A 222,484-nucleotide genomic window follows, 5' to 3' on the forward strand; every position below is an offset into this window, starting at 1 on the left:
TATTACCTTGCTGTGAACAAATACGAATTAGTCTTTCAGGGCAAAAGCACATTTGTCATCAGGTTGCCTTGCATTGATTTGCTTGCTCAGCATCAAGGGGGTACCAGGAAAAAGAACCATAACTTGGAGGTAATCAATCAGCTAATGTAAAATTGAAACTCCATATGTTACAGTTTTACTAGGAGAATTATGAATGTATTTGAATGTGATTCCTTAAAAAAAGTCAATACCCTATATTGATACAGATGCATTTGGACAAAGATGGCAAAACTATACATTTTGTACTAAGATTACATTTGTGCAGTGCACATCATAATCATATAGGAAAGCTAATGCAGCAGTAAATTTTGCCAATAATATACATCAGTTTTGCAGAGAAAGATGACATTCCTTGATACCTTTGCCAGGGTATCCTGTTTCCTTCATTGCATAGTTCTATTTACAATTTAGTTGGAAGCAATAATTATTAAGTAGCTAATTTGCTGCTTAGGGAGCATGACAATTATCAGTGCATGTACTCGGCTTTGCTGGGAGTCTCCAAATTAACAAAGACAGGGACAATTAGTCCTTTATAGACATGAAGAAAGCCAAAGGCACTTTGCTTGAGGAGGTCAGAGGAAGGTGTGCATCAACTTGTGTTGACTAAATCCATTTTCCCTTCTTCTGATTTGCAGAGCAATATGATCATGTCAGTCCTCTCATTCCCTGAGCAGTTCTTCAGTTTCTTATGGAAAGTGTGAAACGAATTATGCTGAAATATTTCTTCTGTCCTTTTTGATAGATAATTTGAACAGGAAACAATGATGCCCAGTGTGAACAAGAACACAATAAATTGGACAATATACTCACACTCTAAATGCCATTTTGGGATTTGTGGTAAAGCACAGTACAGAAAAGAGCCACCACGCTGGCAGTTCATGCATAGTGCTCATGTCAAATTCTTCCCACATTCCAAAATACACTGTTTGAACACATTGGAAGTGCGAAGAAGTGCTTTGACTTTGTCCATGTGGCATTGGAAGGGATTGATGATTAGCTGTCTCCCATTTAAGATTGAGATGAGGAGAAATCTTTTCTTTCAGAGGATCATTACTTTGTGGAATTTTCTTCAGCGAGCAATGGAAGCTGGGTCATTGAATATATTCAAGGCTGAGTTAGATGTTTGATTGACAAGGGAGCCAAGATTATAGTGGGGGTGGGGGTCAGGGGGTGTTGCATGGAAGACGGGAATTTTGAGATGTAGCCACAATGAAATCAACCATTATCTTATCAACGATTTACTCATGCTACTAATTCTTATGTTCTTGTGAGTAATCTCAGAGCTTACATTTGATTAAGCCACCAATCAACAACCCATGCAGAGGTCAATAAAAAAAACTGCTTACAAGTACTTGTCAGGGAAACATTTTGAAACTTAAACTCTTGTCATTTAGAAAACCTTCAGAGGAAATGCCTCTCAACTAGCACAGGCAAAGGAACAGCTGAATGACTGGTGTCAGGCAGTACCTATAAAAAGAGGGTCCACAGAAGGTGTGTGACCGCTAAAGAACAAAAAAAAATTCTATACTGTATGGAAAGGATGAAGGCATATTGGCACTGTACTTACAAAGGAAGCTAATGGTAAGCCTGCAGAAGTGCCAGAGGATATCACTGCAGAATAAGTAAGTGATAGAAATATTAGAAAGATTGACTGTTGAATTTTTCTGGTGATGGGCTAGCAAGCAGGAGGGCTGGCAAAATGGTGGAGGAAGACATCAGGATAGGAGTAGCACATCCTCCCTCTGCCTTGCAATGTTGCCATTAGTGGAAGGTCATTCTACCCCACTGGATGGTCAACTGAGCCACTTAAGCAGTCAATTAAGGTCACTCCCTGCTTCCTCAGGCATCTTGTTTACTTCAGGAGGTTCAGCTGCTATGCAGGGAGACCGCTTGGTAAATCCTGATGGTTTCCCAGCAGGTTTCAGAGGGTTCCTCCTTTTGTTCCCTGGAAGAATCCCCCTTATGGCAAAGACCACCTTTGTGGCAATGGGAGGCTGGCATGAAGGACTACTGCACCCACCACCCACTTGATTGCCAGGGCTTGCCTGCCCACACGATTCTTTGGGGCTGCCTTGCCATTGAGGTGGGACTTCACTACACCACAAAATGCAGACCACAGCATTTAAAGGATTACTGTTAGATTAGATACCCTATATTCCAGAATATAGGACAGGTTTGGATGGTCGACATTGCAGGAAGATTAGTGATAAAATTAATAACTATGGTTGGGTAGGAGGGAGGGTGCGTGGCTAATGTTACACACATTTAAAAAGAGGGTGAGTAATTGTATATAAATTTAGCCTCACTCTGGTTGTAGGAAAAATGCTAGAACTGTAATAAAAGATAACATTAGTGCATACATAGAGTCATAGAATCCCAACAGTGCAGAAGGAGGCTATTTGGCCCATTGAGTCTGCACTGACAACAATCCTACCCAGGCCCTATCCCACATATTTATACTGCTAATCCCTCTTGCCTATGCATCCCAGGACAATAAGGGGCAATTTAGCATGGCCAATGCATCTAACATGCACATCTTTGGAGCGTGGGAGGAAACTGAAGCACCCAGAGGAAACCCACACAGACACAGGGAGAATGTGTAAACTCCACACAGACAGTGAACCGTGCCGGGAATTGAACCCGCGTCCCTGGGTAATGCTTGACTAATTTGACAAATTGGGAGACCCTGAAACATATAAAGGCAAACAGAAGTGCAAAATTATCAAATCTGAATGGATAATGCTAGACTGTACGAGTTGCCACAGGATGATAAAATGGCCAATTCAGTGCTACCTTTCCCTCTGGAAATGTTGCTGTAAACAGGCACAACCAGGTTTGGGTTGCTCGGAAATGCTAGTGGTAAACCAAGGAAATGGAGATGCTGGCAGGATTATGAGAATAACAAAAAGGTCAGAAAGCCTTCAAAGCTACTCAGAAAATTGCCTTAATAATAGATATCGACTCATGGCGAAGTGTACCAAGTCATAGCTAATAAATAGAAAACCAACAAAGAAATAGATAATTAGGTCCAATAAATTGCAGTAGGGAGCGATTTGCTGAGGAAAATTACAAACCACATGTATCCCAAGAGCAATAACGATTGGAATTTAAATTGGCCATTCATCCGGTGTCAGTCATGTTTGGCTTGTCCTCTCTCTGGTACCTGATACCTGTATGTCTGTTATTCTTATTGTGAGATGCCCCCTTCCCAGACTCTGGACCAGATTGCTCTGGGGCTCTGACTCCAGTCAACTACAGCTTCAACTTAGCAGCTGCTCCCTTCAAATCCCTGAGGCTTTCAGTAGCTCTGAACCAGCACTGGCATCAACAAGCAGGTTAACATAGCACTTCACCAGCAGACAGAACAACATTTTTCTGGCACACAGCCCAAAGGGAACATTTCCCTGACTCTTGTTTCCGTGACTCCAGCCTACAGCTCAGCTACTGAAAGCTCTGAATCCGTGTATGTGTGTGCTTGTCTTGGTAATTCTCCACTCTTCCTCTCCGTATCTGTCTTTTCAGTGCTGACTAGCCTGCACTGCTCCCCAGCTGTTTTCTAGGCAATAGGGATTGGCAGGAGACATTGGCCAGTTTTTTTGACCTCCGTCAGTGGCCACATATTGGAAAGTCAGTTGTCTACCTGCACCTTGAGCTTGAGAAAATATTAGAGGGATACTAAAGATGGCTGATAGAAAGAAAGAGAGAAAGATTTAATGGTGGCAAACAATGACAGAGAGAGAAATGATATAATGGTGTTGTGACAAAATCTATGTTTTTGTTCTTTTGGTGATTCAGCAGGTCAAGGCAGCAGCTGTGGAGAGAGAGAGAGACAAAGTTAACGCTTCAGGTTGATGGCCTGCTGATGAAAGATATTTGGTTCTGAGGGCAGGTTTCAGTTTCTATCTGATCAAACACAAAAACAGAATGCAATGAAGGTGAAATTCGGTCAGAGAGAAGGGCCAACATTCTTCAAATCAGGCATTCTTAAAAGAGTAGTGACAATGAATTAAAAACAAATGCAACATCAAAGTGCTGCAGGTATTGGAACATTGAAATAAAACCAGAAAAATGATAGAAATACGCAAGTACTCCAACAAAATCTATTCCATGGTCAGCTTGGTATGGCTTCTGCTCTGACAAAGACCGCAAAAAACGACAAAGGGCTGTGAATGTAGCCCAGTCCATCACGCAAACCAGCCTCCCATCCACTGACTCTTGTCCATACGTCCCGCTGCCTCGGAAAAGTAGCCAGCATAATCAAGGACCTCACGCACCCCGGACATTCTCTCTTCCACCTTCTTCTGTCGGGAAAGAGGCACAAAAGTCTGAAAACACGTATCAGCCACCTCAAGAACAACTTCTTCCCTACGGTCATCAGACTTTTGAATGGTCCTACCTTATATTAAGCTGATCTTACTCTTCACTCTAGCTGTGACTATAACACTACATTCTGCATCATCTCCTCCCTTCATCCTCTATGTACTCTATGAACGGTATGCTTCGTCTGTACAGCACCCAAGTAACAATACTTTTCACTGGGTCCCAATTCATGTGACAATAATAAATCAAATCAAATGATTCATCTTAGAGCTTATCTGCCCTGAAACATTGAGTCTGTTTATTTTCCTTTCCGCAGATACTGTCGAGTACCTCCACCATATTTTTATTCCAGATTTCCAATATCTGCAGCATTGACCGACCGTAGCGCTCAATTGAGAGCGGCCATGCCTCCGGGAATTCGGAGGACCAGCCGTCCTCCCAGAGGTATCCCGGCATCCCAGCCGACAACTGCCCGGGCAACCGGGGGACGCTGTGACGTCCCAGCCTGACGTACCGGGCTTGGCGGCGGCGCATGCTCTGTTCATTAAGATGAGCTGTGCCAGTAATGGCGGCTGCTCGATTGCCGGGATCCGTGTAGCCGGCGAGTGAGGCGACTAAGAAGCTGCGCTTCATCATGCCGGGTACGGAGAAGAATTCGATTTGAAGCCGTCGGTTGTATTTCAAGAGCTGGATTAAAAGGGGAACGATATTTTCTCCTAACCCCCTCTCCCTTCATCCCCTTCACCCGGGCCTTGTCCTCATTCCCCCCCCCCCGCCCCGGCTCGGCTGCCTTCTTGATAAGCCGGGGTTTGTTTCTCCCTTTCCCCTTCCCTTCCTCGACCCCCCCACCCCCTGTCTTCCCCGTTTCAGATCAGCAGTATGTCTGACGACGGCGTGGACAGAGTAATTAAGGTGAGAGTGAAGCGTGTATTATTACACGATGGTACCGGTGACCCGAGTCGGTGTGTGAATTGGGTGGGGGCACATCAGCAGCAACAATTCATCCTTACAATGGTCCAGTCTCATACAGGAAACGTAGCTTTAAATGCTACATGTGGGATGTGTGCGTCATTAGGACTGTTGCTCACATCCAGGCTGTTCCTCGATTTTTGCGTTGACAGCGTTTCTGCTACCCGAAGGGGAAAGAAAATCCAGCGCTTCCAAACTGCACAATAGACCTTTGAACTCGCAGTTACTTGGAGACTTAAAGTGCGACCTATTTGAACCAGTTGCACTTAAGTAAAAACAAGTCTCGTTGGTACTGTTTCAGTGTTTTAACATTTAGCTCTCAAAATTTCGAAGAAATGTCAGCAGTTAAGATTTATGAGCACTAAAACTGATGCAGTTTGGAAACGCATTTCAATTGAGCTTTTAAAGGAATAAGATATGTTAAATCTTACTTTAAAAAATGCCCTTCCCATCACCACCTCTGCTAAAGACAACGACTCCCTGACAGCATCTCTTTTGAGTTTAAACAATTAAACTAAATTAGGTAAACAGGGCGAATGCAAGAAGGGCAGCCCCTTGAAGGGGAGCTACCCGAAACAAAAGCAAACCACAAATTAAATTTAAGCATGAGGCTCCATACCTCGGCCAAATGGGTCACTTAAATCGGCCTCACTCTAGATGAGTCAAATATTATAACCCTATTAATGACATTTATTGTTGTTCTTAAATTAACGTTTTGTTAAAGCAAGTGGATGTGGGGTCAAAAGTACTTGGGATTAACCTGAGGTTTTCTATGGGCTTAAAGTTGAGCACTCGTGGGTTCTGCAAGCTCATGATGTAATTATATATTTTGATAATTCAGTTTTTAAAATTGTTTTAATGAAACTCCAGATCCCAAGGGAACTTGGCAGATTCCCCTTGTGGGAGAGACAAGAGGTAAAGAACAAAGTTTTAAAAAAAGGCAATTTCAATTTTAACAAAGATGAGCAGAATATTTTTCTCTGAAGGTTGGAGTCTTTGGAACTCTCTTCCCCGGAGAGTGGCAAAGGCAGGGTCTTTGGATATTTTTAAGGCAGAGCTAGATAACTTTTGATTTCCTTGTTTGTCAGTAATCTTTCGGGGTGATCAGAATGTGGAGTCGAGGCTCAGAATCGGATCAATCGTGCTGTTGATTCTAATATGTATACCTGCTACCAATACTGTAGTCATGGCATTGTTTTAAATGTTTTCCTATGGCTGATGATAATGAACCATCAACTCTTTGGAGTGGTATGGAGACAACTTGCCTTGTTCGTTCTTAATGCTAGGATATTTGGCAGAGAATGGCTTGTCAATCCTAGATGTGCAGGTAGAGGTAGAAGCAATTTTTTTAATGAAATATAGCTAGTGCAACTATAATGTGGATAGCATTTTCAAGTATCAGCATGCAAATCAAAGGTGTAATTGTCTCACCACAGTGTATTAACACACTAATGCTGCTAAGCTGTCACGTAAAACTAATATTTAAAGTGTTAGGAACCTTCAGATTTTTGCTGTAAGTGAGAGAAAAGGTTTTGAGTCCAATACTTGGCTGCTTTATTTGGCCGTTAGCTTTTAAAAATGAAATTTCTTTCATACTGAAGTCACACTTGTGTTGAATTCAGTTGTACCATACTGTAATTTAAATTATTAGGCAAATAAAAAGAATCAAAGGTATTCATGTCAATAACCTGTCAAAATAAAGATTGGTGCTATCTTGATAGTCTGTGGGTGAGCTGTGAAAAGTTTTATTGTACTGTAAAACGCAGAATATTGCATTGCGGTCATCCAATGTGGAAGTCTTGTACAAGGGGCAAGTAATGGTGTCTCCCTGCTTGGTGGAAAAATACATTGCTGCCAATTCTTTGCAATTCAGCAGTGTGTAGTTCAGTCTACGAGGATTTTGAACAGAAATGTCCTTGCAAGTTTCTTCTGAGCAACAATTTGTTTTGCCTCTTGTCACACAACATCACAATAGCAGCTGGATGATCCATGCTCTTGTTGGTACACTGAGTGGAGCAAATTGTCTGCTGATGTTATTCTCACAGATGTCTCCTTTCCCTGTGAGCAAGTGTGTAACCTCCATTCTGCGTTTCCATACAGCTGTGTCTATGGTTAGCACACCTTGCATTGGTTCAGCATTCTACTGATCTGTGCTAATTGACAGCTTTACTGCCTCTGCACTGTCAGACTTTGAATCATAGATCAACTGTTTTTTCCCCAATTAAAACATTTGGAAGGCCAAAATTATTGCCTTTGTGCTGCCACAAACATTCGTTGCCTCGCTACTGATTCCCCATCCCAACCTGGCATCTGTCTCGGGCTGAATGACACCATTCTCATAACTGACCTTGGGTTCAGCTTTCAACCTTTTATCCTGTCCATCACAAGGGCCACCCATCTACTGATGTTTTTATTGGCTATCTCTGATCCTATCTCAGCTTATCTGTTGCTGAAATCTTCTCCATGCTTTTTTAACCTTCAAACTTTTTTATTGATTTATGGGATGTGGGTGTTGCTGGCTAAACCAGCTTTTATTGGCCGACCCTAGTTGCTCTTGAGAAGGTGGTGGTGAGTTGCATTCTTGAACCTCTACAGTCCCTGAAGTGTAGATACACCTACAGTGCTGTTAGGGAGTTCCAGAATTTTGACCCAGTGATAAGTGAGGGAATGGCGCTATATTTCCAAGTCCGGGTGGTGAGTGACTTGGAGAGCAACTTCTAGGTATTGTTCTCAGGTATCTGCTGCTCTTGTCGTTCTAGATGTTAGTGATTATGGGTTTGAAAGATGTTGCCTAAGCAACCTTGGTAAGTTCCTGCAATGTATCTTTCAGATGGTGTACACTGTTAGTTGGTGGTGGAAGGATTGAAAGTTTGTGGAAGGGGTAGCAATCAAACGGGCTGCTTTTTGATGAGCTGCACTCATCCAAGCAAGTGAAGAATATTCCATTACACTCCAGACTTGGGCATTGTAGATGGTGGACAGGCTTTGGGGGGTCAGGAGGTGAGTTACTCGCTGAAGGATTCCAAGCATTTAATCTGCACTGGTAGTCACAGTATTTATATGACTGGTCTAGTTCATTTTCTTATCAATGGTAACTCCCAGGGTGTTAATAGTGGGGGATTCAGTGATGATAATGTCATTGAATGTCAAGGGGCGATAGTTAGACCCTGTCTTGTTAGAGATGGCTATTGCCTGGTACTTGTGTAATATGAATGTTATTTTCCACTTGTCAGCCCAAGCCTGGATATTGTCCAGGTCTTGCTGCATTTGGACATGGACTGCTTTAATATGAGGAGTTGAGAATAATATTGAACATTGCACAGTCACCAATGAACATTCCTATGTGACGTTATGTTGGAATGATGGTCATTGATGAAGCAGTTTAAGGTAGTTGGGCCTAGGACACTACCCTGAGCAACTCCTGTGTGATATCCTGGAGCTGAGATGATTGACCTCCAATCACCACAACCATCTTCCTTTCTGCCAGGTATGACTCCAACCAGTGGAGAGTTTTCCCCCTGATGTCCATTGTCCCCAGTTTTGCTAAGGGCTTCCTGATGCCATATTCTATCAAATGCTGCCTTGATGTTAAGAGTAGTCACTCCACCTTTGGCATTCAGCTCTTTTGTTCAGGTTTGAATCAAGGATGTAATGAGGTCAGGATCTGAGTGATTCTGGGTAGAACCCCAACTGAACGCAGGTCACTGCTGAGTAAGTATCGCTTGATAGCAGTGTTGATGGTCCTTTCATTAGTTTACTGCTGAAATGGATTATCCACTCGGCACTGCTGGTTGAAGTTCGTTGCGAATGCTTCAGTCTCATCTTTTGCTGGAATCCTTCATCATTTGAGATTGGGGATATTTGTGGAGCCACCGCCTCGAGTGAGTTGTTTAATTGTCCAACGCCATTCATGGCTTGATGTGGCAGTTCTACATAGCTTAGATCTGATCTGTTGGTTGTGGGTTCCGTCTGTCACTCAGTGTTTGGCATGCAAGAGTTGCTGATTTGTAGCTTGCCAGGTTACCACCTCATTTTAGGTATTGTCTGGTGTTGCTTCTGGCCTGCCTACTGCATTCTACTTTGAACATAATAAGAACAAAAGAAATAGGAGCAGGAGTAGGCCATCTAGCCCCTCGAGCCTGCCCCGCCATTCAATAAGATCATGGCTGATCTGTCGTGGCTCAGTTCCACCTTTCCGCCCTCTCCCCATAACCCTTAATCCCCTCGCCTATTAAAAACCTACCAATCCGCATCTTAAATATATTTAGCGAGGCAGCCTCCGCCACTTCAACGGGTAGAGAATTCCAGAGATTCACCACCCTTTGAGTGAAGAAGTTCCTCCTCAACTCCGTTCTGAACCGCCCCCCCTTTATCTTGAGGCTGTGCCCTCTAGTCCTACTGTCCTTTCTGAGCGGGAAAAGTCTCTCCACCTCTATCCTATCCATCCCATTCATCATCTTATATGTCTCAATGAGATCTCCCCTCATTCTTCTAAACTCTAACGAGTACAAGCCTAGTTTATTCAGCCTCTCCTCATAGTTCAACCCCCTCAACTCTGGTATCAGCCTAGTAAACCTCCTCTGCACTCCCTCCAAGGCCAAAATATCCTTGCGTAAGTGCGGCGACCAAAACTGCACACAGTACTCCAGCTGCGGCCTCACCAGTGCCCTGTACAGTTGCAGCAAGACCTCCCTACTTTTATATTCAATCCCCTTCGCTATGAAGGCCAGCATCCCATTTGCCTTCCTGACCACCTGCTGCACCTGCAAGCTGGGTTTTTGCGACTCATGCACAAGGACCCCGAGGTCCCTCTGCACCGTTGCATGCTGCAGTTTTTCGCCATGTAAGTAATAGTCCTTCCTACCATTATTCCTACCAAAGTGGACAACTTCACACTTGCCAACATTAAATTCCATTTGCCAGTTCCTGGCCCATTCGCCCAGCCTATCTAGATCCTTCTGCAGACTTTCCACACCCTCTGCACAATTTGCCGTTCCACCAATCTTGGTGTCATTGGCAAATTTCGACACCGTACACTCGGTTCCCTCCTCCAGATCTTTGTACCAGGTTGATCCCCTGGCTTGGTGGTAATTGTAGCATGGGCAATATGCTGGACCATTAAGTTACAGTTTGTGGTTGCAAAGCTGCTGATGGCCTGCAGCAATTCATGGAGCCCAATTTTGAGCTGCTAAATCTTCCTAAAGGTGATGATTCATGATGGGATCTGGTTTTGATAAGCCTCACCCAAGTGGCCGTTTCTATGTATAGATGGTATTTTTGTGGGTCACTCAACTGCATGGGTTATCCTAGATGACCCCCAAACTGCTCCTCAACTGATATCAAGACATACCATTCAAGAAGTGGTCTCTGTGTAATCATGAGGAATAGAAGTCTTGACTTTTACTTTGCTTTCATCTGTTATGTCCCCAAACCACCCAAACTCAGTCCTTGATATCAGAGCTGGTTTGTAGCATTCCACCATTTATTCTGGTTGAGATCAATTAAGTCAGTATAAGCTAAACTGTGAACACCAGTTCCTTTTGGTCTTCATGCTCAATTTCACACCAAAAATTAATCTGACGGACAGCTGTTGGGAGAGCTCTTGTACAAAATTTTCATGCCTTCATTCTTGAGTTTGCCCTTGAATGAAATGTTTGCCTTTTGTCAGTGTAACCATCATTGCAAGTTAAGACTATTTGACGGTGGGAGTACATCACACTTTAGTCTGCTCATATTTTCATCCAAATCTGTGCGCTGTCACTTTCTAACAGTTACAGAATAACGATGGGGAGTGTGAATCGACAACAGATTTCTATGGTGTTATCCTCAAATCAATTTTTGCGCTTTCTACAGCATTTCTAAAATTTTTTTTATAAAATGGAGACCAGAACTACGGCCTAACCAAGGTTTGATGCAAGTTGAATATTACTTATCTACTTTACAATTCTATCCTTCTAGAATGGAACCTTAATAGTTTTTGATGACCTTATTATGTGTGCTGCTACTTCTGGTGATTGGTGTACCTGTACTTGTGGATGCCTTTTATCCTGTACCCCATTTAGACTCTTATTTTCTGAAGTGTATGTGGTCTTCCTACCTGAATCCACTGCCTTAGACTTACCTATATTGAAATTAATTTGCCAATTGCATTCCCATTCTGCAAGCTTGCTAATGTTGCCTTGTATTTTGTTGCAGTTTGGCATTATCTAAAATTTCAGTTCAGAAAAGAGATTGTGTATAAAATACTTGAATTTTAAATGCTTTGCCAGAAGTTGCTATTTAATTATATTAAGTATTGTTCCAGAGATGTTCAGTTTCTTGGTCTTCAGTTTAAAAAGCCACTTTGTAAGTGGATAGATAGTAAAGAGTATACATCCAGAGATTAATTTATGTAATCATAGGATTTACTTTCCAGCACCAGTCAGAAACATTTATTTTCTGGAAGGTGATCTCTGACAGCTATTTTGCAAATTCCTTCACTGAAAGATGCACATCTCCTCCTCTGTTTCCTGACCCCAGCATACTTTTTCCTTTTGCAACAGTGTCATCTCAACATGCCATGAACAATATGGTGGTAATGATATAGATGTGCATGTGTTTTGCCCAGTTCTACCCTTAAGTACTTCCCATTCTTCTTGCCACTGTACCAGTTGTGACTTCCTCTTCAAGAAGCCTACAGTTTCCCTGTGCCTCTCTTGGCATTCTCCAGATGGGTCATTGACTAGCAACTGTCTCATCCAGTTCTTTTGCTGATATTGCCAATCTCCTCCTGTCCATCTCGCCCTTCCTGGTACTGATGGTTTAGACTTTGCCAGCAATCTAGCTACCTATGCCCTCTGGATCTCTCCTCAGAATCTCTTCACTCGTGAAGAAAGCATTTCTAATCTACGAACATAATGTGGATGTTGCATCACATCATAGCTTGATAGAAATCTGGCTGAGGGGTGGTGACATATTATTCTTAATTGAAGCTTTCCTGCCTGGTTACACTTTACACCACTTGCGTCACCCAGACGATGGTGATGTGGCTTTTATAATCAAATCTCACTCTAGTCTGTCACCTTGCTCTCCTGGCATTTTCCCTTCCTTTGAACATCTTGCTTTGTTTTACCCAAGTACCATGCCAATTTTCTCAATAACCTTATCTTCAATATTTTCCTACTCTGCACAGAATGCCTTCTCATCCTCAGTGGTTTTTACCTCCAACTCAATTCATCATATTCTCTGTCCTGACTTATAAACATATGAAATAGAAGCACAAGTAGGCCATTCAGTCCCTTGAGACTGCTCCACCATTCAGTAAGATCATGGCTGATCTGTTTGTGTCCCTAATTCCACATTCACATCCACCCCAATAACTTTTGATTCCCTTGCCTAGCAAAAAAAAATCTACTTCCACCTCAAAGATATTTAATGGCTCTGTCTCTCTGCTTTCCGAGGGAGAGTTCCAAAGCCGCATAATCGTCTGAGAGAAAATAATTTCACCTACTCCCTGGCCTAAAAGGGCATCCCCTAATTTTACTGTCCTCTCCTGTTTCACCCTCCATTCAAGCTTCCCAACCTGTATTAACGATCACCTAGTTGACTTTACCATCTGATGAAGCCTTGCCACCCTCTCTTACCTCTTCTTCCTCCTTTTAGGCATTTCTTAAACCCACCTCCTTGACCTAGCTTTTGAATATCTGCCCATACATCTCCTTATGTGGCTTTGTTTTATAATGCCTTTGAGTGTTTATCATGTTAAAGCCTCTATATAAATATAAGCTATTGTATATTTAGGTGACAATGATTAGCACTGCTGCCTTAGAGCATCAGGGACCTGGGTTCAATTCCAGCCTTGGTTGACTGTCTTTGTGGAATTTGCACATTCTCCCTATGTCTGCATGGGCTTCCTTCGGCTGCTCCAGTTTTCTCTTACTCCAAAGATGTGCAGGTTAGGTGGATTGGCCATGTTAAATTGCCCCTTTAGTGTGTCCAAAGATGTATAGGTTAATCCTGGTAAATGTGTGGGATTATGGGACGGGTGGGGGAGTGGGCCTGGGTGAGATGCTCTGTCAGAATGTGTGCATTGTCGATGGGCCAAATGGTGGCCTCCTGAACTGTAGTGATTCTATTCTATGATTTTTTTTTTTGCGTGTCAATTCGGGTGTTATACTTAATGTATGAAGTTCTGGCCCAGTTGCACCTGATTAGCTCAGGCTGCCTTATCTCAAAACTGCAACAGATCACAGCTAACAAGTATGAATATAAAAATCAAACATGAGGAAAGTAGGTATCTAAACTTGCAATGATGAACTGCGTTGGAAATATAAAACATAACATCTGCTTACATTTCCCTCAACTGAAAACTTACTGGCAAAAGTTTTACATGACTTGCACAATCCATTAAGGAAATTAAACCAGAACAAAATATTCATCCCCACTCATAGGGTTGCCTGCACTGTCTAAAGTTAATTGACAATGTTTTATGAAAGGGTTTACTCTAATTCTGGGAGCCTATGATTAAATTGGAAGTATTTGGGCTGAGCTCAAATGTTTGAGCTAGATTTGTTGACTAAAATGTTTTAGTTTCTAATGTAAGAAATAGGTGCAGGTGTAGGCTATATGGCCCATTGAGCCTGTTCCACCGTTCAATAAGATCATGGCTGAATTCCTACAGTAATCCACTTTCCCATCTTAGCTCCATATTCTTTGATGCCCTTAGTGCCTAAAATCTATCAATTTCAGCTTTGAATTTACTCAACCTTCTGAGTGGAGAAATTTCTCCTCATCTTTATCATAAATGACTGGGCCCTCATCCCGAGACTATCTATGATTTGCTGCTGTTCATGTCAAGGTTCTTTATTTTTGCAATACAGAAGGGAATTGTTCATACTGGCAAGTAATATCTTCCTCTGTGTTTCATGTTCCCTGTCATCATTAAGATGGCCAGGATTTCTTTTCAAGCCCTGCTCCCCCTCAATCTCCACATTCGGAAGTCAAGCATTCTGAAATTTTTCTTTTGTATAAATGTCAGAAAATGGTATACTGTGAAATTTTACATAGTTACAGTAACTATATTCAAGGATATGTTTGATCACGTAATTTGGTTACTAAAGTTGCCTCAGAAACAATTTTGCCTTTGGCTCTGTGCATTCTTTCTCTGGAATATTCTTTTGGCTCATTTTTACACAGTCCAAGATTAAACACTAGAACTCCTGGGTTTTCTGTATTACTACTAAGATTGATCAACACTGGGGCACACCAGTTTACCCCATTCCCTATAATATTAACAGGATAAATGAATTATGCTATCTTTATATACCTAGGGAGAAAACTGACCACAGGTTTGGGGGTGAAATTGAATGTCAAGAACTATTTCGTTCAGAGGACCAGGCTGCAGCAGTGTCCTGCCTGGAAATAACTCGCCTGATCACTTGCCATATAGCCACTCAGTCAGACTGAGTGTTTGCAGCCATGTCTGTAAATATATGATTTATAACTCTCTCATCTGCTTTGTGTTTCCCAGAGGGCTGCCCTGAATAACCCCCAAGTGCATCTGAGTATACTGTTAGTTCAGATGGTCCTGCCTCTCACTGCTTCCTCCCTCCTTGCCCATCCAGTTCACATTTTTCCCAGTATCCTAAGAAGCAGAATAAGATACTGAGACATGAAAGGCAATGCAAAATGATGGAGGGAAATATCAGTGAAAAGAATGGTGAGAAAAAGCAAGACCATGAAGGAAATGAGAGAGAAAACAGGAAAGAGGTGGAAATCACATGGGAAAACAGAGGGGGAGAAAAATAGTAAGGAGGATGAAAAGGGGAAAGAAATATACTTTTATTGTTCATGAGCTTATACTTGGAATTCAGATGTGTGCCTGTATTGATTCTCTCTTCATACTTCTCTCTGGTGATCCCAGACCCATTTTATTCCCTACTGCTGGTTGCTTCATTTGAAGCTCCTCTCTCTGTCCTAGTGTTCTTGTTCCAATGCACATGCCCCAAGTACTTCTGTTGACCCAACCACGTCTCCCATTGCTTAATGATTTGGACGACTACTTATTCTCTAAATGCAGCTGCAAATGAACTTACAAAATCAAATATAGCCTTTTTCTGAAGTAATCCACTCTTCTCAACTGTGGACAAACCTCAATATCGCAACCCCCCCATCCCCCGCATTCTTCCAAAACCTCAACTTTGAAGGTGCCCAATATCCAGACTCATGGGATAGGTTGAGGGTTCTGATGTTCTTCAGCCTCTACTGTGCTGAAGGACATCAGAACCCTCAACCTATCCCATGATCTGCACCATGATAGCCTGATACTCTTTGCTCTAACCTGCTACATCTCATTCTAGAGTGCTATTGTCCTACTGTTCTCAAAGTCTTGACATTCTCATCTCTTGATTACTTCTGGGTCCACACAGTACCCTCCCTCCCGACAGTATAAATGTAAAATCAATTTATTGTATTTGTGCTCTACCATCCTCTCCACGTTGCAGCACTTTTTGACAGCTTCTTCCTATAGATAACTTGGTTAACGTTATATACCAATTTATTGGAAACACTGAGGGTTTTTATTCATTCGTGGGACATGAGTCAACCTTTATTGCCCATCCCTAGTTGTCCAAAGGAGTTGAAAGTTAGCCACATTACTGTGGTTCTGGAATTGTATGTAGGCCAGACCAGGTAAGGATGGCAGGTTTCCTTCCATAAAGGACAGTAGTGAACCAGATGGGTTTTTCCGACAATCGGAAGTTTCATGATCATCAGTAGATAATTTTTAAAAATTGAATTCAAGTTCCGCCATTTGCCACGGCTGGATTTGAGCCCAGGTCCCCAGAACATTAGCTGAGTTTCTGGATTAACAGTCAAGCAATAATATCACTAAGCCATCGCCTCCCTGATAAAAGTGGGGAATGAAAATTGAATACACTGGTAAAGAAATATTGAAGAAACTAGGTAAAAATACTGAGGGAGGAGAGTTTAAAGATTAAATTTAAAAATTAGGGTAAAAGCTATGCAGGATGTAGGACATTGCATGGAGAAAAGCATGTGCTGACCATTGAGAGGGAGTGGGGGGTGGGGTCAAGGAAAGAGACATGAAAGAAAAGTGGGCAACCCAGTAACACACAATTAGAAAATGGGAGAGGTTGATATCGGTCAGATCCTTTTTTCACGATAAGCAATGCCATTGGTGATTGTTTATTTTATAATACCTATAGGTGTTATAGATAGGATGCAAGACTGGGCGGAGAAGTGGCAGATGGACTTCAACCCGGATAAATGTGTAGTGGTCCACTTTGGCAGGTCCAGTGGGATGAAGGAGTATAATATCAGGGGTACGACTCTTAGCAGTGTAGAGGATGAGAAAGACCTTGGGGTCCGGGTCCATAGGACTCTTAAGTCGGCCTCGCAGGTGGAGGATGTGGTCAAGAAGGCTTATGGTGTACTAGCCTTCATTAATCGAGGGATTGAGTTTAGGAGTCAGGAGATAATGCTGCAACTTTATAAGACCCTTGTCAGACCCCACTTGGAGTATTGTGCACAGTTCTGGTTGCCTCATTACAAGAAGGATGTGGAAGCTATTGAAAGAGTTATGAGGATGTTGCCTGGATTGGCTGGCATGCCTTATGAGGATAGGTTGAGGGAAGTCAGTCTTTTCTCCACCAAGGCACCCACTATCACCTCCGCCATTTCTTTCAGAACCCTCGGATGCATTCCATCCGGTCCTGGGGACTTGTCCACAATCAGTCCCTCCAGTCTGTCGAGCACCGCCTCTCTAGTAACAATAATGTCATTGAGACCCTCCAGTCCTACCACCTTTCCATCGCTAACACCCAGCAAATTATTCACGTCCTCCTCCATGAAGACCGAAACAAAAAAGTTATTCAAGACCTCAGCCATCTCCCCATCCCCGACCACTAAGTCCCCCCTCTCATCCTCTAAGGGTCCAATGTTCACCCTAGCCAGCCTCTTCCTTTTTATATATTTATAAAAACTCTTGCTATCCTTTTTTATATTAAGCGCTAGCCCAGCTTCATAGTTTCTCCTACCCTTCTTTATCAACTTCTTTGTCAATCTTTGTTGACATTTAAACGTCTCCCAATCCTCTTCTCGCCCACTACTCTTAGCTACTCTAAACGCCTCCGCTTTTAATTTAACACTTTCCTTCACCTCCTTCGTTATCCACGGCTTATTACCTCTCCTCCTACAGTCCTTTTTAACCATCGGAATAAATTTCTGCTGAGCACCAAGAAAGATCTCCTTAAAGATCCTCCACTACTCCTCAGCAGACCTACCTTCCAACGTGCTCCCCCAGTCAATATTCGCCAATTCTTCTCTCATCCTACCATACTCCCCTCTGTTCAAACAAAGGACGCGTGTCTGGGAATCCACTTCCTCCTCCTCCATCTGCACCAGAAACTCCACCATACAATCATCACTCTCCCCAAGAGGATCCTTCACCACAAGGTCCCTAATTCTACCCGCCTCATTACATAAAACCAGATCCAAGATAGCGCCGGGGAAGTGCCGGAAGATTGGAAAACGGCTAATGTTACGCCGTTGTTTAAGAAGGGTGGCAGGCAAAAGGCAGGGAATTATAGGCCGGTTAGTTTAACGTCTGTTGTAGGTAAAATGTTAGAATCCGTCATCAAGGAGGAAATAGCGAGGCATCTTGAGGGGAGTTGCTTGACAGAGCAGACGCAGCACGGTTTTGTTAAGGGGAAGTTGTGTCTGACAAATTTATTGGAGTTCTATGAGGATGTGTCTAGGGCGGTGGATAGAGGAGAGCCGGTGGATGTGGTCTTTCTTGATTTTCAGAAGGCGTTTGACAAGGTACCTCACAAGAGGTTATTGCAGAAGGTAAGGGGGCATGGAGTTGGGGGTAGGGTGTTAGCGTGGATAGAGGATTGGTTGTCAAATAGGAGGCAGAGAGTGGGGGTTAATGGGTGCTATTCGGATTGGCGGTTGGTGACTAGTGGAGTGCCCCAAGGGTCGGTGCTGGGGCCTCAGCTATTTACCATTTATATAGATGATCTGGAGGAGGGAACCGAGTGTATAGTGTCGAAATTTGCTGATGACACCAAGATTGGTGGAACGGCAAATTGCGCGGAGGATGTGGAGAGTCTGCAGAAGGATCTAGATAGGCTGGGCGAATGGACCAGGAACTGGCAAATGGAATTTAATGTTGGCAAGTGTGGGGTGGTCCACTTTGGTAGGAAGAATGGTAGGAAGGACTATTACTTAAGTGGCGAAAAACTGCAGCAGGCAACGGTGCAGAGGGACCTTGGGGTCCTTGTGCATGAGTCGCAAAAACCCAGCCTGCAGGTGCAGCAGGTGGTCAGGAAGGCTAATGGGATGCTGGCCTTCATAGCAAGGGGGATTGAATATAAAAGTAGGGAGGTCTTGCTGCAGCTGTATAGGGCATTGGTGAGGCCGCAGCTGGAGTACTGTGTGCAGTTTTGGTCGCCGCACTTACGCAAGGATATTTTGGCCTTGGAGGGAGTGCAGAGGAGGTTTACTAGGCTGATGCCAGAGTTGAGGGGGTTGAGCTATGAGGAGAGGCTGAATAAACTAGGCTTGTACTCGTTAGAGTTTAGAAGAATGAGGGGAGATCTCATTGAGACGTATAAGATGATGAATGGGATGGATAGGATAGAGGTGGAGAGACCCTTCCCGCTCAGAAAGGACAGTAGGACTAGGGGGCACAGCCTCAAGATAAAGGGGGGGCGGTTTAAAACGGAGTTGAGGAGGAACTTCTTCACTCAAAGGGTGGTGAATCTCTGGAATTCTCTGCCCGTTGAAGTGGTGGAGGCTGCCTCGCTAAATATTTTAAAGACGCAGGTTGATGGGTTTTTGATAAGCGAGGGGATTAAGGGTTATGGGGAGAGGGCGGGAAAGTGGAACTGAGCCACAACAGATCAGCCATGATCTTATTGAATGGCGGGGCAGGCTCGAAGGGCTAGATGGCCTACTCCTGCTCCTATTTCTTATGTTCTTTTGTTCTCCCTGGAGAGACAAAGGATGAGAGGTGACCTGATAGAGGTTTATAAGATGTTGAGAGGTATAGATCGGGTGGATTCTCAGAAGCTATTTCCGAGGGCTGAAATGGTCGCTACGAGAGGATACAGGTTTAAGGTGCTGGCGAGTAGGTACAGAGGAGATGTCAGGGGTAAGTTTTTCACTGAGGGTGGTGAGTGAGTGGAATTGGCTGCCATTGGTGGTGGTGGAGGCAAACTCGTTGGGGTCTTTTAAGAGACTTCCGGATGAGTACATGGGATTTAATTGGATTGAGGGTTATAGATAGGCCTAGTAGGTAGGGATATGATCAGCGCAACTTGTGGGCTGAAGGCCCTGTTTGTTCTGTAGTGTTCTATGTTCTATTTTGTGCTATAAAATTTGGCACACCTGTCATTTAAGATACAACAATCCTACCGAGGCCTTATCCCCCCATGTACTTACCCTGCTGATCTCTGCAGCTTGATGGGCTGAATGGCCTCCTTTTGCGCTATAGGGATTCTGTAACTTGTGCAATGTAACTGCAGTGTGTGCATATTATAGAATAAAGCTGATATGAGAAAATCTTTCCATCCTCTGAGTCAGGATAAATTTTCTGATGCTATTATTCTTCCTTAACAGGAATCCTCCATATTAGATGAGTACGCAATTAATTGGACTCAGAAGCTGGGAGCTGGGATCAGTGGGCCTGTACGGTAAGAGAAACGGATGTAGATACAGTTATTCACTGTTCATGCCTTTTGGAGACTACATTCTCAATCAAAATTAACTTGACATAATAGCAGTTTCATTAAAGCATAACATCTGAGGTTTCTACCCAACCCAGTGTAGGCATTTTGTAATAGGATTTGATTAAGGATGATGAGCAGTCTGTGACATTTTCATAGTTCCCCTTGACAATGGAAGGCACACTGAGGTGTGTGTTGATCTTGTCTTGCTAATGGTACTTGTCTGTCACTGGTAGTGGTTGTCTTTGAGATATAACTATTTACATTTAATTAACACCTATCATGTAACAACTGGCCAATTTATTGAACAAGAAGTTTGTAAAACTTCCCAAAAAATGTATTCACTTTTTCCCCTGTATGGTATAAGTCCTATGGTATAGGTCTAGTGAGAATACCAAAATATGGTGGTTGTCAGATGACTGAAATTCTTCAAGCTTAAATTAAGTATATGTCTTGGAATAAAATGCAGTCTTATAGCACTAATTAATTAGTCTGGATTCTTTCCCTTTTACTTAAGTTATCTCTAATAAATAATAGATGTGAGGATCTTGATTTGTTTTTGTGCCAACCCCAGCTGTCCATGCAGTTCATGCCCCAAGCATGCACACAGATTAAGAACAGTTGTGGCATTACTGCAGCTTTATGAAAAAATATTCAGTGTGTTTCCATGAAATTTACATCCTATATATATTTTGAGAGATTTCCATCATCCTCTTAAAAAGATTAACTGATCCAGCCAAACCAACAGAGAATACTACACTGCACTTCAACTTTAAATTGCACAGGAGAAAGACAACTTTCCCCTGTCCTCCAAGCCCTGTTTCTGTTTTGAGTTTTTCACAGATATGCAAATGCCAAATGAGAGCCTGGAATTGACTTCATTCAGGACTTCGTTCATCTTCTCTGTACAAATATTTTGAAGTCTCAATTATTAAATAGTGCAATAATTTGTCTGTATGCCATAATGTTTTCTCAGTTGTATAGGGGATGTTTGTTTCACGCTCTTCTAGTTGCAGAGTGAAACCTAGCCCTCCTTTAATCTCTAATCAACAGCCAGCCAAACATGGTGATTACTGAGGCCATTTTTAGTGCTCCATCTGCTTTTTATTTAAGATGCGATTAGCTAACTCAACACAGGCTGAGAATTAAATCTGTGATCTTCTGGTCTGTGAGATTCTGTATTACACTGGGCATTTCTTTCACTCATCAATCTGTTCAGGAGCTGAAGTCATGAAATAGACATGTGCAGTGATGTAAACAACGAACAGACCTAATTCAGAAGAAATTGCTGCTGTTTTTGGTTTTCCAAGTGTTTTACAGTGATATGTTTCAGGTTTCTCGCCTGGCCTCCTATTTCTCAGTAAAAAAAAATTTCACTTTTGCAGATAACCTAGGGAAATTTGTAGCATGCCTTTGGATTGAGTAGAAAATTGTTTGAATATGCCGACCACTGACTATATTCTAATCTTTGAAGGATGGCAGAAGAGCACTACATTAGACTGACTTGGGTTTTAACTGCTAAGCAAGCTTATTAAGTAGCTAAAACTGAAGAATAGTAACATAACATTGTTACAGCTCGTCTGCTAAAACCCTCGATCATGCCATTGATATCTATGGACTTTAAGCTACTCCATTAGACACACCTCTTTGTCTAAGCTAGTGGCATTCTAACCTAGTATCTCCATATGTGGCTTGGCACCTCACTTAACATTATAATTCGTCAAGCACCTTGAGACATTTTATTTCATTAAAGGTACCTTATAAATATAAGTTCTTGTCACCTGGGATATATGGCACAGAAACAAGCCATTTGGCCCAACCAGACCATGTCAGAAAATACAAGCTCATGGTAAAGGCAGTAGAAGGTTAGCTGGCTAAGAGGAAACAGTAGGCATAAAAGGATCTTCTTTTGGATCCCAGCACTGATCCCAGCGCAGGGATCAGTGCTGGGACCTCAACCGTTTACAATTTATATAAGTGACTTGGATGAAATAGGCTAAAGTCCAATAATGGTTGGACTCTTGCAATTATGTCTTTGTCTATATATGCCGTGTTTGTGAAACCTACTTCTCCACTCACCTGATGAAGGAGCAGCGCTCCAAAAGCTCGTGATTCCAAATAAACCTGTTGGACTTTAGCCTGGTGTTGTGATACCTATCACTGTGCTCACCCCAGTCCAACACCGGCATCTCTATATCATTACTTGGACGAAGGTATGGATGGGATGTTTGTCAAATTTGTTGATGACACAAAGATAGGCAGGAAAGTAAGTTGTGAAGAGGACATAAAGAGGCTACTAAAAGGTTATGTTGTCTAGAAAAGTTAGACATTTCACCCAGCTTTTATATCTCAAACACTTTACCCAGGTGACTTTATTTACTAGATAAACAAAAGGACCAGATTTGATTGGCAGTTCTACCAAATTTTATTAACAAGTTCAATAAACATTAATGCAGTTACATTTCCCAAATTATCTTAACTCTATTTACCTAAGATTCTAAAACTATCCATGCTGATGAATTTGACCGAGCCACAGTCTAACTCCCTGAACTTCTGCCATCTTAGCGTCCTTGTTTGCAAAGGTGATTCTCATGCGCCCTTTTGTCCATTTCTGTGTTGCCGCCGAGTCTTTTCTGGAGTCTTCTTCACTGCGGGTTGTCAGTCTTTGCTGGGGGTGGCCTCCAGGTGTCTCCTCTTATCTCCCTCTTTGCACCCGTCAGGAAGGTTTCCTGGCTTCCAGCCAATGAAGTTACCAAGTGGGGGTCACAGCACCCAATGAGGTTGCAAATTCTTTATTTGGAAGACCCTAAATGCACCCAGGTGTCCATCATCAGGCATGCATATTTCACTTGGCCTCCCTCCAAATAAGGTTATATGGGAGCTCTGTCTAGGTGCTAAAAGCCTGGCCAAAACCAGGGAATAAATTATCTGCCAAATGTGGTCAGGGTCAAGTCCTTCTGATCTCTGCTGGTGTGGCATGCCCTTGCTTGCTCTGACTTGTATTTTTTTGGTCTTGGCCTGCCCAAGTTCTCAGCGATCCTTACTGTCTGCTTCAGCAGTTCAATTTATAGTGTCCAATTGTCCATTGGGTCTATGATTCAGGCCGTTGGTCATCTAGTCACAATTAGACAGATTAGGTGAGTGGGTAAAGATCTGGGAAATGAAATATAATGTGGGAAAAAGTGAAATTGTCCATTTAGGCAGGAAGAATGAAAAAGCTTATCTAAATGTTGAGAGATTGCAGTTTCTGAGATGCCTACGGACCTTGGTGTCTTAGTGCATGACTCACGAGTCTAGAATGCAAGCACAGCAAGTAATTATGAAAGCTAATAGAATATTATTATTTGTTATGAGAGGAATTGAATACAGAAGTAGTGAGCTTATGAATCAGTTATACAGAGTACTGGTGAGACCACACCTGGGGTACTGTGTACAGTATTGGTCATGTTATTTGAGAAATGATGTAAATGCCTTGAAGGCAGTTCGGAGAAAGTTTACCAGATTAATATCTGGAATTGGTGGGCTCTCTTATAAGGAAGGTTTGTATCTACTGGAGTTTAGAAAAGTGAGAGGTGATGATTGAAACATACAAAATTCTGAGGGGTCTTGACAAGGTAGGTGTGAATCATGGAATCCCTACAATGCAGAAGGAAGCTATTTGGCCCATCGAGTCTGCACTGACCATTTTCCCACCCAGGCCCTATTCCCATAATCCCACATATTGACCCTGCTAATTCCCTGACACTAGCGTCAATTTATTACGGCTAATCAGCCTAACCTGCACACCTTTGGACTGGAAGGAAACTGGAGCACCCAGAGGAAACCCACACGTATACACCGGGAGAATGTGCAAACTCCACACAGACAGTGACCCGAGACTGGAATTGAATCCAGGTTTCTGGTGCTGTGAGGCAGCAGTGCTAACTGCTGTGCTGTCCCTGTGGACAGAATGTTTACTATGAAAAAATCCAGACACTGTTTACAAATAAGGGTTTGTCCATTTGAAATAGAGATTAAGCAAAATCTTTCTCTTGATTGTCATGAGTCTTAAGAATTTTCTACCTGAAAAGGTGGTGGGCGCAAGTCATTGAATATTTTTAAGGCAGAGTTGGATAGATCCTTGGTAGGCAAGGGGGTGATAGGATATCAGGGTCAGGCGGAATGGGGATTTGGGGCTATCTCATCAGTCATAATCTTATTAAACAGTGGAGTAGTTTTGAGGGGTCAAATGGCCTACTGCTCCTTGATTATATATGTATGTTCATACGTCAGCATTTAGCTTCACTTGATGGGGGTTGTCAACGTTGGCCATGTTTCAAGAGGCGTCGGCGGAAGTGATATCGTGGAAATCTGGTGACATGGCACAAGCAGGTACAATGGGAGCTCGAGAAAGAGAAAAGCAAACCAACTTTAATTGGACAAATAGGATAAATTTGCAGCAAAGGTGAATAATGTTCAAGTTTGGGGCAGGGGGGAAGCTTTAATCACTCACTGGGCTTGATAAGGATCCAGTGCCCTGGGATAGTAAAAGCTGCTAAACTCAGGAGAATATATTTTTTCTCTTTCCATCTCTTTGTTTTTAATAAAATGAAGAGATCTGAGCCCCCTCTATCACACCTTGAAATACTTGCTGCTGGTTCCAGTCCCTCAATAAAATTCAAACCCCACCAAACTTGTCCCAGTTAGTTGGAGATTTCATAAGAACATAAGAACATAAGAAATAGGAGCAGGAGTAGGCCATCTAGCCCTTCGAGCCTGCCCCGCCATTCAATAAGATCATGGCTGATCTGTCGTGGCTCAGTTCCACTTTCCCGCCCTCTCCCCATAACCCTTAATCCCCTCTCTTATCAAGAACCCATCAACCCGCTTCTTAAAAATATTTAGCGAGGCAGCCTCCACCACTTCAACGGGCAGAGAATTCCAGAGATTCACCACCCTTTGAGTGAAGAAGTTCCTCCTCAACTCCGTTCTAAACCGCCTCCCCCTTATCTTGAGGCTGTGCCCCCTAGTCCTACTGTCTTTTTTGAGCGGGAAGAGTCTCTCCACCTCTATCCTATCCATCCCATTCATCATCTTATACGTCTCAATGAGATCTCCCCTCATTCTTCTAAACTCTAACGAGTACAAGCCTAGTTTATTCAGCCTCTCCTCATAGCTCAATCCCCTCAACTCCGGTATCAGCCTAGTAAACCTCCTCTGCACTCCCTCCAGGGCCAAAATATCCTTGCGCAGGTGCGGCGCCCAAAACTGCACACAGTACTCCAGCTGCGGCCTCACCAATGCCCTATACAGCTGCAGCAAGACCTCCCTACTTTTATATTCAATCCCCCTCGCTATGAAGGCCAGCATCCCATTCCTGGCCCTTCTTCAATGTAAAGTTTAAATTTGATAGAGCATGCTGCATAAGATTCAATATCATTGCACGGTCATGTCTCAATGGCGGTTGAAGTTTCTTCCCCTTGGATACTGATGATGAATTATGGGACTGATTTGTTTAAAATATTGTTTCAAAATCGCTGATCTCTTTCTTTGGCCGCCAGGAGGTTGCTGATTCTGGTAGTCTCCCAGCCATTCCAGAAAGGTTGGGAACTCCACACACTACTCTGTTCCCATCTTTCCTCATCTAAATCTATCCTAACCCTCTATTCTCTTTTCCTTCATTTGCTTACCCAGTTTCCCCTTAAATGCAGGTATGCTATTTGCTTTAACCATTCCCTATGTTAGCAAGGTCCACATTCTCACCTTGGGTAAGGCATTTTCTCTGAATTACTTACTAGTTTCTATTGTGAATATTAAGCTTTGCTAACTACTTCTGGGTTACTAAATAGTCTGAGACAGCTATGTTTTCTGGAATAACAGTGCCTTTTTTTCCACTATCAATGGAAGCCTATCCCTCCAAAGGCTTTACATTCATGTTTAAGAAAAGTCTCATTTATGTAGTGCCTTTCACAAATCTAGGACATAAGTGGTTTAGAATCAATGAGGCACCTTTTGAAGTGTAGTAACTCTTTTAGGAGGTACTGTAGTCAATTTGTACACAGCAATGTGATAATGACTAGGGTTTTTTTTGACGTTGATTGAAGGGTAGATATTTACCAGGACACCAGGTTAATTTCTCCGCTCCTCTTTGAAATAGTGCCATGGAATCTTTTATGTCTACCTAAGAGAGCAGATGGAGCCTTGGTTCAAAAATCTGAGAAATGGCAAACCAATAATGCAGCATTCCCTCAGTTCTTCACTGGAATGTTAGCCTGAAGTTTATGTCATAGTTCTTTGACTCGAGCGAGGATTCCACCAGTTGAAAATGGCTGGCATAATTCAGGTTGTCCACGGTAGATCTTCATCTCCTACCCTTCCAGTCCCAATTTTATTCTCTCTGCTCTTGGACTGGGGCCAAAAAAGCAACCCTGCTCAAGTAAGTATTTGCCTTTCATGTATTAGCCTATATATCACTTATTAGGTTGTTGGATGGTTTTTTAAATCGTGAATGTGACATGATACAATACAACTAAGTCCGATCCATTCTTATCCAACTCCTGGCTGTGCATACACCCCAGAAGGAGTTCTCAACTTGTAATGAGGAGCAGATACAGAGACTTGACACCCTACACCTACCTTAGCTAAGCTGTTTCATTGTAGCCAACTTGACAGAAATCAGTTAACTGGGAGTTCAGCCTGGAGCCTTCCTCAACTTTGGCTTTAAAACACTGGGTAATCTTACTGAGTTAACCAATGTGGCTGCATGTGAGAGTCTTTCAGATTCATGTTTACTGAAACCTGGGAGCGGATTTTTGACCTGGATCAGGTAATACAGTCAGACCGACAAGCTGATAGTGATTGCTAATTTTGTTGAATCTTGACCTTATTGAACAGTGGAACAGGCTCAAACAGTCAAATGACAACGTTTAAGGGACATCTTGACAGATACATGAATAGGCAGAGAATGGAAGGATATGGATTGTGTAGAGGCAAAAGGTCTTTAGTTTAGAAAGGCATCCTGTGTCAGTGCAGGCTTGGTGGGCCAAAGGGCCTGTTTCTGGCAGTGCAGTTCCTCTTTGTTGTTTTGACCCTATTCCTGCTCCTATTTATTTTATTATGAAATAAAAAGGACATTTGGGCTATTCTTCATTTACCCTGTTCCTTTGTGAAATCGGCAAAACACATATTTATTTTGCTGTAAATGTCCCGCTGGTGCATATATGACTTGTGTTTCTTTTAGTAAACTGCAGTTTAAAGCTGACTGAACAACCATGTTTGAATTGTGGCTTACTATAAGACGCAGTTTTAAAGTTTTTATTTTGATCATGAGGATTAAGTAATTGGATTTCATGAGTAAACATTCAGCCTTGAAGCTTCATTGACGAGATAATTACTCAGAAGTTAGCTGTGGTACATTTCAGTAACCTTCTGGTGAGGGCAACTTTCACCCTCTGCCAATAGTTGTCTGCAATCAGCATTGGTTATTGGGACCTCCGATCCTCGGCTATGTTACTTCCTTTGTGCCTGAGTTCATCCATCTTTCCTAGGCTATTGATTTCTTTTCAGGAAAGTAAAAGGATACTTGTGTAATGTCTGTATTTGAGCGTTTACCCAGGCACTAGAGAAGTCACCTTCAAAGTAAAGTTTGTTCATTAATCACAAGTAAGGCTTGCATTAACGCTGCAATGAAGTTACTGTGAAATTCATGTGGCGGCACGATAGCACACTGGTTAGCACTGCTGCCTCATAGTGAAGGAGGCAGCGCTCTGAAAGCTAGTGGCTTTTGCTACCAAATAAACCTGTTGGACTTTAACCTGGTGTTGTGAGACTTCTTACTGTGCGTCACGTTGCCAGGGACCTGGGTCCCAATCCAAGTCTTCACGTTTTCCCTGTATCTATGTGGGTTTCCTCCCACACTCCAAAGATGTGCGGGTTAGATTGATTGGCCGTGCCAAGTTGCCCCTGAGTATGAGGAGGTTATTAGGGTAAATAAGTAGGGTTTTAAGGACGGGGCCTGGGTGAGATTGTGGTTGGTGCAGACCCGATGAGCCAAATGGCCGCCTCCTGTGCTGTAGATTTCATGAAAATTCTACTGTTCTGGCATTAACACATCATGTAGCATTTGCATCAATGCAAACTGGTATATTAATGGTCTTCACATTATGGAAAAACTACAGTGCTGATTTGATGCAGTTGGAGGAATTTGAGGCTGAAGTAATGATTCAAGTTGTGTTGTGTAGAAAAGCAGATATTCCCACATTTGATTTTTGATGTGTGCCGAATCAGCTAATCTTGAACATCTTGGTTTTAGAATTGGTCTTAACGCCCTTGGTTTCATGAAAAGAAAATTTAAACCAGGTTTCTCCACACTGGCTCAACTGTAAATGTGTGTGTCTGTCTGACAAGAAAGTGATTGGGCTGGGCTACAATACTGCAAAGTTGACTTCATGGGTTTCTACAGATCAGTGGCTAGTTAGGCAAGATACTGGAGGGCTACCAGCACCCACGTACTTCAGCAGCAGAAAGGGAGAAAATTGGAAAAAGCAGAAACCAGGCATTTGTTCCTCTTGTGTGAACTGTATGTAACTGCGTATGTTCTGTAAATGATTTCCAATAGTGCTTACTGTGGTTAAAAAGTTATGTCCAAACATCATTTAATACTTAATGTGTGGTTGGGTGCAGCCAGTTGCTGAACCTGTCTGAGATTACCCTTTAGCATGTTTCTAGTGGAAAGATGCAAGAGTGGCATAATCTTGGAAATAATATTACTGTAAGAATTGCAATGGTTCAAGCTGTCCCATCACCACTTTCTCACAACAACCATGAATGCGCCATAAACGTAGTTTTTTTCAGAGTTGCTCATATCCTGATATGCTGAATTTTTAAAAAATATAGCTTATTTTAAATAGGTAAAATTAATAGTGTTTTTATCTGGAGCAAGCTGTTGATACGAGGTGAAGGACAGGGCACAGAAGTGTGTTATGCTTAAATTTATAAGCTTTAAAGTCTACACTCACAGCGGAGTACGGCTTAGCACTTGTAGCATTGTGTCTCAGCAGAGTCAAAACTGAGGGAAGGGAAGAAGAGAAAAATATGCTGTGATAATGTAGCCAGTGCTGTAACTTAATTTTGGTTTTAATTGTTGAGATAGTAAACTGAAGAATGCCGTGTGAATCCATTAAGCTGAAATTAAGAAAAGTAATTTCTAGTCTATTGTAATGATTGCAAAGAATCATTACAATAGTTTATGCCACTGTGCAAACTTGCCTCTTTGTGATAGCTGTTTTTTTTTGAAGGTATTTTGGGAGCTGATCCTATTCAAAATTCCTGGTTAGGTGCCAGTTTTTTTAAATCTAACTAAGTGTGGAATTCCAATAGGATTGAAAACAGTAAGCAATTAATGGTTGGATGAATTCAAGCTTGCATTTTAAAAGACTGAATTTTAGAAGGGAAAACAGTAAGCTATGAGAAAAGAATAGAACAATAAACAATAGGATGAGTCTAGTTTCCAGGGGTTGGTGCTGATTTCGTTCCCAAGTCTTATTTCATTTGTAAGCCAACTTTGAAAACTGGTTTTGTGGCAACTGTACCTTGAACGTAGCTTTAACTCACTGAATGCTACATTTCATTTGCACTTTGCAGAGCCATGTCCTATTTCAATTACTTACAGCAAGGAATGTGAATAACATTAACTATTAATTGATGTTCACCACCACCTTAAGGGCAATTAGGGATAGGCAATAAATGCTAACCAAACCAATGACACCCATATCCCCATGAATGAATTAAAAAATGCCATGTGAATGAATCACGGAACAAATTATTTGCTGATTACCTTAGTAATGAGTAGCACAGTTTATTAGAATGATCACTCCAGTAATTAGTTTTAAGATGTTTACAATTTTGCTTTATAAGTTAAAATTTCAGCCTTTTCCCTTGTGTCTCATCACCTAGAAAAGGATTATTTTGGGTTAGTTTGTAGAATTCCAATTTTTGCGAGGTTGATTGACCTCCCAAGTCCTAATTCATAACATTGCTTGCCTTAGTAAACGGAGATTTATAATCTTCTACCAAATATTCTGAGCCATGCAATAGCCAGCTTGAATCTTTTGAGCTGAAATTAAGTCAGTGTGATGGGCACATCACAGGGCATGAACTGTGCTAGTCAATTAGTGACGCATCAGTATTAGTTGCGTTGTAGTGGAGAGGCACTAAAAAGGGAAGAATTGCCAATGCTATAATAACCTCGCTCCTAGCAGCCAGTCATAAGGAGGAGTTGACAGAAGCTTGGGAATAATGCAGTTGTTTACCTTTGTTTAAAATTGGCTACAGGGTTGAAGGCAATAAATACTTGGAAGGACCCAAAAGCAATTTCTGGGATTTTCTATCGTAAAACTGTAGGCTATTGCAAAATGGCAGATTGCCTAGGAGCAGTTTTTCCTTCAATATAAAGAAGTGCGTACAGAACCAAAGAATCCCCACAATGCAGAAGGAGGCCATTTGGTCCATTGGATCTGCACCAACTCTCCAAAAAAGCATCTTATCACCATCTTCTCTTGTGGAGCCATTGGTTTATGTTGACAAAAGCTCATGTTTTACTATTTGGCAGTGGAGCACTACAATATTCTAGACACAGTTTCAGCCATTGAAGATTCAAGCTAGCAGCAACCTCACTCCAAAACAGTAACCCAGATATTTCTCTTTCAGTTTGAGGGTGGAGAAGGGGAAATCTATTAGATAGAGAGAGTCAAAGGGTGAGGTTTTTATATATAGATAAAATAATAAACTTATACGTTTAGTGATACTAAATTGAGATATTTTAAGTATTCGAGCAATTACTGCTCTCTGCTTTTAACTTTTCGGATGAGTCCTAAATCTAGTCACCCAATTTGGAGGAGGCAATTTGACGTTCTATTCTAACGTTTATGACATAGCTTCGTATGGAGTAAAGCTGCTCAATGTCTATCAGTTTTTTAAAGTAGGAACAGTGTTCAATTTATTATTGTCACATGAATTAGTGTACAATGAAAAGTATTATTTCTTATGCACAATGCAGACAAAGCATACCATTCATAGAGAAGGAAAGGAGGATATTTTGGCCTTGGAGGGAGTGCAGAGGAGGTTACATAAGAACATAAGAAATAGGAGCAGGAGTAGGCCATCTAGCCCTTTGAGCCTGCCCCGCCATTCAATAAGATCATGGCTGATCTGAAGTGGCTCAGTTCCGCTTTTCCCCCCATAACCCTTAATTCCCTTGCCTACCAAAAACCTATCTTACCCGTGTCTTAAATATATCTAGCGAGGTAGCCTCCACCACTTCAATGGGCAGAGAATTCCAGAGATTCACCACCATTTGAGTGAAGAAGTTCCTCCTCAACTCCGTTCTAAACTGCCTACCCCTTATCTCGAGGCTGTGCCCTCTAGTCCTGCCGTCCTTTCTGAGCGGGAAGAATCTCTCTACCTCTACCCTATCCATCCCCTTCATTATCTTATACGTCTCTATAAGATCCCCCCTCATCCTTCTAAACTCCAACGAGTACAGACCCAGTCTATTCGGCCTCTCTTCATAGTCCAACCCGCTCATCTCCGGTATCAACCTAGTGAACCTTCTCTGCACCCCCTCCAAGGCCAAAATATCCTTGTGCAAGTGTGGCGACCAAAACTGCGCACAGTACTCCAGCTGCGGCCTCACCAGTGCCCTGTACAGTTGCAGCAAGACCTCCCTGCTTTTATATTCTATCCCCCTCGCTATAAAGGCCAGCATCCCATTTGCCGCCTTGGTCACCTGCTGCACCTGCACACTGGGTTTTTGCAACTCATGCACAAGGACCCCCAGGTCCCTCTGCACTGTAGCATGCTGCAGCTTTCGCCCTTTAAATAGTAATCCCTCCTACTATTATTCCTGCCAAAGTGGATAACCTCACACTTGCTAACATTGTACTCCATCTGCCAGGTCCTCGCCCATTCGCTCAGCCTATCCAGATCCCTCTGCAGACTTTCCACACCCTCTGCACAATTTGCTTTTCCACTTATCTTCGTGTCATCAGCAAATTTCAACCCCCTACACTCAGCCCCCTCCTCCAGATCATCTATATAAATGGTAAATAGTTGAGGCCCCAGCACCGATCCCTGTGGCACTCCACTAGTCACCAACCGCCAATCAGAATAGCTAGGCTGATACTGGAGATGAGGGGGTTGGACTATGAAGAGAGACTAAATAGACTGGGTCTGTACTCATTGGAGTTTAGAAGGATGAGGGGGGATCTTATTGAGACGTATAAGATAATGAAAGGGATGGATAGGGTAGAGGTAGAGAGATTCTTCCCGCTTAGAAAGGATAGCAGGACTAGAGGGCACAGCCTCAAGATAAGGGGGGTGCAGTTTAGATTGGAATTGAGGAGGAACTTCTTCACTCAAAGGGTGGTGAATCTCTGGAATTCTCTGCCATTTGAAGTGGTGGAGGCTACCTCGCTAAATATATTTAAGTCACGGTTAGATAGGTTTTTGACAGACAAGGGAATTAAGGGTTATGGGGAAAGAGCGGGAAAGTGGAACTGATCCACTTCAGATCAGCCATGATCTTATTGAATGGCAGGGCAGGCTCGAAGGGCTAGTTGGCCTACTCCTGCTCCTATTTCTTATATTCTTATGTTCTTAGTGTTACAGTCATAGCTAGGATGTAGAGAAAAATCAACTTAATGTGAGGTAGGTCCATTCAAAAGTCCAATGGCAGCAGGGAAGAAGCTGTTCTTGAGTCGGTTGGTACATGATCTCAGACTTCTGTATCTTTTTCCCAATGGAAGAAGATAGAAGAGAATATGTCTGGAGTGTTTGGGGTCCTTGATTATGCTGGCTGCTTTTCTGAGGCGGCAGGACGTATAGACTGAATCGATGGATGGGAGGCTGGTTTGAGTGATGAATGGGTTTTCGTTCATGACCCTTTGTAGTTTCTTGCAGTCTTGGACAGAGCAGGAGTCATGTCAAGCTGTGTTGCAACCAGAAAATATGCTTTCTATGGTGCATCTGTAAAAGTTGGTGAGAGTCATAGCTGACGTGCCGAATTTCCTTAGTCTTTGGAGAAAATAGAGGTGTTGTTGGGCTTTCTTAATTATAGTGTCGGCATGGGGGGACCAGGACAAGTTGTTGGTCACCTGGACACCTAAAAACTTGAAGCTCCCGACCATTTCTACTTCGTCGCTTTTCATATAGACAGGGGCAGGCACTCCACTGTGCTTCCTGAAGCCGATGGCTATCTCCTTCATTTTGTTGACATTGAGGGAGAAATTATTGTTGGCCCACCAGTTCACCAGATTCTCTATCTCATTCCTGTACTCTGTCCCGTCATTGTTTGAGATCTGATCCACTACGGTGGTGTCATCTGCAAATTTGAAAATGGAGTTGGAGGGGAATTTGGCCACACAGTCATATGTGGATTCGGAGTATAGTAAGTGGTTTAGGACGCAGCCTTGTGGGGCACCGGGATTGAGGGTGGTCGTGGAGGAGGTGTTGTTGCCTATCCTTACTGATTGTGGTCTGCGGGTTAGGAAATTCGGGACCCAGTTGCAGAGGGAGGAGCTGAGCCCCAGGCCATGGAGTTTGGAGATGAGTTTCATAGGAATAGTGATTTTGAAGGCTGAGGAGTCTGACTTGGGTGTTTTTGTTATCTAAGTGTTCCAGGTTGAGTGCAGGGCCAGGGAAATGGCATCTGCTGTGGACCTGTTGCAGCAGTAGTCGAACTATAGTGGATCCAGGCATTCTGGGAGGCTGGAATTGATTTGCGCCTTGACACCCCTTTCGAAGCACTTCATAATGTTGGATGTCACAGTCACCGGATGACAGTCATTAAGGCTCGCTGCTTGGATTTTCTTTGGTACTGGAATGGTGATGGTCATCTTCTTGAAGTAGATAGGGACCTCAGATTGTTAAAAAGAGAAGTTGAAGATGTCTCTGAATACTCCCATCAGCTGTTCCATGCAGAATCTGAGTGCTCATCCAGTTAACCCATCCGAGCCAGTCACTTTCCATGGGTTGACCTTCATGAAGGCTGCTCTGACGCCTGCAGTGATGACCTCGGTTACAAGTTCACCTGAGGCTTCTGGGTGGAAGACGTGCTCTCGCTGATCTGTTGCTGAAAACGGGCATAGAATGCATTGAGCATGTCAGGGAGGAGTGCGTTGGTGCTGGCGACTTTATATGTCTTCATCTTGTGGCCTGTTATGTCTTGCAGACCTTGCCATTGTTGAAAGGGGTCCTTGTGACTAGCCTGGGTCTCTAGCTTGGTCTAGTACTGTCATTTGGCATCTTTGGATCTCCTTGGTTCACATCTGGCTGTCTTGTATAGGTCAGGGTCGCCTGACTTGAACGCCTCAGACTTAGACTCCTGTAAGCAGTGGATACCCCTGTTCATCCATGAGTGAATCCATTTCTGGCTAGGAAACAAGCAGATTTGCTTCCTTGGTACACAGTCTTCTACACACTAAGTCAGTTACTGTAGTGATATACTCGTTCAGGCTGGTCAGAGTTTTTAACTCTGACCGGTCTACTGACTCTAAGCGGTCCCATAGAAGATCATCTGATTCCTCAGATCAACATTGCACAATCCTGCAGTGGCACATCTAAGTAGGGTCTTCAATTTGTTCTGTATTTTGGGCTTCTTTGTGCTGCAGACATGTTCTGTTTTATCATATTTGTATTCAGACTGTTCCATTTCACTTAGGATCCATTGCAGTTGGAGGGGTACAGGAGAGACTAAATTTCAGTGTTCCAGTTAAACCACCTAAGGGGATCTATATAATTTCCCTCCCTTCAATGCATCATGGCTGAAAGGTCTTGGACCTTCTCCATTGCGCCCCTGCGGCAGTTGCCCCAAGCTTTAGTGAATCCCTCGGCACGTAGTTCTAAGCTTTGGAATATGCCAGTCTGCAACGCTGAGTTGGGGCAAACTCTTTTCAATGGAAGACAAACTAGTTTTGAGTAGACCAAAGAGGATTTTTCATTGAGTTGATGACCCTCCAGCAATAGCTGATGTTTGCCTCAGTGTGAATTCCTGTGAACAGCCAGGTGGAATGTTGAAGCTTTACTGCCCTTACTATCAATTATCGCTCTTGTGTTAAAATAGTGCTTTAGGATGAACAGCAATAGTCACTTTATAGTGCCTTTAAAACAACAAACAACGGTGCTACGTAAAAGTATGATGTGCCAAAAAACCTGTCACTGAACCAAAAGAGTTACTAGGAGTATTGTCCAAAATGTTTGGTCAAAGCAATAGAAGACCTATAATGTGAGAAAATTTGCAGCTTTTTATTAAAATTTTGTCACTAAATTTTTGTTTTGAAAAACATATCGAGAATTAACTGACCACAAAATCAGGGTTGCCGTCTGAGCACTGTTAACAAAGCTAAGAGTTTTTCTATTCTTTCATGGGATGTGGATGTCACTGACAAAGCCCAGCATTCGGGATCCTTCTGTAATTGCTCTTGAACTGGCTTGCTTAACCATTCCAAAGGGCAATTAAGAGTCAACCACATTACCGTGTGTATGGAGCCCAAACCAGGTAAATTGGCATGTTTCCTTCACAAGGACATTAATGAACCAGATGGGTTTTTACAAAGTTGTTAGTTTCAGAGTCACTATTAATGAGACTAGCATTCAGTTTCAGATATTGTTAATTTGAATTCAGATTCAACCAGCTGCTGTGGTTGGATTTGAACCTATTTCTCTTGAGAATTAACCTTGGCCGTTGCCACTATGCTGTCATCTCCCCTAAAGAAAATATAACCTCAGGCCTCAAGTAACTTTTCTATGTTGTTCTTGTTGAAACCAAATGTGAGAAAAAGAATGTATTGTTTGCCTAGCCAGCACTTACAATGTTACCTGTGTTGAAACCTCAGATGAGGGGAACATGTCACCATGTCATTGGAAGTAAATACATGCAGAGCAGTTGAATATTTCCCTCCAGTTATTCCGATACAAGGACAGAATGTAGTACTTGATTGGGATTATTATTCTAGTCAAAAGGAAAATGTGTCAAAACTAATTCTTTGCCTTTTTATTGATGCTGTTCATATTGTTGCCCTGAGCTGCATCTTTCCTGTCTTACTTGCTCTTTATCTCCATCCCCAACCTCCCACTACATCACAAAAGTTTTCAGATTGAAAGCCATTGCAATCTCTTCTTTACCAGGAACTCAAAAATTATGGAATTCCTAACCTCATCTTTCTTCTGCAATCTACAGGCTTTCAAAAATCTAATTATTACGTACTGTTTGGCCTTTTTTTTAGTGGTTTTCTGTATTGTATTGGTTGATGTGCTAGCTTTCAAATGAGACATCAAGCTGATGCTCTGCTCATTTGTTCTGCCAATCCCATACGTTGTTGACACCAACTGGTTTATGCACAGAAGATTTGCCATAGACTTGTTCTCTGGATTAAGTGATAGTTTACGAGATGAGGCAATTCGAGTGTTGTTATTATTAATTAAAGACTGAGTTTATTTTTCAGCCCTTTTTTGGAAAATACTTTGGGGAACTGCTTTGAAATTGAATTGGCAGGTGATTACATATCTTGAAATAACATTCTTATTTATAGAACCTGCAAGGAAGTGTATGAACCTAACAAGGAAAAGTGTAATGGAGTGGTCTGTCTTTACTTTGTCACTTATATTCACTACTTGATTTGTTTTAGGGTATGCATGAAAAAATCATCAGGAGAACGATTTGCACTGAAGATTCTCCTCGATCGCCCAAAAGCAAGAAATGAGGTAAGAATGTGATGTTTTAAAAATGTATTTAATAATATAAATTGTAATTTGCAGTGCATGAGTGTAAAAGTGGAGCGGAGACTTGATACTTTCCACAGTGGATATGGCAAACCGTTGGCCACCGCTATCAATGGGCTTTTGTGTGGCTCACCTGCCCAGCTGTCAGGGATCCCATTATGAGGGGTTTGGCAGGACTGGAAGGTCCCATTAGTGGGAGAGGCTGTAAATCTAACCTTAAATTTTAAGCCAAAAAGCAGAGGGGGGGTCAACTTTTACACATTTTCAAGGGGTTGGAATCTACCCTCTCTCATTGTCTCACTTTTGCAGAGTTGTCAGGCTAGTGACAGTTCCCATCAATCCTGCTGCCAAAGTTAACGTAAAAGGAGTCAAAATATATTTTTATAATTTAATTTTTTATTTATAATAGCCTCCATGGGGCAGACATTAATTTGTGTAAGTTAAGTTAACCAAAAACAAAAGCCATGTATACAATTTTAATTCAGTTTTTTCATGGCCATTTGCTTTCACTAACACTTTTCCCTCTGACTTTGCTCACCGTTTGACTGGCTAAAGTGTCAAAACTTCAAGAGTCTAATCCATGTTTCCAGTAGGCCAATCTGGGATGCATTCTTTGTCAGTGTTTGATCATAAGCCTGTTATTAAGTTCTGCTGGGAGACGGTGTGAAATCTTGGTCTTCTGTTGAAATGTAAAATAGTTTTCCTCCTTAAACTGGTACACCATCTACGGCTGGCTTTGAAATCTGCAATGCCTAGTTTTCTCACTTGTTTCAGGACAAGGACTTGCATAAATCCGTGAGAAACTGAGGTTGATCCGGCAATTTCCAGTAATGTGTTTTGTAACTCAATTTTCCAACTGTGGCCACATGCTAGGCTTTCCTCGACACATAGTTTTGACAAATGCCAAAGAATATCTATTGAGTGCTTCCTCCAATCATTCTTCCCTGATATCTTTGATTCTGCACAATTGTTTGCTTGTTCTGCAATCTCAATGACTTTTAAGTTGCAACTGGGCTGAGTATCTGCCATTTCTTCTTGATATCATATTGCCATGTTAGAAGGCAGGATTGGGAAACATAGCACAAATTCATAAGGTAGCAGCATATGTTGATGTGCAAATTAGCTGCCTTTGATTGTGTGTTATTCTATGATTTTCCCAATGAGTAGGTTTGCACCAGGCGCTTTGGAGAGTGGTGATAAAAAGAGAGCTTGGATTGTTTTGGCCAAAAGTTGGAGACTGACTTGCACGTGAGATGTTAATTGAAGTATAAAATTATTCGGAAGAGTAACAGACTGGACATATTGTGGAACCAGTCAACACAATATGCAAAACACATTGTGAAATTTTACAGTTTGCTACCCACCAGATCAGTGGAAGATCCCTTTCTTAATGCACAGCAAAATGATTCTCTCCCACCTTTCTCTAGTGATTCATTTTAACAAGATTCCTAGTTTTTTGGCTCCACACTTTTAATTTGTGGGCACCAGGATGCGATGAGCCATAGAAGCTGATGTGCAAATCACAGCCTGACTTTGTAGTTGTTCTTCTTGTGGTTTTAAAATCTGCGATTCTCAGCATGTTTAAATTTAGATGGCTTAATGGAATGTTTGACTTTGTTAGTGGAAATAAGTATCAGACCAAGTACTGAAGTACATCTTTATTCCCTGCCTCCACAAGGGAGATCAAGTTATCTCTAAAATGGTTCTGTTTTCTCCTCACTTGGATTTATGTCTGCCTCATTAAGGCTGCAGGGCTGATACAAATGTTCACATATTCACTGTGTTGCCTTAATGAGGCAACATAGTGAGGATGATCATTAGCAGATTAGAAGCCAGTCTGTCCTCAATTAATGCTGAGTACATCTTTTTTCTTGCACTCGATTGCTCTCACGAAGTATATAATCACGGACAATACTTCTAAAAATGGTATTGCTTTGTCTATCAGCATTAAAGGCCAATGTACACCTATTTATCCCCCTTTCCCAGGCAACGAAAAGCAAAGTAGAAGGAAGTTCCCAGTGGAGTGCAAATCCTTCCTGTCTTTGAAAATTCCAGTATAATTTCCTGTTTGAATAATAGAAAACTAATTTAACCAGTGTCATTGAGTAGAATAAGAAGGATGCAATTTCCTTTAAGAACTGCCCCATCCAAGGACAACAAACTATGCAGGGACCATTTTAGACCTTTCAGCAGCAGCTTACTTCCCAAGGCTCATGATAAAAGTCTCCAAATAGCTGAAAACCAGAAACACTTCAAAGTGAAAGTGGACAAAGTAAACAATTAATTTATTTGTTTTCACATTTAAGTTGTTTTGATCAGTTAGGAATATCGGTCAATATGTAAGAAATGAAGTTGAAATAAGACAGAAAATATTGTAATTACACAGCAAATCATCCATATGTGAGAGAAGGAAATTCAGTCAGGAATTCTTAGTCAGCACTGCGATGCTGCTAGATCTGTTGAGTGTCACCAGCATTTTCTCTCTTCATTTCAGATTCCCAACACTTAAAGTTTTAAAAATAAATCTTTAATGAAGTATTTAGTTTGGGCAGTAATGGTACAAATTGCTTTGCATTGTGACTTTAGGTAAGATACTGCAGCATAAAGGGGAGAAAAACTGCACAGATGTCTTTACATATGTAATGAATGATGTGATACTTTTATATTTCTGCTGCAAGTTATTTCTGTGTCATTATTTCCAGGTTCGACACCACCTGATGTGCGTGGGCCACAATAACATTGTTCAGATTATTGAAGTTTATGCTAACAGCGTTCAGTTCCCCCATGAATCTAGTCCAAGGTATGTCTCAGTCGCAATAACAAATCGGAGGGTGAAATAAACAGTCACATGGTTCATTTTGTGCAGGAGTTGTGGCTATTTTAAGAACTGAAGTATGTGGCATTGTGAATTAGGAAACACGTTAAGCGAAATTGTTGATATGGACATTAGTTCAAAACCATTTCTGGCTGATTGGATATATACTTCCTCTCTCCCAACCACAAAAATCCTCCTTGAGATGTAATTTGGGCAGCCCCAACATGGTTCTAAGTGGTATCCATAATTCCTAGCAAATTAGATATAAATACATAGTCTTACTGAATGATATGGTATCTCCACATTGTTTAGTTACAGATTTTCTCATTTTTCATGCTGCACAAAATGGAAGATTGTTCAGCTTTTGCAGTTTCTTATGCATTTTTTTCTCTTTCTGGTGTTTCCTCAATTACATATACATTTCCTGTTTCTTCCTGTTTTTCTTGATTTCTCATTTTCTTTCCTCACTTCCCTCATTTTCTTTCCTCACTTTCTTCCTTTCCCATATCCTTTTTTTTTGTTTTATTATTTAAATCCTAAATTCTCTATTTCATAATCCATAGACCTCGGCTGCTAATTGTGATGGAGATGATGGAAGGTGGAGAGCTATTTCACAGAATCAGCCAACATAAGCACTTTACAGAGAAAATGGCAAGCCAAGTTACTAAACAGGTGATGATGCTTTATTCTTATGGATAGAGGTGCCATAAAGCAGCCTAGTGGTAGAAAATCGAGTTTCCTAAAATGACCACAGGCCCAGGAGATGACTGCTTTGCCTAATTAGAGAGCATGGGGGATTGAGAGAGAGAGAGAAACTTACTTGTTTTTTTTTCCAAAGCATTGGGTTCTGGTTCTTATCTTTGACAAATAGCAGAGCTGAGATGTGGATATTAACAGGGGTAGGTTATGTAGGCAGGTGAGGTCTAGGTTTCTCCAAGCATGCATCATTTGCTAATTTGCAAACTCAAGGAATATGACTGAAGTGAGCATTGTCCTTTGCCTGATTACTGCACTTGCATATGTTTGCAGCATAGAAATTTTATGCTCCATACAGGCCGCCTTACTTCATCTCACCCTATCAACATAGTTTTTAGGGAGACTGTCAAGTGAAATTGTCCAAATTTCTGTTTGTATTTCTTTTGAACATATTAGGAGGTGCACAAGCAAATTTGTGCTCTAGTTTTTCTCTTAAATTCTGCCTACAGTGTCATGATACTCCTAATGATTGTGAGGCTCTTAAGTGTGGTGGAGTTGATGTAGTGCAGGTTCAGTATGTATAATGTGCTGTTGCATCATTCAGACTCTGTCGGGTCTAAACACTTCACATGCAGTGACTAATATGTAAATAGCAGTCATTTGTACAAGGCCTCACAAACACCAGTGAGATGAATGACCATTTAACACAACTTTGGCAAGGGTTGAGTGGTGAACCTGTTGCTAAGGCACAGGCCAAGAACTCTCCTCTTTCAGTAGTGCAGTGGGTTATTTTACATTCACCTCACCAGTGATACAAGTAGATGAGAACTTAGTTTAACATTTCATCCAAAGGACAAAAATACAGTGATGCACTGAAATGTTAGAAATGCTATCTTCTCAGCCAATTTTTAACTTGGCTTATGAAAGTAGAATTAATTATGTTAAAATGCTACATCTAAAATATTGCTTAATGCTCAATTTTAAATGATTTTTTTTTCTGTTTCCATGTTGAATAAAAGTTTCAAGCTTAACATAAATTCTGAAATATTTATAGGTCCCTAGAATATAGAATCAGTCCTACAGTGCACTTGGGCCTTGGTCTTGAATGTTATGTGCCAAGTGCTCATCCAGCTAAATTACCTTTTTAAAGGTAATTTAAAGTATTTAAAGCTTTTAAAGTATGCGAGGCAATTAGCTGGATAAAAAGAAGTTTTCTTCTCATTCCCCTAAACCTTCTGCCAGGGGAACTAAGGGGAACAGCTGCTCATTATTCACTCTATCCATACCCCTCATAATCTTGTACCCATCAGTCAGGTTGCCCCTCAGTCTTTTCCCTCCAATGAAAACATCCAAAGCCTATCCAATCTCTCCTTGAAACTTAAATGTTCCATCCCAAGTAGCATCCTGGTGAATCTCCTTGGCACACCCTCCAGTGCAATCACATCCTTCCTACAATGTGGCGACTGGATTGCACACAGTACTTCTGCTATGGCCTCAAAGTACTATACAACTCCAATGTGACTTCCATGCTTTTGTAATCTATGCCTCAGTTGACAAGGGCAAGTGTCTCATATGCCTTCATCACCACCCTGCTAACGTGCCTTTCTGCCTTCAGAGGTGTATGGGCAACTCAAAACCTACTAGTGTCGTGCCATTTATTCTCTCTCTCTCTCTCTCTCTCTCACACACACACTCTCTCACACACACACACCACCAACCTCCCACCCCATCCCTGTGGTACACCATTGGACACTGGCTTCCAGTCACTAAAGCAGCCCTCTTGTCATCACCCTCTGTCTCCTACAACTAATGGTGTGGGTATGCCGGCGTTGGACTGGCGTAAACACAGTAAAAAGTCTGACAACACCACGTTTTAGTCCAACCTATTTATTTGATAATAGACTCAAGCTTTCAGGGTTAGCCCCTTCATCAGGTGAATGGAGAGTTCTGGCCTCAGACTGAGCATATAAAGCACAGACAGTTTAGAGGTTACTGATTAGAATGCGAATCCTTACACCTAACCTGCTGTTCAAGACCTGAAGTGGCTGACAATGTGAGTGGAAGGAGCACTGATCACAGGTTAAAGAGATGTGTATTGTCTCCAGACAGTACAGTAAGTGAGGTTTTGCAAACCCAGGCAAGTCACGGGGGTTACAGATAGTGCGACATGAACCCAAGATCTCTGTTGAGACCGTCCTCATGTGTGTGGAACTTGGCTATCAGTCTCTGTTCAGTGACTCTGCGCTGTCGTGTGTCGTGAAGGCCGCCTTGGAGAATGCTTACCCGAAGGTCAGAGGCGGAATGCCCGTGACCACTGAAGTGTTCGGCAGCAGGAAGGGAACAGTCTTGCCTGGTGATTGTTGAGCGATGTTCATTCATCCGTTGTCGACTTGCCTGGGTTTGCAAAGCCTCACTTACTGTACTGTCTGGAGACAATACACATCTCTTTAACCTGTGATCAGTGCTCCTTCCACTCACATTGTCAGCCACTTCAGGTCTTGAACAGCAGGTTAGGTGTAAGGATTCGCATTCTAATCAGTAATCTCTAAACTGTCTGTGCTTTATATGCTCTGTCTGAGACCAGAACTCTCCATTCACCTGACGAAGGGGGTAACCCCGAAAGCTTGTGAGTCTATTATCAAATAAATAGGTTGGACTAAAACCTGGTGTTGTCAGACTTTTTACTGTGTCCTACAACTAAGCCAATTTTGGATTTGCCTTATCAAATTACCTTGTATTCCCATGTGCCCCTAAATTACATTGAGGAATCTAGTTTGAAAACAAAAACATAGGCAGTTAAGGTAGGAAATGTTTTACAGAATAAAGATTTAGTGTCACACAAACTATTAAATATAACAAGCAAAGTATATTTTGCATAAAGTTATAAAGTGTTTGTATCTGAACTCTGTTACTTTCAGTTAAGGGATCTAAATCAGAAGATTGTGGGTTCAATCCCCACACCTGGGTCTGGGCTTGTACTGTAGGCTGGTATTGCAGACACCTTTCCACTAAAGGTCATTTTCCATTCGTGGAAAAATTACTCTTGTATCCTGCCCAATTTTTTGCTGTCCAAACCAGATTTACTTGTTCGCTCCTTTTGCCAACGTTGAATAACTACTGTGTGTTTGCTGACACACATCACTGCACTTCAAAATTAATTTATTCTGTGATACACTTGGGAGACAGTTTGATATGATGAGGCATCATATAAATGCCAGTATTATTACAGTAGAAGATTTGATTCCTGTCTCAAATGGAACAGACACTCTTCACGAGCTGCATTAATCTTCTAATTTATGACTAGAATCACAATTTATTTTAAAAGAAGTTGAGCAATGTGCATTCCAACATTGATATGCAGAAGATAGTGGAGCACTTTGCTTTAATTTAGACTTGAAGGTCGCCCTTCTTTTCAATATGAAGCAAATTTAGAGTGAGGAAACTTTATTGTGATCTCACAAATATAAATCCCCAGTGCATTTGCTCCACATTGTTGAAGGCTGTGTTTTCAGTTGTTTTAACAACTAATCATATTAATCTGCTTTTTCCCATCTTGGTCATTAAATATGTACCATTATTTACGTAATACTGTGTTGCCTTTATTGGTGCAGATTGCTCTGGCTATACAGCACTGTCACTCCCTGAACATTGCCCACAGAGACCTCAAACCTGAAAACCTCCTCTTCAAGGACAACTCTTTGGTGAGTATGGGAATCAAAGGTTGACAAGCTAAATAGCAACTCCAGTTAACTAGTGACATGTTAATCTTCATGTTTTAATACTACTGAAACTATAATTATATACACAATGATTTTTTTAAGGAATGAGTGGTGTCCCTTGTAGGCCAGTAAATTGCAGGAAATAAATTGTGGATTGACTTGCAGTTCAGATTACAAATGGGACCCTTGGGTTCACTTGATTGACAGGTCAATTAACAAAGCAGAAAGAGAACGGGACCAGTATGCTCTTGGAGAGTGGGAATTGAAACGGTGATGACCAACTGTTTCCTGCCCCAACACGTGCTGTTGACGTTGGAGGGTAGCATATAGCTGGCTTTGGGCTTCTTGAAAAGAAGATTGGAAAAGTTGAATATCTGTGCAAAAAGTGCACTGTTAAAATATATGAAATACATTGTAATTTTCAGATTATTTTTGCATATGATTCAGAAATATATATTTCGATTCAAAGAATCATTTTGGAAAAGTTCTATATTTGCCCACGTTTGACCCCAGCTAGCACTTCTAAAGTATTTCATATTTCAGTCCTCATGTTGAATTTTAACCAAACTATTCATACCTTGGCATTCTAGTCAATGCTGTACTTCCAATCACCTGTCCTGTTATCAAGAGCCACATATTCCACACTCTTAATACAGGTCTCATTCGTCCATCACCCTTTTGCTTGCTGTCTCATATTGACTCCAAGACCAGCACCATGTCTTAATTCAAATTCACATTTATTCAAATACCTCTATGGCTTTGCTTCTCCCTCTTTCTATAATCTCTTCCTGTCCTAAAGCCCTGTAAGATCTTTGTTCTTCCAATTCTTTCCTGTTACACAACCCTGATGATTCCAACATTGTAAAAAGTCTGACAACACCAGGTTTAAGTCCAACCGATTTGATAGTAAACTCACTAGCTTTCGAGGGGTTTCCCTCTTCTTCAAGTGAATGGAGAGTTCTGGCCTCAGAGCATATAAAGCACAGACAGTTTACAGATTACTGATTAGAATGCGCATCTTTACACCTAACTTGCTGATCAAGTCCTAAAGTGGCCGACAATGTGAGTGGAAGGAGCACATCACAGGTTAAAGAGATGTGTATTGTCTCCAGATAGTACAGTAAGTGAGGTTTTGCAAACCCAGGCAAGTCACGGGGGTTACAGATAGTGCGACATGAACCCAAGATCCCTGTTGAGACCGTCCTCGTGTGCGGAACTTGGCTATCAGTCTCTGCTCAGCGACTCTGCGCTGTTGTGTGTCGTGAAGGCCGCCTTGGAGAACGCTTACCTGAAGGTCAGAGGCTGAATGCCCGTGACCACTGAAGTGTTCGGCAACAGGAAGGGAACAGTCTTGCCTGGTGATTGTCGAGCAATGTTCATTCATCCGTTGTCGTAGTGTCTGCATGGTCTCCCCAGTGTACCATGCTTTGGGACATCCTTGCAAGAAGATTGCGCATATCGACACAGACATCAAGTTATTACAGAGATGCAAGAAAGCAGATGAGATACAAAAAGGACTACAGATCACGAACCCGCTCAGGGCAACCTATAACACAGACTACGCTGAGAGACTTTGCCGTCGCACCTCTCTCACACTCCTCAACCACCTCATACACCAGCTTTACAGCAAACGCCGCACCCTGGAAACTAAAATGGAATACATATTCTCAACTTGTGCTCAGGATGCAGACCAACTGCGAAACTCTGCCAAGCAGATGAGACAAAGAAACTACACCACCTACATGTACACCAAGAATAGGAAACTTGAGAAACTCGGCATCGCCGCCAGCAACAACCAAGCCTCCCCCGGCACCACAGTAGAAAACAGCACTACCGCAGGGAGGTCTATTGTCAACTTGTCGGATTACACACTTCAACCAGATGAAATCAAAGTTCTCAGCCGAGGGCTCAATTTCTGCCCCACCACCAAAATGGACCCCATCAGTCTTGCAGCGGACACAGAGGAATTCATCAAGCAAATGAGGCTGCGGGAGTTTTTCCACAAACCCCAAGAGGCCTACAGCGAACACCGTGAGACAGCCGATGAACCAGAACAGCCGACAGAGAGATCCGCAGTGCAACAACCTAAGAGGAAGGAGTCCAATTGGACTCCTCTGGAAGGCCGCTGCCCTCGACTGGACTTGTATGCCCAAACCATCAGGAGGTGCGTTAACACCAGATTCATCAGCCGCACTCACAAGACAGCCCCAAACATCACCCGAACACAACGCAACGCCATCCACCCTCTCAAGACAAACCACAACATTGTCATGAAACCAGCAGACAAAGGAGGGGCCATCGTCATACTGAACAGAACGGATTACTGTAAAGAAGTGTACCGACAACTAAACAATGAGGAACACTACAGACAGTTATCCACAGATCCGACCAAAGAACACACTCGTCAACTCAACAATCTGATCAAAACCTTTGATCCGGACCTTCAGAGCACCCTTCGTGCTCTCATTCCACATACTCCCTGCATTGGAGATCTCTACTGCCTCCCAAAGATACACAAGGCAAACACACCTGGCCATCCCATCGTATCGGGCAATGGGACTCTGTGTGAAAACTTCTCCGGCTACGTCGAGGGCATCCTGAAACCCGTTGTACAAAGAACCCCCAGCTTTTGTCGCGACACTACAGGCTTCCTACAGAAACTCAGCACACATGGAGGAGTTGAACCAGGGACACTCCTCGTCACAATGGATGCCTCGGCGCTCTACACCAACATCCCCCACAACGATGGCATTGCTGCGACTGCCTCAGTACTCAATGCTGACAACTGCCAGTTTCCAGATGCAATTTTACAACTCATCCGCTTTATCCTGGACCACAATGTCTTCACCTTCAACAACCAGTTTTTCATCCAAACACACGGAACAGCCATGGGGACCAAATTTGCACCTCAATATGCCAACATCTTCATGCATAGGTTCGAACAAGACTTCTTCACTGCACAGAATCTTCAACCGATGCTATACACTAGATGCATCGATGACATTTTCTTCCTCATGGTGAACAATCACTGAAACAACTATATGATGATATCAACAAATTCCACCCCACCATCAGACTCACCATGGACTATTCCCCAGAATCAGTTGCATCCTTGGACACACGCATCTCCATCAAGGACGGTCACCTCAGCACCTCACTGTACCGCAAGCCCACAGACAATCTCACAATGCTCCACTTCTCCAGCTTCCACCCTAAACATGTTAAAGAAGCCATCCCCTATGGACAAGCCCTCCATATACACAGGATTTGCTCAGATGAGGAGGATCGTGACAGACACCTCCAGACGCTGAAAGATGCCCTCATAAGAACAGGATATGGCGCTCGACTCATAGATTGACAGTTCCGATGCGCCACAGCGAAAAAACGCACCGATCTCTTCTCCAGAGTCTTCAACATATCATTGATGAAGACGAACATCTCGCCAGGGCCATCCCCACACCCCCACTTCTTGCCTTCAGACAACCACGCAACCTCAAACAGACCATTGTTCACAGCAAACTACCCAGCCTTCAGGAGAACAGTGACCACAACACCACACAACCTTGCCACAGCAACCTCTGCAAGACATGCCGGATCATCGACATGGATACCATCATCACACGTGAGAATACCGTCCGCCAGGTACACGGTAAATACTCTTTCAACTCGGCCAACATTGTTTATCTGATACATTGCAAGAAAGGATGTCCCGAAGCATGGTACGTTGGGGAGACCATGCAGACGCTACGACAACAGATGAATGAACATCGCTCGACAATCATCAGGCAAGACTGTTCCCTTCCTGTTGCCGAACACTTCAGTGGTCACGGGCATTCAGCCTCTGACCTTCGGTTAAGCATTCTCCAAGGCGGCCTTCACAACACACAACAGCGCAGAGTTGCTGAGCAGAGACTGATAGCCAAGTTCCGCACACATGAGGACGGTCTCAACAGGGATCTTGGGTTCATGTCGCACTATCTGTAACCCCCGTGACTTGCCTGGGTTTGCAAAACCTCACTTACTGTACTGTCTGGAGACAATACACATCTCTTTAACCTGTGATCAGTGCTCCTTCCACACACATTGTCAGCCACTTTAGGACTTGAACAGCAGGTTAGGTGTAAAGATTTGCATTCTAATCAGTAATCTCTAAACTGTCTGTGCTTTATATGCTCTGTCTGAGGCCAGAACTCTCCATTCACCTGAAGAAGAGGGAAACCCCTCGAAAGCTAGTGAGTTTACTATCAAATAAATCGGTTGGACTTAAACCTGGTGTTGTCAGACTTTTTACTGTGTTTACCCCAGTCCAACGCCGGCATATCCACATCACAATTCCAACATTAGCAGCTGTCCCTTCAGTTGTCTAGGTCCTAACCTCAGGAATTTCTTTCCTAAACTTTTCCACTTATCCAACTTTCTTTCAAAACACTCCTGAAAACCAAGGTTTGGGCCACTTATTATAAGATGCATTTTTCCTTTAATTACTTTTTGGAATGTAAGTTGACATTTATTGCCCATCCCTAATTGTCTTTGAGGATGTGGTGGTGAACTTTCTGTCTCTGTGGTCTTAATGCTGGTGATTCATTTTATTTAAAGAAAACTCTCCTCCCATTCTCTTTTTTTGTTCTTTTAATTGGGAAGTGTAATGTGCTGTGGCAAGATCAGAGGCTAGTGAAATGGTATATTTTGGTTTGTAGTTGGTGAGTGGGTAAAGGGATCAGGCTTGAAAGATACATTTTCAGATGTGGGACACTGTCCCACTTAGCTCTGAGACTCATTTTTGGGAAGGCCAAAAGACATGTGCCATTAAAGTTTGGGAAATTTAAACCTAATAACCAGACACAGCAGCCAAGTATAATAAAATTTAAAATATTGTTCTTTATGACCACATATGTCTTTTCTATAGAATTGAACTCTTTCTTTCCACATTCACAGAATGTCATAACTTTACATGAAGTGTGGGAAGTGCATATTATCTGTAAAATATTGAATATGTTCAGGATAGATACTAAAATGTATTCCTGACATTGAGTTTATATTTTTTGCATTTAGTAGCAGCATTAGTCAGGGCATGATACTTAGGGATTGGTTGGGGAAATATGGGGCAAGATTCTCTGGCCTTCCTGCCATGTTGGCGTCTGATAGCAGTGGGATTCTCTGGCCCTGCCGCTGTCAATGGGAATTTCCATTGACATCACCCCACACCAGTGAGAAACCTGTGGGTGGGGGTGCACTGCTGGCAGGGCCGGAGAATCCTGCCTGCATGGAAGACCAGAGAATTCCGATCTTGGTCTCCAGTTTGTTTCTGGCGTGCAATGTAATTTAGGACTTTGAATTATTAGGTAGCAGAATTTTTTTTGTATTTAAATACTCAGAATATTTTTACTGACATTAAATTTCTTCAACCCCTTGCCCCTTAAAAATAGACTGCTAATGTTGGAGTAATTTTTCTTCTATGACGAGATCCTCAGTTAATTATTTTGGATAATTCTCATGTCTCCACTCGAAGCACTTTGTGCTAATTGTTATATTCAGGCCAAGAATTTTAGGCAAGTGTCATCACTGGATTTTTAGTTCTTTGTAAGGATTGTCTCAATAATATCTTGTTTGCCAAAGACTTGGATGCTTTCCCTTCCCTTTTAATTATCCCTGTCTAGATAGATTGACGTTCATGTACCACATTCTCTGTTTCATTTGTTGTCTAACGTCAAACTTGGGCCTTCTCACCTGCTTTACAAAATATAGGAGTCAGATTTGTACGAATGTGATAAACCAGAGCGGTCCTGTTCTTGACAGTGGGCCTCAATTCCATGACAAATATGTACTCCTGCAGCTCTGTGTTTAGGATTGAGTTATTAATACTTGGGAGTGTGGTGAATTAGTGGCACAAGGAATCTGTTGTTGGGTGCACTCGTCTGTGCATTTTTATCCCCTGCACAGTAAATTTGTCCTTTCTCAATCTTCCTTATTACAGTTCAGCCACTGTTCTTTTTCTATAGTGAGAAGAAGCATTCATATTTCCCATCTTAATGATGCACCCTTTCTCTACTCTCCAACACTCTAACAACGTGCATTAGAGACATTTTCCCACATTAATGAAGTAAAACCATTCCACAACAAATGAATCAAAGATCTGCAGCTTGGGAAAGTCACCAGCCCTCTTAAAAAGGCTAAGTTGTGGCTAGAGGCAAACAGGCCCCTTCAGTGCCCTGCAGAGGGCAGTGCCACAACTAAATCTCAAGATTATTGCCCTTTGTAACAGATTGACAACAATGTGCAGTTGCACAAACAACTGCAATGTGCTAGTCTTTTTCTGTACAAATACTGCACTGAAACCTTGTATAGTGACTTTTAAGAAAAAGAACGTGGTCCAGTCATTGCCTTCCATGGCATGATATTTAGAGAAAAGTAGTTTTTAAGTTTGTGCAGGCTGAAAAATGTGTTAATCATATTTGGCGTTGCTTGGATTGAAGAAGTTTTTATTTATTTTTGGTAAAACGTTTATGGGTTCATAAAATGTATATTAACATAAAACAAGTGGTTTGGTATAAGTGATGTTTGTTGGTAACATAAAGTAGAGGGTTTGTTAAAACAGTGAGAAGAATGTTTGTTTGTTGACAGATATTAGGAGGCTATAAGTTAGCCAAATGGGCTAATGTAGCAGATGTAATTTATTGCCTATAACCATACTAGTCTGCAAACACCTGATATCAGAAGCTATCGGTAGAGGTAGAGAGATTCTTCCTGCTTAGAAAGGATAGCAGGACTAGAGGGCATAGCCTCAAAATAAGGTGGGGGGGTGCAGTTTAGATCGGAGTTGAGGAGAAACTTCTTCACTCAAAGGGTGGTGAATCTCCAGAATTCTCTGCTCATTGAAGTGATGGAGACTACCTCGCTGAATATATTTAAGTCACGGGTAGATAGGTTTCAGATAGGCAAGGGAATTAAGGGTTATGGGGAGAAAGCGGGAAAGTGGAACTGATCCACTTCAGATGAGCCATGATCTTATTGAATGGCGGGGCAGGCTGGAAGGGCTAGATGGCCTATTCCTGCTCCTATTTCTTATGTTCTAAGCAGACTCGGCTTGGTTAGTATTTAGGTGGGAGACTACCTGGGAATACCAGGTGCCGTAGACTTGGGTAGCACAGTGGTTAGTACAGCTGCTTCACAGCGCTAGGGACCCAGGTTTGATTCGCAGCTTGGGTCACTGTGGCATTTGCACATTCTCCCCGTATCTGCGTGGGTTTCCTCCCACAGTCCAAAGACAGGCGGGTTCAGTGGATTGCCATGCTAAATTGCCCCTTAGTGTCAGAGGAACTAGCTAGGAAAAATGCATGGAAATATGGGGATTAGGCCTGGGTGGGATTGTGGTCGGTGCAGACTCGATGGGCCAAATGGCCTCCTTCTGCATTATAGCATCCTGGGATTGGGATGCAAGGTGTAAATTGATGATGCCGTGGGAGAACATGGGACAGTCATTCGTGTTGAACTGCTGTTGCAAAGAGTTAGCACAGACGTAGTGGGCAAATAGTCATCGGTGTTGCAAACCTCAATGGTCTTATAATAAGACTGATGGACAATCTTTTCCTTTCCTACTTTTGATATCCTGACTTTTACATCTTTTAGGATGCACCAGTTAAACTGTGCGACTTTGGATTTGCCAAAATCGATCACGGGGATCTGATGACTCCACAGTTCACTCCATATTATGTAGCACCTCAGGTAAGTGTGTTTCTATTTTTGTCACCCACATGGTGATATACCTGATAATTCACCAAAGTTCTCCTCATAATGGCATAATTTGAAAGGTGGTTACTGTTAAAATTTAAATACTTGAATTGCACAGTTTTTAATGTGATTACATCTGAATATTATTCAGAATATGGAAACTATCAGATCTCATTGTTTATTAAGTTATGTTGTGAAGATGAAGATTGCATATATAAAAAAGGAAAATATTCACTATATCCTATTTTGTTATGATCCTGGAGCAGAACCTCGTTTTGTTGGTAGGATCTGGTTGGAGACCCATAACGTTTTGTTTAAAGTAAACAAAGTTTGAAATTCAAGGAACTTGTTCAGTGAAGAAAGCCACAAGATTCCATATTTTTTGAAACTTTACTATGGAAGGTCAAAAAGATAAAACAACTTATAGTATCTATTTTGTACTCTAACATTCAGAATATGTGCGAAGTACATGTGGATGAAGAAGCTGCAGTAGGCAAACATAATAAATAGCAGATGCGACCAAGGCATAGTTCATGGATTTTTCAACAATCCACCCAGATGCCAGTAACACCGAATCAACAAATCTTACTGATTCTCTGTCTCTTGCAAGGGATTCTAGTCTTTATCTTCGAAGATTTAACCTTGAAATTTCCCAAGTCGCTCCAGCTCAATCTGCATCAACAAGGATCCACCTCACAGAGATCCAATCTCATTTCCTGAGATTCTGTTCCCCAGATTTCCGAGTCTGCTCTCAAGCACCAACTCACAAGCACAACTTCAGCTCTTCAGCTGCATCTAGCAGAATAGAACTGCTCCAAAAGGATACACTTTCCCCAGTGGTCTGCAGCACAGAGTCACCAAGCCACAACTGCCACCTTCTCTTAAAATCTGCTCTCCACAGCCCTTTGTCCATCAGGAGTCTCTGCTCCTGCCATTTTTTAAAAATTGAACTTGAACCTTGTCCTGTCCCCTCTCTGGGACTATTCTTTTGCGACGACTTCTTGTCTCCTCTTCCTTTTCTCCCAGTCTGCTGATTGGAACACCAATCAGCACTCTGCTCCCAGCCTCCTGACCCAGGCTTTTGTGTTGTTTTCCTTCTGCACAGGCACACTGGGGCTATAGAATGTAAAAATGCTGTTCTACACGAGCAGCCTGCTTCCTGTTTGCAAAAGCCCCACACCCACTGATGTTCCCGACCTCTTGCTCACAACATTAAGATAAATTTGACTTTCATAACACCTATTCCCTTAGAAGAATGAAAGCTTCACTACAGTGAAAATTTCTTGACAAAGGCTTTACAATGTCTTTATCAGAAGTATTCAACATTACAGACTTCTGACAAATGGCTTATTGCATACTATGTCGATGATCCTTTCATTTTGTTGCACAATTCCGCAACTGCTATTATAAAGGTACCAAGGCTTAACCAAAATAAAAGTCAGCACATATAATAAGTTGGATTACTGGAACTTAAACATCACAGGACTTTAACTCAATCTTCCTTTTTTCCTACACCCTTTAAACTCTGAATAGGACAGCAACACGTGGCTATAATTCTTTCATGATAAACGAAATGTAATGAAGATGCAATAAAGTTTATTTAGCAACAACTTGACCAGCTTTATCTCTATTTTGTACTCAGGTGTTTAACCTTGTTGGTGTGACTGCAAATCAATACTCTGGTGGTGTTCCCCCTCTTTACACATGGGTGCATGATAGTCGTGCAAATGCTACAAATGACTCATTAGGTTTCTGGACTTGAATACAGAAGAACATGTTTTTTTCTTATTATCCACTGTTAATAGAAACAGTTTGCTATGGAATCAATCAACTTCAGAATATTCCTCACTCACTTCCTCCATAACAGATTTTGTTGCTTCATACTTTTGATCAAATCCAGATGGGTAGACTTGTACTAAGGTGGTTTCACTTTCTTTACTCAAGTCAACTTCTAATTTACCCAAGGGAGAGGCTACAGTCTTCCACATACAATCATATTCTTCCTGTTGACGCTTGAAAAATGGAATTTTCTTTTCCATTTCTTTCACAGCTTTATCATCTACTATTTTACTTTCTTATTTTCCAATTCTTTTTCAAGTTTATTAATATTTTCATTCAGCTGAGTAACTATCCTGGTGAGTTCTATTGCCTTTGGTTTAGACTTATCAGCAGAACTCGGGCCTAACTCAGGTATTGGATTCCTTTTGGAATCTTTTTCCATGTTTATAGACTGATCTTTAGACTCTTTCAATTCACTTGCTAGATTTTCTATCTGCCTTTAAAGCCTGTATCTAATCTTCCAAGCTACCCATCTAATTATTTTTGTCCTCCATATCATATTGAAGTTCAAGAATCTCTTTTTTTTTTCATGATGTTCCAATAGTTCATCAATTTTGGTTTTTCATTTTGCATTCAACCAACTGTTCTCATCCATCAGCAGTTCCTTTTCATGTGACCGACACTCGAGTGTGCTCATCCATTTTTTTATTTCTCATCAAAAACTCATCTTTTGTGCATAAAACTCAGTCCATTACATAAATCAGATTTTTCTTCAATAGCTTGTGATTGACAATAAACTTCTTGTGTGTCCATAGTAAATTTTAGGAACTTGGCATGATCAAACACCTACTCATCGCCATGTCACTACCTATACTAGCCAAATCATTACCCATTATGAAATCTACACCCTCAGGAGGTAAACCAGGAACAATTGCCACAATAACAATTCTGTTTATTAAGTCACTTTGTAAGTTGACTTTCCACAAGGTGACAGGTTCACAATTCCCAGTAAAAGGAGGTCATCATATAATGTAAACGCGGGAGCAGCTGCGTTTTCACCATCTCTGGCACCACTCATCTTTTAATCCTTTTTGTTAATCCTGATGCACAGCCCATCCTGATATGTATAATCTGTGCTCTGTTCCTGGAAGATCCTGGCTAAATTTTGGTGATGGGTAATTGAATTAAAAAATCCTCCTTTGATTGAGGTGGTCAGAGACAGCTGGGTGGAGCCCAGTTCATAGAGACAGTTTTGTTGGTGAGCCTATGCTTTCGTGATGCCATAGGCATCAAGATAATGGTTGCCATAATGAGTGAGGTTATAGACAGCGGTCTCGGCTTCCTGGCACAAATTGTTGGCACTTATTGATGAACTGTGAAATATCCTAAAGAAAGTGGATGAAGCAGAGATGAGAATCTTGTTAATCGAGGGGGCATTTTCCTCGCTGGGAGCTCACATTCAGTCATTGAAAAGCCAGCCATTGGTCTTGCGTTGGCTTGTCCTTGGTGTTTGTAGAGAAGAGCTGAAGGCAGCTGGACATGGCAGGTCTTTGCAACCCACTGGGGCAGAGGTTTCTCTTTACTGGGGCTTCAGGATGACATGGCAGAAGTGCAAAAGCTTCAGTGAGACTCTGGATGAATCACGATGATCCTGCCAGTGATATGGCTTTCTCAAGATCTATAGATGGTTGTTTATCTTGATGTTCATCATTAATCCTGAACTTTCTTTCCCTTGTGATTCTACTATTGACTTTATGATATTGCCTTTTAATCTGACAAATGATATATGAGCACAGTCGTTTGTCACTGTTATCCTGCGAAAATCAGGATTGTACTTTTTTTTTCCCTTCTGGTATTCGTCCATTGGTGTGCTCCGCCAGTGGAACGAGGGAGGCCTTAGTTTAGTATGCATTATGTTTGCGTTCAATCTTGGTTTTGATGCGTGGAACCAGGGGAGCAGCATGGATAAGGGGATCTGCCCACCCTGCTTCTGACCGAGTCAAATTCTACTTCTTGGGTTTCAGTGCTGCAGTATGGAGATGTTGCCTTGTTTGGAGGTTGTTTGTAGTTCTCCTTTTTCTACTGGGGAGCATGCTGAGTTGGTTCTATGACATGAGGGTTGTGCAATATTAATTTTTTTATGTGCTGTAATCTTTGCATTTACACTGACAGAGTATATTTTTTAACTTTGCTCTTATAGATAAGATGAGTAGCACACAACAGGGTGGCAGGTAGGTGATTTGAAATAGAGCTGGTTGGTATGGCCTTGTAAGCCCTCATTGGGGGTGAGATAAACTCCCATTAGAACTATTTATGTCGCATTTTTCTTTTACACTTTTGTTATTTAGGGATTAAGAAATCCTATGAAGGTACAGACAGATCATGTACCCTGGAAAAGACTGGGTTCTTTTTTCTGTTGTTGGCACCTGTGGAGTAGGGAAATATGTACTGGTGCCTACACAGGCGTGGTTGGCTAATCCCTGGATATCTAGCCTTTCTTGGGTTGGTCTTCTATTTATTTGATGTGCAAACAGTGGTTACTTGATTACTTAGCTCGTGGAATGGTACAGTGGACATATCATCCTGTTGCCAAAGTTTATTAGTGTCACAAGTAGGCTTACATTAACACTGCAATGTAGTTACTGAGAAAATCGCTGAATCACCACACTTCAGCGCCTGTCCAGGTGCACTGAGGGATAATTTAGCATGGTCAGTGCACCTAACCAGCATGTCTTTCGGACTGTGGGAGGCAACTGGAGCACTGAGAGGAAATCCATGAACGCAGGGAGAATGTACAGACTCCACACAAACAGTGACCCAAGCTGGGAATCAAACCCAAGTCCCTGGCACAGCGAGGCAGCAGTGCTTACCATTGTGCCACCATGCCACCCTTTGTTAGGGAAGTAGGTGGAATCTCACTGATGGGGGTGCCTCGAGATGGGGGTAGTTTTTTTGTTCAATGTATGACTGATTTGAGTATACTTGGCCTGTCAGTCCTTTTTTAGTGTGTTGTTAATCCTAGTTTAGCTCAATTTGAGTAACATAGAAGATAGGAGGAGGCCATTTGGCCCTTTGAACCTGCCCCACCGTTCATTACGATCATAGCTGATCATCCAACTCAATAGCCTAACTCTGCTTTTTCCCCATAACATTTGATCCCATTCACCCCAAGTGCTATATCCAGCTGCCTCTTGAATACATTCAATATTTTGGCATCAACTACTACCTGTGGTAATGATTTCCACAGGCTCACCACTCTTTCAGTCAAGAAATGTCTCCTCACCTCCGTCCTAAATGGTCTATCCTGAGTCCTCAGACTGTGACCTCTGGTTCTGGATTCCTCCACCACTGGAAATATCTTCCCTGTATTTACCATGTCTAGTCCTGTTAGAATTTTAAGTCTCTGAGACCTCCCCTCATTCGCCTGAATTTCATTGAAAATAATCCTAATGTACTCAATTTCTCCTCATACATACAGTCCTGCCATACCCCGGAATCAGCCTGGTAAATCTCACTGCACTCCCTCAAAAGCAAAAACATCCTTCCTCAGAAAAGGAGACTAGAACGGCACACAATTATCTAGGTTTGGCCTCACCAAGGCCCTGTATAATTACAACAATACATCTCTGCTCCTGTACTCGAAACCTCTCACAATGAAGGCCAACATGTCATTTGCTGCCTTTATCGCCTGCTGCAGCTGCATGCTTACCTTCAATGACTGGTGTACTAGGACACCCAGGTCCCACTGCACCCTCCCCTCTCCCAATTTACAGTCATTCAGGTAGTAGTCTGCCTTCTTGCTTTTGCTTCCAAAATGAATAACCTGTCATTTATCCAAATTATACTGCATCTGCCATTGATTAGCCCACTCACCCAATCTGTCCAGGTCATTCTGAAGGATCTCTGCATCCTCATCACAGTTCACCCTCCAACCCAACTTGGTATCATCTGCAAACTTTGAGATGTGACATTTTGTTTCCATATTAAAATACATATTAAAAGCATTAATACGTATTGTAAACAGCTGGTGTCCCAGCACCAATCCCTGTGGCACCCCACTAGTTGCTGCCTGCCAATTTGAAAAGCACCCATTAATTCCTACTCTTTGCTTCCTCTCTGCCAACCAGCTTTCCATCCATCTCATACACTTCCCCCAATCCCATGCACTTTAATCTTGCATGATAATTTCTTGTGCTGGACTTTGTCAAACACTTCCTGAAAGTCCAAATATACTACATCGACTAGTTCTCCCTCGTCAACTCTACTAGTTACATCTTCAAAGAATTCCAACAGATTTGTCAAGCATGATTTCCTCTTCATAAATCCATGCTGACTCTGTCTGATCCTGCCACTGCTTTCTAAATGCTCTGCTATAAAGTCCTTGATAATACATTTGAGAATTTTCTTCACCGTCGATATTAAGCTTACTGGTCTATAATTCCGTTTTCTCCCTACCTTCCTTTTTGAATATTATTGTGACATTCGCTACTCTCTAATCTGCAGGGACTGTTCCACATTTGAATTGTTATTTCACTTGTATCTCATACTCAAGATAGATATCATAAGTTATTTTAACTTTGACTTTGTATAAAAAAGTTTATTTTTGTTTGTTCAAAACCCATACAATCTTGTGGCTTTCTTCACTGAACAAGTGTCTTAAATCTTGAACTTAGTCTACTTTAAACAAATTTGTTATTCCCAAACCAGATCTTCCCAATATGAGCCATGTGCATCAACAATTGGAATTGGATGAGGATTCAAGAACATTTGTGATGATTAGCATCCACGAGGGTTTGTTTCAATACACTCAGTTACCCTTTGGTGTGTTTCCAGCATGCAGTATTTTTCAGCGCACCATGAAAAGTTTATTGCAAGATATACCCAAGGTAGTGAGATGATGTTTTAGTCAGTTTCACAAGAAGGGTGTTTGGCAAACTTTGAAGAGATGCTTAAGAAATTCAAAGAGTTGGCGGTGTGACTTTAAAAAGAGAAGTGTACCTTTCAGGCTCACAAGGTTGATTTAATCTTGGATTTAAAGTCGATGCCACCCTTTAGAAAAGAAAAGTCCCAGCACCTCAGAACATTTCAGAACTGAAATCTTTTTTGGACATGATTCTTCATCACAGTCCAGTTTATACCAAGTGTCTGAACATTACTGGCATTGTGATCATCACCGATTACCAACCTCTATTAGGGTTATTTTGTGAAGACAAGCCTATTCCTGCAATTGCATCAGCCAAAATCTAACTGTGGGCTTTACCTCTAGCAATGTACAATTACATGTACCAACATGGACCAAGTGCCAAAATCTCAAGAGCTGATGCCCTGAGTCACCTTGCACTGCCTTGAACCATGTCACCACCCACAGTACCACAAGAAATAGTGTTAGCCCTCAACCTCTTGGATGCACTGATATCGTCAAAACGTAAGATGCTCCATGGATGGCACTTCGACAAGATAGATCAATTCAAACTGTTCCAGCACCACAAAGAACTGTAGAATCCCTACAGTGCAGGAGGAGGCCATGTTGGCCTATTGAGTCTGCATCAACAACAATTCCACCCAGGCCCTATCCCTGTAACCCCAGACACTTACCCCGATAATCCCTCTGCCACTAAGGGTTTTTTTTTAATATTGCCAATCCACCTAACCTGCACATCTTTGGACTGTGGGAGGAAACCGGAACACCCGGAGGAAATCCACATAGACACAGGGAGAACGTGCAAACTCCACAGAGGGACTAGGGGGTGCAAGTCCATAGATCCCTAAAGGTGGCAGCACAGGTGGAGAGGGTGATGAAGAAGGCATATAACATGCTTGCCTTTATTGGATGGGGCATAGAGTATAAAAGTTGGCATATGATGTTGCAGCTATATAGAACGTTGGTTAGGTCACATTTGGAATACCGTGTCCCGTTCTGGTCGCCACACTATCAGAAGGACATGGAGGCTTTGGAGAGAGTACAGAAAAGTTTTACCAAGATGTTGCCTGGTATGGAGGGTCTTAGCTATGAGGGGAGATTGGGCAAACTGGGGTTGTTCTCCCTGGAAAGATGGAGGATGAGAGGTGACCTAATAGAGGTGTATAAAATTATGAAGGGCATAGATAGGGTGAACAGTGGGAAGCTTTTTCCCAGGTCGGAGGTGACGAACACAAGGGGTCAAAAGCTCAAGGTGAGTGGGGGGGCAAGGTTCAACACAGATGTCTATTTTACACAGAGGGTGGTGGGAGCCTGGAATGCACTGCCAAGCAAGGTGGTTGTCGCGGACACGCTGGAATCATTTAAGACTTATCTAGATAGCCACATGAACAAACTGGGAATAGATACAAACGAATGGTCTAGTTGGGCGCATGAGTGGCGCAGGCTTGGAGGGCCGAAGGGCCTGTTCCTGAGCTGTACCATTCTTTGTTCTTTGACATTGACTCGAGGCCAGAATTGAACCTGAGTCTCTGGTGCTGAGGCAGCAATGCTACCACTGTGAACATAAGAACATAAGAAATAGGAGCAGGAGTAGGCCATCTGGCCCTTCGAGCCTGCCCCGCCATTCAATAAGATCATGGCTGATCTGTCGTGGCTCAGTTCCACTTTCCCGCCCTCTCCCCATAACCCTTAATCCCCTCTCTTATCAAAAACCCATCAACCCGCTTCTTAAAAATATTTAGCGAGGCAGCCTCCACCACTTCAACGGGCAGAGAATTCCAGATATTCACCACCCTTTGAGTGAAGAAGTTCCTCCTCAACTCCGTTCTAAACCGCCCCCCCCCTTTATCTTGAGGCTGTGCCCCCTAGTCCTACTGTCTTTTTTGAGCGGGAAGAGTCTCTCCACCTCTATCCTATCCATCCCATTCATCATCTTATACGTCTCAATGAGATCTCCCCTCATTCTTCTAAACTCTAACGAGTACAAGCCTAGTTTATTCAGCCTCTCCTCATAGCTCAACCCCCTCAACTCCGGTATCAGCCTAGTAAACCTCCTCTGCACTCCCTCCAAGGCCAAAATATCCTTGCGTGCAGCCCCAGGGCTTCCTCCGTGTTTTAAGTTTTGGATTGCTTCGTTCTTACCAGGATGCTTATGAAGTAATTAGTACGGTGCACATATTTATGGAGACTTGGTTTCTCCATGTAATCTTTTTGTTTCTGTCGCAGGTACTGGAAGCCCAGAGGAGACACCAGAAAGAGAAATCTGGAATCATACCTACCTCACCCACTCCCTACACATATAACAAGGTAACCAACGTTTTGTTATCATCATATTGAGTATTGTCTAGCACTACCTTCAGATTTTATTTATTTTTCATTCATGGGATGTCAGTGTTTCTAGTGGGTCCAGCAATTATTGCCCATCCTAATTGTGGGTCTGGAGTCACGTGTAGGCCAGACTAGGTAAGAATAGCAGCTTTCCTTCCCTAGAGAACATTATAGTGAAACAGGAGGGTTTTTACAACAATAGTTTTGTGGTCTTTTAATTCCAGATTTTAAAAAAAATCAAATTTCACATTTGCTGCAGCGGGATTTGAATCTGGATTATAAAGAAAAGATCTGGCTGGATAAGTGAAACGTTACTGGCAGGACCAGTTCTAAGCTAAGAGAATGGGTTGGCTAATAAAAAAGTCTTCATCTCAATTTATTGCTACTTCTCTGCTAAAGTATACAATGTGCATTTAAGTCATGTAGTGTTGCACAATGACATACAAATACTGTCCTTTGTTGCTTGCTTATCCTTTACCCCGCACTAACCGCCACCATCCAAAATAGAGTGTTAGTTTGTGACCATTATTCCATGGTGATTTTGTGATCGTGCCAGGGTTAGTAGCACAGAGGACTGGCCAACAAAGAGCTTCTTCCTTTCCCTCCTCTCAATAATAAGAAAAGTGATTACAGGGACAGGGAAAAATGCATGAGTCATAATGACATATTGCTGCTTACAACTGGCACGTCTAGGCTGTGGGCCCGATTCTACCATCAAGCTGTGCCCGTTTTCGGGCGTGAAATATTGGTAGTCAGGTGTGAGGCGAGTAGCATGATCCACCCTGCCTCTGCGCCGGTTCCCCCTTTTACCAAAGCCCGAAAATGGCCACGATCGGGACTGCGCTGGAAACAGGTGCGACAGCCATTTAAATGCTTTTGCATATATTTAAATTGACTTAATGGGCTGCAAGCCCAACCTTACCGGCACTTCCCCCTTTACCAACACATTCGCCCATCTAGATTTAGCATGAAACAGATATTCTACAAAAGTCCGATTTGGGCATTCCACCTAGCGAAGAGGTAAGTGTCAAGCGTCTCAGCTTTCTGCTGATCAGTGAGGAGGAAGGGGGAGTCCATTACCACTCTGCCCGTGATCAGTGAGGTGAAAGGGGCTCCACTGCCACTCTGCCTGAGATCAGTGAGTGGGAAGCAGGGGTCTGCTGCCACTCTGCCTGAGATTGGTGGGGGGAAGGGGGAGTGGCCTGTGGTCAGTCTGGGTGGTGAGTGAGTGGGGAGATAAGGGGTTAGGAATAATGTGGGTGTTGGACAATGTCTGTGGGGGCCAGGAGGAGGCATTATCTGACCCAGGAGCAATGTGGCTGGGGAGCCCCATTCTATCAGTTTTCTGCATGTTTGCAGTTGGAGGCACCTGTTTGGAGCTGCAGGGTTTCGGGCACATTAAGCCCTGTCACGGACTTTGACAGTGCTATTCGGAATTGCTGATATTTTTTCAGGCAGACTGCGTGTGGAGACGCCTGAGAACGAGTCTAAAAGTCAGATCTAAAACACTCCTAGTTTCAAGTCTGCCCAACACTTAGAATCAAAATGGTAAAACAGGGTCCCATATCGACAGAAAGATTCTGAAAGTAGGTGGCCTGGCCTCTTGCTAATGAATAATGTGTGGCCCTAAAGAGTTGAGGGCTGTTTTTTGATTTAAAAAGAAGAGGGAATAATTTAACGTGGGTGAGGGGCGGCCCATAGACTTCAGTCCCAGCGCCCACTAATTACATTTAAATTGTAGGGAAATAATGCCCTGTGTGGGAAATGAAGCTCTGCACCTATTTCTGGTGCGGAGCTGACGCTGGAAATTCGGCACTGGAAAGTGCCGTTGGGGCGCGACGCCCCACGTGGATCCCATGCATGGGGCACCACTTGAATCTCCAAGCCCACTGTGCTAAAAAAGTAGAAAGAAATCTCACAACACCAGCTTAAAGTCCAACAAGTTTATTTGTAGCAAATGCCCCAAGCTTTTGGAACACGTTGTTCCTTCATCAGGTGGCTGGGAGTTCTGAATGTTTGCTACAAATAAACTTGTTGGACTTTAAGGTGGTGTTGTGAGATTTCTTTCTGTTATACCCCAGTCCCACGCTGACATCTCCACATCATGACTACCATCTAAAAAATTAGCGCAGTGGGATGGCAGAATTGCCCCCATTGTTTTCCTGCCCTTTTTTCCTTCAATTATATTTGGGAATATTTTAATTTTTTTAAACTATAATATGCAGCTCTGGCTGGATAGCGGTAATCTCTCTGGTGAACAATGTCCTATGTTGTGAGGGTAACAACTTTGCTAAAATGGGAGGTATCGTGGTAGAATTCAATTGGGTTAAACTAGTATTGATGTCTTCCTCGAGCCTCCTTTCATTTTATTTTCCTTAAATGCCATTGCCAGTAACATTGAGGAAAGTTGACTTGAGAAAGTTCAGAGATGTAAGGGGCCCAGTTGATACGCACACTTAAAAGGGTACAATTGTTGAAAGTATCTGGGTTAAAGTGATAATGTTTTATTTTGCATGCCAGTGTACGAGAGGTGGTGACCACCCTGCTGGCTATTACTTGCATTTTTTTTATATTCATTCGTGGCACATGGGCATCGTTGGCAGGCCAGCATTTATTGCCCATGCCTAATTGCCCTTGGCTAGACCATTTCAGAGGGCAGATGAGAGTCAACCACATTGCTGTGGGTCTGGAGTCACATGTAGGCCAAACCAGGTAAGTAATTTCTTAATTCCAAATTTAATTCAAATTCAACCATCTGCTGTGGTGGGATTCATACTCGGGTCCCCAGAACATTAGCTGAGATTAATAGTCTTAATGATAATACAAGGCCATCACCCCTCTAAACTGAATAAAGAACTTCGTCAGGTGGTTTTGCGATTTTAATTTTTGTGGAAATTAATAACATTAAATTTGGGGAACTGTAATTCCCTCACTTGATTTGTTGTCAACTATAGCTCTGTTGATGATGGACTTTCCTCTGAGTCAGAAAGCTGTGGGTTCAAGTCCCACTCCAGGACATCAGTACAAAATCTAGAGTGATGCTTCAATGCAACATGGAAGGAGTCCTTCAATGTTGGAGGTGTCGCTGTCCTCTCTACCACCTCTACAAAGATCCCATGACATTCTAAGAGTAGCTGGGGAAATCCTTGCCCCATGTACTTCACACCATCCTCCCCTTTCTGTCTGATATCTGAACCAATGCTTGTTCCTTGACCAAAATCATTTCTTTAAAAAAAAATGATCTGATCATTTTTACATTGCTGTTGTGGGACCCAAATATTTTGGGGTGGCTGATATAGTTTCTGATCTCTCAAGAATTATTGTGGTGCTTTTACTGATTGTGAACCACACTCAAGCTTTGAATCCTTGCTTATTCTAATTGGATTTGGAAGTTAGATACTATGTGCTTGAGTTTATTGAGTTTCCTTCAGTCCTCATTTTCCCTCCCCAAGTTCTGAGGCACTCAGTGCTTTGAAGCAGCAAACATTCAAATTTTGAATAAAAGCAAATTACTGCAGATGCTAGAATCTGAAATAAAAACAAAAAATGCTGGAAGGTCTCACCAGGTCTGACGGCACCTGTAGAGAGAGAACAGAGAAAAGATGGCTCTATTCTCTCTGTAGATGCAGTCAGACCTGGTGAAAATTCTCAGCATTTTCTGTTTTTGACTCAAGTTTTGAAGTCCCATTGTTCTAACGCATTCCCAATAAAAAAAAAATTCTGTCACCCTCATTTGTGTTGCATCGTGATTGAATCAGTTATGTACCTGACATTTATTGGTGACATTCTGAGGTAGCCTGACATAACACGAATACCAACAAAACTAAGTTGCTTCCATAATTTCCCCACATATTAATTAGTTCAGATCTCACTCAAGAAGCTGGAGGTGATGCTGAATGAAGATGAATGGGGAAGCAGTGAAAACTTCTCGAAGACATTCTTCGTACCCCATCAAGAGCCATCCATTCTGTAAGATAAAGACAAAATACAGCGGATGCTGCAACCTGAAACAAAAGCAGAAAATGCTGAAAAAACTCAGCAGGTCAGACAGCATCTGTGGAAGGAGAATAGAGACAATGTTTTCAACCAGGATGACCCTTTGTCAGAGCTGTCTATTCTCTTCTCCACTGGTGATGTTAGGGGGTTAGGATAGGAGTGGAAATTGCCAGGCAGATTTATAAAGTAAATTCCAAAATAACTTCCCCTTTGTATTTTATGAAAAACCATTTTTTGTATATAAAAGTCTCTTTTTTGTTGTTTATTATCTCAGAGCTGTGACCTGTGGTCGCTGGGTGTAATAATTTACGTGATGCTATGTGGATATCCACCGTTTTATTCCAAACACCACAGCCGGACTATCCCGAAGGACATGCGGAAAAAGATCATGACGGGAAGTTTTGAATTCCCGGAGGAAGAGTGGAGTCAGATTTCCGAGATGGCAAAGGACATTGTGAGAAAGTGAGTTGAATAGCTGGGCGCTGTTGGGTAGTAGGACGTAGTGCTGAGGCCTTTGTGGAAAAATTCAGATATGTAAAACTGGATAACAAGACCAGAGATTGATCAACATTGCATTTACTTTACAGTGAATAGCAGTGTTGTGCAAGTGGATGCCACTTGTTGCTAAGTTCTTTACTAGTTGGAATTAGCATCTTGATTGTATAAGTACTTTTCTCTAACAGATATAAATAATACATGGACCTCTTTCTTTTCCAAACTCCAGTTTGAATATATTGTTCTTTCCTGCAGATTGCTGAAGGTAAAACCAGAGGAGCGACTCAATATTGAAGGGGTGCTGGATCATCCCTGGCTGAACTCCACAGAGGCTTTAGATAACATCCTCCCATCTTCCCAAATGATGATGGATAAGGTGAATCCTCTGTAACTATTCAAGAATTGGTCACAGCAAGTTATTATCACTTTACTACAAAATTGCAGTGGCTTCATCTGTCTATAGCATTATTTTCCTTGTGAAAACCTATGGATGAGTTGATAGTATTTCTACATTTCCTTTTTCGAGCATTGATTAAACCTGAGGCAATACGTTTGAGATTGAGAATTTCATTTTCTTTTCTTGTATTTGTGAAGTCCAATATCAGATTGAATCTCAGTCTCTGCAGGTGGTCCTCGCTTAGTGTTGCTTACATTCCTGGATATTGCTGCTTAAGTGAAGCATGGTTTCTCTTGTAATAAATGTTAATCAGAGCCTGAGGACAATTTTGTCTGGAGAAATCAATATAAAAATTGAAACACTGTCTTGAAATATTGTACAGTGCCGTAACTTTAAAATTGCTGCATTGCCTGGAGGCTTTATCCTTACTGAGACCTCTTTTAAAACACCAAGTTTGTCACAGGTTCCTCAAACACAGGCTGTGTACAATAAAGACCAGTACCCCTGTACAGCAAAGAATTATATTAGAAACAGAAGTCCATTGCAGTTCCTCAGGTATGTATTGTACAAACAGCAGAGAAATTTGACAAGTACAGTAAATACTGTACTATAAACTTTATATTACTGCATCATATGGCAGATAATTCTTTCAAAAACGAAGTCCACTTTGATTTTTATAGCAAGCATAGGTCCTTAACTAGGACAGGATCCAGTTTTTTAAAAAGGTTAAAAATGAAGTTTGGAATGGGGAGATTAAAAAAAAGCAAAAAAAACCAATGTTTCTTGATGGTACAGCAAGGACAAATTGGCATCAATACAATCACAAGCCAGACTCTCTTCACAGAATCACTGGGTCTGGTTGCTTGATTATACTGTGATGACATCCCTTAAAACAGGGAAGATGGTACTTTAAATGGAACCCAGGTATAAAACATAAATCCCTATAAAACGTAACCATTGTAAAAAGACTTAAAATTTACTGGTACTTCAACAAACTTTGACAAAGACCCAAATTTGCAGATATTGTTCTTCAGCCCTAAGTTAAAAGAAGCTCTCTGTAATTGCCATTATGCTGCTGCATGTGTTTGCAGGGTGGAATAGTCCGTCTGCTGGTGATTCATTTTTTTGTAATGCGGCTTGTACTGATGGTGAAACTATATATCACAGGCAATGGTTGCTGGGATCCAGCAGGCCCATGCAGAGCAGCTGGCCAGTATGAGAATTCAGGATCTGAAAGTGAGCCTTAAACCTCTAAACTCTGTTAATAATCCAATTCTTCGCAAGAGGAAACTACTTGGGTAAGTGTGTTTTACTGAACGTAATATATTAATCTCAGACGTATACGTTGAAAAATGTTTCTTAATTCAGGAAAAATTTGTGTTTGGTGAGGTGACGAGCACTGTGGCTACTGTATTTCTTCTGTTTGCAGAGTTCGATCATGAAGGATACTGCCTGTCCTTTACCCACGGTGTTAGAGTTGTACAATAAAATCAAGCACTGAGGAGCAAATAAGCTGGGATAAAATTTTAAGTAACCCCAGTTTGAATTCTCCCAATTGTTTCAGGTGGAATAGGACTGGGGATATACAATACAATACTGGGGATATACACCATACAAAGGCAAGGAGCCCAAGGAGGCTCCAGGTATTATCCTAGTCCTCTGTCCTAATTGATTTCAGCCAGGACAATAGTTGGGTTATCAAATCTTGCCTCAGTAACTTGAGGTGAGGCCAGGAGGTTGTGGTCCCTGCGCTTCCTGCTTTGGATGTTATCCAATGGTCCCATTAGAAAATCTGCATGTATCACAATCCAGCCTGGACAAGTTGTGTGGAGCTTGGTTGAGACAGGACCAGTGATGTCTTTCGGATTCAACACCCCGCACTCTTGCACTGGAAGAATGGTGCGGTATCAAACAACAATGGTACTCACTAAATTGTAACATAGTAAAATTCAGTTTCTTTAGGAGAGGAGAATTTGGGAGTATGCCCTTACTTACTTGTTCCTCTGTGCTGCAATTGATTTAAATAACTTGATCACAATGTGCCAATGCAGTTACTGTATTTCTTCTTCTTGCCAACCAAGCTGTTCATTCCTTTTCCCACCAAGTATAGCTTTTTTTTCCAGTTTACGGTCTAACCCTCATAACAATTAGTTTGCAAAGAAATATTCTATTTGAGATTCTGCAGAACACACTCAAAAATAATTATTTTGTAAATATTCAAAGTGACCATTAGTTGGTCCTAATTTGAATCCATTTAGCAAAATCTTTCTCTGCTAAAAGTGATCAGACTTGAAAAAAATGAAATTTACCAGCTCATTAACCGTGCAGACCATTGCAAATTGAAAACATTTCATATTTGTTTCAGGAATTGTAAAGAATGGGGAGTGAATAAAAGGTGGTTTGGTTTGCTCCCATTCTTTGTTGGAATCAGGATTGTATGTGAGTTTACATCTGGAGTCCGTTAAAATATTTCACAATGTACAACCGAGCTCCTCCGATGCATTGCAAAATATAACACTAAGCTATACAGACCAGGAATTCATAGTTGTGCTTGTGTCTGTGCTAAGTCATTTGATCTAAGAGGACTGGGGATATTATCACTAGCCCAGCACCCATTGGGTAAGAAGGTATAAATAAATATAACACTAAGCTATACAGACCAGGAATTCATAAATGCGCTTGTTCTGCTAAATCATTTGATTTAACAGAGCAGGGAATATGATCATTAGCCCAGCACCTATTGGATAGGAGGGTATAAACCAACCAATGTTCCTGCTCCTCGTCACTATTGTGTTGTACCTGCTGGATGGTAAACACTTCTGGATGGCAGATAGGGGCATGATTGGGCTCGGCTGTGATGCCCTTTGCAGTCAAATAGTTTGACACTCACCTTTTAGACTTCATGAATATCAACTTGAGGAATGGGCCCTTGGAACCATATCCCAGCATATATTAGGAAAAAAGGGACAAAATTGAAAACAGAGTTGGTAAACTTGCAGTACTAATTTGTTCATTGTTGCAAAATTTGCTTATTGATGTTGGGTTGTTGATGTTTTACGACATTTGTGAATTGAGTTTTTAAAATGGCTCTGATCTTATTCACTGTTAGACTGCCAAACTTCTGATTATTGTATTGAATTAAGCGCCTAGAGAATAACATTATAAGCCCGTAAATGTCTAGATTTTTTTAAGTTTAAAGATATTGTACAAATCCAAGATGTTACTGAAAATCAGGAGTTTGCATGACTATCTGCAGTCCGTGATTGCCACTTAAAAAATACATCATACAAACTTGAAGCAGTTGCAAGATTTTTTGATTCCATTCAATATATTCAAAATTTTATAGCAGTTTACAAACAAAGGATACTGTTTGGGAGAAGGCTGGGAAATCCAATTAAGGAATTTAGTAGGGAGGTGGAATACAGAAGAAGCAGGAGTCAATATTGTCCAAGTTTTGCATTTAAAGTAAATAAAGACATTTAAATTTAAAAAGATGAAACCACCATCTATTTACCTTGGATATCTATCCATGGATAACTTTTCTCCTTTCATGGAAGGAAAGAGAACTTGTGCTACTGTTTATTACAAAAGTTGAAACTGCAGACTGTTTAACAACCCGTGATGTTTTAAAGAAAAACTTTATTTGCTATGCTGCTACAATGACACACTCTTCTGATGAACTATTAATTTCTACATTCAAATGTTGGGTGTTCCACTACATTGAAAGCTGGTAATCACAACTTTAAACTTAAAAGCTCTATGGGACATTTGGACATTTTTTTTGTTTAATCCTACTTGACCTGAAGGCTCGGATTTATGTTGGGATATGGCTCCATGGGCAGTGGCGCTCCGGTACCTATTCCAAGTGTTCATTCTTTGTGTGTGTCTGGACAGCAATGTTGGCAGTCATTTTGACCATGGGGGCAGGAAGAAGGATCACAGCTGTGCCCATTCTTTTCTCCTTCAGACATGCACACGAAGCATAAGTGGACACCTTGGCTGATATTTTATTTTCCCACCACCTCCCTACCCCTGCCTCTCTAGCCTGGGACTGAAGCCATTAGCTCCTGCCCCTGGCCAGGAGCTAACTCAACGCAGACCAGGGATGAACTTGGGAGGTTCCTGGTCTGTATGGCTCAGTACCCCACTGTATATAGCATTTATCCAGCAAATCATCGGCGAGCTCTCAAAGCTTTGGTTATAGCAGGGATTGATTTGAAATGGACTTCATTCCAAGAGGACTTTTTCTAAAACTTGTTACAATCCATGTTCAGATTTTTCACCAATACTGCAACAGTTGAATCCTCCTTAAAGGGAAACTGTGTTCATTTGAATTGACATGCAGTCCTAAGTGTTATAAAGAATGGTGCACATGGTTTCTTGCTCCTCCTCTCTTTACTCCATTTCATGGTTTTAAATTTTGCTTATCGTATCTTATTGGCATTTTCAGCAGTGATCTGAATGAAGAGTAAAATTCACTCCAGGCTTGTTGAATTCCTAGATAGTGTCGCCATTTCAGTTATTGACTTGGAACTTCATGATGTCACAGCACAGGAGAGGCCGCACAAAACCGACAATCCTGGTTCTCCATCTGACTAGCGGTTTTAAAGCATAAAATAAGATCCAGGCAAGACTGAGATGCTAGTAAGTGTACAGAAAAAAAATACTATCAATAGAAGTGTAGAGCCAGAAATAATTTGAGAGCTGAAGTTCTGGCTTTCTTTGACAAGTTTTACATAACAAGTGAGTACTGGAATTGTCGAACTCGTCAAGGAAGTCCTTGTTGGAATTCTGGTGGGCTAAGCTTCAAGAGCTTGTATGTTTTGCTACAGATGTGTTGAATCAATGCATGGGGTGTAATGAAGATTCAGCTGTTATCACACCTGTGAAGACGAATATTTGAACTGCAGATTTGAAATGAAATCTTGTCAAGAGGAGGGATATCCTTTTATCACATTTAGGATTACACAATGATTCAAGTGAAGACTGTTCCCCTTTAAGAAGAGTTAAAAAAATAACATTTCCCTAAATGTTCCCCATTGTTGTTTTTCTCATATGGCTGTTTGCCTCCAGATAGCCTCCTTCAGCCAGCAGGTGAGGCAGGCAATCCAGACGTCGGACTTCTCCAATGACCATCACCAGTGCCACAGCGCGATCGCCTGATAGATGGCACACTTGTAGTGGGGGCGAGATGGGTAATGTCAGTTTTCCCGTCGCTCTTCTCGTGTTTTTTTTATTGCTTTTCATTTTTATTAATTCTTTCTACCTTTTCTTCCTTTTTTTGTTTTTTGTTTTAAGAAAATAAACCTGTTAATGTTTTAGCCCACTAAATGTGTCTCAGATTTGGCTGGCTAATTGCGCCTGTTCATGCAGGAACTTCCCCCCCCCGCCATAATAGATTGTCATTTTCTTCCAGCACGAGGCCCAGGGATGGTATCTATATTCATGATCCAGAGAATGAGGCAGAGGATGCCAATGTCGCTCTAGAGAAACTGCGGGATGTCATCGCGCAGTGTATTCTACCGCAAGCTGGTAAGGGTGATAACATGAAAATAGGACAATTAATGGAGACTCTTATTCCAATATAAGGAAATAAAAATAATAAGCTATTGAAGAATGTACATGCATCTGCCAAGTCATTTTGGTTCTCTGTTCATGGCATGATGGCTGGATGCTTTATAGAACCATTATTCCATACTTTTTGGTAATGGAATATGGCTGTTGGAGCACTTTTCTCTCCAAATGCTGCACTAATAATTGCTGCTACATTGAGTAGAGGGCAAGCATTCTCTCTCTCCTCTCCTGACCCACCTTCCCAAAGCAATTTGACTAAATGATATAGTGTGAATTCCATTACTTCCCAGAACACCATGGTACTCATCTGTCCACATCAGTACATTGAGGTGGTTGAAGTTGCTTTTATATCATGTAGGATCTTAGCTAGTTTTGTCAAATCTCAATACTGGGACTTTGTGCAGCCAACAGTACCCCAAAATAATCTTATCAAATTTGCTGAGGCCATCCATCAATAATGATCTTTTTTTTCTCTGTTTAATCAATTCTGGTTTGCCATTCACTGCATGACACCCATAAGTCTGGAGTGGCAACTTTAAGGGTTGTTCTGTTAGAGGTTTCTTAAGTACCTGCAGTTCCTACTTCCCAGCTGCAAGGAAAAAGCTTAGGGGAAAGATAAAGGACCGAAGAAAAATTACAATATTGTGTGTTGAAATTCCTTGTTTTGGTAGGAGAGAATGAAGATGAGAAGTTGAATGAGGTGATGCAGGAAGCTTGGAAGTATAATAAAGACTGCAAATGTCTTCGTGACATGCTACAGAGTCTCAGCTGGAATGGTGAGTGAACAGCTGCTGTTTGCCTTGCAAATAGATTTTTTTAAACCAAGCTTGCACAAAATCTGGCCTGGATTTCATCTAAGAGTGTTTGTACCCATTATGTGCATGCATGTGTATATGAGGTGCAAGGATGTTGTTGTACCTTTTTGATGAAATGCTGACTTGCTTGAGACTTCTTTCAGTTTCCAATAAATCCTGGTTGAGTATATCCTACATTATTTATGAAAAATAAACACTTTAACTTGAAAGCAATAGTATAATAATTAGAATATGCAACAGGAGGGAAGGAGCCAGTTTTATTGAAGTCCGTTTCTATATTTGTTTTCTTTCTTCTTTATCCCATTTACCCCCATCTCGCGCATAACAGAAAAGGGTTACCTTAATATATTAGGTGGCAGCTTGGGAAAGCTTAACAATCTTCATCTCCAGAGACCATCCATGATAAAGGAGAGGAGGTTGCCAGTATAAGTCACCTAAAAGAGGAGTGCAGTAGATCAACCTGTTGGATGAATCTCCTTCTGATTCCTCCTGCTCCCTTTCTACAGGGAAGTGATTGATCCCACTGTGCTGCCACAGAGAGGGGAAGCATGGATCAGCAATCTGTGGAAAATCATGGACACAAACCCATTTCCAACTAATGCCTTGCACGTGACAAAGCTTGCCAAATGCATTGCAAAGGTGAAGGGAGTGAAAAAGTCTGATAGATATTGGGAATAAAAGAGTGGAATCCAAGTCCAGGTGCAAGGGCTTGGAGAGGTATTGGAAAAGATGGATGTTGAGAAGGTTTTTAAAAGTAATGAGTGAGGCATTTAGAGATGGAATTCTGGAGAGCAGGGCTGAGAAGATTAAGTGTTCTGAGGTAAATGACAGAATAAAGGAAAGGGGCAATGCACTGAGGACTTGAACTGAAGAGCCAGACAGGTACAGACTGTAAAACTGAAGGAGATTACAGAGCTGGGAAGTGTTGAGGCCCAGATGGAATTTGAGGGTGAGGATTTTAAAATTGATGCTTGAATGAAGAGAAGGAGCAAGTGGAGGCTAGTGAGAACAAGGGCTAATTATGAACAGGGCATAATATAGGACAGAATATATAAAAAAAAATGCTTGAAGTGCTCAGCAGATTACAGCATCTGTGAAGAGAGAAACCCTGAGATTATGTTTCAGGCCAGTGACACAAATATGAAATGTTAACCCTGTTTCTCTCTCCAAAGATATGCCTGACTGCTTATTTCTAGCATTTTCAGTTTATATTCACGTTTTCAGCGTTCAATGTATTTTGCTTTTGTACAGGTATGGGTAACTGACTTGAAAAAATTGAATTTTCTGGAGGTTGGGATGCCAGCACTGATGACATTGTAGAAATCGCATCTAGCGTTGACAGAAGCAGGGATAAGGGTTTCAGTGGAGAAGAGGGCGAGCATTGATGGACATGAGCAATGTTGCAGAGATGGAATAAGTGATCTTGGTGACAGGTAAGTTTTGGGATTTGAGGCTAAGCCCTAGTCAAGGACACCAAAGCTTTTGCTGAGTGAACCTGAACACATGGCCAAAAGAGGCTTTCTGGGATTTAAGTTTACATTTGAAAAGGAAACTGACATTTGATTTAGATTGCTTGTTCATGCCAGCCTGAATAAGCTGTGCAAACCTGGACAACTGGAGGCTTTAGTTAACAAGTTGTGGATGAGCTTCCCCACTGACTTGCTTAGTAAGTGTGCTGTTCTGGGGTTCTGAGCCATACAGACAGCGAAGCTCTTTGATCCATCCTTAGCCTGTGATAACCGATTTCAACTGGGATAGCAGTTTGGGCTACCAATCATTCAGAACATAGAACAGTACAGCACAGTACAGGCCCTTCAGCCCTCAATTTTGTGCTGAGCTTTGTCCGAAACCAAGATCAAGCTGTCCCACACCCTAAGATTCTGGTGTGCTCCATGTGCCTCTATAATAACCGCTTGAAAATTCGACTCCACTGTCATAGCAGGCAGTCCATTCAACACCCCAATCACTCTGCGCAAAGAACATACCTCGGACATCCCTCCTATATCTCCCATCATGAACCTTATAGTTATGCCCCCTAGTAACAGCTACATCCACCCAAGGAAATAGCCTCTGAACGTCCACTCTACCTATCCCCCTCAACATCTTATAAACCTCTATTAAGTCGCCCCTCATCCTCCTCCGCTCTAAAGAGAAAAGCCCTAGCTCCCTCAACCTTTCCTCATAAGACCTACCCTCCAAACCAGGCAGCATTCTGGGAAATCTCCTCTGCACTCTCTCCAATTCTTCCACATCCTTCTTATAGTGAAATGACCAGAACTGCACACACTACTCCAAATGTGGTCTCACCAAGGTCATGTACAGTTGCAGCATAACCCCACAGCTCTTAAACTCAAACTCCCTGTTAGTAACTTATTTCATTATCATTAAGTATTATGAGATATGGGATACAATCAGAAAGGAAAAAACATCAGTCGACCTTTGTCCAGCGCTGTTCATCTGTGCCAGCTGCGGAAGGGATTGCCACACGAATCAACCTCTACAACCACAACAGTGTTCATTACAGATGACATCCAGGGTGCCATCACTCATTGTGGACTGGGGAGAGATCAGCCCGAGTTCCTGCTCCTGATTATTTAACCAGTGACCTGCATGTGAGCATTAGTTGAGGATAGCATTGAGCATGATTGTGATATTTTCCAAAGTCAAATAATCTTCTTGCATTGTTGTCCAGACTCTTGTATGAAGAATGGCTTCTTGGGTAGAATACCAGAGGAACACTAATGCGGCTGGAATCATGTAGTATTTCCAGGTTTTCCGATGACACAAAACTCGGTGGGATTGTGAGTTTTGAGGAGCTGGTTACGAGGCCTCAAGGTGATTTAGGCAAGTTGATTGAGGGGTCAAGTACAAGGCACATGCTGTCTAAAATGGATAAGTATCAAACTATCCACTTTGGCAGGAAAAGCAGAATGGCAGAGTATTATTTAAATGATCGTAGATTGGGAAATGATGATGTACAAAGGAACCTGGGTTCCTGGTACACCAATCATTGAAAGCAAGCATGCAGGTGCAGCAAGCAGTTAAGAAGGCAAATTGTATGTTGTTGCAAGAGGATTTGAATACAGGAGCAAAGGTGTCTTATTGCAGCTGTGCAGGACCTTGGTAAGATCACACCTTGGGTATTGTATGCAGTTTTGTTGCTCGTGCCCAAGAAAGGCTATATTTACCATGAAGAGAGTGCCGTGAATGTTCGCCAGACTGATTCCTGGGATGACAGGATTGTCATACAAATAGAATTGGGTTGTCTAGGCCTGCATTCACTGGAGAATAAAAGATTGGGAGCGGTTCTCATTGAAACACAAAATTCTGATGGGGCTGGACTGACTGGGGAATCTAGAGCAGGGGGTCACAGGCTTAGAATATGGGATAGGCCATTTAGGACTGAGATGAGGAGAAGCTTCTTCATTGAGATGGTGATCCTGTGGAATTCTGTACGACAGAAGGCTGTGGAGGCCAAGTCACTGAGCAAATTTAAGGAGGAAATCTATTTCTAGATTCTAAAGGTGTCGAGGGTATGGCATTAAGGTAGAGGATCAACCATGATTATACTGAATGGCAAATAAGCTCAAAGGGCCAAATGACATACTTCTATTTTCTTTTTCCATATACTCTAGTGTGAGCGAGAACCTTCTGGAGAGAAAAGGAGAAAATTAGAATGCGGATTCTTTCTTAATTCGGAATTGTCAGGTTGAGCAATGGGGGTGGGGAGCTCAGGAATATTAGCAGAAAATTCAGACCATGTTGACTTGTACTTGTGGCCCACTCCCATACCTTTGAGCTTTCAGAATTTGACACTCCAGTATGCCACTGTATCTGCATCCTTAAACTTCTGTCAATATTGTGGGAACCTTCTATTCTGGTTCCAGTGCTGGTCTTTTGCTGCTCTTGGATTCTCATCCAGCACACCAAATCAGTTAATTTAGTATGAGACATCTATATTATTTCGTGCTGCTGGATTTTCCTAATTGAATTTGGTGGTTCTAGAAATTAAGTGTCTATCCTCAACACTGCTCTAACATAATGAGGGTTGTACTGATACAGGTATATCAAAACTCCAATGTAGCAGCTAGGAATACATCTACCCTAACTTCCATCTTCTTTTCACTTTCTGCACTGCTTTTAGAATAATTTCTACAAGGCAGAGAGTGGGGGTCAACGGGTGCTATTCGGATTGGCAGATGGTGACTAGTGGAGTGCCCCAGGGGTCGGTGCTGGGGCCTCAGCTTTTTACCATTTATATAGATGATCTGGAGGAGGGAACCGAGTGTAGGGTGTCAAAATTTGCTGATGACACCAAGATTGGGGGAACGGCAAATTGTGCGGAAGGTGTGGAGAGTCTGCAGAAGGATCTAGATAGGCTGGGCGAATGGGCCAGGAAATGGCAAATGGAATTTAATGTTGGCAAGTGTGAGGTGGTCCACTTTGGTAGGAAGAATGGTAGGAAGGACTATTACTTACGTGGCGAAAAACTGCAGCAGGCAACGGTGCAGAAGGACCTCGGGGTCCTTGTGCATGAGTCGCAAAAATCCAGCTTGCAGGTGCAGCAGGTGGTCAGGAAGGCGAATGGGATGCTGGCCTTCATAGCGAGGGGGATTGAATATAAAAGTAGGGAGGTCTTGCTGCAGCTGTATAGGGCATTGGTGAGGCCGCAGCTGGAGTACTGTGTGCAGTTTTGGGCGCCGCACCTGCGCAAAGATATTTTGGCCTTGGAGGGAGTGCAGAGGAGGTTTACTAGGCTGATACCGGAGTTGAGGGGGTTGAACTATGAGGAGAGGCTGAATAAACTAGGCTTGTACTCGTTAGAGTTTAGAAGAATGAGGGGAGATCTCATTGAGACATATAAGATGATGAATGGGATGGATAGGATAGAGGTGGAGAGACTCTTCCCGCTCAAAAAAGACAGTAGGACTAGGGGGCACAGCCTCAAGATAAAGGGGGGGCGGTCTAGAACAGAGTTGAGGAGGAACTTCTTCACTCAAAGGGTGGTGAATCTCTGGAATTCTCTGCCCGTTGAAGTGGTGGAGGCTGCCTCGCTAAATATTTTTAAGAAGCAGGTTGATGGGTTTTTGATAAGAGAGGGGATTAAGGGTTATGGGGGGAGGGCGGGAAAGTGGAACTGAGCCACAACAGATCAGCCATGATCTTATTGAATGGCGGGGCAGGCTCGAAGGGCCAGATGGCCTACTCCTGCTCCTATTTCTTATGTTCTTATGTCTTTCCTGATGGATCAAGGAATAGGGAGTATGGGGTAATGGCACAGAAAAGGAGTTGAGGCCATGATCATTTATTTATTAGTGTCATAAATAGGCACACATTAACACTGTAATGAAAATCCCACAGTTGCCTGTTCGGGTGCACTGAGGGAGAATTTAGCATAGCTAATGCACCTAACCAGCAAGCCCTTCGGACTGTAGGAAGAAACTGGAGCACCCGGAAGAAACCCACACAGATACAGGGAGAACGTGCAGATGCTGCACATACAGTGACCCAAGCTGGGAATTGAACCCAGGTCCCATGTGCTATGAGGCAGCAGTGCTAACCATTGTGCCACCATGGATCATATTGAATGGCAGGGAAGGCTTGAAGAATCTGGTGGCCTACTCCTATTGCTTGTGTATTCTTCTTCCGTATTCCCCAGCCAGAGGGAAAAAAATCTCGGTATTTACCCTCCTTGAGTGTTTCAATGAAATCAATTCTCATTCCTCTAAACTCCAAAGAATATAGACCAATTCACTTAACCTCTCAGGGCATGACCATCATATCTCATGGGCCAAGATAATGAATCAGTGCAAATATATCCTTCCTTAAATATGGAGACTATAATTGCACACAGTATTCTAGATATAGTTTAACCAAAGCCCCATTCAATTAAGAACCATAAGAACTAAAAGTAGGAGTAGGAATGGCGCTGCCATTCAATAAGATCATGGTAGAACTTTTTGTGGACTCCGTTCCTGCCTGTTCACCATAAACCTTAATTCTTTTACTGTTCAAAAATGTATCTATCTTTGCCTTAAAAACATTCAACGAGGTCATCTCAACTGCTTCTTTGGGCAGGGAATTCCACAGATTCACAATCCTTTGGTGAAGAAGTTCCTCCTCAACTCAGTCCTAAATCTGCTCCCCTTATTTTGAGGCTATGCCCCCTAGTTCTAGATTCACCTGTCAATGAAAACAGCTTCCATGCTTCTATCTTATAAAATAATGAAGGGAATAGATATGTTTCCGTAAGATCCCCCTTTCAATCTTCTAAGTTCCAATGAATATAGTCCCAGTCTCCTCTGTCTCTCCTCGTAAGCCAACCCCCTCAACTCCAGAATCAACCTAGTGAATCTCCTCTGCACTACCTTCAGTGGCAGTACTTTCTCAAGTAAGGGGAACCAAAACTGTATATAGTACTCCAGGTCTGTCTCACCAGCACTTATACAGCTGCAACATACTCTCCCTGTTTTTAAACTCCATCCCTCTAGCAATTAAGGACAAAATTCCATTTGCCTTCTTAGATATCTGCTGCATCTGCAAACCAACTTTTTATGATTCATGCACAAGGACACCTGGGTTCTTCTGCACAGCAGCATGCTGCAGTTTTTTACTATTTAAATAATAGTCCATTTTGCTATTATTTCAATCAAATGGATAACCTTGCATTTACCAACATTGTACTCCCATCTGCCTGACCCTAACCCATTCACTTAGACTATCTATATTCCTCTGCAGACTTCCAGTGTCCTCCACACACTTGGCTCTAGCACCTATCTTACTGTCATCTGCGAACTTTGACATACTACACTTGGTCCCCAACTCCAATCCATCTATATAAATTGTATATAATGGTGGTCCCAACACTGATCCCTGAGGCACGCCACTAGCCATTATCGCCAACCAGAAAAACGCCCTTTTATCCCCACTTTTTGCTTTCTGTTAGTTGACCAATCCCCTGTCCATGCTAACGTATTATCTGTAACACTATGCAGCAACCTTTTGTGTGGCATCTTGTCAAATAAGAACATAAGAAATAGGAGCAGGAGTAGGCCATCTAACCCTTCGAGCCTGCCCCGCCATTCAATAAGATCATGGCTGATCTGTCGTGGCTCAGTTCCACATTCCCGCCCTCTCCCCATAACCCTTAATCCCCTCTCTTATCAAAAACCTTCTGGAAATGCCTTCTGGAAATCCAGATGCACCACATCCACGGGTTCCCCACTGCCAACGCACTCGTAATGTCCTCAAAAAACTCCAGTAAATTAGTTAAACATGACCTGCCTTTCATGAACTCATGCTGAGTCTGCCCAATGAGACAATTTCTAACCAGATGTCCTGATATTCCTTCCTTGATAGATTCAGGCATTTTTCCCACTTCAGAAATTAAGCTAACTGGCCTATAGTTACCCACCTTTTGTCTACCTCCTTTTTTAAACAGTTGCAGAAAACATTTGCTGTTTTCCAATCTGCTGGAACTGCCCAGAGTCCAGCAAATTTTGGTAAATAACCAGGAGCACATTAGCTAAGGCCCTTGCCATCTCTTTTAGTGTCTGGGGATGCATTCAATCAGGGCCAGGAGATTTGTCTATCTTTAGCCCCATTAGCTTGCCCAACCCTACCTCTTTAGTGATAATGATCGTTTCTAGTCCTCACCTGCCATAGCCTCGTCATCAATTTGGGCCACCTCCTTTTCCATTATTAAATCCCCCCTCTCATCCTCAAAAGGACCAATGTTTACCATAGCCACTCTTATTTCTTTTATATATTTGTAGAAACTTTTGCTGTTTTTATATTCTGAACTAGTTCACTCTCTAATAGTAATCTAACTCTTCTTTATAGCTTTTTTGCGGCTTTCTATTGACCTTTAAAGATTTCCCACTAATCTTTGCCACTTTGTATGTATTATCTTTCAATTTGATACCCTCCTTTATTACCTTAGCTATCCATGCCTGATTATCCTTTTTCCTACTGACCTTCCTTTTCACTGGTATATACTTCCACTGAACACTATGAAAAATTGCTTTGAAAGTCCACCACTGTTCCTCAACTGTCCCACTACGATGTCTCTGCTCCCAGTCTACCTTAGCCAACTCCTCCCTCATCCCATTGTAGTCTCCTTTGTTTAAGCACAAGACGCTGGTATTGGATTTTACATTCTTATCCTCCATCTGTATTTAAGAAGCAAGACGACTTTATTATTGTACTCCAATCCCTCATCCCATTGTAGTCTCCTTTGTTTAAGCACAAGACGCTGGTATTGGATTTTACATTCTCACCCTCCATCTGTATTTAAGAAGCAAGACGACTTTATTATTGTACTCCAATCCCTATGCAGTGAAGGCCATTTGCTTTCTTAATTGCTTGCTCCACCTGCATGCTAACTTTGTATTCCTTGACCAAGTACACCCAAATCTATTCAAACATTAACATTTACAAGTTTCATGCCGTTAAAGAATATTCCACAGCTATACCCTCACAACCTATTAATTCTTCCCACATTGCTGGCATAGATTAATTTCACTCCCCCATAATCTTGTGCCTCTGTTGTGAGTGCATCTAAGATGACATAAATGCATATGGCTGAACATGCATGAACTAAGGGGAGAAAAGAATTCAGGAACTATATAGTGAAGTTGGTTAAGGGTAAGATTGGGCACATCAGTGGCGTAGTGGGAATGTTACTGGACTAGCAATCAAGGGGCCCCAACTAATAATCAAGTTCAAAACCCACCATGGCAGATGGTGAAATTTAAATTCAATTAATTAATAAAATTAAAACTTCAGCCCAATAATGGATTGTGATTTAAAAGCCCACCTTGTTCACTAATATCCTCTAGAGAAGAAAATTTGCCATCCAATCAAGGTGGCACTTTACTCCTTCATGGGCAGTGGGCATCACTGGCAAGGCCAGCTTTGCCCATTGCTAATTGCACTTGAACTGAGTGACTTATTGGGCTATTTCAGAGGGCAAATAAGAGTTAACCACGTTATTGAGAGTCTGGAGTTGCATGTAGGCCAGGGAAGGCAGGAAGATTTCCTTTTGAAATGTCAGGGGGAATGGGAAAATACAGCATACAAAAGAGAAAATGCTAGACAATCTCAGCAGGTCTGGCAGCATCTAAGGAGAGAAAAGAGCTGATGTTTCGAGTCAAGGTGACCCTTTATCAAAATACAGCGATGGAAATTAAATATAGAAAAGTGTGACATGATTCATTTTGGTAGAACAAATCAAAAGAGACAATACATGGATAAATTATACAAAGTGCGCCCACAGAGACTTTGGGGATGTTGCGCACAAATCTTTGCATGTAATAGGACTGCTTAAAAAGCAGCTAATTAATTATATTAGATCTTAAGCTTTGTTAATAGAGCTATAGAATAGAAAATCTAAGAAATTCTGTTAAACCTATATAAAACACTAGATTGGTCCTAACTGGAATAGTGTGTTCAATTCTGGACATCACTCTTTAGGAAAGATGATACAGAAAAGATTGATTAGAATGATTTCACAGACGAGAGGTTTATAGTTATTTAGAAAGACTAGAAACCTGGGCTTGTTCTCCTTAGAACAGAGCAAGCTGTGAGAAAAATTGGAAGATGTGTTTAAAGTCAGGAATGGTTTATTTAGAACGTTAAAAGGAAATGATTTCAGTGCTGAAGGTCACATGAGGCAAAGCTTTACTATGCATCAAGGATTTGGAATACACTGCCTGAAAGTGTGGTGGAAGCAGGTTCAATAGTAGCTTTCAAAAAGGGAATTGGATAATACTTGAAGAACAAATTGCAGGGATATAGAAAAGGCTGGATAGTTAGACTAACTACTCTTCAAAAGATACTTCATAAATTTGATGGGTTGAATGATCTGCTGCTGACTCTAGCTTTGTAAACTGGAGTGTAGCCTGCAAGAGCAAAGAGGTGATACTGAATCTATTCAACTCACTGGTTAGGCTGCAGTTGGAATATTATGTTCAGTTTTGAACCATTCTGCACTAACTTTCTGCACTATTTCTGAAAGTGGAAATAGTGCAGAATGATTTATTAAGATGATTACAATAGATGGTAAATGGAGCTGTTTGATTAGGGCAGAAAAAGCTAAGAGGTAATTTGGTAGAAGTGTTCAAAATTATTCATAATTTTAGTGGGGAGATAATTACTCCCAGTGGGTAGTGAGTTGTAATTTCAGGGCATGGATTTAAGATCAGCAAAAGGTCAAAGTGAAAGTTTAAATTTTAATTTAGAGGAATGGAATGCTCCAGAATGAAATGGTGGAAACAGAATCCATTATGATTTTTAGAAAAGTAATAAGTATTTGAGGAAAAATGAAAAGAATGTTAAGAAAGGACATGGAAATGGGCCTTCTTATCACAGCCTGTACACATGAAATAGGCTAAACAGCTTCCTTCTGTTCTTCAAAATTCTAAGTTTAAAGCTGACGTGATTAATGGCACATGACTAAATGATAGCCACAGTTAACACAATAGGGGTAAATAAATTTTGCTCAGATTAACATGTAGTTTGTGGCATACCCAGGGATTATGTTGTGACAGGTTAATTGAGAGTGACAGACTGAGTATAATGGGGGGGGAAATGAGAGAATAGTCAGTTTGATAGGAGGAAGAGTAAATTAGAATATTTAAGTGGTCGAAAAAAACTTGCACATTGGTGTTCAGAGAGATTTGGGTGTTCTCATACAAGAAATACAAATTTAGCATGCAGGTATTGTAACAAAAGCAGATGGCATGAAAGCATTGGAATACAACAGTACTTAAGTTCTTAATTTTAGCTACAGTTGGTGAGACTACAAGTGTGCATGGTTTTGGTAACTTTACCCAAGGAAAGATATACTTGCCTTTTGAGGTGGTGAAATTAAGTTTCAATATTGATTTCTGGGGTATGAGAGTTATGCTATGATGGGATGTTAGGTAAAATTTAGAAAAATGAGAGGTGATTTCATTGAAATACACAAGATTCAAATGGGACTTGAAAGTTAAATACTGAGCCCATTTCCCCCGGATGTAAAGTTGTAATTAGGGGTGATAGCCTCAGGATAAGGGATTGATCATTTTAAGACTGACATGAGGAGGCTGTTCTTTACTCGGAGGGCTGTGAACTTTTTGGGATTCTTTGTCCTCACTTGTAGACTCTTGGTAAATTGAGCAATATTGGGATTAGGTAAAGTGAGATTGAATATCAGCTATGTTCTTATTGTATAACGGAGCAGACTCAAGGGACAATTTGCTCCTGATTCTATTTGTCTTGTTTGCCATGTGTAGGAACTAATATCAAAATTCACTGAAGCTATCAAATTAGAAACCTAGTAAACTGAAGCTTTTTCCATTGTTTTTGTTTCAAATTAGCAAACAGTGGTTAATCTTTTAGGATTAGCATGAAGAGGCAGTTAAAAGATTACAGTTTTCATTGAAGTTGTCACTTAAAATATAGTGCACATGTTGGCAAGTGGTTGTTAAAGCCAAGACTGCCCTATTTGATTAGATATATAAAATCTTTTTATGGTGAGCAATGCTGGCAAGGCAGCTTTTATAGTCCCACCACTTATGCTGTCCACACTTGTCATGGGCAGCAGCCTAAATTAGGCAAATAGTACTAATCATTCGTCAGTACCATTGAAGTCAAATTACAAAGGTGCCACTTATTAAGCGTCCTTGCTATTTTGGGCAGTGCTGTATAAGCTTCAACAAATTTGCACATCATTAGTCCTCTGTATTTACTAACTTATGCATATAAAACACTAATTGAATTTGTATCCTTTAACTACTTCAGCTTTGATAATTGAATTTGAATAATTCAAATAGTTTCTCCACATCAACACATTTCTCTATATGTTGGTTTTGATTCTGTGCTTTTCAATTAAAACCAGCACTGCTTTCTTACACCCCAGCTGCCAGGAAGTGTGGAGCAGCAGCCCTGGTAAAGATTCTTCAGTGGATATTTCCTCCTCTCCCCTCACAAGTTGTGCTTTTAGGTACAGCCTTTTTAAGGCCTGCAGCCATTACATATATGCTCAAATTGTATTTAAATAACCTGACAGAAAATGAAATCGTTACAAAGGATGATGGTGATTTCAAAGACATTTTACACTTTTTTTTTACATTGAATAATGCGGTATATACTCTGCTGAAGAGAGAAAACATCCACAAATCTGCAGTGTGATCCTTTAACTTGTTCTCAGTAAAATGGAAACAGGTCGTTTTGTAATGAAGCAGCTGAAAAGCAGGACTTCCCCCACTCTGCCCCTGGAAACACCCTCTGCAGATTTTGTTTAACCAAACATTTCTTTGTCTTTTCAGGGCGACGGTTTAATGATAAAGTTGATCGTCTGAAACTTGCAGAAATGGTCAAACAGGTCATCGAAGAACAAACAAACTCACAGGATTCCTAACATTAGTGCCTGCTGTTTTTACACTGTACCGGGAGTATTCTTTGATAAATGTAAAAAAGGTTTTTATTTAAATAAAAGATTTAAAAAAATAAAATGCAACAGACTTCAGAAAGGTTTCTTGAGCTTCAAATATCCTAGGTGCTGCTACCTCTGCCTATCGTGCTGAATGGAACATGGGTTCAATGTTTGTTTTGGTTGCCTGAATGGCACAGAAGGGAATTCCCAGATTCCTTTCCTTCAAATTAGCCTGTGTTTTATCCATTTTATTTCCTGTCTAGATCAAATGGTTTTGGTGGAATGAAAATGTTTGTAGATTGTGATACATGAGCAGAATTGCTTGGGACAGGGTAGATGAGTAGATCTTTACCTGCTGGTCATTGGTCAAATGTAACTCATATTCTTGTCTCTTCTGACTGTAAATGCAAGATATTGTTATCTTTGTTCTTTAAACTTAACTATGGAGAAAGTGAGCTAATCAGTGTGGAGTTCCTGTACATCACATACCTCTGTCTGCATCCTGAAATGTTATTTACATTTTCTCATTTTTGGCCCTGGCTTTCTCTTTTATTTTACAGAAAGTATTTTAAAATAACTGGTTTAAGATAAAAATCAATCTTCTGAGTTTATGTTGCTTGTTCCTGTCTGAATATGTAAAGTTGACTAATGACCCTGCTTGTCCTGTGTCTTGTGTTTACAAAATCATGATGGCAAGTCTCAATATGGGTCTTAAGTGAGATTATCCTTTGTCAGGGTTGATAGAAACTGCTGTAGATGTGACATTTTATTAATCATTCTACTATTTACAGTATAAGGTTTAGCACAAGGTTTCAAATAGAACTATCCCTTAGTATATTCTGTTGTCATGTAATCTTGCATCTCTGATGTAGACTGTCTATTTACATACTTTAGAGATGCCGGTGTTGGACTGGGGGACACAGTAAGAAGTCTCACAACACCAGCTTAAATTCCATCAGGTTTATTAGTATCACAAGCTTTTGGAGTGCTGCTCCTTTATCAGGTGCATAGAAAGTTGGATTCACAAACAGGATGTATAGATGCCCTATTTGTGAACCCAAGTCTCACGGAGCAGTGCTCTGAAAGCTCATGATACTAAATAAACCTGTTGGACTTTAACCTGGTGTTGTAACTTTAACTCTGTTTCCCCACCCATCCTCACTGTCTCTAAATACTGTGTCTCTATCCTACAAAGTTAGTTAAAGTTACAACACCAGGTTAAAGCCCAACAGGATTATTTAGTATCATGAGCTTTCAGAGCACTGCTCCCTTGAGACTTAGGACATATAGATGCCCTATTTGTGAACCCGTTTGTGAATCCAACTTTCTACACACCTGATAAAGGAGCAGCATTCCAAAAGCTTGTGATACTAATAAACCTGATGGCTAACCTGGTGTTGTGAAACTTCTTACTCTCTTTAACTTTAACTCTTTACACCACCTCTCCTCTGTCTGTGATCCTTTAAATACATTGTTTCTCACCCATCCTCACTGTAGGATAATGTAAATAGAGGTGGGCTTATTTATTCCTCATCTAAATCCTGACACTACCCAGAGTCAAATCCAAAGAGCTGTGTTTTTAATGTTTCACTATGGTTATTTTATTAAATTTCTGAAATATAAAACACCAACCAAAAAAAGCATCTTAAGCTTATTTTAAATTTGTATAATTTCATAGTCTCTCATAGTGGTATGTAATCACTTGTGCAGTGAGTATATTTTTACTATTAGGTTACTTTACAAAGGGGTTGTGTAAGAGTTAAAGGAACAAAGGATAGTTATGGCTTATGCCACAAGTTGGCCTTAAGCCACTCGAACATCCTGGCCCTTAACTGGATTGAATTGAAAATCCACATCTCAGGTCAAAAGATAGCCAGCCTGCAGAGAAGGTAGGGGTTAGGGGTGAACATATATATCCCCTTTTCCTGGCCTGATTTTACTCACAGGTCTGACAATTAGAATTTTGACAGATGTTCCCCTGTGCTATCAACCTTGAAGAGCAGTCACAGAGTTGAAGTAGGAGTGGTCCCTGGTCAGTACTTGGATGGGAGAATTTGTAGAAGTACCAGATCCATGCTGTTCAGTTAGTTTATCATTATAAAGAACAGCAATGACATCCTTTGCCACCTGCTGTCAACTGCATTATAGTTGGTACAGACTTTATGAATGAAAGCTGTATGTTAATAAATACATGTGTATTTGGCTATAATCTCTCAACAAGCCCCTTAAAGGGTAGGAGTTATGGCTAGCTGATTCATTGCACTGGAACTTTGCATGCTAGAGTATGATTGCTTCTGAGAACGCAGGAGTGGAGTCTGTGTATCAACATCACGATGAGTCTTTTGTCTCATAAATCGGAGTGTTCTCTGTGTCCAACCATACACTATGCAGTTCAGCAGTCCCTGAGATGCAGCTGTGAATGCCTGCAGCAAAAAAAAATAAATTCATTTTTACAAAGCTGGCTGCTTTAAGATGGTTTTGTTTTCTTGTGTAGAACAGTTATCGTCAACTCCCCCCTCCTAGGGTTGTAGTAGTTTCCTTGTCCCACATTTCCATTGCCAAAAGCTGACCTGTCACTACCACTCTAGTCTGAGGTGTGCAGCAGTCATCCTGCAGTGATAACCATCTGATTTTCCCTACTGCCACATGAAGGCTCTGTTCAAGCAGAAGATTCTAGGTAAATATGACAGTCAGAATAGGAACTGAACAGAATGGGTAGAACTGAACCTGCAGCTGTGTGGTATTACCCAGTTGTGAAGCCTCACTGTAGCACCCATTTCTGAGGTACTTGGAATATAAAAAATCTCCTAATCAACAAAAAAGTAAGCAACAAAACTTTTATTTTCTGCTATAACAATTAATTTCAAGGTTAAGATTGTGAAATTTTTCATTTTAAGCATCTAATCCTATCAGGATAGATATGACATCACTATATATAAAGCAAAACTAACCATATGATTCCAGAAAGCACTTGCAGATCAGATCCTAGGAAGCTATTTGAAAAACAGCAGGTGAGTTCTTCCTAATGCCCTGACTACCAATTCTCTCAAACAGCATCATCTTTTAAAAATTGTCCCATCATTATCACATTGCTGTCTTTGGAATCTTTGTGCAAATTGGCCGTAGCACTACAGTGAGTAGTTTACTAGCAAGCAGTCTTTAGATTTCACATGAAGGGTGACCATTTTCATAAGGTACTACGTCGCCCCTAGCATCTACTGAATAATACTAAGTTATGTATGTGACTGCTCTTGGGAAGGGTGAAGGGGGTGGAATGCGACTGGCCAGATCATATTACAGTCATTCTACAGCACCCAGCTATTCTGACAGTTTGTTTAAAGAGAAAACTTGAAAAGGTTTGCCCCTCTCCCAAATGAGTAGTGAGTTGTTTGAAAATTCACCTGTAAGATATAGAGTACAGCATAAAGAGCCGGCATGTTGATTGGGTTCAGCAGTTTAACCATAGCCAGAATGGTCGCTAAAGGAGGGGAAAAAATCATAAACTGAGGTCAGAAGAGCATGTTTTCCATTTACATTGACATATCCATGCACCACATGCATAATCACACACCTATTGCATGTCTCACCTATGGGTGGAGAGACTCTTTCAGACTGAGTACATGAAAAAATTGTATTGTTTGATAAATAATTGTCACCTCTAGAATCCATGTCAGAACCTTTTCCTCTGCACTTGATGATACAACTCTATCCTGTGAATCCTTGTCTCATAGTCCTACAACTGTATTGTCCTACATTCTTCCTTCCCTCTCTATCCTCAGTGTTTTTAAGCTAAGAACTAAATGCATTAGCTTTTCCTTCGGCTTCCCTTACTCTGAAAATTTCAGGATTTTAAAACCTAAGTTTATGGTTACCATAATCATTATTTCTCGAGTTACCCTGTATTGTCATTTGCACTGTCCAACCTTAAGGCATCCGGCCTTAACAGGCCTTGGCCCTTTATACTTCCCTTCAGAATTGGAAACACAGGTATTGTGTATATAACATGGCAAGAAATACCGTACAAACAATGTTTGTCATGTCATATAGGATAAATAGGGGACTACCCATCACTGACTTGTCCTCCTGGTGAACCCCCACTATGTAGCTAATGTTGTTTTCAAGACAATGCATGGGCACTAAGGCACCCAATTAATGTGATGACCTCTTGACACGTTAAACTGCAGAGTCAGTAAGATATTGCTTCAATTTTCCACCCCTGTTTGGTCCATCATTGCACCCATTGAGTCACAGGGACCACTTGTGCAAGCTCCTACTAACCTGGTCCCCAACAGAACAAAAAGGCTGTGGGATAGAGAAAGACTCTCCGTTCAATTGTGCTAATCTTTGCCCACTGCTGGTCTCCAAGAAATCCCGTCAGAGTCACCAGTTTCTTATAGAGGATCCGAGTTTTAATTAGGAGAATCTGCACAGAGGAATGGAAAAATTTAAACTTCACAGTAATTAATCTTTAGCCAATCCATTAGTGATTCAGACAAAGGTTTCTGTGTGCTATGATATTTTAATCAAACAACTTCTTATCAGGTTAAAGCCTGTTTTTTAATTCAATTATTACAGCTTGTAACAACAGGTTTGAGTTTTAAGAATCCATTGACCTCGTATGTGAGCTAGATTGTCAAGTCTTGACTCAGTGCACACATCATTTCCAGATAAGATAACAAACATCTTTATGCTTGGTGCATAAATTGGAGTTGGGGGCACTTACGGAAGACATACATATAAACCAAACAGAAGGGAAGGCTCGTAGGGCAATTTTCAATGCCAATACCATTGATAGGAGAAAGATCAGTTACTTTTGTGCCCAGGCACAGATGGGTACTGTTTGTATTATGTTTGTACCTATTTATATCTAATGTATTTTGAGCATTGCTTGTGATTGGTAGTAACTTTATTTTTAAGTCAATAAAACTATATAGAGTCCAGCGCTGAATCCCTTTAATCAAGAACAAACATGGAAATAAAAGGCTATTCAAGTGACAAAGAAATAATAGGGCCGGTGATCAAAAGCTTGGAAAGTTAGATTTTAAGGAACATCTTAAAAGAAAACAGGAGTTAGAGATGAAGCAGCCATCAACGGTGGAAAAATACAATCAGAATGGCCTGCCTGAATAGTCAGGCTGTGTTGCTTTAGCTTATTTTGATCATGGTAGCACTTATGCTGCAATTGGCCTCAACAGACTTTATTTCAGTGACTTTCTGAAACTGTGCATGGAAGGACAGGATCAAGCTCAGCTGTGATGCCCTCACAGTTACATCCCCATTTCACTCAGCACCTAGCCTTGGCATTTCTGCCTCATAGTACCAGGGACCCGGGTTCAATTCTGGTCTTGGGTGTCTGTATGGAGTATGAACGTTCTTCCCGTGTCTGCGTGGGTTTCTTCCAGGTGCTCTGGTTTACTCAGTCCAAAGATGTGCAAGTTAAGTGGATTGGCCGTGATAAGTTGTCCCATTCTGTCAGGGTAAATACATGGGATTACAGGGATAGGGCCTGGGTATGATTATTAGCGGTGCAGGCTCGATGGGTCAAATGGCCGCCTCCTGCACTGTAGGGATTCTATGTTTCTATGTGATCAACCTGGTTAAAATCCAAAGGCGCTAATGGAATTGTATCTCTAGGAGTGGAAATGTCTTCAAAGGATGAAGGGGATAGGTGGTAATTAGCCAAACTAAACTAAGAAAACACAAGTTCAACTGAGATTATTGGTCACTAGCCAGTCCAACTCATTGTGTCTCAATGTCATAAATTTAACCCCATCATTTTCTGTATTTAGAAAAAGGAACTATGCATTTTAAAAAAAGAATCTGCTCCCAAACAAATTTGCATTCACACTCACGCAAATCTCTGCCTCCCACCTACTGTAACCACAAGTTGCAGAATGTTTAAATTTAGTCAATAGAAAAATTCCCTTTAAGAAACTTAAACTGAAGGAAAGCTGGTCGATTTTGCAGCATTGGCACTTGAGGGCAGCCCTGCAACATGATGTTCGCTGAGGCTTAGTGTTAAGTAAGAATATCTTGGGTTCAAAAGGCACTCCAGAAATTTGAGTACAAAATCTAGGCTGTCACTCCAGTGGAGTAAGATACTCCCTGTGCTTTATATTTCAGGGCCCTTTTCACTGTGGGTGTACGCTTGGGAGGACTGGAGTGAACGGTCAATGTACTACCCACCCTTAAAATGAGAGGCAGAGGTAATCTGTGTAGTGATGGGCCAGTTAGTTTAATATCTGTGGTAAGAAAAAAAAATTAGAGTGTTTCATTAATAATGCCATTATCATGTTGCTGGATAAATTAGTTACAAGCAGATAACATGGATTTTAGAAAGGATGAACCTGCTTGACAAACCTCATGGAATTCTCTGAGGAGGTAACATTTCTGATAGATGGGAATAATGCAGTTAATGATGTTGTTAAAACATTTGACGAGGTGATTGGTAATTATGAACCATAACTGGAGAAGATAAGGGCTGTGGAATTAAGGTGAGCATAGAAAACTGGATTTAAATTTGTTTAGAAGGGAGAATGTTGGAAGAGAGTGCTGTGTCTCTCAGTGTTCAGTTCCAAGGCCACTGTACAGTCAATGGTTTGGTTGCAAGGGATCCTGTTGAAATTTGCAGATGATACCAACATAGGATGTATAATGAACTAATTAGAATGCTGAAAGAAGCCAGCGATACTGATAAAATGGAGGAACAGGTTAAGAAGTGACAGAATCAATCATGGTAAATGTGTTGTGATGAATGCAGATGGAAAAATAACAGCAGCAATTATATTCTGAATGGCTCAATACTAAGGAAAAGCAGAGGAGTCTGGGGTACAGGTTCCCAGGACAGCACTGCAGGTTAATAAACAACTTAATGGAAATCTAAGAAATATGGAATAAAATTACAGAGATAAGAGTTGGAGGACTATGTACAATATTGAAATTGATAATAGATGGATTGTGAGGATGTTTTGTTCAAGACAGGATTGGATAGGTGGATGAAGGAAAAGGAGATGAGGTGATATGGGAACAAGGCGAGTCAATAATATTTGGACTACTTGCTCATATGGCAAACTCTGTCAATTATTGATGGGTGGAATGGATCATGCTCACTTTATAACTTGTGTGTAGAATAAGGGCAGAATCATGACATAAACCCAGGAAGTCAGTCTGAGTTATCTCATGAGAAAGTGGCAGCTCATCATCAACCTCCAATCTCATCAGCCAATCAGATGGAAAGAATACATTTAAAATGGAGGACAGAGCGCACTAACGTAAAATAATTAAATATATAACCCTTACCACAAGTCCAAGTAAAACAAAACAGAAGGTAACGAGGAAGATGGTGGTTCTGTACAGGGACACACTGTGACACATGGATTTCTGGACCTTATAACTGCTGTTCAGTTCAAGCATTCCAGTGTGAAGGAGGAGGCACCTGGGGTGAAACAGACAAGAGAACATCAACCTTCTGCTCCTCTAACCCATAACCATTCCATCAGATAGAATGATGTGGAAGTGCCGGTGTTGGACTGGGGTAGGCACAGTAAGAAGTCTCACAACACCAGGTTAAAGTCCAACATGTTTATTTGGTATCATGAGCTTTCAGAGTGTTGCTCCTTGGTCAGATGAGTGGGCCACTCACCTAATGGATTTTAATCTGGTGTTGTGAGACATTTTACTATAGGATAGAATGAGAGATGAGCAATGAGAGCAAAAACAATTCCAGATCAAAGATATTCAACCAATGAGTGAACAATCTAATGGTTCAGCACCATGCCAATCACCTGGTGCAGTCATGAGCCACCTTGGTTGAAACCAGTTAATTCAGACGAAAGATTGAACATAACATTCAGGCTCAGTAATCCACTGGCTCTTCCATTTGCTCAGGGTCATTTTTGTAAGAGACTCTTTAAAACTTGTGCAGCGTGCTAGATGAGTTTTAGGCATTGCTCCTCTCATGATGGTTGGTTCACCTCCAAGGTCAAACCATAGCTGTTAGTTCTTCCCGGAGACAGAGCAGCACCTCCCAGTAATCAAACATCTGCCTGGTGGCCAAACATCAGCCTTGATGTCAGATTCCTACCTGGGAGTTAGCCACTTGCCCAGAAATCAGTTACCTACCCAGAAGTCTGTACAGACAGCCTGAAAATCCTGACAACAACAATTTATATTCAGGTAGTGCCTTTAACATCGTTAAATGTCACTCAGCGTTTCATTGGTACAATTACCAAACAAAAATTGACATCAAGTTACATAAAGCAATATTATCTCAGGTGATGAAAGTTTGGTCAAAGAGGTAGATTTTAAAGAACATCTTAATGGTGGAAGGGGAGAGCTGGAGAGTTATCAGGAAGGAATTTCAGAGCTAATGGCCCAGGCAGCTAACGGCATGACCGCCAATCATGGAACAATTAGAATCAGGCATGCTCCAGGAGCCACAAGGATGCAAGATGGTACACCAGCCAGAATAAGATGGTTGGGTCTTGAGGCATGGATGAGGGCTTTAGCAGTAGGTCAGCTGAGATGGAGTTGGGGGGAGGGGGGGAAGACTGATAATGTTATAAGATTAGAATTTTGCAATCATGGTAAGACAGAGAATATGGAGAGGACAACAGAGTCTTCCTCATTATTAACAATGCCACAGGCCACATTGGCGAGATACACATTACTTACGAATTGTTGAGGTTAGTGTAACAAGTATATTCATTTCCAACGCAAAATACTGGCACCATGAGTAGGAGTGGAATCAAACTGCAAGAGAAAATCTTCATGTTAATAGGATGAAAACCTTTTCCCTTATCTGGCAGTGTCCTAACAAAAATATGCTTCAGGTTCAATCCAATTCCTATTGGGAACTAACAATCTCCATGAATTCTTAGCACAAATTGTCCCCAGTTGGATCTGCTACTTGTAAATCTGGTAGGTAATGGGAAAACAGCCTGGCAGGCAAAGTGGGGTTAATAACTTAATATCAATCTCAAGAACTTTCGTAATGATCACATAAGAGAAATAGATAATTGTAGAAAAAATGAATTTCTATGTTCGGAACAAAAATCTGATTGTCATAACTTTATAGCTTTGAAATTTCCACTCTACTCAAAAACCAGGCCATTTTATCTACCCTTGACCTCCCACATTGCTCACAGCCGCAGGCTCATCCTGAAGCAGATGTTGCATTTGCTGCTGCATGAACAGCTGGTTGTGATTTTCCATAGAGTTTTTCCCCCCACCAGTATCTCTTGTTATGTGAAAATAAAAATTCCAGTTTCTTCTTGGGGATCAAATGTTCAACATCACAACAACAACTTGCATTTACATAGCATTTAATGTACTAAAATACCCCAAGGTACTTCACAGGAGCATTGTTTGCCCAAATGTTTGACACCAACCCACACAAGACATGTTAAAACAGGTGACAGCGAAAGTTTGGTCAAAGAGGTTGGTTTTAACAAGTGACTTAAAAGAGGAGAGAGAGAAAAACAAAGAGAGGCAAAGAATTTTGTGGAGGTAACTGCTGAAGCGGGACCTAAGCATCGAAGACATGACCACCAATAGTGCAACGTTAAAAGTCATGGATCTCCAACAGGCCAGAGTTTGAAGATATCTTGGAGGGTTGTGTGAGACTGGAGAAGGTTACTGAGATAGGGGTAAAGCCATGGAGGGATTCAAAAACAAGAATTGAACCCTGGTCTCTGGCTCTGTGAGGCAGCAATGCTAACCACTGTGCTGCCCAGGATGAGATGTAATGCTACAATCAAGGTAAAGTGCTTTATATAGAGGTTGATCATAACTGCCTGTCATTCAAGGCCCAGTTTATAAGGCCCAAGGATCCCAGATACTTTATTAATCACTTCTTCAACCTAAGAGAAGAAAAGTGAGGGAGCAACTGCTGGTGAAAAGTGTGTACACGTCAGCAACTAGTGAGAACATAGTCGAGAGGTTGACTGTAATGTCCTTCACGCCTGTGGCTTCACACATGAAGTAGTGCCGTAGCGAGGGAATGGAAACCCTGGATCCACAGCCCAGCTGAGAGTCAGTATTGTCAAAAGGCAAGAACGACTAGTGAAAAAAATGAATAAGTTTACCTGGACAAAATGATTACAATCCTGCTCAGTCTGTTACTGCTTTCGGTTATCTTCTCAAAACACAATAAAAATAGCAAATTCAGAACCACGGAACATCAAGTAAAGTAAAATCAGTCACACGTCAATTTTGTAAACAAAATATTACTTTTGAAATCTTACATGCATAAAAGGAAAAATTTCAATATAAAAGCATAAGATATAAGGGAGGTGATGGCCAAGTGGTATTATCGCCAGACTATTAATCCAGAAACTCAGCTAATGTTCTGGGGACCTGGGTTTGAATCCTGCTGCAGCGGATGGCGGAATTTGAATTCCGTAAAAAAGTCTGAAATTAAGAATCTGCTGATGACCACGAAACCAATGTTAATTGTCGGAAAAACCCATCTGGTTCATTGATGTTACCTGGTCTGGCTTACACGTGACTCCAGAGCCACAGCAACGTGGTTGACTCTCAACTGCCTAGGGATGAGCAATAAATGCAAGCCAGCCAGCAATGCCCACGTCCCACAAATGAATTTTTAAAATTTAAGAACAGCAATTATAAATCCTGTTGTCCACAGCAGATTAGTTTCCCTTCATTGGGCACTGCATGTTGTGAGAAGGTCAACCATAATTTTATTGAATGGTTAAGAAATCAAAATTTGATTTGTTTCAAGGGGATTAGACCAAAGCCATATTGAAGAAATTTCCAGATTCGATCCTTGTTTTATGATGTTAACTGATCTCAGCCTGGCTCACAGTAGGGGAGCTACAATTGACTCCAGAAAGCTAGATTGTGCTTGGATCAATGGTGGGCAGTGTCTATCCATGGATTGGACTGGGCTGATGCCCCCGCAGTTGAAAAGCCTGTACACATGCACATACTAGCTAGCTCACAGACAAATAGTGATCACAAATAGCAGTGAGGTACCAATGGGCAGGCTCGAGGGGCTGAATGGCCTAATCCTGTTCCTCTTTCTTATGTTCTTACGTACAATGCCACACAGACTAAAAGTGCAAATTTGATTTTTGGCCTGTGCTGATTTAGCTTATTTCAGCCAGGCCGGCATTCAGGGAACTACAATAATCTTCAAAGAGCTCCTGGATTAAAGAATGAGAAATGTAAATCAGGGTTGCTGTTCCTGATCACGAGTATCCAGTGAACTATGCTGGAAAAGTGCGTGAGTGTGGATGTCTGAATAAAGCAGGATCAGAACTGAAGCTCCTTTCATAGTTCATAGCCAACATGATATACTCACTGGACATTGATCAGAGACAGTGCAGGTGCCCAACAAAAATAAATCCACAGCTTCAGGAGAGGCCAGCAGGAAAATAACAGAAGCACATCCACTGTTAAACTGTACAAACTGTTCCAGTCACACCTGCTATTGTAACATTAAATGTAACAAAGACACAAAAGCATGGTGGAATCATGCAATCCATCCTGTAGAGGTGAAAATTCTTCATTCAGTGGAATTCTGTACTCTAATACCATCCTGATATTAGGCAAAGTCTGACAGATCGAACTAATGTTGGTAAATTAAAAAAATAAGGTATCAACAGAGAGTGACATGACTTAAAGTGGATTTAAGGGTGGATTGATTTGATCGAATGATCGAATCCCTACAGCACAGAAAGAGGCCATTCGGCCCATCGAGTCTGCACCGACCGCAATCCCACCCAGGCCCTACCCCCTTATCCCTACACATTTACCCACTAATCCCTCTAACCTACACATCTCAGGACACTAAGGGGCGATTTTTAACATGGCCAATGAACCTAACCCACACATCTTTGGACTGTGGGAAGAAACCGGAGCAGGGCCCAGACTGAAATAATGGGGAAAAATCTGGTGCTGTGTTTATTCATACAAGTGCTTGATTGTAGTCACTGAGATGGTGCAGCACAGTGTTTACACAAACAAGGACTAGATTGTAATAACAGATCTTTCTATGAAATATCCAGTTCCTGCAGGGCAGGAGGAGGCCATTCAGTCTTCCTCTGTTTTATAATTCCACACACCAGAGTGCAATAATTAAAACAACACTTGGAACAGACAAGAATTCTGTTTCTCCCCCTTCAGATGCTGCCTGATCTGAGTGTTCTAGAAGGAGATACACTACCTCAGGTCAACAGGAGGTTCCCAAACCTCTCACCACAGATATAAACAAAACTAAAATTCTCCCTTCCCAAAGGATCAGAGAGTGAATGTTTCAAGGGGATTGGACCAAAGCCATATAGATGAAGAGGTTTCCAGGTTTGATCCTTGTTTTATGATGTTAACTGATCTCAGCCTGGTTCACAGTAGGGGAGCTACAATTGACTCCAGAAAGCGAGACTGTGCTTGGATCAATGCTGGGCAATGTTTACCTATGGACTGGGCTGGACTGATGCCCTCACAGTTGAAAAGCCCAAAGACGTGCACAGACTAGCTAGCTCACAAATAGTGATCACAAATAGGGGGGAGGTACCAATAGACAGCTGTGATCATATGTAAGCCAGATGCTGGTGTGGAGGGGGGTGGGCGCCAAAAGTTTAAAGCCCATCTATAGAAGTTCACCTGAATAAAAAGTGAACATTATTAAATACAATGATACATTTCATAACGGGGGGGGGGAGGGGAATGAGAGAGGAATGATTCCCTGTTCTAACCCACTGTCATTTAAAGAAATACTCACCAAGCAAGACGTATCATTCACCATTGTGTGAATCCTCGATCTCAGATCTCTATACAGGCACCAGGTATAATTCAGGGTATAGCAAAAGGATGAGATATATAGGACCTGCAGTGCAGAATATGCAGCATTACAACAACATCATCTATTTATATATGGCCTTATTGCCTGGTAGCTCATTTGATAATGAAACTTCTGGTGTCGATATTTCCATGTGTGGGAGAAACCAAAACGACTTGTATAGATATAAGATAGTCATTAACAAAACCAGTAGGGAATGAAAGAGAAACCCTTTTACCCAGAGGGCAGCTAGAAACTAGATAAACAAATGAGGGAGAAAGGATCCAGAGTGTTTAGTGAGTAGGGTTACATTAGGTGGAGTCGGAGGAGTTCCACACAAAGTATAAACACAAGCAATAGACATTCAGGGACAGATCTCCTGCTTTGTGCTGTAGATTCTCTGTAATTCTATGTAGCAGCGCCAATTTCAACGAGTAGAGATTCCTTGCGTCTCTCCCTTGGATTGGGATCTTGGACACTGGATGCCCGGGAGTTTACCCACTGAATCTGACAGCATTTCAACCCTCAATCCTCCCTGACTCTTTCAACTGGGGTCGGAAAGCTGCTCAGGTTGACAGCTAAAGATGGCCATTTGGTTGGTGTGTTAGGAGTGCTGCTTGTGCCTGTGAACTGTACCTCAGTAAGAGTGCGTGCTGCAGAAAATGGGAAAACTGGGGGAAGAAGCGGCACAGAGTTATCTCAGACCCAATCTCATCTTGACAGGTGCCTAAAGGAAAAATATTTGCAGCAGGTTCCCAATTTAATCTCTTTCCTCCTGTCTCAGTTCCTGACCAATACTGCCCCTTACTGGCCACAGTGCCTGTGGGTGTGCAGATCATCTTCTACTCCTGTTGCTATTTTGTTCACAATTATTTCCCTGGGAAATATGTGCTCTCGTATGTGTTTGCAAGTCTATCCATGAAAATAATTTCAGTTTTCCAATTTGTATCTATTTTTTTCCCTCCCAATATGATCTACCGAACTTCTCCCAGATCAGTCCCAAGCTTCCATGACTTGTGTTCTGAGGAGTGTAGATCTGGCTGGGCTGATGCCCTCGCTGTCGCTTCATGCTCCATCAGACTGGGGAGGTGCAGTCCAGATCAGGGTCATGGGCTGTGAGCAAGTACAGTTATAAATCTACATTTCACTGGCCTTTTAGAAAGCATGTTGGAGTTCAATGGATCTCTTTGTTTAATAATAAAATTTAGTCTCAGTTGTGGTGACTGTATAGCTGATATAATTGCATTAGGGCGGCACAGTGGTGAGCACTGCTGCCTCAGTGCCAGGGATGCAGGTTCAGTTCTTGGGTCACTGTCTGTGTGGAGTTTGTACATTCTCCCTGTGTCTGCATGGGTTTCCTTCGGGTGCTACGGTTTCCTCCCACAGTCCAAAGATGTGCAGATTAGGTGGTTTGGCCAGGTTAAATTGCTCCTTAATACCCGAAGATGTGTAAGTTAGGGGGATCAGTGGGATAAATGCGTGGGGTTACGGGGATAGGGTGTGGTGTGGGTTAAGATGTTGGAGACTTAATGAGCTAAATGGCTTCCTTCTGCACTGTAGGGATTCTATGAAAATCAGCCAAGGCTCCTATTCCTTATCATTATGCAGAAACTGTCACAGGGAAGTGTTAGTGTGGCAACTAGGTGAGGATGGATTTGGCTCAGTTGTCCAACTTTGCACAAGAACAGACACTTGGTTGAAATACTGGAGAGTGATCTTGGGAGTATACTCCAGAAGCATTCTGGTGTGGAGAGAATGTGGAGAAGATTGATGATTAGAAATTTAAAAATTACAAACAAGATGATTAAAATCATTTTAATGGGATGTAAATTCTTTGGTACTTTTTGGAGAATTTTAACACTCTTTTTTGTAACTGGGTTGCCTTTATTTAGTTGTGGCTTCAGTTGTACAGGGCACTAGAGACACCTCGGTTGGAGCATTCTGTGAAGTATTGGTCACCTTGAAGAAAGGTGTAAATGTTTTGGAAACATTCAGAGAATGTTTACTCATCTAATACCAGGAATGGGTGGATTGTCTTATGAGGAAAGAATAGTCGGGCTAGGCTTGTACGTGCTGGAAGTTAGAAGAATAAGAGGCAACTTGATTGAATCATCATATCCTGATGGGTCTTAACAGGGTGGATAGAGAGAGGATGTTTCCTCTTGTGGGAGAACTTAAAACTAGAGGTCACTGTTTAAAAATAAGGGATTTACATTTACAACAGAGATGTAGCAAAATTGTTTCACTAAGGGTCAAAGTCTTTGGAGGTCTTCCTGAAAGAGTTGTGGAAGCAGAGCTTTTGAATATTTTTAAGGCAGAGGTGGATAGAACCTTGATAAGCAAGGGAGTGAAAGGTTGTTGGAAGTTGGCAAATGCAGATTTCAGGTTAGCATCAGATCAGCTGTGATCTTATTGAATCTCGGAGCAGGCTTGAGGGGCTGAATGGCCTATTCCTGCTCCATCTGTATTTTTTCCATTCATCCTATCCCGTTCTCTCCCATTCTTGAAGCTGCTTACCTGTCCTGTCACCTGGAGATTGTAGCAGGCAATGCTCTGAGCACTGAAGGATTCCCCATAGAGTAAGATGCCAATGAGCCAGCAGACCCCCAGCATTAGGTCAGATAAACTCAGGTAGAACAATGGGCGAATCTGAAAGACAAAGGGCGCTGGATCAGTGACCCACAGTTTGCCAGTCAAAACAAAATCCTAGCTGCTCTTGATAAACTTTCCTTCAAAATATTTTCTTCCCACTCTGACCTCACTGATTTATTGATTGGAGATGTCAGCTGACCACTCCCCAGGCCCCGGGTAAAGGGAGCGGGTGAGAGTTCCGAGGACTTGAAATGTTAACTTTGCTTCTCTCTCCACAGATGCTATCAAACACGCTGAGTTTTTCCAGTACAATTTTTATTTCAGATCTCCAGCATTCATAGTATTTTGCATTTAATTATACATTTTGATTGCTGGATTACTGAACGGAGGCTAGTAGAAGTTCCACTGTTGGGTTGGGAGCTAAAGGTACGGCCAGATGCGAATTGGGGTCAGTTGGAGCAGTCATCTTAGATGACCTGACTGTCAATGTCTTATTAATACCATGAAGGTTTAATAGGAATTACATTGTTAAACAGGAGATAGGTATTTGTACACCTATAAATGGGGATTACTGGAATACTGGTGGGTAGAGTACTGTTGAGTGTGAACTCAAAGTAAACTCTCCCCAGCAAAAAAAAACTGTCTTAGTTTTAATTTTGCCAACCAATTTGGATCTAGTTAACATTGATTTTGGGGCTAATACTAATTCTAAACTTCTAAACAATTATTCTGGGTTAGAAAATTAGGATACCAGACTAGGTGGCTCCTTCTAATTGTTATCACTGACACCAATTGAATTTGAGAGCACAATCTGGCTCAGTTGTGAAAAGATTCATCTGGAAAGAATATCGATCTAAATGAAGTCCTGCAGACTGGCCTACAGCCATCGAATGTCACTCCAGAATAATCTCACACTCTTGGGGGAGGAGAGTTGTGTGCTACAATGGTTGCAAGCGAATATTTACTTTCTTTGCTTCATGGCCAGTTACTGAGGAATTGAAGGGATTTGAGTGACTCAGGAAATTTAGAATATACCCTTACCTCTGAGTGCCTTGCCAGCTGCTGCAATGCTGTATAGCCAATGATGGAGCCTGAAGCAACAATACTGTGAGAGAGAGAGAGAGAGAAAACAAACACAATGTAAAAATCAATCCAGAGACAGAGGTAGAGAAACAAAGTCAGTTTCTAATATAAATAGAAACAAAGAGAAAACAGAATTAATCTAGAATAGTGTAAAACCAAAAGGAAGAAACTGGGTGAAACCGTAATATAAGAAAGAGAGAAACCATTTCTCTAATTTTGGAACCACAATTCACATAACCCTATAATATTGACCCTCTAAACATTGATTGGAGGAAAGTCATACAAATATCTATCCATAACTAATCCCTCATCTCTGAAGAGAATCACTGAACCTTTGCTGAACTCGAGAACTTGCCTCTGGGAACCACAGATGAAAACTCCTTCCTTGATGACCCAGCCAAGTTAGCAAATGAACAGCTGAATCATGTCATACAAAGTCCACTCCTTGATTTGTACTGAACTAACTGATCGTGACTCAGGTGGGATTAGAGTGGCTGCTTTGAGATATGGGATGGAATATCTGTTGATTGCTCATGAGCTCCATCTGGTGACAAGTGGAAAAGCCTAGACACATCTGGTCATAGAATCACTACAGTGCAGAAGGAGGCCATTTGGCCCATCGAGTCTGCACCAATGGCAATCCCATCCAAGTCCTATCCCTGTAACTACACGTATTTACTCTGCTAATTTACCCTGACACTAAGGCGCAATTTAACATGGCCAATTAATCTAGCCCACACATCCTTGGGCTGTGGGAGAAATCCAGAGCACCTGGAGGAAACCCATGAAGACAGTGGATAGAATGGGTAAACTCCACATCAAGATAGGATCTCTCTCTCTCTCCACAGATGCTGCCAGACTTGCTGAGTTTCTGCAGTGTTTTCTGTTCTTATTTCAGATTTCCAGCAGCTGCAGTATTTTGCTTTTAGTTTAAGGCTGGACGATGCTTAGCTGAGATGTTTGAGACCAGCAATATCATCAAGAGTTATACAGAAGTAATTGTGGCTACTTAGGTGACATATAGGGAACTTTATATCTTCCATAGAACCATATCCAGCCACAATCCTCCTTGAAGGAGAGAGAGCTGATTTGAAAATTAAAAATAAGTAGATCAATCCTGAAATTCTCTATACCAAAAGCAAAACAATAAACATTCATTTAAGTATTTCACTCAATGTCTTAGTGTGCACAAAGTGCTGACCAATGTGGAATATGTGCTGACCAATCTGAAACAGTAATAAAAACCAGAAAGGTACCAGGTTTGATCATGTTTGTTGTCATATTCTAAGATGACGGGCTGAATGGTCTCCTTCAGTGCTGTGAATTTTCTGGTCAACTCAGCTGTAGGTTTGCTGCATCTGATTTTAATGCTTGTGGCTTCAAAATAAGGGAACAAAAATAACCACAGTCCAGATCCTGAATACTCTTCTGTACCTTCCATGGTTGAATAGCCTACTGATTGGCTAGACTCTTAAGAGGCTATTTGGCCCATCATGCCTGTGTCAGATCTAGAGCAAGAGCAGCCTCGGCTAGTCCCACTCCTCTGATCCTTTCCCATATCCCTGCAAATCTGCTCTCCTCCAATAATAATCTAATATTGGTTTGAAAGTCATTATTGAATCTCCTTCCACATTCTCAGGCAGTGCAGTCTGGATCAAAGCCATAAGCTGCATAAAAACAGTTTTATCATATCATCTTTGGTTCTTTTACCATTCATCTTAAATCAAAGCCCCTAGTTCTCGATACTGACCAGTGGGAGACTGCTATTGTGTAGAGAAGAGAATCCCAGAAAGAAATCACACCTTCAGGAGCAAGTGGGGAGAAAATTGGACGGGTAAAATGTTAAAATAGTTTTTAATAAACTAACCTCAAAATCACCATAGAAAACTGTATCCACCGCAGTGCCGCATAGAACTGTGAAAGAATGGAATCACAATTTACAACAACTCAACAAGCAAACACAAAGGAAGAGTTCCATTAAATTTCTCAAACTGATTTACTAAATATAATGGATTCAAATTTTAAATGGCTCTTCACTGAATCTGTCTTCATTTATTAAACTGCAACTCACTCATCAACTTCTTCTTTCAAATTAAGCCAAATTGTTTTTTGTCTCAGATTGCTGGGTGTTGTTGGACAAGGCAGGAAACAACAAACACTTACATTTATGTATCGCCGTTAACCTAGTAAAAACCCAGTCCCAAGAGCAGGACAGATGGGATATAATGTGGGAAACTGTGAAGCTATCCACTATGATAAGAGTATTGCCTAACAGGTGAGAAACTGGATGTCCAAAGGAACCTGGATGTTCTTGCTCATGAGTTACTGAAAGCTAACATGTAGGTGCAGCAAGCAATTAGGAAGGCAAATTGTATTTTAGCCTTTATTGTAACAATTATATAGAGCCTTGGTGATACTGCACCTGGAATATTATGTACAGGTTTGTCTCCTTATCAATGGAAGGATATACTTGCCACAGAGGGAGTGCAACGAGGGTTCAGACTAATTATTGGAATGGTGGGATTGTCCTATGAGGAGACTGAGCCTATCTTCTCTAAAGTTAAGGAGAATGAGGGGTAATCCCATTGTTTTGTACAGGGCTTGCCCATGTAGATGTAGGAATGATGTTCCCCCTAGCATGTGAGGAGGGGGGGTGTCTACAACAGGGGGTCAGGGTCTCAGAATGAGTGGAAGGTCATTTAAGATTGAAATGAGGTGGTGTTTCTTCACACAGAAGGTGAAGCAGCTTTGAAATTCTCTAACCCAAAGGGCCGTGGAAGCTAATTCATTATATTCATGATAGATATCTAGATGTTAAAGACTTTGAGGGATATGAGGATAGTACAGGAAAATGGTGTGGAGATAGAAAATCAGCCATGATCTAGCTGAATGGCGCAGCAGACTCGAGGGGCTGAATGGCCTACTCCTGCTTTTATTTTTAATGTTCCAAAATATCTCTTAGGAGAATTATTAAGCAATGTGACACACAGTGATAGTAAAGCAAGAGCTTGGTCAAAACTCCCACAAATAAACACAAAGTCCATTATAAGTACCAGAAGCATTGGGTACTATTGGAATGTCAGAGAACCAGAGAACATTAAACCTAAAGTCACCAGACATCAGTCTGTTTTCCACCTTGAACATCATAAACCAATATTTCTTATGTTAATTTGATTTTTTTTAGGGAATGAGGATTTCAGACAGAGCATCTACAACACTTAAATAGAAATATAGAAATGAGGAACTGGATGTAGGCCATTCAGCCCTTTAAGCCCACTCCACTGTTCAATATGATCATGGTCCAGCCTTGATCTGAATGTCATACTCCTGTTTTCTTTCCAAAGCCCTGGATGCCATTAAAATATTTTAAAAATCTCTCTCTTTCTTGAATACATTGAGACCTAGGGGCAGCATGGTGGCACAGTGGTTAGCACTGCTGCCTCACAGCACCAGGTACCCAGGTTCAATTCCGGCCTTGGATCACTGACCGCGTGGCGTCTGTACGTTCTCCCCACGTCTGCGTGGGTTTCTCCCAGATGGCTCCTGTTTCTTCCCACAGTCTAAAGATGTGCAGGTTATGTTGACTGGCCCTAGTGTCAGCGGAATTAGCAGGGTAAACGTGTGGGATTATAGGAATTGGGCCTGGGTGGGATTTGGTCAGGACAGACTCAATGGGCTGAATAGGGATTCTACAATTCTATGACCTGGCCTCCACAGCCATCTGTAATAAAGAATTCCACTGGTTCACTACCCTTTGAGTGAAGAAATCTTTCTCATTTCAGTTCTAAATGGTACATTTGTGTCCTGAGATTGTGTCTCCTGGTTCTAGATTCTCCAACTAGAGAAAACTGGGGTGGCACAGTGATTAGCACTGCTGCTTCACAGTGCCAGGGACCCAGGTTCGATTCCCGTCACTGTGTGGAATTTGCACATTCTCCCCATGTCTGCGTGAGTTTCCTCCAGGTGCTCTGGTTTCTTCCCACATTCTGAAAGACGTGCTGGTTAGATGCATTGACTCGAACAGGCACCAGAGCATGGTGACTAGGGGAATTTCACAGTAACTTAATTGCAGTGTTAATGTAAGCATTACTTGTGATGAATAAATAAGCTCGAATAAATATACTTTAAAAAACTTTGAAACATCCTCCCAGCATCTGGTATGAATTTTATACTTTTCAATCAGATCTCCTCTCATCCGCGTGAAGACAGGCCGAGTCAAACCAATCTCTCCCTTACATGGAATAATGCCATCGCTATGTAAAGAGACAAATGCAACGAACACATTTAATTTCTCAGACTTGTTTTCAAATCCAACTCAGAGAGAGGTGTCACCTCTTTGCTGACTATAGGGTGCTATATGTGAAATGGGTTGGGACAATGTTTTCCAGTTCCCATTGGATACAAGCCCATGGCACAAACCTGGTCATAATTTTGCACCAATTGTTAATCTCACTGGCAAATGTCATAGAAAAACTATTGATGGAATTGGAACTGTGATATTACAATAGATGAGGCAAATTGTTGAGACACAGTAGGGGGAGTTTAACTCTTCTAACTTGAGTTTTGTGTGGACAACTTGATGTTAACAGACAGTGCCTCATCTATAAAAAGCAAATACAGATACAACACCCTAAGACTATAGACTTCCATGTCTATGGTTACATTAATTAGGCATTGAAAACATATTATCTCTGTATTAATGAAACAGCTGCACGATCTAGTAACCTGTTTGCGGGTGGTAGGTGGCATAGTGGTTAGCACTGCTGCCTCTCAGCTCCAGAGACCCGGATTCGATTCCCAGCTTGGGTCACTGTCTGTGTGGAGTTTGCACATTCTCTGTGGGTTTCCTCTGGATGCTCCGGTTTCCTCCCACAGTCCAAAGATGTGCAGGTTAGATGGATTGGCCATGCTAAATTGCCCCTTAGAGTCAGGGGGACTGACTAGGGTAAATGCATTGGGTTATGGGGATAGGGCCTGGGTGGGACTGTGGTCTGTGCAGACTCAGTGGGCCAAATGGCCTCCTCCTGCTCTGTAGGATTTTATGAAATTAAATAAAGTTTGCAATATTTTTATTTATTTATTAGTGTCACAAGTAGGCTTCCATTAACACTGCAATGAAGTTACCGTGAAAAACCTCCCACACTCTGGTGCGTGTTCAGGTACCTTGAGGCAAAATTTAGCATGACCAAAGCACCTAACCAGACAGCTTTCTGTCTAATATGTGAACTTGAAACAATAGTCCTTTGCACGAAGGTTTGACATGGCTGAATGCAGGTTGCTCAGAGAAAATTTTTTAAAAGAATAGCTATCGAATCCACACACGAGCTGTGAACTAAATCCCGACTTTATGCTGACCTCAGCCTTGGTTGCGGCTGGGAATGTAACAGGTCCTCAGCACCCTTCAGATGAGGGATAGGAAGAAGCCGCCGGGACTCCCACAATTCTGGAAGTGCGGGAATGGGAAGACTCGCTGAAGACGAGACAGAAACATGATTTCACATGAGCAATAGTCCCAATGCCAGGTCAGGTTGTGACGCACCCAATTGGTTTAGGTGCCTGGAGCACTCAGTCTCATAGGTGTCTGGAATTTGTGGAACTATATAAAATCAGGCAAGAAAACATTCTTTAGGGAAGGATGATTCTGAAGTACTTTCACTGACACTATTTAGTTTGCTTTTGGATGCAACAGACCCGGGAGACAGCATTTTCCGAGTGGGAGAGGAACAGATACTGAAGATAGTTTCTAACTGGTTAAAATCCCGCCTATTCAGAGCGAAATAAATAATAATTTTTCAAAACACATTTAGAAACTTCGTTTAGAATCTATTGTGGCATTTTAAGTATTCCCACAGTCCAATAACTACAAACCAGTGACCACAATGTATTCCATAACCGCGGCTAGTGTCTTTCACATCAATTTTGTTAGGGATGGAATCTTTATTAAACTCTGTTTACTTTCGGAAACAATTTCATTCGCAGAACTATCCCGCTGTGGAGAATAGGAAATATCCCATTAAATATCGGAGACAGTGAAGACCAGGCTGCCACAGTCCAACAGATTGGTGATAAGTTGTGTCCACATCTGCTAGGATGTATTTTTTTCCCCTTTCAAATCCTTCCAGGTTGGTGGGTTTCTGTTTCTCCCTTACCCTGCCTGAACTGACACTGAAGGTGCCACCACCAGCTAGAAGAGAATTTCAATTCTCCAAGAAATCTCCCCGCGACTGTGGTCAAAGTAGGCAGCAAGTAGCAGACAGCCCTGTACCGACAGACAAAGCAAACACCCGGGACTAATGCATCAGAGAACTGGCCTCGAATGACACTAAACACGATTATGTAATTGCAGACAATGGATAAAAAAAATCGAATCTCACTTCTGCTGAGTGTTCCTCTGTGCTGGCGTTGAACCCCGAAGTCCAAAATCTTGTCCCCACCGCCCTTGATAAATGTTCCATTGCAAATGCTGTTTCACCCTCTCTTTAATCCTGGTTTATCTGCAGCAGTAAATGTTCTCTTGCCTTTTGTCAGACTGCTTCTTCTGTCTTCTGACAGGCAATTCCTGTTTGGTTGACACAGCGACAGGGATTCCAGCACTATGTGGGTATGGCAGAGATTCCAGTGCTGGCCACAATGAGAAGCAGATCTCTCTCTGCCGGGCTCGGAGCACAGGCACTGACTCCCCTTTTGCGAGGACAGCCGTGGGAGGAGCATGAGATTGATAAAAGTGCAAGGCAGGTGTGGCTGAGCATGTGAGGAATTCACAATCTCAATATTTGTCCTTGGTGCCACATCAAAAGATTTTGCTGATCAAAAGAAGAAAACTGCCTACACTGGATATCTGAAATGGAAAAAAGAACACAAAGTGGTGAACAACAGCGGGTCAAGTCACATCTGCAGAGATTGAAACACAGGGTTTAGGGTAGATAGCCTTTCATCCACCCTAAATCTGTGGGGGGTGGAATTGTCAGTGGCACAAAAAACAGAGTTAAAAGGGAGTGAATAAATGCCAGAGGAATGATGATAGAAGGGACAACAGAGGTTATGATCTAGAATTATTGCCCCCCCCCCACACCCTCTTTCTCCGTGTTGAGTACAAAGTCTGTGAGGGTCTAACTGAAGGATGAGTGTGTTGTTACTCAAGCTTCACAGTGTAGGAGACTGAGGACAGAGGGGTGGAGTGAAGCATTGTTTGCACACATACTGTGTGCAGTTTTGGTCCCCTTATTTGCGAAAGGATATATTGGCAGAGAAGATTCACGAGGCTGATACCGGAGATGAGGGGGTTAGCTTAAGAGGAGAGATTGAATAGACTGGGCCTGTACTCGTTGGAGTTTAGAAGGCTGAGGGGGATCTTATAGAGACTTACAAGATAATGAAGGGGCTAGATAGGGTAGAGGTAGAGAGATTCTTCCTGCTTAGAAAGGAAAACAGAACTAGAGGGCACAGCCTCAAAATAAGTGGGTGGGCGGGGGTGCAGTTTAGAACAGAGTTGAGGAGGAACTTCTTCTCTCAGAGGGGGGTGAATCTCTGGAATTCTCTGCCCATTGAAGTGGTGGAGGCTACCTCGTTGAATATATTTAAGTCACGAGTAGATAGATTTCTGAAAGATAAGGGAATTCAGGGTTATGGGGAGAAAGCGGGAAAGTGGAACTGATCCACTTCAGATCAGCCATGATCTTATTGAATGGCGGGGCAGGCTTGAAGGGCTAGATGGCCTACTCCTGCTCCTATTTCTTATGTTCTTATAAGAGACTGGCAGCTTATCATGCAAACCAGCCTCCCATCCAATGACTCTGTCTACCTTTCCCACTGCTTCCGGAAAAGCAGCCACATAATCAAGGACCCCACGCAGCATGGACATACTCGCTTCCACTTTCTTTCTTCGGGAAAAAGATACAAAAGTCTGAGGTAAGGTTAAAGTTTATTTATTAACCCACAAGTCGGCTAATATTAACACTGCAATGAAGTTACTGTGAAATTTCTCTAGTTGCCACATTCCGGCTCCAGTTTGGGTCAATGCACCTACCCAGCATGTCTTTCAGACTGTGGGAGGAAACTGGAGCAACTGGTGAAAACCTATGCAGACATGGGAGAACGTGCAGACTGCAAAGACAGTGACAAGCCGGGAATTGAACCTGGGTCTCTGGAGCTGTGAGGCAGCAGTGCGAACCATTGTGCCGCCCCAACAATGGTCACGTACCAACAGACTCAAGAACAGCTTCTTCCCTGCTGCCATCAGACTTCTGAATGGACCAATCTCACATTAAATTGATCTTTCTCTACATCCCAGTTATGACTGTAGCAATACATTCCACACTCTCGCTCCTTCTCAATGTACAGTATGCTTTGTACAGTGGGCAAGAAACAATACTTTTCACTATATCCCAACATGTGTCAATAAAAAAAATCAAAATCAAAAAGCTACCATACAAGGGAATTCAAAAGTCTGCTGTAGGAATATGAATACTAAAAGGTTACGGAAGGGTTAATAATCAGACAAGTTTAAAAATCATGTAAGCTTCAAACTGCTAAACTCAGTCACACAGGAAAACTATGAGAAAAACCACAGGTCTTGGCTAAAGCAGATAAGAGTCAAGGACAAATAAACTCCCAATTACAATAGAGGCAGCAGTCACACAACACACACATTAGACTTCCATTAAATACTGTTCAGTTGCAGCTTGTCAGTATATGTTATAACAAGGAACAATGGACATGGAAGTTGATAAACCATTGGTCAGATTTATAGCTATCATACTCATGCCTGGGTAGTAGATAGTAAAGAAAAATCTTTTGCTTGATGATATTATAATTAGGTAAACATGTAAAGTTGTAATTGGACAACTGTACTCTTATATGTAATTTCAATTGTTAATTGTGACTGGATATCGATAACTTCTATATAAACGTACTTCACTAATTGGCATATGTGAATTACTTGCAATCAGATTTGGAGGTATATCTGTGAGATGCTGTAGCCAGTGCTCCTGGACTGTGCCACCAACTGGCATATTGGATCCCTTACTGTAGCTCGTAATAAAGGGCTGATTTTAAAACTCCAAAATTCTTCATCTGGTCACTTGAGGAGGACAAGGTGTTAAGCAACTAATCATCACAGCACTACAACAGGGTAATAAGAGGAGGAGAGGGGCTGATTAGGGACCAAAAAAAGGTTTTCTGCACGGAGGCAGGAAAGATGGCTGAGTTACTAAATGAATACTTTGCAACCGTCTTTACCAAGGAAGGAGATTCTGCCTACGAGGAGATGTTGAGGTAGTAGATAGGTTAAAAATTGATAAAGAGCAACTGATAGATAGGCTCGCTGCATTTAATTCTACTAAATCACCATGACTGGAGGGAATACATCCAAGATACTGAGGGAAGTAAATGTGGGTATTGTTAAGGCACTGACCATAATCTTCCAATCCTCATTAGCCAACTATGAAGATATGAAAGAGGAATTGGCTGAGGTAGATTGGGAAATTAGATTATGTTTTGATAAGGAATGGCAAACATTTAAAGGAATAGTTTATAGTTCTCAATTAAAATACATTTGTTTAAAAAATGAAGATTCCACTGGAAAAGTGGTCCAACTGTGGCTAATTAGAAAAGTTAATGATAATATTAGATTGAAAGAAGTAGTTTACAAAATTGTCAAAAACAATAGATTGGAAAAGTTTAAAAATTTAGTGAAAAATGACAAGTGAGAAGTATAATATGAAAGTAAACTGGCAACAAAAAGAAAGCAGATTTAAGATAGGGGATTGTCTCCCTAATCACCAGCCTAGACCTCTTCCACTCCAGAGTAACTCTGATGGAAATAACCTCCATTACCAGTTTGTGTTTGGGAGAAAAATGAGAGTCTCTTAAAGCCCAAAGTTGCTAAACTCAATATTATTGTTGTTTGTGTATCAGTACACATTTACTTTTTTTTTTACCTTTTTGGGGAATAGTGGGGGAAGTAGTGGAAAGATTTTTGAGCTGATAGAACCACACTGAATGCTCCTCCATGGCCAAAAGATCTTGATGTTGGACTCAAACCTGAAGCTTCTGGTCCGGCGGTAAAGGTGTTATCATTGGACCACAAGGCCTCCTACACAACTCCATATTAAGGCCAGAATAAAGTATCTGGTAGAAAATGTTGGTGACCATGTATCATTGATGCATGTTGTTTTTAATTTTCTTCCCTTTTCTCCTGACGGTGCTATCTACATTGGTGAGGCCTCATTCTAATACCTCAGTGATATTGGCTATTGAGCCTGACTCTGCCCTCATCACTTTTTGCATTGTTTTTAGATTAAACTTCCAGATATTAACTAGGAATGGAGTGCTTATATAATTTCCCTTTAAAGATGGCACCCCGATCTCTGGGCAGTTGGGTTTTGCCAACCTGTTGAGGACTTTTTGGCAGTGTCATAAGATCTGAAGAGAAACATGCTGCCATTTTTTTGGTAAGATTTCACCCAGAGTTACCATTTCAGTCTTTTTTTTGCTGATGCTGGCAGAGTTTGTCCAGCACTTTGATTTTATTTCAAGATTTCTAACATTTGCAGCATTTCACTTCTGTTTTAATCAAAAATCTCTTCGTTTTACATCGGAATGAAAAAGATCCTCGAATCTGTTACCAAGGACATTATAGTGTGACATTTAACATCATATTTTTCTATGTCGTAGACTTGAATTTCAACATTGCTCCTGGCACAGTGTTTTACAGACGCTAGCAGAAAATTATTAGGCATTATATTTCTATTGAGATGGATTGAATTATGACAGAGCGGAAGATCTACATGAAATTCTGTATGAAGGGGTGGAGTGAATGGAGTCCTGCTAGGCTTGGTAACGGGTGATATATTCTTCAAAACGTTCTTAAATATCTAGGAAAGCGTCACCAGTTTCATCTCAAAGGCTGTAAACGATACCAACATGACCGGGTTAGTTAACACAGAGGAAAGCTGGGAACACGGGATGGGCGAGCAATTAATGACAGATGTAGATTCTATGAAAAATCATGGATTCAGGCAAACAGAATAGGCAGAAGCATTGCAAGCTCTTTGCAAAGCCACAACTGAACACTCCCCCATCCCATACTTGTCAGGCAATTCATTCCAGGTCCTAACCATCGGCCTTTAAAATATTTTAAAACAACCCTCAATAATAAAATGATTCCCATCCCATATTTGCATTTGTCCAAAAACTCCAGTTTTGCCCTTCTGGCGCCTGCATTTGTAATATTAATACTTGTCACAGCTAGAGGGTTGGCACTGGAGTAATTTGCATGAAGCTCCCTCCCTGCCGTGGAGATCACATGCTGCTGATGTGAGACACAGTAAAACCATGGCAGCAAACGGCAGCTTCTTCCTGTTCTTCCTCACCGCGGCATTTTTGCACCTTTCTATTCCCACTGGAGCCCTGCATACAGTCGGTTCCCTCCCTCTGGACACCGTCACTTTTTACAAGGTGAGTGCACCCTGGAAATGCTCTCTTTATATTAATGATTGCTGTTCATTTGATGCAGACGCATGTCTGCCCGACGTGAACTTCCCGAGTGCTGCACAGAAGATACATTTGACAATATGGACACTGCTGTGACATTGGAACAGGTGCAATATGCAGCAGCATGGGAAGGTACAAATCCATCAATATTCATGTTCCAATAACGGCAATCGCAGGCAATGCATTTTTATTGAAAAACATTGAAGTGGCAGAATATAGCTTGGGATGAAAAACCGTTCAGAGAATATTAATCCTGACCGGTGCCCGGGGTTGTTGTTATAACGGGAGGAAATAATTTCGGAAATTTATTCTGGAAATGGATGAATAAAAGCTGGATAGGATTTTCTAGATCAAATCTATTTAACGGGGACACTAAAGGCTACGTGGAGTTTGCAACATTGCTCCATTGTTTCAGTGCAGCGAGTCTGTATCAACCCAATGTATCCATTTCAGAATGTATCCATTTCAATCTGTATCAGTGTGTCTATCTGAGCTTATCTGGGCGGAAGACTCCATTAGAAGCTCCCATCGGGTTTCTATACAATACTTCACAATATTTTTGAAGCCAGTCCGTTAATAAAATAGTTAACAGAGGATTTCCTTTTGAACTGCCAGGCTGTGTTCCTCCAATAGGAAACTGACAGCAAAACAGCGCCGACATCTGCGCACCAATCCCCTCAACACGCGTGTTTCACTTCCTCCCCCCCCGAGAAATCTCCCCTTCCCCCCCCCGGTCCAGCTCCCCTTTCCCCCCGACACATCTCCCTCCTCCTCTCCCCTTTCTCCTCCTTTACTTCTCTTCCTCCCCCTTCTCAATCCCTCTCCTCCTCCACCCTCCTTTTCCCTCCAGCTCATTTATCACTAACGAGGTCAGGGCAGCTTGAGCTTGCAGAATGTGCTAGAACTCAGTCATGTGTGGACAAAACACATAATTACAAGGGTTATTTTTAAAACAGGAACCACTACAGAAACATTTTCATCGGTTACAGCACACGTGTAAGATTCTAAAGTTCAAAATGTGTATCAGGAAAAAAATGGAGATAAATTGTCTGATTTGCAGACAAAATGTCACAAAATGCTACACACTGAACTACTTAGAGCAAAGAGGCAAAGAAATTCCATACTCAAAGAACGTCGTCAGAAGGCATTGTGGGTGGCATCTCTGAAATATTGCACATTTAATTTTAAAATAGAAACTTGCTTCACAAAAAGAGCTTAGTTAAATTACAAACCCTGAAAACGAAATCCATAAAATATACAGTATAGAAAATAGTAAAAAAAAATTACTCAGCAAGTCTGGCAGAATCTATAATGAAACAGAATTAATGCTTCTAGTCTGCAACCTTTCTGCTGATGGTGCACTGAGTGTATTAGTAAACAGATTGTTCTTTCTTCTTTCATGGGACATGGGTTACACACATTGCTGTGGCTCTGGAATCCCATGTAGGCCAGACCAGGTAAGAACAGCAGATTTCCTTCCCTAAAGGACATTAGTGAACTAGGTGGGTTTTCCCAACAATTGACAGTGGTTTTCATGGTCATCAGTACATTCTTAATTCCAGATTTTTTTTTACTGAATTCAAATTCCACTATCAACCATGGTGGGATTTGAACCTGGAACGTTAGCTTACTATCTGAACTAATAGTCTGGTGATAATACCACTAGGCCATCACATCCTCTGTATAGTTAAAGGGAATCTTGAGTGAGTTTGATCTATGATATGAGGATTGTGAAATCCCAATATGTGGACCAGCACTTAAGGTTTCAATATTCCCTGCAGGTTATTCCCAAACAGAAGTATGTCCTGGTAAAGATTGACACGCAGTATCCATATGGAGAGAAACAGGATGAGTTTAAGAAATTAGCGGAAAACTCTGCTTCCAGCAAGGAGTTCTTGGTGGCTGAGGTGGGAATATCAGGTAGGAACTGAGTTATTTGTCCAAGTTCAAGCAAAGGATAAAACATGTGGTTGGCATTTTTGTCACTTACTTGATTCCTGTTGTCTTCTCCAAGCACTTTGTCGCATATTGTTTAGTTCCCACAAAACGATGCAATTTCAATCACAGCCAAAACCGTGTTTAAGACAAAATCCACATTAAGATTTAATGTACAATGTTTTCACAGAAACAGTTGAGCAGGCACTGCAGAGCCAAGAGCTTGTGCCAGGTAGCAGATCCTGAGCTGAGAAACAGATTCATACAAAATAGTTAATGAGTGTCTATCACCATTCCTTTCAGCGGAGATGATGAGAAATGAAGGGGATGTGCGTGGTAAAGGAAGAGAGCAAATAAAAAAAAACTTGTATTGATGTAAACACTTTTTATATGCTCAGGACATCCCAAAGCACATTATAGCAATCAAGTACTTTTGAACTGTAATCATTTTTGAAGTGTTGTAGGGTTAGGAGAGAATTGGTCAATGTTTATTTAGGAAGCTTCATTGTTCCAAACAAGAGATCACCAGGGAAGTAGGGGCATTGTTTGGGGGGGGGGGGGGGGGAAACCAAAAAACATCATTTTCCTACATCATGCAAAATGATTTGACTGGAGTTTTTGTTTTACACTCTTAAACAGATTATGGTGAAAAGGAAAATTCCGAACTTGGCACGAAATACAAAGTGGAAAAGGATGACTATCCTGCCTATTTGTTATTCACTAATGGGGATTTGGAGAATCCAGTCCGATACACCGGAGAGATTAAAGAGGAAGCCATTCAGCAGTGGCTGAAGAATAAAGGTGTGTGGGTGGGGATGCTGGGCTGCCTGGAGGAATTTGACTTGCTGGCTGCAGAGTTTCGCAGTGAAAGCGCCCGGGAAAAGCGTCAGACGATCATGGAGAAGGTGAAGGCCATGGTGCCGGAGGTGCCAGAGTCTGAACAGAAATTGGCGGAGCAGTACCACAAAATTATGAGCAAGGTTCTGGAACAAGGTGACTCGTTTGTCCATTCCGAAATTACACGGATTGGCAAACTGCTGGGAGAGAGCAAGATGAGCTCAGTTAAGAAGGTAGAGTTTCAGAAACGCCAGAACATCCTGAGTTCATTTCAGATACGCAGCATAGCAAAGGAGGATTTGTAAGAATGAATTTGGGTCTGATAAAGTCCTTAAGTGAAAAGAAGCACCTGCTGTAAGTCATGTCACTGCTGAAGTTGCTAAGCAGGATTTTTGGCATCAGGAATCCTCTCCTGGTTTCTCTCATTAAAGGCTCTGAAGCTGGAATATCTCAACTAAGCCTGACCTTGTTTTAGGCTGCCACCTAGCAGGAGCCCTTGCATATACCAGGAGAGCTAGACAAATTTTTAGCCCCTCCCTCTCAAATGTAAAGGGCCCAAAAGCCAAAGCTAACATCAGTTAACTCCATGACTTGGAGTCAACACTAGAACCTTCTAGGTCTGTCTGCCTAAAAAGCACACAAGTAGCAACAAAGCCTCTGGGGAGATCTTGAAAAGTCTTTGGAAGGGAATTTTCACCATTGTTATGGCAGCACAATGTGCTGAAGCTTCGGGAGTGTGTGCTATAGTGGAACATAGGTCGCTGCCCAATATACTCTAACTATCACAGAGTTCCCCATCTCAGTTGTGGAGGAGCTGCTGACACAAGGTAGACCAACTTAGATGAGGAAACACCTTTAAAGAATGGGAGTTATACCATTACAAAACCCGACTTCTGGTAAGCATCCAATAAAATACTTTAAAGTACATTAGAATTTGTAGAAATTTTGAAGCTCTTCAGCAGTGACATGGTTCAAAGTCTATTTGTTTACAAACCTAATTTTTTAATTCTTGCAAAACAACTTTTTCACTAACCTTTTGTTGAGGGTTAATCCCAGTATTGTTTTGACATGCGGCACAGATTTGACGTGTTACTTCCCCTGTGGCGACTTCCCGATGTCAGAAATGCCACAGCAGGCTGTACCCAGAGGTCAGGAAGTCAATAAAGAGTAATTGTGTAGAGATAATTCAGTTAAAATTCTAGCTACTGTCGTTGTGGAGTCCATTTCACTTCCTCTGTGGCTGTAATACCGTTGAACAGTATCCCCTAGCATGGTGTCACTGGAGAGAGTAAGAGAAGGGACATCTAAGGTGTGTCTGGGCCTCCCACCATATGTGAAAATGCAGGTATGCCGAGCACCACAGGTGAAGGGGAAGCAGGTTTGAGAAAATCTTCCCTCTTTCAGCCAAAGGCAATCCAATTTCCCACAGGAGGGATTCTCAGTAAAATCTGCAGCAAATCCTCCATGCAAAACAGTTCCCAGATTGACACGAGAGACTATCTCAACATGAGCAGAGCCAACCTCAAATCCTGTTTCTCCATGGGTTACATAATGCTATTAAAGGAAGAGTCTTGTCTAACTACTGGTGACACCTGAACACCTTACAATCATCCATACTTTGATCTCCCCCTAACAGTTGATCTGTGTTAGGATTGTCCTGTTATGCAAACAATCATTTGTGTGTTCTAATGAATGAATTGGTTAAAAAAATAAAAAAAAAACTTAACCTTAAGTTGTGTTGTAACTATGATTCCACTGTACTCAGGAGGAAGCAATTACACATTTTGGAATTCAGAACAAGTGGCATTCCATTCTTAGCACTCTTGTAGTGTCAACTTGGGTCAGTTGATGGGAACTCTTGTCTGAGTCAGTTAACTGTGGTTTAGCCCTTCAGATCAAGTGCAGAACTTGTGCTTATATTTCAGTGTGTTACTGAGGGAGTATTGCACCATCTATTAGATTAGACAACAAGCCCTGGTACGTGTGTAGATAAAAAGTTTCCTTCAAAGTGCACGAAAACTGGCTGTTAATGGTTGAAGCTGGCTACTTTATCTGATCTACTGGGCAAATTAGTTGCCACATACACTTACAAAACAACAGTAACTCATTGAGTGTGGTGCATTTTAGGATTGCTGGAGGTCATTGAAGGTAGAGTTAGACAGATTTTTGATGCACAAGAAGTGTGATGGGGGCTGAGAGCACAATGGAGCTGCAATACAGCCAGATCAGCCATGAGCTTATTGAATGGTGGAGCAGGTAGGAGAGCTGAATGGCCTACATCTGCTACTAATTCATATGTTCATGAACAGATCTTCCTTGCTGTGTCAACCAACATACACTCATTTTTCTTTGCATTTTCGAAAAGGTGCTATTTTTGAGATATGAATCCGTTGGAGCTACTTTATCTCACCAATCAGATTATTCTCCGAGAACAATGTTAGTAGGAGTTTTGATATTTAAGTGTATTTGGCCATCGTTTGAAATTCATGTTCACTTTTCAAGCGGGAATTACTTGGTCAGGAATCAGACTGGTTACTGTTGACAGTTTATCTTAGTTGAGACAGTTAGACAAATTGCAACAACCTTGCTGAGAGCAGACCTGGTCAGTCTGGCTCAGCAGCAGTCAACTTGCTGAAGCTTCAGCAGTCATAGGAATTACGGGTTTTGGGCAGAACTTAAGCCCATGGGGTTAAACAGATGGTGGTTGTGTTGGAGCTTAAAGCAGAGGAACGTAGTGGTAAACAGTTTATCGAACAGGAGGGAAATATGCAGTGCTGTCTCCCACGGGCTGGTGTTGGAACAACTGTGTTATTTGATACCTATAATGACCCAGGGCTTGGGTGTACAGAACATCATTTCAAAGTTTGTGGGTGACAAAAAGCTCAAATGTAATTATTTGAGAAAGATAGTTACAGTCTTCAGGAAGGGGAGGGGACGGTCTCATGGTAGTATTGCTAGACGGTTAATCCAGAAATTCAACTAATGTTCTGGGATCTCAAGTTTGAATCCTGCCACAGCAGATGGTGGAATTTGAATTTGATAAAAAAAATCTGGAATTAATCTGCTGATGACCATGAAACCATTGTTGATTGTCAGAAAAACCCATTTGATTCACTTCCTTTGGGGAAGGAAATCTGCTGTTGTTATCTGGCCTGGCCTAGATGTGACTCCAAAACCACAGCAATGTGCTGACTCTCAACTGCCCTTGGACGACTAGGGATGGGCAATAAATGCTGGCCAGACAGTGATGCTCATGTCACACAAATGAATAGAAAATACCAATAAAGTGGTAAAATGAAGAGACATGTGGCCGATGAATATTTCTGCAACAAGTTTGGATGAGATTCATTTTGGTGAGAAGAATGAGGAGAGAGAATATAAATTAAATGATTGAATTTTAAATGGGATGCAGGAACAGGGAGTCTTGGGACTGTATGCACACAAGTACATAAAGGTGACAAGTTGAAAAGGCTGTTAAAAATGCATCCAATTCTGAGCTAAAGGTTGACAATGCATCAAAAAGTACACAGAAGAGATTTATAAGACTGGCACAAGAGCAAAGACTTTGATGATGTTGAGTGGCTGGAGAAACAGGGGTTCTCTTTAGACTATGACAGAGATTTGATGCAGATGTTCAAAATGTTTACAAGTTTTTTTCACCCAAAAGGGGTTATGGTGAGTACAGAATTCAGGAAAAGGAACTGTGAGGAACTTGCATAGTTTGACATAGGAAATGGGAGGTATTGGAGGCTCTGATGGACTTAAAAATGGATGGGGAGGCAATGATCTAGTGGTATTATCACTAGGCTATTAATCCAGAAACTCAGCTAATGTTCTGGGAACCCGGGTTTGAATCCCACCTCAGCAGATGGTGAAATTTGAATTCAATAAAACATATCTGGGATTAAGAATCTATTGATGACCTGAAAACCATTGTTGATTGTTGGAAAAACCCATCTAGTTCACTGATGCCCTTTAGGGAAGGAAATTTGCCGTCCTTACCTGGTCTGGCTTACGTGATTCCAGAGCCACAGCAATGTGGTTGACTCTTCACTGCATCTGAACAAGGGCAACTAGGGATGGACAATAAATGCTGGCCCGCCAGCAAAACACATGTCCCACTAATAACAAAAAAATCCCCTAGCCCAGATGAATTGCATCCTAGGTTGCTGTGGGAGGCACAGCAAGAAATCGCAGGGGCTCTGACATGAATATTTAATTCCTCTCTAACCACAGGGAGAGGGCCAGAGGACTGGAGGATGACTAATGTTGTTCCATTTTTCAAGAAGGGTGGTAGAGATGAACCAGGGAATTACAGACCAGTGAGTCTCACGTCATTGTCAGGGAAACTATTGGAGAAAATTCTGAAAGTGAAAATTAATATCCACTTGGAAAGAGATGGGTTAATTAGGGACAGTCAGCATGGCTTTGAGGGAAGTCGTGCCCAACAAAAATGTTAATAAATTTTTGAAAATGTGATCAAATGTGTAGATGGGGGAAGTTCAGTTAATATATTTATATAATTTTAGCAAAACCTTTGACATGTCGGAGACTGATTGAGAAGGTTAAAGCACATGGAATTCAGGGAAACTTGGCGAGATGGATCAGAAACTGGCTTAGTAACAGGACACAAAGGGTATTGGTAAAAAGGATGCTTGAGTGACTGGATGTCGGTGTCCTCAAGGATCAGTACTGGGAACCTTATTGGCTGTTATATACATAAATTATATAGATGATAATGTGGAGGGAATGTTAATCAAGTTTACAGACAAAACCAAGATTGGGAAGGTGACTAATAATGAAGATGATGTAGGATACAGGAAGATACAGATGGGTAGAGCAGTGGCAGATGGTATTTAACCCTGATAACTGAGAGGTGATGCATTTGGAAGAAGCAAGATGAGTGGCAGGACGCTGAGAAGCTCAGAGGAACAGATGGATCTTGGTGTACATGTTCACAGGTGGCAGAGCAGGTGAATAGGATAGTTAAGGCATTATAGGACACTTTTATCAATTGTGGCATAGAGCCTAAGAGCTAAGAGGTCATATTGGGAGTCGTACAGAGCTTTGGTTAGCCACAGCTGAAGTACTGTATGCACTTCTAGTCGCCTCACTATAGCAAGTATGTAATAGCATTAGAGGGGGTACAGTGAAGGTTCACTAGGATGTTGCCTGGGATACAGCACTTCAGTTATAAGGAGAAACTGGATAGACCTAGAATTTCTTTAGAGCAGAGAAGGCTCTAAAGGGGGACATGAGTGAGATGTGTAAGATTTTGAGGGATATGGACAGGATGAGTAGGGACAAGCAGTTCCCTTTGGTTGAAAGGCTAATCATGAGGTGGCATAGTTTTTGGGTAAGGGGCAGTAGATTCAGAGGGGATTTGAGAAAAAGAAAATCACTCAGAGGGTGGTAGGAATCTGGAACACACTGCCTGGGAAGGTAGTGGAGGTAGGAAACCTTATAACCTTTAAAAAATATTAGGTTGAGTACTTATAATATTGAAGGGTATGGGACATGTTCACGAAATTGGGATTATCATAGAATCCCCACAGTGCAGAAGGCAACCATTCGGCCCGTTGAGTCTTCACTGACTCTCCAATAGAGCATCCCGCCCAGGCCCTATCTCACAATTCCACATATTTACCCCGCTAATCCCCCTAACCTACATATCTTTGGACACTAAGGAGCAATTTAGTCGGGCCAATCACCTAATCTGCACATCTTTGGACTGTGGGAGGAAACCAGAACAACTGAAGGAAACCTAGGCTGACACGGGGAGAACATGCAAGCTCCACACATTAGTGCACCTTTAATGGTAGTTATTGTCTGTGCAGACTCAATGGATCGAAGGGCCTTTTCTGTGCATTATAACTCCATGAGTAAATAAGGAGCAACTTTCTAGAAGGACTTGGAGTTCTACTAATTAGACATGTCTTTCAAAGAGCTGGCACAGGCACGATGAGCTGAATGGCTTCCTTCGCTACTACATAATTTTAAGATTCCAATTGTAATGAGAATCTTGAAAACTCATAACAACGTAGTCAATGAGATAAGGACATGTGGCCAAGTTTGCTGTTTCCTTGGAATCTAATGGTCCTCTAAGTAATTTTTTCAGCTCTTCCATTCCATAGTCAATATTTGTATTTGATGCTAAGCCAGATGTATGTTCACTTATCTGTAAAATATAAACATAAAACAAAATCAAACAATTCTGCAATAAATAAAATGTATCTAAATTAGGAACTAAATGATACCTAGAAATATATCAGAACCATGATACATGAAATGCCTCAACAATTTCACCCAAATCCCAACATCCACAGGTCTCCTCCTCTCCCATGAGATTTGATCATACTTGGTTCCCAAAGCTTGTTGTGCGTTAAGGCTTTTCCAGTATACATGCCTCAAGCCTCTGTACATGTGATTGAGTACGCTTATGAGCTTCTTTTGCCTATTAATAGGCCACTGTCAACTCACTGTGCAGCTGCACAATGCTAATCTAGAGCAAATTTTCACTTCAGATCCAGACTTTTACTGTTCTGTTCCACTCCCAATTCCCAGCCTTCCTTTTCATGCCCCCTACGCTCTCCCAGTTTTCTTGAGCTCTAATCTGCATATCTCCAACTCCAGGACAGTCTATTTGCTTCTCACATGGTCCAGTGCCCATTTGCTATTTCATTGTGTTGTACCCTGAGTTTTTATAACGGGAAGATACAAAGAGTAGTGGGCGAGAAGAGGATTGGGAGAGGTTTAAATGTCAACAAAGATTGACAAAGAAGTTGATAAAGAAGGGTAGGATAAACTATGAAGCTGGGCTAGCGCTTAACATAAAAAAGGATAGTAAGAGTTTTTATAAATATATAAGAGGCTGGCTAGGGTGAACATTGGACCCTTAGAGGATGAGAGGGGGGACTTAATGGTAGGGGATGGGGAAATGGCTGAGGCCTTGAGTACCTTTTTTGTTTCGGTCTTCACGGAGGAAGACGTGAATAATTTGCCGGGTGTTAGCGATGGAAAGATGGTAGGAGTGGAGGGTCTGAATGACATTATTGTTACTAGAGAAGCGGTGCTCGACAGACTGGAGGGACTGATTGTGGACAAGTCCCCAGGACCGGATGGAATGCATCCAAGGGTTCTGAAATGGCGGAGATGATAGTGGATGCCTTGGTGATTATTTTCCAAACATCGCTAGATTCCGGGGAAGTGCCGGAAGATTGGAAAACAGCTAATGTTACGCTGTTGTTTAAGAAGGGTGGCAGGCAAAAGGCAGGGAATTATAGGCCGGTTAGTTTAACGTCTATTGTAGGTAAAATGCTAGAATCCGTGATCAAGGAGAAAATAGCAAGGCATCTTGAGGAGAATTGTTTGATAGAGCAAATGCAGCACGGTTTCGATAAGGGGAAGTCGTGTCTGACAAATTTATTGGAGTTCTATGAGGATGTGTCTAGGGCGGTGGATAGAGGAGAGCCGGTGGATGTGGTCTTTCTTGATTTTCAGAAGGCGTTTCACAAGGTGCCTCACAAGAGGTTATTACAGAAGGTCAGGGGGCATGGAGTTGGGGGTAGGGTGTTAGCGTGGATAGAGGATTGGCTGTCAAATAGGAGGCAGAGAGTGGGAGTCAATGGGTGCTATTCGGATTGGCGGTTGGTGACTAGTGGAGTGCCCGAAGGGTCGGTGCTGGGGCCTCAGCTATTTACCATTTATATAGATGATCTGGAGGAGGTAACCGAGTGTATGATGTCAAAATTTGCTGATGACACCAAGATTGGTGGAATGGCAAATTGTGCGGAGGGCGTGGAGAGTTTGCAGAAGGATCTAGATAGGCTGGGCGAATGGGCCAGGAACTGGCAAATGGAATTTAATGTTGGCAAACGTGAGGTTGTCCACTTTGGTAGGAATAATGGTAGGAAGAACTATTACTTACATGGCGAAAAACTGCAGCAAGCGGCGGTGCAGAGGGACCTCGGGGTCCTTGTGCATGAGTCGCAAAAACCCAGCCTACAGGTGCAGCAGGTGGTCAGGAAGGCTAATGGGATGCTGGCCTTCATAGCGAGGGGGATTGAAGATAAAAGTAGGGAGGTCTTGCTGCAGCTATATAGGGCACTGGTGAGGCCGCAGCTGGAGTACTATGTGCAGTTTTGGTTGCCGCACTTACGCAAAGATATTTTGGCCTTGGAGGGAGTGCAGAGGAGGTTTACTAGGCTGATACTGGAGTTGAGGGGGTTGAGCTATGAGGAGAGGCTGGATAAACTAGGCTTGTACTCGTTAGAGTTTAGAAGAATGAGGAGAGATCTCATTGAGACATATAAGATGATGAATGGGATGGATAGGATAGAGGTGGAGAGACTCTTCCCGCTCAGAAAGGATAGTAGGACTAGAGGGCACAGCCTCAAGATAAAGGGGGGGTGGTTTAGAACGGAGTTGAGGAGGAACTTCTTCACTCAAAGGGTGGTGAATCCCTGGAATTCTCTGCCTGTTGAAGTGGTGGAGGCTGCCTCGCTAAATATTTTTAAGACGCGGGTTGATAGGTTTTTGATAGGCAAGGGGATTAAGGGTTATGGGGAGAGGGTGGGAATGTGGAACTGAGCCACGACAGATCAGCCATGATCTTATTGAATGGCAGGGCAGGCTCGAGGGGCTAGATGGCCTACTCCTGCTCCTATTTCTTATGTTCTTACGTTCTTATGTTAAAAATGCAGTATCTCAGAAAAGCAACACATGCCACTGACACTGGAAGGCATGGGAGCTGGGAGAAAATTAAGCAATAATTGGTAAGATAGAAAAGTGTACACAGCTGAAGATGCACACACAACCATTCAAAAAGGGCAAGAGTGGAAATAAATGAGAAGTACAGGAAGAATTAACTGGTGGGAAAGAAGAAATATTTCTGTCCATCAGCAATGCCATGGGAACTTATCTTCCAATGTATTACTGTGCATACCTTAACTTATTACTGGGTATATCATGTGTATCCATATATATAAATGCATTCACAATACTGATAAAAACATCAATAGACGAAAAACCAGACTGGATCATTCTTGAACAAATTATACTTCAAGTGCTCAATTCTAGAATAATTTCAATCAATTTTTCCTTGAGTCACTCAAGTTTACTGGTCTACTTTTCAATTATGTTTAGACATTTTCAATAAGTACATTGCCTTTTTCCAACCCTCAAGAATCTCTTCCAAATGCAGTAAATTTACGAAAATATCAGCTGATGCTTGGCTAATTTTAATCTTCCAACTTTGCATGCCAGTTGTCTTTTATTTACATTTACATCCATTATTTGCAGTGGCAGCTGTGTGTAACCATTTACAAGATGCTCTGCACCAACTCACCAAGACCACTTCCACAGCATCTCGCAAACCTATGGCCTCTATCACCTAGAAGGGCAGCAGATACATGGGAATGCCACTAATTGCAAGTTCCCCTCCAAATTGTACAACATCTTGACTTAGAAGTATTTTGCCATTCCTTCATTGTTGCTTGGTCAAAGTTCTGGAACTCCCTTCCTGACAGTACTGTGGATGCATTGACATCACATGGACCACAGCAGTTTCAAAAAAAAAGCAGCACACCACCACCTTTACAAAAATAAATGCCGGCCTAGCATAAGAACTATGAGCAGGAGTAGGCCATCTGGCCCCTCGAACCTATTACGCCTTCAATAAGATCATGGCTGATCTATTTGTGGACTCAGCTCCACTTACCCATCCACTCACCATAATCCTTAATTCCTTTACTGTTCAAAAATTTATCTATCCTTGCCTTAAAAAACATTCAATGTGGTAGCCTCAACTGCTTCACTGGGCAGGAAATTCCACAGGTTCACAACCCTTTGTGTGAAGAAGCTCCTCCTCAACTCAGTCCTAAATTCGCTTCGCCTTATTTTGAGGCCATGCCCCCTAGTTCTAGTTTCACCTGCCAGTGGAAACAACCTTCCCTGCTTCTTTCTTATCTATTCCCTTCATAATCTTATATATTTCTAAGATTTCCCCTCATTCTTCTGAATTCCAATGAGTATAGCCCCAGTCTACTCAGTCTCTCCTCATAAGCCAACCCTCAACTCCAAAATCGACCTAGTGAATCTCCTCTGCACCCCCTCCAGTGCCGGTATATCCTTTCTCAAGTAAGGAGACCAAAACCGTACACAGTACAGCAGGTGTGGTCTCACCAGCAACTTATACAGCTGCAATATAACCTCACTGTTTTTGAACTCCATCCCTCTAGCAATGAAGGACAAAATTCCACTTGCCTTCTTAATTACCTGCAGCACTTGCAAACCAACGAGATGCCAAATGGCCTCCTTCTGCACTGTAGGATTCTATTATTCTATTCTTTTGGTCGAGATTCTTGCACAAGGACACCCAGGTCCCTCTGCACAACAGTGTGCTGCAACTTCTTACCATTTAAATGATAGTTAGTTTTGCTGTTATTCTTACCAAAATGGGTGACCTCACATTTACCAACATTGTACTCCAACTGCCAGACCCTCGCTTGCTCACTTAGGCTATCTATATCCCTTTGCAGACTTTCAGCATCCTCTGCACACTTTGCTCTGCCACTCATCTTAGTGTCATCTGCAAATTTTGACACACTACACTTGGTCCCCAATTCCAAATCATCTATGTAAATCATAAACAATGGCAGTCCCAACACTGATTCCCTGAGGCACACCACTAGTCACCGATTGCCAACCAAAAAAAGACCCATTTACCCCCACTCCTTGCTTTCTGTTAGTTAACACCGTGCATCTTTATCTTTTATAGCAGTCTCTGGTGTGGCATCTTGTCAAATGCCTTCTGGAAATCCAAATACACATCTGCAAGTTCCCCATTGTCCACTGCACATGTAATGTCCTCAAAGAATTCCACCAAATTAGTCAAACATGACCATCCCTTCATGAACCCATGCTGCCATCAATGGGACAATTTATATGCAGATGTCTTGCATGCAGCCAATGACAGGCACATCCCATGAACTAATAAAAAACAGAATTTGCACTGTGTAGTTCTGAGTCTTAAAACATAACCACCAGAATAATTCACATTTAATTATCACCAAAGTGAATCTCACAGTTAATACGATCACTACGTCTAGACAGAGAGAAATAAACAAGATCAAGCATGAGTTCACTCCAATGAATCCCTGCATCTTGCAAAGTATGATCAGTAGCAGTAGTTGTAAGTGCTAGTAGCAGAAAGATAGAATACAGACAGTTGCAGAGAGTCACGATACACAGGTAATAGTTTAGTTATGCGCTGAATTTTATTGCTTGAGTATCTTGATTTAAATATACACCCATATATAAAGCTGCTGAATTCACAGCTGTATAATTCGGCTGTTTGATATACAAAAAAAACTTTTGAGGACACTTTACAGCCTTGAAAAAATCAGTTTGAATCGTCTGGATTCAATAGAGGGTTGCTTTTCAGTGAACGCTATTTACAGTAAGTGCGTCAGATTAAACAGCAGTGCAGCCAAGAATTGGGAAGGAGGCTGCAATTAATGTAAAGCAAGGACATCAACTTCACTGCACCTATGAAAATTATTGCAGGAAAACAAAAACCACGAGGTTTGCCTAATTACACAATTGGATAGATAGGTTGGATCCTATGAGCACATGCCTGTCACAATGGCATATACACAGTAAAAAAGTCAGACTTTTTACTGTGTTTACGCCAGTCCAACGCCGGCATACCCACATCAATGGCATATACTCAGTGGATCTAACTCCAACCATGAATACTTACTGGCTTCTATTTCCATTGAGAATTTACAGAATTTTACACTAAATTACACTTTTAAACTGGTTTGATTGTCATAATCTGGGTTTGAAGGGGAAGATATTGCTTCCTAGTTTTATTACAATAAACTATGAGAGCTTAATCACCAAGCAATAGAGAAAAAAAGAATACCCTCCAGGAATGACGCTGTGAATTCAATCAGGAGGTTGACCCTAATGAAAATAACTGAGTGATTCTAGCTACCAAAATCTGTCAAGTCTGCCCTTCTTTATTTTGACACTTAGTTTTGATTCTTCAAAGGGACCTGGTCATTTTTACATTACCATTTGTTGCCTCTTACTGCTGAATTAAATTTTGTTCCATTTTGATAAAAAGTCTGATATGGTGCCTCATTCTAAGTCAGTTTCAAGTTTTTTTAAGTGGTGTGCAAATGGCTTGTTTGCAGATGCATTGGAAGTGTTGTACGCATCATAAATGGCAGTCTCCAGTTCAATTCCTGGTCCCTGCTAAATTGACTGCGGGGGGTGGGGCGCTAGTTGAACTTAAACGGGAGGAATTCATTATGATTTAGTTATTGCTGACTTTAGGTTAAAATTGTAAACATGAGACTGTCTCTTTTTTTTATTCTTTACAATTTTATTTTCTTTAAATAATGACATGCAGTGCCAAGTCTGTCCACACAGCTAGCTGGACCTTCTTAAAGTCCCGGTAGCCATCTGCATAAGCAATCATAAAAATCATAGTGAATGGATCCAGGCGAACCAGAGGCTGTAAATGTTCACCCCAGACTTACACAATAACTCCTGCACTAAGTTTCAAACCTCTGACATGCTGGTGAGATAGGTACCAAATAGGCACTTGTCCACTGGATCCACTGGATAGGAAGCATTGTGGCAACCTGAAACAAGAAAGTAAAGAAATACAAAACTTCTCACAAGAAAGGAAAAGGGAAAAAACAACAGTCAATAATCAGTGAAGTCCACAGTATTAAATTAAACAAAACTATTTAGTTCTTGTCTAGATCACTTGGCCAATGTGCTGGCAAAGAGAATGGATGCAGCAATAAACCAATACCTTTTCTTGATGAACCTCAAGTTAAATTGAATCTTGCTGTTGACCATTAACGCAATTACACACCACATTTAAGCCAAGTTACTAGATTTTAGTAAAGGCAGCAATTGGGCCTCAGCACCCTGCGCTACGGAAGGTAGATAAATCTTAACCTAAGTCATAGAACGATATAGTACTTAAGGAGGTCATATCTGTGCCAACTCTTTGAAAGCTATTCAATAATGTATAGACTCCTGCTGGAAAGTGCATGTGCTGATGTCAGATTAAAATAGGACCAGTTGTGATTGTGACAGCATCAGTGTAAAATAGGCTGCTGATACTCAGACTCATACCGCATGATGTTCTTGAAGGCAAAAGGCTGTACTTAGGAACTATACACAAGTCAGAGCCTTTGGTGGTGGAGCAGCAAGAGATGGGAAATACAGGAAGAAAACCATCAGGCTTTATTTTCCACTTGCAATGAAAACAGAAAACAGTGCCAATGCAGAGATCAGCATCTGAAAGGGAAATACAGATTAACGTTTCCAGTGAACTCTTTTAATGTTGCTCCCCCTCCCATTTCTTCCACAAAACTAAAAATTGTCATGTCATGGTCAAAAAAAACTGTCTTGTGATAGGATGAGGCAACAGGTAAATATTAAAGAGTTGTGACAGAGGTTAGTACTTTTTGAAGTTATTGACCCAACTGCCTTGGGGACTGTGGTATAAGTTGAATTTTCTCTATTAGTCCAAAATTTTAAATGTATGGAAACAAGACTGGAGCTCATGGTGTTAAATAGTCACTTAACATCCCATCTAAACTAAAACATGATACAAATTTAACAAATTCTACCTGCCAAAATTGGTCATGGCGCAGCATTAACTAAGGTATTAATACATGGGGAATTGCATTTCACCTTCATTCCAGAAGCAAACAACATAAAATAAAGATGTAACTTGTCAAACCCAGAACTATACACTCAACTGAACTATACAATTTAGTCCGTTATATTGCTAATTTTAAAAACAAGTCGTTATTTCTACATATTCCTCCATTTCAGCAACATGTGAGCTTGTACACACTGTAAACAAAGTATGACCAGTATAGTTTTGTGTGTCAAAAAGTTTCATTGCGAAATCAAGTTGTAGCTAACTTTAAATAGTACCTAGAAAAATGAAACTGTCAGATTTAGGGAGTGTTTCTCAATAAATCCTTCTAAATGTTACCATTTGAGTTAGCAGCAGAGTTGGGCTGACTTGACTTGAAAACTGCAGTGGATATATGTGTATGCTCCCTGTCAAAGAAGGACACTCTTGCAACTTCCTCAGACCTTGAGCTTCTCACCTCAGCTCATATGTGAATAGTGCGAGGGTCCATGCCATATTTGCAAAACTCCTAGTAGGCAAAACTCCAGCCAAAAGCAATACTGTTTAAAGGTCTGGTAACAAAACGGCTACTTTCTCAATAGGCAAAGAAAATAAACTTACGGGGAAGGAAATAAAATTTTAATCATTTAATGATCATCATAAAGTGGTAATAGGTGTATGGTTTAATTTGGACAAGGTGTCTAAACTAGTTATACACTGTTAATTAGTTCAAGAGGAAGTTTAGAATATATGCAGGATTCGATGACCACTGTATTACTCAGACCATGCAGTTAGGGATATTAGAATCAAAAGATATCCATATTTTTGACTGGCTTTCAGCAAATATATTAGGTTTCTGTAATCATTGATAATTCAATTGGGATTTGGAGTTTATTTTTTAAAACAAAAGTCTGTATAGGATTTTGTTCATATGGTGCCTCTGCGTGCATTTGCCTCAATAAGGGGTATGCATTAAGAGAAAACATGTGGAAAGCCAAGTCACACAGAACCAGTGCATTTCAGCCAAAATACTGCAACATAAATCCAAACTCATGACTCCCATAAAATCAGCTCCTATTCTTTGCTGAGCCAGGTACTTCAGGGAAGTGAGGCTGCAAAGGGTAAATTTCCCTGGGTCTAGTGAATTACAATAACAGAATACAGGTGGACCAGAGAGAACTGAAACAGCAGAGTGAGAAAATACAAACTAGTTAAAAACAGTGATGAGCTAACTCGAATTCTACCTGTGAAAAACTGGGTGTTGATGAAAGTCACAATCAATTTTGTTTTCATAGATCCAATTCATAATTTTAAAATGAAATTAGAGATGATTTGAAACTTTATATTTTAGATATTAAAAGTAACAGACACTTGCTAGCCCAAGGAAAACATGAGAGAAAAGCACCTGCAGTTCTTCAAATGCCACAGCAACATTTATGTTCACAAACATTCTGACTCTCCCAATTGTTCCAGAATTCTAAACAGAAACTATAGACAATAGTGACACCCTGCTTGTGCAATCAAACTCAACAGAACATAGATTGTCTTGTGCATTACGTAGTGGCTCAAGTTATTGTATAAATTTCACATCATTTAAGCAATTGAGGGCATGTCACCTCCAACATATCCAATCAACTGTACCATAAAATCCAACTTCACTTCCAATACCATGTGGTGCTCTGAGGAACTGTATAATTTGTTAATGAAATGGTTGACAAGTTTTAGTTCTTTGAGCCAACACCTGGATTTTAAAAAAAGCTAAAGCCAAGTTGTTTCTTGCATTCATTCCACTTCATCAGCACTATACTTAAGGTATTTCTTTCGTTAAGTTGACTTAAAATTCACATTTTTGCCACCTGTCAGCTTCAAACATGCCCGGGTCAGATATAACACATGTTGGCTGGGCAGTAAAGCTCCCTGGAGACTTTCAACAATTGCTGTTATCCCCAACTTCAGGTGTGAAAGCACAATAAACCAGACATTTCCATTTCATGTCACTCTGACCTGAGAGACAGGCTATAAATTCTGTGCAGGAACTCCATACCAAGCATGGATTTAGTCGATACAAAATCCAAATTCTTCTTGTAAAAGACTCTCACAAACAGCAAAAAAATGAGTATAATTTGTGCTGAGTCCATATTCAGGTCTTAAAAGGTGGAAGGATTGCTTGCCAGCCTAGTATTCTATTTAACCATACAGCAGAGCAAGAGGCTAGTTAGCTCATCATGCATGAGAAAGAGGAGGAGACTATTTGGCCCCTCAAGCATGTGCCCAATCTTCAACAACTAGCCAATTCATTCTGTTCTCTTGCTTTCCCTAAAGCCCTGCAACTTTTTCCAGTTCAAGTATTTCACCAGTTCCCTTTTGATAGGTGTAATTGAATCTGCTTCCACTACCCTTTCAGAGGCCATACTGTAGATCATAATTATCTGCGTAAATGTTTCCCCTTACCCTCTTCCCTACTGTCTCTTCTGGTTCTGTTCACCATTACCTTAAATAGGTGTACTCTGGTTATTGATCATTTCGCCACTGGAAAGTTTCTCTTTAATTATGCTACCAAAATCTTTGATGATTTTGAACATCTCCATCAAACCACCCTTTTTGATCTTTCCAGTCAAGCAGAACTCCAGTTTCTCTAATCTCAATGTCAACATAAAATGGCCATGCTTTTTAAGAAAGAGTTTTAAAAATTTGTATTTATGGCCCTCACTGATCTACAAGTCTTTTGGAGCACACCCAATTCTCCCCCAACTGTCTTCTCTTCCTACTTCCTTCCCCCTTTCCCTTTCTACAAGTGCCAACTGATGCTCGGAAACTACGCAGACCAGAAACAGCTTGTCAATAGGGTATGCTCCATGCAAGCCCAGACCGCGACTGATGGCAGGTATTTATTATTGAGTGCCATCAAAAAAACATTCAACTTCAGTCTCACTCAACATTACATACATTTCCTTTGTGGGACCAGCAGCTTCAGATGAAGAATGGGTTGACATTTTCTCCTTTCTAGCTTGAAATATTAAGAGTAATTTTAATGTTACTCAAATGAAATAAGCAAACAGCACAGGTCAAGAAAAAAAACTATAGGCCATTTTGGTTTGTTTGATTCAGTGGCATATTACATGCTAAACCACTGGGGGAGTAGGTGATACAGCTTTGAGTACATTTGGTTCTGGGTTAATTTATGGAAAGTTTTTTGACAAATTACTGTTGCTGCAAAACTGCAGAGAGCCTTCTGCAGAGCATGGTGTCAACAAGGTACTCACAAAAGGATTGGCACAACAAGTATGCCTTCTGTTGTTTAGTATTTGAGTAAAACTCTTTGACACCCAGGCTCTCCTATCAAAATATACTCTCTGAATAACAACTGTTTTAACACATTAGGTTTACTTTTCCTTCTGTTATATCTTCAGCAGCTGTGAAGACAAATGGAAAGGATGCTCTTGCACATTAAATGCTAATACCTTGTTTGACAGAGGCAATAAACACATGGGGAAATGACAGAGACAACATTTATGTCTCCTGGTTAAGATCAGACTGTCTGGAGACTTCCACCCCCAGCCTGTCTGCTCATAGCTCCCAGGTAAATGCTGCAACGAATTTGAAAATGAGACCATGAGATATGGATAAGCAGCTCATACACTGTTCAAAGAACAAAATTTGACAGGGAAGCACCTTAAAAAGAAACAAAACCTCTCCCCAATTAACCTGATAAAAACAGGGTGAAAAAGAGAATTGCGAAACATGGGAATGGATTTGAGGAGTCAGATCCAGAAATGAAAATATACTCTTTCACAGTTCCTGAAAGAGAGGGTTCTGCTTATACAACACAAATTTTATACAAATTAAAAAACACAATTGAAATGTTGAATAAATTATGATGGAACATGTGGTACTTATCATATACAGTCTGTACACCCATATGTGTTGTATAAGCTGCAGTCAAAATCTCAGCACCTACACAGGTACTATATTTGAACACAGTTTAACCTTTCATTCGATTTTCAGCATCTAATAGCGATGGTGCTGGGTGCATCATGCACTGAACTACACAAGAGAAACACCCAACGGATTCTAAAAATATTGCCATTATGTCTGAGAGAAGGCCTCTGACTCTGGATTTATGTACATAATTTATTAACCATTTTTGTTCTAAAAACCTTTTACTTTAAACTCTTTTGTTGCAAAGTCCTTCATGCTCTCTGGTAAATGTTCGGCATCAGCTGATGCATCTGATGGGTCCTAAGAACATATGGTAATAGTAATGGGGGGATTACGGCATTGCCGAGCAGTTCTTCACTGGTCTCTTCCCCCCGTTTTCTCCTCTGTCTCAGGGTTAAATTTTCAGGCTTTTAATTGTGTCCAGTCTTTTTCTCAGGAGCTCTCCAATCTCCTGAAGGGAACGCTGGTAGCTGCTTTGTATTTTACCTCGCACCGTGTGGGGGAACTTCTGCTCATCCTGAAACCAGCAACAAAAAGAAAATTATTTTTCAGCTCCTGCAATTAAGAAGAATAATCCACGATTTACTAACATGAGTGACTCCAGAGCACACCCTAGAAAATGCATACATTGCAAACTATGTAAACACTGTAGCTCAAATAAAAGAAGTCTATTTTTCTCATGTATTTATGAATAAGGGAACCATTGTTTGGGAATGGGAGGTTTTTCGGCACCTAATATCAGTGTTAGATACTGATCAATTATAGCACCATTATGTGAATAAATTTCGCTAGCTATGCTCTGACCTCAAGCCCCTACCATGCTCCTGTTATTATTCCTTAGCAGTAAACCTGTGGCTCTCTCAATGAGAATGCTAACTGAATGCCAGCTGACTCAGCAGTGGCATTTATCTTAATCAGGTTATTGGGTCCAAGCCCCCTTTCCAGGACTTGAGCACGAAGGCATCACATATCATATGCAAGGTGCAATCGCTTTGCTCTGCACGAAGTATTCCTCATCTCCTTCAATATTCATCTCTCTGACTTTAAGGGAGAGAATCAACATTGAAAGTAATAATTTTACTTGTTATAATACAGGCTGACACCAGCAGCTTTGAAAAAAAAACTGCAACATTTGCAGCAATGCCCAACAGGGACTGAAGAGATTGCTTTGAGCATATTGTGGAGATACTTTGGTGACTTCAGCCAAGGTACAGTAATCTTTCAGATAACACCAATGCACAAGTTGAAAAATTGTACTGTACATGGGCAGCACTTTACATTCCTAGCTGGAATAATTGGCAAGTAAATCACTGAATATCACAGAATACTGTATAAATTCAAATGAGATAACATTGAATCACCAAGCAGAACACTTCTGTGACCTACCCACAGCACCTGGAACTCAGCTCAACATTTTGCTTGCTTTCCCTTGCCGATGTTAGTCACCCTCGCTTTGGAGCCTGGACACCTGCATGCAGTTTGCAGGGGCCGATGTGGGGGCCACTGATGAAGCCAGGGCCATGGACTCAGGTGACTGTAACTTTCACTTCACCATTCAGATGGTAACTCTTGTTTGAAGTGCCATGGCACCTTTGGGAACAGCAGTAACTGTCCTGATGAGGCTCTGGGTCAGGCTCCCTGCTCTGTACTCCTGCTCCCAGATCCCAGGCCTTACTTGCTCCCTGCAGCCTTGGTCTCTGATGCTGGCAGCTGCTCCACTATCAAAATATGGCTGGTCCAGAATGCAGAGCCAGGAAGGGAGCAAAAAAATATTAAACGGAGCAACTTAAAGGGAAGAACTGTCATCTGCCTTTTTTTGGGCAGGTGATACGCAACCCCAACAAAAAGAATTTTATTTTTCAGTTCCTGCAATTAAGAATAATCCATGGTTTACTAACAGAGTGACTCCAGAACATACCCTAGAAAATGCATACATCACAAACTATATAATCACTGCAGCACAAATGAAAAAAGTCTAACATTTTTTTCTCTTTGAAAATTCTGGGAAGAGGCTTTAAATACAAATGTTAAACATGTTCAGCGTGGGCAAGACTGATTTCCTCAGAACTTTCTGGTTCAATGCTATCCACTATTCTTAAATCAACTCAAACCACTCTCACCACAATTCCTACCAGCGGGAACTACCCTACACTGCACAAAATGTTTTTCCAGTCACAATCAAGTTCGGTTAAACAACATTGCCAACAGTCCAGTTAAACTTTCTCATTTTGTTCTTTTGTTTATTTGTTTGATTGCTACTCATTACCATGCTTATTTCCACAAACCAAACTGCTGAAAAATACACAAAGCAGTCTTTGTTTGCCAGATGTGGAATGCATATTCCCTCCAGGGACAACGACACAAACCTTTGAATTCAGTCACTGCAAGACAACAGTCAAGGTCTGGGGACCTCCAAATATTGAAAGTCTAAACAGCCTAAAAACAATGCAGCTCACCAACAGATAATCTTTCTGATGATGGCAAGTTAGAACCCAGCTACTCAAAGCAATGCTTTGCAGGGCCATCTACACCAAGCAGGGAATTTCAGTCCCCCAGTGAACATGATTACCTTTTAGACCCATCAATAATCCAGCCTGGCTGGTTAACTATCAACATTGGAGAACTGTGCATAAAATCTCACTGGTTTTCCAAACAAATTTGTCTCAATGTAAATTGCAGAACCCAGTTCTGATTTAGAAGATAATTATCCACATTATTGAAAGTGGAAATACTTAGGAAATCTACATGATAACACATTTAACCTCAACCATTATATCTGTAAAATACACAGTGTCACTCTTGCTCACTTACCAGAAGAGGATCCTGTTTCATTTCAATTCAGTATCTTTGCTCTACCTCTGCATCACCTGATATGGTTCATGAAATTGACCATATATGGTGTCAGGAAACAGAGGTAGTTTAAATAATCTACATTTGTATTGCTAAATATTAGAAATAAGGTATCGATTTAAATGGGTTTAATTTAGTGTTTTGCGTATGAGACAGTATAATTCTAGTTAGACAAAGTATTTGCATACATGAGGGTTTTGATTTCACTTCAAACCGTGTTTCTATTGTGCTGAAAGACAGCTTACATTGCGAAAAGTAAAAATGGGCTCACTTTTAGGGAGAAGAACTTTTGAATTTTAGTGTTTAATTGGATTCAGTCAGTTGGAGATGGGAAGCTCCAGGTTCTGCTACAAGCAAGAAAGCTATATAATAGAGTAATGGGCACAAAAGCAAGTTCCAGAGAAGCTGAAGGGCAGTTAGTTTTAGAAACTAGAAGTTGGCAGTCAAAGGAACGAAGAACAGGGTCACTGAAGCTAAAGACAGAGCTGGAAGTGCATACCTGGGTGAAATTGGCCAGAGAAAAGCCAGAGATTGGAATCAATCATAAGTTTGGTTTCCTTATTTCCAGCCTTCAGAAACAAAGGGGACTGACTTTCTCAGTTTTGGTGTAGAAGGTTAGATACTGTGACTGCTCAAGACAAAGAAATGCTGAAATGGCTGTTTTACCATTGATCTGCCCCTCCAACACCTGGAGGGAGAAATCATTGGTAAAACAATGTACTTGGTTTGAGGGGGGTGTCATCAGACCACAGTCAGCCTATGGTTGTAAAGGGACTGTGTTCATTGAGTTCATTATAGAACAAGATACATTGTGTAACCAGTGTTATCCTTGAAACTTGTGGACATTTGTGAAGATTGGGAAGAATGGAGGAGTATTGTATCATAGTCAAACTTTTCACGTACAATAATTTTTCTTTATTGTTAAAAGCTAACTGACATTGCTGTGGTTTTGCTCCTCCATGTTTTCTAAAAAATGTAAAAGTTGCAGAATTTTGAGCCAGGGTTCCATTCTAGAACATAGAACATTACAGCGCAGAACAGGCCCTTCGGCCCACGATGTTGCGCCGACCAGTTAAAAAGCAATGACCCTCTAACCTAAACCAAACCCTTTCCATCCATAAACCTATCCACGGATCTCTTAAACGCCCCCAAACTAAGTGCATTTACAACTGCAGCAGGCAGGACATTCCAATCCCTCACCACCCTCCGGGTAAAGAACCTACCCCTGACATCCGTCCTATAACTACCACCCCTTAATTTAAAGCTATGCCCCCTCGTGCTAGCTTTCTCCATCCGAGGAAAAAGGCTATCACTGTTCACCCTATCTAAACCTCTAATCATCTTATATGTTTCAATAAGGTCCCCTCGCAGCCGCCTTCTTTCTAACGAAAACTACCTCAAATCCCTCAGTCTCTCCTCATAGGATCTCCCCTCCATACCAGGCAACATCCTGGTAAACCTCCTCTGCACCCTCTCCAAAGCCTCCACATCCTTCCTATAATGTGGGGACCAGAACTGCACACAATACTCCAAGTGTGGCCACACCAGAGTCTTGTACAGTTGCAACATGACGCTGCGGCTCCTAAATTCAATCCCCCTACCAATAAACGCCAAGACACCGTATGCCTTCCTAACAACCCTATCTACTTGATTCCCAACTTTCAGGGATCTATGTACACATATACCTAGTACACATACACCTAGATCCCTCTGTTCATCCACACTATTCAGAGTCCTACCGTTACCCCTATACTCTACACATCTGTTATTCCTGCCAAAGTGAATTACCTCACACTTTTCCACATTAAACTCCATCCACCACCTCTCGGCCCAGCTCTGCAACTTGTCCAAGTCCCCCTGTAAACTAAGACACCCTTCCTCACTATCTACCACACCTCCGACTTTGGTGTCATCAGCAAATTTACTAATCCACCCAACTATACCCTCATCCAGATCATTTATAAAAATTACAAACAGCAGTGGCCCCAAAACAGATCCCTGAGGCACACCACTCATAACTGAACTCCATGACGAATACTTACCATCAACCACCACCCTCTGTCTCCTATCCGCCAGCCAATTCCTGATCCAATTACCTTAATCACCCTCAATCCCATACATCTGCATTTTCTGCAGAAGCCTTCCATGGTGAACCTTATCAAACGCCTTACTAAAGTCCATATATACCACAATTCTGGGATCTTACTGTCCAATAATATCAACTGGGATTGTAGCAAATGTTTCATTCCTACTTAACTAGATTTGATCAGCACATCTTCAATAATGGCCTTGCTTCTATTTGCTATGCTGCCACCCAAAGGCTCTGTTCACAAGATCTTAAATAGCAGCAGGACAATTGGCTCATCAAGCCTATTCCACAATTCAAGCAATCATGGCTGATTAAATTGCGGCTTCAACTCCATTTTCTTGCCTGTCCTCCACTGGCTTGGACTCCCCTGTCGGCCAAAAATCTGTTTAACTCAACCTGGAATATACTGAATGATCCAGCCTCTGCTATTCTATGGGGAAGAGAATTCTAAGGCTAACGATGCTCACGGAGAAAAAAAACTTTTTTTTTAAAATGGGAGATCTCGTACTTTTAAGCTGTGCCCGAGTTCTAGAATCACCCACAACAGAAAATATCCACTCAACATCTAACCCATGAAGCCCCCTCAGAATCTTGCATTTCAATCAGATCACACCTCATTCTTTTAAACTCTGCTGAGTATAGGCCCAACCTGCTCAATCTTTCCTCATGCCAGGAATCAGCCTAATGATTCTTTTTCTTCTTCTAATGATTCAAAGAATATCCCTCCTTAAGGAGAGTAAAACTGTACACAGTATTCTTGGTAGAGATTCACTAATGTCTTGTACAGTTGTAGTAAGACTTCCCTATTTTTATACTCCAAACTTCTTGTAACATAGGCCAACAAGCTAATATTTTGAGATTCATTTATAAGGATGTCCAGGTTTCTTAGTATCACTACATTCTGTAATCTCTGTTACAATCCCAGCTAATGTTAATACTGGATGACAGATGCCAGAAATCAGGCTTGACAAGTCCTAATTGTTTTTTAGTAACTGTGGAGGCAAGTTACTGAACAAATTCACAAGTCTTAATGAACTTTTAACATAAAAGAGTAAAACATTTATTAAACAAAAAAAAACCTGATTAAAAAGGTTGCAAAGATTGCAATACAAATAGAAGAAAACAATTCAATATTTACTATTTATTCATCTAGCTATCTTTGCTGTCACATACAAATTCAGAAAGATAAAACAATTTACCCTGAACATTAAAGAGTAGAAGACAGATATGGTCAGTGTGCAGTACATGTGAACCAACTGGCAAACTGTGGTCAGACATACCACACTGTAAAATAAAAGAAGATGCAACTCAAGTAGATTCTGTGGATTTTTCAGCAACCCACCCAGATGCTTGTCACTCCATCAGCCATATGGTCTCACTGAAACTCTAACGCGGCTTTCCAATCATCATGGTCGACAAACTCACCTTGGAATTCTCCCCCAAAGAAAAATTTCTCCTGCACGCACAGTTTCAACAAGAATTCACTTGCAGGGTTTTACTCTCACCTTGAGATTCCTATCCTTTCCTCTGGATCTCTGCGCACACTCAGGCTTCACCTTTCCAAGCAAGTTTCAGATCTACGGCCATGCCAAGCAAAACACCACTGCTCCAAAAGGGTACCTTTGCCCTTATGGCCCGCATCATGGAGTTAGCAACCTCTGGTTGCCCCCTTGGATCTTTGGGGCTTCTCCTAAGCCCACTTTGCTCCTGCAGCTCTCTGCTTAATTCAGAGCTTCTTTTCTCTACTTGACAGGATTTTCTGATCTCTGCCCTTGTTCCTTACCTAGGGCATTCTTCACCTGATCGCTGGTTTGGGATCTCCTCCCCATGTCCTGTTCCCTGGGACACCTGACCTCTAGAACTGCAGTGGGGGGGGGTGTGCGCGCGCGCGAGGGTAGGTGACATTATGGGGTCTAAAGTTAAGGAGAGGGTACAGGCAAGGGAGGAGGCCGAGGATGTCCCAATAATAAAGGGAGTAGGGGACGTGAGTATGGTTGGTGGTGTTCTGGCAAATAGGGTCCAGGTGAAGGCTGGGATGAAGGCACTTTATCTGAATGCACAAAGCATTTGGAATAAAGTGGATGCGCTGGTGGTGCAGATCAGCACAAATGGATATGATCTGGTGGCCATTTCAGAGACGTGGCTGCAAGGTGACAGGAACTGGGAGCTGAATGTCATTGTATGGTGGAGTTTCTGCTGCAGATGGAGGAGGAGAAGAAAGTGGGTTCCCGGACACGCGTCCTTTGTTTGAACAGAGGGGAGTATGGTAGGATGAGAGAAGAATTGGCGAATGTTGACTGGGGGAGCGCGTTGGAAGGTAGGTCTGCTGAGGAGCAGTGGAGGATCTTTAAGGAGATCTTTCTTGGTGCTCAGCAGAAATTTATTCCGATGGTTAAATAGGACCGTAGGAGGAGAGGTAATAACGTGGATAACGAAGGAGGTGAAGCAAAGTGTTAAATTAAAAGCGGAGGCGTTTAGAGTAGCTAAGAGTAGTGGGCGAGAAGAGGATTGGGAGAGGTTTAAATGTCAACAAAGATTGACAAAAGAAGTTGATAAAGAAGGGTAGGATATACTATGAAGCTGGGCTAGCGCTTAATATAAAAAAGGATAGCAAGAGTTTTTATAAATATATAAAAAGGAAGAGGCTGACTAGGGTGAACGTTGGACCCTTAGAGGATGAGAGGGGGGACTTAGTGGTAGGGGATGGGGAAATGGCTGAGGCCTTGAATAACTTTCTTGTTTCGGTCTTCACGGAGGAAGACGTGAATAATTTGCCAGGTGTTAGTGATGGAAAGATGGTAGGACTGGAGGGTCTCAATGACATTATTGTTACTAGAGAGGCGGTGCTCGACAGACTGAAGGGACTGATTGTGGACAAGTCCCCACGACCGGATGGAATGCATCCAAGGGTTCTGAAAGAAATGGCGGAGGTGATAGTGGATGCCTTGGTGGTTATTTTCCAAACGTCGCTGGATTCCGGGGAAGTGCCGGAAGATTGGAAAATGGCTAATGTTACGCCGTTGTTTAAGAAGGGTGGCAGGCAAAAGGCAGGGAATTATAGGCCAGTTAGTTTAACGTCTGTTGTAGGAAAAATGTTAGAATCCGTCATCAAGGAGGAAATAACGAGGCATCTTGAGGGGAATTGCTTGATAGAGCAGACACAGCAGTTTCGTTAAGGGGAAATCGTGTCTGACGAATTTATTGGAGTTCTATGAGGATGTGTCTAGGGCGGTGGATAGAGGAGAGCCGGTGGATGTGGTCTTTCTTGATTTTCAGAAGGCGTTTGACAGGGTACCTCACAAGAGGTTATTACAGAAGGGGGCATGGAGTTGGGGGTAGGGTGTTAGCGTGGATAGAGGATTGGCTGTCTAATAGGAGGCAGAGAGTGGGGGTCAATGGGTGCTATTCGGATTGGCAGTTGGTGACTAGTGGAGTGCCCCAGGGTACAGTGCTGGGGCCTCAGCTATTTACCATTTATATAGATGATCTGGAGGAGGGAACCGAGTGTATGGTGTCAAAATTTGCTGATGACACCAAGATTGGGGGAACGGCAAATTGCGCGGAGGGTGTGGAGAGTCTGCAGAAGGATCTAGGTAGGCTGGGCGAATGGGCCAGGAACTGGCAAATGGAATTTAATGTTGGCAAGTGCAAGGTGGTCCACTTTGGTAGGAAGAATGGTAGGAAGGACTATTACTTACGTGGCGAAAAACTGCAGCAGGCGACGGTGCAGAGGGACCTCGGGGTCCTTGTGCATGAGTCGCAAAAACCCAGCCTGCAGGTGCAGCAGGTGGTCAGGAAGGCTAATGGGATGCTGGCCTTCATAGCGAGGGGGATTGAAGATAAAAGTAGGGAGGTCTTGCTGCAGCTGTATAGGGCACTGGTGAGGCCGCAGCTGGAGTACTGTGTGCAGTTTTGGTCGCTGCACTTACGCAAGGATATTTTGGCCTTGGAGGGAGTGCAGAGGAGGTTTACTAGGCTGATGCCGGAGTTGAGCTATGAGGAGAGGCTGAATAAACTAGGCTTGTACTCGTTAGAGTTTAGAAGAATGAGGGGAGACCTCATTGAGACATATAAGATGATGAATGGGATGGATAGGATAGAGGTGGAGAGACTCTTCCCGCTCAGAAAGGACAGTAGGACTAAGGGGCATAGCCTCAAGATAAAGGGGGGGGTGATTTAGAACGGAGTTGAGGAGGAACTTCTTCACTCAAAGGGTGGTGAATCTCTGGAATTCTCTGCCCGTTGAAGTGGTGGAGGCTGCCTCGCTAAATATTTTTAAGACGCGGGTTGATGGGTTTTTGATAAGCGAGGGGATTAAGGGTTATGGGGAGAGGGTGGGAATGTGGAACTGAGCCACGACAGATCAGCCATGATCTTGTTGAATGGCGGGGCAGGCTCGAAGGGCTAGATGGCCTACTCCTGCTCCTATTTCTTATGTTCTATGGCAAATAGTTGAGGACTCAGCACTGACCCCTGTGACTATCCATGAGTTATGCTTTGCCAAACTGAAAATGACCCATTTATCCCAAATCTCCGCTTCCTATTAGTTAGTTAGTCAATCCTCTACCCATGATAATACTTCATCCCCAACACCATAAACTCTTATCTTGTGCAGCAGCCTTTTATATAGCACCTTATCGAATACTTCAGGAAATCCAAATACATTACAGGCATTACTACTCTTTACCTACTTGCTTGTTACAATCTCAAAAGAACTTATTCTTCAAAATATGACTCCCTTTCATGAAACCATACTGGCTCTGGCCAATTGTATTATGGTTTTTGAAACATCCTGCTTAATAATGGATTCTAGCAGCTTTCTAATGATAGATTTTAGACTAACTGGCCTATAATTTCCTGCATTCTGTCTCCCTCCTTTCTTGAACAATGGTGATACATTCGTAGCATTCCAATCCGCTCGGACCAGTCTAGAATCTAGGGAATTTTAGAAAATTACAACCAATGCATGCAACATCTGTTTTCTAGTACTTTTTTCTCTAGTGATCTTGATTGTTTTAAATTCCTCCTCCCTTTACCTGCCTCTCCTGCTTTTCTAAAGATAATTTGTATCTTTAACTATGAAAAGGTACAAAATACTTCCTCAAAGTCTCAGCCACTTCCTTGCTTCCCCATGATTAATTTCCCAGTCTCACCATCTAAGGGACCAATGCTCGCTTGAGACATTTTTTTCCTTTTCATATACTTGTAGAAGCATTCATTGTATGTTTTCATGCTCGTTGCTAGTTTTCTCTCATACTCCAATTTCTTCTATTTTTAGTCACCCTTTGCTGGTTTCTAAAGTTTTTTTCAACCTTCTGGGATATCTAATCATTGCAGCATTGCAAATCTTTTCTTTCAATTTGATACCATTCATAACTTGCTTAGTTAGCCATGGATGGTACATCCTTCTCAGTCTCACATTCTCAATGGAATATATTCCTTTTTGAGAAATTAAATAGTGGCTTAAATGCCCACTGCTGTTACTCTACAACCTTACCTTTTTAATTATTTTCCACTTCTGTCAACTTTGTTTTCATACTCTTATATGCCGTATTTAAGTTCAAGGCACTAGTTTCATACCCATACAAGAACATAAGAAATAGGAGCAGGAGTAGGCCAAATAGCCCTTCAAGCCTACCCCGCCATTCAATAAGATCATGGCTGATCTGAAGTGGATCAGTTCCACTTTCCTGCTTTCTCCCCATAACCTTTAATTCCCTTGTCTGTCAGAAATCTATTCACTCATGACTTAAATATATTCAATGAGGAAGCCTCCACCACTTCAATGGGCAGAGAATTCCAGAGATTCACCACCCTTTGAGTGAAGAAGTTCCTCCTCAACTCCGTTCTAAACTGCCCCCCCCCCCCACTTATTTTGAGGCTGTGCCCTCTAGTTCTGTTTTCCTTTCTAAGCAGGGAGAATCTCTCTACCTCTACCCTGTCTAGCCCCTTCATTATCTTGTAAGTCTCTATAAGATCCTCCCTCAGCCTTCTAAACTCTAATGAGTACAGGCCCAGTCTATTCAATCTCTCTTCATAATCGAACCCCCTCATCTCCGGTATCAGCCTGGTGAACCTTCTCTGTACTCCCTCTGAGGCCAATATATCCTTTTGCAAATAAGGGGACCAAAACCGCACACAGTACTCCAGCTGCGGCCTCACCAGTGCCCTGTACAGTTGCAGCAAGACCTCCCTGCTTTTATATTCTATCCCCCTCGCTATAAAGGCCAGCATACCATTCGCCTTCTTGATCACCTGCTGCACCTGCAGACTGAGTTTTTGCGATTCGTGCACAAGGACCCCCAGGTCCCTCTTTACTGTAGCATGCTGCAGCTTTTCACCCTTTAAAGAAGAATCCCTCCTACTATTATTTCTACCAAAGTGGACAACCTCACATTTGCTAACCTCATTTCCCAATCTTCTAATTCCCCACTATTTTAAGCCGCTCTGTACGCATCGGCTTTTAATTTAATACTCTCCTTTATTTCCTTCGATAACCACAGCTGGTCATCCCTTTTCTTACAGTCCTTCTTTACCATCGGAATATATTTCTGCTGAGTACCGAAAAAGATCTCCTTAAAAATCCTCCACTGTTCCTCAGCTGTCCTACCAACCAATCTGCGCCCCCAATCTACATTAGCTAATTCCGCTCTCATCTTATCATACTCCCCTCTGTTCAGAGGGGACTGGTTTGGGACCCTACTTTCTCATCCTCCATCTGCATCAGAAATTCAACCATACTATGATCACTTGTCCCAAGAGGATCCCTCTCAAGAAGATCCCCAATTCTACCTGCCTCGTTACACAGTACCAGATCTAAGATAACTCGCTCCCTCATAGGTTCCGTTACATACTATTCAAGGAAACTATCCCGACAGCATTCCAAGAACTCTTCCTCAAGCTCACCGCATCCGATTTGAGTCAACTAATCAATATGCAGATTAAAATCCCCCATAACTAGCACCGTTCCGTTTCTGCACACATCAATTATTTGCTTGTTTATAGACCCCCCCCACCTCAAAATTATTATTTGGGGGCCTACAGATCACATCCACCAGCAATTTTCTCCCCTTAGTATTTATCTCCACCCACAACGATTCCACGTTTTGCTCTTTGGGCCCTATATCTTCTCTTACTATTTCTCACCCTCAAACTGAACGCAAAATTCTATCACGTTATGACCAATTCTACCTAGAAGATCCTTTGCTACAAGGTCATTCAGTAATCCTGTCTCTTCACATATCATCAGGCCTAAAATAGCGTGTCCACTGGTTGTGACCATATTGTTCCAAGAAACTGCTCCAAAATACTCTTTGAACCAATCCTTCAGGTTATCTTTGCTAATTTGATTCATCCAATCTACAAGATCAATCGCTCCCACAATCGTTTTAGTACTTTTCTTACAACCTCTATTGTTTCTTGATTCATGTTCTATCCTGCAGTGTAGCCGTCTAGGGAACAGAAAAGCCACTTCCACCGGTGGCCGTTTTCCTTGTTATTATTTATCTCTACCCAAACTGATATTGCTTCTTGATCCTCCAAATCAAAATCATCTCTTAGTATTGTTCCAATATAATCCTTTGTTAAGCAGAGGTACAGGACCTCATTTTCCTTTCTTCCTGTCCTTCCAAGATGGTGAATATCCAGGTCCAAGCTGTGGTCACTTTGCAATCATCTCTCTGTGATGGTTATTCAATCATGCTCATTTATCTAAATTCATCCTATTACTTAATCTATTGTTACCAATGCTGTGTGCATTCTGATAAAACATCTTTAATCCTGTCTTTTTCCCCCTACTCTGACCCTACTTAATGGTGCACTCTTATGTATGCATACCCTTTCACATTCCTGCCTCAGATAACAGTTGAAGAGAAATTCAACACCGAGTGATTAACTCTACACTACAATATTCCACGATTTAAAATAAATGAATTTTACTACACAAGAACCAAATTAAGCAAACACAATTAGATGAATATTTATATTTGACATCAAATGTGTAATAAAACACAATCACATATACTTTTAGACAAATATTCTGAACTCTGAGGGAATACAGCAAAGTTTTACCTGGCTGACTCTTTGAATGGCAAGTCTGTCATATGTGGAGACTCTAAGTCAGTATAGGGTTATATTTATTGGAGTTTGGAAGAGAGGGGTTCTCAGAGAAACTTATAAAATTCCATCAGGGTTAGACAGTAGACTCAGCGAGGGATATGGGCCAAACGTGGGCAAATTGGGAGTAGTTTAGTCATCAAAAGAAAAAGGCTGGCATGGACAAGTTGGGCCAAGGGGCCTGTTTCCATGCTATAAACCTCTGACTCTAATGTTCTCAACATTGAGAGAGTCCAGAACTAGGGGTCATAGTTTGAGAATAAGAAATAAACCTTCTAGGACTGAGGAGGAGGAGAAATTTCTTCACCCAGAGAGTGGTGAATCTGTAGAATTCACAGATTTCCTCTGACTGCACCTTCCAAACTCGCAACATTACTACCAAGGACTCAGATGCATGGGAACACCATTACAGGCAAGTTCCCTTTTAAAACACACGCTATCCTGATTTGGAACTGTACAATGGTTCCTTCACTGTCGCTGGGTCAAAATCCTGGAACTCTCTTCCTAGCAGCACTCCGGGTATACCCATTCAGCGGTTCAAGGTGACAGCTCACCACCACCTTCTCAAGAGCAATTAGGGATAGGCAATAAATGATGGCCCAGTCAGCGATGTTCACATCCCATGACAGAAAAAACAAAGGTGGTTAAATAAGGAAAAAAATATAAAATGCCAAAAAGCTGCTTTTAGTGGGAAATAAAAAAAGTAAAAATAGTTACAGTAAAACAGATACAAAAAGCTGTGTGTGTGGAGGGAGGGGGGGCAGGGACGGGGGAGACGCACACATAAAATGCTGTGCTGGGGGGGTGCGTGGCAAAGCCTACTTTTCCCAGAAGGAACTCTTTCTGCTGTACCACCGCTTCCCTTATTTATCACTTCCCAAAACAGAGATGGAAAAGAAACTATCAATGTCAACATTATCCATTTACCTGCTCCCACACCTCAGCCAGTGCTGGTGGCACTTTCCTCCAAATATCTCATGAGGCTTCAGTGTGACCAAGGGGCAATTTGCAATTATTTGCAAGGAAATAGCATAAAGCTCAGAAAAAAAAACAAAGATCACAAAGAAATCTGAATATAATATCCAACATGAAACTCCTGCTACAACGCTAGATTTTTCTGTACCTCAGCAGATGAATGACTTTCCAGTGTCAGCTCTTCAAGTTTCAGTGCAGTGAGCGCCGACTCTAATTCTTTAAGATGATTAACCACTTCAGACAGGAAATTCTGTAATCTGGTCACATAGTCCTGGAAGCTGCTGAACACAATCGGCTGTGGAAATATATGTGAATGTATTGTCAGATAATTTCTGCAACTTTATAGGGAGGAACTTCTATAATTGAACATTAATAACATCAATTTCTGAATTGAGGATGTCCTGTCTCTGACCCAAAAGTAACCTGAAACAAAATTGCCATCAAATCTTTCCAAGCCACTACTAGTCACTACACAACAAACCACCTGAGATGCTAGGATGCCTACATGTCTGCAGGTATCATCAGAAATTGACCTGCTCAATAGAATATGCAGCCAGGTTCTGTGGCAATATACAGAGTAACCAGGCAACTTTTTTATTTTATATCCCTCTCCCCTCATCTCTAACGTGGATTAGATTGGGTATGAATCCACAAGTGGTGGCTGAGCACGCATATTAGATACCTTCTGGTTAATTATGCAGTCAGTACATTGAGGGAGTTCAGAACTAGGGGGTCATAGTTTGAGGATAACGGATAAAGCTTTTAGAACTGAGGCGAGAAGAAACTTCTTCACCCGGAGAGTGGTGAATATGTGAAATTCACTACCACAGAACGAAGTTGAGGCCAATACACTGATTTGAAGAAATTAGATATAGCTCTTGGGGCTGAAGGGATCAAAGGATATTTGGCGGCCAGGGAGGGGGGAGGGATGTGTGTGTGTGTGTGTGTGTAAGAACCGGGATATCAAATTTGATGAATGGCAGAGCATGGCCTACTCCTGCTTCTAGTTTCTATGAGTCACTACAAAAACTAGGGTAAACTTTAAGCGAGCTGTTTATACGAGTCATTGGCAGATGAGACTGTACAAAGAATCAGTGGAATATTTTTTAAAAGTGAGGGTGTATTATAAACATATCTAATTTAAAAAAGGAAATTACTAAAGTTTCAGGATGTGGTAAATAAATAAAAAGATTAGAAACCAAGAACCAGCCACGATTATAGTAATTAAAAAGTTGGAGAACACGGAAAAAATTATTTCAAAAATGCTGTGAATAACGTCACATGAAAACTATCATTGGCAAAGCACCAGTCACAACTCCAGAACCTCAATCTAAGCGCTTTCCAGCCAATGAAGTTCTATTTAATTTATTTGCAAGGCAGGAGTTATTCATAAAGCTACAGGGAAGAGCTGGGGATTGAGTGTAACTGGATTGCTCTTTCAGAGAGCTCACACATGATGACCGAATAGTCCAGCAGAAGAGGAAGCTGGCCTCCTGCACTGTTCCACTCAAGTTCTAGTTGAGGTCGAGAAACAGCATCTCATCTTTTGATTAGGCACCATACAGCACTTCTCCACAGCGAGTTCAACTATTTCAGACTGTCGTCTCTGCCTCCTGCTCCAGTCCCCTTCTTTTTGGGCATGTGTCAGTTTTGTCTTACATTTGCTTTCTGATAGCAGCATGCACACATAAACAGAGCTTTGTTTATTTTCTTATCCCATCATTATTCCTTTTGGCCCTGTGAGGCTCACACTTCTATCATTCATTCTCTCTCGTTTTCCACCACCAGACCATTCTTTTGTGTCCTTTCCTCATATTTCTAACTTTCCCCAGATCTGGTGAAAGGTCATTGATCAGAAGCATTAACTCCATTTCTCTGTTAGAGATGTCGTCAGACCGGAGTATTCCCAGCATTTTCTGTTTCTATTTCTAATTTCCAGCATTCACGGTTTTCTGCTTTTCAAATAATGAAGTGCTGGAAAGATGGACATAAGTATAGGAAATGAAGTAATGGTGTAAACAAATATCAGGTGCACACGGAAAATGCGTAAAGAAAGGCACGAAAAGAAATGACACAATAAGTTTCATAGGATTTTACAGGGTGTGCCAGTTTGGAAGTTACTGACCTTTTTCTAAGATAATACCCTAGAGAAAATGGACTCTAATACACCAAAAGGGTTTTATCCTCTTGAATCAAGCATTTGGTGTCCTGATCTGATCCACAGGGGCAATGTGGGGTGTAACAATCTATTGGTGATCTTATCCTCTGTCAATAGTGTGGAAGCACCAACACAACAGTTTATATTCTGTCTGAGCAACACTGTTCCTGAGAATAGGACTGCTGAACAAATGATAGTACACACCCGAATTCTACATAAGGTATTTGTTAAAACAATTTGACAGAGTGCTGTTTCACTGCCATCTTGTGGACACAGTGGCATGGTTTTATGATATATACAGAAACAAAACAGTGCTGGAACAACCTAAAAATGTCTCCCTTCTACCTTCATTTCAATTCCAAAAGTGGATTGGTGCCTTAAGTTAGTTAGATTTTGGGAATCTTTTGATAACTTGTCCCACCATCCAATTAAAAACTATCCCCTTTTCCTCCAAGGGCATCATTTTTTTTAAACACGAGGATGGGCAAATGACCTGCAGGCAGGACTCTGCCAACGTTACCCACTAAATAAGTTCAGTTCATGATTTCTCTCATTTTAACCTCCCCATGGGGATGCTAAGTCTTGTCACTTGATTATTTAACTCTTTAAATTAAACCGCACCAGTCGGCAGGGTTAACCCAATGTTGTTCTTTTATCTAAATCACTGGCTGTACAGATTTGGCTCTGAAAACCTTATGCACAAATATAATACAATGGGAAAATCCATTAGTTCAAACAAATAATCTATTTGACAGATCAAACCATCTGCTCGCTGTGAAACCATATCTCTTGCTGCTACAAAACTGGCTCCAATTGTCTCTTTAATCCATTTATATTATTTCAATGAGAACATGGTTTGATTCACTAGTCTAGTCTGAAAAGCATGACCCTCTATCCACTTGAATCTGCTTTTGCTGTGTAAAACTGAAAACTGTTTACACTAAGAGGCCATATCCTTGTACAAGAGGTACTTAATCACAACAGACTTGTGTCTCCAGCACCAACACAAGGTATTTATGTTTAAGAGCACAAAATCACACATTTGCCATAATTGCATTTCACTCATATCAAATACCGTAACCTTCTTCTAAGTCAAAATTTAGATTTAAATTTCCTGTCTTATACAGAGTATGCTGTTATTTTTGCAGAATCCCTTTAACAGTGTTTTTAAGTCTAGGGTGCATCAAGTGAGTACTGCACTATTCGAGACAAGATGTTAAAGGGAGGAGTCATTTGTCCCCCATCAGGGCAGGTAGAAAAGATCTCATGGCAGTTCAAAGAACAGCAAAGCAGTTAGTTAGGTGTTTCTGACCAGTATTTATCCATCATTCAACATCATAAAAATGGACACGATCACATTGCTGTTTGTGAGAATTTGCTGTGTGTAGATTGGCTGCCAACTTCTCTATATTACAATAGTAATTACATGTCAACAGTAGTTAATTGGCATATTTAAAAACTCTAAGCCATGTAAATGTAAACCTTTCTTTATTATTCACGCAACTGTGCTCACCCGGTGACAGAGCAACCAGTTGCAAAGTCGTTCTATAAGCAAAACAGGACACCATTTGCTGAAATACCCATAATCTGATTATTATTACTCAGAGAGCTTTATCAATACACGTGGAACAAATCAAAGAGAAAACTTTCATCCCTGAACAACACAGTAAAAATAACACATCAATAAATCTGATGGGAGCATTAAGCAACCTGAAATTAGACCAATGCTACTGAAGTCTACCAATAGCACTTCTACTGAGCATACGTGGCAGCTTCAATAAGACCCTTGTCAGACCCCACTTGGAGTACTGTGCGCAGTTCTGGTCACCTCACTATAGGAAGGACGTGGAAGCTATTGAAAGGGTGCAGAGGACATTTACAAGGATGTTGCCTGGATTGGGAGGGATACCTTATGAACATAGGTTGAGGGAGCTGGGACTCTTCTCCCTGGAGAGGCGAAGGTTGAGAGGTGACCTGATAGAGGTTTATAAGATGTTGAGAGGAATATATAGGGTGGATTCTCAGAGGCTATTTCCCCGGGCTAAACGGTCGCTACGAGAGGATACAGATTTAAGGTGCAGGGAAGCAAGTACAGAGGAGATGTTAGGGGTAAGTTTTTCACTCAGAGGATGGTGAGTGAATGGAATCGGCTGCTGTCGGTGGTGGTGGAGGCAAACTCGCTGGGGTCTTTTAAAAGACTTCTGGGTGAGTATATGGGATCTAATGGGATTGGGGGTTACAGATAGGTCTATGGCTTAGTAGGTACACATGTGATCGGCGCAACTTGTGGGCCGAAGGGCCTGTTTGTGCTGTAGTGTTCTACGTTCATGGATTACCTAACTGGAAAAAGAAGCATCTGTTCTACTTTATCTCTCCTGAAAGCATTCAGTCTTCCCAGAGCATAATTTCATGGATATTGGATGTTCATCCATGCCTTACTCAAGGGGCTACTCTCCAGATGGACTGCAAATGGACTATTCTACTAAAAGGGTATCACAGCTCAGTGCAAAGTTGACCACAATCGTGCATTTGCACAACAGGTCACAACAGGATAGTGATTCAGAACAAGGAACCAAGATGAATTTCTGTTTCCGGACCTGGGTATAGAGACCTGTTGTGGCACCTTTACCACCATCCAGAGTCGATATCAGTAAATGCAACATGGTCTGGGGAATAAGCCTGATACCTTCCAGTGTGGCTTAACTCATTGAATAACGTTACTTGGCAGTTAGTGAAGGACTTGGATGATCATTTTTAAAATTCTCTCAATCGTCTCCAACTTCTTACCATTGTGATATTGATCTCCTTTCTCTTCTTCTTTTTCTTCTGTAAACTGGATTTTAGTGGCCGGAGGACATTACCACAGTAATAAGATACCCACAGGACGATACAGACTGTCTGAGATGGTAAGAACAGGCTCAAGTTAGTTATTGTTCTTTGCCACAGTGCTCTAAAATGAACTATTCTCAGTGCTGTACATTTTTTCACAATGGAACAGAATGGTTAAAAACTAGATACACAGCCAAATCCCAAAAAAAAACACCTGATTTGTCAACGAAATACTATTGCATCAGGAGGTCTAGAAACTGAAACAGAACAAAGAAACAGAAGCTGAAATGGAGTTTTAACAAAATCCTAGACAGGGTAGGCTGTTGGAATGGTGAGGCTCAATTCAATTAAGCTCCTCTCCTCATCTCAAAGCCTGTTCCCAATGCCGAGAAAGGTGCTTTTCCTCAGCATGAAGGATTAGTACTGGCAATTGCTTGGGAGTATGACACATATATCCTGCCAATGGAGAAATCTGAATTGTAAAATTGAGGGTGGCCTGCACAGCTGGACAAATAAAATAATGATACCAGCAGGTAATAATATAGGTTAGGAGAGATGTGGGAAAGAGATTTTCTCACAGGAAGGAAAAAATAGGGAGGCACACTTCCAATTCTCTGACAAACATTTTGAGCAAGTTTGTTACTTATAGCATGCTATCGTGAACAGCAAGGAACAGGATATTTTGTTTGTAGATTGGGACCGCACACAAAACAGGTGGGGTTTGTTCCAAATCCAACACAGACTGACGAGATGAGAATCTCTCTCTGCTGGCTACCAAAGTTCTGAATCACTCAAATGTTAAAACCCGACAGTAACTGTGGAACCCATGTGATAAAATGTAAACCCAAACAGTTTGCATTTAAATTTCAATCATCCTTCTCAGCACTCAAATATGTAATAAGTCCAGGATTTTGCATTAGATTTATTTTTAAAAATAATTGATGTAAGTTATATTAAGAGTATTTCAAATATTCTTTTAATGTAACAATAAAAGGCCAAGTAACTTTATGACCACTTACCTCAAGTAAAAAGACAAGGTTTTCTAGAAGTTCTGGTCTTGTTGTACATTCTGTTTCTTTTGTTTCCAATAAACTTCCTTTACATTTATTGAATAACTCTTGAGAAGAAAAGACAGACATTATAAGAGATATCCTTCAAGCACAGCAGACTCTTTGCCCCAGTTTCCATGCAAATTCAAAAGACGATTGTCAGATACTGATGGCGTACTTCTCGTTTTGGCTTGCCTCATTTGGGTATAGGTTTTTCAGAGAATCTATTAACCATTTTCTCATCCTCTCAAAATATCCTTCCTGACTCGTTGCTGTGTCTGCAGCTCAGTCTCCACCTCAATGACTCTGAGCTGAAGCTCATCAAGCTGTACAGATGGTTACTGCAGACATGTTTGCCCTGGAGCTCCCACATTTAGCACTTGCAACACATATCCTACCTTGCCATCGTTATTACGCATTAACTTATTATTCTTAATTCATTTAGACTTAATAAACACTGCTACTTCCAACAACTTTCACTAATCAGGATTATTACAACTTTAAAGCCTAACAAATTTTGAAAATAGACAAGCAAAATATTCACCAACTACTTATCTATTTTCCTGTGTTGTCACACTTTTGATCACTCTCAGAATATAATTGCTTTGTTCTGGACTCTCAGACTGGACTGGATTTGACAGCTCTTCCAAGTGCTGCTGGGTGCCTCCGGGACCTCCTTTCACCTGCACTTCAGTGCTTTTGCCATGTCCAGTGCATGCTGCCATTTCACTTCACGTGGAGTGAATCAAACAATGATTTGCATCTACAATAGTGGAGGTCAAGAAGCATCATCCACTTGACAGTTCCAGCTGAAGGTGGTTGCAAGCATCTCAAGTTTTGTCTTTTGCACACATATTGGACCCTAATGAGCACTGGTGATTCATGAAGTCGCCTCTCTCCATTAAATGCTCAACCGTCAACTACCATTCAGGACTGGAAGTGGCAGGATTGCAGAGTTTTGACCCGATCTGTCCATCTGTGAGGATTGTTTGGCTTTGTCCAGAGCATACTGCATTTATTGGTTAGCATAACGTAGTTCTGCACTGCTGCTTTATCCAGTTAGGACTTGAATTTTTGATTTGATTTATTGTCATATGTAGTGTAAAAGTGTAGTGAAAAAGTGTTGTTTCTTGTGCACTTTACAGACAAAGCATACCATACATAGGGAAGGAGAGAGTGCAGAATATAGTATTACAGTCATCGCTAGGATGTAGAGAAAGATCAACTTAATGCGAAGTCGGTCCATTCAAATGTCTGATGGTACCAGGGAAGAAGCTGTTTTTATACAGCAGCCTTTTGTGTAGCACTTTGTTGAATGCCTTCTGGAAATCCAAATACACCATATCCACCAGTTTCCTTTTGTCCACCGTGCTTGTAACGTCCTCAGTAAATAAAACATGACCTGCCTTTCATGAACCCTTGCTGCATCTTCCCTACGGGACAACTTTTATCCAGATGTCTCGGTATTTCTTCCTTGATAATAGATTCAAGCATTTTCCTCACTACAGAAGTTAATCTAACTGGCCTATAGCTACCCACCTTTTGTTTATCTCCTTTTTTAAACAGTGGCGTCACAGCTGCTGTTTTCCAATTTGCTGGAACCACCCCAGACTCCAGTGAAATTACCATGAATGCATTTGCTATTTCCTCTGTCATCTCTTTTAGTATCCTGGGATGCATTTCATCAGGGCCAGGAGACCTAACTATTTGTAGCCTCATTAGCTTGCCCAACACTACCTCTTTAGTGGTAATGATTGTTTCAGGGTCCTCACCTGCCACAGCCTCCATGTCATCAATTTTTGGCATGTTACTTGTATCTTCGATTATAAAAACTGATTCAAAATTTAATGGCCTGGCCATTTCCTCATCTCCCATTTTTAAATCCCCTTCTCAACCTCTGAAGGACCAATGTTTACCATAACCACTCTTTCATTTTATATATTTGTAGAAACTTTTGCTATCTGCTTTTATATTCTGAGCTAGCTTACTCTTATAATCTATCTTACTTTTCTTTATAGTCTTTTTTGTGGCTTTCTGTTGATTGTTAAAGATTTCCCAATCCTCTAGTTTTCCCACTAGTCTCTGCCACTTTGTATGCATTATCTTTCAATCTGATATCCTCCTTTATTTCCTTTCAGATCCAGGGCTGATTATCCCTTTTTCTTCAGTACTTCCTTTTCACCGGTATATACTTTTGCTAAGCACTGTGAAAAAAAAATCGCTTTGAAAGTCTTTCACTGTTTCTCAATTGTTCCACCGTAAAGTCTTTGATCCCAGTCTATCTTAGCCTTAGTCAACTTTTCCCTCATCCCATTGTAGTCTCTTTTGTTTAAGCATAAGACATTGATTTGAACATAGAGCAAAGAAAAGTGTAGCAGAGGAACAGGATCTTTGATCTCCAAGCCTGTAGCGATCATGATGCCCCAACTAAGTAAAAATCAACATTCAGCCCTTATTAGGTCCGTCTCCTCTATTCCCTCCTTATTCATGTACTCACCCAGATGTCTCGTAAATGTCGTAATGTGCCGGCTTCCACCACATCCTCTGGAAGCGCATTGCAGGCATCCATCGCTCTCTGCGTGAAAAACTTCCCATGCACATCTCCCTTAAACCTCCCCCCTCACCTTAAACCTGTGCCCCTTTGTAATTGACATTTCCACCCTGGGAAAAATCCTCTGACCATCCACCCTGTCTACGTCTCTCAATTTTGTAGACCTCTATCAGGTCTCCCCTCAGCCTCCATTTTTCCAGTGAAAACAATGCTAGTTTATTCAACCTCTCCTCTTGGCCAATACCCTTGAGACCAGGCAACAAACTGGTGAACCTTCTTTGCACTCTCTCCAAAGCTTCCATGTCAAGTAGTGTGGTGACCAGAATTGCATGCAGTATTGCAAATGCAGCCTGAGGTTTTATGTAGCTGCAACAGGATTCCCAACTCTTGTACTCAATGCCCCAGATGAAGAAGGCAAGCGTGCCACATGCCTTCTTAATCACCTTGGCTACCTGTATTGCCACTTTTACGGAACTGTAGATCTGCATGCCCAGATCCCTCTGAATGTTAATGTTCCTAAGGATTCTACCATTTGCAGTATAATTCACATCTAAATTTGATCTTCCAAAATGCATCACCTTGCAATTGTGTGAATTAAACTCCATCTGCCATTTCTGTGTCCCAGTCGCCAACCTACCTACATCTTGTTGTATCCTCTGACAATCCCCGGCACTATCAACAACCACCAATCTTCTTATCGTCCACAAACTTACTAATCAGACCACCCACATTTTCTTCCAGATCATTTATATATACCACAAACAACAGAGATCCCAGCACTGATCCCTGTGGACCACCACTCACTAGAGATCTCCTTTCTGTAAAACACCCTTCCACCTCAGCAGTGTCTTCTATAACCAAGTCAGTGCTTTATCCATCCAGCCAGCCCCTTCCGAATCTCACGTGATTTTAGTTTTTGTATCAGGCTGCCATGTGGGACCTTGTCAAACACCTTACTAAACGCCATATAAACTACATCCACAGCCCTTCTCTCGTCAATTATCTTTGGCACCTCTACAAAAAACTCAATCAAGTTGGTGAGAAATGATTTTCCTTGTACAAAGCCATGCTGCCTGTCACTAACTAGTCCATTTTTCTCCAAATGTGCATCTTTCCTCTCCCTCAGTATCTTCTCCAAAAGCTCCCTCGCCACTAATGTCAGGCTTACCAGCCTATTATTTCCTGGGTTATCCTGCTAACTCTCTTAAACAAAGGAACAACAGTGGCTATTCTCCAGTCTTTTGAAACTTTGCCTGTATTCAAAGAGGATATTATCACTTGCTTAGAGACTTAGCCTGACCTTTCTCCACAGCAGAACAAGTCGTGGCGCCACAGGCCTGGCTGCTGCTGCCATTTTCCTTTAAGAGTCTAACCAATCCCCCCAAAATGGTATACGGGTTTGAGAGGGGAATAGACACAGGAGATTCCTGCCTTATCAGCCTGCCTCTCCTGGCAGTTACCCATCTACTTGCCTGGACCTGTGATGTGACCACCTCCCTGAAGCTAGCATCTATCACACTCTCTGCTCCTTGTATGCTCCGCTGTGGTCCAGCTGCTGCTCCAACTGATCCACGCTGTCTGTGAGGAACTGCAGCTGGTCACACTTCCTGTGGACATAGTCATCAGGGACATTAGAAAGCTCCCTGATCTCCCACATCTCATGGGAGGAGCATATCACTGTCCTAGCTGTCATCTCTGCTCGTGTATTTAAGAACAAAAATCTCACTTCATTTTTAATTTGCTTGTTGTCTTCACAGTGCCCTTTTATTTGGTCGGTCGGTCGGGAAACACCAATGTAGTGTCTCGAGCTTAACCGTTCCTTTGTATCACTTCCCTGGCTAGCCACAGTACAGTTGCAGTGACTGAGTCGACTTCCCCCAAAATCCTCTTCTGCCACCTCTGCTGGATGATCTTCCTCCTGTTTGTCGCTATAAGGTTACAGGTTGTGTTAGGATACAGTTCTGCTGCTTCCTAAAGCTTTCTTAGATACTTAATTTTGAGCTACAAGGTCCATTCTTGATATATTCCATTTCAATAGACTGCCAGTGCCACCTGACATAGTAGATAGTGTCCTCAGTGTTAAGACAGGAGTTGGTCACCAGAAGAAATGCAATGGTTATCCCTGTCATAATCATTTGTGACAAGCAGATCCACAAAGGCAAGGTCAAGTGAGGTTATTTTGTTAGTTGTTCCATCACCTGCTGCAAATCCAGGCTGACCGCCATCTTCTTCAGAACTTGTCCAGCTCTGTCACTTAAACTTCCCACACAGTTTGTGTGCTGTGCCCTTGCTACCCTTAGTACTTCCTCTAACAAACTGATTCAAGAAACGTCTTGCTTGATGCCACATTGTGCGCCATGTTATCTGGTGTGAACAGTGGTAGTGAAGTTTTGTTCAACGCATTTGTCTTGTTTGACAGAACTGAGCTAATTCAGTTTACCCCCACACACAAACACATTACTTATTTCGCAAGTGCAGTTACAATACAAAACAAGAACAGAGATGCAGCAGAAAAGCGAAGGCAATATTTGTGGAATGTCAGCATTACCTTGTAATTGTTCTAACAAAGATTTAAAATTATTTGCTATCCTCTCCTGGACATCCAGCGTTTCATCTGTGGGATTAAAAAAGTAGTCTCAATAAATAAGTAAAGCTCAATCCTAAAAAGAATTGTCTCCTCCTGTGCTGAGAATACCTATAATTAAATTAAAATCTACAATCTCATCTCAGTAGTCTGTCTTTCATGACACAAAATGGGAATTACTTCTGAAGCACTCAATAAGCCAAATGTATAGGACAGGGAAATATATTTTCATTTACAAACTAAAACATGCAACAGGGTCACCTCCCAGTTTTTCAGCTGGTGTGAGTACTTTCCAGGTTTGTGCTGAACTAGGTGATCTCAGCCAAACCAACAGGAGGGACACATGCCATTGAAGTACAATTGGAAAGGAGTCACCACCTACAATTGGAAGTTGTACTTTTGGACATCAAGCAAAGACAAGACTGATCTCAGCGGTGATTTCTTCCTTGAGTGAACTCTTCAGACCATAACTGTCACCCAAGGGGAAAGAACGTATACACTTGCATACAGTATTTAAAACTGCTGCCCCAGTGCTGGTAAAATCTTAACGTGCACAGTTATAAAACAGACACCTGAGCATTTTGAGAAGACAAATATAAATGTTAATCTATTAATAACTCAAATTCAACGTGGTTCACATTGGAACTTGGGCTCATACCACTTACTGCCTAATTGGTGTGCAAACACATTTACTGACGTCAAATTCACAAGCTATAGCTTCCAACATTTGATGATTTGATTTATAAAAGTAACTGCAATATTCTTTGGTTTCTTACCTAATCCACTGACATCTATTTCATAGATATCAGTGACCAGATGGAAAGCATTAATCTGACACCGACAGCTGCTGCTTTCTAAATAGGTTGTCATTCGTGTTGGAGGTGGTCCCTGGACCAGAAACTGAGTAGGACAAGAGTAAACATTAATAATCATGCCAATTTCTTGATTAAATTTAAATTTTCTGAAGCTAGACATCACAACAACACATTAACAGAATACAACTTTATACCTGAATAAAAAAGAGTTGCATTTAAATGGCATTTTGCACGACCACCAGACATCTCCAAGTGTTTTACAGCCAATGGAGAACCTTTTGAAGTACAAACATTGTTGTAGGAAATATGGCAATCAATTTGAACTCAACTCCTCCCACAAACCAACAACCAGATAATCTATTTCTTGGTGATGTTCATTCAGGAATAAATATTGGACATAAACCAATGCTCTTGGAAAAATTGCCATTAGATATTTTACATCCAACTGAGCAGGCAGATGATTCGATATGTTATTGTCACATATCAGGATACAGTAAAAAGTACTGTGGTAATGATTATTCAAAAGACAGCACCTGTGACAATGCAATGTTCCCTCAGTACTACACTGGAGCGCTGGCTTCGATTTCTGTGCTCAAGCACAAAAATGACGTGTGTGTTCAAGTGGTACTTGAATTTGGAACTTCGTACCAACTACACTCTGCTACCACTGAGACCCACAAGCTGACAACGTGTATAGTTCACAAGCAGCAGCACAACTGAAACACTGCAATGTGCATACAGCATCCTCATTCTCTACTTTCTGAAATGGGTGGAGATCAATTGGCTCAAGATATAGTACTGATCTTTGTGGTTCTGTGTCAACAGTAAATGCTAGCAAACTACATTTAACGCATTTCTTTTCTTTTATTTGTACATGGGACGTGGGTGTCACTGGCCGGGGCAGCATTAATTGCTCATCCCTGAGGGATTTAGCATTCAACCACATTGTTGTGGGTCTGAAGTCACATGTCAGCAAGTATATTTAGTTTGATGGGGGCAGATTTCCTTCCCTATGGGAGATTAGTGAACCAGATGGGTATTTCCGACAATTGACAATGGTTTCAGGGTCATCATTAGACTTTTAATTCCAGGCTGCTTTTTTTACTGAATTCATATCTCACTGTCTGCCATGGTGGGATTTGAACCCCTATCTTTTTCTGGGTTTCAGAATTGTTAGTCCAGTGACAATACCACTATGCACTGCCTCCCCTCACTTTTTACAAAAATGTTGCATGTCTCCTTGGCATTGGTTCATACACAGTACATTCTATAATGTCAAAAAAAAAGGACAACTCTAAACTGTCTACTCTTAATCACCACCAAAGTGCTGGAAGGTGTTGTTTACCATGCTAATGGTACGGCACTTGCACAATAACCTGCCCACTGGCTCTCAGTTTGGACTCTGCCAGGGTCATTCAATTCCTGACCTCATTACAGCCTTGGTCCAAACATGGACAAAGAAGTGAGGTGACAGTGACTGCCCTTGACATCAAGGAGCTCCAGCGAAAGTCGATTTAACGGGAATCAGGGAAAACTCTTCACTGGTAGGAGTCATACCTAACATGAACGAAGATGGTTGTGGGTGTCGGACGCCAATTATCTCAGTCCGCAGACATCACTGCAGGAGTTCCTCACAGTAATGTGCGAGACCCAACCATCTTCAGCTACTTCATCAATGACCATTGGGCAGCACGATAGCACAGTGGTTTGCACAGCTGGCTCAGTGTCAGGGACCCAGGCTCAATTCCCTGCTTGGGTCACTGTTGGTGCGGAGTCTGCACGCTCTCCCCATGTTTATGGGGCTTTCCTCCAGTTGCTCCAGTTTCCTCCCACAGTCCAAAAGATGTGCCGATTCGGTGCACTGGCCATGCTAAATTCTCCCTCACTGTACCCAAACAGGCACCAGAGTGTGGCGGTTAAGGGATTTTCACAGAACTTCATTGCAGTGTTAATATAAGCCTACTTGTGGCACTAATAAATAAACTTAGGGGCAGACAGTGGTACAGTGATTAACACTGCTGCCTCATGTCAGGGACCCGGATTCAATTCCTGGCTGTGTGAAGTTTGGATGTTCTCTCCATGTCTGTGTGGGTTACTTCCGAGTGCACTGGTTTCCTCCCACAATCCAAAAATGTGCAGGTTAGTTGATTGACCATGCTAAATTGACCCTAATTTCAGGGGCAGGGGAAATCAGCAGGATAAATATGAGGGTTACGGGGAGCGGCTGGAATTGTTGCTGGTGCAGGCTCAATGGGCCAAATGCAGGGAGCCTCTGATTCTTCTATGATCCCTCCATTTAAGGTCAAAGTGGGGATGTTTGCATAATGATCAGCACCATTCACGACTGCAGCAACATCTGAACAATACTGAGACTTGGGCAAAGTGGCAAATGATATTCATGCCACACAAGTGCCAGGCAATGACTATCCTCAATAAGACAGACTCCAACTATCTCCTCATGACATTCAATGGCATCATATCTGACTCTCCACTATCAACATTTGGGGTTACCATTGACCAGAAACATTGGAACAGGGGAGTCTGTGGGGGTAACTCCCCTCATAACTCCCTGTCTACTATTTAAAAGGCAGAAATCAGGAGAGTGATTGAATACTCTCCACTTGCATACACAAGTACAGTTCCAACAGTGTTCAAAAAGCTTGACACCAAAACATGATGCAACAGTGTACCATATACAAGATCCAATACAGCAACATGTCAAGCATCTGTCCAAATCTAAAACCTCTACTGCTTAAAAGGATAGGGGAATAGATGCCTGCACCCTCAAGTTCTCCTTTAAACCCCACACCATCTGGAGCTGGAAACATATCGCTGTTCTTTCACTGTCGCAGGATCAAGACCCTGGAACTCCCTTCCTAGCAGCACTGCAGGTGTACCTGCATCACATGGACTGTAGTGATGCATGAAAGCAGCTCGCCACTTCCTTTTCAAGGGCAATTCGGGATGGGCAACAATGTTGGCTAAACCAGTAATGTCCACATTCTGTGAAAGAATAAATACTAAAACAAAACAAATTCTCTAATATTCGTAGGAACACACAGTAGGTAGCAAGAACTTAGTGATAGGACATTCCTATTAAGTGGGAATGCTGGCAAGGAAGAGCTGTTATTTTTGGCCAATGTAGCTGCAGACGTTTGTCAGGGTTGAGGAGGGTGGCAGGGGCCTAGATCTTCAACAGTCAACACTAAGTTCAGTCTGGTTGTGGCCAAGCCATTTCTCAATGTTTCCCCTACTCTAATGCATTTCGGATAATGACTACTAATTCACAAAAGGTCTATGTACTTTTTGACTATGTTTATGGTGGTTCTTATTGCGCTACCTCACAGTAGGCAATGCATTTTCTCCTCTCATACTCAACTAGCTGGTAAACTATTAACCTGCAGGGGCATGTGATAAGAAATGGGACCTTCTGTCCACAGACAGTTTTCAGCAAAAATTAAAGACTGAAGTTCAGAAGGAGGAACACTGCCAACCTTTCTCACTCCCAAGACAGTTATTGCACCATCTCCGAACAGAATTCAGCCATTTAGCCCTTCAAGCCTGTTCTGCCAATCAATGAAACCACAACTGATCTGTGACCTAACTTCATATCCCTACCTTTGCCCAAATCCCTGAATATTGTTGGTTAATAAAAATCTAACCAGCTGAGTTTTAAAATTACCAATTGATCTGGCAACAATTGCTGTTGGCAGAAGAAAATTCCAAACTTCTACCCCTTAGTACAGACAGGAGACTGGATGTACAAAATTACTCTTCTCTATGTTATTAACCAGTGTCTTTTATCAACTGAGCCTAGTGGTGTGTGGAATAGAGTCTGGATCTAGGAGTTGCAGAAAATTTGACATTGTTTGCCAAGTATCAGTTTTGTCAAACCAAATTACATTTTCTCAAATATTGAGGACTGTACCTGAACAGTTCGTTTGTCTTTTTTCTTCTCAGACTGCACTACACATTCAAGCTGTTGAATTAAAGAGCGCAGCGTTTCAATTTTAGAGGTGACACCATTTTCTGTCGTCTTTTCCGAATTTTTCGGCTCTACTGTATGGCTAATAGCAGCGAGTGTACAGATCAGACGCAGTGTCAATGAGCGAACCTGAAGCCATATTCTTTCCTCTTTCATAGAAGTCTTTTTTTCTCCCTCTGACAATTCCCTATCATAATTGAGGGGGAAAGAAAAGTTATAGTAACATTTTTCTGACCAATTTGCAAAGAGGTTTTCACATATTAATTTACACAACTGTGTACACTCCATGGTGCACAGAATTATTTCCTAATCTCTCAAAGCTGTTAGCTGTGAATGAGATGGCCAATTTAGTTACAATTCCATGATTTTTTTTTCCAAAAATATACTTTATTCATAAAAATCTCAAACTAACTATTAATTTGAGGTTTTGATAGTTTGATAGTTCAGGAGCTGCTTTGTGGTGTGCCACAATGAATGGGGATTGCACTGAGATTGTACAAGTTTATTTCTCACAGCTGCCTTATTGTCAGCCTTATCATTAATCTGGATTAGATTTGAATTTAAGTCCCAGTGGCCTTGTGGAATTATTAAAGATCTATATAAAAAATGTAATTTGTTGTGTCAGTTTTTACAATATCCTTCACCAAAAAGATGGGAGTGTGAATGAGAATGGAGAGAAGAAAAGTGAAATGCGAATTATAGAGAAAAGAAGATGGAATGGTTAAAAAAATGTTCGAATGGCATTTGAAATTAAGATGGGAGATGGTGAATCAAAAGGATTTTTCTAAGTTCTAGGGTTCAGAGGAATAATGACTGAAGGTACAGTCACCAATGGCAGAGCAGACGAAATGGTGACTAAAAAATTGATTAGTACTGGAGTAGCAGGGGACAATCATACTGACATAAGGATAAATATCAAACAGAGTGGGAAAAGGTCATGGCAGGATTCAAACGCAAAGGGTTAACTCAGCTGTCTGGGCATAAAGAAAACTATGCATGAGATGATTTAATGGTATTTTGTAGACAGATTGTGGAGTCAGGGAGGTTAACAATGAAAACATTAAAGAAGCTGAGCCTGAGGGTCATGTAACGTAAGCGCGGGAATGGCTGCATTTCCGTGAGCTCTGGCACTACTCACATTTTAATCCTTTCCTTTCCTGATGCACAACTTAACTATTTAATTTTAGAAAAGTATACTCCATGCTACGTTCTTGGAAGATCCTGGTTAAACTTTTGGTGAGGGGGAGCCAAGTAAAGGCAAGAAAATCCTCATTTGATCAGTGAAGTTGGAGACAGCTGGGCTGGGGCCTTGTTCGCAGTGGCAGTTTTTGCTGGTGAACAAGCTCACACTTTGGTGGTGCCAAAAGACATCATAATGATGGCTGTCTTTGTGAGTAAAGTTGTGGACAACAGCCTCAGCTCCCTGGCACAGGTCATTGCTGCACATATTGATGAACTGCAAAATATTTAAGAGAAAAAGGATAAAGCTGAGAAAAGAATCCAGTCAGTCAAGAGGGCAGTTTCCTTGGTAAGGGCTCACTTTCAGTCCTTGGAAAAATCCTACTGTATATGTTGGGGATCCTGGTTAAATTAGGGAGATGGTGTCGGAGATGGAGTGTCAATATGCCAGGTTCCCCAAGAGAAGCTGGAGATGAATTCCTGGCTGAATTTGAGAACTGTCATACTTTGATGATCTTGATTTGAAGGCTGGGCATTTCTAGTTTGATGGGGCATACTGAATCTGTTCTTGGAAGCCCGGGTCAGCCAAAGAGCGCAAATGTTGATCTTAGCTTTGTTGACTTGACCTTGGTTTTCGCAGCCAGATACAATGAGATCTCACTACCTGCCAGGGCCTCGGACTCTCTCTACCGGGCAACGACAGAGGTGCAATGCTTCGTTGGATTTCTGGATGGATCCTTGACGTTGTGTGATAATCCTCCCACAACTTTGGCCTTTTCAAGCTCTGTGGATGGTCATATTATCCTACAATTCATCACTAATTCTGAATTTTTATCCCTTGCGATTTCTGATTTTAAGATATTGCCTTTTATCCTGACAAGGGTGTATGTGAGCACTGACACATATATTGCCCGTTATACTTCGAAAATCAGGGATTTATTTATGATGGAATTTATCCACCAGTATGCACTGGCGATGGAGCAAGAGAGACCTTAATTTAGAGTTTGATACCATTTGCATCTTGAATTCAATTTTGGTCTGATATGTGGTTCCAGGGGAGCAGGGTGGTAAGGGATCTGACCACTTTGCCTATGGCCATGTCAAATTCAAATCGTTGGGATTCAGTGTTTGTGGAGATATTTTCTTGTTTGTGGACTGATAATGAGTCTCTTCGATTCTATTGGGAAATATGCTGGGTTGGTTGCGACATTCAAGTCGTGCAATATTTATGTTTTTAATGCTGTAATCCTTGCATTTGTAGTAAAGGAGTATTTTGTTTTAATATCTTTTACTTTGTTTATGGTTAAGATGGGTAGTGCCACAGCAGGCTGCCAGGTGATACAGTATAGAGATGGTGGGCATGGCCTTGTAAACCCTCACAATAGGTGAGGAAAACACCGTGTTAGAACTTAGGGTGTCACTTTTTTTAATATTTGGTTATTCTGGAGTTAAAGAATTCTTGATGGTCTCCTGTTAAGGTACAGACAGATCATGTATTTTGGAAAAGACTGGGTTTTGTTGTTGGTGCTTCCGATATAGCTTCAGCTGGGGGAAATATATGTTGGTTCATGCCTGATTGTGGTTAGTGAATCCTTGGTTATCCTGCTTTCTTGGGTTGGTTTCCCATATTTTCTTGGCTGTGTGAATAGTGACAGTGGTTACTTAGTAATTTAATGCTTGGAATGCATGGTGAGTATATGTTGCTAGGGTTTCTTTAGTGAGGAGAAATGAGTGGTATTGTGTTGACGGTAAGGCTTCAGCAGTGCCCTCAGCATGCCTAGTGATGTTGGGGAGGAGGGGGGTTAGTTTATTCAAAGTTCAATAGAGCTGTCGCTCCTTCTTTTGTGTTGTTGATCTGTGCTTAGTTTGGCTGGGTAAGTTAGGGCAGTAGTAACTGTGATTATCCAAATCAGGTGGAGAATACACTTGGCAGGGATATAGGTTGCCCTCTCCTGTTATGTCCCCCTTGGGGATTTCTGGATGATTCTCCTTTGTGAGGTTTAGGTTCCCCTGGGGGGCAGTTTCTGTCTGAAGTTTTGTTGCTGTTTCTAATGTCTTGCTTGTGAGCGTGTATACTGTTAGACCATGCTAGTGTCTATGAGTTTATCCTGGTGCTCCCTTCTCACCAGGATTTCTTCTGCTTATCTGGTTAAGCAGGTGCTGATGCTGGCTCCAACGTGTTATAGTCAATCCTATAGTATCTTCCTTATCTTGCCGGAAGGACGAGGATTGTATCTTCTCCCGAAATATCACATTGGTGGACATCTTAAAGATTATTCTTCTCCCTGTTGGGAGGATCTCCTTAGTAGGAAAATGGGCTAAACGTTTCCAGCTGACGGTGGGGCTTGAACTTGCTTCACTGGTCTGAAATAAGGTTTGTTTTGTTGAGACCAAGCACGGTGTTAGAATCTTTGTTTCACTGGCACTTCCATTCTCTGTGTTAATATCGCTTCTGCCTTATGGCAGTACAGGTAGGAGCAGTAGCAGCTATTTTGAAAATCCGTGTTTGGGAGGAGTAGAAACAATATTACATTATTCAAAGGAGAGTAGTTTGTCTTCCCCTGAGATTTGGGGGACGAGGGAACGAGGAGGAAAGAGAGAGAGCATCTGGACAGGTTTGGGTTCCTGAATGGAAGATATCCTGCAATTTGAGAGATCCAGGGTGAGTTCAGGTTCTGAGCTCTGTTTTATTCACACAACTCCTGTGAGGCTGTGTAGCTCTGCTCCTGTTATCCTGTATACAACAATGCACGCTGTCAAGTCAAATTTTGTACCAGAGATCATATCCTGATGCTCCTCTTTTTTCTAGGGTATCCTTTTACTGTTCAGAGGTCTTAGGATGCTGACTTGGCTCTCACTTTGTTGCATCTGACCCCATACAGGAACTCGTATGTTGTGTATAGCTCTTTCTTATCCTATGGGTTACGGTGTGCACCATTGTGCCACATGCTCATGGCTTTATACTGTTATCCGATTATCTTGATAGCCCCATTCTTTATAATATCCATTCAATCTCCGTGTGAAAGGAGATGCCAATTACAATGAATTGTGATTGATAATTTGAACCAATGTATTAATATTTACTATTACCATATTAATATGTAGGAATATGTGGAATGATGATTATTCTACATTGTACTAGTTTTTGGTGACATTAGTAAATTATAAAATGGAAAACTTGCAAGAAATAATTTAAAATAAAAAAGGCAAGCTTGGAGGTGAAGATATTTAGGGTTGGCTGATGCAGACGAAGGTGAAATGGCACAGGTGGAGAGTGAGGAGAAAGTAAGTTGCATTGGTCATAAATTAATTCGAAAAGGTCCATGAATATTGATGGCCTGGTCCTGGCTCAGCTGGTGGAAAAACCTAATTTGCAAAATAGTGGACATTGTGCAGGGTGGTGAAGAGATGAGAATAGCAATACTTAATAAATTTCTGTGTACGTGTATATTAATTAATAGTAGATTTTTGGTCCCTGGAATTAGAAACCTACAAATGCCGAGAGAAGTTTAGACCTTTAGAACTAGATTTAACAAAATCACTTTCTGTCAGATGGTCACAATTACGTTTCAAACACTGCTTACCTGTCCTTTGGATCCCAGCTAATGAGAACAGCCAGATCCCGGTTATCCCGAAGATTGTCCCATGGAATATCATCTTCATCTGGACATAAACCCATTGATTTTATACTTTCTTCCAGGCTGTTAGTTCTACGAAGGAGAATAAAGAGATGTAAGCAAAGAGAAAGGTTGGTGGGTTTGCGAATAGCGATGAGGATCATCAGAGGATATAGCAGGATATAAATCAGTTGGAGGCTTGGGCGGAGAGGTGGCAGATGGAGTTTAATCCAGACAAATGGGAGGGAATGCATTTTGGAAGATCTAATACAGATAGGAAACATACAGTAAATGGTAGAACCCTTAAGAGTATTGATTGGCAAAGGGATCTGGGTGTACCAGTACACAGGTCACTGAAAGTGGCAACGCAGATAGTCAAGACGACATACGGCATGCATTCTCAAACAGCACACGTCTGAGGTTAATATTATGGCACTACATTCTACACTGCAAAAAGATACTTCATTGGAGTGTATGGACAGACTAATTGCCTTCTTCCCTACATCTCCATTCACACCCGGCAATCTTCAGTTCTGACTGGCCAGAATGTGGAATTGCTCCAACGAAGAGGGGAGAGGTCAGGTGAAAAAGTTCTTGCCAAATCGATGATGGTACATCAGAAGACAATCACTGAGCCTCAGTGGGAGAAACAGGAGTGAGAAAAATCAGGATCCCCGTGCTTCACTGGCAGACACACAAAATGCACATATAACCAAAGGAGTGGGGAGATTTAAAATTCTATTCTCAAAAATGATCTAACGCAGATGAATTGCTTTTCTCCCAGCCATAGAAACCATGGCCAAATAAAATGCCTCAACCGCTGACTACATTGCTCCCAGGGCATGCAGTCACATCAAGAAATCTGACATCAATGCATTCCTCCTGCAAGCAGATTGCAATCAAAACTCAGACTGCAGGAAATGTGCAAAAATGCAAATATATTATATAAAGCCTCATTAAACATGCAAGAACATAAACTTTGTAAATGTAAAAAAAGAAATAAAAACCTCAGCACTATTGTTACAAACTGAAGCATTGCTAATGTCATCAATTCCCATAAAACGAGTGAATCAATTAAGCAGTTAAAAAAGAGCTCTGTTTTACAGGTTCAGTACTGAATGGTATAGCTACACATACATGTTTGCTTCGAGGAAGAGGTCTAACAGCATACGTTCTATGCGGACTTGTGCAAAATGCAAAGAGTTGTTCAGCCTGTTCCGGAAGGCAATGAATTCTGGAATTTTCTCAAATGCACCATATTTGTATGCCTGGATTATGTATTCAGAGGTCTGAAAAATAAAACAAGAGCACTTAAAATAACAGGTTTAAAAACATTACTTCAGAAAGCAAAAGTTTCCCTCAGAACTGAAGTACAATCCATTTAGAATCCAATTTCTCACCACTCCTCCTGAAAGCAGCAATACTTGCTAGGAGATAGTTCCATAAATGGTATACAGTAGTGGCAGAACATAAGAAATAAGAGCAGGAGTAGGCCATCGAGCCTGCCCCGCCATTCAATAAGATCATAGCTGATCTGAAGTGGATCAGTTCCACTTTCCCACTTTATCCCCATAACCCTTAATTCCCTTGTCTATCATAAATCTATCCACCCATGACTTAAATATATTCAGCGAGGTAGCCTCCACCACTTCAATGGGTAGAAAATTCCAGGGATTCACCACCCTTTGAAGTGAAGAAGTTCCTCCTCAACTCCGTTCTAAACTGCGCCCCCCCCCTTATCTTGAGGCTGTGCCCTCTAGTTCTGTTTTCCTTTCTAAGTGGAAAGAACATCTCTACCTCTACCCTATCTAGCCCCTTAATTATCTTGTAAGTCTCTATAAGATACCCCCTCAGCCTTCTAAACTCTAACGAGTACAGGCCCAGTCTATTCAATCTCTCCTCATAAGCTAACCCCCTCATCTCCGGTATCAACCTGGTGAACCTTCTCTATACTCCCTCCAAGGTCAATATATCCTTTCGCAAATACAGGGACCAAAACTGCACACAGTACTCCAGTTGTGGCCTCACTAGTGCCTTGTACAGTTGTAGCAAGACTTCCCTGCTTTTATATTCTATCCCCCTCGCAATAAAAGCCAACATTCCATTCGCCTTCTTGATCACCTGCTGCACCTGCAGACTGAGTTTCTGCAATTCATGCACAAGGACCCCCAGGTCCCTCTGCACAGTAGCATGCTGCAGCTTTTCACCCTTTAAATAATATTCCATCCCACTATTATTTCTACCAAAGTGGAGAACCTCACATTTGCTCACGTTATACTCTATCTGCCAGGTCCTCGCCCACTCACTCAGCCATTATTCATTTGAGAATGTTAAAAATATTAGGTTATATAAATGTGAATCACAATCCGACCCAATCCTGTCCTCATCTGATGTTCACATGTTCATTTTACCAGAAGGTTATGAATGGATGGACATCAGATTCAGAGATTTTACATCTCTAGCCCAGAGACAGTCTCCCCACTGCCAATCTGTCTGAAACCAAGAAATTCCAAGTTTTGAAGTCACAAAATTGTAAAGAACAACATGGGAAATCATTCAGGCGAGGGAGCAATGCATAGCAGAATGGCTCCAGCTTCAGTTTTGACTTATGCAGAGATTTATCTGATCACTGCTGGAACAGAAGCGGAATCAGTACAACTGTTCATAGGATGTCAGCAGGAATTCCATGAGCTCTACCTCTATCATCTTTTAATTCTTTTTTATCCTAATGCATGACCTGTAATTAGTTGATGTAATATATGTATACATATATATCTGTGCAATGGTTTTGGAAAATCCTAGTTAAATTTTTTGACTGTGGGGAGCCAAATAAATCGAAGAAATCTTGACTTGTGGGGTTAAAGTTTTAAAGTTTAAGGTTAATTTCTTGTTACAAATAGGTTTACATTAACACTACAATGAAGTTACTGTGAAAATCCCCTAGTCATCATACTCCGCTGCCTGTTTGGGTGCACTGAGGAAGAATTCAGCATGGCCAATACACCTACCCGGTGAGTGGGTGGGTGGTTTTTTTTGGGGGGGGGGTGGGAGGGAGAGAGAGAGAGAGAGAGAGAGAGAGAGAGAGAGAGAGAGACAGACAGACACACAAAATCCGGAACACCCGGAGAAAACCCACGTAGACATGGGAGAATGTGAAGACTGCACAGACAGTGACCCAAACCAGGAATCAAACTCGGGTTCCTGGCGCTGAGGCAGCAGATGTTGTCGAAGCCCAGATGGGGCCCAGATCACAATGGCAGCATCGGCTGCAAGCAAGCCAGCCCATCCTCAGGAGGAATTGTTAGTGCCAATATGAAGACTGTCTTTATGAGTAAACATTTGGAAGCTGTATTCTGCTTCTCACTGATTATAAGTGCCCACCACGATGAACTGCAAGATATCCTACAGAGAAAGGATCATGCAGAGATGATAATCCTTTCAGTCAAGAAGACTTCCTTGGTGAAGGCTCAGCTTCCATAGTTGGAGATCCTGCTGCATGGTGTGTTGAACATCTGTTTAAAATCGGGAAACATGGCTGGAAGAGGACTGTCTATAAGCTAGTCCCCTTAGAAAGAGGAAGGACTGTGGTGAGATTCCTGACTGTTTTCAAAATCGACATGCTTTTATAATCTCAATCTGAATTCGCTGAAGAATACCTCATCTGATTCTTGAAGTTTGGGGTTAACTGGAGACCCCAACCAGTGGATTTGCAATGTCTCAATGTTCGTCGAGAAAGGTTGAAGGCGGCCAAATAAGATGGTTGTTTCCTGCCCACTAAAGCCTAGACTTTTGCTTGCATGGGCTCTGGAATGACGGCATGATGGAGATGTGGAGACTTTGGTGAGGTTCTGGAAGGTTGCTGGATGATCGTCGGCCTTCTGGTCATAGCTTGTCCTTTTCTAGCTCCGTGAATGGCAGTTAATTGTTAAACCTGAACTTTGTTCCCTTGTGATTATAATCCTGATTGAACAAGGGCTTGTTTTCCTCCCCTACTTCCTTGCCTATTGGGTTTGAGAAATCCTGCATTTATCTTATGGCTCTACAGATAAATTGAATAACTTGGAGTGGACTGAACAACCGCTCTCCTTGTTGCATGTGCAAGTGTGGGAAATCTGTAACACTGCACACAAGCATGGTTGGGGGTACAGACTAATCGCTCCCCCCCCCCCACCCAAAGTTTGGTGTGGCCTCTGGGTTGCTGTCCTTCTGACCACCAGTCTTTCCTTGGTTGTGGTACCCGGTTGCTTGCTGAACCTGATGGGTGATTTGAGGGCTTCAGCCCTAGTATCTGTTAACTCCTCTAAGTGGAATTTAGATTAGGTAGGATAAAAGGTTCATTTCTCTCCATGTGATCTTGTATGGAGTCTCTAGAGCGGATTTTGCTTTTCTTGGGGGAAAGAGTGCACTAGAGGGTGATATCCTGTGACAGTGTACTGTTGTGGCTGTCTCGGATGCCCCTCTTTGCAAATTCTTCTCTTCGTATGTGGGTAGATTGTGGTTCATTAAGTGTAGTGTGCAAAGGTCCTCTATCTGGCTGGTTCAAGGTACGATCATCTCTCTCCAGGATATCCTGTTTGTGGGTATCCTGACAGCTTTTCTTCTCAGAGGAAGGCCCATTAGCAGAGAGTGTTCTTCCCTCTCGGTGGGTCGAGATATTGATCGGAGTTGAAGAGGAGCAGAGTTTGTGGTATCTCGGAGGCATGACCCAGATTTGGTTTCTTGGACTACTAGCTTTCCAATATTATTATTCTGGGTCTGTTTCTATAATGCTGAGGTGGATAATGATTTACTCAATAGTTTGCACTGTGGAGGGGTGGTTTTTCAGGCATTCTCATTTTAAGGGTTGCATTTATGGGTAGCCCTTGTCTCAATGGTATCTTCTGGTGCCCCAATGTCCTGAGAAACTCTTTTCTTTCCATCTGGCCCCCAAGATGAACTGGCTGGTAGTGCAGTTCTGATTTTGTTGTTCTCTGCAAGGCACCACAGTGCCACGTTTTCATGGACATATCCGATTACCCTGCGTTCCCACACTCGTTCTGTAATCCTTTCAATATCTGTACGAAAACAGTCTCTGTGTATAAGGACATGGAGCACGACGTCTGATTCCCTGAAATGATTTATATTGACCTCTGCTGGTCCTCTCCATACTTATCTGTGGAATATAATCATTCTGTACTGTGCTAAATCCTGGGAATTTGTTGCTATTTGTATTGTACTAATCATGCTGAAAATCATTAATAAAAATATTTTAAAAACATAATTTCCTCATACCTTGCACCTTGGTTTGTTACATTTTTCTTTGCATGGTGTTGGGTGGGAAGAATTTTAAAACAAGGTTATTAACTGCAAAGATTCATGCAGACAGACCTTTTCTGACATAACCCTTTCATCGTCCAAGTCTACAACAAACTTACATCTTTCTGGTTGGAGTGAAAAAACCTGAGTGTGAAGTTACATGCTTGGGAAGCAGCAGCAAGGTGGCCCAGCGGCTCCGCATATCGAGTCAGCAGATACCTGCCAGTCAAATACAGCAGCGTCAGTCATCAACATCAAACGACAATGTCAATATAAAAGTTTGCGTTACCTTTCATACCCTTAGACTGATCTTCCCATAGTTGCTTATATTTCTGAAATACTTGAACGTTGAAAATATTTTTGAATCTGCTCAGTCCAAGTTTCAACTGATTATGAAAGCTTGGTGTAAAATGAATTCATGTTGTACAGACAACAAATGCAAATCTCCACTTTTCAGATTTAAATTAACCTCACAGTCAAAGTACAATTATATTCCATTTGTCATTTTATTTGTACTTAAGTGCTGAGATTAGAAATATATTATGTGAGGACTAAGATTTGAGGATGATATACCAATTTCCTTCACTAATCCAGGGAACCCTAGAGTTAATAGCTGCAATTCTACTCTAAGTGTTTCGTTCAGAAAATTCAATGGGGAATGCAAGTCAGTCAACACTGAATGTACCCAGGTCTCAGACTGGATTTAGAGAAAAGCCCACTCTATATGCCTCAATGTGATTCAACTCTTATGCTCAGGACTTGTATTTGACCATTAGGTTTCCAAATGAGAATAATAATTTGTGGAATAGGCTTACATGTGAGACTGCAATAACAATAACCCAAATGTATTTCTCTTAGGAGGAGCATAGCCACTTCATGTCAGGGGTTATGCTAAAAAAAAAGGACAATATTACAATTCAGCTTAAGTCCCTTTATTTTTTATTCTTTTCAAAAAAGAGTCCATCCGTAACTAGGGACACAGATAAGTGGCCTCATCCTTCAAAGTTAAAGGGAACAATAGTAAAGTGCGCTGATGGCATTCTGTCGGCTACGAATCAGTACCCACCCAATTGTATCATGCTGTACATGCTTGGCATCAAGGCTCGTGTACAAGTCTACAACTGGCTCAAAAGCTCCAAGTAGACAGTAGATTCGAATGAGTAGCAGCTTGAACTGAGCACTTGAGGGGCTGTTAGCAAGGCTCTCCTCCAGCAGTGCTAGGGACTTCCACAGTGGCCATTCTTCACCTGCAGGACACAAAAAGTGAAGCAGAACCAGTTCACAGACCCACCATCAATAACAGACGCACAACAATGAACAATAACTTTTTTCCAAAGAACTTGCCCAAAACCATTGCAGATGACGTATTTCTTCAACATCTTTACACTTTCTCCCGCAAGAAAATCATCCAAGTCAAAGTTTTTGCACATTGTTCAAATCTGCACATAGACAGCACTGATTCGTTCTATTTGAATTCTGTGGGACTGGAAGTTGAAGGCAGCCTCATTGGTACATAAATATTAAGTGAGGGCCTCTTAGAAGTTTCATCAAGATTCTTGAAAAGTAATGGAAACGTAGATTTAAAACCTGTGGCTCCAGGATCCACAGGTACGCAGCACGAAGACAAAAACACTGGATATCCATTCTATAGTACAGCAGTTGCACAACACATTGTCCGTATCTGATTCCCACCATCAATCTAAAACATCACCATCTGGTTATCAAATCTATAAACTTTAAATTAGTTTCACATATTAATGGGTCAAGATGATATTCAGTAGTGTACATGGCCTTTCAAAATCATCAATACAGTAAAGTTTAGTGGATGATGAAGACTGAAACAATCTGTGCATTGAAATGCTGATGCAGTGCACCACTTGGAAATCTGCAGCAGCATCCATTGTCCAACATGGAAATACTGCTAATTCAAAACGGGGGCACTTTAAAATTATCACAGCAACTGGAAGTGTCAGCTATTATAACTTAAGTTATTTACATTAATGTAAAGAGTAGAATCATAGATTAATTCACAGAATCATAGAATCCCTACAATGCAGCAGGAGGCCAACTGGCCCATCTAGTCTACACCAACCACAATCCCACCCAGGCGCTATCCCTGTAACCCCACTTATTTACTCAGCTAGTTCCCTTGACATTAATGGGCAATTTAGCATGCCAATCAACCTAACCTGCACATCTTTGGACCGTGGGAAGAAACCGGAGCACTCAGAGGAAACCCACACAGACATAGATAGAACATGCAAACTCCACACAAACAGTGACTGGACACCAGAATTGAACTCTGATCCGTGGCGCTGTGGGGCAGCTGTGCTAATCTCTTTGTCATTGTGCCGCACACATAGCACAGAGAATTCAGGTGAGGTAATCATATATAAATATATAGAATCTACTGTCTAAATGTTATGGGGAAACTGATATTTCACAATTGGAATAATTTACACATCATTGAGTTGCTGTATCTGCACAGATAGATTCTAGTGACATAGAAGGGGCATTGCATGCCCCTCAAGTATGGGACTGATGCTTGCATCAGTCCCATACTTGAGTCTACTGAAGCCATATTGGCCAAGTTTCAATGCAGCAGCTTATTTCTGGGACTATAAAAGCATTCTCAGCTGATCATGTTACAGGTTAAGTTTCAAGAAGAAAACACTGACCTGATTGTCGCCAGATGTCGAGAAGAAGGTGTACAGCAAGGAGACAGTAGTTATCAGAGAATTGTAGTTCTGTTTTCAAGCATGCCTTTCCTATTAAACATAACCAAAAGAGGTCTTAAAAACTACAAAAAAAACTGAACAAACTGACTTGAGAGTGAGAGGGGGGAACTAAAGTCAAGCTGACTGTATGCTACACCAGTGCTTACATAGGTCTGAACTGAAACTGGCAAAATAGCTGCCTTTATGCTGAATAAAAAAATTGACAGAGGTGCTCAGATTTCTTGTCAAAATAATAGTGAGACATTTGTCTTTTTTTGTATACATAGCAGAGAAATTTCAGGTGAGGTAAACATATGAATTATTTTGTCCAAGTGTTGCCCACCATTAAGGGCAAAAATAGGCATTTTGCTACTGAAATAATTGACATGTCATGGAATTGCTGCATCTGCACAGAAAGCATCTAGTAGCACAGAAGGGGCCATTGAGCCTGTCATGCTTGCATCAGCCCTTTGAAAGAGCTGCCCAAATGAGTCCCATAGGTCAGCTTCCCCCTCACCATTGTCCTAAAAATTATTTTTTCTATAAATACATGTCCATTGATAGGAACTAAATTTGACACAGGCAATTGAATCTTGTCCATTCAGTCCAAGTCCCCTTTAAAGACATGGGAAGAGCTAATTATTGGCAAATAACCCCTCAGCCTGGAAAATTAGTTATTACAAGAGACTCATTGCTTTAGGTTTTAACTGTTAGTGATACCACCCCGCCCTCCCCAGTAGTTTTCCTGCCTTTACTTTACACAATCATATGTACCTGATCTGACATTGAATGAACTCTCAAATCTATATTTCTTTCTCAGTCCTTGTGCTGGCAATTTTACAATACTTCAATCTGATGGTTGAGGCCCAGTTATTTACTTTGTTCACGCAGGTTCCCAGACGTCCAGTTTTCCTCAGCGACATTATCAAGCTTACATTTTCAACAACGTGCCGTGTGAAAATTTTAAAACTCAAAACATGCAAGAGCATGTCAAATAATGACAGGTGCTTTTTGATGCCCTGACAGAGCATTTGCTGGCCCACTATTAGCATTCAAGAAAGTTGCACAATATAAAGCTGCCCTCACAATCTGCACAGAGATAATCATCAGTCCTGCAAATTCCAAGTCAGTAATAGAAAGGTGCAGTTGAGCTACATTGACCAGGAGGGTCCTCGTTTTGATTCCTAGTCCACATGGAGTCATCGGGTCAATCACGATGGTGATAGCAGCATTATAATTGGCAACAGTGCATCAGGTTACTGAGGAGAAAAATATGCTGAGTTTCCACATCTGATTGCTAATCACTGAACGCCGCTGGAAAATGCATCTGGAAACATGAGATGAAGACAAGACTGGCCCTAATTGGGCCCCGTGGTCAAATATCCTGCTATTAGACTAACTAAATTTAACACCAAAGAATAAGTATTTTGACAATCATTCAAGCAAGACAACTGACATCGTGGAATCAAGTCCAGTGTAATGCAGCATCTTCAGAAGTGCAGGAAAAACAGAGTAACGTAAAATCCACTTTTTTAGACAACCAAGTCAAATGGTGTAAGCCAGCTAACAAAAGAGTCTTTTGATACAGTAAAGGATTATTTTTGAAGCAAGTTATGTTGTCAGGTATCTCAGATTATGGTCAATTAAAATCATGGTTTAGTGTTCACTGATCAGAAAAATGTTTCAGCTTTCCTCAATGTCTTCATTTATATTAAGAACACTGCTTACAAGAAAAGATCAGCATCTCATTTGTTAAACAATTAATTTCTAACTACGTTACTGAACGATAAGAAGTAATAAAAAGGCAAAACATGTGGATTTGAAAAGTTCAACTTGAGCTTTGAAAATGAACTTTATTACATCTCCTAACAACGAGATCAATAAGGTCCAACTGATGACTATCCTTCTTTGGATGAGGATAGGTAAAGTTGATTCTGAGGTGATATGCTTGACAACAGGATCTTGAAACAAGCCAATCCTCTCCCAAATCTGGCAGTCTGGTGCCCAACTAAGGGAAGTCCACAATAGGCCAGGGCTTTCAGTGAAAGACTGGTTAGCCTGGCTCACTGGTGCCACCTGAATGTTCAGTCATGTTACGAAGAACTGAGATTCTTCCCACTTAGCCCGAGGTCCTGCAAGCTCATACCTGAATGGAAGGAAGACTCTTGCAAGACAAGACTGCTCAAAAATGCCATATGCCAGTAAGCTGCAGTTTTAGTTTGTTAAATTCCAGCAATATCACTGATCTGCTTCTAAATCTGGGCTTCAGATCTACTCATCAGGGGAAAAAGGTTAACTTATTAAAAAATAAATTACCGTCCATACATCTCTAAAATGTTTGCCAAACAGCCTACTCAAAATCACATGCCCTCACAGTACAAAAGAAGGAATAACAAACTCACCAAACTTCAGGGCATGCTTGTATCTCTGCATCAGCTCTTGGACAAGTCTGAGCTTCCGTGTCTGCTCCAAGGTCTCATGAAGACCTAACAACCTGGCAAACTGGACAACAAACATGTGTCTTTGCATGGCTTTGACATCACCTGGCAGTGCAAGGTTACTTTCTGTTGAAATGGAAAGAGGTACTACCTCCATCAATTTGTTGATGAACTGCAAAGAAAACAAGAACAGCAATATTTAAGTTCGTGCAAAATACACAATCAATAAACTCACTAAATCCATAATCTGCTCCTGACATCACCCCATTCGACATCTTCCATTCAATCTCATACAGGCTGCTTCTACCTCCTTCCCAAAATCCACAAAACCAACGTCTTGGTAGACCCACTGTTAGAACATAAGAAACGGGAGCGGGAGTCGGCCATCTGGTCCCTCGAGCCTGTTCCGTCATTCAATAAGATCATGACTGATCTTTTCATGGACTCAGCTCCAATTACCCGTCTGCTCTCCATAATTCCTTTACTGTTCAAAAATCTATCTTCACTTTAAAAACATTCAACTACTTCACTGGGAAGGAAATTCCACAGATTCACAACCCTTTGCATGAAGAAGTTCTGCCTCAACTCAGCCCTAAATATGCTCCCCCTTATTTTGAGGCCATGTCCCCTAATTCTAGTCTCACCTACCAATGGAAACAACCTTCCTGCTTCTATCTTATTTTTTTTTTCATAATGTGTTTCTATTAAATCTCCCCTCATTCTTCTGAATTTCAATGAGTATAGTCCCAGTCTACTCAGTCTCTCCGCACAAGCTAGCCCCCTCAACTCCAGAATCAACCTAGTGAATTTCTTCTGCACCCCTCCAGTGCCAGCATATCCCTTTTCAAGTAAGGAAACTAAAACTACACAGTACTCCAAGTGTGGCCTCACCAGCACCTTACACAGCTGCAACATAACTTCGCTGTTTGTAAACTCCATTCCTATAGCAACAAAGGACAAAATTCCATTTGCCATCTTAATTATCTGCTGCACCTGCAAATCAACTTTGTGATTAAAGAACAAGGACACCCAGGTCCCTCTGCACAGCAGCAAGCTGAATTTTTTTACCATTTAAATAATAGCCCATTCTGCTGTTCCTATCAAAATGGATGACATCACATTTACCAACACTGTACTTCATTTGCCAGACCCTTGCTCACTCAATCTATATCCCTTTGCAGATTTTCAGTGTCCTCTACACACTTTGCTCTACTACTCTTCTTAGTGTCATTTGCGAATTTTAACACAATAGACTTGGTCCCCGACTTCAAATCATCTATGTAAATCATAAACAATCACAGTCCCAACACCGATCCCTGAGACACACCATGCATTGCTAATCACCAGCTAGAAAAACACCCATTAACCCCACTCTTTGCTTTCTGTTAGTTAACCAATCCTCTATCCACACTAATACGTTCCCTGTAATATTGTGGACCTTTATCTTACGCAGCACCTTGCCAAATGCCTTCTGAAAATCCAGATACATCACATCCACAGGTTCTCTATTAATCACCACACTTGTAATGTCCTCGAAGAATTCCAGTAAATTAGTTAAAGGTGACCTGCCTTCCATGAACCTACACTGTCTTCCCAATGGGACAATTTCTAACCGGATGTCTCGCTATTTCTTCCTTGATGATAGATTCCCTTTGTTGCCTACCACTGAAGTTAAGCTAACCAGCCTATAGTTACCCGCCTTTTGTCTACCTCCTTTTTCAAAGTGGCGTCACATTTGCTGTTTTCTAATCTGCTGGAACCTCCCCAGAGTCCAGCTCCAGCATGACAGAAGCAACCAACACATCTTTCCCTCTCATCATTCCAAAGGGATCATTACCTCTATGACACCCTAATTACACTTCCTTGTCCCAGCAGCATCCCATGCAAGCGCAGGATATTCATCATCTGCCCTCGATGTTTTCCCTTCTCATTGTCCAGGGCCTCAAACACTCCTTCTAGGTTAAACAGCAATTTACTTTTATTTCTTTTGATTTAGCTTCCTGTATTTACTACTCTAATATATAAGTAAAATTCTGCAGATGCTGGAATTAGAAACAAAAGCAAAACTGCTGGTAAATCTCATCACATCTGAGAGCATCTGTGGACAGAGAAAACAGAGCTAATGTTTCAAGTCTGAACAACCATTCATCACTACTCACCATGTGATCTCTCCCATGTTGGGAAGACTAAACACAGATTGGGTGACCATTTTGCTGAAGTCCTCTATTCATCCATTAGTGTAGCCCTGAACTTCCAGTTGCTGTCATTTTAATTCTCCATCTTGCCCCCACTGTTGATCTCTCACGCTAATGAAGCTCAAGGAGCAACACCTCTTCTATTGATTAGGCACTTCATAGTCTTCCAGACTTAACACTGAATTAAACAACTGTGGATCATAAGCTCTGCATTTTTTTGAATGGAAGCCATTGTGATGATTCTGCTATCTCTCATATGCACTTCCTCTAGACTCACTTTTTATTTCTCCACTTGGCCTACTGGCTCCAGCTTTTGCCTTGTTTAATCATCCAGTTCCTCATTTATTCTCTAAATAGACCCTATTACAGACCCTACCGAGGGAAGAGGTGTTGGGACTTTTAGACAGTATAAAGATGGATAAATCTCCGGGGCCTGATGGCATCTATCCCAGGCTGCTAAGGGAGGTGAGGGATGAAATTGCTGGGCCTCTGACGCAAATCTTTGTCTCTTCTTTGGACACAGGTGAGGCCCCAGAGGATTGGCGGATTGCAAATGTAGTACCGTTGTTTAAAAAGGGTCAGAGGGATAACCCAGGGAATTATAGGCCGGTGAGCTTGACTTCAGTTATAGGCAAGCTAATGGAGAGGATCCTCAAGGATAGGATGTATGAACATCTGGAGCGCTGCAATCTGATCAGGGATACGCAGCATGGCTTCGTTACAGGGAGGTCGTGCCTTACGAATCTAGTGGAATTTTTTGAAGAGGCGACAAAAACGGTTGACGAAGGACAAGCCGTTGATGTCGTCTATATGGATTTCAGTAAGGCGTTTGACAAGGTCCCTCATGGTAGGCTGATAGAAAAGGTGAAGGCTCATGGGATACAAGGCCAGGTATGTAGATGGGTGGAGAACTGGCTTGGGAGGAGGAGACAGCGAGTAGTAGTGGAAGGCTCCTTTTCCAATTGGAGGTCTGTCACCAGTGGTGTGCCGCAGGGACTAGGTACTAGGACCTCTTCTATTTGTGGTATATATTAATGACTTGGAAGAGGGGGTAGGTGGTGTGATCAGCAAATTTGCTGGTGACACTAAGATGGTTGGATTGGCGGGTACTGAGGAGCAGTGCCTGGCAATGCAACAGGACATAGACAGGCTGGTAGATTGGGCAGATAGATGGCAAATGGAATTTAATCTGGAGAAATGCGAGGTGATGCACTTTGGCCGGAATAATGTGGAGGGGAGTTATACGATAAAAGGTAGAACTATCCGGAGTATAGATACGCAGAGAGACCTGGGGGTGCAAGTGCACAAGTCCCTGAAGGTGTCGGTGCAGGTGCAGAATGTGATGAGGAAAGCGTATGGTATGTTAGCCTTCATAGGAAGAGGTATAGAATATAAGAGTAGGAGTCTGATGTTGCAGTTGTATAGAACGTTGGTTAGGCCTCACTTGGAGTACTGCGTCCAGTTCTGGTCGCCGTACTACCGGAAGGATGTAGAGATCCTGGAGAGAGTGCAGAGGAGATTTACCAGGATGCTGCCTGGTATGGAAGGGCTGTCTTACGAGGAAAGATTGAACGAACTTGGGCTGTTTTCCCTTGAGAGATGTCGGCTGAGGGGGGATCTAATAGAGGTTTATAAGATTATGAAGGGGATAGATAGAGTAAATGGTGGTAAGCTTTTTCCGCTATTAGAAATGGATAGAACGAGGGGTCACGGGCTTAGGGTGAGGGGGGCTAGGTATAAGACAAATATTAGAGGGCAGTTTTTCACGCAAAGGGTAGTGGGGGTGTGGAATGCACTACCGAGTAAGGTGGTGGAAGCAGGCACGCTAGGATTGTTTAAGAGTCACTTAGACAGCCACATGAGCGGGCTACATATAGGGGGATATAGCAGGCCTTACTAAACATTGTAGGCTTGGGATTACGTTTTTGCCTCAGGGATGTTACAGTCTTTGCCTGTTTAATAATGAATTTTTTTGTCTCCACAGGCATTTAAGTCCAGCAAGGGGCATGCATGCGGCAGGTTGTAGTGGGCTGCTCTTGGACGTTGCTTCGGGAGTTGCCTATTGCTTCATGTCATTAGTGTGCTTAAACTGGACCATCTCGAGGGCAACATGACAGCTCAGAGACTATCTCTGTTGCTGTGCGGACACATGGATTTGGGCCTGTGTCTGTGGGAGTTTGCATGTTCTCCCCGTGGTTGCGTGGGTTTCCTCCGGGTACTCCGGTTTCCTCCCACATCCCAAAGATGTGCTTTTAGGCTGATTGATTGGGTACTAAATTGTCCCTAAATTGGACCTCCCTGATCCTCGCACATTAGGCGTAGACTAAAATCATGAATAGGTCACTGAGACAGTGGGACGGCGGCACGGGCTCGTTGGGCCGAAGGGCCTGTTTCCCGTGCTGTGTTGTTCTTTGTTCTTTCCTTTTCACCTCCCCTGCTTCCCACTTTCCATCTAGGCTTAAAAACTGTTACGTCTCAAATATTTTCCAGATCACGCGAAAGATTGTTTGACCTTAGGTGTTAACTCATTCTCTCTCCACAGATACTGTCTGACTTAAGTGTTTCCAGTATTTTGTTTTTAATTCAGATTTCCAGCATCCGTACTATTTTGCTTTTGTAAGCCTATCACAATTTGCAAACTAAAGCAGAAGATCAAATCACAACAAGGTGGCTTATATTCAAATGTGTCAGTAGTCCATGATGAGATCAATCACCTTTCATCAGGACGGTAAAAAGACTGGTGTCAAGATATCAGGATCAATATGGAAAGAGATACATCATATCATGGATCTTACGTCCTGATCCATCACCAAATGAATGCAAGCACTAGTGCTGATTGCCAATTTATTTTTCCAATAGAGTAGGTGTGGGAGAAGAAATTGCAACATTTCAATGCCCATCTCTTGCCAAATGCCTAAATACACACCTGAAAAGACAGGAGAGGAGGAAGCTACAATGATTGTGGGAATGTAAGCAAATCGAAATTCATTAAAAACTTGCATTTTAAATTAAGATAACAGGTTAAAAAAATTCAATTTGTACGGTCAAAGGAGTGAGATAATACAAAAAGATGGGGAAATCGGGGCAACTGCTTTGAAAGTAGCACCAGATGTCACAATTGGCCAATTTGTACATATTAAGAAAACAGAAGGCAACTGTGGGCTTAACACAGATGGTGGGGGAGAATGGGGAATGGTGATAACAGACAATGCTTAATGAACTGCAGCAGCCAAATGGTAAAGGGGATAGAAATAAACTTAAGTTCAAGGTGGTAGCCAAATTGTACCTTCGAAAAAACATAAAACAAATTCTAAGTTACAAAATGGCACGGCAAATGAAATAAACAGAAAACGCAGGAAAATCAATGTGAAACAGCAACTTTAAGACTCACACATTACCACAAGGCCTTATGCCTGACAGCAAGTGTCTGAAATAAGAAATTGTCCAATTCCACAACACAAAGACTTTGTTCCAATGGTCAAAACATTTAAAATATATTGACACATATACAGGTTAACCTTTTTGAATGGACAAAGACTACTACAAAGAAGCTTTATGCTTGTCTGGGCTTAAGTGACATTTAAAATTAACTTTTTGACTGGGTTCATTAGTGCTTTGCCAAGACAGGCTGCAATTTGGAACAAGTGATGTTTTCTTGTGCAGGGAACAATGATGTTTCCGACAAAGGTACAAATGAAACTTTGAAAATAATACCAACCTGACAGCTTAGTGGGAAATCTTGCTACATACGACAATCTGTTGCAATATCACACGGGTCAAATGGCACTAATATCCCCTAGGCAAATGAACTTTGATATGTTATAACTTTGTGCCAACACATCCCTTGTGATGAACTTAGCTCAGCAGTCCAGCATTCTATAACTTGATTATATTCTCCACACACAACCTAAAGTTCGGCAGACAAAATCTACAAAGTAACTACATTGTTGGGTCATTTCTGCAGTTTAAGTTAACAAAATACAGAAGAAATACTCTCCATCCATGTCTGAGTGGGAACCCTTCTTTGATACATTGTGTCCATTATTATACCACAGTGAAACAGAACTCGTTTATTTCTATACAGTGTAAATTTTCATTTAAATATAGAAAGAGGAATAAACATTGCCATACAGATCATAATGAATGTAGCTCCTAATCGGTTGCCAATCACAATTCTCTACTCTTACCACATTCCTTACATATCAGTATGGCTTTAGTTCTATTTTAATCAACTGAATTGATCCTGCGTCCTTGTCACTCTGGAGCAGTCACATTTTCATAATCCTTTGGGTTCATAAGTATTCCTGAATTTGCTTTAAATAGGCTTAGTTCTGATTTTAACTCTACATAACTTTCCTTTGAATTGCCCTACAAGAGGGTAGAATCAGTTTTGTATGTCAGTTAAAAATAATTGTCTCTAATTTTATAACATATATAAAAGGCTGTAAGCAACTCATAATGACTGAATGCTGAGGCCACTGGGTGAACTTACCCACTCACCTCACTGTAGCACAGTCTGAGCGAATGAAGACTCTGCCAGTCTCCCGGTCTCACCTGTGTATGTCGCTCCAGTGACAGAAGGTCGACAAAGATTCTCAGGTCAGAGTAACAGCAAGGCTTATCCCCAAACCTCTCAAAGTACTGGAACATCAGATCCTCTGGAACCCCTAGTAATAGGAAGAAGAAATTAAGAGTAAGGAAATTCATTCAATGGTTAATGTGGCAGCAAATACCAAATTGATGATGCCTAACATTCCGAACTGGTGAAATCTTTCAATTTGCACAATTTTAAACAACATGGCTCACTTTCCTCAGTTTGAAGGATGTAAGTTCACATCTTACTACAGGACTTAAGCATATGATCAAGACTAATGCTCCAATGCATGACTGTTGCATTATTTAGGCAATACCAATGATGCAACAAACTAAGGCCTCAACCTGCTTGCTCATGGAAACGTTTTCTAAGAGGAACTGGGGAACATGTGAAGAACTGAGAATCTCAACTTGATGGGCACATATTTCATCTGAGGAATTGAAATAGCGCTTTTAGTTTAAGAACTATTGTTCAAATGGAGGATGCGGAGAAATTTAATGGAAAGAACCACACCATGCACTTGGCAAACGTCTCGTCTATTTCTAGTGAAATGGAAGAAAGTTTAATTATCTGTCTTGATCAAAGAAGGACAAATGTACTCTACTGTCATTCCATTGTAATCAGCTAACTCAGCATAGATTTGGAGTCAAGCCCTTGATTTTATCAGATCAATAAGTCACTGGGTAAACTTGCTGACACAACATTGCAGCAAAATAAGAAAGTGATAATTCCACAATCAATATAGTCTTTAAGTAGGAGGGACTCTGTCCATTTTTTTTAAACTTACTTTCCTTGGACATTAGTTTTGTGCCTTTCGGCCCTAATCAAGGTATATGGGTATAGTACTGAGAGAATACCTCTTGTCAAATGTGCCATCTTTGGAGATGTTAAACTCAGTAACAAGAGTTCACATGGTGTCCTAGCCAACATCACATGGCAATTTGTCTCATGGCTACTTGTGGAACTTTATTGTATGCAAATTGCCTGCCATGTTTGCCTACATTGAAACACTGATTATAATTCAAAAAAACATGGAATGCTTTGGAACGTCCTGGGATCACATAAGGCGCTGTGAATGGGATTTATTTCCTTTTCTCTCCAAGAACTGTGAACCATGCTCCAATACACTATTTTGCTCAACTAAAAAGCTTCTTGTACCTAAACTATCTTTAGAGCCTCAAAACATGAATACTGTGTGTCAACAAGCTATTTGATCTTGGAGGGCATCACAAATAAACTCAAACCTCTCCTCAATGGATGTCAACATGTGCACTTTCCAACAAGGATTAAAAGATTGCAAAGAGGTGCAGAACCTCAATCATTCCCTGTGGGTAGGGTATTCTATGCTTGAAATTTCTCTTAAAATCTCTTTTTACTCTTTATGATAATTTTAAGTTGATATGCTGGTAACGGACTAAGTTTTCATCCAGTAAGCTAATAATCACTCACCAAGTTTGTGTTCATCATTGGTACCTCTCTCTCTCAGCCGTCTTATCAATTCAAGTTTAGCCAGGTATGGTCCCCTCAGGCGACGAGAGCCCTTTGGTTCCTCATTCAAAATTCGCTCTTCTACAAAATTTATGGCTTCTTGTACAAGGCAGGTAACTGGACCCTCTGGACAGCTATGAAAAACAAATAACAGTTATCTACCGGCACGGCACAAAAAAAATCTAACTAGGGCTTGCATTTGATGTATCCATCATATTGGGGGCAGATTCGACAACGCTCAATAGAAAACAGGATAGAAGACTTGATATCAAACCAGCAGCAGAAGACACAAAGAAACTTTTAAAATTTATGCAGAACAGGACACAGTGCAAAATTCTGATATTTCTAATGGGCCATTCAGGAACTTTTGTCATTATGACAAGCATACAGAGAGTGCAATATGTTGCAAAGTGGATTTTGACTCAACAGAAGCATTCAAAAGATAGATCACATTGACTGCTAAAGATAAGTGTGTTGACATATATCCCAGCTGGAAATTGTCAAATCTGGATAGAAATACCAACTGGATGGTCGAGCATGCACTCTGCCCCTGAGCAGCATTTTTGCTCGAGTAGCTGTGACAGAAGTCACGGTAATAGTGACCAACCATGCCCCTAAGCTAGAGAGTAACAGACCTGCCATTGCGTCGAGAAGGGATTGAAAACTTAAAAGAGAAGCAAAAAGAAGTAAATGCTCATCAGTTAAGAGGTAAAATAAATCTCTCTTATAATAAAGGTTCAAAATTATTTTATACAACCAGTTTCAAAATATAAATCCATGAATAATCTTTTACTGCATTCCAAGTAAGAACACTGCAAAGCTTAAATACTTATTTTCCTCTTGCTTCAGAAGGTAGGTGTTCAGATTCAATTCTATGGAGCTTGTGTAAGTGGAAAGCACAGCAACTTTAGTTCATTTTACAGAAAGGCAATTTTAAAAGAAAATCCACACCACTTACTGCTCTGCCTCTGCAGGTGGAGTCCAAGCATCATCAATCAGATGGAAGAGAGAATCAAAGTAGGATAAGTAAAACTGCCAGTCGTCTGGGCTAGAAGAAAACAGCAACGTTGCTCATTACAAGGCTAACACTCCTTTCCCTATAAAACAGCATCACTAACTGTATATATTTAGAAACAACATGAATGCTGGAAACCTGAAATGAAAACAGAAAATGTTAATGCACAGCTGTTCAGGCAGCATCTGGGAGATCTTGATGAACCTGCTGTATATTTCCAACATTTTCTGCTTTTGCTACACTAAATAAATTCCTGGTTAAGTGTCCTCTCATGCTTATACTATTCCATCCGTGGGTATGGTTTGAATTGAAAACACATTCCTTCACGCTTCATGAGTCGGAAGAGGCTAGCCGGAAATGACAATTTTGCAATTGATGGATTCCCTCCACCCGGTTGTGATTTGTTAATTAACACAAATGTAATCATAAATTTAAGTTAAAAAATGACGTGTATTGCTTATATGACACGACATTGTCTCTCCCAAGTTTTTCAGCCACATAAGTTCCACATCAGAAATCAGCGCAGAGACGATCATATGGAAATGTCATGGAAATTGACATTTCCTTATGGTTCGTGGGCCTGGGACAGTATTCTCTGGGCCTGCTAGCATCCCCCCACCTCTAGGAATGGTTCCCTCTTGGGGGGAGGGGGGCTTCAGCAATGCCATCCTGGAGTGGCTGCCCAAGTGGCAAACTGGCACTGGGCAGTGCTAAAGGGGGTTGCTCACACGCCCCCTTTGATCCTATTAATACAACTTAAATCTTTCTATTGTAAAACCAAGGTTTAAAATTTCTATTTGTGAGCTTCAAACGGGCAGAGTTGTCATTGCCAATCTTAGCTGCAGTGGGGCAACTACAATTGGCCATAGCTTCTGAACAGGCAAAGAAAAGGTGGCGCCATGGCCAAACTTTAATCTCAAAACAGCAAGCCCCACTAGCGTAAATGTGTAGACACCAATTAGCCTCAATTGTGGAGCACCACAGTTAGCCTGTCCGTAATCACCATCATGGATCACAAATGAAGACTACAATTTATGGCAGTCCACGGAACGACTTCCTCTGAAGAAACTGAGGGAAATCAGACAAAGTACAAACAGGAACTGGAAAAGAAAAATTCTGCATTCAGAGGCTGGTGTGTGGGAATAAGAACTGCTAACTCTTCACCTTGAAGCCCAGTTACCCTTTAGTAGGATATGCCCAACTTCTGACTACATAATGGCATGACAGTATGTTATCAATAGAATGAAAAAGCATACAAATGTGCCCTCTGAGAATATTGTTAAGTAAGTGTGGGATTGCTCACTTGTTCAGTAAAAGTTTCCTTGATAATGCGTTGCATTCAGGCCATTTTATCAGCTTTGTGTAGAGCACCATACATTTCATCTCTCGACTCTGCAGCTCACTGGTCAGCTTTTCTGAGAAGAAAAACAGAATTTCCATGTATGTTGTTTTACTCAAACACAACCTAGTGTGTCTGCCTGTTTGGACATTCTTAGGTTTGAATCCCACTTTGGCAGATGGTGAAATGTGAATTCATTAAAAATCTGGACTTAGAAGTCTAGTGATGACTACTGTCAGGGCACCGGACCAGAACCCATGTTATACTGGAGAGCCAGGCCAGACCCCAAATTTTGTTCTTTGGCAAAAAAAAATGAGGAGAGGTTCCTTGACTCCAGAAGTAATTCCACTAACAAGCATTTTAAAATCAAAAGCTTAATTCAGAACAGTTTAAATATAACTAACAAATGAAACCGCTTAACAACGCTTAAAAATTAAAGGAAACAACTTTAATTTCTAAAGTTTCAATGTTCCAGTTCCAAAGGAGCCCCATTCATGCATAGATCAACACCATTTTTAAAATGGTTAGCAAATCCAGGCATACTTGCTATAAATTGTGTTGACAGTCTTGAGGTTTTCAGAGAGATTTTGTGGAGAAAGCGCAGAGCGCGCACGTTCTCAGGAACAGCCTGCGCATGCCTTTGACTTGACCTCCCAACAGCAACTGCTTAGCTTCTTTCTTTCTTTCTGCTACAGACTCAGCTTTGTACATTAACCACAGTATCACATGACCTTGTCATCAACTTCCCAATGAATCTTGTAATAAACAAAAGGCTCTACCAAAGAAACAAATTCCTCGCTGAAATGAATAATTAACTTGCTTTTACACCCCTTGTGCTAAGTGTTTTCCAGACACACCAACTGATATTTAAATAAAGTTGAATAAAGTTGAAATTTTAAATATTCTCCAGAAACATAAAAAAAACATACATTTTTCTTTGGCAACTTCTATCAGCACACAATGAAACCACGACAGATTGTCAGAAAAGCCCATCTAGTTACTAATGTTCTTTTGGAAAGGAAATCCACCATCCTGACCTGGTCTAGCCTCCAAGTAATTCCAGACACACAGCAAATGTAGTTGGGCTCACAAATACCCTCTGAAATGACCGAGCAAACTACTCAGTGGGCAAAAGCAAAAAATATGCCCAGCCGGCAACATACAAATTCCATGAATGAATTTGAAAAAAAAAAGCTATCCATTGACCTTTGCAAGTAATTGTGTGTTTAGGAAGAATCTGAATTGGCTTGAGATAGGTTTGAATTGCATACTCTTACTTTCCAAATTCACATGAATAGGCATCTGGGCAGACAACTGGAGGGCTGCCCATGCTTGTAGAACCACATTCTCAGGAGAAGAACAGGGCAAGAAGAAAAAAAATCATATGGTACAGTCGTTTTCACGAAAATCTTTCAATAAGCTAGTTCCTGTGTTACCTCCCAGTTTTCCTCTGATAACTTCCAGAGCTTCCTGGTCTTTTCCAAGTCGTTCCAAAATCATCAAGTAGAGTTGCACCTATTACCAAAAACAAAAATTGTGAAACAGATGGAAATCACATGTATTCAGACACTAAGGACACATTGAGGTATCAAATTTCAAATTTTTTCATAATTACTATGGTCTCATTCAGCTTAAAACCAGTTTGAAGAGGTGTGATCTTAAGATAGAACCCCTTTCCAAACTTTATTTTAATCAGTCAAAGAGTGGACCATGAACCCAGGTTAAGTCATATTCTGAGCATTGAATTGGATAAAGCGATAGGACCGTGGGAGAAGAGAGGACAGTTGTTATATCGTCTTTCTTGAAATGTATGGCTACAAAAGAAATTGCCTCCAGTCTGGGAACACGCCATCCACATGTCCTCTCAGCAACAGGAAAGTGAAGACTGAATATGTGGGAAAAGTTATGCCAAATTATAACAAATTACTAAGAAAAATTACTGAACTTAGTAATAGGCTTCTTTCTTGTTTAGCTGGTGCTTATCTGCCACAACAAAACAACAAAGCTCGGGAGAGTAGGAGGAAGTTAATTAGCCAACATATTAATTCCTGATCATTATGCAGGTGCGACAAGAGACAAAACACACAACATAGACAAAAATACCATTTTTGTCATAATGTTGTGACTGGCAAGGCTTGCGTTAGACTTGCGTTAAGTTAAGACTTGCGTTATTTCCACTTCCTTACTTCAGCTTCTGCCTCTATCTTGTCTTCTTTCACCATCTTTTCCACCATTCGCTGTGCTAAGGGGAGGAACATTGTCTTTGATAACTTCTCATCTTGTGCTGAAATAGACTACATAAGACACAAATATGATGAAAAGGCCTATAGGCAAGATATAGATTTGCAGTCCTCTTAAAACCACACTGTGAAGCACCCTTTCCACAAATATAATCATCCCATCACCTGTCTCTGTACAGCTGCTGCTATGAAACAAATATCTGTCTGCCATCAGCTTTTACATTAATCCTGCGCATCGGATGTGTGACTCAACACAAAGAGCTATAGCTTTTACATTGTCATTTATACAACTGCTGTGGGCATATTTTGGGTTCAATTATTGTGAACAAGCACCTTGTCTGGAGCTACACTTATTTTCCAAGGCAAAAAAAAATATTGCAACAAACTTGAGAATACTGCTGCCTCTTACTCCTTCAGCAAGGCACAATACCCTAGCTGCCGCATTGTAGCAATTGCCAACTATAAAGCACCATGGCAAAAAAATGGCAAAATGGCTCATGTTGCTTCAAGGTCAAATACAAGCAGGTGCTCATTCACTTTGGGAAGGGAACTTCAGAAAGAGGATGAAAGATTTGGCTTAACAGGTGAGCCCTTAGAGGTTTTAAAAGTAGACATGATTATGAAAGGAACTCCAGAGAGTAGGCCTTAAACGAGCAATGGCAGTGCTCAGTCAGAGAATCAGATGACTGGAAGAAATTGTAAGGTGGCAATGAAAAAAGTTACGAACAGTAAGAATTTTAAGAACTTAAGGAATAGAAGTCGATCAAATTGTGCAAAAAGCCTGCTCTTCCATTCAACATGATCATGATTGGCCTTCTACCTCAATTCCATTCCCCCCCTCACCACTCCCATAGTCTCCCGATTTCCTGAGGCCAAGAATCTATCTCACTCTTAAAAAATATTCAATGATAAAGCATCCATAACTCTGTAGATGATTCTAAAGATTCAAACCCTTTTGAGTGAAGAAATGTCTCATCTCAGTGCTAAATGATCAGCCCCTTATCCTGAGATTCCATCCTCGCCCCAGATTCTCCAACCAAGGGAAACAAACTCTTTCGCTGGAATTTTATCACCCTGCCCGCCACAGGAATCAGAGTGGGCGAGAGGTGGACCATGAAAAGGTCGGTTGCCCTTGGGTGGGATTTTACGGTTTCAGGATGGGTGCGTCTGTAAATTTGCTCCTTTGGAGTCTACCATATCAAACCCCTTCAAAATTTTGCATGTTTCAATGAGATAACCTTTCATTCTTCTAAACTCCTAAAAATATGGACCTAATTTCCTCAGCCGATTATCATTGGACAAACTACTCCTAACAACCCATTTAACAAATCTTTGCTGCATTGTCTCCAAAGCAACTACATCCTTCCTTAGAGGGGAAAGCCAAAACAGCACATAGTACTTCAGGCGTGGTCTCAAGCATTGTACAATTGTAACAAGACTTCCTTAATCTTGCACACCAATCCCCTTGTAGTAAATGCCAACATGCAATTTGCCTTCCTAATTGCTTGCTACATCTGCATGCTGATTTTTTTGTTCCTAGTGTCTTTGAACATCAACATTTACAAGTTTCATACTTTTTAAAAAATACTCTGCTTTTCTATTCGTACTACCAAACTGAATAACCTCTCTACCCATATTATACTTTGTCTGCACTCTGTTACTCTCTTACTTAACTTGTCTATATCTCTTTGTAGCCTCTTTGTGTCCTCCTAACAGCTTGCATTCACATCCCTGGATCATCAGCAAATCTTTATCTTTTCATTCAAGTCATTAATCTAGATTACAAATAGTGAAGGCCTTAGTAATGATCCTTGCAGCACTCCATTAGCTGCCAAATTGAAAATCCCAATCTTTTGTTTCCTGTCATTAACCAATTATCTATTCATGCTGATATATTCCATGAAACCTTGCCTTGTGTACTAACCTTTTGCCTGTTGGAAATCCAAACATTTTACATCTATTGGTTCACCTTTATCTATCCTATGAGTTACATATAAAAATTAAAGTTTTGTCAAATACAATTTCCCTTACACAAAACTATGTTGACTTAGTCAGATTTTTTTATTTCATGGGCTGTGAATTGCTGGCAAGTCTAGCGTTTGTTACCCATTCCTAATTGTCCTTCAACTGAGTAACCTGCTAGATCATCTCAGAGGGCAGTTAGAGGTCAACCACATTGTTATCAGTCTGAAGTCACATGTAGGCTAGAGCAGGTAAGGACAGCAGGTTTCTTTCCCTGAAGGAAGGACGTAAGTGAACCAGATGGGTTTTTACAACAATTAATGATGGCTGCCGTGGTCACTATTACTGAAATGAGCATTCAATTCCAGATTTATTTTCTTAATTCAAATTCCAGCTACCTTGTTGGGATTTGAACCCATCTTTCCAGAGCTATGCATGAGTCTCTGGATTACTAGTCTAGTTACATTACCATGATGACACCATGTCCCTTGATCATATTGTGATCTAAGTGCAATGTTAAGGCTTCCTTACTAGCAAATTCCAGCATTTTCCTGATGACTGATCTCAGACTAATTGGCCTGTAGGTCCCTCTTTTCTCTCTCCCTCCTCTCTTGAATGGCTGTGTTACATTTGCTAACAAAGTGCCTATGCCCAGGGACACCTTGGCATCGGGCAGTGCCAAGGGAATGGGGCCTATTGTGGGTGAGGCTTAAGTGCAATCAGTGGGGGTGGGGAGTCTATATGGGGATCGGTCTGGGCTGGAGGGAGACCAGTGATCCTGGCGGGTTGGGTGGGTGGTAGGTAATCTTCCAGGAGGGTCTGCCTTTTGTCCAGGGGGTTTGCTTCTCGGTGGGGGGGAGAGAGGGTCTGCCAAGGTGAAGGGGGTGGGAGGATTGCCACTACTGGGTGCGGGGTGCAGGACATCGGACACTCCAGGGCTGGCCAGGGAATTGTCATTGGGGCTGTGATTGGGCTGCAGGGGGCTAGAGGGGCAGTCCTGTGGAGGTCCTAGGCTGCCAGCGATTGAGCTGGTCAGCAAATGGGGAGAGTGACAGACTGGGGCCACTGCGCATGTGCAGAGTTCCAGAGCTATCCGCCTCTGGTGCGAATAGCTCCTCAGCCCCGGGATTTTAATGATATTCATGATTGCGATCTCTGCATTGCACACAGTGGGGAGATTTGGGTCTGAAGTTGCACTGAAAAAAACAGGTGTGATCTAGACCAGTTTTCTTATCAATTCAGCCTTTTGGCAGAGTCATCCCCTACATTGCTAGATCAGTCATTGAGGGGCTTAGGCCAATAATCTTACAATAGCAGTTAGAGAATTTGAATTCAGTTTTAAAAGACCTAGAATTTCTTCTTAAAATATGTAATCTGCCAAAAAAATGACCACAAAGTTTAAAAATGCAACTGGTTCATTAATGTCCTTTTAAGAAAGCAAACCTGCCATCCTTACCTGGACTAGATTTTGAGGGACCACAATACGTTAGTGAGATGGGAGGGAGTTGGGGAATTAAGGGGTAAGTAAATGAATGGGGCTTGCATGATTTAGGATGCTTGCAGTGAATCTTTGAGCAAGTTGCGGAGGATGCAGCTCAGGATGCTGGAGGGCATGGTGTTGGATAACTAGAGTACCATGATAACATGAATAGGGTTTGAGTTGGAATGAACGTGGATGATGTTGCGGAGTTTTGGTTGTGGATTAAATATGCAGTTTGAAATCCAAGATCAAACACCACATGAGGTTTCAATTGCGAGGAAATTGAGTTTTTAGTGATGATCAAAACAATCCCAGTGGCCTTCTGCACTTTCAATTGGAGAAAATTCAGATTGATCCATAACAATGTCAGACAGCACAGAAGTTCCCACGTGTCCAAGGGAATGCTGGTGAAGTAGAGGTGGGTGTTACCAACATTACATGTAGGATGACCCAATGTCTATGTACAATGAAGGACAGCATGTAGACCAGGACTTAAACTATCCTCCTTTGTCTTTAATCCAGGGAAACATATAAAGAAAGAAAGAAAAATAAATGGAGCACCATCAATAGTTTAAGAAAAAGTATGCTGCAAACATTCCTGGTTATTCTACCAGCATGTACACATCAAGCACAAATTAACAAAGTGGTTGCAACATTGACAGTATGGGGGAGGGAGTAAGAAACAGAACTCCTCTGTTTACTGACTCAATGATTGGTATGGAAGAAATGGATTTTGAGTCATGGAATTCTGGGGGGACAGGACGCAGTCACGTTGGAACAGTCTTCATCTGAACCATGCACTGACAAATCACATAACTAGGGATTCACAAGGGAGGATTTGGAAAGTTCAGGAGAAAGAAGCAGCATTGCTGCAAGGCAGTAATACAGTAATGACAACAAAATTGTGACAGGAAAGAGAAATTTCTTCCCTCAGCGGTCATTAGTTTTATAAGTTTTCTTCCACAGATAGCAGTGGAGGCTGGGTCCTTGAGTATATTCAAGGCTGAGTTAGACAGATGTTTGATTGACAAAGGCGTTCGAGGTTATGGGGGCAGGCAGGAAAGTAGAGTTAGACCACAGTGACACCGGCCATGATCTTATTGAATGGTAAAGCAGGTTTGATGGGCCAAAAGACCTAGTCTGCTACTATTTCTTATTACTCATATCAGTGCCTTCATCCCTCATGCTTTCAGCAGTCAAATATAATGTGAACAGCAGCAGTTTGCAGGTGTCAACAAGCTCTATTTGGACGTTACCACAAATACTGGTCAGAAATGGCAACCAGTTATATTTGAATGTTTAAACATTCAAGGATCCCATGGTTAAGTAGAAATTGATGTACAACAGTTGGCAATTACTGCATTGAAACTTTACAGGAAAAAATCCTGAAAAAACCCATTCATGATTCCATGAAGAAAATTACATGAGCATTGAGGGCAGACTGAATTTACTGTGAAGCAGATCTCGGATCCAGTCCTAGTGAATGATGACTTCTCCCAATATTGATGCTTGTGCAGGTTATACCTGTGTTAAGTGTCAGTTTTCTAGAAAGCAGAAAATAACCAACTATTTAAGTTAATATTTACAAACCCCCCCCAGGGTTCTCTCTCCAAACTGATACTTGGTTTCAAAAGCAATTGATTGCAATTTATTGATCAAATGTTTTAAAGTTTGCAGAAATAGTACAGCCACTGATCAGTAACAGGAGTTACCAATCTGGTAGTTCTATTGTTCAATTAGTAGGCCTGTGTTAGTTTGTACTTCAATTTGATGTGCAAGGTTAATTTTCATCCAATCAATATGATAATGTATACAATGCAGGCACAACGTTTTTCAGCTGCATTAACAGGTTGTCAATTTAAATAATAACTTTGCTGTAGAGTCAAGTCCTTGCACAACTAGATATTAGAAGTCTGACCTATCATAAAAACCCTACAGTACAGAAAGAGGCCATTCAGCCCATCGAGTTTGCACCGACCACAATCCCACCCAGGCCCTACCCCCATATCCCTACATACTTACCCACTAATCCCTCTAACCTATGCATCTCAGGACACTAAGGGCAATTTTAGTATGGCCAATCAACCTAACACACCCAATTTTGGACTGTGGGAGGAAACCAGAGCATCCAGAGGAAACCCACGCAGGCATGAGAATGTGCAAACTCCACACAGACAGCGACCCAAGCTGGGAATCGAACCCAGGTCCCTGGAGCTGTGAAGCAGCAGTGCTAACCACTATGCTAACATGCCGCCCATTGTTTAAAGAATCTCAATAATAATCTTAATTTTTGTGTAGCAGACAGGCTATGTGCTTGCAGAAAAATAATTCCTTCTGGTAGTGACTGAAGAAAATGATATGATCAGTCTGCAAGCTGTCTGATCATACAAGTTTAAGTGGTCTTGCTCATGCAGGATTCATTTAGTTTACACCAATTCAGCTTCACAGTAAGTAATTTGTTGCTACGTGTGGGAGTTTTGTAACTGGAATTCAATCAACTTAGTTAGCAAGAAAGTTTCTATCCAATCCCTCTGGAAGTGTCTGCAATGTATTTTCCTTAAACTACAAGGGTGGCACAGTGATTAGCACTGCTGCCTCATCGCCAGGAATGCAGGTTCGATTCCCCGCTTGGGTCACTGTCTGTGTGGAGTTTGCATCTTCTCCCCATGTCTGCATGAGTGCTCCGGTTTCCTCCCACAGTCCAAAGATGTGCAGGTTAGGGGGACTGTCCATGCTAAATTGTCCCTTAGTGTCAGGGGGACTAGCTAGGGTAAATGCATGGGGTTATGGGGATAGGTTCTGGGTGAGATTGTGGCTGATGCAGACTTGATGGACCAAATTGCCTCCTTCTGCACTGTAGGATGCTATAATACACTAGATTTTTACCACCCCTACTGGTTATCATACAATTAACATCTTTATTTGATCAGGTACACTTACCTGCATGACCAGACTCATCACAGACCAAAAGTAATAGGGGTTCTTCGGAACAATCTTGTAAAGTGCCATGCCAGCCTAAGAGTAAGTAGAAAATTCCACACCAATGTAAGCACAACATTTCAATATATTACAGCAAACCTCTGAATACATTGCCAGGATGAGGTAAATCATATGTCCAACTCTTGGATGTATCAATTATCAAATTAATTACTTCTTGCTTTCTCTCATTTAAAATCATAACTACTTCGCTTGTACATAAATCAAAGCATGAGGTGGGGTGGAGTTATTTTATGAAGGTATGCTTAAACAAGGCTACTAAACTCTCAGCACTGATGGTCAAGAAGCACAGTAGATCTTTTACTAAGCCTCCTGTTATCAGGCAACTCTTGTAGGAAAATGCTTTTGTGGAGTTCAGGCACCAGATAAACAGCACAAAACTTAAGGCAAAGGAGTCAATATCCTGAAATATAAATGCCAAAAACAAAATAAATAATTCTGCAATACATCCTTACAACTTTTACTACACCAGATACAAAGAATGATATTACAACCATGCTATTGGAGATAAAGTGCTCAACATTTATGAGTAATCATATATTTATCTGGAATGAACTGTGCTAGAAGGCATAAAAGTAGAGGTGGGATTCAAGTTTCACACAAGCTACTGAACGGCAAAAGAAATAGGACATGCAATTCGCATGTACATGGTCATGTTTATCCAGGGAAATGACTTGAAAATAGAACTGGCAAATACAACAGGAAAGGACAAAATAGCAGCACAAGTTAATACAGCTTAATAAACACAAGTCAATTTGTATTTGAAATAAAATGGAATTCAACAAACTAACATGGCGAACAGGCTGAGGAGTTACACGACAACCTGAGGCCCTTAATTTAGTCCAAATAGATCTATCCAATTTATTTAACAAATCTATATCTGAGTATTGCTGAAAGAAGACACGTTGTTAAAAGATTTTTACCTTCCATTCATCAAGACAATTCCCTTCACCAAACGTAAAGGGAACAATAGTTTAAAACAAGCTTTCTTTTTTTGATGCACTCATTGAGAAATCTGCAAGGGGCTCTTTCACATCTAATGCATGTCTACCTTCACTGGTCACTATATGCTTGGGATTCTTATGCTACAAGATCACATGCTATAAGATCGCCCTTGTTTACAACCTCGTAAATGGGGCCTGAGCCATTTACATACCATGCAAACTTAATGTTGAAATAGGCAGCATCAAAGCCTTCTCGTGAGATAATGGCTATACTGATCAGGTAATTGCTCACTGCAAATTGTGCAAACTCATGAAATTGACCTTTGTTGATCCTAAAAAGTGCTCAGTCTGCCTCAGATTACCCTGGAAGGACAAGGTATCTCAAAAAGTTGGGCAACACGTGAAGTTAACTGTTTTGCAATGGTACCATAAAGTAACAACATGAGGATTGTATGCCACTAACAAGTTGTTGCCTTCAAGCCAAAAAGACATTCTGTTTATCACTTAAATGACAATATGGTATATGAATTTCAGTGCCAATGTTATACTACGTACGCCCCAAAGACTGGTGGATCATATCAAACAGCATGCCCCTTTGGTTGTTCGCAACAGGTAAGGTACCGACTACAACCAACTGGCCCATGTTTGTAAGACTCATAACACACTGTCCAACACTGGATGTGATTCCACAATTGGGCAACATTTGTGAAACAATCTTGATTGTGCTAATAATTACACTGACAACCAATTCAAGATTATAGGTTGGGTTCACAGTGTGGCGCACTTACATGTGCTCAAAGCTAATATTAATAGATAAGGCCCTGTTCTTTGTAGACAGAAATAACATACGCAAGTTGCGCCTGTTTCAACTAAACAAAACTGGTGACACCCATTCAATCCAGCAAAACGAAAGATATATTTTGGAAATATATTGCCACTGTTACAAATTGTCAATGTTACAAATTGGATAATGAAGACAAATAAGAAGTGTACAGTATGCTCATCAGCATTTGAAAATAGCTGACAGATTAACACTTTTAATGGAACCTTTAGTCTGAAATGACATAAACCCAACTTTCTATTTCAGACATAATTTGGTTTGATTTGCAGGGAATATTCAGAGCAGGGAAGGAAAATAAACATCAATGCACATCACAATTTTCTGGGGGTTAACGATATAGTACAGCACCTGTAATCCGAAGAAGCGTCATACCGGACTTCTGTTTTTCTTTCCATATACGCTGCCAGACCTGCACAGTTTTTTCAGGACTTTCTGTTTTTAATACAGCATTGTGTCTGGTCAATCACCAGTCGAAACTATATTTTGCTCAATACCGTATAAATAGTACCTGTTGCATTTTCTTGTATTCTCCAACCCTGGCATATGCCATAAAGAGATGCGAGTGATACTCCTCACTGCTGGGGACTTTTCGCACAGCAGCTTCATACAACTTAGTGACCAGCTCAGCTGAAAGAAAAAGCACAAATAACTGACAGAAAGGGAGATAAAAGACAATATACCCAACATCTCACAACTTCAAGCAGAATATATAAAACAAAGACTTTTACGCAAAATATGTTCTGGGTTCCTCAGGTAAGAGGCTGATAGCATGATGGTAGTATTATTAGACTAGTAATGTAGGAGTCCAGGATAAGTCTTCAGAGGCCCAATTTCAAATCCCACCACATCACATGGCGAATTTAAGTTCAATAAATTTGGAATAAAATGCTCGTCTCAAACATGATGATCAGAAAAACCTACCTGGTTCACTAATGTCCTTCAGGGGACAAAGTCCTTGCTTGGTATAGCCTGCAAGTGACTAGACCTAAGCAATGTGGCTGACTCTGAAATGGTTTATCAAGACACTCAACAAGGCAATTAAGGATGGGAAGGGATGGGAAATAAATGTTGACCTTGTCAGCAATGTTTATGTCCCAAAGACAAATAAAATTCAATAGCTTTTGATAGAAGTTGAGGCATATGGGGTCAATCCTTAGTCTATTTCGAGTTACCTGATCTTAGTCAAGGTGACTCCAAGTGCATGCAACTGGCCTTAATACCTTTGAACTAGGATGGGAAATTCCTACTGCTGGTCTACATTCAGTGGCCAAATTTGGTAAGTACACATGTTAACATTGGGAGAAAAATAAATCAGATTTACATCACAAGGCAAATTATGTTTAACCAACTTGCTTTGAGACTTTGATCAGTTAATAGAAAGGGTTGATGAGTGTAACACCAATGATGTGGTGTACATGGACTTCCAAACACATTTGATAAAGTACCAGACAACAGACTTCTGAGCAAAGTTATAGCTCACAGAATAAAATGGACAACAATATATGAGAATGACAAGAAACAAAAAGTAGTGATGAAAATTGTTTTTATAGTGGAATTCCCTAGGGGTCAAGAACAGGGAGTCCCTGTTCTTGCTGATAGATATTAGTGACCTGGACCTTGATGTACAGGACACAATTTGAGAAATTGTGGGTGATACAAAACTGGGAAGAATTATGAAGTACAGGGACAATAGTGCAGAAATTCCGGACACAAGTTGGTGCAATGGGTGGAGAAGTGGCAGGTTAAATTTAATGCAGAGAAGCATGAAGGAATTCATTCCAATAGGAAGAATGGGGAGAGGCAATATAAAATTAAAGGTACAATTGTGCAGAAGCAGAGGAATCAAGGTGCACACATGCATAAATCATTGACTGGTTGAGGGAGTGGTTAATATAGCAGACAATATCCTGGGTTTTATCAATAGGAGCACAGTGTATAATTATTAAACCTGTACAAAACATTGGCTCAACCTCAACTAGGATATTACATCCAGTTCTAGGTCTACATTTCAGAAAGGATGTGAAGGCATTAGAAAGAATGCAGAAAACATTCACATGGATGGTGTCAGGGATCAGGAATTTCAGTAACATAGAAACATTGGAGAAGTTGGGCTTTTTTGGAGAAGAAAGGCTGACAGGTAATTTGATAGAGACATTGAAGTTATGAGGGATCAGGACAGTACATTGAAAAAAACTGTTCCCGTTGATGGAAGTATCAAAAATCAAAGGCATAAAATTTAAGCTAATTCACAAAAGGCGCAATGGTGACATGAGGAAATCTTTTTTCACACAGTGAATGGTTAGGGTCTGAGAATGTGGAGGAGACAGGGTCGATAGAGACTTTATCATTATCTGCAAAAGAAAGATTTGCAGGGCCACAGCAAAAAAGCAGGGGAATGACATGAGATAAACTGCACCTTCAGAGGGTCAGCACAGGCACAACAGGTCAAATGACATCTTTTTTGCTGTAACCATTCTATGATGCTCCATAAACATACTTCTTTGGGATCTCTCCTAACTAGTTTAGATGGTCCAGTTTCTCAATTTTTAGAAACGGGAATTGTTGATAGTGTTATGCCACTCTTAAGAACTTTTTTAAAATTATCACAGTAAATCGAGAAGGGTCCAACTGAAGCATTCACAACCTATTAAAATGCTAGCTACAACAGGGCCAGTTATAAAAAATGCCCAACCACTGAAGGAGAGTGGCTTGAATGGAGGATGCAAATTCAGAACATGCTTTGCAAGGTGCTTTGGTACTTAGTCCTAAAACATATTGCGTCTATCTTTCGGCTTTCATATCTTGTTAAAATAATTACACGTTATAGGTCTAACTGTACAGTCTCATTAGCCACTACTTGCTGGATACAGCGGACATCAGTTAGTGAGACTTGTTGCAAACATAGCTACTTCAGTATTTCCTTACTCTTTGGTACAAGCCAAAGGGTTTTGACTATAGCCAATGTCTGCTAGGTGTCAGAGGAATTAGGAATATAGGAACTAGAGTAGGCCTTTCAGCCCATTGAGCCTGCTCCTCCAGTTAATACAATCATGGCTGTCAGACACTTTAATGCCTTTTCTGTTCACTGTCCCCTTAATTCTTTACATTATTGTTAATCAGAAAACTATCAATTTCTTGCTTTAAACATACACAATGACTGAGCTTCCACAGCACTTGGGGATACAGAATTCCAAACATTCACAACTCTCTGTAAAGAAATTTTTCTTCATCTCGGTCTTGAGAGGTGTCATCTTTATTTTGAAATCATACTGCACTGGTTCAAGACACCCCAACTAACATTTTACACCTGCATATGCCCTGTCTAATCCTTCAAGTATATGTAGGTTTCAAAGAGATCACCTCTCATTCTCCAAACTCTAGAGAATACAGGCCCAGTTTCCCCAATCTCTCTTCACAAGACAGTCCCTTCATCCCCCGAACAAGTCTGGTCAACCATTGTTGCACTCCCTCTATGACAATAATATTTTTGCAGTACAGGGACCAAAACTGCATAGATACCCCTGGTGCAGTCTAACCAAGCTCTTAAAGAAGTGTAGCAAAACCTCACTACTCCTGTACTCAAATCCTGTTGTTATAAAGACTAACATTTCATCAGTCTTCCTAAAAGCTTGCTGCATGCTAGCCTTCAGTGACTTATGGACAAGGACACTCTGGTCCCTTTGTACATTTACCCTTTCTAATTTCTTATAATTTAAGAAACGCTCCACCAATACACCTTCTATCAAAATGAATTACCTCATTTCCCCATGTTATATTCCACCTACCATGTTCTTGCCTACTCTAAGTCTGTCCAAATTCTCCAGTAGCTGCTTTACATCTTCCTCAACACACATTCCTGCCCAACTTTATATCATCTGCAAACTTGGAAGTAACTCATTTGGTCCCCACATCTAAATCAGTGATATAATTCTTTAGTGGGTGCCATTAGCACAGATCAGCTCTGCTGGTCAAATAACAGCAATTTTAGCTATAGGTTTCAGACATTTTTCAGAAAAGGTGATCCATGGGACACATTCTCCAGGTGGTTACATAAGTTGTACAATGATTGTCCAATAAGACACAAATGTAAGCCCTCTTTGCTCTCCCATCCTCCAAGAAAACTTACGTCTGTGCATTTCACGATACAGAATAGTGAGAGCTTGTAAAGAGTTGTCATCTGTTGGTTCAAGTGCAGCTACCTCCTGCGCCACAGCAAATGCCTCCTCTTGTTTGCCTGTTCGCTGCAGGCCAATTGCCTTCAGAACCTGATAGGCCAGACCACAAAACGAAATTCTAAATATTCTATGTTCATTAACAAGTCATAATCGCCATCATTCGGCTTATTTAGCTCATTGCATCAATGAGATAGGGACAAAAAATACTGAGGCATGGTTTAATGTTATGTGAACATATTTCTAAACCAATATTCTTAATTAATAACATCAAATTATCCCCACTGTCAAATCTATGATGAATTATGAATCATTTATGAATGTTTACGTGATAGCTCAAAAAGGTAAAACAAATTTATCTCAATGCTTTTGGCATAACCAGCACGCTGTCCATATTTTGTAAAATAATCCTGCCGATCAGAATTTTTAAAAGCAGCAAAGAAAATATTTAACCCTGGATCATCAACTGTAGCCTCAAGAACAAAAGCTCAAAATATCAGCTGCAGTCTGAAAATGACAGAATTAAAATTTCCGGTTCAAACAACTGAACACTGAATGACCTTTGATACTTTGTGACCTTAAAAGGACACAACTTTACCTTAGCAGTGTGTGACTTCTCTAATAAGTGGCACAACACTTTTAGAACAGATTAGACTTACCAAGACCAACATCGCAGAAGAGCTTCTACTTTTGACTTTGGTGCAAAACAATTCAAAACTGAACAATCATATTATTTACTGCCTTAAATGACTGAAATCATTGAAAGGATGAGAAAAATCAAATGGCTGCGTATCAAGAGAAACATTGCCAATACTTTGCCTTTCAACTGACGGCAGGATCTACTTAGACCACTTGCCCACAGAAATTCCTCAAGTCAATTTAGCAATTAACATTATAATCATGCGCCAAGCTACCCAACCATGAGAAGGGTTGCATATTGCACTCCACTTTAGCAAACTATTGCTATGCTTGCTTACCTTTGCACAGTGAAGGTCCTTGTGTTTTTTGAGCAGTTTGTCAGCTTGCTGTATAGCCATCTTGTTATTGCCATTGTCCAGATAATCTGTGCAACAAATACAATATATCATTTTATTTGTTCCAAGTTGAGGGCAAGAGGGTAGAGGATTTAAATTTCTATTGAAAAATATTGGCTTGGAATATATGTAATACCAAGCACACCGATATTTTGAGTGTAACTGAAGCACTACAAGCAAATTGTGCAAAGGAGAGTTTGCTTTGCGTTCCTTTGGTACCATTCACATCAGGCGCTTGACAGAACAGAGTGTTTGGCTTCAATGCTGAGTCCAGCACTCAGAAGACCTGACACCAAGTATGTAAGAATTTGACAGACATCATACGGTCATTTGAGGCAGAACCACTTACTGTGGCCTTGAATGCACAGTACCTGTGCTTCCTTACTCTTGCATTATCTAACTGAAGGAATGGTTACACGCAAGCGTAACTGGTATAGAATCTACCTGCTCGAAAATGACTCCGCAGTTATTTGCAAGCAGGTAGATTCTGTACCAGTTATACTTACATGTAACCATTCCTTAGGATTCAGTCAGGAAACATCCTTCCATCTCAAATGAAGATCCATGATCTGCGGACATACAAGTTTGCTGAAAACTCTTATTTCTACTTCAACATGACTATTTTCTTTCTTACTAATTGTAGCGTGTGTGTGTTCTGGTTTGCAAGAGAAGGCTGCCCAAGACAAGAAGGAGCACGATAAGAGGTTATCCCCACCACTCTCCTGAACTTGACTATTTTAATCTTTCTTGAGCAATTAATATTTCAGTATACCAAGCAAAAGGCTGGAGGCTTCCTCCAGCTCAGATCTCCAAAAGCCACTCAGACGTGAAAGGAAACTTCTGTCAACAGACAATATGACAACAAACCAATACAATATGTTATAGGGGATGGGAACATATACCATAAAACTACTGCTGCCTCACAAGGCTGTGTTCTCAGCCCCTTACTATACTCCTTATACACCTCTGACTGTGTGCCCAAATTCCCCTCCATTCAATTTTCAAGTTTGCTGATGACACCACTGTAGTGGGTTGGATCTCAAACAATGACATGACAGAGCACAGGAATGAGATAGAGAACTGGTAGACTGTGCGGCAACAATCTCTCCCTCAATGTCAACGAAACAAAGGAGATTGTTATTGACTTCAGAAAGCATAAAAGGTGAACACGCCACTGCTTACATCAATGGGGACAAAGTAGAAAGGGTCAACAGCTTCAACTTTTTAGGTATCCAGATCATCAACAACCTGTCCTGGTTCCCCCCATGCCGACACTATACTTAAGAAAGCCCACCAACACCTCTACTTTCTCAGGAGACTAAGGAAATTTGACATGTCAGCTGCAACTCTCACCAACTTTCACAGATGCACCATAGGAAGCACTCTTTCAGGTTGTAGCACAGCTTGGTATGGCTCCGGCTCTGCCCAAGACCGCAAGTAACTACGAAGGGTCATGAAAGTAGCCCAATCCATCATGCAAATCAGCCTGCCATCCATTGACTCTGTCTACACTTCCCACAGCCTCGACAAAGCAGCCAGCATAATTAAGGATCCCAACACCCCGGACATTTCCTCTTCTACCTTCTTCCGTCAGGAAAAGATACAAAAGTTTGAAGTCACGTACCAACCGACTCAAGAACAGCTTCTTCCATGCCGCTGTCAGACTTTTGAATGGGCTTACTTTGCATTAAGTTGATCTTTCTCTACACCCTCGCTATGATACAACACTACATTCTGCACTCCCTCGTTTCCTTCTCTTTGAACAGTACGCTTTGTCTGTACAGCGCAAGAAACAATACTTTTCACTGTATGTTAATACATATGATACGTGCTCTCATTTATACCCAGGGTGGCTTACTAACCAATATGCCATTGAGCCACACAAAATGGCAGAGATTCAACAAGAACAATCTCCACCCTTAACTCTGACATCACCTCTCATTCGCCTTGCTGATACTTTGCACTCACATAAATAATCAAGGAAATTGTGCTACCTAAACAGCCATTCATTTTCTGATACCTGAAGTCTAAAATGAACAATGGAAATTAATACTCTCATAAGACAGAAAACAGAATTAAAATTTGCTCAACTTTATAATGCAATGGAATCCAGAAAATTATGGTTTGGCGTGTTGAACAACACAAAACAAGGTATGGAAGAAGAATAGGCCATTCAGTCCATACTGCACCATCCAAAAAAATGAACATGGATCTCCTTTCTCCACTTACTAAATCACTTTAAGGAAGAACAAATTCCTCCCCAACCTTCCCTGAAACATATCAAATCATGCTCTTAATATCTCTATATTCCCCCTCTTTCTCAGTAAATATCAATCCAGCTCTCATTTAAAAAGTAAAATCTGAGTTAACATCAATGATTCCTTACAATATGAGAACCTAACTATGGCAGAATCACAAGAGATTTAAGAAGTGGCAAGGGGAGAGAAACAAAATGCTCTGATAATGATTTCCAAAGTTTTTGTACAGGCAGAAAAAAAAACTGGGTCGCTCCCAAATGGTTCATGTCATTATTAAATTGAAAAACTACCCAAAATTTCAGTCCAGTCTTCTCAGCATGTTCTTACGCACATTATTTAATTTTACTCCACATTAGTTTCCATGCAATATATACATGTTGAACTTCATAATTACTGAAAAAGATACACATAAGCATGTATATATTACCGAAATTGTTTGGATAAATGGCCTTTCACTGTAAACTGAATTTTCTACAGAACCATCCATCATTTCATTGGCCTCCACAATACATTTTTCAAACACATTTTACGTATGTGGAAATGTGACTTGAATGGCTTTTATCAGAGAGATTAACATTTTTGTTCAAGTCTCAATGTCATTGTGAATGCTATGTAACTTTAGTCCATCTATATATGCTTGTCATCACGTCTCAAGGACAATGCCAAATAGGATCTGGCACTGAAAACCAAAGCAATATACACTTCAAATTTTATCCTTAAAAGTAACATCCTTAACTCCTCCAATGGCTCTAAACAAAACATTAATGACAAATGAATTACTGGGTGTGGAACAAGCTGGATCTTCTGTCCTTGTTGTTAACTGTTCTTGACAGGGATCATAGTCAGAGCATTAAAACTAGATTTAACACTTTGAAACGAAGTTCCCAGACTGGGAGGCATAACAAAATACAGAACCTAGAGAGGCTTCCTGTCACTCAAAACACTAGTGCCAGAGATTTGGTTGGAAGATAGTCTTTATATATTCTCCCTTGTTTGATTACTGTATGATTACTCAGTTTCTTAAGGCAAATAGTTGGTTGAAAAAAAAAGTCCATAATGCTCTCATTAGATTTTGAGCAGAGTGGCTTCTGGTGGCATTGAGAGGATAACCTGGAAAGACAAGCACTTCTTCCATCCCACAGGTTGAGTTGTTCCTCAAATCTGAAATCACCATGCATGGTACTAAAACATGATTAACCAACGTGCTCACACTATGACAACACGTTCAGCTCCCGTGTACTTTATAGCTAGCATATACACAACATTCAACAATTTTGACTGAATGGAATCCTACAACTTCAGAGTACAGTAGGAGGTTATTCAGTCTGTGACAGTTTGAAATAACTGTTTACTCCCATCTTTTCTCTGCAGGCCTGCATTTTTTTTCTTTTCAAATATAAATCTCCAGGACAGATGGTGGCAAAGTGCAAAGTCACTGGACTAATAATCCAGAGACCCAGGCTAATGCTATGAGGACACGGGTTCAAAAAATTCAATTAATAAATATGGAAAACAAGGTTAGTCTCAGTAATGGTGACCATGACAACTGTCATCAATTGATATAAAAACTCTTCTGGTTCACTACTGTCCGTGGGGGAAGGAAATCTGCCACCCTTATCCAGTCTGACCTACATGCAACTCTAGACCCACAGTAATGTGGTTGGCTCTTAACCGCCCTCTGCGATGACCTCGCAAGCCACTCAGTTCAAGGATAATTAGGAACAGGCAATAAATGCTGAACTTGTCACATCTCATGAAAGGATTTTTAAAAAATCATTCCCCTTTGAATTGAAGTGTTAAATCTGCTTTAAACTGCAAAACTGCTTAAAAATGTAATGTGAGGATGTTGATCCTGGGGAAGGAACAAGTATATCAAGGCAGAAAATTAAAGGGACATACGATGAAATATCTCAGTTCTCTATCTTGCTCCATAATGTAGAGTTTTTCTAGATTTCCTGTTATTATAATAGGAAATATCGATCCTTCCTACTTGGACTTAAGACTCAATGTTACTGGTTCTGATGAAAATTCTTGATCTGTTAATGACTAACATCCTTATTCAGGATAACTTGAAAGCAAGCAAACTAAAACATCACCTGGTGACCTCTGTTCTCAAAAAATAAATCACAGGACCTTTTTTCCCCCCACAGGAACAAGAGTAGATAATTCAATGTCATCATGATTGTCTAATTTACTTGTCTTTGATCCCCTACAATGGTACCACCTTGTTTTGGATTCTTACACAAAAGGAAATAGTTTCTCTTTCTGTCAAATTATTTTCTTTTTAAGTGCCGCAATTAAATGACCCCTCAACAATCTAAACTTAGGGAAAATATAAGAACCTGTTCACAAGACATGTACTTTACACCTTAGTATAAACTTGGTGAATCTACACTGCGCTCCATCCATTGCCAATATATCCTGGGGTATGGTGCCCAAATCAAAATACAGTGATAAAGGCTTTGTACAAGTGCAGTATCACATTTTCACCTTTGCGTCCTAGCCTCCTGGAGTTAGTGTTCAACAATTCATTAACCTTTTGATTACTTGTTATATCTGGGCAATAGCCTTTAGTAGCATGTGTACCTGGAGACCCAAATGCTATTGCTCCTCCACATGTTTCAGAGTGACCAATTGCTGTAAACTATATGCCAGGGAATCTGCCATATAAGATGGGAAGAAAATATGAAAAATGTGAGGCCTCACCTAGAGTACTGTGTACACTTTTGGTCTTCTTACCAAAAAGAAAGGATATACTGGCACTGGAAGACATCAGAGGAGATTCACTAGGTTGATTCAGGAGTTGAGAGGGTTGGCTTATGAGGAGAGACTGAGTAGACGGGGCGATACTCATTGGAATTCAGAACAATGAGGGGAGACCATTCAGAAACATATAAGATGATGAAGGGAATAGATAAGATAGATGCAGGAAAGTTGTTTCCACTGATGTGTGAAATTAGAAATAGCGAGGATGGCCTCAAAATAAGGGGGATTAAACGATAATGATGATAATATTTTCTATGGGTCACTTAATCAGGTGAAGGTCTCTTTTTTAGATCCAACTTCCATTTTTAGTCACCTGAAAGCATTTAAGTTGTGTTTGTGAAACAAGTTGCTTAGGGCTCTGCAAACAAATTATTTGGGAATATACCATTCCAAAACAAACTGTTCCATAAACATAGCCAGCTGGTATTTCATATAAGAACATAAGAAATAGGAGCAGGAGTAGGCCATCTAGCCCTTCAAGCCTACCCCGCCATTCAATAAGATCATGGCTGATCTGTCGTGGCTCAGTTCCACATTCCCACCCTCTCCCCATAACCCTTAATCCCTTCGCTTATCAAAAACCCATCAACCCGCGTCTTAAAAATATTTGGCAAGGCAGCCTCCACCACTTCAACGGGCAAGAAAATGAACATAATTGCCCTGTAAACTCCCTCTGTTTTTTGTGGGAACTTGCTGCGCGTAAACTGGCTACTGTATTCCCCTACATTACAGCAATAGCTAAAAATGTACTTAATTGGTTGGAAAGCACCTGGAGACTAAGACAGGAGATGTATAATTCTTTCTTCTTTATTTCCTACAATGTGGAAGTTTACTTATTTTGGATATTATGGCTTTATTTCTTCTAATCTCTTGCTAGAAATCAAAAACAGCACATCAGGCAGCACGTGTGGAGAAAGAGTTGACAGCTATGTCAATGAACATTACATGGCTCACTATTCACAGAACGTGCCTAAGCTGCTGAGAACTCCCCGCATTTTCTGTTTTTAATTTCACATACCATTCACAGCATTTCAATTTTTGTTTAAGCAAGAAAATAACTATTAAAATTGATCATTTGAATACCATAAAGGTTGGAGGAGGAACATTGTCTCTGGTCTGCAACTTCTCAGCATGTGAAGCGCTCCGAAAGCTTGTGACTGGTGCTACCAAATAAACCTGTTGGACCTTAACCTGGTGTTGTGAGACTTCTTCCTGTACTTCTCCAGCAGACAGCATGAAGCTATCAAGAGTGCATCAGGACATCTTGGTTTTAACATTAAAATCTTATCAAAGATAACTTGGCTGAAATTTTGTGTGTTATTTTCTGAACGTGAAGAATCCCTCAAATGTATATCAGACAGCACAAGCAGCAATTAACAGAAATTACTGGTCCAGTGCAATAAACTACCAAACAGTGACATAAGATTTAAATTGTTTCCTTCATGATCTAAAACAAAAATGTATGTTTATACACTACAGGACCACTATAAAACAAGTTTTGAAACTGAGCCACAAAGGAAATGTCAGGTCAGATGACCAAAAACCTGGTCGAGAAAGAAGATTTTAGAAGTGATTTTATTCTTTAAGACAAGGTAGACAGGTGGGGGAAGAGAATTCCAGAGCTGAGTCTATACAACCAAAGGCACAGTAACCAATGGTGGTGCAATTATACACAAGAGGCTCAGTGGCACAGTAGTTAGCACTGCTGCCTCACAGCAACAGAAACCTAAATTCAATTCCAACTTGGGTCAGTGCCTGTGTGGAGTCTGCACGTTCTCATGTCCACGTGGGTATCTTCCGGATGCTCCGGTTTCCTTCCACATTCTGAAAGACACGCTGGTTAGGTGCTTGGCAATGCCAAGCTCGCCCTCAGTGTTGGAATGTGGCGACTGGGGTATCTTCACAGTAACTTCATTGCAATGTTACTCTAAGCCGACTTGACTCACAAATAAACATGAGATTATTGCATATATCTGGGAGGGTTGTGGGGTTGGAGGGGCAAGGCCCTGGACAGATTTGAAAACAAGGTTGAGAATTATAAAATCAAGATGTTGCCAACATAGGTCAGCAAGCACAGGGATTATAGGGGAATGGAACTTGCTCCAAGTTAAAACATAGGCAGCAAGTTTACAAATGTAACGTGAGACATCAGCGAACGGTGCTTTGGGATTGTAGAGTTCAGAGGTAATGAAGGTATGGATGAGGGTTTCACCAGATGAGTTGAGTCGAACAAGTCACGGAGGTAGAAAAAAGTGGTCTTAGAGAGGGCATAACTACAAGGTCAGAAGCTCATCTCAGGATCAAACTGACACCAAAGTTGGGAACAGACTGACTTAATCTCAAGCCATTGCCAGAAAGGGGAATAGAAACGTGCCACATTTTTACTGAAAGAGGCTGCTGAGATGCATACCATGTTGCCTGTGTTTCCATTAGTTTGTAATATAACTCAGGCTTGCACATATGAACACATTCGTTTTTCTGATTTGGGATTTATTCATCAGTGAAGCAACAGTACCGTGAACATCTCTTTTCAAGGCATACAAAATTCAAATGGGATGAATTAGCAAAGTATGAAATTTACGAATATAACGGAATTGCAAGAGCTTTGTGGGCTAAAATGACAGGAGCTACAAGCCTCATTCCAATTCTAAGTTACATTTGTGAACCAGTTGGGTTATATCACAACCAGACAGCTTGCTGGCTACCTTTCCTGAACATCAGTTTTTTAAAAAACTTAATCCACATTCTCAAAGATTCTCAATATGGCAAGATCTGACCTCTGATTGGGAAAATAGCATGTCGCTTTGGAAATGAGAGATGAGGAAAAAGCAAATCGTGCTCCATCTCGTTTGTGGCTGGACACAAAAAAGGGTTAGAAGACAAAAATAAGGTACTTATTAATTAACACTTGAGGAGGGTGAATAAAACATACAGAAGTTCTTATATACCTACGAGGAACACTACGACATACACTTACTGACACAAACTTCTGATATAGGAATATAAATAGCATCCATATTCATGACAAAATAAAGTTTAAAAATTTCTACCTCCGTGACTTGTTCAACTTAACTCATCTGGTGAAACCCTCATCCATAACTTCATTACCTCTGGACTCTACAATTCCAAAGCACCACTGGCTGGTGTCACAGATGTTACCTTTGTAAACTTGCTAACTATGTTTTAACTTGGAGCAAGTTCCATTCCCCTATAATCCCTGTGCTGCTGACCTACGTTAGCAACATTTTGATTTTATAATTCTCAACCTTGTTTTCAAATCCCTCCAAAGCCTTTTTTCTTGTATGTTAAGGAAGATGTACATTTCTCTCTAAACATAAAATAAAGTTCCTTTTATAAGATCCTCAATGATCTTGACCAGGTGGATATGGAAATGATATTTCCACTTGTGGGTGAGTCCAGAACTAGAGGGCACAGTTTTAAAATTAGGAGTCGCCCTTACAGGACAGGGATGAGGAGTTTTTATTTCCCTTCAGAGAATTGTGCGACTTTGGAACTCTGCCACAGATGACGGTGGAAGCGGCATCACTAATTTTGGCAGAGATAGATAGATTCTTGTTAGACAAGGGAATCAAAGGTTATCAGAAGTAGGTGGGAATGTGGAACTCAAAAAACTAAACATATCAGCCATGATCTTATTGAATGGCGGAGCAGGCTTGAGGGGCTGAATTGCCTACTTCTGCCTCGTTCTGTAAGTTTGTAATCAGTTATTTGCTCACTGATTTAGGGCAAACAGAAAGCCCACGAGCCACAACCAGTAACGTGAACATCCTGGATTGCTCAACATTTTAAATGCACCATAATTTACAGAATTGTTCCGAAGAGTGATACTTCCCACAAAAAGCAGCTTCAGCGGAGGTTCACCATTACAAATGATCCAATTATAATATTTAAAAGTAGAAAACAAATTCAAAAGTTCTTCTGAGTCAAGTTTGTCTTTCCCCTTCATCATACACATTTTCTCTTTCAAATATGCACCAGATTCGCTTTTGAAAATTATTGAATCTGCTCCTACGCTACATTCTACACCATAACAAGGCACCATGAAAGACATGCTTCCTTTTGTCACCTCAAATCATCTTATCAATTACTTTACAATGGATATGCCCCACCTGCAACTAAAAACTAGTCCTTCTAGATTTTTAACACCTCTTTCAAATCTCGTAATATCAGCTTCCCCTTGTAGAGCAAACTCAATTTCTCTTGTCTCTCCATGTAACAAGTCTTTAATTCTTCATACCATTTGGTGAGTTTTCTCTGCACTCTCCCTTAAGGTCGAACATACTCTGAGATGTGCCCAAAGATGGCTGCAATACTTTATAAACCACTTTTTTTAGACTGAAGATGTCCAAATTCAGTGGATTGACCATGCTAAATTGTCCCTCAGTGATCCCAAAATGTGTAGGTTAGGGGGATTAAATATGTGGATTTACAGGGGTAGAGTCTGGGCAAAATGACTTGTTTGAGCACCTCTGCTGACCGAACGGGCCGAATTGGCTACTTCTGCAATGTCGGGATTCTGAAGCTTTTATATGAAAAGATAAGTTAAAAGTACCCCAGTGCAGCACTGAAAATGACTAGATTACACCAACACCCTATTCATGCCGAGAAAACAACTCAATTTGTATGAAAGGTTTAACAGAAGTTGAATACTGACTATGATAACATTCCTTGTAAACTAATGACTCATTTACATATCAAGTCTTATGTGAATTCAAATATGGGTCACTGCAATACCCCAGTTAAATTAGTTATTTCCGGAGCAGTGCTCGGTTCCAGCTGCCACACAACTTGATTTTAAGATTTAAAACATTCTCAGGCGGCAAAGAACCATCAAGAGGCGCCGCCCACCAAACTCCATCAGTTCCAATGAATGTACACCCGACACCTCAGCTCCTCTCTCCAAAACGTCCCGTCTCCACTGTAATGGGGAATCAACAAGTTCCAAAGGCAGATAAAACACATCGCTCTGGAAAACTACCACTGCACCGAGACCCTAATAAACTTCTCCCAAGGACCTTTCTACTAGAAACAACGCGATGATGATAAAATGAAAACCTCGCACTGCCAGCAGACTAGACTGTACGACTACCAGACAAGCAACGTTCGGTGCTGGACTGAGCTCCGAAGTGCGGTATAACTCGAGCTCGAGGATATATCTGCGGCCTAGCAATGAGGCGAGCCGGCGCGTGAAATTATCAGCGCCACCAGGTTTTTCGAGCGCTTGAGTTTTATTATTAGCGTGTATTAGGGTGAATGTTGTAGGTACAAGATGACAAATCATTCCGTTACCATATATCGGACGCAGCCGCCTGTCATTGGGATCCTGCACATGGCTACGAGCCGCCATGATGACTCTCTGCTACTGCACATGCGCACTCCGACCCAGCAATCCTGGTTAGTGCGCATGTCTATTGCCGACAGGCAGCCGACCTTTACACATGCGCATTCCGACGCAGCAATCCTGGTTACTGCGCATGCATATTGCCGATGGATTGCTGGCCTCTACGCATGTGTAATGTTTCTTTGTCAACTCAATAGTGGATCAGAATTTAAGTTTCGTCAACTTTCCAAATGATGTCCTGTTCTTATTTTGACCAAGACTGATACATATTACAAAATATAATTACATTGGCCTGATGATTTTGCAATGATGTTCTTTTTAGTAATTCATGCATGGAAAATGGGTGTCATTGGCTGTTATGATGTGGGTATGCCGGCGTTGGACTGGCGTAAACACAGTAAGAAGTCTGACAACACCAGGTTTTAGTCCAACCTATTTATTTGATAATAGACTCACAAGCTTTCGGGGTTAGTCCCTTCGTCAGGTGAATAGAGAGTTCTGGCCTCAGACTGAGCATATAAAGCACAGACAGTTTAGAGATTACTGATTAGAATGTGAATCCTTACACCTAACCTGCTGTTCAAGACCTGAAGTGGCTGACAATGTGAGTGGAAGGAGCACTGATCACAGTTTAAAGAGATTCTTGAACAGGTCTTGAACAGCAAGTTAGGTGTAAGGATTCACATTCTAATCAGTAATCTCTAAACTGTCTGTGCTTTATACGCTCTGTCTGAGGCCAGAACTCTCTATTCACCTGACGAAGGGACTAACCCCGAAAGCTTGTGAGTCTATTATCAAATAAATCGGTTGGACTAAAACCTGGTGTTGTCAGACTTCTTACTGTCATTGGCTGGCCAGCATTTATTGCCCTTAGTTGCCCTTGAGAAGATGCTCGAGCCGCCTTCTTGAATTGCTGCAGTCCACATTCTATGGGTCTTTACTCAGAGGGTGGTTGGTGGATGGAATGGGCTGCCTGCTGTGATAATGGGGTCGGACACTTTAGGAACTTTCAAGTGGTTATTGATAGGCACATGGAGCATACCAGAATGATAGGGAGTGGGATAACTTGTTCTTGGTTTCGGACAAAATTCGGCACAACATCGAGGGCCAAAGGGCCTGTGCTGTGCTATTGTATGTTCTATGACCCACAATGCCATTAAGGAGGGAATTCCAGGATTTTGACCCAGTGACAGTGATATAATTCCAAAGTAGTCATGATGTGGAGATGCCGGCGTTGGACTGGGGTAAACACAGTAAGAAGTCTGACAACACCAGATTTAAGTCCAACTGATTTATTTGATAGTAAACTCACAAGCTTTCGGGGTTTGTCCCTTCATCAGGTGAATGGAGAGTTCTGGCCTCAGACAGATGCTCTGTCTGATATGATATGCTCTGACTTAAACCTGGTGTTGTCAGATTTCTTACAATATAATTCCAAGTCAGGATGATGATGGCTTGGAAGTGAACTTGCAGGTGATGATGTTCCCTTATATCTGCTGCTGTTGTCCTTCTAGATGGAAGTTGTGTGTTTAGAAGGTGCTGTCTAGGGATCTTTGGTGAATTGCTGCAATGCATCTTGTGGACAGTACACACTACTGCTACTGAGCATCGGTGATGAAGGAGGTGAATGTTTGTAGATGTGGTGCCAATCAAATGGGTTGCTTTCTTTTGGATGGGGTCAAGGTTCTTGAGTGTTGTTGGAGCTGCACTCTTCCAGGCAAGTGGGGAGTATTCTATCATATCCCTGACTTGTGCCTTGTAGGTGGTGGAAGGATTTGGGAAGTCAGGAGTTGAGTTACTCGCTGCAGTATTCCTAGCCTCAGTTTTAGTTCCTCTTTCCCTCAACCATGAGGGAAATCTAGGGATTTAGATTTAAAAATTAAATGGTACTGAAGAATTGTTTTTCACTCAGCAGATGATGGGAGTTTGGAACTCTGCATGAAAGAGTGGTCGAGGTTAAAACTCATCACATTAAAAAAAAACTTGGAGCATGATGACCCTCTGCTATTTGAAGTTACTTGAAAAGCTATAAACTGTGGGGCTCCAGACCAGAAACTGTAAAATGCAATTATGCAGAATTGCTCTCTTTCAACTAGCATAGATATGCTGGGCTAAAATGCTTCTTTCTGCGATATAAATTTGTTATTCTTTGGCCTATTTTTTCTCCATCAAAACTGTTGATTCATTTTTCAGGTACTGTTTTAAGAACTATAGCTCTTTCAAGTGACCATTCTGAGATCTGGGCTTGGCTCAGTTATTTCTGGGTGAGAAAGTCCATTTCAAAACTTTAGTATCTAATCTGGGTTGATACCTAAATTAAAAATTGGAAAAGTCCTACATTATCTTTGGATTAGATATTAGTGAACTTCTGGGTTGAAATCAATGGCAAATGTGGAGTTTTGAGAAGTCTATGGCAAGTATATGGAGTTTTTGTTAGGAGTGAATAAGAAGTATTTATCATTTTAGTAACTGTCAGTTAAAAGGGCAGTATGGTCCAGATAGGATTTATTTGTGATTTAGCCCCTAGTCACATGATTTTACTTTCAAAAGTCTTAAAATTACATCACTGGAATATAAATATCTTTGAGCTTTCTTTCAGAATGCTGCATTACTAGGGCATAAGTCTCTGGTGTACTTAACTGCACAAATTTTGATTAGACATACTTGATGAAACAGATATTCTTCTCCTATCCATTATTGGTCTTTCCAACATTCAAATGGATTTGGTTCTGGCTCAGCATTTGCTTAACATCAATCTGATAGTCATAAAACACAGTAAAAAGTCTGACAACACCAGGTTTTAGTCCAACCGATTTATTTGATAGTAAACTCACAAGCTTTCGAGGGGACTCCCTCTTCAACATTCTAATCAGTAATCTCTAAACTGTCTGTGCTTTATATGCTCTGTCCGAGGCCAGAACTCTCCATTCACCTGACGAAGAGGGAGTCCCCTCAAAAGCTTGTGAGTTTACTATCAAATAAATCGGTTGGACTAAAACCTGGCATTGTCAGATTTTTTACTGTGTTTACCCCAGTCCAACGCCGGCACATCCACATCATAGTCATAAAACCCAGGGATGTAAATAGACCTTTATTATCTTTCTAACCTGGAGCCTATGGATGTATGTCACCAAAAGACGGCGTCCAGATCATTAGAAATCAGAAGTACAAACCAAGGTATGCATTCCGTGCACTGATTGTGTGGAGATGGCTTGGGTGATTTGATCTTCTGATGGGTAATTCCCCTACTCCCCAGGAGCCTGACTTTCCTTCAATCCCATGACTTCACCCCTGATCCGACCTGACTACACCACCATTCACCGAACTAAGTCCTCACCACCAGTCTATCCTCTGACCTGAAAACACCTTTTGATCCAACTTAGCTACCTCCAGACCCACCTTTCTAGTCACTCAGCGACCCAACTCACCCACCTGCTATCCTACCAACCTACCATCCTACTTACCTGCCACCTACCACCTCACCCAGCAATCACCCTTGTCATCTGCCATTCTACCACCTCACCCATCTGCCAGTTTACCCTACCCACTTACCTCATCTTATTCGGAAAGGTTGAGGCCTAATTATAAGTGTGAGGGAAGTTTTTTTTTATATTTTTACTTTTCTGCTGGTAATTGATTCAGGGATGGCAGTTCAGGCTGTAAGCTGCATCTCCTGTGGGATGTATGTAGTGAGGGACTCCCACAGTGTTTCAGGTGATTTTACTTGTGGGAAGTGTGTTAGATTGCAGTTTCTGGAGGAGCGTGTAAAGGAGCTGGAAGGGGAATTAGAGGAGCTCCGTATAATTCGGGAAGTGGAGGCGGACATAGAAAGGAGTTATAAGGAGATAGTCACTCCTAGGAATAAGTCTTGGGTCACTGCCAGGAAGAGGGGCAAAAAGCAGTTGGGGGGACAATCCCCTGGGGCTGTTCCCCTCCAAAATAGGTTCTCGGTCCTGGAGGCTACAGTTGAGGAGAAATCAACTGGGGATAGCCAAAGGGAGCAGGTCTCTGGGGGTGAGCCTATTGGCAAGCCTCAGGTGGTTAGGGGTAAGAGATTGGGCCTCGTGATTGGGGACTCCACAGTTATGGGGACGGATAGGAGAGTTGGAGGTAAGGGTAGGGACTCTGGGCTGGTGTGTTGCCTACCAGGGGCTGGGGTCCAGGATGTATCGGACAGAGTATTCAGGACTCTTAGGGGAGAGGGAGATCAACCCCAAGTTATAGTTCATGTGGGGACACATGACATAGGGAGATTAAGGGAAGGGGATATTAAGCAAAGATTTATGGAGTTGGGGTGGAAACTAAAGGCGAAGTCAGAAAGAGTAGTTATATCTGGACTCTTGCCTGTGCCACGGGATAGTTTAGAGAGGAATAGGAAGAGGGAAAGTTTGAACTCGTGGCTGAGGGGATGGTGCAGGAGGGAGGGGTTCAGGTACTTGAGCAATTGGGGCTCATTCTGGGGAAGGTGGGACCTCTATAAGAGGGATGGTCTACACCTGAACCAGAGGGGAATCAATATCCTGGGGGGTAAATTTGCAAAAGCGATGCAGGAAGGTTTAAACTGATTCGGAGGGGGGGAGGGATAGTGAGGAAAGGGGGTGAAAGTGAGGGGGGCATAGTTGGGGAATGCAAGGCACGGCATAGTGGGGGTGGGGCGGAGCAGGGTTTGAAATGCGTGTACTTTAATGCGAGGAGTATTCGCAATAAAGTGGATGAACTTGCAGCGTGGATCAGTACCTGGGACTTTGATGTTGTGGCCATTTCTGAGACATGGATAGAGCAGGGTCAGGAATGGATGTTGCAGGTTCCGGGGTACAAATGCTTTAGTCGGAGTAGAGAAGAAGGTAGAAGGGGGGGTGGGGTAGCATTGCTAGTCAAGGACTGTATCACAGTGTCGGAGAGAAAGTTTGATGAGGACTTGTCAGTTGAGGTAGTATGGGCGGAGATTAGAAATAGGAGAGGAGAGGTCACCCTGTTGGGAGTCTTTTATAGACCTCCTAAAAGTTCTAGAGAGGTTGAGGAAAGGATTGCGGAGACAATCCTGGTTAGGAGTGAAAGTAATAGGGTAATTGTTATGGGGGACTTTAACTTTACGAATATTGATTGGAGTTGCTATAGTTCTAGCTCGCTAGAGGGGTCAGTGTTTGTACAAAGCGTGCAGGAAGGTTTTTTGTCTCAGTATGTAGACAGGCCAACTAGAGGTGAGGCTATATTGGATTTGGTGCTGGGAAATGAGCCAGACCAGGTGCTAGACTTGGAAGTTGGTGTGCATTTTGGTGATAGTGACCACAATTCGGTTACGTTCACCTTAGTGATGGGAAGAGATAGGCATGAACCTCGGGTCAGCAATTTTAGCTGGGGTAAGGGCGATTATGAGGCTATCAGGAGTGAATTAGGAAGCATGGATTGGATTAGGGGATTACAGGGACTGGGAACGTCTGAAATGTGGAGTTTTTTCAAGGAGCAGCTACTGCGAGTCCTTGATAGGTATGTCCCTGTCAGGCATGGTGGATTTGGTAGATCTAGGGAACCGTGGTGCACTAAAAGAGTTGAGTCGATGGTTAAAAAGAAAAAGGAGGCTTATGTTCGGATGAGATTGGAGGGCTCAGATAGTGCACTAGAAAGCTTTAGATTGGCTAGGAGGGAGTTGAAGAGTGAGTTGAGAAGGGCTAAAAGAGGACATGAGAAGACTTTGGCTGATAGGATTAAGGAGAATCCTAAGGCGTTCTATAGGTATGTCAAGAACAGAAGGTTGGTCAGGGCAAGATTAGGGCCAGTTACAGACAGCAGGGGGAAGTTGTGTGTGGAACCGGAGGAGATTGGAGAAGTATTGAACCAATATTTCTCTTCGGTGTTCACGCAGGGGGACATGAATATAGCTGAGGAGGACATTGGGTTGCAGGGGTGTAAAATAGACAGTATTACGGTTGATAAAGAGGATGTGCTGGAAATTCTTGAGGGGCTGAAAATAGATAAGTCCCCTGGTCCGGATGGGATCTACCCTAGGATTCTCTGGGAGGCTAGAGAGGTGATTGCAGAGCCTCTGGCTCAGATCTTCAGGTCGTCATTGGTCTCTGGTGTAGTCCCGGAGGATTGGAGGATAGCGAATGTTGTCCCATTGTTTAAGAAGGGGAACAGAGACTTTGCCGGGAATTATAGACCAGTGAGTCTTACTTCTGTTGTGGGCAAGGTTTTAGAAAAAATTATTAGGGATAGGATTTATAGTTATTTGGAGTGTAATGAATTGATTAGAAATAGTCAGCATGGTTTTGTAGCAGGTAGGTCGTGCCTTACTAACCTTATTGAGTTTTTTGAGAAGGTGACCAAAGAGGTGGATGGGGGTAAGGCAGTTGACGTGGTATACATGGATTTTAGTAAGGCGTTCGATAAGGTTCACCATGGTAGGCTTCTGCAGATAATGCAGATGTATGGGATTGTGGGTAATCTAGGAAGTTGGATCAGGAATTGGCTATCAGATAGGAGACAGAGGGTGGTGGTGGATGGTAAATATTCATCATGGAGTGCAGTTACGAGTGGTGTGCCTCAGGGATCTGTTTTGGGGCCACTGTTGTTTGTAATTTTTATTAATGATCTGGATGAGGGTATAGTTGGGTGGATTAGTAAATTTGCTGATGACACCAAAGTTGGAGGTGTGGTAGATTGTGAGGAAGGGTGTCATAGTCTGCAGGGAGACTTAGATAGGTTGCAGAGCTGGGCCGAGAGGTGGCGGATGGAATTTAATGCGGAGAAGTGTGAGGTAATTCACTTTGGTAGGAGCAACAGATGTGTCGAGTATAGGGCTAACGGGAGGACTTTGAATAGTGTGGATGAACAGAGGGATCTAGGTGTGTGTGTACATAGATCCCTGAAAGTTGGGAATCAAGTAGATAAGGTTGTCAAGAAGGCGTACGGTGTCTTGGCGTTTATTGGTAGGGGGATTGAATTTAGGAGTCGCAGTGTAATGTTGCAACTGTACACTACTCTAGTGCGGCCGCACTTGGAGTACTGTGTGCAGTTCTGGTCCCCGCATTACAAGAAGGATGTGGAGGCGTTGGAGAGGGTGCAGAGGAGGTTTACTAGGATGTTGCCTGGTATGGTGGGGAGGTCCTATGAGGAGAGACTGAGGGATCTAGGGTTGTTTTCGTTGGAAAGAAGGCGGCTAAGAGGGGATCTTATTGAAACATATAAGATGATTAGAGGTTTAGATAGGGTGGATAGTGATAGCCTTTTTCCTCGGATGGAGAAAGCTAGCACGAGGGGGCATGGCTTTAAATTAAGGGGGGGTAGCTACAGGACGGATGTCAGGGGTAGGTTCTTTACCCAGCGGGTGGTGAGGGATTGGAATGCCCTGCCTGCTGCAGTTGTAAATGCGTCTAGTTTGGGGGCGTTTAAGAGATCTCTGGATAGGTTTATGGACGAAAAGGGATTGGTATAGGCTAGTGGGTCATTGTTTTTGTAACTGGTCGGCGCAACATCGTGGGCCGAAGGGCCTGTTCTGCGCTGTAATGTTCTATGTTCTATGTTCTACACTCAATAGAATTTAGAAGAATGGGAAGTGATCTTATTGAAACATATAAGTACCTGAGGAGCTTGACAGGGTAAGATGTTTATAAGATGTCCCCCCCTTGTGGGAAAATCTAAACTGGGAGATATTGTGTCAGAATAAGAGGTCACCCATTTAAGACAGGAACGAGAAGGAATTTCTTAG

General features: G+C 41.5%; 4 protein-coding genes across 5 annotated transcripts; 2 read left to right on the forward strand and 2 right to left on the reverse strand.

Annotated features, from left to right (window-relative positions):
• Positions 1-4,921: 4,921 nt before the first annotated feature.
• Positions 4,922-85,017, forward strand: mapkapk5 (MAPK activated protein kinase 5). The gene is made up of 14 exons (XM_080208151.1): positions 4,922-5,271; positions 19,951-20,024; positions 36,719-36,794; positions 39,515-39,612; positions 40,191-40,299; positions 43,935-44,024; positions 51,669-51,764; positions 60,697-60,777; positions 65,069-65,256; positions 65,545-65,665; positions 66,854-66,984; positions 71,103-71,218; positions 71,932-72,036; positions 84,387-85,017. The coding sequence occupies exons 1-14, from the start codon at positions 5,239-5,241 to the stop codon at positions 84,476-84,478; spliced, it is 1,410 nt and encodes a 469-aa protein (XP_080064277.1). The 5' UTR covers positions 4,922-5,238; the 3' UTR covers positions 84,479-85,017.
• Positions 85,018-85,518: 501 nt separating this feature from the next.
• tmem116 (transmembrane protein 116) lies at positions 85,519-107,593 on the reverse strand. Of its 2 annotated transcripts, none has more exons than XM_080208154.1 (11): positions 107,342-107,593; positions 102,835-102,881; positions 100,926-100,989; positions 99,810-99,941; positions 97,236-97,340; positions 94,579-94,628; positions 93,167-93,244; positions 91,793-91,928; positions 88,772-88,916; positions 87,895-87,971; positions 85,519-86,916 (listed from the first exon to the last, which is right to left on the reverse strand). In XM_080208154.1, exons 1-11 carry the CDS (start codon positions 107,420-107,422, stop codon positions 86,719-86,721), a joined length of 1,113 nt encoding a protein of 370 aa, XP_080064280.1. In that variant the 5' UTR covers positions 107,423-107,593; the 3' UTR covers positions 85,519-86,718. The 2 variants fall into 2 exon arrangements, with proteins under 2 accessions (XP_080064280.1, XP_080064279.1); XM_080208153.1 differs by having other exon boundaries at positions 94,579-94,631.
• Positions 107,594-112,289: 4,696 nt separating this feature from the next.
• Positions 112,290-116,972, forward strand: LOC145356068 (endoplasmic reticulum resident protein 29-like). The gene is made up of 3 exons (XM_080208677.1): positions 112,290-112,424; positions 114,242-114,380; positions 115,035-116,972. The coding sequence occupies exons 1-3, from the start codon at positions 112,302-112,304 to the stop codon at positions 115,535-115,537; spliced, it is 765 nt and encodes a 254-aa protein (XP_080064803.1). The 5' UTR covers positions 112,290-112,301; the 3' UTR covers positions 115,538-116,972.
• Positions 116,973-126,539: 9,567 nt separating this feature from the next.
• On the reverse strand, positions 126,540-214,808 carry naa25 (N-alpha-acetyltransferase 25, NatB auxiliary subunit). The gene is made up of 24 exons (XM_080208155.1): positions 214,725-214,808; positions 204,334-204,419; positions 203,311-203,449; positions 199,693-199,811; positions 197,343-197,417; positions 190,907-191,014; positions 190,157-190,235; positions 188,685-188,796; positions 187,325-187,414; positions 186,328-186,500; positions 184,839-184,951; positions 178,054-178,261; positions 175,613-175,702; positions 174,001-174,181; positions 173,054-173,153; positions 168,777-168,928; positions 167,607-167,732; positions 162,787-163,030; positions 158,820-158,943; positions 158,008-158,073; positions 152,879-152,976; positions 151,818-151,928; positions 147,021-147,167; positions 126,540-133,360 (listed from the first exon to the last, which is right to left on the reverse strand). The coding sequence occupies exons 1-24, from the start codon at positions 214,780-214,782 to the stop codon at positions 133,238-133,240; spliced, it is 2,922 nt and encodes a 973-aa protein (XP_080064281.1). The 5' UTR covers positions 214,783-214,808; the 3' UTR covers positions 126,540-133,237.
• Between the last annotated feature and the right edge of the window lie 7,676 nt (positions 214,809-222,484).

The sequence above is a fragment of the Carcharhinus amblyrhynchos genome, chromosome 20 (assembly GCF_965287045.1).
Source record: "Carcharhinus amblyrhynchos chromosome 20, sCarAmb.v2.hapA, whole genome shotgun sequence".
NCBI lineage: Eukaryota > Metazoa > Chordata > Chondrichthyes > Carcharhiniformes > Carcharhinidae > Carcharhinus > Carcharhinus amblyrhynchos.

What these genes read in the sequence shown, in the direction of transcription:
- mapkapk5 (XM_080208151.1), top strand. Translation starts at nt 5,239, where the DNA reads ATGTCTGACGACGGCGTGGACAGAGTAATTAAG. An exon ending in GCGTGGACAGAGTAATTAAG is followed by an intron (nt 5,272 to 19,950) that starts GTGAGAGTGAAG and finishes CTTCCTTAACAG; the next exon opens with GAATCCTCCATATTAGATGA. An exon ending in GCAAAGGACATTGTGAGAAA is followed by an intron (nt 65,257 to 65,544) that starts GTGAGTTGAATA and finishes TCTTTCCTGCAG; the next exon opens with ATTGCTGAAGGTAAAACCAG.
- naa25 (XM_080208155.1), bottom strand. Translation starts at nt 214,782, where the DNA reads ATGGCGGCTCGTAGCCATGTGCAGGATCCCAATGACAGGCGGCTGCGT. An exon ending in GTATCGTGAAATGCACAGAC is followed by an intron (nt 199,812 to 203,310) that starts GTAAGTTTTCTT and finishes TTTTTCTTTCAG; the next exon opens with CTGAGCTGGTCACTAAGTTG. An exon ending in AAAGTCATTCATCTGCTGAG is followed by an intron (nt 133,361 to 147,020) that starts GTACAGAAAAAT and finishes TGCTGGTTTCAG; the next exon opens with GATGAGCAGAAGTTCCCCCA.
- tmem116 (XM_080208153.1), bottom strand. Translation starts at nt 107,422, where the DNA reads ATGGAACATTTATCAAGGGCGGTGGGGACAAGATTTTGGACTTCGGGG. An exon ending in CAGAGGAACACTCAGCAGAA is followed by an intron (nt 102,882 to 107,341) that starts GTGAGATTCGAT and finishes ATTCTTTCACAG; the next exon opens with TTCTATGCGGCACTGCGGTG. An exon ending in TGAATGATACGTCTTGCTTG is followed by an intron (nt 94,632 to 97,235) that starts GTGAGTATTTCT and finishes TTGTGTTTTGAG; the next exon opens with AAGATAACCGAAAGCAGTAA.
- LOC145356068 (XM_080208677.1), top strand. Translation starts at nt 112,302, where the DNA reads ATGGCAGCAAACGGCAGCTTCTTCCTGTTCTTCCTCACCGCGGCATTT. An exon ending in ACACCGTCACTTTTTACAAG is followed by an intron (nt 112,425 to 114,241) that starts GTGAGTGCACCC and finishes TATTCCCTGCAG; the next exon opens with GTTATTCCCAAACAGAAGTA. An exon ending in GGCTGAGGTGGGAATATCAG is followed by an intron (nt 114,381 to 115,034) that starts GTAGGAACTGAG and finishes ACTCTTAAACAG; the next exon opens with ATTATGGTGAAAAGGAAAAT.